General features: G+C 41.4%; 2 protein-coding genes and 1 pseudogene across 8 annotated transcripts; 1 reads left to right on the forward strand and 2 right to left on the reverse strand.

Annotated features, from left to right (window-relative positions):
• Positions 1 to 20708: 20708 nt before the first annotated feature.
• PPFIBP2 (PPFIA binding protein 2) lies at positions 20709 to 210634 on the forward strand. 7 transcript variants are annotated; one of them, XM_054972944.1, is made up of 28 exons: positions 20709 to 20955; positions 74149 to 74247; positions 104128 to 104342; positions 137454 to 137546; positions 142085 to 142198; positions 159144 to 159275; positions 165626 to 165718; positions 166734 to 166842; positions 168755 to 168787; positions 172770 to 172831; positions 178432 to 178507; positions 180130 to 180236; positions 180325 to 180389; positions 180595 to 180663; positions 182373 to 182433; positions 184274 to 184315; positions 185070 to 185214; positions 188764 to 188902; positions 189649 to 189777; positions 191383 to 191533; positions 193245 to 193356; positions 193788 to 193876; positions 194827 to 194949; positions 196198 to 196323; positions 203924 to 204112; positions 205301 to 205480; positions 208186 to 208251; positions 209194 to 210634. In XM_054972944.1, the coding sequence occupies exons 2-28, from the start codon at positions 74184 to 74186 to the stop codon at positions 209263 to 209265; spliced, it is 2856 nt and encodes a 951-aa protein (XP_054828919.1). In that variant the 5' UTR covers positions 20709 to 20955; positions 74149 to 74183; the 3' UTR covers positions 209266 to 210634. The 7 variants fall into 7 exon arrangements, with proteins under 7 accessions (XP_054828919.1, XP_054828921.1, XP_054828920.1 ...); XM_054972946.1 differs by lacking the exon at positions 184274 to 184315; XM_054972945.1 differs by lacking the exon at positions 168755 to 168787 and having other exon boundaries at positions 20710 to 20955.
• Positions 51028 to 51558, reverse strand: LOC129325289 (ferritin, higher subunit-like; annotated as a pseudogene).
• A 744-nt stretch (positions 210635 to 211378) lies between the features above and the next one.
• Positions 211379 to 226613, reverse strand: LOC129325285 (NADH-cytochrome b5 reductase 2). The gene is made up of 9 exons (XM_054972942.1): positions 226349 to 226613; positions 224612 to 224758; positions 223611 to 223683; positions 222408 to 222514; positions 221058 to 221187; positions 219754 to 219837; positions 217612 to 217697; positions 213718 to 213817; positions 211379 to 211600 (listed from the first exon to the last, which is right to left on the reverse strand). Exons 1-9 carry the CDS (start codon positions 226361 to 226363, stop codon positions 211428 to 211430), a joined length of 915 nt encoding a protein of 304 aa, XP_054828917.1. The 5' UTR covers positions 226364 to 226613; the 3' UTR covers positions 211379 to 211427.
• Between the last annotated feature and the right edge of the window lie 5530 nt (positions 226614 to 232143).

Genomic DNA, 232143 nt, shown 5'->3' on the forward strand with positions numbered 1-232143 from the left:
TATTAATGAACACCTTTCATTTCAGATCCACGTCTATTCTGAGCACTTAGGGCCAGGGCTTTTTTTCAGCTGGAACACGGGGGAACGGAGTTCCGGAACCTCTTGAAAATGGTCACATGGCTGGTGGCCTCACCCCCTGATCTCCAGACAGAGGGGAGTTGAGATTGCCCTCCGCGCCACCAGCCATGTGACCATTTTCTCTGAGGGCAACCCACTGAGTTCCACCACCTCTTTTCCCAGAAAAAAAGCCCTGCTTAGGGCCAAACGACATGTTGTGGTTTTTGACGTGTTGTGCAAGGGTTCCCTGACCTGACTTTTTATCAGTCAGACGCGTATCAGCAACAAGTTCGCAGCTGGGAACAAACCCTCTCCCCCGCTCAGGAACGCCACTTTTCCTTACGAGAAATGGCCCCGCAGGACAATATTAGCCTTGTTGGGTGCGGCACTTGTACTGATAAGGCTGTAAGTGCAGCCCCCAATGAGACAGGTTAATGTCACTGTGAGGCCATTTCAGGTCAGGTACATTTTTATCCTATGCTCCCTTGAAGGACCTCAGGGAAGTGATTGTGATCCCCCCCTTCCTATTCTATCCTAACAACAACCCTGTGAGGTAGGTTAGGCAGAGAACAAGTGACTGGCCCAAGGTTACCCAGTGAATATCATGGCAAAGTGGGAATTTAAGAACAGCTCTCCCAAATCCCAGATCAACATACTAATCACTATATATAATGTTCTTTTTTCCTGGCACATAGTTTTCTATGTGGAAGAAAGGTTTTTTTGTATGTGTGTGTGATTCCATCCCCCTGAGTCTGAAGTGGTATACTATAGGAACGATTTTATCTCCTCTTCTGTGTGAGCTAAGACTTTGCTAAAATCAGCAGGCGCGCATTCCACCCCTGGACCTCGGTGCACGCTGTGGACTGCATATGAGCAGCCTCGTTCATCTCAAAAAGGACAAAAGTCCAAGTGTAGAAATAGATGTTGCTTCCTCTGAAATGACTGGGCCAGCACTTGTGACATGGAAGCTGTGTGTAAGCTGTGTGTACGTATCAGAAATAGTTAGTTCTTCTCAACTACATTTACAGACAGGACATTTGTTAGCTATCAGTCTTTTTCCAAACAATTGAATGAAGGAATGATGCCATTCTTGTGTCAACTAAGTCAAAAAATCAGATCTTAGGGGCTTGGATACATACAAAAGACTTTAAAGGGTATGCAACGTTACACCCTGTAATGTAAGCATACGATATTAGCTCAGAGGTTCTTAAACACAAACATATTGGCAATATTTAAGAACATATCTTAGAAGAACAACTGCCAAAAAACCAAGATGTCATTCCTACTGATTTTATCCCTACAGTTAATTTCTCCTTTAAGGGAGATAATGCTAATTTTAAAACGTTTGATTAAATGTCATTCAGAAAAATTACCTAGATAATTTCATCAGATGGCCTTGCTACTGGAATTCATCTTGATACATGAAGTCTGGATGCACTGCACAGTAATCTTTTAAGGCTTCCTTACATCACCAAATATATGAGACCATAGATACATTTATCAATATACAGTACATTTAGTGTTTAATTCTGTCCTAGGGAGCATTTTGAACCAGGGACCCCTCTTTCATATCAGGTTGCATGTCACAAAATATCTTTAGTGATACGACAAAGAAGTTTCTGAAACAGAAGAAATCATAACATGCCTTGAGTGAGTGGTTCAGTACAGGAGCAGTTCAGGGATGTGCTCAATAGGGTAAAGATCGGTTTGGCAAGAAAGATATATATATATATTTGCACCTATTACTCTGCACAGAAGAAACAAACATTCATTATTTGCACCCAACATGAAACTCAACGAGGGTTCTGATTGCCCAAACGTGGCTGGCATTGGGCAGAGCACTGCAAACATTTGCACATGGAGAAAAGTAGAAAGATTGGGAAATGCAGCAGTAGATATATTCTTTACTAATGGAACCACACATGTCTCATGTTCTACCCACAACAAAAAATATCTTATTAGTTCACACAGTGCCAGGTAACCCTGCTCTGTCACCAGTTCTTCTAAGGAAGACAGCTACAGCAAATCTCCTCTAATTCACTTATTTACTCGGAAATGCCTCATTTTTCAGCAAGTGATACTTGCAAAACAAAGTGCATAAAAAGAATTAAAAACAACACAACAATAAAAGCTATGTACCTAAACAACTAAACAAAGAAATTAAACCATAGCCAAAAATCAACTACCAAATGACTTTGGTAAATAAATTAATCTTTACAGCTCCTGTAGAAGCATCAACATCCAGAAATCCCCTGAAAGAAATTGGTTCTATGAACTAGGGGCTACCACCAAGAAAATCTGTTTTGAAGTAGCTACCATTTTAGGATTAGGTGAGACCACAAATAGATCAACAGAGATGGATCTTAATGAGAGAAGACAGTTGATCTTCGTGAAATGCAGCACTTTCAGCAATATTTTTCCCACCTTTATCTTTCACTCCAGAGACCCTATGGGTGGCAATTTCTAATTGACTCCTGCACACCACATCTTCATTTTTCTCCATTTTGGTTTTGGTTTGGCATTACATCTCCTGATGGACACCCCTGTATTTCAGGTCAAATTCTGTTATGCTAGTCCTTCAGGGGAAGGACTCTTAAGAGATGGTTGATATTCATCAATAGATATAAGGAAGATAAAATACTGATAAATAAAAACAAAGAAAACCAGACAGGGATGTATAGGGTGATATTTCACCTTAATAAACTGAATGAAGAACTTCTGTGAATATGGTGGTTTTCACAAGGGGAGGGGCTTCTATGATTTCCCAGTTGCTTTTGCAGCTGAAGATAAATTGGAATGGCCATAGGGCTTCCACATGGCAGGTTTCCCTGCTCCAATCCCCAGGCAGTGACTACTGCCTCCCCTGGGTCACTGGGGCTTTTGGAATTTGCTTTTTAAAAAGGCACTAGAATATGTATTGTCGAAGGCTTTCACGGCTGGAGAATGATGGTTGTTGTGGGTTTTTTGGGCTGTATTGCCGTGGTCTTGGCATTGTAGTTCCTGACGTTTCGCCAGCAGCTGTGGCTGGCATCTTCAGAGGTGTAGCACCTACACTTCAGAGGTGTAGCATCTTTTGGTGCTACACCTCTGAAGATGTCAGCCACAGCTGCTGGCGAAACGTCAGGAACTACAATGCCAAGACCACGGCAATACAGCCCGGAAAACCCACAACAACCATGGCACTAGAATATCATTATATCAATATACTCTTGAAACACGTATACGTAGAGGTAGAAGGGGAAAGGCATATCTCCACAATGGAAGGGATTAGACCCTTTTTTTGCTTTAAAAATGAAAGCTGGGAATTCAGGGAATCTGTTATATACATGTTACGCAATATATGGAAATAATTATATTCTTGTGTTTATTTTTTTGAAAAAATACCTCCCTCCCTTGATCAGGGGAGAAAATGGCTGCTGCAGGGACAGTGTCAGAAAATGGCTGCAAAGTGGGTGGGAAAATCAAAATTGCTCCAAGGCTTTGGGAAAAATCATGGCAAAGCCTGTATGGCTGTTATGTGGGTGGAAAAAACTGAGAAAAATCTGAGGAATGCTGGAGGAAACCCAGGAGGTACTTGAATGTGCATCACAGTGCTGGATGGAAAGAGGGGGGGGAAACAGTTTCCCAATACCATTGAACCTGGAGTGACTAACGTGTTGAAAAGGCCTAAGAAGCTACATCAAATGGAATTGTAATATTATACAGAATTGTATTCTCATGCAACTAAAACTATGGACACAAGATGGAGCCAAACATTTGATTTTCTAGACTTCTAGAGTTTGGTCATTTATTTCAAATTCACACTACTCAAGGAGCATGGCCGATTCCAGATGGCTAATGTTCACGCGGAACGTCGCGCCTCGTTGCGGGGAAAATGCGAAATATCGCGTTTCCTCGCGTGAGTTTTGCGCATTGTCGCGCAAAACTCGCGTGAGGAAACGCGATATTTCGCATTTTCCCCGCAACGAGGCGCGACGTTCCGCGTGAACGTTAGCCATCTGGAATCGGCCCATGTGTGCTTTTTGGTTTTTTTAGTGAAAAGAAGTTACTGTGCAAAATTGACAAGTTTTCACTCAAAGTACTTATTTCACACAGAAATTTCCTTTTCTCAAAAATGTAATGCCTCCCTCCACTTCATTTTCACTGCAATAAGTAGTGCTACATGGACTAAGGTTACATCAGTGACTTGCAATACAATGGGCACCCATTGCATGGTATCTGTAACTTGAGTAATAATGAAAACAACAACAATGTGCTTATATACTGCCCTTCTGGACAGATAAGCGCCCAGCAGTGGCGCCAGAGTTTTTGGCATCCGCAGCCAGCAGGAGGGCTGGGCATCCGCGCGCGCACACACACACGCACCAGCCAGCGTAATGATGTCAAGTGTGATGTCATCATGGGTGCGCACGCACCACCGGCCCAATTGCTGCGGCCGGCGGCTGGGACAGCACGCAGGTGGCCTCCGAGCTCTCCTGCTCGGTTGCCCTGCGCCGCCGCAGTCGCCTGCTCAAGGCTGCTGTGCCCGGCTGGGGGCGTGTGCTGGCGGCGGTGGCAGCACGGGGGGGAGGGCTAGGAGGCTGCAGTTCCATGGCATACGCTCCCGCCCCCCCCCCCCCACGCCTCCTCCAGCGCCCCCTCCGGTACCCCGCGCCCTGAGGCCACCGCCTACCTGGCCTCAATGGGCGCGTCGTCCCTGTTAGTGCCACACTCAGAGCAGTAAACAAAGTCAGTGTTACTGTTATCATCTAATACAGCTGGTGAACAAGGTCTGAGAGTAGAGGCTTGCCCAAACCCACCGGCAGAACTCATGGCAGTAGTGGGAGTCGAACCAGCAGAGTGCTGATTTGTAGCCCAGACACTAAACAACTATGCTACAGCAGCATGGTAAGCAATTGATGCAATTTCTCTCCACCTTGGTTTCCACTATTTTGTGTCTCTTTTTGCAAGTTTTTTAATGCTCTTCTGACTCTTTAAACAAATATTAAAAGTTTCCAATATAATTAAACCTTTCTCATCTCACTGCCACAATGTCTTTGACATTCGACCCTCTTTTTATTTTTTTGTTTCTAATTCATATTAGTAGCTTGTGTATCCTTATCCTTATAACCTGCTCAGTTCATTTTTCTTCTGGGTGGTTTCCACATAGGGATGGGCTTGCACGATTTCCCTGTTGCTGGTGTGGCTGCAGATAAAGCACAGTGGCAACATGGCAGTTTTCCCTGCAGTTTCCCTGCCCCAGTCCCCCTAGCAATGGTCAGCCCCTCTCCCCAAGGGTGGAAAGGAGAAAGAGAGAGATGTTAAAATAGCATGCGTAACAGATTCTTTGAACTTACATCTTTCAATTTAAAGAAGTCTCTAGTCCCTTCCATCCCAGAGATATGGCTTTCCTCTTATATCTTCACCAGTAAAGAGGCTGGAGATTTATTTATTTTTTAATCTAAACTGGGAATTCAGAGAACACACATTGTTACGATGATATACTGATATACCAATATTATAGGGCCATTTTTTAAAAAAAATAAAAATTAAAAGCTCCCTGATGACGGGTACATAGGTGCTGTTTTGGCAGGAAAATCCAATTTTTTCCACCCACACAGCAGCCTTTCAGGCTTTACTGCAATCTTTCCCAAAACTTTAGATCAAAGCAGGTCTAAGAAGGTTTGGAAAATATCCAGGGAAACTCTGAGAGGTGCACAAATGAAGGAAATGAAGGCTATGAGAAAGCAGGAAAAAAAAGTTGCTTCCTAACAGCATTGAACTTGGATAGAAAACCCATATGGAAACAGCCTAGAGTAGAGGAACTCTGTGTGGTGCCTACGTACATGGTGTATCTTCTGGCACCTTCTTCTTTCTTCACCAAAGCAAAGAGTCAGTCTTGGCTTTCTTCTACCTTATAGGAACAGGGAGTGTTTCAGCAGAGCGCAGGAGGCAATCCTATGGATCTTCAAGGAGCACCTATTTAGAAACAGCTGTCTCTATCCTACTCTACATTTTGGGATTGGCAGCAACCCAGCTGGCAGCTACTTTTTGTTTGGCTGCACTCCCCCCCTCCGTGGCAGACATTTGTTCTAAACATTTCAAAGTGCCTACAGGCCCAATAAGGTTGGGAACTCCTGTTTTAGAGAAAGGTTAATTAACTTATGGAATTCACTGCTGCAGGGCTTTAAAAGAGGATTATACAAATTCCAAGGACAGTACTCCATCAGTAAGTATTGGCTATGATACCAGCGCTTGACCTCAACAATGGGAGGCTTTTGCCTCCATGCCCTGTTTGAGTCTTCCAAAGGCATCTGGTTAACCACTGTGGAGAATAGAATGCTGAACTAAGTATACTGCTGAACAGATCCAGCAGAGCTGCTCCTATGAAGTTCAGCCTAGGAGTACACGAGGAAGGGCATTTTCTTTTTCTTTTTCAGTATATATATATATTTTATTTTTAAAAACAAAGTGATTGCATGGGCTGATACAGAAAAGAAAAAAAGGATTATATAACATAATTATGTAAATCAGAAATAATTATATATAACAAAGTATATAAAACAAAATTTTCTCCCCAACATTTCCTTCATTAAACCCTTAAGAGGCATGGTCTATAAAATACAATGATTTGCAACTACATTATTGCTTTCATCATTATTCATGCTCAATATCACTTACTTTTGCCACATTCTACATGCCCAATATAACTTTTAACAAATAAGTAATATATCAAAGTACAAAAGGGAAGTCTATTGAAGGGCATTTTCAATAGTGACAAGAGAGAAAAAAGGGGTGAGGGAAGACCCCACCCCAAACTCAACCCAAACAAGCAGGGGGGGGGGGAAATAGAGGGGTCAAGTTACAACCTAAAATGTGAAATATATCCCAAGAGAGCATTTTATAAATGTGCACAAAATATAGGTTAAAAACAAGTTTAAAACGTAAGGCCTGAATGGCAGGCTACATGCATATGCTAAAAATTGCTAAAACATTCTCCATACACAGATGATAGTACAGTTCAATGACCAACACAAAGACAGACCTTGGTACAGTTCAATGAACAACACAAAGACCGACCATACGTGTTTCGGCCCTAAGGCCTTCCTCAGTGGTCAATTGTACAATATTTATAATCAAACACGCCCACACATTCAGAAACCAATAATGAAATGCTCCTGATACTTTATCTAAAAATAATTTTAGAACATAGTGGTTGCCAATACTAAATAAATAAAAAAAAATTCCTCCCCCTTCTTCTCTTGTTACAGTTTTAGATAAAGCATCAGGAGTATTTCATTATTCGTTTCTGAACGTGTGGGTGTGTTTGATTTTTAGCGTACACATGTAGCCTGCCATTCAGGCCTTTAAACTTGTTTTAACCTATATTTTGTGCACATTTATAATAAATACTCTCGTGGAATATATTTCACATTTTAGGTTGTAACTTGAGGTTAGAACCTACAACTTCAGGTTGTAACCCTCTGTTTTTTCCGCTATTTTCAACAGTGGCCTGCAAACTACAGAAGAACCTCATAACAAGACTTTCTGGTTCTCTCCTGTAACAGATCTTGGTTGCAAAATGAAGCAACTCAAGAAACTATTTCAATATGGTGTGACAATTTAGTTTATTTTATAGATACTGATTGTTAAATTTATTTGCTGATTTTAATAACTGATGATATTTTATAATACCTTGAGCTTTGGAAGGGAAGGTGCCTAATATAGCAAGCAAATAAATAGAACTGCTTAAATTTTGGCTACTTGATTATCTAACACTAGAGTCAGCTGTTGTATGTAGCTGCACATTTCAAAGTGAAAAACTAACTTTTTGTACAACTTAAATTCTGGGAGCTCATTTTTAAAAATTAAAGAGAAATGTGTATTGGTCTGGGAAAGGGGAAAATTTGTGGATTCCTGTCTATTTCTCCCCCTCCATTATAACTCTCTTTAAGACTGAAGTTCACATTCTAAATATTACCCATAGTTACTGTCAAAAAACCAGAGTTCAAATACAGAAGTGTCTTTGTGACATTAGTGTGTCCACTAAACAAGAAATTCCTTGTGAACAGGAAGGGATTTCCAGCATGATCAATTAGCCAACAGTACAGGACAGCTGAGAGACTGGAAGGTCAATGAACAGCTGAGTCTTCAATCATCAATGAGCAAACGTGCCATACTTGAATACATATTAAACAACAAGCTGATTTCACCACTATGGCAGGGCATCTAGATGTCAGCTGTGTACAGTGTACACAAGAATGCACTGCAATGGATCACTGGATCTCTGCCAATGCATTCACAAAACTACAGAAGGGACTGCTTGACCCCTCCCAAATGTAAGATTCAGTTACCCAAAGCTCATTCAGCCAACTAACAACTGAATGAGGACAGCATTCTTATCTACCAAAACATGGTTTGAATAGCATAAATACAAATGCTTGGGAAGGAGTCAGAGCTTAGTGGTAGAGTACATATTTAGCACATAGAAGATTCCAGGCATCAGTTTAAAAAGGGATATTGGGTAGCCTGAGAGGAAGGGCCTCTCTCTGGAGGCCAAACTAGATGAGGTCTGAAAATGAATCTCATGCTTTCTTTCTTTCTTTCTTTCTTTCTTTCTTTCTTTCTTTCTTTCTTTCTTTCTTTCTTTCTTTCTTTCTTTCTTTCTTTCTTTCTTTCTTTCTTTCTTTTGTAAACAGAGTGTAGGAAGCTCTAATTGAAATTGCAGCCATGAAACAGAGAGGACAAGGTTTCTCTCTCTCTCCCTCTCCCTCACTCTCTTACACACACACAGCATCTTTTCCCAACTTCAGCCTTCCAGAACTATTTGTCCTATTGGGGAACACATACCAGCACCACATAGTCAACCTCTTATGTTTTCTCCAAAGGGCCAAATAGGAACTCCCAGGGGCTTTTTGTGAATGAGAAAGTGATGCAAGGGGGAAAGGGTTTACTTCCTGCACTGTGGCTCTGACCCACCCCCACCTTCTGCAATTTACTATTAAAAGCACTGCAAGATCTATTTGTATATCTCCCCAAGTCTCATCTTCTCCAGTAATCTGGATAGCCACAGTAGTCTGAGTCAACAGTACTGGGCTAAATTGATCAATGGTGGACTTGGTGCAAGGCAGCTTCATATGTTCCTTTGAATATATCAGCATATGGTAAGCATTTGGCTTGCGGTACATGATGTTTGAGGGGTTCAGGAGTGACCAGGGGAGAAGACAAGCACTGTGGACATCACACCTTCTGTCTGCTAGCAGGGTGGTAGCTAAAAGTGAGTATTCAAATGTCATGGCTCCTTGGTAACTATGTGGTAAAGCTACTTGCAGTATCCACCAAACTGCAGTACTACCTGCTACTAATTGCTTAAAATATTAACTGCATCCATTAATAATTTATACCCATTAACCATTTGGAATAACACCCTTTACTTACAAATCAACTGGTGCTCACCACCAATTTACAATCTTCAAACTATTCCTTTCTTTCTTGAAGATTAGGAAGGCAAGCTGCCTGACTAAGAGAAGCAATGAGTGGAGAAGGACTGGAAAGAGGTTCCAGGATGAGTCAGTTCTTGGGTGGTGGGATCCAGATGGGGTGCAGCAACATGAGGAGGACAACCTGTGCCATAAGAAATCAGAAGCAGCTAGACAAGCTCCAGCATGCAAACAACACAGGGTCTGAATGGCCAGTATGGGACAGAACCTATGCACCATCCTGGACATTGTGAACATGAGAACCAGAGGTGTGGGATGACTGCAGGACCACGTGCTGGGAAGTTCAGGATCTGCAAGAGTTGTCTCAGAGCAATCTGGGACTCTGCAAGCTTTGTCTGTGATGCCTTAAGGGCACCAGATCCTGTCTTCAGGCATTGCCTAGAGGCACATACCAGAGCCCTGGATGAGTAAAACCACCTTCTAGGGTTGAAGGTGGAGGCCACAACTACATAACTGTCTTTATACTCCTTTAACCAGCACTTCCTCATTTACCAGATCTACTTGTCATCAAACTGTCCTTCTTGGCCAGTAGTGACCCATAAGAGACAGCTAAGATATGACTTGTGAAAGCACATTCCTTGCCATTAATGATCATGTCTGTAAGTTTAAAAAGAGAAAAAGTACACTGATTAGAGCTGTTGTGATGTTTTTGAGGAGAAAAGAGAGAGGGCATGCCAACAGAAGAGGGAAGAGGAATTGTACTGTTGGAACATAATATGCTGCTGCCCTGAGTACAATGCTCATTGTGTGATTCCACTCCCACCCAAAACAAAACACTGTACTTCCATAGGCCATTATTTCAACCAACTAGACTCTTCCTCTTTAGGGACAAAACAGCTGGTTCTAGCACTGCATGCCATGACATCTTTAACCAGCATGATTTTCTGGGCAGGAAATGAAGATGGAGAACAAGCTGTCTGACCACATACACTCACATCCTTTGGTGGATCCACAGGTAACTGACTTTAAAAAAAAGTATACCCTGTTTGAATGAAAGACAATGGACCCCTCATGCAGATAAAGGAAAGCTCTTGTTAGCTAGTGGTAGGGCTTGGTGCCAAGGGGACTGCACCTCCCCTTCAGGAACCTGCATGGTGATAAGCAGTAATGCAAAGCCCACATTTTTAGATGAGTTTTTGACAGTAAAAAGGATACAAATCTGGGCTGTCAAAGTCAGGATGTTTGATATGGCTTCTGCTTTGTATGGTTTAAATCTAACATGTATCCATATTTTGCGGGGTTTTTGAAGAAGCAAGCTGTTTTTAATTATGCTTCTGAGTAGCCTTGTAGCATTTCAGAAAGGCAATCTACAAATATTTTCAACTGAAAAGCATATCCTCCTAAAATGAGGGAGCAGATGAGCTTTATCTCGGATGGGAGCATTCAGCAAACAAGAATTTTAAAGCAGCTATGAATCAGACCTTTTTTATTTTTTGCTAACCAGTCACTTCAGAACAGATATTACCATATCAAAGGAGCTCTCAAAGGAAAGCAGATTTTGCCAGAGCAGGCCAATTATTGTTTGAATAAATGTGAGGGGGGAGAAGAAACAAGCTACAGAAGGCTATGAGGAGCTGTGACTTCCTGTGGTAGCAAAGGTAATGGTGGATCTCTCTTGGCCAGGAGCACAGAGCAGGATAACAGACTAAACAGGTACTAAAAGTAGGCCGTTTTCACACACAGCCCAGGACATCGCTCAAACTCACAGCTTGAAGCGTCTTCCTAGCATGATCTCCCAGCACAATCCCCTTTAATGGCCCGATGACATCAGAAAAAGTGCCATTAAATGGGATCATTCTGGGAAATTGTGCTAGGAAGACGCTTTTATGCCATGAGTTTTGTGCGAGAGCCAGTTTGGTGTAGTGGTTAAGAGCACAGGGCTCTAATCTGGAGAACCGGGTTTGATTCCTCACTCCTCCACTTGAAGCCAGCTGGGTGACCTTGGGTCAGTCACAGCTTCTAGCTCTCTCAGCCCCACCCACCTCACAGGATGTTTTGTTGTGGGGATAACAACAACAACAACAACCAATTTATATACCGCCCTTCAGGACAACTTAATGCCCACTCAGAGCGGTTTACAAAGTATGCTATTATTATCCCCACAACAAAACAATAATGACATACACTCTGAGTGGGTGTTAAGTTATCCTGAAGGGTGGTATATTAATCAAATTTTATTATGTTGTTGTTATCTTCCAGGTGTGTGGCTGTGTGAAAATGGCCATAATCTCAAATCACAGTTATCAGTTTTGGCTGTTTGAGGGAGGGAGCTTTCTCCCTCCATCTGGACAATACTAGGGTTGTTAAGAGAAACTCTCTTAATTCCTCTTCACCCAGTTTCTCCTTTAAATCCTTTTTTAAAGTATTTGGAATCAGTTTCTAATCAATTCCTTTTTGATCAAAGAGAAATTTGAACATTGCCTGTTGAACAACTTATAAATGCTTCAGAAACAGAAGAACAACTAAGAACTAAATCAACCCAAAAATGGACTTGAGAAAATCTACAGCAGTGTATATGAAGATATATCCCAGCAAAGTTTTGTGAAGCCTGGATGGCAGAAGAAACAGGAGAAGGAATTGTGTATGCTGTTATAGTTGGTAATTTGGGTTTGATTTTGACAATTTTGATGGTGCATTTTGTATACCTGGTATTTCCTTGAGGTGAAAATGACCAGAGGGATGCTACAATTCTTTAAGAAAGGGATTGATGAGTCACAGATTCAAGTTATACCATCTTATTCACACAAAAAATGATACTTTGGTACTATATGCCTCTGAAATGTGAAGATGGTTTTGTTGAAAATTCACCACCATCGTATTTAAGATCATCATGGACTTAAATGGGAAAAATCTTTTACACATTAGGACAAAATTAATATCTACCACTTTAAAATTGATATCCAGTTATTGAACTTTGCCCTCAGAGTATACATGACTTTATATTTTCTGGAGTTGTTTTACAGAGGGATTTCATCCAGAAAAGGTATATTGGGGGGGGGGGGGATTGACAACAAAACTGACAAGGGATATCTTAAGGATTTACACACTACTTAAAGTTAATACCTGAGTTATGGTCAGTGGCTCCAAATTTTCTGTCTTGTGTGTGTGTAGAATCTGGCTAATGGCTCTCTCTTCAGCTTTTTGGTAGCATAAAAAAGAGGGGGAAGCTATGGGCAATTGCTGTCCCCATTATTCCCTGTGAGCAAACACTGTTCCCATTATTCCCTGTGGACAAGCGTACTCCCCATTATTCCCTATGGGCAATCTATGTCCCCATTATTCCATGTGGACAGTGTCTCCATTGATGCAGAGGAGTTAGCCGTGTTAGTCTGTAGTAGCAAAATCAAAAAGAGTCCAGTAGCACCTTTAAGACTAACCAACTTTATTGTAGCATAAGCTTTCGAGAATCACAGTTCTCTTCATCAGATGCAAAATTGTCTCCATTATTCCCTGTGGGCAAGTGTACTCTACATTATTCCCTGTAGGCAAGGGTACTCCCCATTATTCCTCGTAGGCAATCGCTGTCCCCATTATTCCTTATGGGCGATTGCTGTCCTCATTATTCCCTGTTGATAAGCATGCTTTCCATCATTCCTTATGGGCAAATGTGGTCTCCATTATTTCCTATGGGCAAGTATGGTCTCCATTATTCCCAATGGGCATTTGCCATCCCCATTATTCCCTGTAGGCAAGTGTGCTTTCCATCATTCCCTATGGGCAAATGACCTATGGGCAAGCATGGTCTCCCTAATTTCCTATGGGCCCATCATTCCCTATGGGCAAGCATGGTCTCCATTATTGCCTATAGGCAATTGCTGTAGCTATTATTCCATAAGGCCCGCTTATTCTCCCTTATTCCCTATGGGCAAGCGTGGGCGCCGTTATTCCCTATGGGCAAACAGTCATTATCTATTGGCAATCATGTATTGTCTATGGGCAATTGGTGTCTTTTGTTTTAGTATGTCAATATATTAGAAATGAAAACACGGAAATATTCGTTTTTATTAACTCTTTCATGTGCAAATGCTTCCAGAACAGCACAAAACAGGTCATGATGGGCAATAAAGAAATGCTATTACCATAAAAAACAGTGGGATGTGTTAAAGACACTGGAGGACAATATTTTAGAAATGGAAACATGGCAATATCATGCTTTTATTAACCTTTTCCCTGCCAAAGTGCTTCCGGAACACCACGGAACAGGCCAGAACGGACAGTAAAGAAATGCTAGTACCATGAAAATGCAGAGATACTAAAGTCATCAAGTCAACTAAAGCTGGAAGGATACAACTTGAACTGGTGGCAATATATCCAGATTCAATCGAGGTTCGACTCTGACAAAAAAAAAATTTGGAATCCACAAAGATTTAAACCAATTTGACAAAATCCTCCTATCTAGCAATCAAAAGCGTTTAAGTAAAACTTATAAATATCTTCTGAACTATAAAATGGCTGACGAACAAGTTAAAGACTGTATGATTAAATGGGCACAGAATATAGGGTATCAGATCTCTCTAGATAGATGGCAAGGGGTATGGAGAGATATTAAAAATTTTAAATCAACTGCATACAGAGAAAACCACTATAAAATGTATTATCGATGGTATATCTCTCCAGCTAAGCTAGCAGAAATGTATGCTTGTACCGATAGATGTTGGAAATGTGGTGTAGAAAGAGGTACCTTTTTCATTCTTGGTGGACATGTAAAAAAGCTAAGGAATTCTGGAATATGGTCTCATTGTTCATAAAGAAAATGTTGGATTTACATATTACCCTAGATCCCACGATATTTTTATTGTCTATGTTTGATAGCAAGTTTCCAAAGGAACAAAAATACTTATTGCAACATATTATTACTGCTGCAAGACTGGTATATGCACAGGTCTGGAAACAAAAGTGTGTACCTGATGAGAAAAAATTAATAGAGAAGTTGTTACATTGTATAGAAATGGACAGACTTACCTCAATTCTGAATTTAGAAAATAACAAAACTTTTGTAGACAGATGGAAAGACATATATGTCAGGCTGAATTTGACAACCAAGTAAATTATATCATGAAACTTATATTAGTTATTATATCGGATGTATAATCAAGTTATATAAGAATATCACTTTGCAGTATTATTGCACCACTCTCCTGTGTAAATAATTGAAAATTCTTAATAAAAATATTTTTTTAAAAAAGAGAAGAAAATAGTGGGAAGTGTTAAAGACCCTACAGAACAAGATTTTAGAAATGAAAACATGGAAATACCATGCGTTTATTAACCCTTTCTTTCCCAAAATGCCCCCAGAACCTTGCAAAACAGGCCAGAATGAGCATTAAAGAAATGCTACAATAAAAAAAGCAACAGTGGGAAGCATTAAAGACACTAGAGAACAATATATTAGAAATAAGAATGGGTAATGTTTTAATTTTATTAACTTCTTTCCAAATTAAACTAATTTTCAATGAAAAATACTTCATAACAACAGTTTCTAAGGCACACCAACAAGCCAAATAGACATAGTACATTGTCGGAGATGGCAGTGATATACCAAGCTACAAACGTTTCACAGAACACACATTCCATTACCAATTCAATGCACTGATTTTGTGCAAAAACAGCTTGAAATGGATATTTCTTCATCTACATTGACAAAATTCATAGGAGCAACAGAACTAACAGTGCAACCAGCCACAAAAGTCCCACAGACTACCCTTTCCACTACCCTTTTCAGGCAATGTACTATTTTGCAGAAAATAAGGTGGAAAGGACACTTCCTCTTAGTCCACACCTGCCACAATGACAGGGCTACAGGAGTCTTCATATACTGTTAAATTTCATCCACAGCTTCTCTAGATCTTGATGGAAAGGAGAGAAAGTTGACTGTTGTCCTGTCCACATATTGGTGCCCCTCATCCAAAACCTCAAGATGATCTCTTCCAGTAGTTTTGTGTAGATTTTAAAAGCATTAGAGATAAGATGGAACCTTATAGTTCGATGTTGCCTCACTGATTCATCCTTGTTTGTGTATTTTCTGTTTTTAATTTTTATTTTTATGTATTTTACAGTTTCTTTTAATGTACTTTAAAGTTTTTTTTAATGTTTTCCACAGTTGGCTGCCTTATGGACCCTACATTTGGTAGAAAGACAATAAAATATTTTAAATAAATAAATAAAAGTACCCCATAGACCAGTGGCCTAGAGGGCAAGCAGACTTCTCCTAGCAGCTATCTTTCAGAAAGTACTCAGGTCAGTCTAGCATAGCACCAATCAGCTCCATCTCTGCCACGTGGTTGTGAAAGATTGTTATCCAAAAGACTACCTGTGTCTGCTGCACCCCTTCCCTTCGTAAAAGTAATCTGAGCATATCTAGGGTGTAGACTGGAAACCAAAGTGTTAACATAAAGTGGGGCTTTCATCCTGTGGAGGATGCTGTCCTTGCTATTGAGGGAAATGACAACAGGGAATGGGAAGTGGAGGGAAGGGAGAAGCCTGGGCATGCCACCCCACTCTGCTAACACAGTGGAGAATTAACCAAACAAAAGCATTTATGATGGGGAATTAACCAGACACAACACTTAAGGATCCCCTGATGATACAGTAGAGTAGCTGACAGCTGTGGTCCAATGGCTGAAACCTAGATAAGATGGAAATGATGCTGGTTGGGAAGGCAGAGATTTTGAAAACATTGTGCTTCCCATCTTCAGTGAGGATCAGTTGACCCTGACTGACTCTGAGTCTGTTCATCAAGTGCAGAGAGATGCAATGTTAGCCGGGAAGGATAGTTTTAAAAGAGAGCCCGCAGAGATCATTCCTCAGAAGGTTTGTTAATTTCATCTTCACCTCCGGGAAGGCCTCCTCTAAGGCTCTATCAGTTTCACCCCTCTGTTTCTGTCTTTTAAAACTACCCTTCCTGGCTAACATTACATCTCCTGACATGTGTTCTTCACATGTCAGATGTCTCATGTAGAGAAACTCTCAGTTAAGAAACAAGGGGTTATACTGAATCCAGCACTGTAGTTAGAAAAGCAAGTTATTGCAGCTGCAAAAAAAGGCTTTCTCCCAACTCAGGCTAGCCTGGACATAAACTAGCCTACTTTGACACAGCTGATCTGGCCACCTGGATTCATGCCATGGTAACATCAAGGCTAAACTACTGTAATGCATTCTATATTGGAGACTCCAGCTACTGCAGAACACCGCAGCTCATTTACTAGCAGGAACTAGGCACACCATATCACTCCCATTCTGCAGTATCTCCACTAGCTACCCATCAGTTACCAGGCTCAATTCAAGGTTTTGACTATCACATGGCCTTGGCCTCTCATAGTGCAAGAGGATCACCTCTACCACTATGTTCCACCACGACAACTTTGCTCATCTGAACAGGGCCTTCTTCAGATACCATGGGGGAGGGAGAAAGCAGCCATGTCTCTAGGGCTCTAAAGCCTGAATGCCTTTTTCCTTCGCATATGTGAGAAGACTTTTTCTTCAGCATACGGGGTGTGGTGGTGGTGGTAAAAAACTCCAAACCTTGCCTCTAGAGTGCTAAATTCCACCATGGATGCCCTGGGTCCATTTTTGGGGTTCACCAACCCACAGTTTGTAAAGCAGTGGATGATGACCCCATTTGTACATGTAATCTACCTACATCTTTGTGGCTGCGTTGCGGACAGAGCTGTCTTTGGGATATACATTTCGATATGGCCCAAGTACTTGGTTCCAGGTTCCAGTATTAGCAAATATGAATGCTGTGCTGTCACAGGATGGCATTGTCAACAATATCAAAAGGCACTGAGAAGTACAGAAAGACAAACAGGGATGCAATCTCCCAATCAGAGGACCAGTGCAGAACATTCACCAGGGCAACCAATGATGTTTGTCTGCCATGATGAGGGCAAAAATCAGTTTGAAATGGATCACATTTATAACTTAGAGAGGTGGACAAGATTGCCAAAATAGCCATGGAAAATGGCTCTTCACCTCCACTGGTCCTATTACCAGAATGGGTCTCCTTGTGAGTAGGGGGAATTAGCAAACAAGGAGAAAGCAGTGACGGGCAGATTCTCCATCGATGTATACTGGGTCCCTTCCCCAAGGAAACTGGCCAGTGATGTCTTCCAAAACAAAGATTGAAGAGGAAGTTTGCACACAGCAAGAGGAAGCGAATAAAAATCAGAAGCATACAAGAGTCTTAAGAAGAGTAGTAAGAAAACAGGGAAACGTTGTAGGATTCAGGTGATTACTACCTGTCAGAGGAATGGAAAGGTCTGCAGAGGAAGGTATGTTCAAACGACCAGCGCTCCTGCAGCGATGCTCAGAATGGCTCTGAGGGTGACAGCCTAGGGATCCCAGAAAAGCTGCACACATTTACTAAGACCTGGTTGGCTTATTTATATCTTTAAGATGGAGCATAAGGCGGGAAAGCACCTCTTGCCCCCAATAACAATAATTTAAAAGTCATCTCTGGGATCAAAAAGCAAGGCAACAGATGTTTCTCCCCAAGAGGTGCTAGAAAAACAAAGCATTTGTCTCTGGAGGTGGCAGGTAAATAGCTGACATAGCTTTAAGTTTCTGATGAAGATCAAGGGAATGGATTAATGTTGATTCCTATTGTAAAATAAACAAATTGAGGTAGAATAGCAGCCCAGGAAGATAGGATGGGTAGGATCATTCACTCTTTGATTAGGGAAAAATGATGGGAGATTGAAGGGGTGTTATATGGGAAGTTTTTTATTGTTATGATTCCTGCATAGTCCCAGGAATCCTACCACTGGCACCTTCTAGAGGGGATTACAGACTGTGAATTTGCACCAACTATTGCCCATAGACATACACGTAGTATAAAAGATGAGCAGGTACATTCTAATTTCCGAACGCTGTTAGTATCCAATGACAGTCCAGTCAGTCACCATCCCTGTGGCTACTGTAATGTCTGTTCCTTGGCTATGACAGGAGAGTTTTTTGTTAGGTCAGACACAGGTGATCGTTTCCAACTTAGAGCATTTTCAACATGCAATACATCAGGTGTGGTGTATATAATAGTGTTCTTGTCCCATGCTATACGTGGGAAGTACAACTAGATCAGTTAGAGTTAGACTTTAGGAGCATATTTCTAAAATTAGGGAAGACACTTGGAAGCACCTCTGGTTCAGTATTTTGTTGAAAAGATGAGGGAACATTAGTTTAGATTTATGGTCCTGTATGTTATCCACAAGGGTACCAAGAGTAATATTCAACAGGTTTTGCTCCCAAAAGAAGCATTTTGAATTTTTAAACTGAAGACATTAGCCCCCTCTGGTCTTAACAATGAGTGGGATCTTTCTTGCTATCTATAATTGTTTACATCTGTAGCCCTTTAAATTTGGGCGGTTAAAATAATGAGTGGTCATTAAGTTGTGAGCAGTAGGAGTAAACTTTACAGGGAATGGCTGTCATTGTAGGAAGTGTCTTTGTATGAGTTAATAAGATTAAGAGAGTGAGTATGTTTTAATATCATTGCACTGTGAGGTTTTGTTTTATTTAATGTAGCAAGCTGTAGTCTTGATTCTTTATTATCTTCACAGAAAGTGTCAACATTATTGTTTGCTCTTGACAAAGCTGTAAGCTAAACGATAGTCTTTGCTGGCATCGAGTTTGTCGTCAGGTGGGGCTGTGGTTGGCATCCAGTCTCTGGCATCTTTCCAATGTGCCTGTTTGTTAGAGAAAAGGAATAATTTATGTTATTATTAAGCTGATAGCTATTGTTTTTGTAAATACTTACCTTCAACATACACAGTCTTGTGAAGATTTATCCAACTGGATGCATCTGCAACAGAACAGAGCATCAGCACATCAAAATAACACCTTAAACAGAACTTTACTTTAAGAGGTTTCTCATGACCATTGTGGACTTTTAATGTGTGGCATTGTTAATTGGGTTTTGTATTTTGTCTCTGTGATGCTTGTGATGATACAACATTATTGAATATAGGAATGTATTTGAGCACTTTGAGCATGTTGCACTTTAGGATTGAATATTTATACTGAAAAACTATGTACAAATATTTTAGTCGTTATTATTGTTGTATACTGATTATCTGTTCCATTCATGAGAATCTATTTTGAATATTCTTTACTTTATTGCCATGTTTTCATTTCCCTCTGTTTGTGGTACCCTCATCATTCAGACAGTCTTTGTGCAATGTCTGAGTAAGTGGAAGAGTTGATGGCTAGTTTGGATGGATTGTAACCTCCATGTTTAGTTGAAGATTTTTCTGCAAAGGTACACCTGATATTTGTAGAAACATATATCCTGTCATGTGGATCCTGGCCATTCCATAACATGGAAAGCTTCAACTGCCCATTTCCTCTATTAAAGGCACAAGACATTTTTCTCCAGAACTGTTGGAAACCCTTCTCCAGACCACTTTGTTTCTAATGCTTCCCACAGGTATTTTTTTTGGTGTGGTACTAGCATTTCTTTAGTGTCCATTCTAGCCTTTTTGTGCTGTTATGGAAGCATTTTGGCAGGGAAAGGGTTAATAAAAGCACGATATCTCCATGTTTTCATTTCTAAAAAAAATGTTCCCAGGTGTCCTTAATGCTTCCCACTACTTTTTAGGGTATACTAGCATTTTAGTGCCCATTCTGGCCTGTTCCATGCTGTTCTGGGAGCATTTTGGCAGGGAAATGGTTAATAAGAGCATGCCAGTTCAGTGTTTTCATTTCTAAAATCTTGTTCTGTAGGGTCTTCAACACTTCCCACTATTTTCGTGGTACTAGCATTTCTTTAGTGTCTGTTCTGGCCTGTTCCATGGTGTTCCGGAAGCACTTTGGCAGGGAAAAGGTTAATACAAGCATAATATTGCCATGTTTTCATTTCTAAAATATTGTTCTCCAGTGTCTTTAACACATCCCACTTTTTTGTCATACCACTATTTCTTTACTGTCCGTTCCGCCTTTTGTCAGGTCCCGAAGATGAATTAGCGCACTACTGGACAAGACTGCCTGTAGTACTGAGCAGTAAAGAGATTTCCCTTACATGAGCGTGAGCTGGACAGGCGCTCTATAAACACAGCAACTCAAGAAATGACACTCGTTAGCAATGCGCCCGCCCCGTAGTCCAGCGGCTCCCTTGCCTGAAAGTCACCGGCCAGCCGAAGACGCTCCAGCACCCGCACCCCCTTCCCTCCTGCCTTGGCAATCACGTGGGAGGCATCGCTGCCTGCCGGTCCCGTCTCCAGAGCCAATGGCTGCCGCGCCGTCGGCGAGGGGCGCAGGAGCGACCGGCGGAGTATGAGAGGCGCCGACCGGCTCTGGCGGTGTGGAGTTCTTACGCCAGGTGCCGAGGAGGCTCCGCGCTTTCTTCCCCCCTCTCTCTCTTCTTGCGCGGGAAAAAGGGGGGAGTTCCCCTCGGAGCGCAGCGGCGCGGGACATCATCGCCGCTCAGGTCAGTGACGCCGTACCTGTGGCTTTCAGCGGCAGAGTAGCGAAGGTTGCCGTGAGGGAAACGGAGCGGGCGCTTTTGGGGCGATCCCGAGGACGACTCTGCCTGGCTCGGGCGGGAAGGGGCGCTGCGGGACAGCGCGGAGAGACCCTCGCTTTCGTCAGTCGGCTGCGCGGCAGAGGACGGCGCGCGTCTCTGCACCTGAGTCTCTTCCTGTACTTTGGCGATTCGCTGGCGGCGCGCTCTGATGCCTTCGCCCAGCGGTGTGAATCGAGAGGTTTATTCGCTCATATTGTCCTGTGAAGGGAGGAAACTACGCATTTGGTGTGTGTGTTGAGAGGGCAGGGGGCGTTCTTCAAAGCTGTGATCCGAAACACTTACTTAGGGCTATTCCAGACAGTGGGACTTGTTTTTCTTTTGCGTTTTGTTTAGCGATGTAATGTTTCTCAGAATTGGCGTTCATCGTGTTTGCAGCACATTCGTAAATATACTTCCTTAAAAGTAAGTAGTATATTCAGGGCTCCTTGCAGTCGGATCATGTGTGTATTTTGAAGTATGCAAAAGGCCCCATTAAAGTTAGCTGGGTTTTCTGAGTAAACATGTCCCTAGTCAATTTGTTTAGAATTGCACTTTTACTAGGATGTACCTGTTGAAGCTAGTGCTTAATTTTTTGAAAGAGGCATACTATAGGTCAAATCGGTGTGTAATTCCCAGACTTTTAAACATTTCCTTTTAACGCCCAGCATGTGGTTCTGATGAAAGAATTGTTGCTCATGGTCCGAAGCATAGCAGGCTCTTGCTTTCTCAACACATTCTAATTCCTTCTCCTGGCAGTGATCAGTTTCTACTATATTCTAATGAAGCTTGACTCAAATTAAACTATGTTTGAAATTAGTAGGGCTTAGTTTCAAATAAATATCGAGGTGGAAGTGTGTTTATAGTCTTTAAACAAGTAAATGTTGCAATCTGCATCTTAATCCTGATTGAAATCAACAAGTCTGCTAAGCAAATCTGATTTCCTCCATTATGTGTTCGGGAATTGCAGGTATTAGTCCCATATGGCATAATAAAACCATTTTTACAAACTGTTTGCTAACAGAATAATTAACTTGATCTGGGTAATTTGCATTTAGAAATACACCCGCTTGGGTGGTATACATAGCTTTGCCTGTGTTTAGATTTTCCAGGAGGCCTATCGTAAACTACACACTAGCTGTGTGAAAACATCAGTTTTGGATATTCAGTCTCATACTGACATTTTTATTTTAAGTTATTATATTAAAATGATTTTTATCCAACCTTTCTACCCTCACAGGTCATCATGAAATTGTGGATTTAACTAAATTTTGTATGTTCTTGCAGTAATATTCAGTCAGTGGCATTTTGAACCATCTGGCTTGTGAAGAAATTGAGGTATGGATTCTAATCATATGTGCATAGGATGCTCTCAACAAAGGAGGCTAAATAAGCTGGTAGTCAGATGTTTAAATGAAAGTAAATTGCATTGGTTTTAATAGAACTTGATTCCTGACAATGTACTTTGGGTGGATTTAGACAACAGCCCAGTTCCTCCATATTCAGTGGTATTTTCTTCTAGAAATGTGCAAAACTGGGATCCTGTATGCATGTACTTGGAGTAGGGTCCATAGAATGCAATGTGTCTTATTTCTGAGTAAATACATGTAGGATCAAGCTGCAAACTTACCCGTTTGGATTGTCTTGTTGTTGGCATTTCTGCAGTACATGATGCTTTTCTAAATGGCCTATGCATTTTTATACTCCTTTTTACTTAAACTGTTATATGAGAAGTCTAGTGGACAACTTTGCTTGTACCCATGTTTATGGAGGTAAACTGATCTGTAGCTATTTTCTGCCAAATATATTTAAGAAAATGTCGTGATGCGACGCCCCCCCCCCCCATGGGTCAGTAATGACTCAGTGCTTGCACAGGGGACTACCTTTACTTTTATATTTAAGATTGAGATGTGATCAGAGTGCACCAATTAAACTGCGATAAATAAGCTTGACTGCATCAAGATAACTAAAGTTAGAAAGCACACATTTTATGATGTAGAATCCATAAACTGACACATTCTAGTTTTACTGTTTTCTCAAACCATATTTGTATTCCAGTAAGCATTCTTACTAGCTGCAAATTGACGGAGATACAAATTTAAGTGTTATATAGTCTAATGTAAATATAAAAATATATGGTATGGTTAAACATTTTATGGTTCTTGTGTAGTAAGCTCTGACTCACAAACATTTATGCTGGAATTAAATGTGTTGGTCTTTAAAGTGCCACAGGACTTCAACTTAATAGAGTAACATGGCTACCCTTTAGAACTCTAGAATAAGAGAAATAGCTCTTACACTGCCAATTGATATCACGGATTGTAATGTAGCTGCAATACATGTGAAGAGACCAGGTATATACCTAACTGGAGCATAATGATCAGGAGAGGCAAAATACACTTTCGAATTTTATTTATGATAACTTCTGAATACCTACATTAAAATCTACCAGGAAATTCCCAATTAATTTTTACTGCCTTTTTGGCATATACAACTGGTAGGTCAATTGTGCAATCTTAAACAGAGTAACACCCTTTTAAAACCATTTGCAAGGGTATAAATCTGTTTAGGATCACATTGTGAAACCTTCACCTTGCATTGTATATAACGTGTTTTTTGTTTAATGTTTAGGGGTTCAGTTTTCTTGCTTCGGAATTTCAAAAGTGGGGGGAAAAGTTGGAAATAAGCTGCTTCGGAAATTGCTTATTGACTGGCTTCAGTATGCTCCGTACAGATTTGGAGCACACCGGAAAGCTTTTAAACTTCCAGCCCTGCCGCTTATTTTACCCAATGGGAGGGGGAGGAGAGGATTCCCTCCTCCCCCTCTCATCGGGTGAAAAATGTGGCAGGGTGGGAAGTTTAAACCTACAGTTTTCTAGCCACTTGCAAGCGGCTAGAAAAGTGTAGGTTTAAACCTATTCCTGCTCATGTGGCCCAGTGCGGGAGCAGCCAGGGAATCCCCTGACCCCTGCCACAGAGGGTGAAGGAAGCGACAGGCTGTCGGCTTAAGCCTGCAGCCCTGCCGCCGAGCGCTCAATTCATCTGCTGTGTAATGGGCCAGGGAATACCCCGGCCCTACCACAGCAGGCGAAGGAAATGGCTCACTTGACCTGCTGTGAGAGCAGCCAGGGAATCTCCTGGCCCCTGCCGCAGCGGATGAAGGGAATGGTGGTGTGGTAGGTTTAAACCTACACTTTTCTAGCCACTTGCAAGCAGCAAGAAAAGTGTAGGTTTAAACTTTCCACCTCGCCACTTATTTCACCCAATGGGAGGGGGAGGAGGGAATCCCCTCCTTCCCCTTACATAAGGTGAAAAAAGCAGCGGAGCGGGAACTTTTCTTGTTGTTTGCGTATGCAAATGCAAACAGATAGAAAAGTGCTGTGCCCGAAGCTTCCCAAAGCGATACAAATCGCTTCGGTAAGCTTTGCTTTGTGATTTCCAAATCGGCCCAGCAATGCTGGGCCACTTTGGAAGTCCCAAATCCTTCTGAATGGGGCCATTTCGGGTAAAATACCTGAATTGGAAACCCAAAGCGCATACGCCTGTTAATGCTGTGCCATATGATAGCTACCAATGTTTTTAATTGTTCTTAATTGGTTTATGTATTATTATGTAAATAAATGATAGAGATGCATTTTGAAATGAATGTGCTCTTCACCATGATTCTGTTTTGGAAATGAAAGTTTGCAGATAATGTAGATACGAGATTGAGATAATCTCATTCCAGACCCCAGTTTTATTATATTAGCATTAAAGGCTGCTAACATCACTGAAGTCAATGAAACATGCAGTAGTACAAGTGATCATTAAGTTGTTTCTGAGGTCGGCTTTCAGAAATTTTCAGATGTTGATAATATCCTGCACTTCTCGCATGATGTTAATGGGATTTGTGCATTAATGAACTGTGAAGTGTACTTCTTTTAGTGCTTGCTTCAAACAAGGTCATGGAGTGTTTGTTAATCTCTAGCTAGCTGGTTGATTCAATTTGCTCTTTACTAGAGGAATGCATGATGCATGTTTGTCCCTAGCCTTTTTCTTACTTAGGTTCAAGGAGCACAATGGCTGTTTGGCAATTACAACATCAGTGCTTTCGTTTTTCTTCTGACAAGACTTTGTGTTCTAGTGTGGCTTCTGGACTGTCGATGAAGCAAAATTAAAAGAAATCAGAGTACACTGATCTGTGGTCCTTAGAGAAATTGTGGGGTAAAAACACAGTAAATAAAGCAAGTGTGTATGTCTGTCCTTGTATAAGAGGCTAGTTCATGTCAGCTCATATATATGAGCTAATTTAGGAACCAAACTTTCAACACACATGTAAGTTAAGAAAATTTCTTTAAACTAAATCTTTCAACAATCAGAACAACAATATTTTTTTTTAAAAAAAGCCCAAACTTATAGGTGCAAAAGAACAGAAACTTGCAGCTAATAATGTCTTTAAGTTCAGTCAAGTAACTGGTTGGCTTTGAAACCAAGGTCTGACATTTTGGATTCCCCCAAGTGCTAGGGTCCTTTGCTAGAGTCCTCTTGATTATGAAGCAACTGGAACCCAGCTTCTGTCTTCAGCTTAAGAATTACAGCCCTGCAACCACCACCACCACCACCCCTCCTCCTCCTTCAGAACAACTTAATGCCACACTCAGTGGTTTACAAAGTGTGTTGTTATTATCCTCAAGACAATCACCCTGTGAAGTGTGTGGGGCCAAGAGAGCTTGGAGAGAGGTGTCACTGACCCAAGGTCACCCAGCTGGTTTCAAGCAGAGGAATGGGGAATCAAACCCAGTTCTCCAGATTAAAGTTCTGCTGCAGTTAACCACTACACCAAACTGGCTCTGTGATTTCAGTAATAATGTCAAACTAAATATAACACACACATACCACTTTTAGTGACTATTGTTCACATACAATGTGTTTCTGATTGTTGGAAATACAATGTCTTGTGTACAAAGAAGGCAGAAGACAGAATACCTGCAGAGGGCAGTAAATCTGACAGTTAGATAAATAGCAAAATAAGATCCTTCTTTCTGCCTCTCTTCTGTCCTTCTTGCATATCTCCAGATTGGTATTCTTAAGATACTTCTTGCTTCTTCCCAGAAGTCTCTCTCTCCTAGTTTAGTAAAGTAGTTATTATCTATTCTGTTTCTCTGCTTTCTATCAAAGTTGTAGTTCCTGAATAAACTCTCTTCATTCACTCCTTAGTCAGACCAAGATCATTCCTAAAATATACTAGAGCCTACACTGATTACCTTATTTAGGATGATAGGAGCACATAACATGTTATCAAGCTCCTCAGCAATCAGCCTCTTTCTCAGCTGCCTGGCTCCAGATACTGACTCTGCCCTATTGGGTTAAACCAGTTAGGTCATGGGAGTTACATATAATCCAACTTTTTGATTAAGAAAACATTAGGAGGAGTACTTTCTTCCTGTCTATTGCAGATACAAGCTTCTCCTAGCTGTTCTAACTTACCTTCTCATTCTCCTCCTGAATGCCTCCTTCTGGCACAGTTTTCATATTTTTGGAGATACAGCTGTGTTCTGTTCCAGACAGGTAAAGAAGCATTTTGTGCCCCCCGGTGCAACATTGTTTGGCAAGATCTGAAAGTGAGATTACATAGCTGCATACTTTAGTCCTCTCATTGGCAGTAACCAGTCTTGCCTATACATGGGATGCTTATTTTAATGTGGAAGTACAGATGATTCTTGAATATTAATAGGGAAATATTCACCCATAGTAATTATGTGTTCATATCAGCACAGCCCCCTAGGATGTGTGCTACTCATGTTAAAACTTAACATTAAAATTTAGGACTGAATTTCAGACAACTTCAAAAATAACTGGAGCTGAGGTTTTCATGATTATGAAGACCAGAGTGGTGTGAAATCTGAATTTCTGCACCTGAAAGTTTGTGTTTGTGAAGATGTTCGCTAATTTAAATCTTCAGAAATACTGAAAAACTAAAACTAGAAGCTGAGCAAACTTACCTCCAAATCCCTTGATTTTTAAATTTGCCTTTTGGGGGATACAAACTGCCATTTAATCCTCAATTAAAAAGCTAACTGATCTCTCTGCCTGACCCCAAAGACTCTCCCTGTTCCCAAAATAGGGTAGTGCTGTTTTCAGATATTCAAACTATTTTTGAACCTATTCAAGCATGTGTATTTGATTATGCACCTGACTGTAATGGTAGCATCTGTTCTGGAATCTGTAATTGGTGTACCCCTGTCTGACTCATGGCCCTAAGATTTTTTTAAAAATATAATTTAATCTAATGATGAGTTATACTAATGGTAAATTTATCAGTTGAAGCATTCTAATTATACCTTTCCAACAAATTATGACAAAGTAAATCTGGTTTACTGAAGAGATGGGAGATGAGCATCTTGGAAATAAAAGGTTGTGTTGCCTGTGCTCTATAAAATACAACAGCAATTTTGCATGCAAAGAAATAATGGATGATTTCTATCTTGCATCTGAGAGAATGAGCTATGGCTCATGAAAGTTTATGTTGTCTTTTTTCTGGCTTGAGTTGCCCTTATCATCCAGCGTAGATGTGCAATTCAAATTGTGCATTCCTGTATAGTAATCAGGCTTTGACTTCATTACATTCTGGATTTGTAGGTGTCATTGTCTTTTGATGTAATCTTGGTAATTCCAAGGTTGGCTTTAAAAACCCATTCTTAAATCAGATCAGAGGAATGCCAGTACTAAGTATACAATGTTAGGATGACTTCCTCTTACATAGAATTTTTTTTACAAGTTCTGTGAATATTTGAAATTTCCCAATGTTTTTCACTAAAAAGAAATATACAAATAACACCCCCTATCTTCACACTGATTAATATCTCTAATTTCTTAACATTTATGATTATAGTATTAAGATTTCTGTCACCTGGTATTATTTCCTAAAATCTTTAAGTTAGATTTTTTAAAAAAATCTATTTTATGAATCCTACCACAAATAGCAGAAAAAAGAATTGGGCAGAATTTGATAGTCTTATGTTCTCCCTTTAATTGAGTGTTACCAGCTGATATCTAAGGATCATACTAGACATCGTCATAGCCAACATTATTTATTTCATTTATACCCCGCCTTTCTCCCCAATTGGTACCCAAAGGGGCTCACATTGTTCTTGTCTCCTCCATTTTATCCTCACAACAAACCTGTGACTGGTCCAAGGCCACCCAGCAAACTTTAATGGCAGAGTAGGGATTTGAACCTGGGTCTCCCAGATCCTAGTCTAGCACTCTATCAACTACACCACACTGGCTCTCATGTACTCCTAACCCCATATTTGCTGAGATAACATGAATATGGGGGTTGGGGCTCTTACAGGAGAAGTAGTTGGGAATAAGGAAATAGATGCCATTTCTTCACTGTCCTCTTGGATTTGCCACTGATATGAATGGTTGAGTTTGGAGGAGTGGAATGGTGAGTGTGTGAATGAGTGAAAAGCAGTTCCATACTGGAGTTGATATTGGTATGTCGATAGAAAGAGCAGGTAGAGATGCTGCTTGGAAAATGTGTTTTATAGCCCTGGTTGTTAATCCAAAGAGTTAAGAGGGATGAGTTATTTCAATGCATTTATTAGATCCAGTGCATTAGATCCAGTGCATTATTAGGTTGAAAGTAGTGAGTTTCTTTCTCAGGCTCAACGTTCAACAAAAAGATATGGGAAGTTTTCACGTGTCTTACCAGCTCCGGTACGTTGTGCAAAGCTCTTGCAAGGACAGCATCTTCCTGGTGCGATTTCCTGGTTCTCGTGTGAAATCGCGCCTGGAAGATGCTGTCCTTGTGGGAGGTTTGCGCGATGCACTGGAGCCAGTAAGATGTGTGAAAATGGCCCATGGAGTGAGGAGCAAAGGATTGCCTTTTTGTCAGTTTCTATATTTTATTTTGGGTGGGGCTCAGAAACGTTAACATTTTTGTTCCTTTAACTTTCTGTTTTCAAGTTTAAAAATAAAAATAAAATGTAAAATTAGTGGAAGTGTAAAGAAACTCTTCTGCAATCTAAAAATTAAAATTATGAAATGTATTTGGCATGTTTCTGAAAAGGAGATGTTTTTTGAAGGCTCCCAATTAAAACAGGATGTACTGAATCTTAGTGTTAATTAGCCCCCTGTTGTTACAGTTTGGGATATGCATCTGTGCAGGTTAGCTTCTGTCATTACTGTGGTACAATAATTTTGGCAAATTCAAAGAAATGAAGATTTTGTATTCCTTTTTTAATGTAATTTAGGCAAAAATAGTTTGTTGCTAATTTTTACATGAATGTTATATATTTGCATTTTTTCCCCTTCACAGAGGATATGTGCAAGATCAGATTGGCTGGTCATTCTTTGCCTTGAGGCCTTTTTTGCCTTGTTATTTTGTTTGACATTAACTAAAATGATGGAATGCTTCCTAGCATTAGTTTAGGGTGGTGTCTGTGGGTGACTTTCCTGGGTTTACTGGTCAGTCTATACTTGTTTGTTGTTATGATATTGTGATAGGTATAAAAGATGTCTCGGGGTGTTATGCTATACTACATGATGTATGAAAACCAGTTAAGACTATCAGATTATGTCATTGCAATCTATATTATAATGTGCATTTGCATATTGTTAAAAACACTGTACACTGTTTATGCAGTGTTGATTTCAGCAATTTTCTTGTAAACCCTCTTCCCTGCTAAAGCTACCCAACTTCTTTTCTTGAACCAAGTGCAAAATAAACATAACATTTTAAGGATAATTTTGGGGAGAATGGCATACCTGGATGAATGCCAGATCTGCATGTTTTCAAGTAGAGTATACAAGTGGGGAACCCACAATGACTTATGGGCTTGCACTTTGCTTTTCCCCTGTATTCCTTTTCATCTACTATTTCCTCCTTCCCTTCTCTTGGAAGCCCTCACATCCCCTCCCTTTTCCCTGTTTCTTTTCTCCTTCCCACGCAGCAACCAACCTACCTTTTATCTGCTTCATATTTCGATTCGTGCCCATGTCTACCCTACAGATTCTCTGTTGAGCTGCATGCAAAATGTGTAGGGATCCTTTATTGAAATAAAATGTCTTGTCCCACTGCACCATTTTTTTTCTTCCTTGATTCTGCATTGGTGGTTATAACTGAACACATTGGTTTGTGCAGAGTGAAACCAGAGTAATACTGTTTTTAATTCTTGAAATTTTATTAAAGATTTTGGTACTTATTTTTTTTGTTTTTGGCCTTGGTCTTGGCACTTGTATGTATACCCCCCCCCCTTTCAACCTTTATTGCATAGTGTGCAATGATGTGTATGAGAATCTCTTGTTTGCTTCATGCACTGGAGGGCCGGGTTGTGGTGGCTAAGAACTTAGGGCATGAGTGGCTTGTGGTTGATAAACAGTTCTATATATAAACAAAAGCATTCCAGTGTTTCTCATGTCATGAAATCTGATACAACAGACTATTCAAAAACTGAAGTGTTGAGTGTGATGTAAATAGTTTTCTTCATGCAGTCTTACATAGGAAAATCAGGATCCAATTTTCTGTCTCTGAAAAAAATCATATATATCTTAAACTTGGGCTTCTACAGGAGACTTTTAAGGATTCTTTCCCCATCATTTTGCAGTAGCTTCGTGACAGTTAATCTGCTTTTATGAAAGAATTCAGAGCCAGCGTGGGTTCAAGTTTATTGCTGTCACGCATGCTGGACTGACTGCTGCTGGGCTTCCCTCTGGGGAATTTGGGCTTATTCCTGCAGGCTTGTTGCTGCAGAAGCTAGGTTGCCTCCAGTCCTCATCCAGTCTCTTGGCCACTGGACACTGGGGCATACAAAGGGTCAGGCTCTAACACCTCTGTGTTCTGTTTGCAGGTGCTGTGGTTGCTCCTGGGATTGTATGGTCTGGCAAGTGGGCTGAATTGGGTAACTAAAGGCAGCAGTTGCAGACTGACAATGGGAGGGGACCCCCATGTGTTTTTGGTTTGAGTGGTCTATGCATGGCTGCCCAGGGTTGTTTGCATACCAGTAGCCCCTCGGGGGGAGGGGGGTCAGGAAGGATTTTTCCCCTGCAATGCCTGATTGGCAGTGAGCCCAAGGTTTTGTTTTGTTTTCGGTTTTTTGCCTTCCTCTGGGCACAGGGCAAGGATTGCCTGGGCAAGGGTGAGGCCCCAACTTGGTTGCAGATGTCAGAACATTGCTGGGAATCAGGTGGTACACCCATCTCCTGTGGTGGTTTTGGGGCATAGGGCTGGATCCAGGGGATGCTTTTCCCTCCCTCTCTGGGTGCCATCTACTGCTTTTCACAACTTGGTTGGGTGGTTTGGAGGATTAGGGTTGGATCCACTGAAATGTATTGTGTTGGTTGGGTGGCTTACCCCCCCCCCCTTCATTTTATTAAAGGTCCCTTAAGAGATCTGAGGGGAGCTGAAAAGTATGCACAATCAGCTGGCTATTGCAGGCTTCACCCTGGGTGACAGGAATCGCCAGGGTCATGCTTGGACGGTGCTACACCTTCTGCCATTGCAGCAGGCAGATTGGGGAGTGCATACCTTCACGTGGTGGGGGGCTGTTTGATGCATTATCCTTATGCTGTGCCAATGCTCCAGTGGCTTTAGTCAATAAAGTTGTGGTCTATTTCCATCCAACAATGGTGTTTTGTTTATTCCTTGCCCAGGCACCAGTCTTGCACATAACCTATATGGATGCAAAGGGAAGTAGCAGACAGAGCGTGTGCTTTGTTCTTTCTTTACACATTGCTTTTATTTATTTTATTTTAGAAAATTTATGTCCTGCCTTTTTGTTTTAGTACACAGCTAGCATCTCTCAACAAGATAAAAACCCAAAATCAGTTAATAAAACAACAGAAACAGCAGTTAAAATTAGTAATAAGCAATTCATCAAAACAGCAGCAATATAGATCAACGGTAGGAATTATAGAAAAGTATGAAAAACCATGAAAGCAAGCACCAGTCAACAGAAAAAAATTATTTCCAGTAGATCTGGAAATAAAATCATCACAGGTTATGGTGATGACATGGAGTTAAGTCAGGGGCTCTCATTCATTATCTTTGGGCTTTACTGTGAAAATTCCCAGAAGAATAATGGCTGTAATCTGACCGGTGTTGTCCAGTGTTGAATTGGAATATTTTAATTTCCAGTAAAACCAAATTTCAAGTGTTTAGAGTCATGGAGAGGCAAGGATTGCTAAATAATTATGAACAAGTACAAGTAAGTAGAAGAAATTTGAGGGTTTTTAAAATAAACTAAGATTTGGGGCACTGATTTCTGAATAAGAATTTTATGTAAAAGATGCAATCTGTCTACCAGCAGTACTACTAGAACTTTCCAGGATGACAAATGTAAGCCATATATTGTGTGCAGCTAAAATGTAATGAGTAGCTTTGACCTTCAGGATGTTTCTATACAGTTTTAGCGCTGAAAAATAGGGATGCACCCACTTTTGGGATTTAACTGGTTCATTGTCGTTCTTCTGTGCAGTCCCACGTTGGGACTGTGCATGTGTAGGCCTGCCGACGGAGAAATGTTTTAGCTTCCTTAGAGCTCTGTTAGGGGCCACTTTTCCTAGGTCATGTAGAGAAACTATGTGACCACCGGAGGAACAACCCCCCCCCCTCAGTTCTCTATTAGCTGATGCGAAGAGAGGAACTGTGCTTCAGAGCTTGTTCATGTTAGTACTTTCTGATATTTTTTTCTGACTGATTTCTTCGGGAGTTTTTACTTTAGACTGTTCTTTGACTAACGTATTTGTTTGCTAGATCCAGAGGAATTAGCTGTGTTAGTCTGTAGTAGCAAAATAGAAACAAGTCCGGTAGCACCTTTAAGACTAACTTTATGACTTCCGGTTTGGGATCCATAGAGGTCTAACGCAGCTCTAATCGTGAAGCTGACCGGGCTGCCGTTTAAGTGGCCGGCGGGGCAAATCAAGCCCGCGGCCGACTGTTCTCAGGCAGAGAACAGGCATAGAACGCTCAAGTACCTCAGGGCGTGTCGATCTTGGGCGAGGGGGGGTCCTATGCAACGGATCCTCTCCCGACTCTTGAGGTCCCACCCTAAGACAGGTCGGCTATAATCTCTGCGGCAGTCCTGGTGCCAATGCGGTTGGCATAAGACCCCTATGCCCAAGCTTCAACAGGGGAAAGAAGAGCGGATGGGAATCTAAGATTGAAACAGCGATTACAACCCACGGAAAGTGAATGAGAAGGTAAAGATCACTATCTCTTGAAACGGGACAGATTACTTAAAGTAAAGAAGAATTAAAGTAGACTTTTAAACTGCAACAGACTCAGTATAAGGAGGGGAGGACCTGGCAAGAATTATATTAGAAAAAGGACTAAGTTAAACGAAGCTTTTAAAGAAATTGAACTATTGTTTTGAATACCTGTGGCTAGAAGGAGATATCAGGCTGTGAGAAAGTTTCACCATCGCGAGAACTGCTGTGGGAAGTCGGGAAACAGGAAGTACGTAACAACAATAGAGTTGCTGGAGAGAGGCGGCCCTTGCCAGAGGGCAGGAAGTAGGGAATCGCCATTTTTAAAAGGGGAAGAGCCGCGGCTTCAGCGAAAGAGGAAGTAAGCCATATTGGATTACAAAAATCATAGAGGAACCATAGAGAAAAGACGCCCGACATTTTGACTCTTTAAAAGGTTTTTTTTTTGGAAAGACCGGGACATTTAAACTAAAAGGACATTAAATTAAGCGCCACGGAGCTAAGGAAGAGAGTGGACTCGTGGGAGCGAGCCAAAGCAAGCCCCACGATGTCGAAAAAAGAGTGGCAGTCGGCGATAGAGAATTTGGATAAAAAACTTTTAGAAATGATTAAAGAGCTCAAGGACATGAAACTGGAGTTGGTGAAGGAAGTTAAAGAGGTTAAAGAGACAGTGAAAAATGAGCTGGCAGAAGTGAAGAAAGGTATGGAAACAATGCAAAATGACTTGCAGGGAACACAGCAAAGAGTCAAGGTAGTGGAAAGCGCGGTGGAGAACTTAGCAGATACGCAACGAACAGAGATGAGGGTGATGAGGGGGAGAATGGCGGTTGCGGAAAGTAAACACATGGAGAAGCAGCTGAGGTTTCGTGGCTTGCCGGAAGTGGAAGGAAAGACAGCTCAAGAACAGATCACTGAGGTGTTAGCTGAATACCTGGGGAAGGAGGAGGAGGAAGTTGTGGCTATCCTAGATGTGGTATATCGTGTAAATTCAAGAATCGCGACCCAGGGGAAACTACCAAGAGATGTGATTGTGCAATTCACGACCAGAAACATAAAAGAGAAGATTGTGACTAAACAGTTTCAAGATCCATTGGAGATTGATGGCAAGACGATTATTATCATGAAGGAACTACCCAGATCGGTGTTGTTAGATCGAAAAAAAATATAAAGCTCTAATTCAGATTCTGAAGGACATGAAAATAAGGTACAGATGGGAACTACCAGAAGGAGTGTCCTTTGAATTTGGAGGAGCGAAAAAGCGTATTAGATCTGAATCAGAGATGGAGCAGTTTATAAGGGACAATGAAAAGGACTTACCAGCAACAAGATTATGAATATGGAGTGCAAAGTTTTATCTTAGAATGTAAATGGACTTAATTCACCGAATAAGAGAAAAAGTATTTTCCACTGGTTATTAAAACAAAAATGTGATATTGTATGTTTGCAAGAGACTCATATTAGAAAACAGGATGCAAAGTATCTAAAATTGAATAAATTGGGCAGTGATTTTGTAGCGGCCTCTAATAAGAAAAAAAGGGGAGTGGTATTGTATATAAAAGAGGAGCTACAGCCAAAATTAGTGATGAAAGATGCGGAAGCCAGATTTTTAGCAGTGGAATGTATATGGAATCTAAAGAAAATATTGGTGATTGGAATCTATGCACCTAACGGAGCAAAAGAAAGCTTCTTTGAGGACTTGAGGAAGCAATTAGATGAACTTTCTTATGACCAGATAATTCTTGCAGGAGACTTCAGTGGAGTGACAAACTTGGAATTAGACAAAAAGTCAGCAACTGCACAAAAGAAAAGAAGATTATTACCAAAGACTTTTTTGTATTGACGCAACAGGAAACTTTAGAAGATGTATGGAGAAGACAAAATCCCAAAGGCAGACAATATACGTTTTTCTCCGTGAGACACTCTACGCTATCAAGAATTGATATGATCTGGGCCTCAAAAGACTTAGCGCTTTGGACTAAGGATGTGGAAATAATGCCTATGGTAGGCTCAGATCATAATCCAATTATGTGGAAGTTGGGGAAAAGGAGTAAAAGGAAAGGATGGAGAATAAATGAGGATTTGCTGCAAGAGGGAGAAAATATGGAGATGTTGAGAAGAGAAACAAAGTTTTTCATACAATATAACATGAATAGAGAAGTACCAACCAACAAGGTATGGGACACCTACAAGGCAGTAATCAGGGGCATATTAATGGACTTAAATGGAAGAGCCAGGGAAAAAAAAGAGGAGAAGAGACAGGAGATCACGGAGAAAATAAAAGCCAAAGAAATACAGTTAAAGAAAAGACCAGGGAAAAAGAAAATCTACCAGGACATTAAAATTCTTCAAGAACAGCTGACAGCAATGAACAACAAAGAATTAGAATGGAATCTTAAGAGAATGAACCAAAAGGCGTTCGAAGGCGCAAATAAACCTGGGAAATATTTGGCATGGCAATTGAAGAAGAGAAAGGAGAAGAAAGTAATAAATAAAATCTGTGAGGACAACAAAGTGTACCTGGAACAGACAGCTATTAGCAGAGCCTTTTATAAATTTTATGCCAAATTGTATAACAAAAAAGAGGTGAATAAAGACTCAATAGCGACATATTTGGAGAAAACGAAGCTCCCAGTAATTTCAGAAGCTTGGAGAGATAAATTGAATAATGAAGTAACGGAGGAAGAAATAAGAAAGGCAATACAGTCAACAAACTTGGGAAAGGCGGCAGGACCGGATGGACTTACAGCTAAATTTTATAAGGTAATGGCTAATGAACTGGCACCATTCCTAAAAGATGTGATTAATGGCGTTTTAAAGGATCAACGGATCCCAGACACTTGGAGTGAAGCTAATATATCACTGATACCCAAAGAGGGGCAAGATCTGACTAACGTGAAAAATTATAGACCTATATCGTTACTTAATAATGATTATAAAATTTTTGCGAAGATACTGGCGGAAAGAGTGAAGGGATGGCTTTCTGAAGTTATTGAGGAGGAGCAAGCTGGTTTTTTGCCAAATAGACAAATCAAAGACAATTTAAGGACAGTTATAAATGCTATTGAATACTATGACAAACGTTGTGATAAGGAGGTTGGTTTCTTCTTTGTGGACACTGAAAAAGCGTTTGACAATTTGAACTGGGACTTTATGTTTGCCACCATGGAAAAGCTACAAATGGGAGAAAGATTCATAAGAGCAGTAAAGGAAATTTACAGAGACCAGAGTGCAGCAATTGTGGTGAATGACGAGGTGACCAAGAAATTGACTATAGGTAAAGGAACAAGACAAGGTTGCCCGTTGTCTCCACTGTTGTTTATTTTGGTTTTGGAAATACTGATGATACAGATACGAGAAGACAATGCAATCCGTGGAATAAAAATAAAGGACTTTTCCTATAAGGTCAGAGCATTTGCGGATGATATAATGCTAATTGTGGAAGATCCAATGGAGAATATGCCAAAAGTAATAGAGAAGATTAAGGAGTTTGGAGATTTGGCAGGATTTTATGTAAACAAAAAGAAGTCAAAGATATTATGTAAAAATATGACTAAACAAAAACAACAACTATTAATGGAAATAACAGACTGCGAAGTAACAAGTAAGCTGAAATATCTGGGAATTGAATTGACTGCAAAGAATATAGATCTATTTAAAAACAACTATGAGAAACTGTGGACTCAGATAGAGCAAGACTTGATTAAATGGAACAGACTGAACTTGTCGTGGTTGGGAAGAATTGCAGTAATTAAGATGAATGTGTTGCCAAGAGTGATGTTTCTGTTACAGACAATACCAATTATCCGAGATTCTAAGCAGTTTGAAAAATGGCTGAGGAAAATATCAGATTTTGTTTGGGCAGGCAAAAAGCCTCGAGTGAAAATGAAAGTGTTACAAGATGCAAAAGAAAGAGGCGGAATGCAACTGCCCAACCTAAGACTTTATTATGACGCAATTTGTTTACTGTGGTTGAAAGATTGGATGATGCTGAAAAACCGGAAATTACTGGCCTTAGAAGGATATAAAAAAATATTCGGATGGCATGCATACTTATGGTATGATAAAGTAAAAGCGGACTCTATGTTCTTACATCATTATATTCGGAGAAGCCTATTCACAACTTGGAAGAAGTACAGAAGTTACCTACAAGATGGAATCCCCTCATGGGTGGTTCCATATGAAGTAATAGATCCGAGAACTGTCGATAATGAACAACAGTGTTTAACATATAAGGAGATAACCCGAATGGAATTTTCTAAACCCAAAATAAAGACGCAAGATGAGTTGTCTCCAAGTTACGATTGGTTTCAGTATAGACAGATTAGAGATCTTTATAATTCGGACTGTGTGAAGGGAGGGATAAGAATGGAGAATTCGGAATTAGAACAGGTACTTTTACAAGAGGATAAAAAGGAAATCTCTAAGGTATATAAAGTACTGCTGAAATGGTATACTGAAGATGAGACAGTTAAAGTGCAAATGGTGAAGTGGGCTATAAACTTTAATAAGGAAATAACAATGGAGGCGTGGGAATACTTGTGGAAAAATACGTTGAAGATCACGACATGCACTAATATCAAAGAGAATGTTTATAAAATGATTTATCGTTGGTATATGACACCAAAGAAAATTGCGCTAGGGAATTTGAACACGTCTAATAAATGCTGGAAATGTAAAAAGCATGAGGGATCTTTGTATCATATGTGGTGGACTTGTGAGGTAGCTAGGCAATACTGGGGGGAAATAATAAGAGTAATAAGTGAGATTTTACAATTTCAAATTAATAAGAACCCAGAACTCCTGCTACTGAACTTGGGAATGGAGGACATTTCAGCACAATACAGGACGTTGCTATTTTACATGACAGCAGCGGCTAGACTTTTGTATGCGCAAAAGTGGAAAGTGCAAGAAGTGCCAACTATCGAGGACTGGATTTATAAATTGCTGTACATGGCGGAAATGGACAAAATGACAAGGAAACTGAGAGACCTTGATCCAGGACAGTTTAACACGGATTGGGAGAAGCTGAAACAATATTTAGTGAAAAAATGGGAGGTGGGAGGAGAACTGTGGCAGTTTGAAAACTACTGAAATACAATAAAAGTAGAGGGAGGTGACTTTACCGGGGGGTGGAGAGGCAAATGAGAATTTCTAAGCAATTATTTTATTAGACTATTATATATAGCATTAAGTATTATAGGTGTTATTACAAGAATTATAATGATAGAATAACCAATTATAAGGATAGAAACTAATTAATTTTATTTCTGGCAATATTTGTATAATGGAGATAATTTTATAATTGCAATGAAGGAATTTAAGTAAGATGGGAAAATATATATTAAGGTATAGATGATGTATTAAATTGATTGAATTGGTTTGGAGGTATATATGGGTCAAATTGGTTGACTATTTTTGGTGGATAGTTGCATAATGGAAGAATAATATAATTATATAATTAAAACAGTATGAAGATAAGATATGTAGAAAAAGTAATATATAGAGTATAAGTTAAATTGGTTGACTTATATTGAATGTACTGTTTATAGAAGTATCTAAAATTATGCTAAATGAGGATAAATTGTTTGTCCCATATTGAAGATGAGATTATAAGATAGAGTATAGAGTACCAGAATTAGCCAAATGATTATTATCAAAAGAAAATATGCCAAGAATGTATTATTTAGCTATGTATTATCTAGTCGTTAAAGTAAGTAGGAAGACAGAAGGAGCACTGTGTTATATAGAAGCTTGGAAGAAAGTGAAAGTTTACGTTTGATAGATAGAATAAATTTAAAATGAGTAAGGGGAAAAGGGACAAGGGGTTGGAAAACTGTTGGAAGTCAACAAAAGGGGGGGAAAGGGAGGGGGTTAGAATTGGAAAAATTAAAGGAAATTGATTGTAATGTATAATTTAATGATATCTAATCCAATAAAAATTGTTTAAAAAAAAAAGACTAACTAACTTTATTGTAGCATAAGCTTTTGAGAGCCACAGCTCTCTTCATCAGATGCATCTGACGAAGAGAGCTGTGGCTCTCGAAAGCTTATGCTACAATAAAGTTGGTTAGTCTTAAAGATGCTACTGTACTTGTCTGCTGTCTTCAACTTGTGCCTTTCTATTTGAGCTATGCCAGTTGAGTGCGACCATTACGTGAGTGACCTTCAATATGTCTCAAAAGGCACTCTTTAAGAAATGTTCCCAGTGTGGGACAAAAATGACACACACTGATCAACATGATCTGTTTCTGTTGTGTTTGGGCGAGGGGCATAAGGTTGGCACGTATTCCATATGCCAACAATTCACCTCAAAGGCGAGGAATGAAAGAGCCCAAAGATTAAAGACCAGTTGTGGGAGTGATTATTCTCCTGTACCGACTCTTTGGCAGCAAAAATCCTGCCTCTAAAGAGCATCAGTCACCATCGGATCCGCAAACTGCTAAGCCTGTGGCTACTCAGGACTGGAGATCAAGGGCTGGATCCATGACATTGATGCGATCGGTTCCGAGGTCGGGTCCGATTGTTGCTAAGACTCAAGCTCTGCATACTTCTTCAGATCCAAGATCTGCCTTCAATCCTCCAGTGAAAAGGTCTAAGAAAACCAAACACTCCTGCCGCTCTGGTTCCAAGGCTGATTGGAACCGTGCCAAGCAAAACTAACCACGGAAAGAGATACCATTTTTGGTTCCAAAAACTCCGTCTCTACATCTCAACTCCCCGAACAATCATTCTCTGAGGGGGGATTGCAAGAGCCAGAGCAAAACCCCATCAGCACGGAGCCGGGGGTGTGGATTGTTGAACATGGGTTTGAACTGGTCCCTTGCAAACAACTGACACTGACGGAGGAGCTTGCGCTTCGGATCCAAAAGTCGACGTCTCAGGCCTGTTCCCCAACTCCAAGTGGACAGAGTGAGCATGGATCTGAGCCTCAATATCTACCAGATCTGATGGAATCTTCATGCCATCAACATGTGCCTTGTTACGTTCCACCTCCGTATCACTGCTACTGACCTGGGGCTCCTCACAAGTTTGAGGCCCAGGAACTAAGACGGTCGACATCATCAGGGAGAGCTTGGCTACCTCCACCATCACCAGTTCCACTCCAACACCAGTATGACTCCGAGGAGGAGGAGCCTCTAGTAACACCTCAGGAAGTTGGTTTTGAGACATTGGAACCATCCCATGATGAAAACGTCGGTTCAGCTTCTGGCTCGCCTTATGAAGACTTGCATCTTTACGTGGAGCAGTTCTCCAGAATGGCACAGGCATTGGAGTTAGATGTTTCTTCCTCTGCTCTCAAAGCAGCTGGAAAATTATTGAGTAGACCCTATGATGATGCTCCAGCAGTGATAGGGTTCCCTATCGTGGTGGGCCTGGATGAGGTGATTTTAAAGGCCTGTGGAAAGCCAGTGGAGATGCCACCAACTTCTAAGAGGGTGGAGGCGATGTATAAGGTCAAACAAGACACTTGGCCTTCTCTTTTCAAGCACCTGGTTCCATCATCACTGGTTAGGGAGGAGTTCCAGAAACAACACCCTGGCTCACACTCCGCCCCACCAGACAAGGACGGCAGGATGGTTATGGAAGGTGCCAATACTCCATCTCAGCACTCAACTTAAGGATTGGCTACCACTAGGTCATCATGGGTGGGTACCAATTGTATTTGTGGGGAAAGCTTTCAGATTATGTTACAGGGCTTCCTGAAGAGAAGAAAGCAATGTTCTCACTTCTGCAGAATGAGGCTATCCATGTGGCGAAACAACAAATGAACGCAGGTCGACACACCATGGAGACCTCTGCAAAAGGAATGGCAAGTTTCATTTTGATAAGATGCCATGCCTGGCTTCAGTCAACTGCCCTACTACCAGAAACAAGAACCAAAGTTGAGGAAATGCCCTTTAAGGGCTGTACTTTGTCCACTGCTGCAACTTATGACACCCTCTCTCAAAAGAGGGCCAGACGGCTAAATCTCTGGGCATAGTACCTGCAGACCAGCGGTCCTTCAAGCCCAGGTACTATCCTAGACATCAATATGGGTACCAGCACTATGAGAGGCCTCACAGGCACTACCAGCAACAACAAAGCTCCTATCAGCGGCCTCACCATCTCTACCAGTCTCAGTAGCCTAGGAGGAGTCCTTACAAACAGAAGGCCGCTCAGCCTACAGTCCAACACAAGGACAACCAAGGCCCTGCTATGCAATTCTGACATGTGGCCACACCTGACCTGAACCCTTGTTACACTGAGAGATTGTCTGTCACTCTCAATGGGAGTCAATAATATCTGACCCTTGGGTCTTAGCCATTGTCCACCATGGCTACGGCTTGGAGTTTTTGGCCAAACCTGATTGCATCCTATCTTTGTTGGCTGCTGTGAATTTGATACCTGAACTTGAAAGGGAAATTCAATCCCTCTTGAAAAAAGGGGCCATCCAAGAAGTACTGAACACTGATAAGTTTTGTGGCTTCTTTTCAAGGTTCTTCATGGTTCCTAAAAAAGATGGTGGGTCTGAGACCTATTTTATATCTCAAGGGCCTGAATTACTATCTCAAAGTATATAAATGTAAGATGGTGACACTCTCTGAGGTCCTTTAGTTCCTTTCCAGGAATGCTGGTTTGTGGTCTTAGACATAAAATATGCATATTTTCTTGTGGCTGTTAGAATGGACCACAGGAAATATTTCTGCTTTAATTATCATGACAGGTGTACCAATACACAGCCAGTTTGGTGTAGCGGTTAAGAGCACGGGACTGTAATCTGGAGAGCCAGGTTTGATCCCCCACTCTTCCACTTGAAGCCAGCTGGGTGACCTTGGGCTAGTCACAGCTCTCTCAGAGCTGTCTCAGCCCCACCCACCTCACAGGGTGTTTTGTTGTGGGGATAATAATGGCATACTTTGTAAACCACTTTGAGTGGACGTTAATTTGTCCTGAAGGGAGGTATATAAATTGAATGTTGTTGTTGTTATTACCATTTGTCAACTGCACCCAGGGTTTTTACCAAATGCATGGCATTTGGTTGCATATCTTAGAATGCAGGGTCGCTCAATCTATCCATATTTGGACGATTGGTTAATATCTGCCCCATTGAAGGAAAAGTTAATACAAGATGTCTCTCGGTTGGTTGATATATACTTACACCTACGTTTGGTAATAAATGTGGAAAAATCCAAACTTGGCCCTATAAAAGGCTAGCTTACATTGGGGCAGTCTTGGACTCCACAGTGAGCAGGGCAACTTTGCCATCTGACAGGGCATGATCCATTCAGTCTCCCTGTTCTCCAGGAATCGATTCCAGTCTGTATGGAGAATACAGAAGCTATTGGGCCACATGGCTGCCACTGCAGCAGAGGTACCTTTTGCATGCCTACACATGAGGACGTTACAAAACTAGTTTGTGAGATTTAACCGAACATTACATTCTCCCAACCAGAGCTTTTCCATACCCAGACAAGTAATCAGGTCTTTGCACAGATGGTCCACGGATTCTAACTTGTTAAAAGAGGTTCCTTTTGGGATGAGACACTGGGACATAACCGTGACAACAGATGCTTCTACCCAGGGTTGGGGTGCTCATTGTGGTTCTGTGATCCTACAGGATAGATGGTCAGAAACAGAACAAGAGTTACACATTAAAGTATTGAAACTTAGAACCATCCACTTTGCTCTTGTCTCTTTTGCAGCTTTTCTTCAGAACAAAGAGGTCCAGATCCAGATGGACAATACTACAGAAATGTTTTATATAAACAAGGAAGGAGGAACAGCTTCTCTAACCCTGTGTACAGAGGCTATGGCCATCTGGGATTGGGTGATTGCCAATGGGGTTTCCCTGCATGCCATTCAAATAGCCAGGTAAGACAACTCCAAGGTGGATGTGCTCAGCAGGATCGCTGCCAATTACGAATGGTCCCTGAACATGGTTTATCTCGAGCATGTGTTTTCTCAGTGAGGCTTCCCAGAGGTGGACTTGTTTGCCACAGCAGACAACACAAAGGCCTCCACAAACGATCCCCACTCTATGGCGGATGCATTTCAACCTTCTTGGACAGACCGGCTGTTCTGCGTGTTCCTGCCAATCCCTCTCATCTTGAAAGTGTTGTGCAAAATAGAGCAGGCCAAGACAGGTATGGTTACCAAAGTTACAGAGTGGTCTAAACAGACTTACATTACACTGCCATCACTTGGGGGGGATCTGTTCCATCACGACCCCAACAAGTTGCACCTGACTGCCTGGCACATTCACTCTCAGTAATAGGTTGCTCACAAGAAGTACAGAGAGTGCTTTTGAATGCCAGAAGACCATCTACAAGATGCTCTTATGCAACCAAATGGAAGCGTTTTTCTTACTAGGCCCATGAAAAGGGACTAGCATCCAATACTTGCCCCTTGTATGATATCTTAGACTATTTGTATCATCTAAAGTCAGAAGATTTATGCACTTAGCTGCTGTTTCAGCCTTTCATGAGCATGTGGAAGGAAAGATGGTGTTTTCTCACCAAGTCTCCCAAAAATTCCTCAAAGGAATGTTGAACTTATCCTCTCCAGTGGTACAGTCGGTCCCCCAGTGGTCTTTATCTCTGGTGTTATCACAATTGATGTTACCCCCTTTTGAACATTTGGCAACATGTTCTTTACAATTACTCTCATGGAAAGTGGGGCTTTTGGTTGCTGTAACCTCTCCTAGAAGGGTGAATGAGTTATCTGCTCTCCAAGCTGACCCTCCCTTCTTGAGAATTCACCCTAGTAAGGTGGTGTTGAAGTTCTTGCCCAAAGTTGTGTTAACTTTTCATCTACCTCAGGACATTAGTCTTCCAGTTTTCTACCCTAATCCACAATCAAAAGCAGAGAGCGCTCTCCACTCCTGGGATCTAAAGAGGGCACTGTCCTTTTACCTAGACAGAACAAAGGCATTCAGAGAGGACACGGATTTGTTCATATGCTTCGGGGATCACAATAAAGGAAAGAGAACTATAGCTAGATGAATTGTCTGCAATTCAGACAGCATACAGCCAGGCCAAGGTATGATGTCCCCTACAAGTTAAAGCCCATTCAACCAGGTCTCAGTCTTCTTTGTCTGCCTTTTTAAAGGGAGTCCCTGTAGCACACATTTGCAGGGCTGCAGCATGGTCTTCCTCTGACACTTATTAAACACTACGCAGTTGATGTAAACACATCACAAGATGTGGCAGTAGCTAGAGCTGTACCGCACTCCTTGTTTGCATAAGGTTGATTACAAGATTATTGAGTGTGGGACACTACCCAGGTTGCATTAATCCCCTTCTCTAAGGAGAGTGTTTGTATTTGTAATATCACTATGGACTAAATGCAGTTGTAAATGATTCCATAATTCAGTTGAAGTGCATTTTAATATAACATTCAGATTGGTGTATGCATATATGACATTACCTTTAATACTATATATAGTTGACAAAGGGTTATTCTTGCTATTTCACTTGCTTATTGCAATATTGTTGACACTAATGTATAATAAAATTGAGTTGGAGAGATTCACCCTGCCTCCTTATTGTGTGTAGCTTGGTAATCTCCTAGTGTGGGACTGCACAGAAGAACAGCAATGAAAACAGGGTTGTACATACCTGTAACTAGTGTTCATCGAGTTCTTCTGTGCAGGCACACATTCCTCCCTTCTGCCCTGCTGTGAACTTTCTGGTGGTAACTAGTGGAGGTTTGTGGCAGCTAAGGAGAACTGAGGAAGGGGGAGCGTTCTTTTGGTGGTTGTGACCATTTAGGTGGGAAAACGGTTTCTCTTCATGACCTAAGAGAAGCGGCACCTAATGGAGCTCTAAAGAAGCTAGAAAGTTTGTCTGTCGGCAGGCCTGTACATGTGCAGTTCCAATGTGTGCCTGCACAGAACTCAATGAACACTAATTACAGGTATGTACAACCCTGTTTTCCATTTAATGTTGGGAGCTTGTATGAGTTCCTTCAAACTCTGGTAATCTAATTCACCAAATGGTGAACTTTTTGTTGAGGATTTTGGTATTAAAAGTAGGATTTTTCCTTAATTATTCATATGTTGGTTATTCCTTTGTTATGTTAATGACTCATGCTTTGGAAAGCAAATAAAGTTCATACTCTTTTTTTCATAAGGAACCAAAAACATACTCTTATAATCTGAAAGACAAAACATTTTAAAAAAATTTAAAAGTAGGAACTGATCAACAACAGCTGAGATGACTCAGAGATTTGAACAATAAGAGTAATTGGATAAGAACAATAGCATACAAATGGGCAAATTACACATCATTTATCACAGAAAAGTTTTAAAAGACAACTACACTCAAAATTTTTGAAGGAAATTTGGAGGGGAGAACATGGATTCCAAGAAGATAAAACTCCAAAAGAAACAAAAATATGTTAGTGCATCCTGATTAGTGAAAAAGAGCCTGTGTGGTGTAGTGGCTAGAGTGACAGATTGTGATCTGGGCAACCCAGGTTCAATTCCATACTCTGCCATGGAGGCTTCCTGGGTGTCATTGGACAGTAACAGTCTAACCTACCTCACAGTGTTGTTGTGAGGATAAAATAGAGGAGAACAATGTAAGCCACTTTTGGGGAGAAAGGCAGGGTATAAACGAAGTAAAAAGAGGGACTCGGGTCGAATGGGGTTCACCTTCACCATAAATCAGCTCTTCAAATAATTTTTAAATTTTTATTGTGAAAAAGTTAAAAGATAGAGCGAAAGAAAGTAAAACATAACAAAAACACAACTACAGAGAGCCAACAGTGGCCTACATCAATTGACAAAGTGAAAACATAGTAAAACATAATAAGCATATTGTTAATCCATTACAGTATTTTGCCTACAACACTTCCTCCTTTAGTATCAATCCGCTTGTGGTCTGATTAATATCTTTTTCCTGTATTTCATCTTCTTGATATCCGAAATCTATATTCTTAAAATTCAAAACCACAAATAGTTAATTTGTTTTTCTTTATCTCTCGCAGATAGTCCATAAAGGGTTTCCAGTTTTCTATGAATATAGAAAGTATTTTGTCTCTAATTAATGTGGTATGTTTGGCTATCTCAGCTAAGTCCATCATCTTTCCAGTCGAATCTTCCAGTGAAGGTAGATCCTTGCACTTCCATTTTTGAGCATATAAAAGCAGTGCTGCTGTTTCCATACATAGAATTAAAGTGCCATACTCTTTTTCCAATTTTTTGTCCATAATTCCCCACAGATAGAACTCGGGTTTAAACTGTAGATTAACCTTTAAGATTCTCTGCATTAACGTGTAATTGTAACCAAAACATTTTTTCTTTGTTGCAAGTCCACCAAAGATAAAAAAATGTTCCTTCATGTTGTTCACATTTCCAACACTTAATTGAGACACCTTTAGCCATTTTTGCAATTTTATCTGGAGACATACACCACAATACATCATTTTATAAAAATTCTCCTTGAGAGTGGAACAGAAAGTAAATTTGAGGCCCTTAACCCACATATCTTCCCATTGATCCATTTATATGTTATACCCAAAATTCTTTGCCCATTTTGTCATACATTCTTTGACAGATTCTTCCTCCATATCAAATTTCAACAACAATTTATACATTTTTATAATTATATGATCATCATCCTACTATATAAAAGGCTATGTGTATTCCAGGCAACTCAATTCCTACCCTGGTACGCCACCAGAGAGCGCTGCCATGGAGGGAAGACCAGGCGAGGCAGCCTGTCCCTCCAGAGAGCGCACCATGGCAGGAAGCCCACGCTGGGATCAGGCACGGAGCAAGCGACAATGCCTGCCCCCTGCCTTCATGCAGCTGGGATCAGGAGCGGAGCAAGTTGCAATGCTCACCCCCACCTTCACCCCATTGGGATCAGGCATGGAGCAGGGGGTGATTCTTGCCCCCCTTCACCCAGCTGCAATCAGGAGCAAAGTAGGTGGCAATGCCCGCCCCCTGCTTTCACCCAGCCAGGATCAGGTGCGGAGCAGGAGGAAATGCCCATTCCCCTTCACCCAGCTGGGATCAGGCATGGAGCAGGTGGCAATACCCACCCCCACCTTCACCTGGTTGAGATCAAACATGGAGCATGAGGTAATTCCCACCCCCCTTCACCCGGCTGGGATCAGCCATGGAGCATGAGGCCATGCCCAGTTGCCCACTCTTTCCTTTCTAGAGTCCGTGTCCCCCCCCCCACGGGCTTTGTTACAAGTTTGTACATACTTCTTTTTTAAAATCTGCCCTCTCTTGTTGAAATCCCCATTCTTTTTTATCCAATTTAAACCTTTCTAACAATTGCGCATAAAAGAATAATTGACACTTATAACCTTTAGCTAATAATTCTTTCCTTGTCTTCAATTTACACTCCTCTTCCAAAAACACTACTAAGTCTCCATAAGTCAACCAGTCCTGTTTTATCATTTCCTTTTTATAAAAGGCTTCCTGTGGTGAAATCCACAAGGCGTCTTTGGGCACAATCTTGGTTTGTGCTTATATGTACTTCAAATAATTTAGGGAAAAGAAGCAATAATTCATCATATGCTTCCATTCATGATTAGGTATATGTTGATTTGCATCTACTCTGTTCAGAAAAGTTACTCTTCTACTAGTTGTTTCTGGGAGTTCATGTTTTGATTGTAGCATTTTATAGTAGTTCTGTATTGAATCTTAAATACATCTTAGAATAAACATTCAAGTACTCAGTTGGCAGTATCAGCTTTAGGAATCATTTCTATTTATATTCTTTGTGAAATAATATCTTTCTAGCTCTTAAACTTTAATCCTGAACTGGTGGCTGTCTACTGTTCAATATTTTCCACAGTAAGATTCTTGTAATATCTTACCCGATCTTAATGCTTTTATATTTCTTTCTTTGTGACACTATTACTCTTTTGACGGTCTACTTGGATTCTTCCAGAGGGAGGGGATTAAATATATCTTTGAAGTTCCCAGTGAGTGGCATCTGGTCCATGTCTTCCTCTTGTAATGTACAACAATAAAATTGGGTTGTTAGGGTTCTGCTTGGAAAGCTCTTTCAAACTAAAAGCCTTTTCAGGCAGTAGTGAGGTGGTTACTGAACTCTAAAGTCTAAAGGTATTGTTGCAAGCATACAGTGTAGCAATGCATATGTGAGGAGAGGACCCTGTCCTGCCTCCATGACAGGGCCACCTCCCTTAACTCACCTGAGCTGGGAACCCTGCAGCAGTTTTGCAATGACATCCCAGCTGCTGTCATTTTTCCAGAGGCAAGGACTTCGTAAGGGCTCAGAGGTGGTGCCCAGGTCACTTGACTGATTGAGAAGTAGGAACTGGTGAGCAGAGGGAGGCAAGGAGCTGGTGTCGGTGAAGGCCAGCTGAGCATCAGTGGAAGAGCACATCAAGAAGGGTGGGGACAAGGAGGAAAGGAAGGAGAGGAGCTGAGCACAGGAGGCCTGATGGATTCCAGCTCCTTGCAACCATGCTTGCTGAGGGGGCATTCTTCACTTTGCTGACAGTTCACTCTCCTCCCAGAAAAGCTGGAGAAGGAGGAGAGTGGGCTGTTGAGAAGGATCGTACAGTCCAGTTTCTAACTGAGAATAAAAGTTTAGTTGTTACTGCGGCATTCTCAAGAACTCGCATGACATAATTAATACATGGGAAGTGTGTGGACTTGATAACAGTATCAGACAGTTTACAGGCTTTCCCTTTATCAGTGACTTTCTTGATAACACACTTACTGAGTTCTTGATTGCTGCAGGTGGGAGTCACGTTTCTTTGTAGCCAGTGGAGAAGGGTGCCAAAAGGAGGTGAATGGCAAGCAACTGTATGGTTCAACAAAAGCAAGACTTGCTGCGAAGGAAGAACGTGTTTGCCACTGTGTTGCTGTTTAAAACCAAGTCATCGAGGGAACCAATGAATCTTGCCTCCTTTTCTAATGCACAGTCCTTTTCTTACAATCTATGTTGTAGCTTTGCAAATGGTACTCTGAAGAAATTGCTGCTAATCATTCTGACAGATCCCATTACTTGAAAGCTGTTGAGTAATTATTATAAGATAGATCACAGCATTTTATTTGTGGGTTGGGTTTTAAATTATTGTAAGCATTATATTTATGGGATGGGCCTTTATTACAACCATGCGGCTTTAGGGTGGTGGTGGTGGTGGTGAATGAAAGCCGTCGTTTTGCATTGCACTAAGGCAGTGATTATGAGCTATGAGAGTTTTCACAGGCGGCAACAACAACTAAACTTTCTCCCCTTGGGGACTTGTAAAGGTGAGTGGTGGTTTTGTGATAGTTGGAGGGGGGGATAGGCTCTACCTGCATCAGAAGAACCTCCCTAACAGAAGAAAACATTTCATTAATATGAAAAGGTAACTCTACCTCCTTTTCTTCCAAGAAAAATTGAGTTACAACTGAAATCTTTGCTTTGACTCTTACGATATCCTCCTCCTTTTTCTTAAATCAGATGTCTCCTCCCCCAGATATTTTTGAGTAAAATGTATTTAATTAAGTATCTGCTATAGTACTGAAAAAATTGTAATTCTGGAAATCCCCAGTTAAATCTTCTCACTAAGAGCTGGCCTCAATGCAAGAATGATCTTCCTGTCTCCTCATGAGAATTACTGAGATAATGTAGTCAAGTGCTCTCGATACTCTAGAGTTCTGTCTCTTGCTATGTATTAATTTTATTGGACTCTGTGTGAGGAGGAGGAATGCAAAGTAGTTTGCAGTCCTGTTAATTTTAGTAAAATTATGTTAATTTTAATAAAATTAAGACCATATCAGAGACTGAGCAAGATCTCCATTCATTTGTATGTGGATTTTACAGGAATTAAGCAGACTATTTCTTTTTGTTAGATTCTCTTTCCCTGTGTTGCCAAAAGGTAGTTCTGAGAAATGTAACACACATTTCTCACCAACAGGACACCTTACATTGAAGCCAGTTTGGTGTAGTGGTTAAGAGCGCGGGACTCTAATATGGAGAGCTGGGTTTGATTCCCCACTCCTCCACTTGAAGCCAGCTGGGTAACCTTGGGCTAGTCACAGTTCTCTGGAGCTCTCTCAGCCCCACCCACCTCACAGGGTGTTTTGTTGTGGGGATAATAATGGCATACTTTGTAAACCGCTCTGAGTGGGCATTAAATTGTCCTGAAGGGTGGTATATAAATCGAATGTCGTTAGTATTATTAAACCAGTGTGACAGGATGTCAGACAGCCTAAAAGTGTGTTAGCTGACAACATACAGGATATAGTGTGTTGCTCTGAACATTTATGCTTGGCCTAGACAAATAGAAAGGAGTGCCTGGGAAAAATTGACTTGCCTGAAGCTGCGGCAACAGGTATAACTAGAAAAAGATGCAGAGCCAGTAATATTACCTTATATCACCAAAGTAGAATGTGCAATGTTCTCGCTACTGTCTTTTTTTAGAATTCCATTTATCATTGGATTGTTCATTATACTATCGCCATTACTGTCATATGTTTGCTGTCAAATTGTGATGATTTACTATGTTGTTGGAAAACTAAATATAGAGAAAACAGCTTAATGTTGTATTTATAATGAGCAGGTTAGAATATACAGTGATGTGAGGTGGAAATTTTTCCCAAATGGTGTATTTTTCCATGGAAAATTTTCTGTCCTGTATATATGAATATATTGTTTGTCAGGGCTGTTGTGCTGCATATGTCATGTTTTTTTTAAAAAACTGGTGAACCTTTGTTTATTGGAAGCATGCCAATTGAGAGTTGGCAGGTACAACCTCCTTGACTGGGGCATGGCAACTGTGATAGTGGTGGGTAGGCTCTGTGGGTTTACAGAGATGATGCTTCCAGGGATAGGGAGGGGGGCCATGTCACACTCAGCTGCTGCTCTCTCCTAGGATGTGCTTGTCAAAGAGGTACTCTCCAAGGCCCCCCTGGGATGTTCTTAGCCACCAGAGGTTGGTGATATAGTCACCCAGGACCTTGATAGTTTTGACATGTTCATCGAGGTAGTGAGTCTCCAGGAAGTCTCAGAGATGTGGGTCTCCCTGGTCACTTGCCAGGCAGTGCAGCTCCAGAAGGGCCTGGTTCACACTCTTTTCCAGGTGAAGGGCTGCCTCCATTGCATCAAGAGTTGTTCCCCAGGCATCCCTTTCTGGCTTTTTGATGTCTTCTAGGAGGACACGGCCACCACGCTGGCTCTGGAACCAAAGTAGCTTGTCAGCATGTTCCTGCTCTTCATGCGACTGTGACCGGCAGCATTTGGCAACATGTTGCAAGGCAACGTCATCCGTGTCAAAATAGGAAGCCATGGAGAGATAGATGTAGCTGGCATAGAGTATGTTGACCATGTGGTTGATAGCTGCTTCACAGTCGTGGTGGTAGTTCTGGCGGATCTGGGAATCCATCGTTCTAGTTAGCTGGGAGGTTTGGGTTTTAAGAATTGTCTGGTCCAGCGGGTGCAAAAAGGGATCTGTTGGCTGGCAGTTGTGGTGTATCTCACTCGATCGACGCAAGCATGCCCGAGGCTACCAGTGATTTTCTGCAGAGACGGAGGAAAGCTGTTGGAACCGGGTTGTCCAAACACTGTTGAAGCAAGAACTGAGCTCCCATCAGTCATGTTATATAGGTAATGAAAAGCAGAAGGTGCAACTGTGAAACAGCTTGCTATATACATTGAGGAGTTTTCACATGAAGTAGGAGATTTTTTTAATATGCCACCATATCCCCTCTGTATTGTGCAATATCATGGATAAAATCCTCCCTCTACAATAAATTGCTGAAAGTGGAGACTATTGCCATAGTGAAGAATATAAAGAAACATGAATGTTGTGCCCATTTTACATATAATGATTTTTATTTGTAATTATTTTTTTAGCACTGTCATGGGCCACTAAAATTACATGTTTAGACATAACTGCAGCAGGCATGTTTTTGCTGAAGCATGAAGTATGATAGAGTCTTTATTGTGGGCTTCCCTCATGCATTGAGCCACACTTTTCTGTATGCTTCATAGTCACTGGCCGTTTTCACACATCTTACCGACTCTGGTATGTCGCACAAACCTCCTGCAAGGACAGTGTCTTCCTGGCAAGATTTCCCGGTTCTCTCACAAAATCGCGCCAGGAGGACACCGCGCAACGTACTGGAGCTGGTTAGACGTGTGAAAACTGTCCCAATAAATACAGCAGACTTTACCTAAGGCTATGCAGGCATAATACTGCTGATCTCCTAATCATTGAGTCATTCTGGTACACCCTTTATGCACACGTTTCTTCTATTTTTGATTTTTAAAGCTCAAACATGGTTAGAGTGATATATGCACTGGAGTTTTCACTGACTGTGGTTAGCTCAAACCAAAGTTTGTAGACATGGTTCCGGCCATCAGTGCCAACTGTGGTTTGGATAAAACTATGATTAGTGAAAATACCAGTGCAAATGTGATGCTAACCAAAACAACCAAAATGAGAGAAGGGATGTTGAGGCCAATTGAACCTCCCTGGGGCCATGGATCACCAGTAGGTATTTACCAGCTCATTGCAGCACCCTCCGGGGAGTATATGGGAAAAGACGGTCCCTCAGGTATGCTGTTCCCAGTCCATTCAGGGCTTTATAGGTTAATACCAAAACCTTGAACCTGATCTGCATTATGTGCTTAAATTTTGAAATGCAACATTCTTGCATTTGTTAATTAGCAGAGATCCATTCAAGTTCTTTCTCTAGGCAGTATGAAGTTTGTACATATTTTATATGGAAAATAATTGTTAACATGCTACAACAAGAAGACACTTTGCAAAATGAACTTTCTTACAGGGGAAGGTTGTTATCCACATTTGTTGAAAAGGTAGGTCCTTGAAGGCATTGTTATCTCTGCCCAAATAGTTTTCATTCAAATTAATTTTCTCTGAGGAACGTAACAGTAATTTATCAGGTCATGCTGCTAATATGGTTGTTTTCTGCATTGACTGAAAGAATGAGAACTGTTCACTCACAATTAGCTTAAAAATATTTGCTTAGATATAGACAAAATCCACCTAGTGGCATCTGTCTATCTGATACATTTTTATCATGCCCTTCAGGGAGCTTAGAACAGCATAGGTTAGGCTGAGAGAGTGACTGGTGGACTGGTGGACCCAGCAAACTTCAGAGAAGAATGGGGATTTGAACCCAAATTTCCCAGATACTAATCCAATGACTTCTGCTTTACCAGACTGGCATGAACAAATTACTATAGTTTTTAATATAATGTAGATAATCTAGAGAAAAAGACCTGCCTTTTCCAAGGCCATTTCTTCTGTGCTTCTGTTTACTAGTTACAGTATTTTAATGTGGGAGGTATTATCTTGAATAATCTTCAAATTGACCATCTTCAAGCACTGGGTTATAATAATCCTCAGGTAATAGGTCCCTATACCACCACAGTTTTAATCTGCTGCTATTGGAAGGACCTACTGTGTAAAGAGCAAGGGTCCCTTGTCTCCTGCATCTCTTTGAATGTTCACTTAGAAAAACTGCAAAATGGAGAGGCAAGGTGATTCAGAGTTAGACAAGATTCCTTTGTAACCAGGGTTACCAGTCACCCGGGAGGGGGATCCCCTGCTCCCAGACTCTACCTCCTACCACCTCTTACCTGGCTGGCAGGGGGAAAGGTGTGGGGAATGGGCCCAGAAGCACTGCAGTGTGCTCCCGTGGACTCCAAAGCACTTCCTTATCGCAACAGGAATGGCGTCATTCTCAGCACGACAAGGAAGTGCTACAGTGCACACACGCAGGATAAGTACTCCTGGCAACCTTATTTTTAGCACAGACAGATTGAGACTCTTCTTCCCATGAAAGGACTCCAATGCCTTATTTCTTTTCCTCTTCCCTCATGTGGTCTGGTCCACCCACCTAACCTTGCCAGTTGGCCCACCAAAGCTCCATGTGTGTTATGGCATAGAGCCTCCCACTTCTGTGCCATGGAGGGGCTTCAAGTCTGGCTAGTCCCTTCCTGTCACTTGACTGGGATGTCATATGACCTCCTGTCATATGTTGCTACTTCATGGTTGAAGGTAGGTCCTTGGATGTGGAAAGATTAAGATTTCTCTGGAGAAAATGCATATTGTGATCAAGAGATTAAACCAATAGAGGAGAACCACCACTACCTGCCATTATTAGGTCTTGTGTGTAGTCAATTTGTAAGCTACTTGTATAGTACGATGCAGTACAGTTTCCATTCAGTCAAAAAATTAACTAATGTCGTTTCTCTAATCAATGAAGTAAGTTTTGGCATTGACGCAAACTCCAAAACTTTTGTCCACCATTCTTCCACTGTAGGCAATATTGGAGTTTTCCACTTTTGCACATAAAGTACTCTTACTGCTGTGATAAAATATAAAAACAAAGTTCCCAAGCTTTTTTCCAATTGGCTGTCCATTATTCCCAACAAAAAAATCTCTGATTTCAACTGGATTCTAGTCTTCAAAATCTTCTGTATCAATGATTGTATCTGCAACCAGAAACTCTTTGCTTTCTTACATGTCTACCACATAAGATTAAATCTCTCCGAAATTTGCATATAGGGAAACCACTGGCAAGCATGCCCTTCTGCTAAATCATCTTTTGATTTAATTTTAACTTGACCTTGAGAAAAATCCAATAAGTCATAATAAGTTAACCATTTTGTTGGACTCACCATTCATTTCCCATTTAAAATGAGCTTCTTGTGATGACAGCCAGAGAAGTATTTTCAAACAGAACCTAGGTTTGTATTTGTTCCATACTCTCAAAATGGCACGCCTTACAAAATTATTATTAAACTCTGCATTGGCCTTAACTTTGTTATACCATAGATACCCATGCCACCCAAATTTTAAATCATGCCCTTTGAGGTCCAGTAATCTTCTATTTTTTAACAGTATCCATTCCTTCATCCAAACAAAACAGTTAGCCACAAAATACAATCTCAAATCTGGTAGATCCAAACCTCCTCTTTCCTTTGCATCCTGTAGGAACTTAAATTTAACACTTGGTTTTTTGCCTTGCCATATAAATTTCGATATGTCCTTCTGCTATTGCTTAAATGATGCCTCAGTTGTCAGTACTGGAATTGTCTGAAATAGGAATAACATTCTAGATAAGACATTCATTTTAATTGTAGTTATTCCTCCCAACAACCATAATTGAATCTTATCCCATCTTAATATATCCCTTTTAATTTCATTCCAGGTCTTAATATAATTATTTTGGAATAACATACAGTTCATATTTTACAAAGTAATACCCAAGTATTTTACCTTTTTCTCAATTTTAAACCCTGTTTTGCACTCGTTTCATTTGATCCTGTATTTTCATATTTTTAGTTAACACTTTGGTCTTCTGCTTATTGACCTTAAAATCAGCCACTACACCAAATTCTTTCAATTTTGTCATTAAAGTTTCAATTCCCTTTAAAGCGTCTTCCAAAACCAACACCAAATCATCCGCAAAAGCTCTTAACTTGTAATTCTCCTGTTTCACCTTTACACCTCGAATTCTCTAATCTTGTCTTATATCCCTGTTCAGAACTTCAAGCACCAGTATAAATAACAAAGGTGACAATGGGCAGCCTTGTCTTGTACCTCTTTGTATTCCACATGGTTTGGTTAACTCTCAAATCATGATTATCCATGCTGTCTGGGATGTAGAAATTGACTTAGTCCATTTTATAAAATTATCTCCAAAATCCATATCTTCCAAGATTTTAGACAGAAATTTCCAATTTAAATTATCAAACGCATTCTCGGCATCTAGGAATATCAAAGCAGCTTGTCTTTCATTATGCTTTTCCAAGTACTCCAGAATGTCCAATATTATTCTTACATTGTCCTTCAGGTGCTTCTTAGGTAAAAATCCACTTTGGTCTGTCAGACTGTGGCTTATTAAAAGTTGCAATCCAGACTATCTCTTGCAATTAGACATGAGTCCATTGATTTCAAAAGATTTTACTGAATATAAACAACCATTATAGTCCACTGACCAAGATGCAATATCTTGGCTGGTACACGGGTATTGTTACGAATGACAGGCAAAAGTTAAGGTACAGAATAGCAAAGCCCCGCGATTCCCATCCTCCTCCCATAGTTCTCAAAACAAGCGGCTTGAAGCTGAGAGAGTGAAACTTTCCCATGGCTGGAGAGGCTGTAGTCATAACATTCCTCTTCTTTGAGATAACTGTTACTGGGTTGCTGGTCACCTGCAAAAGAAGAGATTAAAACACTGACAGGATTAAAATGGAGTTTGTTTGGTTAGATTATACAAGGAACATAGTCAGACCTGACATGGTCTTCATGAATAATATCCTGTAGGATACTTTTAAGTCTTCCAGCCAAGATAATTGCAAATAGCTTATAGTCATTGTTTAATAATGATATTGTCCTGTAATTTCCTGTCAATGTCTGATCTTGTCCATCTTTTGGTATATTTTGGTAAATATTTAAATATTTAAATATTGTATTATTGTTTTAAGTGATTCTAAATGTATTTAATGTAAATTATTATTGTGTGTTTTAGATGTATGTCATCCGCCCTGAGCCTGCAGGCTGTGGGAAGGGCAGAATACAAATTGAATTAATTAATTTAATAAATGATAAATAAGTGTTATGTTGGCTTCCTTCCACATATCTGGCATTTTTCCTCCCTCTAAAATGGAGTTCATCGTCTTTTGTAAAGGCTGGAGAAGTTCATCCTCGAAACACTTGTAATAGCTGCTTGGGAGTCCATCTGGTCCAGGTGCTTTTCCCAACTTGTTCATTTTTATAGTGTCTCCCACTTCTCTTACTGTTATAGGTCCATTCATAATTTATCTTTGTTGTTTTGGTGATCGTAGGTAACTTCTGTTTATTAATATATTCATCTGTTTTTTCCATTGATATGTCAAAACTCTTATACAGATTTGCATAGTACTGATAAAATTTCTTTTGTATATCTGAAGTATCTGTTAATAGCTTATCTGCCTCTTGTATTTTCAATATTTTTTCAATATTTTCAGTATTTTCTCTATCCTTTCTCAATTTATAAGCCAACCGTTTCCATGGCCTATTGCATATTCAAATGTTCTTTGTTTAGCATAATTCAATTTAATTTACATTTCCTTTGTCATTAACGTCGAGTATTATTGTTGTAAGATCTTGATATGTTGCAATATTTTTGTATTTCCAGGAGCTCTCTTTAGTTCTTCCTCTTTGCTCTTTATCTCCTCCAAAATAAGTTGCTTTTTCTCTTGGTTCTTTGTCTTCAATTGAGCATTATGTTAGATTAGATAACCTCTAATAAATGCTTTACTTGCCTTCCAGACCATTCTCATGTCTGTCCCTTTGTTTAACTAAAAAATTATTTTAGTTTATTTTTACAGTCTTTAATCATCCCTGTGTTTTGTAACACAGTTTCATTTAATCTCCACCCAAAGGTACCCCTTTCCCCACTCAGGATTATGATCTGAGAAGGTCTTGGGTAGGACCTCTCTTTTAACCACTTTGGTGGCAATGACCCTTGATGTCAAAATCATATCTATTCTTGAGAAAGGTCTGTCTTTCTGGGAAAAAAGTATATTCTCTTGCATTACCATTTTTCTCTCTCCACAAATCAATCAAACCCAGATTGTCCATTAAATCAAAAAAAGCTTTAGGCAGTTTACCCTGGATTGTCCTAATATATTTCTCAGAGCATCTATCTATCATCGATCGGGTCAATCACTCCGTTCCAGTCCCCCATCAAACAACATTTTTCATACACTAAATCTGTTAAACATTCCCAAATTTGTTTTAATAAAATCCAGTTTTATTCTCATTTGGAGCGTAGAGACCCACCACCAGCACTTTTGTCCCCTGTAAGTCAATTTCTACTGCCACATATCTTTTATTTTCATCACTCAGTATCAGTTTAGGCTTTAAGTGTGGTTTAATGTACAAAGCAATTCCATTCTTCTTTTTGGTATCTTCTGCTATAATTTTTTCGCCCAGTACTTTATAAGTCAAAAATTTTATATCTTTTTTTTCTAATATGGGTTTCTTGCAAACAAATCATACCATGTTTCAAGTTCTTCAAGTAGTGAAATTTTCTTCCCTTTTTGGACTGAATTTGCCTCGTTAATATTCCATGTTAAACTTTTGTAATCCATAATGCCATGAGATTTTTAAAGTTGATAAAATGGGGGTGGGGGGAATTGTTGCCTTGTTGATGCTTCTGTTGAACTTTTTGTTGGGATGTCATCCAAATTTCTATATTTTTCCAGGAAGTCTCTGGCTTTATGTACCGAGTTTAGCCTAAAGCTTTGTCCTTGAGATGTAAAAATCACACCCTCTGGGGTATCCCATCGAAAAGCAATATTTTTCTGTTTTAACTTTTCCACCAGGAAGCTATAATCCTTGCGTTTGTGGAAAAATCAAATGGGGATTTCTTTCAAGACTGTAATCTGGGCACCACCAATTATTAATTTTGTGATATAATGCTGTTGTAAAATTTGCTCCTTCACTTTTCTTCTTACAAAGTAGACCAGTACATCCCTTGGGAGCTTCCTCGTTTTAGCAAATTTAGAGTTGATTCTATGTACTCGATCAATTTATGTTTGCATTGCTTCCTGGTCCCAATCCAAAAACTCCGGCAAGGCCACAGTCATTTTATCTACAATGTCCTTACCATCTTCTTCTGGGATGGATCTAAACCTCAAAGTAAATTCCTTTTCATGCAATTCTAACAGTACCAAGTTATCCAATTGTTTTTCAATCTGTATATCATGAGAGTCTACTTTGTTTTCTATTATTCCAACTTTCTCATTGATTTGATTCACTTCTGCAGAGACAAGTTTCATAGATTGGTCCAATTTTTGAACTTGTTCTGTCATTTGATCTCTCAAAGCAATCAATTTGTTTTTCAAGAGAGTCCATTTTGCTCCCCAAATTCTTTTCCACAGCGAGTTTTGTTTGGCAGTGATCATACTTTGCAATTATTTCTGTAATTGCCAGAAGGTGTTCCAGGGTGGCAGTGAACATTTAAAATTCTCCAGCCAGAAAGTTTTTTCCTTTCACTATAGCAACAATATCAAGTCCTGTTGCCATAGCTACCAGAGAAAACATTCACAGAGCCCAGGTTTCTTATCTTCAATAGCCAAAACAACAGGAGTTTCTCAGCTTCACTTTTCCTTTACTAAGCAGTGCTTTTAATCGCAAACATACTTTTCCCCTACAAATGTCCAAATCCACATTAATAAAGCTTAAAGAAAAATTCAATACTTAGACTTTTTACTTTCCAGGTCTAAAAAACTTCCAAGACGTTGGAAAAAGAAAGATTTATTCAAATGTCTTTTATAGTCTCCTGAAAAAAGGGTTTCTCCCCAAAGGATGTTGTCTCATTGTCTTGGGGAAAATCTCTCTTTGTTTTAAATTAATTAGTCCCTTCTAACTTCAAAAAATGAGGAGTGGAAAGCTTAGTGTCCATTAATCGGCTTCAGCACAGCTCTGAGTGATGATAGCTTTCCCCTATTCTGACTGCTAAGTGCCAAAACCTCCATCTCAGCATTAACCCACCCCCCGAAATTAATCTTTGGAATGCAGATAGGATAAACTCACGATCTGTCCTTTGATCCAGGCAGATAGCCGAGTGGAAACTCTCCCACTACGGCAAGATAGCTGTGCTGTCTCTCAGCTCACTTGCTGGGCATCTGCCTTCCTTGGCCTCCTCACCAGAACACTGTATGATGCCAAACTTTTCAATGCCCTTTCCTCAATGTTTAGATTGTGGCTTGCAAAAACAAGGCACTGTTTTGTAACATATACTGTAGCCCTTCAGTGTGTGTGTGTTATGTGCTGTCAAGTCTCCTCCTATCTATGGCGACCCTATAAATTAAAGACCTCCAGAACGTCCTTTCACTAACAGACTTGCTCAGATCCTGCAAACTGGAGGACATGGCTTCTTTTATTAAGTCAAGCTATCTCATTTTAGGTCTTTCTCTTTTCCTACTGCCTTACACCTTTCCTAGCATTATTGACTTTTCCAGAGAATCTTGTCTCCTCTTGATGTGATCAAAGTACGATAGCCTCAGTTTTGACATTTTAGCTTCTAGAGAGAATTCAGGCTTGATTTGTTCTAGTACCCACTTATTTGCCTTTTTGGCCATCCATGGTATCTGCAAAACTCTTCTCCAGCACCACATTTCAAATGAATACATTTTCTTCTTGTCAGCTTTCTTCACCATGCAACTTTCCCATCCATACATAGTAATTGGAAATACCATAGTTTGGATTATCTTGATCTTGGTTCCCAGAGATGTATCTTTATCTTTAAGGATCTTTTCTAGCTACCTCCCAGCTGCTGTTCCAAGTTTCAATCTTCTTCTGATTTCTTCATTGCAGTCTCCCTTTTAGTTGATGATTGAGCCAAGGAATAGAAAATCTTGAACAATTTCAATTTCCTCACTAAAATTGTGTAATTCCTTGATAGTCATTATTTTTGTCTTCTTGATGTTCAGCTGTAATCCTGCTTTGGTGCTTTTTCTTTTAACCTTCATCAGTAGTCATTTCAAATCTTCACAATTTTCTGCTAGTAGTGTGGTGTCATCTGCATAGCTCAAATTGTTAATGTTTCTTCCACCAGTTTTCACGCGACCATCTTCTAGATCGAATCCAACTTCCCTTATGATATACTCTGCATAGAGGTTGAACAAGTAGGGGGATAATATACATCCTTATCCGACACCCTTGCCAATTGGAAACCATTCTGTTTCCTCATATTCTGTCCTGACAATAGTCTCTTGTACAGGTTGTGCATCAAAACAATCAGATGTTGTAGAACCCCAATTCTTTTAACACTCTCCATAGCTTTTTCATGATCTGCACAGTCAAAAGATTTGTTGTATTCTATAAAACAGGCTGATTTTTTCCAGAAATTCCCTGGTATGGTCCATTTGCAATGTGATCTCTAGTGCCTCTTCCTTTTCTGAATCCAGCTTGAACATCTGGCATTTCTCATTGCATACATGGTAAGAGTCTTTACTGTAAAATTTTAAACATCACTTTGCTTGCATGGGAAATTAATGCAATAGTCCGATAGTTGCTGAATTCTTTGGCATGCTCTTTTTTTGGAATTGGAATTGGAATGTAGACTGAGCATTTCCAGTCTGTGGGTCATTGTTTTGTTTTCCATATTTGTTGACAGATTCTTGTTAAGATTTTGATGGCCTCCATTTCTGTAGCTTGAAATAGCTTTATTGGCATTCCATCTACTCCATGTGCTTTGTTTCTCCTAATTGCTTTGAGTGCAGCTTTTACTTTGCTTTCTAGGATTTCTGGTTGTTCATCAAAAGATTCTTCATCAAAGGTATCTGTCATCCTTCCATCTCTTTTGTATTGTTTCCATCTTTTCTTTATTTTGTCCTGATCAGTTACTGTATTTTTGTGTTGATCTTTCATCATCCCTTCAGTAGCAGCTAAAATAAATATCACTTGCATTTGAATCCAGTAATTGGAATCATCCTTTTAATTTATTCAAACAAGGAACTAATAGAAGAAAAACAATGGCAAGTACGTCAGTGACTTTCTGAGGCTGGAAAAGAACTGACAGTCTTTCAACTGGTAACCAAAAAATACCTGGGGATAGAAAGACAAAAATCACTAAATATAAAACTAATCTCTCTCTATATAAAGACAAGTGTCTTGACTGACTCTTCAATGCCCAGCCCAAACCCCTGGACCTAGAAATGTGAAATTTGGGGATAAAGTTCCTTTTATGATGTAGGGGCTCACTAAGAAGGGATTTTAAGAAATTCACCCCCTAGGGGGTAAAAAAGGGTAAAATGTGTTTTCCCATAGGGATACAGCTTCCCTGTGTGGCTGGGAGGCTGCTCATCCCCCCCCTCCCAATTGCTAACTCAGCCACTCTGCCCTGAGGTCATTTGCATATGCGGCCTTGATTGGTCATCTCCCCAACATTCTAAAGAGTATACCGTTGCTATTGGGAATCGCTGAATGTGTCCTGAGGAAAAAATACACCTCTCAGCATTCCCCTCTAGGGTTGCCAATCTCCCTATGGGGCCTGGCTTTCCTGTGTGCCTCGCAGGCTCCTGCCTGCTTGCACCCTCCCCCTCCCTGATGGGTCAGATGTGGAACTCTGTGTTCTGAGGTAAAAATTAGGTAAAGGAAACTACAGACAGTTGAAGAAAGACAGTACAAGATTCCTGAAAAGGGATTTTATATAAAAGTCAGTATGGCAACTTTTTAAATGTTCATGGTGAGATGGTGCACGACCTTTCTAGGGGACATTTCAGTGCAAACCTCTCACATGAACCTGCTGAAGTGCCCACCACACCATCCCTCCCTCAATCCAACTTCACCTCACACCTCTCGCAACCATCACCAGCAAGATCACCTCAAGGTGCAGAGTGGCAGAGTCTCTCTATGAGCAAAGCAACCCTGGAAAACGAGTAGAGAGGCACTCACTTCCATGGAAGGTCAATGCTAACTCAGGCATGGCATCTGCTCCTTCGCTGCCTCTTAACCTCATCCATGCAGAAACTCCCCTGTTCAGCATCTCAAAACAAAGCAACATGGCCCAAGTGCTGTGAAACTGTAAGCTCATTGTTTGAGATGAGAGCACTGTGGTACACAAGGGGTGTTTTGAGGCACTGAGCATAACTCTCAAATATGTCAGGGGCAACAAGAGAGTGATGGGGGAATCACTGTGCTGCTGGCTGGAGACTTCTGGCAGACTCTGCCAGTAGTCCCAAGGGGAACTTGAGCTGACAAGGTTACAGTGTGTGTCAAGGCGTCATATCTGTGGCCCTTCGTCAGGAAATTCTCACTAAGGAAGAAGATGAGGGTCCACTTGAGAGGTGAGTTGTCGACTGGAAATGAACTCCTACTAAAAATAGGGGATGGAAAGTATCCCGAGTCCAAGGGAAAGACCAGGGCACAGTAGCAGGGACGACCCTAGCAGACCTAACAGCCACAATATACCCCGATCTCGCCACTATCACGGAGAAGTCCATGGAATGGCTGTGCAAGCGTGCCATTCTGACGCCCAAGAATGACAGGCTGTCGTCACTAATGAAGCACTACTTAACTCCTTCGAAGGGATAGAAACGGAGTACAGATCTGTGGACTCAGTGGTGCAAATGGATGACGCAGTCCACTACCTTGTGGAGTTCCTCAACACGCTCAAGTCTCCTGGCTTCCCTGTCCACAAGCTTCTCCTCAAAGTGGGGGTGGGGGGTCCTGTGATGCTACTCCAGAACCTCAACCCATCCAAACTCTGCAATGGCACTGGACTGCGAGTGAAAGCCCTCCACAGGAATGTCATCAAGGCCACACTGTTCACCAGCAGTGCTCGGGGGGAGTCGGTGTTAATACCACACATATCATTCATATCATCAGATAACCTCTTCGAATTCAAGAGACTGCAGTTCCCCCTCAAGGCCTGCTTTGCTATGATGATCAGAAAGTCCCAGGGGCAGAACCTGAAGGTGGCAGGAATTGACTTGAGGGCGGATTGCTTCTCACATGGGCAGTTCTGCGTGGCCTGCTGCAGAGTGAGCTCACCCAGCATCCTGGTGATCCTAGCATCTGAGGGGAAAACCACCAACGTGGTCTACAAAGAGGTCCTTCAATAGAAAAAAACCCCACTTTATTTATTGTACTACAATATTTTTCCTTTTAAAAATCTCTTCAATAAATGTTATATTTCAAAATTCACTTCATCAGTTTTTGGCATCAACACACTTCACTTTATTCAAACACCTTTGTGAAGCTTGGGTACTATGCTATTATATGACAAAACCAACTGAAAAACAACCCCAAACCAAAAAATGTTATATACCCATAAGTATTATAACTGGATTTAAAGTAGTTAACTACCATAGCGAAGCACGGGCAACAAGTTAGTTTATAATATTTACTAATCTATAAAAGTGCAAAGTGCTAATAGGGTGCAGTAACCACATATAAATAGTGCATTCACATACTTAATAAATAATACATTCATATACTTAGTAATCAAGCCACTTTATAAAGGAGAATAAATAGTTGTTAGAAAATACAATCACAGTCCAACTGGTGAGAAGTTTATAAATCAATGAGTATCCATTTTTTCTTTAATAGGTAATAGTTCCTGTTGTAAGAGACTTTCACAATCCACTGTCAAACAGGAGAGCACCAAAGCTGAACGTTGTATCAACAAGCCAGCCAACGTTTTTGCCAGCATATTTCCCAATTCCCGTTTCGTATCCTCACTTCTTCATAGGCTGTAATCTTAAATTAACTGTAATAAAAACATTTAAACATACAGTGTTGTGTGCTTCCAAAAGTAAATTTACAATAGAGAATGAAAAATAATACATCTCATTTACAGGTCGCACGTAGTACAGTAGCTCATCACTGTTGGAATAGGCGACTCAGCCTGCCTTTGGACACTGGGGGGTGCTGCATGTCTCTTTGAATGTAATGTATAAGTCTAGCAATCTGCCACTCTCTTGTCTAAGGTGGGAACGCCTACTGACTCCTCCTCTCTTGCCTCTGTGCCTCTTGGGAGATTTCACACCTTTCCTCATGTTCTTGCAAAGAGAAAAGATGTAAAGCCACCATGCTCCTTACGAAGCCCTTCTTTTTGTCCACAAACCCACTCCCAGCCTCGATGCCTAGTTTCAGGCCATGGCATAGATTAGGGAATGTAACTCTTTAGAATAGGATCTTTCCCTTATTATTACCAGAAGATATTGCTATGGAAGAAATCTGCTACAATAAACTGTAAGTTCTGTCTTTCTATGAATTTTGTCTGAGGATTAATTAATGCACGTTTGTAAGGGTTTAAACGCTTCTGACTAAATTGCTCAGCTATGTTACTGCTAAGTTACTAAACTAAATATATAAAATACATAATCTTGAGAATGGCTATAAAATGTTATATAGATGGTATTTAACACCGAAAAAATTAGCCATAGCTAATAAACAGCTGTCTAACAAGTGTTGGAAATTTAAGGAGCATGAAGGTTCTCTATTTCATATGTGGTGGACTTGTGGCAAGGCTAGAGATTTTTGGGCTAGAATATGTGCTGAGATGTCTTTAATACTCCAGTATAATGTTGTTAAAAATCCAGAAATGTTGCTGTTATCTTTACATTTGGAAGACGTTAATAGAAATGATAGGATATTATTGTACTATATGATAACAGCGGCAAGAATATTATATGCACAATACTGGAAGAGAGAAGAAACACCTGAAATTGAAGAATGGATACGAAAACTGTTGTACGTGGCTGAAATGGACAAATTAACGAGAAAACTGAGAGATCAAGATCCAAAGGGATTTTTCGAAGATTGGAAGAAAATGAGAAAGTACTTAGAAAGAAAATGAGATGTTAAGGGACAATTGTGGTCTTTTGAAGTATATTAAATAAGATAAGATATCTTTACCAATAGTAACAGACTAATAATTATAGTGTAGAGATATGATCAGAAAACGGGGGGTTGGAATGCTGTTGGGAGTCAACATTGAAAAGGGGGAGGGGAGGGGGTGGGGAACATATACTTATGGGAACTGAAAAGAAATGTAGTTGCTTTTAATTTGATTGTATGTTAACCCATCCAATAAAATTTTATCCAAAAAAAAATATAAAATACATAATCTCTAACAATCACCAAGTTGGTTCAGGTTGATGGAACAATGCTGTGAAGAAACCATTACCAGTCCACTGTTTAATCTCTCAACTCATTTAAAGGAAATGCAATCTCAATATCTTGTATCGTAAATAACAAGAATAGTCTATTTCATTATTTAATCCATTCGGAGACAAACTGTTAAGTCTAAGTCCACTGTGCCTCTAACTGTAACAGTTTCTGTGTATTTTCACCCTGCATTGTTGTTTCTACTACCCCCGGGACTGATACCTTAAAGTTTCTAACTGAATGATGACTCTGCAAAAAATGTTCCACTAGGGGTGCTTCAATCACCTTGTTTCTGATACGAGAGATGTGTTCTTGCACTCTCACCTTCAGGGGATGTGCAGTTCTGCCAACATAAATTAAAGGGCAACTGCATTGGATGATATAGGCAACATTGGGTGTTCTGCAAGTAGAAAAGGTTCGAGAATAAAGCGGTTTCCTCGTTACTGGATTAGTTATATCTTACAATTTCACTATAAGGTGGCAGATGTTGCAATCACCACACGGAAAATGTCCCGTTGGTGATTCTCTCACAGTAACTACATATTCTGTTTGCAGAAAAATCCACATAATGCTTTTTTTTCTAAATGGCCTATGTGTTATTATATGGACAGTCTAGCAGGCAACTTTGCTTGTACTCGTATTTGTGGAGGCAAACTCGATGTATTGATTTGAATTCCATGGAATGTGTTCAGGATTCAGTTGTGATGAGAGCACTCAAATTAAACTGCAGCAACTAAACTTGACTGCAGCAGGATAACTGAAGTTGGAAAGTACACAGTTTATGATGTAGAGTCCATAAACTGACTAGCTTTATTTTCTAAAACCACATTTGTATTCCAGTGAGCTTGATTAAGGTTGCACCATTATATTAGCTGCAACTTGACTGAGAAATACAGATTTAAGTGTTATATAGTCTGTTGCTGTTTTATGGCTCCTGTGCAGTGAGTTCTGACTCACAGATTTATGCTGGAATTAAATGTGTTGGTCTTTGAAGTGCCACAGGACTTCTGTTTAGTTTTGCTGCAACAGAGTAACATGGCTACCCTCTGGAATTATTGCACAAGAGAAATAGGTCTTATGCTGCCAATTGATATTGCAGATTATAAGGAAGCTGCAATACATGGGATGAGAGCAGGTGTGTGTCTAACTGGAGCATAATGATCAGGAGAGGCAAAATACACTTTTGAATTTTATTTATGATGACTTCTGAATACCTACATTAAATTCTACCAGGAAAATACCAATTAATTTTTACTGTCTATCAGCTACCTTGTCCCACAAGAGGGCTTTGGGATGAAAGTTAGGAGTCAGACTCTCAAAACTGGGGAGTGATTCCTCACTGCTCAAGGTAACGGAGCCACCACCAGTCTCTCTAACTAACCTTCAGCTGTGAGACAGAGAGGCAAGCTCCCAGCCCTGCTGGATAGACTTTCTGCAGACTGAGTCCACAAAACAGTTACTTGGGTAGCTGTAGCCAAATAGGCCAAGGTACTGGATTCAGATTAAATTGTCAAAATCCCAGATAACACCACAAAAGTATAATTAGTAAAGTTTATTACAGAAGAATACAATTATTCAAGTGTGCAAACAGAAGGAAATAATAAAAGCTAGATAACTATCCTAATACTACTACTAAGGCTTTCAGTCTTCTAACCAAATCTTACCTGTCAAGCTAGAGCACAAAAGTCCTGGGAGAATTTCAAAGTCCAAAGAGCAAGAGGCCTGAGCTGACAACAGGTAACCAGGCACAAAGCATAAGGAAGGTTGCATGCATCCACCAGCAACCATCCCAGAGGATAACTCCAGAAGAGAGAGAAAAGTAGAACAAAGAACTTTGCTTTATGGCCACATTGCCTGCAGTATGTCCTGATCTGCTTGAGCAATCCGTGAGTTACTAATATTGTGATGACATGCCTCTGCAGCTGGCACTATTAGAACAACTCACAATTAGAACAACTCACCCCACTCCCAGGGTTCTATGCGCTAATGAGATGGAAAGCAAGTACAAAATTCCCCCTCAGCTTCTGTCCTTGAAGCTCCCTTATCTGCCCCTTTTCCTGGTTCCACCTGATTCTTAATCTTCTGGGAAATTTACAGAGTCATTGTCACGGCACTTTCTCAGAGGAGTCTTCTTGGCCCAAAAACATGAACCAAAGTCAGAAAAAGGCCAAGAAACAGACAAGGCAAAGACAGTTTCTTGATGCTATCTTGTTGGCATATAAAGCAGGTGGATCAACAACAGTGAAATCCTAAACTGATTCACACCCTTCTAAACACATTGACTTCAGTGGTTTTAGAAGGCTGTAAATCTGTTTAGGATTGCATTGTCAGGCCTTCACTTTAGATTGTATATAATAATAGAGGTGTATTTTGTAAAGAATGTGCTTTTCACCATGATTCTGTTTTGAAAATGGAAGTTTGGGGATCATGTAGATAAGAGATTGAGATCATCTAATTCCAGACCCTAGTTTTATTATACAAGTATTAAAGGTTGCTAACATCACTGAAGTCAATGGAACTGCACTAGTATAAGCGATCATTAAGTTGTTTCTGAGGTCAGCTTTCAGTAGTTTTCAGATGTTGATAACATCCTGCACTTCTGGAGTGATGGTAATGGGATTTGTGTATTAATGAACCGTGAAGTGTACTTCACTTAGTGCTTGCTTCAAACAAGGTCATGGAATGTTTGTGATTACCACTTTAATCTGTGCAGCTAGCTAGTTAATACAATTTGCTCTTTGCTAGAAGAATGCATGATGCATGTTTGTTCGTAGCTTTTTGGTTACTTGGGTTCAAGAAGCACTGTTTGGTAATTACATTAGTGATTTGGTTTTCTCTCAGATCAGAACTTCATGCTCCAACATAGCTCCTGGGCTGTAGAGGGAGTAGAATTAAAAGAAATATGTATTGTTTCAGCCCTCTATTGGATTTCTGCTTGTTTTCAAATTTCTGTATTGTTTATTGAATGTCCCTGCTGTTCATTGTATTGATTTACATGCATAATCTTCCTTGAGTCTCAGTGGGAAAGGCAAACTATAAATAACATAAATAAATACATTGAGGGGTAGTGTCTCCCCAAATGTTTCTGTCAGTAAAAGGCAGAGGGAGGGGGCAGGCCCCTTTCCAGGCCTGTTTTGGGCTTTGAAGGAAGGACTCATCAGGGCTAGGCCTAAAAGCAGCCACTGGGAGACTTGCTGCCATGCTGCTGGTACAACTCACCCAGCAAGTGGCTGCTTCAACAGCAGTCACCTCTCAGAAGTCAGGTGGTGTGGCAGTTAGTATTTCAGCCTAGGATATTAGGATTTGAGTCCAGTGGCACCTTAAAGACCAAATTTTTTTTTTCATAGTATAAACTTTCAAAAATTAAAGCTCTCTTCTTCAGAAGGGAAGAAGGGAGTTTTGACTCTAAAAATTTTGTCAGCTTCTAATAGGGTTGCCATGTCCCTCGTATGCCCCAGTGGGGCACTGGGATCCTGGCACCCACCCTACCTTTTTTTTCTTTTTTCAAGTTCTGTCTTGTGTGCAAAGTGTGTGTGTACGTGTGCCTCGATGTGCGTCATGACATCACTCATCACGCAGGTGCATGATGATGGCACTTCCGGGACTGCCGTTGCCGCGCTGCGGAAGAAAGGGTGCTTGTGTCCCCTTTCTCTCGGCCGCCACTGCTGCAGCTTGCTTGCGGTGGTGGCGGCAGCAGCGAGAGCAGCTTGCTGTCACCAGCGCCACCTGCTGCCAGCGCTGCTGCGCTGGTGAAAGTGGCCTGCAGCGGTGAGAGCAAGCAGCGGTGGCAGCGGGAGGCGCTGGCGCTGGTGACAGCGAGCTGCTCTTGCTGCCACCACAGCTGCCACCACCACTTGCTCTCGCTGCTGCAAGCCGCTTTAGTCAGCGCTGCAGCTCCTGCACCGTGAGAGCAAGCAGCGGATAAGCAGGCGATGCTGGCTGCAGCGGTGGCATCAAGAACGGCCTGCTTTCACCACCGCTGTTGCCTGCTCTCGCAGTGCGGGAGCACCCACCCACCCAGGGGTGCCCCACGCCCCAAGGGGAGGGGGTGCTCCAGGGAGCGCGCCCCCTGCCAGGTGGGTAAGTGGGAGCAGGGTGGGAAGAGTGGGATTGGGGGATCCCCTGCCTTGGGCGAGGGGATGGCAACTCCAGTCTCATGTGCCACTGGACTCAAATCCTGCTGTTTTACCACAGACCAGTATGGCCTACTGAGTTCAGTTTAAGTAGTTTCCATAAGAATTATGGGAGAGGGATTCCTTGTGGGTACGTTCCTTTGAAGACTGCATCTCTGCCTATCTCTCTCAACTAGAAATTGTGAGATGCAGGATATTCCAAAATGCACCAATCCTGCTTGCTTCTTATTAATATTTATCCCGTATTTATGATACTGTATATAGCATCATCTCAGGTTGCTCAGTTTTGATGTTAATTTGATAGACATTCCCTAAATTTAAGATACTGCCCTCTTTGGGGCACTTTAGAGTTAATAAATGTAAGACTCTGGTGTCATTGAGTAAGCGTAGATACTGAACTATTTTAAGAAAATGACACCCTTCTTCATAGAAGTGAATTGGGGGAAATGTGCAAAGCTCTGTACATAGTATGTAAAAATTGCGCATATGTCTATTTACATACAAGTATTTGTTTGGAAGTCCCTGCAGGATGCAGACATGTAAATATATATCATAACAGACACATAACTATTTTTGTACATGACAGTGTGGGCTGTGTTAAGGGTGTTCAATTGAAGTGAGTGCAGATCACTTCTTAGTGAAGGGGGAGTGAATAAGATTCTTGTTTAGCACATATTTCTATGTAAGCATCTTTTACAGAAATACAAGTTAGATCTATTTTTCTTTTCTTTCTGGAGATTTGAGATAATCCTATTTCCTGAAATGAACTCTAAATCCTCTTATGAGTGGCAGTGGTAAAACAAGAGATTCTGTTAAGAATGTCTAGTTTGGGCCAAAATCCCTTTTTAGGTCCTACCACTTGAGAAGTGGTGTGAATCTGGAGATGAGTAACCCTGACGTTTTGAAAAACATCAGAGAAACTTTGATTAAGTATGGGCAGGTGGTATGAACCAAAGTATACTGTATGAAGTCAGTAAAGTGACAGTGTTAGAGAGCATGTGACAAACATCTTCTATTTTCAGTTGGTTTAACATTTACTAACTGGGCAGATTTTGCTATCAAACTCATTCTGTTTTTAAGCAAGCTGATTTATTTCCTTTTTGAGGTGGGAAAGGAATTTGCTTTGAATTGGGTCAGCTAAAGTAATTGAAAGTACTTCAATGTCCAAGTGGTAAATGCAGAGCGTAGTGCCCACAAATACACAGCACCTTGTGTGTGGTGGCCTCTTAAGGGAGGGGCCAGTTCTTAGTTATAGAGCATGCAGAAGGTCCCTCTATGCTCAGCTCCTAGTATCTCTGGTTAAAACAATCAGGTGCAGATGTGAGACTCAGGGCCAAACTACAAGTGACAAATGACACAGGTTGGACACTTGTCAGCTTCCCTCAAGTTTTGATGGGAAATGTAGGCAGCTTGGTGGAATGTTGAACAAGTGACAGTTGAAAAGTCCATTGGACAGCAGTTGGAGGGCCAAGCTGCAAAATCTACATTTCCCATCAAAGCTTGAGGGAAGCTGACAAGTGTGTCATTCATCACTTGTAGCTTGGCCCTCAGGAGAACTGCTCTTATTCAAAGTAGACAGTTCTGACCAGGATAGTCCAGTGTTTTGACACTGTGTAAGGCAGCCGCATGTGTTCAAGGGCCACCTGTTCTTATATGAACCTGTTTCCAACTGAGATCATTGTCCAGATCCCCTGCAGTGTTTGTTCCAACTGTCTGAAGCAAGGTCGGTACAACTGTCAGGGCCTTCTCTGTTATAATGTGTCAAAGCCTTTTCCACAGCCATTTATTTATTATATATTTTATTAATTTACATCATTTATAGTCCGCCTTTATCACTGACACTCAAGGCAGATTATATAGTGTGAATCAGTACAATCAATATCACAACATTTCAGTATACATGTAATGAGTATATACATGCAATTTGTAAGGTTTAAAGAAAATGAAAAGAAAGGTTTAAAGATTTAACCGTGTTGAAACAGAGCATAGACAACTTCCATGACTTATTTATTAAACAACATAGGAACTACTCAGTAAGATCATACTATGCAATAGTATTTATTTATTTATTTCAAATTTGTATTCCGTCCTCCCCGCAAGCGGGCTCAGGGCGGATACCAACACATTAAAAATACAATTAAAAATTCATATTCATTAAAACAACATATTTAAAACAAGATGGTGGACAGCCTTCACAGGGAGGGTTTTATACACCCCCCTCCCCCCCCCCAGGCCGGCGGAGGCCCAGCCTCAGCCATATGCCTGGTGGAACAACTCTGTCTTGCAGGCCCGGCGAAAGTCTAAGGTCCTTTGTTGTTGAAGTCTAAGGTCCTTTGTTGTTTACAAAACTGTGGTTTTGTCTGTGGTTCCTCTTTATCTGTTTACTGCTGGATCTCTTGAGGCCACTTTCTTACAGTACAGGCCTCCCATCTGAACAAAAAGCCCTCTTGACCCATTTGGTTTTGCATTGTTTACAGAAGATCAGGAGAGTGAGAGCTTTCAATTTATTTGGGGCTGACCTTTCTAAATACATGTGTACATGCAGTAGCCAACCTTCAGGTAGGGCCTAGAGATCTCTCAGAATTTCAGCTTATCTCCATACTGCTAAGATCAGTTGCCTGGAGAAAATGGCTGCTTTAGAGGGTGCCCTGCCTTTCCCATGCTTTGTCCCCACAGCTCCAGGAATTTCCCGATTCGCAGTTTGCAGTCCTTGTTTGCAGACTTTTTGTTGATTTTTCTTTCCTATGGTTCACCTCATCAACCTGGCTTCTATTGACCTTTTAATGAAGCATTATTTGGTGTTTTAATTGCTTCATGGTTACTACTGTTAGGGTTGCTTTGTTTTGTTTGTAGCTGACATTGGTGGTGCTGGCGTACTGATGGCTGTGTTTTTGGCTCTAGTAGAACAAGACAACCCGCCCCCCCCCCCTCAGTGATATGTAGGATTAAAACCACTGGAAAAGCAGGATATAATGCTTTAAATAGGTAGATTATTAGTAAATCATGTATAGTGTACTGTTTTTACTAACAGGAATACTACAGCATACTTTGCCTAGGTTCTTTCTTTGTCATGGCAGTTTCATGGTCTCCTTTGATCAGCATGGAACATATTGATAAGATGTGCATAATAACAGCTTTTGATCTGTAAAGAAATATGCTGTGGAATACTTAGAAAAAACATGAAAGTATCCAATACTTTCACTGCTACAAACTAATACGGCAAACTGACTGCACACCAAAAGGAGATGTTTACATTTCCAAGCAAAGGAATGTTTTGATTGCCTCCACGCTAATTGCATTCTGTCCCCTTGTGATATATGTCCCCTTCTTTCCTCTCTCTCTCGCTTCCCCCCTCCTCTTCTGTATCTGCCCAGTTTTGATCAGGCATCTGACGAAGAGAACTTGATTCTCGAAAGCTTATGCTACAATAAAATTGGTTAGTCTTAAAGGTGCTACTGGACTCTTTTTGATTTTGCTACTACAGACTAACACGGCTAACTCCTCTAGATATTTTTTCAGTAAATATAATACAAGATTGTCTAGAACAATTTCCACATGATTCAGACATTTGATTTTACCCCTCTTCTGTATCAAATATGCATGGAGCTATCTGGAAGGTTTAACTCATAGCTTTATTAACTAATTCCAGGCATATTAGTCTGCTGTTGCAAAACCAAAAGTGCATCCTGTGATAACTTTGAAGAATAACAATTTTATTGTTTCATAATTTGTTTTGTGCCCTCTTGTTACTGCTCTTCTGTTTGCTCTCTAAAAGCTTGAATGCAGACAGATTATTAGGCCAAAAATCACACATGGATTTTAAAGCACTTTAATTATCACACAGAAAGCTCCCCCTTTTTTCAGTTGATATATGCAATTATGTTCAGTTTTTTTCCCCGAGCACTTAAAATGGCACCATCCCCTCCTTCTTTAGCGAGGTAGGATATTGGGCCATTCTGTCCTGCAGTTAACTTCTGATGCAGACCCACATGGCTTTCCTGGGATTTTGTCCTTCATATAATCACAGAAGAGTAAGAGCTACTAATTGCACCTTAGTGGCCTGTTAACCTTATTAAGAAAATATTTGTATTAAAGAAAAAAAGGTGCTCATAATGGTCAAGATTGATATGATTAATTTGGTAGCAGAGTGATGTTGATATGATTTTAATAAACAATAACTTCTCTTCTTCCTTTTTAGAGCAAGAAAACCAGGTCTGAGCAAATCAGAAAACGATGGCTTCTGATGCTAGCCATATGCTTGAAGCCGCTCTGGAACAAATGGATGATATCATTGCAGGTATGGGAATGTTTTTTGTTTAAAGACAATGTAGTGTAGTGATTAGAGTGCCAGACCAGGATTTGGGGGAGCCAGGATTGACTGTTGCCATGAAAACTTGCCAAGTGACCTTAGCCAGTCACATACTCCCAGCTTAAATTACCTAACAGGGTTGTTGTGAGGATAAAATGAAGAAGGCAAGAATGTTGTAAGCCAGAATTGCAGTGAAAATCCCTCTTATGTTTCCACATGACATAGACTGCAGGACACAGCTCTCTCCTGATTTGGTTTTTGTTTGAAGAAAAAGGTAATGGGGTGATAATAATTGGACCAAAAGGGGAAAGAACATGGAAATATGTCCATTAATATGGACCCTTTGGGCAAGTGTGAGCCGTAATTTTCATTCCCAGTTTTTGTTCCATTACCATTGCTCTTCTCTTTCTGTTCCATGGCATCCTTATTTCTGGCTGTGCTTTCCAAAGTCCTTCTCTATTATTCAGTTTAGGGGTGTGCACGTAAAAAAAATGGTATTTGGATTCAAGTATCGAGAATACTATATATATTAGGTATTCCCAATATTCATGTCCAAAAATACTTGTATAGTATTCAGATTTTATTCAGAATTCCATATATACCTTTCTCCATTATTCCTTGATCAAGCTTAAGAAGTCTTTAGGAAAGTGCAGTCATCATGACTCTGCAGTTTTCAGAGGTGAAAGATGGCATCAAAGAGTCAAGGTCAGAGGCTAGAAGGGAGTTTTTTCATCTATATTTCATCATCAGCGCAAGGGATTCTGGCTGTGAGTACATATCAGCTATAGAAGAATGAGCAACACCCCTGATTGGTCAATCAGACCATTGCAGCCAGTTTGGAATAAAGCATTCATTCCAGTCTGCCCTGTGTAGTTGTTGGTGGATACCTGTAGATACCTGTGCTACATGCTCTTTGGGTCTGGTTACCAGGATTATTGCGTTTGGAGTTTGGAGCTATATCTGGACTTTGTGCTTTTAGCCTGACAGGGTAATATCTATGTCAGAGGACCAAAGCCTGGTTAGTACTTTAGGATAGTTATTTAGCTTTTTTTCTCCTTTCTCGTTTGCATACTTCTGTGTTTGTGATCTTTGCACTCTTCTTAATAAGCTCTATTGAGTATACTCATTTGGTGTTATCTGGGATTTAAGTGCTTCAGTTTAAGTCCAGTACTTTGGCCTATTTGCCATAGCTACCCAAGTAATTGTTTTGTGGAACTCAGTCTGCAAAGTGGTCAGCCTTGCAGGGCTGACTTCTTGTTGTTGATGTTGAACACGTGGTGGGGCTTTGACATTTGTCTCAGCTGAGAGTTAGCCAGAGAGACGGGTGATAGAGACTGTTACCATGAGAAGTGAGGAATCACACCCCAGTTTTGAGTGTTTTGCTCTTGCCTTTCCACTCAGGCTGTGAGAAGGGAAGGAAAGGGAGCTCAGTTTGAAATGTGGAGAGAGATGTCGTTTGGCAAAATAACAATGTCATTATTTTATCAATCAACTTACCGCAGCTAAAGGCCTCTCTGGTTCAGAGCAAATTCACTTGTCAAAAAGTACGTATGTGTCGCTTGTGGACTTTTGACATTTTGTTGTGGAAGTTACTACCCAGAAACTTAATTCCCAGTTGTATACAATTCCTATTTAGACCAGAGCTGTAGGGGCTTCACTCCCCCCCCCCCCCCCACAGACACACTGTTTTCCTGACTTGAAATGAACTTGAAGAGCTGCTATTTACTGACTGCAGCAGCAAAAAGGAAAAAAATTAGGTTTACCCAGGCATAGTAACAAAGTGATCGACACTTTCAGCCTGATTATTTTATTAAACACGCCCCCCCCTCATTTCAAACTGAGCTGTATTTCTTTCCCCACTGTTTTTCCATTTCTCAGAGCACTCATCATTATACACTGCTGTAGTGTGCAAGGTGCAGGCCTTCCCAACTTACCAGGAAGCCAATTTGTGTAGGCTGTGGGGCTGGATTCAGGAGCAGGGGAGTCAACGTCATCCCCCCATGTGGTCCCATTGGATGATCTTGCCATCACAGCTCGGAAGCCCCATGGTGGGACTCTCACACACATTTTTATGTTTTTAAATATATATATATTTATGTCATTTATAGTCTGCCTTTTTCACTAAGACTCAAGGCGAATTGCATGGTATGAGTCAGTACAATTAATATCACAACATTTCAATATACTTATAATGGGTATATACATGCAATTTGCAAGGTTTAAAGGGAAAAGAAAGGTTTAAAGATTTAACAGTGTTGAAATAGAGCATAGACAAATTCCATGATTGATATATTAAACAACATAGGAACTACCCAGTAAGATCATACTTACAGCAATAGTAGTGAAGTCTGTGGTCCCTCTGTATCCCTTTACTGATGGATCTCCTGCAGCCACTTTCTTACAGTACAACCCTCCCATCTGAGCAATGAGCCCTTGTTGAACAATTCAGTTTTTTATCATTTACGGAAGGCCAGGAGAGTGGGAGCTTTCCTAACCTTAGGTAGGCCATTCCATAAAGTGGGGGTCACCACAGAGAATGCTCATGTATGGGCAGCTGTTGATTTTGCCCATGTGATGAGTGGTACTTGCAGAAGGCCCTGTTCAGATGAGCGAAGTTGCCGTGGTGGAATATAGGGAAAGAGGCTGTCCCGTAGATATGATGGACCAAGGCCATGGAGAGCTTTGTAGGTAATAGCCAATCCTTTAAACTGGGCTCAGTAACTGATAGGAAGCCAATGGAGTGACTGTAGAATGGGAGTAATATTCATGGTTCTCCTAGCTACCAATACTAGCTGAGCTGCAGTGTTCTGCGCTAGCTGGAGTCTCCGAGTTAACTTAGAGGGGAGACCAGTGTACAGTGCATTGCAGCAGTCAAATGTCAATGTTAACATGACATGAATCTAGGTGGCCAGATCAGCTATGTCAAGGTAGGGCGCCATCTTCCAGGCTAGGCTGAATATGTGGAAAGCATTTTTTTCAGCTGCTTTAATTTGCTTTTCTAGAAGTAGCATTGGATCAAGTATAACCCCTAGGCTCTTGACTGAGAGCGGGACCACAAGTGACGCCTGACACAGGTTGGACACTAGTCAGCTTCCCTCAAGTTTTGATGGGAAATGTAGGCATCTTGGTCTCGCAGCTTGACTCTCTGACTGCTGTCCAATGGACTTTTCAACTGTCACTTGTCCAACATTCCGCCAAGCTTCCTACATTTCCCATAAAAACTTGAGGGAAGCTGGCAAGTGTCCAACCTGTGTCAGGCGTCACTTGTGGTCCCGCTCTGAGTCTACAAGGGTCAGACAAACTCCATAGAAAGTGGAAAGCACAATGTCCTTAAAGATCTTTGCCTTCCCAACCAGCATAATTTCCATCTTATCTGGGTTCAGTTTCAATTTGTCTACTTTCAGCCATTTGACCACAGCTGTCAAACAGTGACCTAAGATCTCTACTGGAACCCATGGTGATTTTTGATAGCTGGGTGTCATCTACATATTGATGACATCTATGATGGAATGGGCTTTTAAAATGAAAGGTTTACTAAGTGCAGCACCAAGAGAGTAGAAAGGAAAATATTAAAATACTGCCTGAAGGGTGAATGATTGACAGGCTGCTCCTCCCCCACCCACCCCCACCCCCGTGAATGGCCAGTGAGAAAGTAACAATTGATGCTGACAGAATTGTTGCAGAAATTGAAGTTTAGGGTATGACAAGGAGGGTCAGTCTAGTAAACCTCTGTGTGAGGAAAAAGGAAAAGTTTTCCCTAACTGGGACAGCTTTAGGTTTAAAAAAGATTTTAGTTAAAGTAAGTGTGAAAGCTAACACTGATTTACACAGACAAGATAGAACTGGGGGTGGGTAATGAAAGGAGACTCCCTTTCAGCCAAGTAATCAGGACTATATCTTTTGGAGAAGAATAGCTTCTGCCCAGTGTCTAAAAAGGGTGGTTTGGCTCTGAAGAGGACCCTAGGTCTGGTGTAAAGGGAAAAGAGTGCTGTATTGAAGTCAGAACGCCTAAACTGCAAAGTGAAATCTGAAGGAACCTTGTTAAAGTAACCTAAGTCCGAAATTACCAACGTCTCACTTTAAAGATCTAAGTTTTAACAAGATTATTGTCCCTAAGTATTCTATACTACAATCAAAATTTACCTCAGCTTTACTTTCCCTGCCTACCTATATACCAATACTGCCTGTTTAATAAACCTGCTGTTTCCTTTTGAACTTTACTTAGCTTCTAGTGCCATTTCATTTAAAGAAGACGTGGGCTCTTGCTTCTCCCCTACCAAATGTTGGGCTCGGATATAAGCCAAAAATATGTGTATTTTAAAGTATGAGACACAAAGGAACTTAGATTATACCCAGAGACATGCTACCAGAGGCTGCCCAGCCATAGCAAGCAATCTCAACTGTTTTAGAGGAAAAAATCTGCCTCTCAGTGAGGGAATGAGTGGGGCTTGTGTCATAGTATCCAATTTCATAGCTAAAAATTAGTTCTCTTAAAGGTTTAAAGGTTTTATATAGAACAACATGGGGAATAAGATTGCACCTTGTGGAACTCTGCACAATAATTCCCATAGTTGGCCCCCACGACAGTTGGTCCCCAACAGCTACCTTTTGGGTCTATTTCAAGAGAAACTATTTAAAGCAGTCTAAGGCACATCCCTTGATAGCCACTTCTGCCTCCAGGCACCTCAGCAAGATGGTATGGTCTACTGTATCAGAGGCAGCAGATAGGTCTGGCAGGAGCAGTAAAGAATCATAGCCTTTGTCTGTGTTCAGGCAGATATCATCAACTAGTGCCACCAGAGAAGCCTGTGTCCCATAGTCCAGCCTGAATCCTGAATGAAATGGGTACAAAGCACCAGATTTATACAAGAAGACCTGGAGTAAGTGAGCTCCTGCTCTCTCAATCACTTTGCCCAGAAAGGGCAGATTGGAGGTGGGGGGATTAAGTTGCCATACTGTTTTTGTGTAGGGTTGGTTTTCTAAGAAGTGAATGGATAACTACCTGTTTGAGAAGTCAGGGAAGGTGCCCTGAGTTAGTGACTGATTTACAATAGACTTCAAAGGCTTATTTATGTGGTCTTTACATAATTTTAGTAGCCAAGATGGACAAGGTTGTGGTTTTCACATATGCAAGGATCCTGTTAATATCTGTTGTTGTACCTGGTTTAAAATGGTCCATATGTGAACCAAAGGTTGTAGTAGGTGTTACTTTGGCCTTACTTATATTACAGCTGGCATCCAGATCTGAGTGTATTCATGCTATTTCCTCAGCAAAGAACTTTGTTTTGTTTTTTTTGAAAGTTTTTTTTATTTTTTAATTACTAGTACTACAAAAAGGAAAAAGTGGGAACAGGGAGAAGGGGAAGAAACAACACATAACAACACAAACACTACATCTACAAGTAATGCATTCCCTTCATACTGCAATTATTTAACATTAGAACTTTGTAAAATGCTGTTAGATTGGTAGATCTTATAAAATACAAACTACAATCAGGATTAGGTCTTCTTCCCCCCTCTGTGTCTCAGTCGCAATTCTCTCTGAACAGCTACAGTCACTGTGCTTGTTCCCTCCTCCCCTCCCCCTTCAGGCTTGAAATCCTCTTCTTCTTGCTGGAACTCTTGATGTTTACACACAAAGTCCCTTAGCTGGTCTTCCGATGTTATCTTGTGAGCTTGATCTTTATAGCTAAACCAGATACCTTCCGGAAATAACCATTTGTATTTTATTTCACGTTTCCTCAGAAGAGCTGCAAACCTTTTATATTTAAATCTTCTTTTCCGAGCTAAAAATGGAACATCCTTCAATATCTTAACCTTATTGCCCAGAAAGTCCAAGTCCGCATTGTATGAATTATATAGGATGGTGTCCCGAATCTTCTTAGATGAAAAGTCAATAATAATCTCGCGAGGCAGCTGACGCTTCGTTGCATATTTTGAAGAAGCCCGACGGACTTCCAAAATGGCGTTTTTTAACTCTTCTTTAGTTGCCTTCGCGGGTATCGCCAAAAGTTCCGACGCCAGATCCTTTAAATTCTCATTTTCCTCCTCTTTCACATTCTGGAGACGCAATATTGTCTGAGCACGATCCACTTGCAACCCGATCAGTTGGTTCTCCAACAGCTTTAGTTCTTTGTTTGTTGCCCTCATGAGTGCTGCGTTTTCCCGAGCAGACTTTTCCGCCCCCACCGCTGCTTCCTTAATGGTTTTCACTTCACTCTCAATTAAGCCAACCCTTTGATCAGTTTCTTTTAACTTGTCAACAAAGGGCTTTATGGCTTCGACGACCGACCGCTTTACTAGCTCCTCAAGAGACTCTCCTTTCCCCTGCAAAGCAGCCGAGATGGATTTGCCCATAGCGGGGCTCTGCTTTTTCGTCGCCATCTTAGGGGGGGGGGAATCCGCCACCCAAGTTTCGAAACTCAGTGAGGGGGAAGAAATCCGAGCCTTCTTAGCTTCAAATCCCACCAATCCTTCGCATACGCTTGTAGTAACAGAAGGGATTCGCTACTTACAGGTTTTCACCTTAAATCTGCTTTTTGCCGTTCTCCATGGCCCGGCGGCACGCGATGTGCTGCGCAAGTCTGCCAGCCTCCATAGGAGCAAATGGGCAATTTACCCCCCGCATCGACTTTGGGGGGTTCTTCCTGTCGCGCTCCGGACCCTGACACCCTCACTGGGAGTCTTGAGGGCTAACCTTCGCAGGTCAGCCGCCCGGTCAGGCTGCTCGGGCACTTCCTCCCGGACCTGCGGAGAGGAGCGTCCGACATGGCCGAGAAAACGAAACCGAATCCTCAGCAAAGAACTTTGTGAAGGCATCACAGCTAATGGTCTGTTCTTGAGGCTGTGAAGATTCAGATTTAGGAGTTAGGAGATGACAATATACTTGAATAACTGGGATAGTTGTGAGCTGGCTGATGCAATAGTTGCAGAGAAATAGCTTTTATTTGCTGCCCTCACTGCCGCTTCATACGTCTTCCAGTGAGCTCTGTGGCATGCTATATCAGTTTCAGAGCGAGTTTTCAGCCAGTGTTTTTCTAGACATCTCCCAGCCCTCTTTAACTCACCCAGCTCCATAGTAAACTACAGTGCAGGTTTCCGTGACAAGGGAGGGATAGGTCAGAGAGGGGCAATGTTATCGATGGCTTTAGGGAGTAGGGGAGTCACCCCCCACAACCCCCACTGGACAGTGTTGCCCATCACAGCTTGGAGGCCCCATAGTGGGTGCTCCCACACACATAATTTGTCACAAATTCTGGAGAGGGGATGGCATGGGGTGCCATGGCTGCTTTTTGCACTGGGAGCCAGGTGCTCAGTCCTTGGTGGCCTGGTAGCATGGGAGACGTGGTCGTAGCAGTGGGGAAGGCAGAGGGCACAGCCCCATCAGGCCATTCCTTCATTGTGCCCTGACACGAGGTGTTAGACAGCTGCTCCTGCTTCCCCCCCCTCTTCGTTTATGGAGCATTATGTTGCAGAGTACTTTTTGGTCAACTCCTATCTGTAACAACTGGGGTGTTTGGGGTGGCATTGCACCGAACACAGTCTGGTGTAGTGGTTAAGAGTAGCAAGACTTTAATCTGAGCAACCAAGTTTTATTCCTTTCGCTTCCACTTGTAGCCAGCTGGCTGACCTTGGGCTAGTCACAGCTCTCTGGAGCGCTTTCAGCCCCACCCATCTCACAGGGTAATTGTTGTGAAGATAATAATAACACACTTTGTAAACTGGTCTGAGTCGGCGTTACGTTGGCCTGAAGGGTGGTATATAAATCAAATATTATTATTATTATATTATTATTATCCTGCTGTGGAGGGGAGACTGTGCTGGCTGGCCATCTTACCTGATCTTCGGGGGAGATTGCTGGAGGATGTGCCCAGCTCATGGCCATCATCTGGCTTTGCTTCCAGGTGGCATGGAAACCTCGGTGTGGCTACACTCAGGTGGGATCACACCCCATGCCATCCCGTGGTTGGTTCACAGCAGGCGGGCTGAGAAGGGTGTCATCAAATGGCAGGTGGGTTGTTCGATGCTTGGATCCATGTCCTATGCTTTACCAGTGCTCTAATGGCTGTGATCAATAAAATTGCGGCCTGTTTTCCTCCCAACCTGACTGTGGTGGTTTTGTGCTCTGTTGCTTCTACCCCCTCCCCTCCAATCCACTGCTCCTGGGATCACAAAGAGAACCAGGCAAAACAACATTCATTTCTCTTATTTTCTTACAGATTTATATTTATGATGGGTAGGGATCAAAAAAATTCTGTGTGGAATTCTTCAAATTTGATGTGATGAAGAACATTTCTACTTGTCAAGTTGCTATGTGCAACAAGATAGCACATGCAGAAAAATGATTTAGATTAATTTACAGCTTGTATTCATTTGCCCGTGGGGCCATCATGGATCAGGAAAATGGTTCAAGGGAGAAGGCAGAAGCCCATCCTGGCACTGTGCTGTGATCACAATTCGCTTTGGGCCCTACAGAGCTTGGAAAATTTCCCCTCATGTGCCATCAGGCTGCAGGGGATGCAGTTCAAGTCAAGAGAACCTCAACCCAACTTGTGGCCAAACATCTTGTATAGTTTGGCTTTGAGTAATTTGCTGTCTCTTTGCTTTGAAAGATTATTCATTATTCTGCTGTGAAATTGAATGGTGACATTGGACTGCTCTTCAGTTAAACTCTGAACATAACTGACAGTTGTGAACTTTGTGTTACTTTATGTTCCCAGGGATTCAGTAGCCTGTAACAAAAGGGTTTTTTAATTTTATTTTGCAGCGTGACGGCACCACAGAACTCAGTATCAGATACTACAGCCTCCAAGTATCATTTATTTTTAACCTAACTGAAAATAGTGTGAGATCAGCCTTAGCCATAGGGAATGTGTTTCTCTCCCCTCCCACTCATGCAAGCAGTCTTTTCTAAAGTCAGGTTCCTCTGGAGGAAAGAATGTGCACTGCAGTGCCCTGTTCTTGCATATTTGCTTTCTGTAACTGAATTAGGGCACAGAAGCAGGCAGTACAGATCCTTAAAAACATTCTTATTCCCCAAAGCATTTTATCAATCACTTCCAGCCAAATTACAAACTTGGTTGTTTCTTCAGGTCTCCTATCATACTTTCCCTTTCTCCTAAATTTACATAGAAAATAGTCATGCCACCTCTCCAGGAAACCTGCCTGAGCAAGCTTACAAAATAAAACATAACAGAAAGGCAAAATGTTAAAATTTGTGAATTGAAGCCCAGCCATAGCATGAAAACAAACCAATGAACTGTTTAGAATGAATTTAATAGTATTCAGGTTAAAACACTATAGAAGTGGTGTTAAGTTATTAACCCATTAACAAAAAGTTTGGGTAAATAGAACTATTTTTGCCTGACGCCTAAAAGAGAGCAGCATAGGCACCAGATGAGCTTCAAAGGGTAGGGCAAGCATTGCTTAGGTGAGGTGCCACTACTGAAAAAGCCCTGCCTCTGATTGTCACCTGCCTCACTTCTGATGGTGTGGGCACAGAGAGTAGGGCTTGTGAGGAAGATCTTAGCTGTCAGGCTGACAGCATGGGAAAAGACGATCCTTCAGCTCCCTAATTCTGATATTAATCGCCTTTAAATATTTTTTGTAGATAATAACCCACTTGCTCCATCAAACCCGGCTGAGGATAGCATAATTTTTTTTTGTTGCAACAGCCTTTTGTGGAAGGCTAAGGTAAGAGATAATGACTAGCCCAAGTTTACACACTGGGGAATGAATTGATCTTCAGGTTCCAGATTGAATTACTGTGTACTTTACTTGCTCTACCATAAAGGGTACAGAAGTGACTCGGACAGTTTAACTGATTAACACTGTATTACAAAGCTATCTCTGCAGTAGGCTTGTTCAGGGGCATAAATGGTAACGTGGGTAATTGAAGATATATACTTAAGAATGACTTCAAATTAACATTCGATATGCATCTTGAGTGAATAAAAATAAAAATGTTCTTGCATGCAATTGTTCATCATTCACATATGAAATTATGTTTGAAGTTTACGAGAGCAAGACTGTCAGACCAGATCACCAAAGGAAATTGCATGGGATATGATCAGATCTGGCAGATGAGACAGTATCTCTAGTTTCTTCTACTTTGGTACAGCCATACTGATAACTGCTATGAGAATTAGGGATACTGGATGGGTATGTGTTAGTTAATTGCCTCATTTAAGCTGCCTTGCCAGTGCAGAAGAGAAAATAATGGTCCCAGCCAATCTCTTAGCTAGCAAAGTACATGTGCATGTTAGAAGGGGCAGAGGTGGGGGGCGGGGTTTATTTAACATCTATAATCAAATTTTGGAAGAGACTACATTTTTTTTAAAAAAAACCTAGAAATTGTGTCTTTCTGTTTGGGGTGGCTCATTTCATTCTAATGCCACCTCTCAGTCTAGCATATATGGTTATCACAGTATTGTAGTCATTGTTTGAATTCGTGTTTCCCATGTTCTTGTTCCAGTGGTAACATTATTTGCTAGTTATACTTTCAATTTAAGCAAAGGTCTTGATGACTTCAAGAGGGATAAAAAGTGATACTTTGGGCTTTTCCGCAAACTCTTCTTATTCCTGATTTTCTTAGCTCTCAATCCGTGAGCATTGAAATTGGTTCTTCTGCATGTCTGTCCTCCCTTTGCATTTTTACAGTTGTGGAGTCAGTTTATTTTATTCCTCACATGTCTTGCATAATCAGGATTTTAAAGTGAGGGTGCTCTTGCCATTGGTGGCACCATTGATGTCGTAGTACTTTTTATTTTTTATTTATATTTTATTTTTATTTTATATTTATCTTCTTACAATATTTTTTCCACTCGTGCTTATATCATTATATCAATATAAGGACCATTTTTTTCAAAAAGATTGAAAATGAACACAGTGCCAGAGTTTGCATGGGGAAGCCTAAAAGGAGAGAAGTTCTGCCACCCATACCTAAGTGGTGCCTCTCTCAGGGCCCAAACTGGAGAACCCTGTCTGGGCTGACCCAGCACCAGCAGGCACCAGCAGGGCAAACTGACCTCTGTTGGGATGGAGTTTGGAACAGCAGCAGGCGATATACTTTTTAAACCATACAGCTTTTTCTGGCACCAGAGGTTTCCAGCCCTCCCCGCTTCCTGTGCCACCAGAGCTGTTGCATTTTTTAAAAAATCATCTATTTCATATCAATATATCAAGCTACCATTTTAATAATAGATGCAGCAGGTTTGCTGAATTCCCAGCTTTTTCTAGCTTTCATGATAAAAAAAAAGTCCTTAGCTTCTTCCTTTGTGGAGATATGAGGAAAAAAGACATATCTTCCCAAGGGGCTAGATTTTTTTTTAAAAAATGAAAGCTATGAATTCAGAGAACTTGCTGCATCTATTATAACAACGGTAGGTTATATATCAATATGAAATTGATGATTTTTTTTAAGATGGAAAAAAACAGGGAGGAGTGGTTTAATGATGACGAGTCATCGAAAAGTTGCTTAGATGTGGGTGGGAATGGGTGGGACAAATAAAACTGAAATAAACATTATACACAAAAGACAGTTCAAAATCTGCTCCAGAAAAAGATCAGGGTAAAAGTGGTCTTAAAAGAACCACAGAAAAAAACCAGGAGAAAACAAACAGCAACAAAAAGAAGTGAAAACTAAAAGTGAAACAATGTGTGCAGAAATCGGGATAAACCAATGGAAAAATTCTTTTATCTTAAGAATATAAGAATGGCCATGCTAGATCACACAACAGGTCTATCTAGTCAAACATCCTATTTCATAAAGTGTCCTGTTATCTTTATTATCATGTTGTAAACTTGAAACTGACTCTAAAATTTTACTCTCAGAAATGTAAGATAATTTCATCTTCATTATCATTATAGGGTGGTATATAAATCAAATGTTGTTATTATTATTATTTTAATTGAAATGAGTAATAAATTCTTGGTTGGGTACAGTAAACAAATATCAATAGTTGCTGCTGCTGTGAAGCTCCCTGGGTAATTTTTTTGTAGCATTTCCTGTGTTTTCAAAATCGATTGCAGTTGGCTTAATGGCCCTTGTGTCATTTAAAATGTTGTTTTAAGTGCTGTTGTATTTCTAATATTGTAAAAACTTTTTGTGCCTGAACTGTGTATATGGAATACATGGGTCTGGATCCAGGCAACATTTTCTGCTAATAGAAGGAGAGGTTTAATTTCTTCCAGTTCCATCTTCCTGCTGCAGACCCCCGATTTGCCATTCTTGAGAGTCCCCTGTCCCCCCAGAAGCAGCATTTCTAGAAGACCAGTGAGCTGCAATGGAGGCAGGAGAGGTAGGAAAGTTCTGTTCCTCTAATAGAAGTGTCTTCTGTTAGTGGAAACTTAGTTTGGATCTATGACAAGATCCTGCACCTTAACCAAGTAGTAGATTATAAAGATTAGTTATTATTAGGTATATTTGTTGTTCTTTTTGGTTGGTTTTAATGGTTTTAAAGTATGTTTTTGTTAAGTATGTTTTAATTGTAAGGGCACAAAGGCAGGACGTATGTTCTGTAAAATAAAATAAAGATCCTTAAAAATAATCTTCTGCCAATAGGAAAGCTTCCTTAAATCCCCAACTTATCATAATGGCACTAAAATACTTAGTATGTCTTTACAAAGCATACTAGTGAGATGATGGAGTCTAATCTGATGGAAAGGTTTTAATTCCTTTTATTTTAGAGGCAACCTTTTTGGTATCCCTTACTACTAACTGAATTTATTATTTTATTTATTGCCCTTTTTTCGTTGCTAATATGAGCAATGTTCTATTTAATGTTTAAAATGGTGGTGTAACTGCTTAGTTTATTTATTTAAAACTTACCAACCAAATATAGATCCTTGACTTTCAAAGAAAGACAGACCAGAGATTCTTTGTTATCAGGAATGATTACTTGGTGCTTAACTGCACAATCTGAAACAATTATACCCTTTTAAATCCATTTAAGTCAGCGGGCTTAGAAAGGTGAGGCTGTATCTCATTTTAAGATTGCACTGTGAGCAATCTAACCTTTTTCTTAGCCATTTCTCATTTGCGTTTTCACAATAAACTAAAACATGCTACTTAGATAGCACAGTTTGCATGATCTTTTAAAAAATTTTCCTGCACAAGAGCTCCACCTTTGAATCCTGATCCTGTCACAGAGCTGCAGCATCTTACATTTTCCAAAAGGAACTAGTGTATTCCCTGTAGGATTTCTAAGGCTCACAACTACTGCAGAAGCCAGGAATGTTTCCTCAGCTATGCAACATTCAATTAATTTTCTTCCTTACCCAGTCTGTGAAAATAAAGCTGTTGTCTAAACTGTACCTGGTAAATGGATATAACTGTTACTTTCCCTGACATAGATTATGAATAGAAGTGGGCACGAACAGGAAAAAAACCCGAACACGATGTTCATTGTTTGTTGCCATCCACGAACAGGGATTCACAAACACTGATGGACATGACATGTTCACGAACATGTTCGTAGTTAGAGGTTCGTGGGAGCCAGAACGGCCCCCTTGGGACTTAGCTGAACTTGAGCCAGGAAAGGTATGATGGGTCTACCCTAGGGGTGTGCAAGCCAAAAATTTTCGGCTAAAGCCGAAAGCAGAAAGCCGAAAGAGGATTCTCTTTCATATAAGCCAAAAGCCGAAACGGCTTACCCTTACCCTCAGGGGCCCTTCTCCCACCCTTCCTCCCACCCCCACCAAGGCTCAGCCTGCTCCCACTTGGGGGGGCCATTTCATGGCCTCCCCAAGTAGGTGCTCTGCTCTCATCTTTACCACTGACAGCTGGGGGAGGCTTGTCTTGCCAGGGGTGGCATTTTGCATGCAAAATGCCCCCCAGCCCTCTGGGACCCTTCTCCCACCCCCCACCAAGGCTCAGACTGCTCCCACTTGGGGGGGCATTTCATGGCCTCCCCAAGTAGGTCCTCTCAGCCCCTAAAGTCCACCCCTTACAGCCCCACACAAACCCAATTCCCCCCCCAGCTGCCACACACAGACCCAAATCCCCACATTAGCCCCTCACAGACCCAAATCCACCCCCAGCAGCCCCACACCCATAACCCCAGGAACAGGCTGGCAAAGGCCAGCCCTCTCCCTTTGTTCCCTATGCTGGGAACTTCTAAACTCTCTTTCCCTGGGCAATTCTGCACAGCCCAGGGGTGCCACAATGGTGGGCACACTTCTGAGTGCCAGCTGGTCCCTGTGAAAGAGCACCTGAACCACAGACACCCTCCCTCAAATTCCCCCACCACCTACAGAGATGGCTGGCCAGCCAGCCCCATTGTTCCCTATGATGGGAACCAACTGCACAACAAAGAATAAAACAAGAACAACACAAAATAAAGTTTTTAAAAAATTATTTTCTCCCTTCCAAAGTACAAGTAGGCAAAGCATAATGACACATTACACCAGCAGTCCCCCACACAGAAAAATAACACAACTCACTTAACATCAGAGAATCACAAAGCACGATTCCTGTCAAAAACACTTTATTTCTTGAACAGCTTTAGGTTACACAGCAGGGGGGAACACCAAAGGGCATGGCAGCACTATCTTACACAAAAATAACACAACTCACTTAACATCAGAGAATCACAAAAACACAATTCCTGGCAAAAACACTTTATTTCTTGAACAGCTTTAGGTTACACAGTAGGAGGGCACAACAGGGCATGATAGCAATGTACTACAAAAAATAATACAACCCACTTCACCGTTTTTGACAGCAATTGTGTTTGTGTGATTCTCTGATGTGAAGTGAGTTGTGTTATTTTTGTGTAGTACACTGCTTTCCTGCTCTGTTGTGCCTTCCTACTGTGTAACCTAAAGCAGTTACAGAAATAAAGTGCTTTTGACAGCAATTTTTTGGGGTGATTCTTTAATGTGAAGTGAGTTGTGTTATTTTTGTGTAAGATACTGCTTCCATGCCCTTTGGTGTCCCCCCCCCCTGCTGTGTAACCTAAAGCGGTTCAAGAAATAAAGTGTTTTTGACAGGAATTGTGCTTTTATGATTCTCTGATGTTAAGTGAGTTGTGTTATTTTTGTGTAAGATAGTGCTGCCATGCCCTTTGGTGTTTCCCCCTGCTGTGTAACCTAAAGCTGTTCAAGAAATAAAGTGTTTTTGACAGGAATCGTGCTTTGTGATTCTCTGATGTTAAGTGAGTTGTGTTATTTTTCTGTGTGGGGGACTGCTGGTGTAATGTGTCATTATGCTTTGCCTACTTGTACTTTGGAAGGGAGAAAATAATTTTTTAAAAACTTTATTTTGTGTTGTTCTTGTTTTATTCTTTGTTGTGCAGTTGGTTCCCATCATAGGGAACAATGGGGCTGGCTGGCCAGCCATCTCTGTAGGTGGTGGGGGAATTTGAGGGAGGGTGTCTGTGGTTCAGGTGCTCTTTCACAGGGACCAGCTGGCACTCAGAAGTGTGCCCACCATTGTGGCACCCCTGGGCTGTGCAGAATTGCCCAGGGAAAGAGAGTTTAGAAGTTCCCAGCATAGGGAACAAAGGGAGAGGGCTGGCCTTTGCCAGCCTGTTCCTGGGGTTATGGGTGTGGGGCTGCTGGGGGTGGATTTGGGTCTGTGAGGGGCTAATGTGGGGATTTGGGTCTGTGTGTGGCAGCTGGGGGGGAATTGGGTTTGTGTGGGGCTGTAGGGGGTGGACTTTGGGGGCTGAGAGGACCTACTTGGGGAGGCCATGAAATGCCCCCCCCCAAGTGGGAGCAGTCTGAGCCTTGGTGGGGGGTGGGAGGAAGGGTGGGAGAAGGGCCCCAGAGGCCTGGGGGGCATTTTGCATGCAAAATGCCACCCCTGGCAAGACAAGCCTCCCCCAGCTGTCAGTGGTAGAGATTAGAGCACCTACTTGGGGAGGCCATGAAATGGCCCCCCCAAGTGGGAGCAGGCTGAGCCTTGGTGGGGGGTGGGAGGAGGGTGGGAGAAGGGCCCCTGAGGGTGAGGGGGCATTTTGCATGCAAAATGCCACCCCTGGCAAAGGAAGCCTGCTTCTTCATTTTTCCCCATAGGAAATAATGAAGAAGATAAGCAGCAGCATGCTAACAATATGCTGCTCCTTCACTTTCTTATGGGAGGATAGGGGGACCTGCTTTGGGGGACCATAACATGGCCCCCCAAAGTCCAATCGGTCTGAAACTTGGGGGGTTTGTAGAGAGGGGTTAGAGGAAGGTCCCCACCAATTTTGGGCTGATTCAGTGGGAAAATGCCTCCCCAGACGTCCGGGAAGACGCCGGAGGCATTTTCCCATTGAAAAAGCCTAAAGCCGAAACGTTTTGGCTTTTTTTCTTTCGGCTAGCCGAAACGTTTCGGCTTAGCCCGAAACGTTTCGGCTAACCTGAAAGAAGCCGAAACACTTTTGTTTCGGCTTTCTTTCGGCTTTCAGAAAGCCGAAATGCACATCCCTAGTCTACCCCTTTCATGTCATTTTCTCTTCACAGTGGCAAAAATTGGACTGACTGCTGGAAGCTACTTTGAGGGGTTACAAACTGACCTTCTCAATGTCCAATACCCACCAAAGTTGCAGGGATATAGTCCTCACTGTCCTCTGAAGACCCTCCCCCCCAAAAGTTTCAGAGATATTGGACCTTGGGAAAGCCTTGATGTATGGGTACTTCCCTTTCCTGTCATTTTCTCTTCACAGTGGCAAAAACTGGACTGTCTACTGGAAGCTACTTTGAGGGGTTACACGCCAGAAGGAAAGCCAGAAGGAGTTCAGACAGTCCATGCCTATGTTGCTAGGGGAATTGATTGAAAGGTACCAGACTGTCTGGCTTTACGAAGGGCTGACGAACGCCACGAAGAGGGCTTGGAACGGACACATGTTCGCCGGGAACGGGGTCTCACAAACAGCTTGCTTGTGAACTGCTGATTGGGCTGTTCATGGTTTTTTTTTTTGTTCGTATTGCTGTTTGTGCCCACCTGTAATTATGAAAGAGAGAATGGACCTTGAATTGAATTCTTGTAATGGCCACTCTTACCATTGTATTCCCAGTTTGCAGTCTAGGACCATCCCACTTGTCTTCTTAGAAAAATCTTGCATGTCTAAATTTCTAAAAAGATGTTTACCAAAAGTATTAAGTAACCCTCACTGGCAAGGTGTGCGCGCAAGACAAAGTTGACTAAGGAAAAGACAGATGCAGACCTCTTTTGCTTGATGGGATATTAATAATGGAATATAGTGGACTGTTAATTCAGCTGCAGAACGATGCAGCTGTAGGACAAAAAGACAAGCCTAGATAGATGACTCAATCAGGCATGATCCATGCCATGGCTGCCATTCTGAGTAGTGTTGGTCCATCCAAAGTAATCAATTGTCTGGTCTCAGTCTAGCTGAACAGAAAAATCTTATGGGTATATCAGTTGTAACTAAAATAAGTTGTTCCCAGTGATACCCTAACGCTTTCTTGTTCCTGGATCTCCTTATTTTGAAAGCCTTCTGCTTTGAAATTCCCTCTGGAACACACTCCCCCCCCACCCCATAGCCACTCCCTCTTAGATATCTCTGCCTCCCTCCAACCCTGTGAAAATCAAATTTTGTACTCTCTTAAATGCAATATTAATAATCCTCATATAAGCGTAGAGGCTAGAGTGTGAGACAAAAAATAGGAGAGCTGGTTTGAATCTCCACATTACCATGAAGCTGACTGGGTGACCTTGGGCCAATCACTTACTCTCCAGCTAGCTCACAGGGTTGTTGTGAGGATAAAAATTGTGGAAGTGTAACCATGTGTGTCACCCTGAGCTCCATGTAGAAAGGACAGAATAAAAATGTACTGGGTAGGTAGACATGCAGACATGGAATCAGCTTGAATCAAAATCTTTCATGGTTCTTTCTCCATGTTATTTCTCAAATGTGTCACAAGACTCATCTGGTTGTTCTAGAGTGCATGGAGAGTTTCCATGCCAGTGCCAGTACATTGCGAGTAATGTCACTTGCTGCACATTTGGGCAGAACTGTGTAATGAGCCTTGCTACTTGTTATAGAAGTATGGAGAAGGCATTGTGGGAATGGTTGTGGAAGCTGGCCCGGTGGTGATGACAGTATGCAAAATGGTCTTTATGACAAGTTGTTTGTTCAGCAGTTTAAGAGCCTTGCATCATGGATACCATTTCTCAGAGGAAGTGCTTTTTATCATGCACTTACCTTATCAGTCTGCACAGCAGCTGATCTTTTTTCTGCTGTTTTGCCAATGAAATTCATTTCGGGAGCAGAAGATTGTAGCTGAGCTGTAAGGGGAGAGAGGAAGTAATATTTGGTATAGTTTGTGCTTCATTGCCATTAAATGTCTCTCTTCTCATTTATTTAACTTGCCTTGTACATTTTTTTCTGTATGAATAAATATGAGTGTGAAAGTGAGTTGAGCTAAAAGAGGGAGCTACATTAGAATCATATTTATGATCTTCTATTTAATGGGAAATTATATTAAAAGTGTTTGAATAAATCCTAACATTTCTGTATTGTGTTGTAAATTCTTCTGCTGCCAATGTCCTTTTTCTTTTTGCTTACCATTTTCCAGATGGTAAGCAAAAGAAGGCTTATGTGGCAACTGCAGCAAATTAGGTTAAAAATAACATGGTATAAAAGAATGGCATCGGATTGTGATTGGGAAGTGAGAGAGACTGTGTTCCCCTTCCTGATGTGATGAAGCATTAAATTTCTTCTCTCCACCACCACCCCTTCCAAACTATCTCAAAAGCCATGTGTTTTATTATTATTATTTTATTCAGCTATTTATATCCTGCCTTTCTTTGTGATTTAGGGTGGTTTTCAGATCAAAATTAAAAACACACTTTAAAAGATACAAAATAAAACTCTACCTTCCCTGTCTCTAAAAAGGTGTCTGCTGTTTGTATCTCATTTAAAGCCCTCTCAAATGGCCTGGCAACGCCTCCTCTAAAGATAGCACACCTCATTTCAAGGAGCGCACTCTGCAAGGTGATGCCAGGCAGGCTGCCTTAAAGACCAAACTAGACATTGTATTTGTTTTAAAATGAATCAGGTCCAATTTTCCCCAAGTTGACTCATTTTCCTTCAGTCAGACTGCAACTGCAGGGAACTAATTTGTGTTGCTGGGGCCTGATTTGGATCAGACTCTGGCATGGGGGAAAGGGACTTCAGCCTTCCCCATGCCATTTTCCTGACCCGTAATGGCCTAAGGGGCATTGTTTTGCATTTTGGAGCTGCAGTTGTGTGCTGAACACTAAGTTGGCATACATGGATATTTGGGGATGAGACAATCTTTTAGATTTGTGAGTCTTGGACCAGAAAGGGTTTTAAAGGTCATAAAGAGCACATTGAATTGTACTCTGAATCAAACTGGGTAAGATATGTTCTTGTTGGTTAACCCCTAACAGTAGTCAGGCTGCCATATTCTGAACCAGCTGAACTTTCCAGGTTGTCCAAAAGGGCAGCCCAACATAGAACGCTTTACAGTAGTCTAACCCCAAGGTTACAAAAGCATGGATCAGCATAACCAGATCAGCTGAGTCTTAAGAAAGGAGAAAGTTAGCAAATGAAATGCATCTGCTAAAAGACATTCTTGGCCACCACACCAGCCTGCTTTTTAAACAGCAAGGCTGGGTTCATCATGAGCATCCCCAAGCTCTTAATCTGCTCTGCAAATGCCGTCTCCATCCACTACAAGGGGATCCAATCTCTAAATCATCAGCCTTCCTGACCACCATCACCTCAATCTTCTCTGATCTTTGGTGTATCTTGCTGTTTAAGTACGTTGTTGATTCAGTGTCTACTACAACTTTGAATCCAAATAAATTATGAATTTAATTGCCTCCAAGTAAGGTCACTGTACACAAAGACAGAATTCTTTTCTTTTGAAATTTTACATAGTAGCACCCATTCTTGATATGACAACACAACCCCCAGCGGCTGGTTATTTTGTAGTGGATTTTCTGCAGAATGCCTAAGGAGGTCTGTGCTGTATAGGGATCCCCGACCCCCGGTGGGGGTGGGGGATCCCCCGTCCCCACTCCCCCCACCCCATCCCCACTTACCTAACCGGCAGGGGGGCACCTTCTCTGTGGGCTCCCCTGCGGCGCTGTGCAGCCACCAGGATTGGTCCTGTTTTGGCCCAGATTGGGGCCGCTATGGAGCACGGGAGTGCTCCTGCGCTCTGCACTGCCTGAAAACGGGTCCGATCCGCAGCAAAACGGGCTCGTTTTCGGGTGCTGAGGAGCATATGAGAGCTCCTTCACTCCGCAGAGCCCCCAAACGGGCCCGTTTTGGCATGAATCGGACCCATTTTGAGGCACTGTGGAGCACAGGAGTGCTCCTGTGGGGCGGTGCATACCCCCTCTCCCCCAAAGTAAGTGCCAGGCCCCTGTTCCCCCCCCTGGAGGTTGAGGAGGCCTGGCAACCCTAGTGCTGTACCCTTACTCGTGTATATTACTACTTTGGATCATAAGTATTAATTACAAATAAGGGGTGATTTGCTTTTCTAGTCAAAAATTTAGAGACTTCCTTTTCAACTGTATCAAAGTTGTACTGCCAGTGGAATGATGCTTGCTAATAGATCAATTTTATTTTATTAGATTTGTAGCTTACCTAATCAAAATATTTGTAATATGTCCCCTTATTGTTACTAGTACTTGAAATTACTAGAATGAAGAAGGTCTCTAAATCTTCAGTAAACTTAATAGGTTTCAATGTTCTGTCTTCTGCAATTCATGCTTTTTGGTTATCTTAAGCGCTTTCCCAGTGTAACGGTGACTGCATTACTACTTTACCCATTTCAGAGGGAAAGTAATTTCCTTTGAAAATACTGTAAATAATGAAGAAACTACAGATGTTCTGTTTTAATTAATTAAGGCTTTGAATACTAGTTCAGTGAACATTAAGACACCACTTTCTTCATATTTAACATCAAGTGATCTGTTTTGTGTGACAGATTGGTCCTATGGTTTGTATGATAATTTCATACTAAAATTTCCAACTTGCTGACAATATGGTCCTAGTTACAGCAGTGTAATCTTCAATCTTCTGTAGTGTTTTGGGACTTAATAGAATTATGCTTTAATAGAGCTCCTTCCAGGTGTTGAGCAATCTAGAGCCAGAGGCATAGCTTAGATATTTCATCACCCAGCAAGTTCAAGGAGAAAAATGTGTGTACCACCTCCCCACCCACCCCCACCCCAGTATTAGGAAAGAAGACAGATAAAAGTGGCATGACCAACCACTTCAGGCTTGGGTGGTGCAGCAGCAAGCCACTCCAGCCACCAGTTGGAGGAGGGAAGAAACCAAAAAGGATTTGGGGAGAAGAGACAGGAAAGGCCTTTGGGAAAGGGGGAGAAAGGAACAGGCAAGAATATTTGGGAAGGAGAAGCAGGGGAAAGAGGGATGGATTTCCCCTCCTTGCAATTTCCCTGCCCCGTCAACCCCTTCTATGAACAACTTGGCTCTTACCATTGCCAGGCTTAGCTCCCCCCTCCCCAACTTCACCACAACATAATCCACAGCATTTTGTTGCAGGCTTCAACTTGTTTCATAATTCCAACTGCTGACTTCAGTTTAGAGATGGGCACGAATCGAATTACGACCCCAAAAAACACACGAACCAGGCCGGTTTGTGGTTTGCGAACCAGTGGTTCATGGAAGCTCGTTTCCACGAACTTCCATAAACTGGTCTACTGGTTTGTTTGGGTTGTATTAAAGGGGCAGTTTAAATGGCCATTTCCCCAGGGCCATTTGAGGGGCGGGAAGGCTGTTTTTGGCCTCCTCCGCTGCTGCACCGGCCATTTGATGGGCTATTTGAGGGGCCTTGCGGGAGGAGGGGGAGGACTCTGTGGGCCCACAGGGGGGGCTGGGGTTTGGGCAGTTTAAAGGGCCCTGCTGCCTGCCAGCTGATCGTTTAAAGGGACCTGCAAGGCAGGCCCTTTAAACTGTCAAATGCCTCTTTCCCTGCCGCTGCTAAGCGGCCAGAAAGGGGCATTTAAACCCCATGAACCACAAACTGGTTCATAAACTTGCCCCAGTTCGTGGTTCCTGGTTCGTGAAAACTCATGAACCAAGAACCTCATGGTTTGGTTTTTTGGTGGTTCGTGCCCATCTCTACTTCAGTTTTCTAGACTGTATTTTTGGTTATCACACCCTATTCTGCCATTTGTTAGATTTGGTGACCAACTATTATCACTTAAGTTTACAGTTAGACGTGTTATAGTTAGCTACAATTTGTTATGACTGCAAAAGTTTACTTTAGATTAGTGAAGTGGCTTTAGGGTAAATTAATAATTTTACAGGTTAACAGAGATCTGTTTCAGGTCATGAGTTGTATGTGCATTTGCAACTGATGACTTGTTTCTGACAAAACTGAAATAAAATGGATACATTTGAAGAAGTACTTTGCAGAATATGCTAGTGCCTTTTATCAGCTTTGGTTAGTCAACTAACTGTTTTGTGTTGCTCCTTCTGGGATATAGTGACCTAGCAAGTATAATTTATGCCCTGTTGACTTCCCAATTAAGATATTGTGAAACTGTCTGTGTTGGCTTGCACTTGAGGTTCAGATGCTGCCAGTGATTTATATTCTGATGGGTTTAAATTAGCAGAATCTTACTGTACCTGTGCTGCATATCAACTTGTTTCTGATCTTGGATTAAGGTGCTAGTTTTGATTAATTAAACCCTGAATAGGTGGGATTCTGAGTATCTTTGTGAACATATTCCATATTATCTTCCATATTATCTTCCATGAATTTTATCATGTTATAGAGAGCAGCTAAGACTATTATTTCTTCTAGATACTAGGTTAGCATCCACAAATAGCAAGGCCTTTTCTTTCGTAGCGCTAGAAAATCTCCTCCCTTTGTTATTTGATCTCCTTGGCAGCATTTTGTACTGGTAAATACATTCTTTTCCACAGAGCTTTTGGGAGTTAAGTGCATTTAGAAGTGTACCTAGTTGTTTCCTTTCTCTTGGTTTTGTTTTATTCTGAGTTGTTTAATTGTGGTTTTAGAATACTGTTATCTTTTGTGATCCTTGAGAACACTATAGAAAGATAGTCCATAAATATCATAAGTGTAGAGGCTTTCAACATAGATCCTGCAGAGTAATTTATGGACTAGATCAAATAAATACTGTCCAAGAGTAAAAGAATAATGTAGTGACCTATTAACAGTAGGAGCAAGCAATCCTGCAGCAATCCTTTTATTTCAACCAAGTTTTTGAGAAACATCTTACAAGCTATGTTTTGGTAACTCTAAGCTTTGGAGGAAAACACAGTTTTTGTTGGAATGCCCTATGTAAAGTAATGCTTGTGCGATGAAAAAGTTGACGTTATGCTGTATTAAACTTTGTTGAAAGAAACATGGTAGCAAAACACACATGTACTCCTAGATTTCATGAAAAACTGTCCAAAGGCCAGTAAGTCAGTAAATAAAGCATTCAGTAGTGTGTCCCTGAAAAGGTAGTGACATCTAATGGTTGGTAGGGACAGCTGCAGGCAGCTAAGTGCATCTGTTTTTTTTCTAGATCAGAAGGCATCCATGCCATATCTAACCTGAAATTAATATCATTTGGAGGGTTGTTACAATAAGCTTAATGAAAAATTGGAGAGTAATGTTACCTTGCACCAACAAATCCTATATAAGTTGCTGAAGCAGCTCCCTCTGCACCCCCATATCATTTGTGGAAAAATTTGTGGTAAAGAATTTGTTTCATTTGGTCTCTTTTATGTTATGTATTGGGTTTAATTGTTTTTATCTTTCTGCTTTCTTAACAAGTATAGCAACTGCATTGTGTTGCTGCACTGTCTGTTCCATTAAGTGGACAATGGCCTTCCTCTGCTGGAATGGGATAGTTAAACCAAATCTATTACTGAGAATGATTGGAAATTATTGATTTTTAAGAACACTGACAAACATATGCATAAGAAAGATTAAACTGGATGTATTGGTATTTTTGAACAAAATGGATCTATTGATAGAATTTGATACTTTTATTAAATGTTTTCATGGATAAGAAATGTCATACGATACCTTGGTATGCCGAGGTAACCTACAGTACCACCCCTGGGCACAGGTGGTGTGCTGCCTCTCACCAATTCCCCCCTTCCTGCAGCAACCCAAAATGCTGCTTCTGGTGGATGGGAACCCCAAATATAGTTTTTTGGGAGAGGGAGGAATGAGGGTTGCCCACGGGAGGGGGGAGTCGAAAGGGACCTCTGATGGCATAAAACCGAGATGGCTAAATACTCCTTGAAGGGAACTCCTTGGATGTTGGAAAGAAGATTTCTTAAAGGGGTTTCTTAGGCACTTGAGAAAATCAAGCATGTGTAAAAATGTAATTTCAGAGATGTAATTATAGGTCAGTAGTTCAGATTGGGCTTTTTTCTGGGAAAAGAGGTGGTGGAACTCTCTATTATCACATGTGCGCGCACAAAGTGCACACGCTCCCAGAAATGCATGATGATGTCACTCCTGGAAGTGACACCACTTCCCGGAACCCGGCACAATGTATTATGACAAGATAAATGTTACTAAGCTTGGAAAATTATTCTGTTATGAGAGAGGGTTTTTTCCCTTTCTGTATCCTCTACAAAAAGTGAAATCTTCCATTCCCTTTCCCAAACATTTAGAATTATACTTAGTTTAAAATGTTTTTTTTGTTGTTGCCTGTCATCTCAACCTTACCAATGGCTAAGCTGTTGTGACATTGTGAAATGCTCAAAAATATTCCAATGTCCCAGACAAACAATATTCATAAAAACTTCCTTAACACCCATATGTCCACTGCAATTTCAGTGATGTTAATCAGCTGAGGGTGGGGAGAACCATTTGAGTTACAGCTATTAAGACATAAGAACACCTTTATGCTGATGAATATATTGATGAAAGCCTTCCGTGAAACTGGAATAACCATAACTGATATTTTATTTATTTATTATTTCGATTTATAAACCGCCCATCCTCAGGGGCTCTGGGCGGTGAACAGCAGTTAAAATCAATAAAAACAAGAAAGCAATAATTCTAAAATCAACATACAATAAGCAATAATAAAATATATTAACCAAGTACATTAAAGTGCAATGGTGGGGAGAACCCCCCCACCCCCAAAGGTGGGAGGCTGACATGGCACCACCCCTTTCAACCACCGAACGCCTTGCAGAACAGCTCTATCTTACAGGCCCAGTGGAACGATAATATGTCCCGCTGGGGACATATTGACAGAGCGTTCCACCAGGCTGGGGCCAGGACTGAAAAGGCCCTGGCCCTAGTCAAAGTGAGGTGGGCTTCCTTAGGGCCGTGGGCCACCAGTAAACATTTATACGCTGACTGAAGTAGTCTCCAGGGAACATACAGGGAGAGTTGGTCCCGAAGATATGCCGGTCCCAATCCGCTCAGGGCTTTAAAGGTAAGAACCAACACCTTGAACCTGATTTGGAATTCAACTGGAAGCCAGTGCAGCTGATGCAGGACAGGTGTGATATGTGACTGGTAGGATATACCGGTCAGGACCTGCGTCGCCACATTCTGGACCAGTTGTAGTTTTCGGATCAGGCCCAGGGGTAGCCCAGCGTAGAATGAGTTACAGTAATCTAGCCTGGAGGTGACGGTTGCATGGGTCACTGTAGCCAGGTCCTGGGACATCAGGTAAGGGGCAAGTTGCTTGATCTGATGGAGATGGAAAAATGCAGACTTGGCAACCGCCGTGACCTGGGCCTCCATTGACAGGGAGGCATCCAGGAGCACGGCCAGAATCTTCACCACTGGCAACTTTGCTGGATATGTCCCATCCAGCTCCCTGCCCTGGGATCCAGCTCCCTGCCCTGGATGTGTCCCATCCAGGGCAGGGAGCTGGATCCCAACATCTGGCAGCCCCTGTCCCAGCTGCAGGACTTCTGTCTTCACTGAGTTCAGTTTCAGCCTGCTCTGTTTCAACCATGCTGTCACAGCCTCCAGAGCTCTGGCCAGACTGTCCGGGGCCGTGTCTGGCTGGCCGTCCATCAACAGAAAAAGCTGGGTGATCTGTATATTAATGACAGCCCAGCCCAAACCTCCACACCAACTGGGCAAGGGGGCGCATGTAGATGTTAAATAACATCGGAGAGAGTATCGCACCTTGTGGAACCCCGCACACCAAAGGGTGACAGGGCAATAAATCTCCCCCAAGCGCCACCCTCTGCCCCTGACCCTGGAGAAAGCAGCCCAGCCACTGTAAGGCTGTCCTCCTAATCCCCGTGTCGGCGAGGTGGCTGGCCAACAAGTCACAGTCGACCATGTCAAACGCTGCTGTGAGATCAAGTAACACAAGCAGCGCCGACCCTCCTCGATCCAGATGCCTGCAAAGGTCATCTGTGAGGGCAACCAAGGCTGTTTCGGTCCCATGGCCAGGACAGAAGCTGGACTACAGCATCATTCAGGAATTCCTGCAGTTGTACTGCCACCGCCCGCTCAATCATCTTGCCCAGGAATGGGAGGTTCGATACTGGGCAGTAACTGGATAGGTCGGTGGTGTCCAAAGATAGTTTTTTCAGGAGGGGCCGCACCACCGCCTCCTTTAACGCTCCAGGAAAAACCCCAGAGCTCAGGGAGATGTTAACAATGGCCTCCAAATGGTCCCATATCCCCTCCAAGCTGGCCTTCACCAGCCAGGATTTGCTTGGGTCCAGAGGACAGATGGTTGGCCTCATCCCCTGCAGGATCCTGTCAACTTCATCCCAGGAGAGCAGCCTGAAATGATCTAATACAGTCCCAGAAGACGGCCAAGGGGTCTCCGGTTCCCTTACTGTATCAACAGTGGGCAGCAGGGCATGGCGAAGGGACAAGATTTTGCCCGCAAAATAGCTCGCAAAAGCCTTGCAGCCAATAGTCGAATTAAGAATTTGGCGGTCTCCCTGAGAGAGGGAGACCAAGGACCGAACTGTTTGAAATAATTGAGCCGAGCATGAGCTAGTGGACACAATGGAAGCAGCAAAGAAATCCCTCTTTGCTGCTTTCATTGCCACCTCATAGGCTTTCATAAATATCCTTTAAGATGTTCTTGCCTCTTCGTTGCGCCCCTGCCTCCACACTCGCTCTAGTCGTCTCAGGGACCACTTCATCTGGCAAAGCTCTTCGGTGAACCAAGAAGCTACCCGTTTGTGGGCTCAGAGAGGGTGGCAGGGGGCAATAGCGTCGATGGCTTCGGAAAGTCGGCCATGCCAATCATCCACCAGCTCATGTAATGTATTGCCAGGGGGCATCAGATCCCGCAGAGCTCCCTGGAAACCAATTGGATCCAGAAGTCTCTGCGGGCAAGCATAAATGCGCTCACCGCCCACCCGGGAAAGGATCGGCTTGCTCAAACGAGCCTTCAGAACAAAGTGATCCGACCATGGCACTGCATCATAGGCATCCAGGACCACCATCATCCTTGCTCCCAAAATCAAATCCAGCATGTGACCTGCTTGATGTGTGGGAGCCGAAACAAACTGGGAGAGTCCTAGGGCCACCATGGAGGACACCAGGTCCATGGCCTGGGTGGAGGTGGTGGCGTCAGCATGGACGTTGAAATCCCTGAGAACCAAAAGTCTCGGGAATTCCAAGACCCAGACGGCCACCACCTCCAACAGACCAGACAGGGAAGATGCAGGTGCAGTAGGCGGTCGGTACACCACGCATATTGCCAACCTCTCCTCGGCGTCCAACGCTAGGCCCATACAATCAATGCCAGTAATTTTTGGGGTGGGGAGTGGTCTGAAGGAGAAAGACTTCCGAATGAGCAAAGCCACTCTTCCTCCCTGACAACTTGTCCGGGACTAGTGGAGGACCGTATAACCGGGGGGGGTGCTAGTTCTTTCAGAGCGACCGACTTGTCCTCCCTCACCCAGGTCTCGGTCATGCAAGCCAGGTCCACATTCAATGCTGCAAGATAATCTTGCAGCATTTTGGTCTTATTATTTATGGACCTGGCATTGCACAGCACCAGTGTCGGAGAGTGGTTTAATATCTTAGCCCCACAACAAGTATAACTTGGGATGGGACGCAGATTGGAAGGGCACCAAGCCCTACCATGTCTCAATGCCCTTCCCTTCCATAATCTGCTCCCACCACTGTACCTCCCATGTCCCCGGATCACTGGGATCCCTGACTCTGAGCCGGCCTCCTCACCAATGATCATAGTGCTAACTCACCAAACTCCCAAAATCAAACAATCCACCAACTATCAGCGACTAAACTACCAATCATGCATAAAATCCCCAATACCCTACCTAATTAACAACATGAACAATACACATAGACTACAATAACTAACACGCTTGGTATAAAAACAACGAACAGCAGCAATGCAAGCAGTCCCCTGGCAGCAGCCTTGTAGGCTGGAGCAGACAAGGGGCGGCGCTGGGCAGATGGAAAAGCCCAGCCCTTGATGGAAGAAGTTCCCCTGGCAGCGGCAGCAGCAGTGTAGGCAGACCTCTGGCAGCAGCATTTGTAGGCTGGAACAGGCAAGGGGCAGGGCCAGGCAGATGGAAAAGCCCAGCCCTTGTTGGAAGAAGCTCCCTTGGCAGCAGCAGCAGCAGTGCAGGCAGACCTCTGGCATCAGCCTTTGTAGGCTGGAGCAGGCAAGGGGCAGGGCCGGGCAGATGGAAAGCCCAGCCCTTGATGGAAAAAGCTGTCTTGGCAGCAGCAGCAGCAGCAGCAGTCTGAGCAAGCCTCAGACTTATTAATACAAATAACCATAACTGATATATTTAGCTAACACAGAACAAATCTGCTTTCAAAAGCTGTGAGAACCATAACAATGTCAACTTCAGTCAACAAAAGAATGAAAGCAACACACATACACGTACACACAGCCTCATCCAGCCCCATGAAAAGAAAGCAGAATGAACTCGAAGCAGCACACACACACACTCCCCAATGAAAATAAAACAGAATGAACTCAAAGGAGCACACACATGCACAGAAACCCCTGAATGAAATGGAAAGCAGAATGAACTCAAAGCAGCTAAACCTCCTCTGCAAAGCCGACCCCAGCAGCTATGCTTACACATGCTCTCTCTCTCTCTCACACACACACACACAAATGAAAAAAGCAGAGTGAACTCAAAGCAGCTAAAGCCTCCTCTGCAAAGCTGACCCCAGCAGCTAAAGCCTTCTCTGCAAAGCTGACCCCAGCAGCTTTAGCTCTCTCTCTCTCTCTCTCTCTCTTCTCTCTCTCTCTCTCTCTCTCTCTCTCACACACACACACACACACATGAATGAAAAAAGCAGAATGAACTCAAAGCAGCTAAAGCCTCCTCTGCAAAGCCTACCCCAACAGCTATGCTTGCTCTCTCTCTCTCTCTCTCTCTCTCTCTCTCTCTCTCATGAATGAATGAATGAATGAATGAATGAATGAATGAATGAATGAAAACTCAAAGCAGCTTACCCTCCTCTGCAGAGCCCTGACAGGCCCCAGCTCGGTCGCTCACTCTCTCTATCTCACAGAGGAATGGGGAAAAAACAGAATGAACTCAAAGCTGCTAAACATCCTCTGCAGAGCCTGCACGGCCAAAGGAGGAAGGAATCACGTGGGCAGATTCTAGAACCGGAACAGCATTCTGGAGCGTTCCCCCTCAAAAAAGCCCTGGTTCAGATGATATAAAAATAAACATACATGGTGTTTAAAAAGAGTAACTTTACCTGCTTTTTTAGGTTATGTCAAGCATTTGGCAGTATTACAGGCTTTTTTTACAATTGGTGTTTGGAGTTATGATCAATTGAATTGATCAGTTGCTGTAGGATACATTTGAGATATGGATGGGTGATACAAAATAGAGATTACATTCAAAAAGGAGGGTTAAATGATCAAGAAATACATTAACTGGTTTCTGTTAAACTGGTTCTCCAGGTTTTCTTTCAACTTACTTTATTATTTTATTTTAGGTACCAAGGTAGCTGCAGAGTACACAAATGGTGTCTATGATATTGTGTCACCTGCTCAGTCTGTGTACTTTGGCTCACTCCAAATTCTGCACCTGTTAGAAGACTTGAAGATGGCGCTAGAGATGCTCAAGGATCCTCAAGAGAGAGAAGCTTTGAGGAACCAGATTCCAGGGACTACTTTAACATGTATACGTGCCTGGCTAGAGGAAAATCTGGTAAGTAGTTTTCTCTCTGAATTGTGTTGGAGGAAAGTTGATACCTGTATCCCATATTTGTGTGTATGCATGCATATTATTTTTTTAGACTGAAATATTAAGAGGCTGTCTGACAGCATGTTGAAATTACCTTGCCTAGGCAATATTGGCTTTTAAGCAGGGCTGGATCGAGGGGGGCAGGGGGGGTAGCCTGCCCGCGGCACCGCCAAAGAGGGGGTGCGGGTGCGGCTGCCAGCTGCCTGGGAGCGTGCCGCGGCTTGCTGGGAGACCCTCACCAGCCCCACCAATAGGGCGGCTGGCTTGCTGTGCTCGCAGAACCTCCCAGCCCTGCGCTCAGCCACCAGCGTGGCAAGCCAGCTGCCCCAACGCAGGCTCTCGCCGCCACCACCAGCTCCGTGGCTCACCGTGTGCTGGGGCAGCCGGCTTGCCGCGTGGGCAGCACAGGGCAGCAGGGCATGCGAACCGCGCAGAGGGCCTCCTAGCCCTGCGCTCAGCCAGCCTCATGGGGCAGCTGGCTTGCTGCATGGGTGGCTGAGCACAGGGCTGGGAGGTCCTGCGCACGCAGCAAGCCAGCTGGCTGCCCCAGTGCATGCATGTGCCGCTGCCAGCTCTACGGCTCACCGGGCGCTGGGGCAGCCGGCTTGCTGTGGAGGCAGGCATGCCTCCCACCCTGCGTGATGACATCATGAAAGTGACATCATCATGCAGCGCTGGGAGCGCACGTGTGCTGTGCGCGCATGCGCGCGGAGCACCCGGGCAAGGTTTGCACTGGGCGCCTGCATGCCTAGATCCGGCACTGCTTTTAAGATGGTCCCATAGCTCAGCAAGTCTCCCTGGTTTAATACTAAGTACAAAGAGGTCAGATAGGAAAACAAAAAGGGGATTTCTGCACAGCAGTCAAGTTCGATGCGATGCTGCCAATCCATGTTGAATAAGATCTTTCATTATCATATAGAAAAGCATGTTTCTTATTTATTCAATGCATTTTAAACTCCCCCCTCTTCTAAGGAGCTCAAGATGATAAGTATAATTCATCCCTTTTATTCTCACAGCAACCTGTGGGGAAGGTTAGGCTGTTGGAGTGTGGCTGGCCCAGGGTCACTCATTAAGTATCATGATGGAACGGAGACTTGAATCTGGGTAGCCTGGATTCTGTTCTGACTCTATGCCACACTGGCCATCTGAGATTCCAGGAGAAAAAAAGAATTTGTGAGCAATCTAGAAGTTTCTTCAGCAACCTACTTAACTTGCTAAACTGTTTTTTTCCCTTCCTATGCAAGCCCATTTCTAGTATTGGAGCCACCTGAAAGAAAATTATATTAGAGGACAGATGTGTGACAGAAAGAAGATGAGCTGCAGGCTTTGTGAGGGTTCTGCGCTCTAAACCCTATTCCTACTTTCTCTGTGCTTTTAGCATTTTCCTGCTTTTAAATGTATGTAAAGTACGCCTAATTTGACTCTGTCGCACATAACCGAGCACTAGACGGACCAATGTCCTGATGAGTTGGATCATATTTTAGTGGTATGCCTTCACAAATGTCAGCCCTCCAGAATTTGAGAATAAATCTGCACTCAAGTTAGGTGCAGTGGACAATGGAGCTAATGGAAATTTAAGCAGTCTGCACAAGAAGATAATTTTAAGAACTAGCTTCAGTCACTGTTGGAAAGAGAATTCTTAGAATCTGTTGTCTTGTAAGTTGTGAACTAACACTTCGGAATACTTACAGTCAGTTTGTTGTTAGCAAAGAGACCTGTCTTCGGATCACATGTCCTTGATGTATTGAGTTGTATCTGGGAAATTTACACAGCGGAATTGGGAAAGGTACAGAATTCAAAATATTTTACTTCAGTTTCTTTGAAGTCAGCCCAAACGTACATGTATTGTAAGTGCAAGAATGTTGGCATATAATTTTAAATTATTATTCTTACATGGCCATCTGTCAGTTCAGAAACTGGATAAAAATTACATTTAAAACTATCCTATCTTTTCATGTACACCAACAGAGGTGCTGAAAAGCTTTAAGTGGCCTGTATCACTTTGGTCATACTGGACCATCTCTTCAAGGAGGTTCTGAAACATGTTTAGGGTTTCCATTTCTGCAGTGTTAGAGGTTGTTTCTTTTCACATTTGTGAACCTTTCTGAGCCCTGCTGGAAGGGCTAGATATAAATATTTTAAATAAATACAACAGACAGCTTCTTAACAAAAGAGTATTTTAACATGAAAGATGCACTCTTAGAGCTTTTAGAATTTGCTGTAAAGCAAGGAATTCATATATCATGTTTTAAAAATAACCCCAACTCATGACTCCAAGGGCTTTGAAATTTTTTTCCCTGATGTGTCCTCTGTGCTAATATTAATTACAGGTTTAGATACAGGAAATTGATATTATTTAATTTAACATTAGACTTCGTTGTTCTGAAATAATCTTGTAAGTAAATGAATGTTTTCCTCTAGTTGTACAGGAAATTGATCAGTATCGGAAACCACAAGTTTTTTCTCCTAATTGCTGTGTGTCACTTTTTCAAATTCTGTCATTAACAGTATTGATTTTGGCAAAGTGTCCCCCTTTACAAATACGTGGCTGAGTTTAACTGATTTTTTAATACCGTACAGAGAGCCAGCATGGCATAGTGGGTAGTGCCAGACTAGGACCTAGGAAACCTCTGCTATGGAATCTTATTGGGTGACCTTGGGCCAGTCTCACACTCTCAGTCTAACCCACCTCAAAGGGTTGTTGTGAGCATTAATTGGAGGAGAGGAGAACTATGTAAGTCACTTTGGATCCCAACTGGGGAGAAAGACAGAATATAAATGAAGCAAAATAAAATAAATGAAATGTTGTTTTTAATGAATATGAATTTTTAACTGTATTTTAATTGAGCCCGCTTGCGGGGAGGGCAGAATACAAATTTGAAATAAATAAAATAAAACTTTAATGTAATATATACTGAGGTGTGTGCACAAATAGAGTATCCAGTGTAGTTACAAAATAAATGGTTGTATTGGGCTAAAATACGTTTGGTAAAGGAGTATAATCTTTTGTCATTGAATCACTTGGAGTGCTTCTTTCAGCTGGTTAGATAAGTCTTAAATGTTACACTGAACAAAAGAATGTTATACCCCCACAGAAAATTGTCCAGATATGTTGATCTCTAGAATATTGAATCTCCTTTAATACCAACGTACTGGCAACCCTCATCTTTCAAGAAATACTGCTGAACCAATACTGGCTACAAAATCAGACATTTATTAACCTTGCACTAGCTATGAGAAATTGGTTATAATATGACCCTTTTAACACAGATGCTGTTAGTGTTGAGGTTGTGTTACTTGTATTTCAGTAAGATCCTTGAAAGACAGGTTTTGTTCTATTACCCACGTTGTCTTGCAGTGTTTTCAGCATTGGTGTATTATGGGTTATATCTTTAGCTCATGTGTGGCACCAAGGCCAAACTGAAAGTGTGCAGAGGTTATACAACGTTCTCAAAGTACCTATGCAAAAATGTTACTTACCTTGTTTGGAATGACAGCTTGCTGTTCAATTGAGCATCTCATGTGATGGCTTCAATAATTTTCTTCTGATTCAAAACTAGAAAACACTTTTGAGTATTTTGCATCTGTGCAGTGGTAGCATTCAACATGGTAGCTGTCTGGGTAGCTTTTGGTGACACATGCTCACAGTTTATTTAGATTATATATGTTTCTGATGCAACACACGAGTCATGTTTTGCACTTGTGCAACTGGTTGCACTAATGTGTTGGTGATTTTCACCAGATTTGGCATGCTCAGAATTTACAGGCTCAAACTACAGTTCTTAGGTGGCAGTGGAAGAACATGCAATACATATGCAGTGAAATCCTAAGCAGAGTTACTCCAGTCTAAATCTATTGATTTCAATGGACTTAGATTGGAGTAACTTCTTAGGAATGCACTGAATGTTTGGAAGACCTGTACTCTTTTCACTTCCCCTGGAGAATATGGCTGCTTTGGAGGGTGGATTTTATGGCATTATACCTTGCTGAGTCCCTCCCCTCCCTAAACCCCACCCTCTCTAGGCTCCACCCCCCAAATCTCTAGGAATTTCCCAACCTAGAGCTATGGCCTCTCTAGCACCCTTAGGAAATCATGCCCCTGTTATTTCCAGTGGTGGTAGACCAGACCTCCTGTCTGCTGATTGGTGTTAGTTTCAGCTGTTAGGTGATGCTGCTAGTCCCTTTAAATTTTAAAGGGATGGAGTTACCAACTAACAGCCGTTTCGTGGGCTAGCTTCCTTTTTCTCCTGTGCCTCCCCAAAATTGAAACATTCACAAAATCCTAGGAGATAATTTCCATTACGACCAGAATTTCAGGAATGTTTGGGTAATTTTGGATATCCCTGAGCCAACCTGAAACAGTTAATTTTGGGTTTAATTTGGGCTCTAGTATTTCTGAATGTACTCCCCTAATATTACAGATAAGCCTCACAGCTATCCTCTGTCCACCTACATAGTAGGATTGAGACAACCAAAGTGTTAGCTATCAGACCCCCTCCCCATGCTGCAAGGGCAGTTCATGGATATGAAATATCATAAACCCCTCACAATAAGTCCTAGGCTCTGCCTGGCCTCAGGCAGAGAAGATGCCAGCCGGCCTGGAGTCTGAAAGTTACCAAGCCATGAGTAATAGGGGGGGCGGTGACTGACTGACAGCCCTCCATGGCCCAGAGAGCAGCAGAGATAACCAGGCTTCCTTGGGAAACTCCCTGCTTAATCCCATCAACACCTTCCTCCGTCTCCCCTCTCTCACTTACTTGATCAAGGCTATTCAGCACATCTGATAGCCCTCCTGCCTGGCACTCACAAGGTCATCAGGCAATATTTTACCTATAGTCCATCCTAGGTAGTCCATCAGACCTTTTCCCAGTTATTGTTCTACCTCTGGACAAGCCATTAAGCCATTATTTTGAGACAAAGATGTCAGTTTTGCCCTAGGATATGTGTTGCCCTATAATTGGGCTGACCAGCCATGTGCTTAGTGTATGTGTGTGTTCTGGACCCATACATGCATCCTCAAATACATTTGAGTCCTCTCTCCTCCCCGTGAATTGCTGGTCATCTTGCTGCTGCTCCCACAGACCCCTCCTCCTTCACTACTGGTAATTATCACCCTATCCCAAATTACTCTCCCATTTTCCTCTCTGTTTTCTTAGCTAGTCTTGTATGTATTTTGTGTGTGTGTGTTGTGCTTGTTCAATTGCATTTCCATGAAGAGCTTTATAATGTTACAGATACCTTTCAATTGTAGGTCATTATTTCACGTGTGGTTACAAGTTTACATCAATTCAAAACCATTACAGTATGTTTAGTTAGTAAGTAATCTGTGGAACTGGAGTGTGGTGTTTCTAGTTCCATTCCTTATGCTAGGCTACAGTTCTTCAAGGTCCCAACATATGGTTGTGAAATTACTAGAGATTTTGGGATGGAGCCTGAGGAGGGCAGGGATTGGGGAGGAATCTCATGGCGGGGGGAATAATGTCATATAGTCCACTGTCCAAAACAGCCATTTTCTCCAGTGGACCTGATCTCTGTAGTCTGAAGATCAGTTGTAATTTTGGAAGATCTCCAGGCCCAAACTAGAGGATATCAACCCTACCACAACAACCCCAGGACTTATGTATCTATATAGGAACATTAGATATGTAATACTTTGACAAATACCACAATTATTATCAGAATGGTGAAAAGTTCGATGGCACAACTTTTTGCCTTGCATATTAGGGCCTGGCTCTGCCCCTAGTACCCTAAATAGAGCCCTGGAGGCCGTGTCTGGGTGGGTGCAGCAGAGCAGACTGAAGTTAAACTCTACAAAGATGGAGGTCCTTTACTTGGGCCATGGTGCAGTGGATAGGGGGATCCAGCTCCCAGTGTTCAATGGGGCGCCACTTGTGCCTGTACCGGCGGTCAACAGTCTTGGTGTGACACTGGACTCTTCCTTATCAATGAAGGCCCAGGTCACAGCAGTTGCCCAGTCTGCCTTTTTTCACCTTCGGCTGACCAGGCAACTTGCCCCCTATCTTTCAACTCATGACCTAACTACGGTGATCCATGCAACAGTCACTTCCAGATTATACTACTGTAACTCGCTCTACATAGGGCTTCCCTTGAGTCTGACCTGGAAGTTGCAGCGGGTCCAGAATGCTGCTGCATGTGTCCTGGCGGGTACACTGTATGGGACACATGTGACTCCAATTTTGCAGCAGCTGCACTGGCTTCCCATGGGTTCTGGATCAGGTTCAAGGTTTTGGTCTTACCTTATGAAGCCCTAAACGGACTGAGACTTTTGGTCTTACCTTATAAAGCCTGCCAAGACCTTGCATTCTTCTGGCATGCCTGTAAGACAGATGTTCCACCAGGTATTTGGTTGAGGCCAGTACTCAGATCCACCGATTGGCCTCCCTGCCTTTCTCTTATTAGTGGGGGGCTATATTGAGTCATCTGTCCCATGTAAGAACGGTGGCTAATCTTGCACCAACTCACGGCCCCACCTCTCTCTTCCCTTGTGGTTGGCAGGGAAGGGTGAAGTGAACCTGGGACATAGTGCAGAGTTTGTTTTTATGCTGTTAAATCTGGCTTTTATCATTATTTAATGTACCATTTTATCGATATGTTTTTATTTGTATGTTGTAATCCGCCCTGAGCCTGTCCATGGGGAGGGCGGACTATAAATTTAATAAATGATAATAATAATAATACTGCTGTTGATTGCATACTCAGTGATATGTCCTCACCAATAATAGTAGAACTGACTGATAGTGGGACTATTATGTAGTCTAATTATGAACAACATGTGCTTATTTGATGCAGTTTCTTTACAAGCAAATACGGGTGAGGGGGGTGGGTAGCTGTGAATTGTCTGCGTTGTGCAGAGAATTGGACTAGAAGACCCTTGGGGTTCTAGCTCTATGTTTCTATGATATGTTGCATTCAAAATTGAAAACTGTTAATAATTGGCAAAGTTGTGTTATTGGCATACTAACATGCAGCCTAGTCATTCTCAGGATAGCAACATGTACTTCCATCACCACTTAGAAAGCTTATATACTTTATTTTAATGCTAGAATGCAGATTGGTATCTCCAAGGAAACTGAATGTTCATGTTGTTTGTTTGGCTTTTTTTTCTTTGTAAATCTGAGATTTTATTTAGTTATTTAAAACATGTTTATGTCACCTCTCCAGAAACAAAACAAAAACAATAAAAACAAAAAATTATAAGATATTAAAATCCAACATTAAAAAGCCCCAGTCCAGCATAAAAATCATAAAAAGCAGACCATAGACAGCTTAAAACAACAGTTTCCAGGTTAAAAGGGTGTTTTAAAAAATCAGCTTCTTATTTAAAAAGCCTGGGTGAACAGAAACATTTTGACTGGTGCTTAGAAGAAAGCAACGTAGGTGCCAGGTGAGCCTCAAGGGGACGGATATTCCACAGGTGAGGTGCCACTACTGAAAAGCCCTGTCTCTGGTTGCTACCTGCCTCTCTTCCGAAGGTGGGCGCACAGAGAGCAGGGCTTGTAAGGTAGACCTTAAATGACGGTAGGGTTGCCAGCATCCAAGTGGAGCTTGTAGATCTCCCAAAGCTACCATTGATTTCTAGACAACAGAGATCAGTTCCCTTGGGGGAAATGACAGCTTCAGAGGGTTGACTGTGTGACATCACATCCCTGCTAAGCCCCCTCTCCAAACTCTGCCATCCTCAGGCTCCACCTCCAAATCTCCAGGAATTTCCCAGACCAGAGTTGGCAACCCTATCTGATAGGCTGGAGATAATTATTGGTTGCTTACTAGTGTTGGAATTGTTTGCTAAATATTTCAGCAGTGTGGTATTGTAAAATAGGTAGCAATTTCAGTATTAAAAATTAACCACTGAAACCATCTCTGCCTTGGTCAGCTGAACTATATATATTTAGTTACCATTTATTTTCCTAACTTGAAATTCTTCATGGATGCCTGTTGTGCTTTAATTAGAAATTTATGGATTCTACCGCAACTTCAAAAGATATTTTTCATATTGGCAAATGTCAGTAGCAATCAGCACATTTTTTAAAAAGGTTCTTTGTAATACTATAGTTTTCTGATGAAATGTAAAAAATGAGGGATTGTATTTTTAAGGACTATCTGCCTTTATTTTTTATCTATTTACATTATTTATAGTCTGCCTTTCTCACAGACTTAAGGAAGATTACATAGTCTAAGTCAATGTGATATACAGATGGGGCATCCAATAAACAATGCCATAGGCTTTGGGTAGCATAAAATTTAAAAACAAGCAGAAATCTGATACAGAGCTTCAAAATGCTGATACAAAGCATGGCACAATAAACAATGCATAAATTACCTAGTAGGGGCATACTTACGGCAACAGTAGGGGCATACTTACCGCATTTACATTGTTTAGAGTCAACAGTCGCTCTCCCTTTACCTGGGTGTCTTTCTGAACCATTTCTTTACAGTACGTCCTTTCTACCTGTGTAAAAAAGCCTTCCTGAATAATTTAGTTTTGCACAATGTGCAGAAAGCCAGGAGAGTTGGGATCCTCCTAACCTCATCAGGCAGGCCATTCCACAAGGTGGGGGCCACAACAGAGCACGTGTGTGTACGGGAAGTTGCAGAGTGGCTTTATTTCCATTATAATTTAAAACATAAGAGGGGAGAAACCAGTGGTGGAAACCTATACTAATTTATATTGCATCATGCGCAAAAATGGAGGGGGAAAGCTAGATTTTGGTCACGTATTGCTCTTTTGAACCAATGGAGTTCACACGTGAATAACAGAAGCGGTGTTGCTGTAGTCTATAAGGACTCTATATCCCAGCACAGTGCCCCATCTAGGACAATACCAGTTTGGGGAGTGAGAGAAAGGATTGGGATACTGTTGATGTACTGCTCACCCCGCTGCCCAACAGTCTTCTTGCCTGAGCTGAGAGCACTGGTCTTGGGGTTAATATTGAGGACTCCTAGTTGGTTGACCTGGGGGACTTCAAGATGCATGCTGAGGCTGTTTTGTCAGAAGCGGCTCAGGATTTTATGGCCTCCATGACAACCATGGGCCTGTCTCAGGTAATAACTGGTCCTACACATTGTGCATGTCACACTCCTAATCTGGTTTTTTTTTAATGGGAATGTGATCTGAGGGTGGAGGAATTAACACTGCTGGGAGAATAACAATTCTCCCAGCAGTGTGGGACAACTGTGCCTTCACGTGGTCCCTGGCAGCCTTGTAAAACAAGGGCACCATGGTCCTGCTCAATGTCATGCAAGCAGGGATTATGTACGAAGGAGCGAGATAATGGAGCAGCCCCTAGAAGCTGCGGTTGTCTACTAAGGAGAATGGCTGCCTGTCTATGGTGATCACGTCCACAGTGAAGTGCATGATGCTCCTGATTGCCTCCTGGATCCCCTCTCTTGGTACACTAGTGCCCAGTGTACCATGCATATCCATGAGAGATGCTTGGCCTCCCTACCCTACAGGAAACCGTGGGGGAAGAGCACCAGAAGAGCCTGCCTCCTGTTCACTAGCTGGTAGCTGTGTGGTGCCACTAGAACTTTCCCCCCGAAGGAGGACCACCTGGTGTCACTTCTTCATGTCGTCCCTCATCCCAGACATGGAGAGATGGTTCACATTCCTCCCTCGACTGAGCTGTGACTTACAATACTTGCACTGAACAACCCGGGGGTCCTCCACCCTCTGGAAGTGCTCCACATATCGGAGGAAATGGGGGCCGCAATCCGCACTGAGGCTGTGCTTACGGGCCCCCCAGGAGACACCTGATAGGTGCTTGGGGCAGACACACTGTGCCTTGGCTTGGCAGTTGAAGATGGCTGAGGATGAAGGGATAGAGATGTGGGCTCCTCCACCACTCCCTCTTCCTCTTCCTCCAGCATCCTCTCCTCCTGCATAGCCATAAGAGGCCTGCTGCTGGCCTCAGAGAACACTGGGGAAGTCTCACCAATGGTGAACCCCTCGGCCAGGTCCTCCAACATCTTCTGGGTCCCTGGGGTGAGCGTGAAGGATGGAAGAGTCATGTTCCCCACATCCACCCTAAAAGACTCTTCATGCTGCTCCTCCTCCTGCTGCTGGGTCTCAACAGCTGCCTCAGCAGCAGGCCCCCGCACAGTGTAAGCTTCTGCCTCAGACACCTGGGTTGGAGGTGGCTCTCTGGCAGCTGCCTCAGCAAAGACGGCCTTGCGAACCATTTTGCTGTCACCAGAAGCCACGCTGGTGAGTGACAGCAGTGCTTGGGAGTGTCTCCCCCACTCAGTTGGGAGGAGAGCCACAGCTCTCCCCCTCCCCTCCCCCCCTCTACTCTTATCCCTCACATTTCCCCTGGGACCCCTCTCAGATTTCCTAGTGCTCATTTTTTTGCCTCCTGGAACCAACACTTAACTAGCACCTGGTAACCTTTTTAAACAGGCCCACCCCCCAAAGCACCTAGCCAAAAGGTAGAGTTTGTTTACTTTTAAAACCTACCTACCTACTCTAGAACCTTGCTTTTTGTGGCTCTGATCCTGGAGATTGTCACAGAAATCTCTTTTTAAAAGACTCTATTTAGTTTTGGGGTGGTACTACACTAGCAAACAGCTGAATTCCTCTTCAGGAGTCAAGCTGGCCCTGAACCCCAATATGCAGGTAAGCTTATAACGAAAAATGTGCCCAGCCTGGCTCCAAGAGTGGCAGAGGTGGGTAGGAAAGCCCTAGTTAAGTGAGTAGTAATGGGCAGCGTATTTATGAATATAATTTGAAAAGAATCTGACTAAATCCTTTCCTATACAAGCCTATTAAACAGAGAAAAGTAGCCTTTGGTCCCTAACAGCTAACAATTTAGTTTAGAGGGCAAATGAACAATAACACAGGCCTACAAATAGCCTACCTTAAAAGAAACACTTTTTAGAACTAAGAACACTTTCGGAAACCAAAAGTACACTACCCAAACACCGCTATATCTACAAACACCACCACCCCAACCAACAAAACAACAACAGTTAAAAACAACCCCAAATTGTAAAACACCAGATGTAAACACCAACTCCAAACACTCAATCTAAACACCAAGTGTAAAATTAGCCAACGACAGCCCCCCCCCCTCAAAGAACTAGAAGAAAACAACAACAGAAAAAGGAACAGGAACAATCTGCAAAGCAAGCAAATCAATTGACAAAGCCCCCACCCCATTCAATCAAAGCCCCCAATCAAGCCCAGCAAGCCCCCACACAAAGCAGAAACCTTTAACAAGCAAACAAAATTAACACAAAATTAACAAATTCAAGCCAAGCAACCCACCATCCCCAATCAAACACCTCTGCCACACAAGCCAAACACACTCAAGCCAAGGCAGGCCACCACACATACTCTCTTAAAACCGCAAGAACAAACAAGCAGATTTTTTTTTTAAAAAAATAATTAAAATAAAAACTTAAAAACAATTTCCCTTCCCTTCACCAACCCAGACAACTAACTCCCTCCCCACACTGTGAGCCAGTGACTCTCCTACCCTTCTCCAGGTGCAGGTCCAGTCAGGTCCAGATGCACAGCAGGTCCAGCAGTGAGTCTCCAGGGAATCCAATCCATGTAGTCCAGATGAATCCAGGTGCAGGCAGGCCAGCCAAATCACAGCCCAGACCACAGAGATAGAGGCAAGGCAGCAGGAAGCAGGCACCAGTCTCAATGTCTCTCTAGGCCAGGGCAAAATGGAAGCGAGCCAAAGGCAAGCCTCCAATTTAAATCCCTGCAGCATTTAAAAAAGGCACTCTCCTTCCAGAGAATCCCCATTGGCTGGAAGGAGAGATGCTGCAGGGATTGGACACTCCCTGACTTACCCCTCCCTTCCCTGATCCCCCTCCCTCCTTCCCCTTCTGCCTAGTGACTCACTACAACCCCCTCCTTCCCTCTCCCACCTGGTAAAAAAGGCGGGAAGCTCAAAGCAGCACTTTTCTTGCTGTTTACAAACAGCAAGAAACGTGCTGCGGCTGCTGCTGCTCTACATGGAGCTTTCTGAAGTGCTTCAAAAAGCTTTGCTTCGGTATTTCCAAATCGGCTCAGCAATGCTAGAGTCAATTTACAAATACCAAATCATTCTGAATTGGGCCCAATTCAGGTTAAAAACCCGAAGCGCACATCCCTAGATGTTACCCTCAGTGGCTTCCTTCCCTCTCAGCCTGCCTTAAACTTTTGGGAGCCAGCTCTGCTGTAAGAGTACCGGGGAGTTACCCTGCTTGCATGCCTGCTGCATAGGATAGCTGGGGGTGGGGAGGTGGAAAGGTCCTATCAGATATGGGGGCTTTCACTACTGTGTTCCTGATTGGGTGGGGTTTGGTTGCTGCAGAGTCTTCTGGGTAAGAGTTATGGCAGAGCAACAAACGTGAGTATCTGGCACATTTGATTGAACAACAACTCCCATTCCCCATCAGCACCAGATAGCAAAACATTAATTGAAATTAAAATGAAATTTAAAGTATTTCTTAGTTTGAATTTCAGACATTATTTTCAAAGTCCAGAAATACATGTCTGTAATGATACATATGGATAGAGCTCTGCTGAATTTTTTCTCATGAAAATTTTAATAATATTAATAACATTTGATTTATATACCGCCCTTCAGGACAACTTAACACCCACTCAGAGCAGTTTATAAAGTATGTCATTATTATCCCTACAACAATAACCCTGCAAAGTAGGTGGGTCTGAGAGAGCTCTGGAGAGATGTCACCCAGCTGGCTTCAAGTGGAGGAGTGGGGAATCAAACCTAGTTCTTCAGATTAGAGTCCTGCCACTCTTAACCACTATACCAAACTGGCTGGATGGGAAGGGGCAGTAGGGAGTTGAAAATCTTGGCAAAAATATCTTGCTTATCATCTTTGCATGGTGTTGAGCCTGTTTACAGCTTGTTCTTTCTCTGATCTGCTGCTGCAATATCAGTTTTTTAAACATGGCCCTCTTTTTCAGATAGGCCTAGCCAAGTAGGGATTATGTAGGCAGTCTGGTGAGATCACATCCCTCAACCAATCATATTTGGCTATATGATGATGATACAGATCTAAATGAGAGTAAGGGTAATCCTTCCTGTCCTTACTCTAAATAGCTAAACATTTTTGCTTCATTTTGTGGCCCCACTTTCTCTTCAAAAAATCCATAAAATGAAGGTGTCTGTGTGTGAAAAAATGAACCCCTCTCATTATGACTCAGCCTTACCTACAGCATACCTATACATTTATGCAGCCTTTTATCTCCTATTTGCCACCACTTGTTGATAGCAGGCAAAAGGTATTATTCATGCTTGCATAGCCTATTCCTAAATTTAATTTTATGTATCTTGTCTTTCATCCAAGGAGTTTGGAGTAGCATATATAATCCTTGTGAGAGATGAGGCCTCACATATGTGTAGCTTACTCATGAGAATTTGTTCTCAACTACAAAATGCTGATGGAGAGCCGTCTCAGATCATTTCTTCCGGGTAGATAATATCTGGTGTCCCAAGGGTAGAAAGAGGGGGTATTTAGATCAGAACAGCACATTGCCTATTCCCAAATGTGCATGCAAATTTGCAATAGAAGTTCTGTCGTCTTGGACTATGTTGTCTAATATAGATCAGGAGGAGTTCAGACTGCAGCCTGTACAGAAACATGCAATATGTCTGGGACTATGGAGCCTATGAATACTTAAACTGTGTACCAGATTTCCTGTTCTACCTTGCAAAATTAGAATTCTTCTCATATTCTAATAGAAGTTGTAGATCTTCAGGGAAAGATTAAATCTTAAATTGTACCACAAGGAATCACAGAATAAGTTTGTAGAAAGATTCATTGAAACGGAAGAAGAATGAGCTCAATACAAGTGTGAGGATTTTGTTCCAGTCACTGTGTAAACTCAAGGGTTAACTCTTGAGATCATGTTCCAGGAAGTTATATTCAGTCTGTACTGTGGGAGTGTTTTATTTTCTGTAGTGGAGCAATGGCACGCTGTACGTTTTTTATAAGTGATATTAAATCAGCATACCCAGTGGGAAAAGACTGGCCTATCTTCAGAGAAAATTTGTATTTGTAAGTACATAAATATAATTAATAAATGTGACGACTGCATTTAAGAACTTGGGAGTACAAGCTCTCTGGTATTCTAAGTATGAGGAATGAATGGGCCAGGACGGAAAACAGCTTTATTAAAATACAAAACTCACATAAATATTATTTAGATAACATCGATATCCAGTTTAAGTAAAAGAGAGAATGTTTTATGTTGAAACAAGTAGTATTTTACTACATGGGGCCAAAGCTCAACCATGACATAAAAGTAAGACGCAGGTAAGCTGGCAGCATATGACTCTGTGGAATGCACTTCGTCAACATTCCAAACTGATAAGCTGCTGACAGGAGCACATAATAAAAGCCTCTGAATTTCCAATTTCCGTTTTGGCTTAGAAGAAAGAGAACAAAAAATCAAGGTGTAATTCCACAAAAATCTATAAGGAGTCATTGAACTAGAAACAGGTATGTTAGATATTTTTAATGCTGTTTTTAACCGAGAAGCAAATGTTCACATGACTGAATTCTTAGGAAGCCAGAAAGGATACTGTAACTAGTGTATCCTTAGGACTTCTTGGTAAAGCTGGGAATAATTAGTGGGGGACATGATAGAGATTTATAAAATTGTGCATGGAGTAGACAGAATAAACAGAGAGAGTCTTTTCTCCTTCTCCCAGAGTACTAGAACTCAGGGCATTCAATGAAGCTGATGGGCAGTAGATTCAGGACAAAAGGGAATACTTCTTTACACAATAAGTGATTAAAATGTGTAATTTGCTGCCAGATGATGCAGTAATGGCCACACACATAGACAGCTTTAAGAGGCAATTAGACATGGAGGATAGGCCTATCAGTGGGTACTATCCATGGTTATTTATGGGAGCCTCCACATTCAAAGGCAGTAAACCACTTTTTCTTTCTTTTATTTAATTTTTTTATTTGAAAATAAAAAGTCTGATATATAATAGAAATAAACATATGACAACAATACTGAGAAATTTACACAGAAGCATCCATAAAAGGTTTCCAGATATCTAAAAATAAGTCCATCTGCAGTTGTCATCTGTATACCATAGTTCAAATACAGATAAAATTGTAAGGTCCTCCATGCATTGAAATAGGGGAGGTGGGCATTTGTCTCTCCAGTGTTGCAGTATAAAACTTTTAGCTACAGTAAGTTCACGGAGAGTAGACATGGGCATGAATCAAAATACAAATCAAATTTCGTGATGGATCAAGCTGATTCGTGTTTCATGGGGTCACGTTTTTCATGAAATCTACGACTTTTGGGGGCGATTCATTCGATTTGTGAATGCTTCATGATGCCAGACAGGCTGGTGCTGATCCATTGATTCCCTAGGCAACATAGGCCTGGAACGTCTACAGACCTTTTGTTGCCATGGAAACCCCAATCTTAGCCCACATAACCTGACTGTCACGGTCAGGGCTGGGGTTCCTGCTTGGGAGGGCGCTGGGCTGAGCGGGGGGGCAGAAAGCAAGAGTCCAAAATGCACCGGGGTCGAGATCCAAGGAGTCCGTACGTCAGGGGAGCAAGCAAAGGAGAGTCAGAAAGCTGAGCCGAGGTCTGAAAGCCGAGTCGTCAGTTGCACGCAGAGACAGGCAAGAGGTGGTCGAGGGTGAAGCCGAGGTCAGGACACAGGAGGTCTATCCGAGCGAGGGCAGGTTACAAGGCAGGGGTGAAGCTTCCAGGAGCCGAGCTGCTGGGCACAAGGAGTGGTGAATGACGTTGCTCCCATGTTGGGTTCTGCCCAGCGTCTCCCTTATAAGCTCAGTGCGGCATAAGGGAACGAGGCTCAGGTGCTTCTCTTTCACTTGATTGCCCCGCCTCGTCCTCAGCATCCAGCTCCACTCGTCGCTGTGCTTGCAGGCGCGCACTCTACCATCGCTCCCAAACCACCTCTTTTGCCTGAGCCTTCCACCTTGCCACCGGCTCGCAAGGCTTGGCTCTCTGAGGCGTTGGTTGCTCCTCCTCCCTGCGCGCCCCCTCCTCTTGCGCTGAGGGACCGGATTGCCCTGAGAGGCTGGGTTGCCCTGGGGGATCGGGTTGCACTGAGGGGCCGGGTTGCTGGTCGCTGGACGGCTCTTCAGCGGCTGCGGGTGGGTTTCCCACGGGTTCTCCCAGCTCCTCGGGGGAGGAGGAAGGATCATCAGTGGGTAATGCGCCCAGCCAATGTGGGTCTTCGACACTGGCTAGGCAGCTCTCCCTGCCAACCTGACAGCTGAGCAATGCTGGTATGCACACGTTTACTTGGGAACTGTAGTTGGAGACTCCTTCCCCTCTCTGTTTCCCTTCTCTGTTTTTAAGAATGGGATGGTGGAGTAGCCGTGGTGGCGGCAGCCTCAGCAGCTCCTTCTGCCGCAGCTCGCTGCTTGCCAGCTTCAGGAACCCTTCCCTGACTCTCTACCTCCCATCCTCCTGTTGTTCTGACATGCCTTCCTAGAAGTTCCCACCCTCCCACCCCCAAGCTCCCCGGGATGGATCCTGAGAGGATCCGCTCTGCTCAGCTTTTCCTTCGAGAACTTGGAGGCAGGGGGAGGGCATGTCAGAACAGTGGGAAGACAGGAAGGAAAAGTCAGCAAAGAGAACCCGGAGAGAGGAAAACCCAAGCAGATCCGCTCCACTTGACTTTTCTTCCAGCAGCGGTGGAAAGCAGGAGGACGGGGGGGGGGTCAGCAACGAGAACCTGTAGAGAGCTACTTGGAGGGTGGTTGGAGGAGAGCTTGCTGAAGTCTCCCTGTGAGTTTGGCATCTCTGGGTATGAAAGGGGCTGTTGTAGGGCCCCGGGTTCTGATGAATCATGAACCTAATGAATTGTTTCATGAAACAGGACAATTTCATGAAAGTTCGTGGTTAGTTTTGTAGAACGCGACGAACCATGAAACTCAGGGTTCGTTTTTACCCCCATTTCATGCCCATCTCTAACAGAGAGTTCATTTTTGTTGTCCATCAGTTAGATTCCAGGATATACTGTAGGTAGGTAATTTAAGAATATGTAAACATCTTCAAAAATCAATGGATATTCTAGTACAAAATCAATATGAGTAATAACTTCCTCTCAAGAAGATCAAATAACTGGACTTAGCTAGATCATATGCTTAAGTGATGTGTCCTGTAAACTACAGCACCAACAAGTAGACAGTTTTACTATAAAGGCGTTCTGGTGTCCTATATACCCTAAACATAATTTTTGTTGAATAAATCGCAGCTTAAGATCCATAGAAATTACTTTGGCACAGTGGGGCAATCTAGCTCCTTATTCCATTAATTCCTATGATTCTGTAGATCATATTTATTTATTAATATCAAATATATATAAACAAACATTGTAGGTTTCCATTTTTACATATATTCAGTGAGAGTTTCCAGAAGTGGGAGAGACTCTAGCTGCGGAGCCATACTTGAATACCAGCAAATGCTGTAGTTGTAAATATTGCCATTCAGCAAAAGTTGTTGTTAATTATTAATTCATAGCCCACCTTTCTCATTGAGACCAAGGTAGATTATATAGTGCAAGTGAAATACAGGTGTCTTTAAACTTTCATTTCAGGAGGTAGTATAGTCTGTGGGTGGTGATAGTCTTATATTTTGACAATCTGCCAGAATAATAATCTCCTGTAGGCTAGAAATTAAAGGTGCAGGCATATTGAAGTGATGGTTTGCTTACTGAAGTAGAAAGCAATATGTGTGGTCTCAGAGAGATTGTTTTGAGCAACCTCATGTTTGTTTTGCCTGCCCATGGCATATGCGAAAGGGTTAGAATTATTATAAACCACCTGCAAGTTATACCCACACCATTTTTTTAACCTTCTGTCTTAGCATTGTGTGAATTATAGCTTCCAAGCAGTAGTTCTTTGTCTTCCCGTATCATGGCTCCAAATAATTTACTGTTTTCTAGAGGAATTTTCAGACATCATTTTAATTTGAAGAAGTTGAGTTTATTGGACTTAAGCAGGTTCAGGGCGGGTCACAACATAAGTCTATAGCACAATAAACAATTAAAAGTTTTAAAACATACCATAAAATGTAAGCAGTTACAATAACACAGTTTAAAATCAGGTCATCCCAAAAGATGAAGCATTCACAATTCCTCAGATAGTATATTCAAACATCCAATTTCTGCAGGGTGCAGCACGACAGGTCTCCCAGATCAACAGGCACTGCAGAGCAGGCCAAAAGAGACCCCAGCAGGAAGGCTGGCCAGATAGTTTACCTACGCCTTAACCACGATCATAGGCCTGGCAGAACACCTCTGTTTTACAGGCCTGGCAGAACTGTAACAGGTCCTGCAGGGCCCAAGTCTCAGTGGAGAAAGAATTGGGAAACAATCTGCAGTTTTGGGAGCTAGGCCTTGTTGCTAGATCAAGCAAACTACTCTTCAAACATATGACTCCAAATGAGGAGTTGAAAGCCAAAATTAGTGATAACTCCTAGAACAGCAAAGGAGCAAAACCAAAATCAGGAACAGGAACCCAACATAACATCACTTTATGTATTCATGTGACCACAATATGCACTCGGTGCTGCTATGGTATGCAGCTTCAGCTGCAGCAGCAAAGAACGTAAAAACGTTGAGTTGAGTATTTATGATCCATTTAATGCATTGCCCCTTCTTGAAAAGCCATATGGAATACGGGGGTGGGGGGAGCTGCTCTTAAAACATGTCTTTGTGAGAACAGGGTAGCTCGCAGTTCTCAAAGGGCAGGGCTTATTTTTAGTCTTTAGTCCCAGCCTGAAATAAATTGGGAAGCTGAAGAGCGCTCCGATAAACACAGAGTAAAACAGAGACAGGAAATAGAGGGTCTTGGGGTAATGAGTTCCAGCCAGTCTTGAAACAGAAAGCTAGACGAAGCATTGCTTGAAATAGTTTCTCTATGACAGCCTAGCAATTTTTAGCTTGTTATTTTACTGTTAAAAGAGAACACTCTCACTTCAGACTTCAGCTGTGCTAAAGAAGCTTCCTTTTTCCCTTTTCATTTCTTCGGGACCATCTGGCATATTGCATCTTTTGAAGCCTTTAGAATGATATTACTGCCTGTTGCTGAGCTGACTGATCTCTACGTTTAAAAACAAAACAAAACAGATGCTCTAATTGGGGAGGAGGGAATGCAATCAGAAGTTTATATGGCTTTGTATATACACCCAGCAGAAGAGTTTAGAATAAGCCTGAGGGACCATTTTAAATCAAATATATGCAAAGATTCAGTTTACTATAAGTAGAGGGGCGGAGAGGAGGAGGCAACAAGAGAGAGCAAGAAAGAAGAAAAGTTGTGGTGTCCGGAACAAAGCTGTGATAGCTCTGAACCCAGGAGATATAATTGCTGAGATGGGCCCAAAGCATGGATAGTGAGATTGATATTTACAAACACTTCACATGGCTGAAGAGGGTAAGTGACTCTCTTAGTTCTATTACTTTGCTCGTTTGAGAAAAAAGAAAATTGTCCAGCTCTGTGATGGAAATTGTGATTTATCCCCTGGTCTGAAACTTATGCTCTGGGAGGGAGTGAATTGTGGGGGGTTGGGGGATATTATTTTGTCTTTTCCAAAAATAGTGGGTTTTCAGCAAAATATATCACTAAATGGAACTTTCCAAGTGGCATTTCAAATTTAATTCTACTTAATTGCTAATAGTAATTTGAAAAAAAAATCTGTTCCATTTTCTTAAGTGTGGCTGGCTATTAGCATTCCATCTACACATATTGAACAGTTGTGTATTTTTAGAAATTAGATGAGATTGCTTACAGCTCAATCAGCCAGCAAACCAGGTTTTTGGATTTTTAACTAGTTTAATTTAAACTGATTTAATCCAATTGGGATTAGTTATGCCCCATTCAACTAGCACATGGATCATACTGTCATAATTTTTTTATTAATCAGCTACTGAGAAATACTCTACTCAGTCTACTGTATTCTTGGTTAATGTTTTAACTTTTACACCTAACAACTATTTTATCTACAGGGGAGGTGGGGAAGGACTGGGAGAAATCTGAAAATAATGCATAAGACAGACTTCCTTCTTTCAAAGCATTTCCATGCTTTCGTTATGGGTCTGCATAGCAACCCTTCAGGACAGGCTGCAATAAAAATAGGCACTTATAAAATATATTCAGAGCCATCGTATTAAATACGACCAATACTAAGTAGAACTGTGAAGTATATCTTCCAAACACCTTTGAATAAAAAAGAAAGTATAACATATACACTTTGGGTAAAGTTCTGCAGTACTATCTCCAGTTCTTTTGCCAACTGAATTTTGTGAAAATTGGTATCATATATGTGTTTAGTATTAATTCAAGTAGGTGAGATTGGGAAGGGGGTTTGAAAGGACAAAAACTTTGCAAGGCTTTGTGCTTATAGAAGATAAAATGACAGTTTATTATTTGAGTAGCAACTGGGGTTTAATTTCTAAATTAAGTCATTAAATCCACAACTTGGATGCATCATTTCATATGGTAAAAGAGACCATGACACTGTGTACATTCCTGTAGGAGAATTAGACATAATTGGGATTATTTCCACATGAGACACACTGTGCCAAATAGGAGAACTCTGTTAATGCAGCCTGTACAGACTCTGCTCTTATTCAGAGGAAATGGAAGTGTGATGGAATTTCAGTAGCTCTGATTAGTTTCTCTTTCATTAAGGGTTCTGGCTCTTTTTGCTGACCATGACTCTTAAGGAAGTGTGTGTGTGTGTGTGTGTGTGTGTGTGTGTGTGTGTGTGTGTGTGTGTGTGTGTGTGTGTGAGAGAGAGAGAGAGAGAGAGAGAGAGAGAGAGAGAGAGAGAGAGCAGTTAGAGAACTCCAGATACTTTGGATTCATCCCAGCAAAACTCTTATGCTCATAAGCCCATTAGACAAGTAAGCGTTGATAGAAACCTGTGCAGTGAATTCTTTCTTCAGCACACAGTCCAGTAGCACCTTTAAGACTAACCAATTTTATTGTAGCATAAGCTTTCGAGAATCAAGTTCTCTTCATCAGATGCATGGTACAGAAACTGGTCAAATACCATGCATCTGACGAAGAGAACTTGATTCTCGAAAGCTTATGCTACAATAAAATTGGTTAGTCTTAAAGGTGCTACTGGACTCTTTTTGATAAAATTGACAGACACCCACACCCACATCTGCTTACTGATTAATGCAAATTGAATCATAGAAGAAGTTAATTAACTTGTATTACATATTACCTGCTTTACTTGGACGAGCCAAAAGTCTCATGCGTGGCTTTGTAGCTCTCTTTCAGACAAACAAAACACAAGCTTTCCCAAAGAGTTCAAAGGACAATGTTAAAAGAGGCCCACGTGTGTACTAAGGCAGCATGATGGAAGGGCAAGTAACTTGAGCCAAAGCAAACAAGTCTCCCTTCTTTCATGAAAGAGGCATGGCTTTTCAAAGGAAAATTCTTAATATCAAGCTGTGGAGGGCTTGATTATATGTATTTCTTTATATGGAATGTGAATTGGGCCTGAAGAGTACTTTCTTACTTGTGCTTACAGTGTATGTTTTATTTTTATTGTTGAGTCTCCTATGATTGATTTTCTAGTGAGCGATATAAGATTACTACATATTAGATTTCAATTATATTTATTACTTTAAATATGTATATAATCTACTTTAGATTTAAGGTTTTATCTGCCATGAGCCCGCTTGCGGGGAGGGCAGAATACAAATATGATATAAATAAAATAAAAAATAAATAAATTATGCCCCCCACCCATATGAAGACGCTTCTATGGTGATTGGGGTACCTTTACATTTGAACTAGGGTTACCAACCTCCAGATGGTGACTGGAGATCTCCCAGAATTACAACTGATCTCCAGGTGTCAGAGATCTGTTCCCCTGGAGACAATAGTTGCTTTAGAGGGTGGACTCTATGGCATTATACCCCACTGAGGCCCTTCCCAAACCCCACTCTCTCTGGGCTCTACCCTCAAAATCTCCAGGACTTCCTCAACCTGGACCTACAACCCTAATTTGAACCCAGTCCATTATGATGTTGCTGAATGCCAAGCCAAGCTACAGGTGACACCTGACACGAGTTGGACATGTGTCAGTTTCCCTCAAATTTTGATGGGAAGTATAGGCGTCACTTGTAGCTGCCTGACCGACAGTGTGAGCTCGCCTAGCATCTGCCTCACCCCCCCCCCAGCTGTGTGGTGTCGGGCCATGGCCTGGCCAGCAGCATGAACTCACCCAGTGTCTGCCTCACCCTGCTGGGTCAAGAGGAGCTGGGAGTGCTGCTAGGGCCACTGCTGCCCAGGCTGCCTTGGCTGCTGCCTCTGAGGTGCGGTGGTGGGACGGAACCACTAACCCGAGGTGGCTCTAGGCAGATGCAGGCTCCCTAGCTCAGGCGCCTGGCTGCTGGAGTGCAGGCAGAGCCCCTCACCACCCCCTACAACCACGGCCCCATCCTGCTGCCGCACCTCGGAGGCCGCCGAGGAAGCACAGGAAGCCATAGTCCCGGCAGCGCTCCCAGCTCCTCTTGGCCCAGCAGAGCGAGGCAGACGCTGGGTGAGCTTGCACTGCCAGCCGGGCAGCTACAAGTGATGCCTACACTTCCCATCAAAACTTGATGGAAACTGATACATGTCCAACTCGTGTGAGGCGTCACTTGTAGCTTGGCTCTCAGTCCTTCCCCTGTCCACTTAGATTACTCTCTCCCTTCCTTTCCTTTTATTCCCTTAGAAGCTTATCAATTACCTTGAGCAGCAAATTTTTTTTCATCATTTGTTGGATGCAAGGAATAGAAAGATTGAGACAAACTTTGCTACCACCAAAGTAGTATTAGGATCATTATCTCTCAGCAAATAAAACAGTGTTTCTGAGGTGTAAGGGGGTGAGTGATCAGTAATAAGTGGCTTAATATAGTAGTCTCTGATATTCTCATTCAAACAACATTTAAACAGGACATGAAAGGGTGTATCAATCCTATTGAGACCTCAAGGACAGATTCTGTCAGTATAAGGCTTATTCAAAAATCTTCCTTCTAAAACCATAGAAGGCATAATATTCAATCTTGTAAATAAAAAAGCTCTGCAATAACATGGAATAGTTAAATAATACATATAGGGAGTAAAGATTTCGGAGGACTAAGGCCAAAGAACAAGGGGGAACAGACATATCAAGCTCTAAATATCAAACTTCCATGGTCAGTTTCTAAAATGCACTTTTTAATTAAAGATCCAGAGGAGTTAGCTGTGTTAGTCTGTAGTGGCAAAATCAAAAAGAGTCCAGTAGCACCTTTAAGACTAACCAATTTTATTATAGCATAAGCTTTCGAGAATCACAGTTCTCTTCATCAGATGCATGGAGGACCAAAAGGAACTGGTCCGATATAGAGGAGGAGAGGGGAGGGCGGGTTAGATGCAAACAGCTCCTTCTGATATGTAGATGCAAACAGCTCCTTCTGATATGGAGATCAGTTTGCTTCTGTAAAGGTTCAGAGAAGTTAGAAGTGTTAGTCTGTAGTAGCAAAATCAAAAAGAGTCTAGTAGCACCTCCAAGACCAACCAATTCCACTGCAGCACGAGCCTTTGAGAATCACAGCTCCCCCCGCCAGATGCATCTGACAAAGAGAACTGCGATCCTCGAAAGCCACTGGCCTCCCCCTGACCCCTCTTCTGTAAAGGAAATCAGTTACCTGTGATCATGAGATAACCATTCATACTGAGAGATCTCTGTCTTTTGGTGCTACACCTCTGAAGATGCCAGCCACAGTTGCTGGCGAAACGTCAGGAACTACAATGCCAAGACCACGGCAATACAGCCCGGAAAACCCACAACCATCGTTCTCCGGCCATGAAAGCCTTCGACAATACATTAACCATTCATAGTCCCTATTCAGTCCCAGCTTGACAGAGTCAAATTTACATATGAATTCCAATTCAGCAGCTTCCCGTTGGATTTTGTTTTTGAAAGGTTTCTGTTGAACTACAGTGACCTTTAAGTCTTTGATGGAATGTCCTGGTAGATTGAAGTGTTCTCCCACTGGTTTCTGGACGTTGCCATTTCTAATGTCAGATTTGTGTCCTTTTATTCTCTCGCGTAGAGGTTGGCTGGTTTGTCCGATGTACAGAGCAGAAGGACATTGTTGGCACATGAGGGCATATATCAGATTGGAGGATGAGCAGCTGTAAGAGCCAGAGACAGTGTAGTTGATGCCATTGGGTCCTGTAATTGTATTCCCTGGGTAGTTATAAGGGCAGAGCTGGCATCTGGGTCTGTTGCAGGGCCTGGTACCTGTGCTGGTGACTCTACTAGCCAATTCATGATTGTAAGTGAGAAGTTGTTTAAGGTTGGGGGGCTGTCTGTAGGCAAGGAAAGGTCTTCCACCCAGGGCTTCTGAGACTTCTCTCATCCACATTAAGCAAGACAGAGACACTAGTCTCAGTTTATTTGAGTAGATGGCATCAATCATCAAAATTTGATGCTAAATCATTTAATATAGATTAAACAGAAAGGGAGCTAGTAGGCAGCCCTGTCTTACCACTTTTTCTATTATTCTCCCCAGATGGACATCTTAAAACTGCAAGGTACCTACTTCTGCAGATGTAAAACAAGCCCAGTAATTGAAGCTTTAATGTCATAGATTCACACATGCAGTGTTGAAATACCTTAAATACAAACTCATTTCAGTGAAATGATGAAAATGATAAGACCCCAAGTGGTGATGGTTCAGTAAAGGTCAAACAAGTTGTCCATAAAAATCACGTGGTATTAGATTAACATAGATCTCAGTTATTTCCATTGTTATTCTATATGCACCAAAAATCCGGTCAGATGCTGTTGTGTTTCTCCAAGCACATGTTCAGATTTCCTAGGTCTGATGTTTTCAAAAAGGTCAGTGAAGCTGAGCTACTAAACAAATAATTGAATGACAACATTCTTCTGGTTCTGCTTCGTTGCCGTCTGCCACTTCACTTTTCTTAAAAAAAAAAAAAAAGCTAGAATACATTGGACATACATCGCTACACTTTTCTGCACAAGCAGTTTCTTTTATTACCACATAGATTTTATTCAGTATTCCAGATGGGATATAATGACTTCACTTGAACAAACAAAGCAAACAATCCTGATAGCTACAGTGTATAGACTAGGGAAAAATGCAACTGATTAATGTTCCACATTGAACACTATTGTCTTGTTTTGTGTTTATTTAAATCACTTTTGATAATTTCTTAATAGAAGTGAGTGAGACTGCTGTTTACTCAAAGCTATGCAGGGCTACTAGTTGAGGCTTGCTGTAGGTATTCCTCCTTTCCTTACTCTCCATGTTCAGTCTCTTACTAAATTATATTCTATTTTGTGCAAATCTGGTCCTTGTTCTCCGTCCCCTTAACTTATTCATACTGTAATCATCTCCCACCGTAACTATTTGTCTCGGACTTTCCTGTATATCACAACTCAATCTTCTCTTAGGTGACAAGAATTATTCTGCCAAAATCATTCATCAGTATGATCATCCATATCACAAGATAGCATTCCTCATATCTCTGTCCTACCTTTCCATAGAATGGTTCAGTCAGCAAGTGTAGTGGAAACAAAATCATGTCCATTTTCTTCTCACCCAAATATCTCTATGATTTATCCTAATTTATCCTTTCCCCTGATCTTTCCTCTTCCAACTATTTCACCCTCTACCACCTGAAGATCTCCTGAGGTCATAAATTCTGTCCATTCTCCTTATTGATTCTTCTGCCCCTGTTCACACCCTGGGTGTTCACACCCTGAACACCTATATGGTACCACTTCTCTCCAAACCTCAGCTCAAAACCTAGTTTTTCAGACCCAGTTTGGTTTAGTGGTTAAGAACACGGGACTCTAATCTGGAGAACCGGGTTTGATTCCCCACTCCTCCACTTGAAGCCAGCTGGGTGGCCTTGGGTCAGTCATAGCTTCTAGGAGCTCTCTTAGCTCCACCCACCTCACAGGGTATTTGTTGTTGTGGGGATAATAATAATAGACTTTGTAAACCACTCTGAGTGGGTGTTAAGTCATCCTGACGGGCAGTATATAAATCGAATGTTGTTGTTGTTGTTGTTGTTGTTGTTATTCATGAAGCTTTGGCTTAATCCTATACTCCTCATCCCATGTTGGAAATTAACCCTAAATACATTTTAACAGTAGTTTCTCAACTTGCTCACTTTAACATTCCCTTACTTAATTGTATCTTGTCCTCACCTAACCCACACATTCTGTTTGAACTTAGGATGTAGCGCCATTGGATAAGAGTCAGAAATGGAAAATCACAGGGTGAATCACTGAGGCCAGGTTAGATGTAGCACGTGTGTGTCTCTCTGCTTTTTGCTCACCTGGCTTTTTTGTTACCTTGGAGTATATATTATAAGAGGCTTATTATTTAAGGTAATATTGCTACTATTATAGAAAATAGTATACAACAAATTGCTTATTTCTAGATAACGTTATAGTTCCAAATAGTGTTGTCTTTAACTACCTGCAGCCTGGACAGGTTTTTGTAGATAGATGCTCCTTGGTGCTCAGAGTTTGGCATGGACTATACTCATCTCTACATAAAATTGGCTAATTTATTTATGTCCTGCACCCCTTTCTCCCAGGAGCCATCTCCACTCCCAGTTCTGAGTTTCTGATTCCAGGACAGATGTTCCAGTTTCCATATCCCAACCCCTGCAGCTCTCAGGCCATTTGTGAAAGCTTTCATGTTGGACTGAAAAAGTGTAGATACTTCTTAGTGGCTTGAGGAAAACTTCTACACTAAAAATAGAACATTCTTTCAATTCAGCCAGTAAACAGCTGCCAACACTTTAAAAATATGAAAGTGAAAAACCAGATGTTACAGAAGCTTTCTATTCTTTATAACACTTAAATGACTATGGGAAAGTCCAAATGTGTAGCCAAGACTGTGTTTATCTCTGAAAACATCCACACGCACATGCCTTTGAACTATATGGTGATGTTTTATCTTCTGGTTACATTTGCCACAAAGATAGCCAATAGCTAAAAAGAGATGGGGTGGAACAGAACAGCTGTTTGTTTAGTAGGTGAGCTTGTCTGGATTGCATTTGTCTGTTCTTATTACAGCATATTGTAGCTGATGTTTTTGGAAGAGCTGATATTTTCTTCTTGCATTATTTTGTCTGATGTGGAAGTTGGCTAATGTTTCTCAATCAAGAAGCATAAAAAAATTGTATCTTCTTATCTATATCTGATTTTAGCAGACATAGAAGGGTTCCTCGGTTCTATCTGAGAATTCCTTAGAACTGGCTTCTCACTATAAATGCCATTGGTTCCATTATTCTCCATATGGCTCTCTATACCATTACTATGATTATGGGTTTGAAGGTTCACTGGGCATGTACCAGCCCCCTCATTACTTCTTCCATGATAAGGACGCTTATGTTTCAGTTTGCTCGGAACCAAGGTGTAAAACTAAACCCTCATCAATTCCAGCTATAATTTTAGAAGACCTGTCCCAGAACCAACATTGAACCACATTACTCAGTCTGATGACTCCAATGTTGGATCTAATTTTGTATCAGATCCATCTCCACCAGAATTCCTTACTGAGGAGTCTGCTGTGTCCCCCAGTGAGGACTGCTGTTTGTATGCCAAGCAGTCAGTCCAGATGGCAAGATCTCTAGGTGACCTGCTTTGCTCCAACCTTTTCAGATCAAGGTCCTGCATTCAGAATTGGCCAGACCGTTATGTTTGCCACTATGGAACAGCTACAAATGGGGGAAAGATTCATAAGAGCAGTGAAAGAAATCTACAGAGACCAGAGTGCAGCAATTGTGGTGAATGACGAGGTGACTAAGAAACTGATTATAGGTAAAGGTACAAGACAAGGTTGCCCGTTGTCTCCACTGTTATTTATTTTGGTCTTGGAAATATTGATGATACAGATTCAAGAAGATAATGCAATCCGTGGAATAAAAATAAAAGACTTTTCCTATAAGGTCAGAGCATTTGCGGATGACATAATGTTAATTGTGGAAGATCCAATTGAGAACATGCCAAAGGTAATGGAGAAAATTAAGGAATTTGGAGATCTGGCAGGATTCTATGTAAACAAAAAGAAGTCAAAGATATTATGTAAAAATATGACCAAACAAAAACAACAGTTATTAACGGAAATAACAGACTGTGAAGTAACAAGTAAGGTGAAATATTTGGGAATTGAACTGACTGCGAAGAATATAGATCTATTCAAGAATAATTATGAGAAACTGTGGACTCAGATAGAGCAAGATTTGATTAAATGGAATAGATTGAATTTGTCATGGTTGGGAAGAATTGCAGTAGTCAAGATGAATGTGCTGCCAAGAGTGATGTTTTTGTTACAAACAATACCAATTATTCGGGACTCTAAGCAGTTTGAAAAATGGCAGAGGAAAATATCGGACTTTGTTTGGGCAGGCAAGAAGCCTCGAGTGAAAATGAAAGTATTACAGGACGCAAAAGAGAGAGGTGGAATGCAACTGCCCAGTTTAAGACTTTACTACGATGCAATTTGTTTGGTGTGGTTGAAAGACTGGATGACGCTGAAAAACCGCAAATTACTGGCCCTAGAGGGATATAAAAAAATATTTGGATGGCATGCATATCTGTGGTATGATAAAGTAAAAGCAGACTCTATGTTTTTACACCATTACATTCGGAGAAGCCTCTTCACAACTTGGAAGAAATATAGAGATTACCTACAGGAAGGAATTCCCTCCTGGGTGGTTCCTTACGAAGTAATAGATCCGAGAACTGTCGATAATGAACAACAGTGCTTAACGTACAAGGAGATAACACGAATAGAATTTTCTAAACTAAGAATAAAGACGCAAGATGAGTTGTCTCCAAGCTATGATTGGTTTCAATATAGACAGATTAGAGACCTTTATAACTCGGACTGTGCGAAAGGAGGGGTAAGAATGGAGAATTCGGAATTAGAGGAGGTAATTCTACAAGAGGATAAAAAGGAAATCTCTAAGACTTATAAAGTGTTGTTAAAATGGTACACAGAAGATGAGACAGTTAAAGTGCAAATGGTGAAGTGGGCTATAAACTTTAATAAAGAAATAACAATGGACGCGTGGGAATACTTGTGGAAAAATACGTTGAAGATTACGACATGCACTAATATTAAAGAGAACATTTACAAAATGATTTATCGTTGGTATTTGACACCAAAGAAAATTGCGCTAGGGAATTTGAACATGTCTAATAAATGTTGGAAATGTAAAAAGCATGAAGGATCTTTGTACCACATGTGGTGGACTTGTGAGGTAGCTAGGCAGTACTGGGGGGAAATAATAAGAGTGATAAGTGATATTTTACAATTTCAAGTTAATAAGAACCCAGAACTCCTGCTACTGAACTTGGGAATGGAGGATATTCCAGCACAATACAGGACATTGTTATTTTATATGACAGCAGCGGCTAGACTTTTGTATGCGCAAAAGTGGAAAGTACAAGAAGTGCCAACTATCGAGGACTGGATTTACAAATTGCTGTATATGGCGGAAATGGACAAAATGACAAGGAAACTGAGAGACCTTGAGCCAGGACAGTTTAACATGGATTGGGAAAAGTTGAAGCAATATTTGGTGAAAAAATGGGAAGTGGGAGGAGAACTGTGGCAGTTTGAAAATTACTGAAATACAACAAAAGAAGAGGGAAGTGACTTTACCGGGGGGAGGAAAGTTAAATGAGAAATTCTAAGCAATTATTTTATTTGATTACTATATATAGTATTAAGTAATAGAGGTGTTATTATAAGAATTATAAGGATCGAAACTAACTAAATTTATTTCTGGCAGATAATTGTATAATGGAGAAATTATATAATTAAAACAGAAGGAATATAAGAAAGGCGGAAAGAAATATATAGTAACATACAGAATATGAGTTAAATTGATTGACTTATGCCAAATGTATATTGAGTTTACAGAAGTACTTAGAAATATGTAGAGTATGGGTCAAATTGATTGATTATTTCCGGCAGACAATTGTATAATGGAGAAATTATATAATCAAAATAGAATGAATATAAGATATAAGGAAGTAAAGAGTAACATATAGAGTACAAGTTAAATTGATTGACTTATATTGAATGTATACAATGTTTATAGAAGTACTTAAAGTTATGTAGAATAAGGGATAAATTGTTTGTCCCATATTGACGAGACTAGAATGAATAAGATAGATTATAGAGTACAAAATTAGACAAATGATTGTTATTATTAAAGAATATAAGCCAGGAATGTAATACTTAGTTGATAAGTTAAGTGGGAAAGGGAATAGAGATAGCACTGTGTTATAATAGATAAGCTTAGAAGAGAGTGAAAGTATATGCTTAATAGAATAAAATAAGTTTGAAATGAGTAGGGGGGAAAATGGATAAGGGGTTGGAAAACTGTTGGAAGTCAACAAAAGGGGGGGGAAGGGAGGGGGTTAGAACTGGAATATTTAAAGGAAATTGATTGTAATGAATATTATAGTGATTTCTAATCCAATAAAATTAAAAAAAAAAAGAATTGGCCAGACCGGTGGCATTTCTGATAATGCAAGGCATGCTTGACATAACCAAGATGTACTCCAGGCCAGTCTCTACTCCAGCGACGTCAAAGAAGCTGGACTGTTTATATATTTATTTTCTTTGGATTTCTATTCCACCCTCTCCACAAAGGGCTCAGGGCGGATTACAACATTTAAAAAACATATTAAAATTAATGTATACAATTAATACCATAAATAGATTGTTAAAAAAATTCAGACGTAAAAATATAAACTCAGATGGAGGAAATCAATAGCAGCAGACACAGCTCGACAAGATAAGGTGGTGGATAACCCTAGTAGGGAGGGATTCAGATTTTATTCTTCTCCATTTTTTCGGCCAGTGGAGGCCAAGCCCAACCTCAGCCATATGCCTGGTGGAACATCTCTGTCCGGCGAAATGATAACACATCCTGCCGGGCCCTGGTCTTGGTGGACAGAGAGTTCCACCAGGCTGGAGCCAGGATCAAGAATTGGCTCTGGTTGAGGTCAGGCAGGCCTCCTTGTGCATATAATACTGAAAGGCACAGAAACGGTATATAAAATCTCTTTCTTCAAATCCATATTCCTCAAAGTTACAGTAGTCCAGCCTAGAGATGACCGTTGCCTGGATCACTGTAGTTAAGTTGTTGACTGAGAGGTACGGGACAAGCTTCCTGGTCCATCATATCATCCTTTTAAAATCTCTTCGACAAATGTTACAATTTGAAATTCACTTCATCAGTTTTCGGCATCAACACGCTTCACTTTATTCAAACACCTTTGTGAAGCTCGGGTACTATGCTATTATACCACAAAATCAACTCCAAAAAAACCCCCACAAACTGAAAAATGTTACATACCCATAAGTATTATAACTGGAATTAAAGTAGTTAAATACCGTAGCAAAGCACGGGCATCAAGCTAGTTAATTATAAAGCTGTACTGTGGTTATTGCTTCTTTTGAGCTTAGTGTTCCATTTCTTTTTTGTGGTGGTTTAACTGTGTATCTGTCTGTCTGTCTGTCTTACTTTTACTGCCCATGACCTGAGGTCAGCTGCTGGAGACCTATTCTATATGCAGAGGAGCCCAGTGGGAACACAGAACAGCCTCTCCAAGTTGTGGCCTTCACACTTGGGAGCTCCCTCTTCTGTGAGGCTCATCTGGCTTGCTTTGGAGATACGTAAAGGCTAGTTGTTAATAGTTGTAGTGAATTGATTCCCTGGCATGGTATTGATCTTTTGGCAATACTGGTTTGTTACTGTTTTACAACTTATTTTGCTGCTGCTGGGCTTTTGTTTTGTTTTGCTTTATTCCTTTTTGTATTATAAATATTTTACTATGTTTTTTAGTTCTTTTAAGCCACCTTGAGTACTGTTTTAGTAGAAAAATGAATAATTCTTGTTTAAAATAAGTACATAGTATGCCAGCTAATTACTCTCAGTAGATAGGATATATTGCTGATAGCTATACAGCATTTTACATGTCACGCACATAGCTTTTAATCCCTCTGTACAATGAAAAATAAGGCAACCCTAGTTTTTCCCTTCTCTTTTATCTCATGTTTTCTGTCCATTCCTTGCTAGCTGTGTTGCACATCTGGTGTCTTCATCATAATAGGTGAGAGAGGGCAGCAACCAAATGGGGTATGGCTGCCATCACCCTGCTGGGGTTGGGGATCCCCTGCTCCCACTGCTGCTTCCCTGGCAAGTGGAGAGGGGGGTAGGGTACCTTGTCGGAAGCTCACAACCACTAAGTTTGGGAGCAGTTTTTAATAACAATAACAACATCAACATCAACATTCAATTTATATACCGCCTTTCTGGACAACTTAATGCCATACTCAAAGCGGTTTACCATGTGTGTTATTATTATCCTCATGACAATCAGTCTGTGAGGTGGGTGGGGCTGAGAGAGCTGTGACTGACCCAAGGTCACCCAGCTGGCTTCAAATGGAGGAGTGAGGAATCAAACCAGTGTCTCCAGATTAGAGTTCTGCCTCTCTTTACCACTACATCAAATTTAGTGAATTGTTCCCCAGCACAATCTGTAATTTTCACATCGTGCTGGAAAATGACATCACTTTCTGGTGCAATAGGTGAGAGTGGAAGTAAGTATTCACTTCCCCCACCTCCCACCCTGGCCTCTGAGGGATCTGTCTCCCCTAGATGGGAGAAAGAATGGATCAGAGAAGAAGGGCTGCTGAGTTGTTTACATTGGTGAATTTAAAGCTGGAGTTTCTTTATCTGGATTGCAAGATAGACCTTCTAGACCATAAAATTGTCTGCCACATAATACTTTGAATATTTTCTATGTTGGGCAGAAGTTATTGACATCTTATCACTCCACCAGGTTATGGCTGAATCTGGATTTTCTTTTTTAGAGAATTCTGTTACGAAGTAGATACTGTGCTATGATCAGCAGAGATCTGACCTGCAGTTATGTTATATTCCTGCAGCTATGATCATACTGTATTTTAAAGTTCTAATAATATCATATTTCAACTACATTTCTTAGCTAATGCTTCTCTTTAGTCTCAGGTGAATCACCCTACTTCTGTCACTAATGAAACCTATCAAGAACGTTTGTCAAGATTAGAAGGTGACAAAGAATCTCTCATATTACAGGTATGTATTATACAGCATCATCAACACATTCTGGAATTTATCAGTATGCTTGATACTTATTATGGTCTTGGATTAACAATGGAAGAGAAAGCAAATCCGTAATACTTGTAGGGTTTTTAAAAACTTGTCTAACTACTGAATGTGACAGAAATGTGGAGTGATTAAATCAATGTACTTTATTCTTGTACAAATGTAGAGTTGGATTTGATAGATTGCGGCTGTGGCTCAGTGAAAGTGCCTCTGCTTTGAATGCAGTAGGTCTCAGGTTCCATCTCCAGCATCTCCAGTTGGAAAGGAGTAGTCAGATGTGAAAGACCTCTGCCTGAGGGCCCAATCTGAGTAGACATTACTGACTTTGATGGACCAATGGTCTGATTTAGTCAAAGGTATCTTCATGTGTCTTCAGACAAAATTTTCCATAAGAGCAGAATTTTCCTGCTCCCAGCCCGCAGCCCCCTGAGCCCCATGAAATGCATCCTCTGGGGGATACGAAACCCTGACAAATGGAGGTCCGCAGAAAGAAGAAATCAGTGGAAATTGCCAATTTAGTCTGCATCCAGCCTGTTGTTTGGAACTTTGTTCTGAAATAAAGCAACACCCTGGGCTATGCCGCACAGGCATTAACTAAAATCTGTTAATTATCTATTCAATGATATCTAAAGTTTGACTCAATCTAAAAGCTCAACAGGTTTTTTTCGTTGTTGTTCTAAGTCAAAGAGTTTGGGGCTTATCTAGCCTAATGGAGGTCAGGAAGAATAATGTGGTGAATGTTTTTTGAGTTTCTTGTTAGAAAGATGCTGGAGCAGTTGGGGGGAAATGTGCATTGTGGAGCATCTACTGGTAGCTCTACTTTGACACTTTTTTACAGGTTATTTATATGAGACCAACAGCAGTGTGTCTCGTGGCTGCTCCCATGGAAGTCCCATGAAAGAAACTGAATGTTTCTGTGATATAATTTTCCTACACCTTATGGGCAAGGTGACAGAAAGTGGTAATTATCCCAGAATACAGATTATATGCATTGACCCCGGTGGCCCAGACTAGCCCAGTGTTGTCAGATCTTGGAAGCTAAGCAGGATTGGCCCTGGTCAGTAGTTGTATAGGAGACCAATGACCACCAAGGAAGGCCCAGGGTGCTGCAAAGAGTCAGACAATGGCAAATCACCTCTGACTGTCTCTTGTTTGAAAATCCTATGGGGTCGCCATAAGTTGGCTGCAACTTGATGGCACTAAAAAGAAGGCACATGCACACATTCACAAAACAGATTACATACTGCTGAACTAAAGTAACTTATTTATTAAGGCAGTTTACCAATATTGAAGCAAACATACATGGTAAGCCTTCCAGGAGCTTTCTCAACTAACTGAATAAAGCTATCATTTCTGTGAGAGGTCAGGACCAAAATATTTCACTTCCACCTACTGGCAGCATGTTGCAGGTAGAATTTGTCTGCATGTAAAAGGTGCAAATCACCTGGGAGATGCATAGTCTAGATGGAACATCTGGGCTTCCTACAGAAAAGTCCATGTGTCAGTGAACCTCAAGAGGCTATAAAGTTTACAGGTTGCTCTCTCTCTTCAGTTCCCTCGTGCACCCAATTAAATGCAATACAGATTTTTCAAGTTTGATTTACCACACAGAGTTCTCAAAGCTGTTTATATTTTGACAGATAGAAAAGTTCATATCACCAGAATGATGCCCTATGTACTGCAAAATGTGTTGCTAATTAATGGTTCTACCTCAAAATCTCATCAAATTTTTTTATTTCTACTCATTTGATGTATTTCTTACTGTGCTTCACGTGATTTGACATAACGTTATGGATAAATGAATAGGATTGTGCAAGCACCAATTTATTTTTAATAATACAATCATTTAATTATTTTTATACATATCCATAATAGGGTTACCAAGTTCCCTTACCCTCCCAGAGGGAGAGCAGGTACTTGGTACTTGCCTTCTCTGTGTTCCTCGTCACTTCTGGGCAATGTCATTGCGCAACAGCACACACGCTTCGCAGCGGGCTGATTTGGGCCTCAAACAGGCCCAATTAGGCCCAATGCGAAATGCAGGAGCGTTCTCAGGGCGGCGTGATGATGTCACTCCTGGGAAGTGATGTTGCGTCTCCCCGGGAGCACATCTGGAAGTCCTATTTCCTTGCCTCTCACCAGGTGAGTGATGGTGGGGGGTGGAAGGTAAGAGCAGGGGATCCCCCACTACCACTATCTGTGGTATGCTACTACTATCTAATTCTAAAATGTATTGCTTATGAAAAAGAGTGGGGAAACACACAGACATGGTGTTAGAATTGCTAAACCATCCTTGGAAAGCAGAATCTACATTTTGAACTAACTACATGGAAGAGCTAGATGGGTTTTTGGGGGGCTGAAAAAGACAGATACTGAGAAAAAGATGTTTCAGGCCCTAATCCTAACACTTCTCATCCTGCCAACTAGATTAGACTAGATGGAGCTGTTATGGTAGTCTCTCCACTTGAAAATCTTAAAAACAATTGATCAGCAATTGATCAAATGTTTCTCTACCACAGTGGTTGAGAGCAGAAGGAAAACATGGTAGTAATTATATTAACATGATTAAAAATTCATTTACATGATTCACTAGGAAAGAGGAAGCCAAATTGGGTAATATTACCTAGAGGTAGACGGCAAGAAGTCCCATAATCACAGTCTTATCTCTGATCATCTTTCCCCAAATGAAAAATCCCTTGCTTTGATGGCTTGTCTACTGATAAGAGGCCTTAAGTGTGGCTCAAAACATCCCACTCCACTACCACACACACACTTTTTAAAAAAATGTTCAGGCTGAAGAGGAGCTCTGGAAAATTCAAAGATGTGCATACTGTGAATGTTTTAATTTACCTTAACGTAATTATTATGTGGCTTTTGTGTTTGGATTCTTATTTGGACCAGCACAATTTCAGTCTATTTTACAAATATTAATATTCTGGTCAGCAGTTGTTTTTAAATTCAGCAGAAATGGTCTATAGAAAGTTCTGTGGCAATCTGTAATTATATTTCTCTTTGGTTTTGCTTCTGGTAGAATTTTTAAAGATGTTGAGATATGCTTTGTAAAGCCATACATTATTTTGCTGTTTACAAACGCTTGTGTGTGGCATGGATATCCTGATGTGGGTGAGGAAGCCCTCTTTATTCCAGCTTACAACATCTTTGTAAATCACTAGTGGTGATTTTTACTCTCCATAGGTAAGCAGTCATGTAAACGCCTGCGTCTAAAAACATATGACTGGACTTGCTTTGGAGCAGCTTTCTCCCTAAATCTAGATTATATGTACAATTATATGTACAATTATGTACTTTTGCCAAAGTACGAAAGGTGTGTCTTTCATGACTCATGCCTCTGCAATACTTCTTTCCTGATTTTTATTAATAAGAAATTCTCAGAAAAGGAAAGGAGGAGACAGGCATGCTGGGCTGATCTTTGAAGCTCTAAACATATATTTTTAATAAACGTAACTTAATCAGACAAATCTCTGGAGTTAGTAGTTCACTACCTTACAGAACTGTTTGACGGTACAATTTTACAGAAGGTTTGCAAAGGTCAGTGTTTCGCTTTATATCTTAGCTGGTTTCAAATAAGTTTCACTTGCTATTTATTCTTTTATATGACATAGTTCATGCTGTTTTCTCTGGCAGTGAATGACACCATTCTTACAGCTCCCTAAGAGCTCTTAGTAATTCTTTTTTTCACAGCAATTCATCACCTGAACTTTTCATTCATGTTTTAGCTTGTAATGCTTGGAGCCTATGAAAAGCAGAGCGTTGCCAATGTTAAAACATGTTCTTTGCATATTAGGTTTTTTAATAGTTACAAAAGCTTTATTAATAGGTAAATTGTTCTCCTGTTCTTGTAAGAAGTGAGGTGATTGGTTGGCTTCCTGAACAGCTCTTTCATTGGTTTTCTCTCTGTTTAAAGAAAGAAATATTGACAAAAGCTGAAAGGGTTGTACATGCTCGGAGCCTATTTAAGATATTAACAATTATCTACAAGAGCTTCTTTTTTCCTTTTAGAGGCTAGTTACTGTAAATAGTACCTCGCTGTCAGTGCTCCTTTTCATACAGTTTTTCTAGCCTCTGTTTCCATTTTTTTTAATTGGCCCAAGAAATGCAGACAATCTCTTCAAAGTATAATATAGTGGATATTTTAAGGTAAGAATCAAAGTGACGTTTTGAAAACAATCAAGCATTTAACGGCTTCTGATGACCTAGTGAATGTAAATAATACATGAGGTATGTTCATTGAGAGAACCACTGTGGTGTAGGAGTGTGTGTTGTTCTTGACCTGGGGAGACCAGGGTTCAAATCATTATATACCTTGGTCCATCTGTTATCCCTCAGCTAACTTACCTTGTTATAAAGATGATAAAGGGTTGCCCCGTATCCACCACTCTGAGGTCTTTGGATGAAAGATGGGTGCAAAAATGATTTAGGATGGATTTCTTACTTGTTTGTTCTTTTAAAATGTTCTCTTTTTGATTATTAATTTTCCCCAATTACAGGTGAGTGTTCTCACAGACCAGGTGGAAGCCCAGGGAGAAAAAATCCGAGACCTTGAAGTTTGTCTCGAAGGACACCAGTTGAAGCTTAATGCTACAGAGGAAATGCTTCAACAGGTATGCATGTTGGATTATTATAGAACTTCTAAGGACAAGCAAAATCTATGTACCTTGAGTAAATGGCTGGGAATTATAGCCTCCATGCAAATTGATTACAAAACAAAATAGTATTTACCTTTCAGTTCTATAGCCCTATAATCAATAGACATGTAAAAGAATGCCACCGTGTATATTATAGTCTGACAAAGAAAAGTCAACAAGCAGGCTGGATGTTGCTCTCAACCTGTTAGACTGGTTTAATTCAATAAACTTGATGGCTTAGAAACAGTTTCTGTTTAGTTTTGTTTGAAGCTGAATAAACTTTCCGGTTAAAAATACTCAAATTTAGGAGGTTACTTATTTTAAGAGCTTTTTGAGCTATTCGTTATTTAAGCTGAGAATGTATGTCAGCCAGTTCCTTTCTCATAGCCATTGGCTTAGAAAAGTCCAGTTTCATAGGAGAATCAGAGTTCCTCTTTTGCTGCAGAAGACAGGGAGGGATCAGCTTTGGAATATAAGTGATTCAGAGGGCAGTGATGGTTGATATGGGATACAAAGTGGGAAGAATTAGCTAGTTGCTTATAGTTTTACATGTCTTTTGAACTTAATGCAATTAAGTGCCTGATCTTTTTTTTTGGTGTACCGAGAACAAGCCTGTGGTTCCTCTCTTCTTTCTCTAGCACTGGTAGCTAAATCTGCAATAGTGGGAGCCCCCAGGCCTGTTGTTCCTTGCATTTTCCCCTTCAGATCAGACAAAAATATGTAGTCAGAATTAGGGCTGTGCGCTTTGGTATTCGCTTTGGGTAAAAATACTCGAAGTGCAGCTGATCTGGAATGATTCTGGATATCCGAATCAGGGCCAGCATGCTGTTTGGAATTAACGCCGGAGTTCTCCCCCATACCTTGGGAGACTAACGGCATTTATGAACTGATAGAGAGCTATGAATGTATTGGCTCTGGTTTTTGGCATTCTCAATGTATGAATGCAATATGTTTTGTATATAAGTAGCTTCACATGTACTGTTTGTTGGGGACTTATGTATAGAAGTATTTGATATATTGAATTACTCCTATTAAGGATTTGTATATAAAAGAAAAAAACTTTGAATTTGATACAAACGTAAGGTGTATATATTTTTACACCCTTGTTGTACTTCCTTGAGCTTGGGCTCTCTGTGTTTGATGTACCGAGAACAAGCCTGTGGTTCCTCTCTTCTTTCTCTAGCACTGGTAGCTAAATCTGCAATAGTGGGAGCTCCCAGGCCTGTTGTTCCTTGCATTTTCCCCTTCAAATCAGACAAAAATATGTAGTCAGAATTAGGGCTATGCACTTCGCTTTGGGTAAAAATACTCGAAGTGCAGTGCAGAATCCGGAATGATTCTGGATATCGATTCAGAAATCCCGAATCAAAGTTTTCCGAAGCTTTCGGAAAGCTTCGGGGCTGAGTTTAAAGGGCAGTGGCGGGGGCCTTTAAACATCATCCCACCCACACCCATCTACCTTGTTGGCGGCAGCCACTGCCACCTGAGCCTGCAGGGCATTGGGGAGTGCCGGAGCGCCACAGCGGCCATTTGAGGGGCAGGAAGGGCCGGAGGAGGCAGCTCCAGCCTTCCCCAACACCCCGGAGGCTCAGGCGGTGGCAGCGGCGGCACGAGGCAGCAGCCTCATGCCGCTGCCATCGCCTCCAGGCCATCACAGCCTCGTGCCACCACTGCCACTACGGCAGCCGCCCGCAACACAGCTGACCCTCCCGCCAGGTAAGGCAAGTGGATGGGGGGTGGAGGGGTTCTCCAGGGGGGTGGGGGGTTGAAGGGTTGCCCTAGGGGTGGGAGGTAGGGGGAGGGAGTTTCCCCCTTCACTTCAGTATGCTCCGAATAGTTACAGAGCATACCGAAGCCAGTAAAGTACCTTAATTCCGAAGCGGCTTGCTGTCTTCGGAATTAAGGTATTTCTGAAATTTTTTCCCGCTTCAGATAAACCCGAAGCGGGAAACCCGAATCAACCCCCTCCTGCACACCCCTAGTCAGAATGCTGTGAAAACCTTTTCCCACTAACATGTTAAGGTAGCCTTTACTGATGAATGATCACACATTAGTTTATTTTTATTTATGTCATTTCTAATCTGCATTTCTCACTGATTCTCAAGATGGATTACACAGTATAAGTCAATACAATCAACAGTTGGAACATTCAATATATGCAATAGAGTAGGCAAATGGAAAATTTGCAGAAATTTGAAAACAAGCAGAAAGCCAATAGAGAGCTGATACAAATGTTGAAACAAAGCCTAAGTAATTAAACATGACATATTAGACTGCAGAAACCACCCAGCAGGAACATACTTATAGCAACAGACATTATACAGTAGTATAGTCTATATTTCCTGTCTCTTTACCAATGCATCTTTTAAAGCATTTCCTTACAGTACAGCCCTCCTAACAGTAAAAAACCATTTTTTAAAAAGCCCTCCTGAATATTTCTGTTTTGCACATGTTTGCAGAAAGCTTGGAGAGTGGGAACCTTCGTACCCTCATCAGGCAAGCCATTTCATAAGGTGGGGGTCACAACAGAGACAGTGCGTGTACGCGTAGTTCTTGATTTTGCCCATTAAAAGGTGGCACCTACAGAAGGCCCTGTTCAGATGAGCGAACTGTAGTGGTGGAGTATAGGGGGAGAGGCATTTCTAGAGATATGAGGGTTAGGGTTAGGGTTAGGGCTTTGTAAGTGATAGCCAAAACCCTAAATTGACCCTAATAACTGATGGAGTAGTAGTTAAAATGTTGAACTAGGACAGGGGGCCAGCCAGTCCATCTCTCTTAGCTGAATGTACTTTACAGGGCAGCTGTTAAGATAAAAATGGGGGAGTGGGGAACCATGTATATCACTGTTGAACACAGGGTGCTCTAGAAATGTATAAAATGGAGGAAGGATTAATGATGTTATCAATAACTTTGGAGTCCCATTAGGAGAAAAGTAGATCAAAATTATCTAAATAAATAAACAGATAAAAATGGTAAAGAATAAGTGGTGGTGTTTGTACACAGTTTTATACGTGTGACACTTTGCCTTTCACCATTTCTGTTAGGTACAGTGACTATAGATTTTAATTGGTATTTTAGTTGATATATTCGAATAATAAAACCCTATAACTTAGGACTGATTTAAATAAGCCCTTTGTGGTTGTTACAGTGGCATTCTGTTCAAGTGAAGGAGTCCACTATCCATTTGGAATGGAAGCGTGATTTGTGCAGTGCTTCCTAAACACACAACTGAGGGTTGTCCTACTCCATGTAAATGGAACATCAGTGTAAAGTTTGAACAGGGCTTTTAAGAAAGCAGAAGCAACCATTTTTATATACTAGCTGGATTGGTAGTATGGATTTGTGCATGCTAAAAGGAGAGCAGTGATTTAGCTGAGACGTGTTGTGCATTGGGTTGGTTTTGGTGATGATCATTCTTGTCAAAACAATTTTTAGAGTTGCTCAATCTTGATGTAGATAACTGTCTGGGGTCTGCATCCCAGCCCCCAGACTTGCCAGGAGGGAACAGTGGGAGGCAACCGAGAGGCAGTGGCCCTGTCACCCCAGCCAGCAACCAGCTCCAGAGCCTGCCTACTCCAGGGGGAAGGGGTGAAAGGCCAAAGCCTCAGAGGGCTGGAGGGAGCAGGGAGAGACCAGCTAATCCCACCCTCCAGGGGGGGAGGGGGCTAAGCAGGCCAGAGGAGGAGGGCCAGGGCAAGGGGAAGAGGGACCCAGCAGCAGCCCAAACAGAACTCTTACCTGGCAGGGAGAAGCAGCCACAGCAGCTCAGAGCCACACCCCAGCCTCCACCTCAGCTTGAAGACAGCAGCCTGGCTCAGAAGATGCTCACAACCAAGCCCCTCCAAGTGGAGCTGCTGAAGGCATTCTGTGGGCAGAGCTGGGCAGCCAGCCAAGGGGCCACAGTTGGGCCTACTTTCAGTAATCAGCTCGGCCAGAGAGGCCTGGCAGCCAGCCAACATACCGCAGCTGCTGCTGATCCAGGCAGCCCAGCCAGCTCCCCCAGCTGCAGCAGCTTGAGACAGCCCAGGCCAATGCTGGGAGGCCCAGAAGGGGTGTGGCCTGGCAGGGAGGACCTGCAAGGAGGGCGGGGTGCTGAGAGAAGGCCCTATAAAAGCTGGCTGGGAAGTGCTCTGGGGTGGTGGGTGTGAGTAAGGAGTGATGGTGTGGAGTGAGAGCAGAGCAGTGTGAGATTGGCGGCTTGGAGGAGAGTTCTGGGAGGAGGAGATGATGGAGGACGCAGGGGGTAAGCAGGCCAGGTTGAGCAGGCCAGCGAGTGGATTGAGAGGGAGTCAGGGTGATGTATACTGCCCCTCCTTCCACAGAGCAGGGTCCTGCAGCATCCCTGGTGCCCCTCTGACATCAGGGCCGGCCCAGCCGGCGCCCTGCCCAGCGGTGGCAGTGACAAGCTCTGACAACAACAACATTCAATTTATATACTGCCCTTCAGGACAACTTAATGCCCACTCAGAGCGGTTTACAAAATATGCCATTATTATCCCCACAATAAAACACCCTCTGAGGTGGGTGGGGCTGAGAGTGTTCCAGACAACTGTGACTAGCCCAAGGTCACCCAGCTTCAAGTGGAGGAGTGGGGAATCAAACAGAGCTCTCCAGATTAGAGTCCCGCGCTCTTAACCACTACATCAAACTGGCGTAGCCATGTTAGTCTGTAGTAGAGATGGACACAAATCAAAATACGAACCAAAAAAACCCATGAACCAGCCTGGTTTGTGGTTTGCGAACCAGTGGTTCACGGAAGCTCATTTCCTGAACTTCCACTAACTGGTCTACTGGTTCATTTGGTTCGTTTTAAACAGCAATGCCCCTTTCCCTTCAGCTTCAAAATTGGTTAGTCTTAAAGGAGCTACTGGACTCTTTTCCATCTTGACGGGGCTTACATGCATGCTGTCAGCCTAGGCATAAAAAGGCATTTCTCACAAAGCCCTTGGAATGTTGGTATCTTCATGTTTACATCTTTGTGAGTTTTCATTTTGACAAGTATGCATTCATAAATATACATTTTACTGTTAGGAAAAACCTTGTCAGGTTTTCTGTTCTTTTACATGTAAGTCTATTACCTTATTCAGCCAGACTTGTCTTGAAAACACCCATCTTCCTGTTTTGTTAGGTTTTATTTTTAAAAGAAAGGAATATTATACTTCCCTTCAGTCATACACCTTCCACTAATATCTATTCCATTCTTGAAACAGACTATTGTCATGCTTTTCATGGATCCAAATGAATATTTGCATCCTATAACTTACTGTCAACAGATTCTTCACTACACTACTTTTACTTCTTAATTTGCTATTTGATCATTTCATATTTGTGAATATTTATTGTACATTTCCATTATAGCTGTTGCTAATTTGTCTGCTTATTTCTTTCTTGTTACATAAGATTTGAACTATGCAATTAGAAATTTAATAGGTCTCCACAATGGCTATGCTCATGCTTTATTTTCATATAAACTAGAAAGCTTTTGTTTTTAGTTCTGTTCTGGTAATGGGGGATTCATCCTTACCTCTTGAACCCCTTTGGAAATTAAGAATAATTTCCTTTTGTTTGACAATACTAGAAGCACTAAGCATTTGCAATTACTGCTGTTTCTAATTATCACGCTGCTCATCTTTCATTGTGATGATTTATATTTCTGAAAGTTTGTGGAGAAAGAAACGTATCATCCACTGTGGTTATTTTTCCCTCTCTTTTTTACATCTGTTTATACCATTGCTCCATTGATCTGCAGCTATTTCAGTCCTGTTTTTAACTTTAAAGGCCTTCTTTACTACATGATCCCAGCTAATTAGGAATCACATAGTGGATATTCAGAGGTCCACTTAGCCAATCAGGAAAAACAAAGTCTTCCATTGGCCATCAGAAGGTGAAGAAAGGAACCAAATTAAGGAATTGGATAAGCTTTATGGAAAGGGAGAATTGATAATAGGCTATGGAGGGAAAGGAGAACTAAAACAGGTCATAAGGTAAGTGGCCTGTGCTGGTTCAGTAAAGAAAATAAGGCAGATTTTTTTTTCAAATATGGTGGACATGTATATGTGCTTTTAGTTATTGGAAGCATGTGGTGAAAAATTATATCAATTGGATTAGAAAAACAAATCCACCATAAACCAGAGACACTGTTGCTGAATTTATCTTCCTGATATACCTAAAGATCAGCAAATGATTGCCTTACATATGATTGCAGCTGCCAGGCTGTTTTTTGCCAGGCAATAGAAACAAAAAAATACTCCTAAACTACAAGATTGGTTGTTCAAAATAAAGGAGATCTATACATTAGTGAAATTAACTATCAGAAAAATAGAGATACTTATAGAGTAGATGTTTTATGGTCAAAAGCGATACAAAAAATGGAACTGGCAATTGTATCATTGGAAATAGTATTGATAATATCAGTTGATTGTGAAGGGTTTTATATGTCCATGGAGGCAGGATAGATGGGGATTAGACTGACAATGTATCTTATAAATATTTTGTCTTTTTTGTATATATCTGTAACCTGTTTATTTTAATAAATACATATTTTTTAAAAAATGTGCATTTTAGCAGTACAACTCCAGGAGAATATAAGTGTAGAACAAGTAGCTGCTTTTTTCCCAAAATACTTGCAGCGATCTGTGGACTGAATTAAACTAGATGAAGAAAACTGCATTTGTTAATTTATGTAGCTGCCCCATTCAGCTGTAAAGCAAGAGGTGATATTGGTCTAATTTTAATGTCAAAAGGGGTGTATAAATGAAGATGAATGATTAATGGTCCGATTCATTGTAAGGCAGCTTTGTTTATGACATGGGATAATAATCCCTCTTCCTTTTGATATCATAATTAAATCGTCCTTCTCCCTGACCAAGGCAGAAATATATGTGAACAAACATGGTTGCCATTGTCATGTCTAGTTTGGTCTTAAATTGAGAGTTAGTATGTCTTGATTTTTCAGCCTGACCTTGGATGGTCCTCAAATGTGTGTTATCTTAGAGAGCCAGCATAGTATAGTGGTTAGAATGTTGGACTAGGATCTGTGAGACCTAGGTTTGAATCCCCACTTTGCCATGGAAGATTTGCTTTTTCCAGCCATGCATGCTCAACCTAACCTACTTCACAGGATTGCTATGAGGGTTAAATTGAAGAAAGAATGGTGATGTACGCTGATTTGGGTCCACATTGGAAAGAAAAACTGGGTATAAATGAAGTAAATAAAATAATTTTTTGGATTTCATATATTAATTGCATGTGTGCATATTTTCTTTTTAGAATGGGTTTTTACATACACAACACTTCTTTAGTAAGTACATTTGTTTGTTTTTCATAAATATTTTTTGCATCAAAAAATCTCTCTGTCTTTAGCAGGATTATTACTCAAACTGCTGTATTGGACATTTCCTAGCAGAAGTTTTAAGATATGATTAACAGAGGAATGTGATGGAGGTCTGTGAAATCATGAAACAGCTACTAGAGAAGTACTTCTGTTCCTATTATAATAAATAGATTCGTATTAGAGTTTGGAGTCACCCAGTGAATTTGATTGTAGTGACTGTCTGGAGCAGGCCTCGCCTGCGCCGGACTGGGCCCGGCTGACCCCTCCCCCACCGGGCCCGGCGCTCCGAACCAGCCCGCAACCCCCTCGGCGCCCCGACGCTTACCGGGGGGGTGAACGGCACCCAGGTGGAGGCAGCGCAGCTGGGGACCTCGGCCCGCCGTGCCGCAACGGCAGGGCTCATCGGGAGGAGGCCGGGGGTGCAGGAGAGCTTGCCGGCTCTGTCTCCGCCACGGCCGGAGGCGGCGAGGCCGGAGCAGCCGCCCGGCGCTCAGCAGCCGCCGGGGCCGCGGCCGGAGGGTGGCGCGAAGGGCGAGGCGCCAGCGGCGCGGCTGAGCAGGGCGGTGGCTCGCGGGCAGGCGAGGCCAGCGGCAGGGCAGGGACAGGCCCCGGGGCAGGATCAGGGGGGCGGGCCCAGGAGCAAGCCATCCCGACTGCTGGGTGGCTGGACGGCTCCTGGGAGGGCTCGCCCGTGTGAGCGGCCACTGCAGGCTGGCCAACGCCAGCCAGGGATTGGCTGGGAGAGGGGGAGGGGAGGACAGGTACCAGGGGGCACAGGAGAGGAGGGAGGCGGGAGTGATGAGTGCAGGAACCAACAGGGACAGGGAGACCCTGGGGCAGGACTGATGGTGGTGGAATGGTGCATGGGGATTGGGGAATGAGCACAGGGGTGGGGAAACAGCCAACTATAAAAGGGGAGCTCCCAAGGATGCCGAGGAGGAGAAGCAGCTGGCGGAGAGCACGGCACAGAGAGAGGGACAGAAGCTCACAGACCAGCAGGCAGCAGACAGGCTTTGGTGCTGTAACCCCTGTCACTGCCTAGTCTGAGGGGGAGGGAACTCTCAGCCTCCCCCTAGTGGCGACCGGGAGGACGACGGAGCACGGGGAAGGGGAGACCGGCGGGGCGGGGCCTCACAGTGACAAATAAAGGAAAGTATTTCTTTACACAGTGTGGTGATGACTTACAGGATTCATAAGATGTGGGGATGGCTACTAGCTCAGAGGCTACTAGCTTTAAAACAAACAGGCAAATTCATGGAGAATAGGCTGATTATTGCTATGATATTTAAATGGAACATCTGTGAACAGAAGCAGTATACCTGTGAAGTACCAGGTGTTGGTGACAAATAGTCACCCTCTTCATGCTCTCCTTGCGATGTTCCAGGACTACCTGGGAAAGCTACAGTTAGAAGTCAAATGGACCATAGCAGTATATGAGTTATAGGTCTTAATACAAAATCTTAACTCAACATTTGGGGATGCATTTAACATTTAACTCTGTAGCAGTGCATGATACACACGGTGCCAAACATTAGAACTCATTCCGCACACATTGCTTCAGATGCAACAGGAAACATACATTTCTCCGGAAACACACTGTGGAGTCAGAGTGCTTTGTGGTCTGTGATGAAATGTAGCCCTTGGTTATTTCTCCTTATTTGTTTTTCATGCTGGTCTGTAATCAAAACTCAGCATATTCTTACCTGTACACTGTAAATCTGGAATGTCACCAATAATTTTGAAGTTATATTTTGTATTTAAGGAACTACTTTCCAGCCAAAGAGATTCTGAAGCTGGCATTGCATTACAACCTTGTTTGAAACTTGCAATGAGTCGTATTGGGATCTTGCTAGATATGATGTTTTAGGAGATGAGGTCTTTTTTTCTTGCATTATTTGTTGTTTGTGTAATGTTCCCTTTTGCTTATGAATCAGGTACCCAGGTCCCTGCTGTTAGGTTCATCAGCAGAGACAGGTATGTTCAAAACATGCATTTGTTAGCAAGAAGATACAGGGATGGGAGCAACAAGTTTCAGGACAAAAGAACTCATGTAGTCTACAATTCTAATTAAAACAAAGCTGGCTGAACAGGGATTCCATCTCCTAAAGACTAAACCAACTCATACAAGTATCAGAGGGGAAAAACTGACTGTTCTGTTGTAACGTATCCAATAAACTCTCCATAGTTTGTTTACTTCATTTATATCCTACCTTTTTCCCCAAATGGTGGGGGCCCAAAGTAACTTACATTATTCTCCTCTCCTCCATGTGCTGGCCTGCTGATCAGTAGCTTATGTAGCTTAAAATTCCTCTAGGTGAATGTTAAAATAACGAAGTCGGTGGCATTTAAAGAGAATCTATATAAGATGTTCTATAGATGGTACTTAACACCAGATAGACTTGCCAAAATGTATAAAAATGTGTCTAACAATTGTTGGAAGTGTGGGAAACATACAGGAACATTTTATCATATGTGGTGGACTTGTAAAGAGGTACATAAATTTTGGATAATGGTGCATAGATTCTTACAAACAATCTTACAGATTACAATTCCCTTTAAACCTGAAGTATTTTTGTTAAATTGTGTATCAGAAGACATGGATAAAGATCAGAAATATTTTATCATACATGTAATGACAGCAGCAAGAATTCTATTAGCATTCTGTTGGAAATGACCAATGATATCTCAGCAGGAGGAATTAATAGCGAAGATAATGGAAAATGCGGCGCTAGATAAATTAACCTTACTAATGAAAAGACAAATGGAAGAAGATTTTGCTGCACCATGGACCCCTTTTTACAACTGGATGAAAAACCAATATAAAGATCTGAATGTAGTAAGCATATGAAGGCAATATTTTAACTTGTTACTAGTAACCACAGTTGAATGATTGGTAGTGTGAAATATGTAGATAAGTAAAATGCTGTTTCAAGCAGAATGTATGATTTCTTTTTTTCTTTTTAATCCATCCCTCCTTCCCCTACCCCTATTGCTATGAGAAAACTGATAAAATATATTTTTTAAAAAAATTCCTCTAGGGGGGGTCTTCCCCTTCCCAGAGCACATGTGCAGCTTGTTTCCGGCCAAAACAGCCTGTGCTCTGGCAGGAGCTATGCTTTCAACCCTCAGTTCCTCTTTCGCTGCTGGTTGGTGAAGTTCTTCATAGCATGTAATGATAATCATAGAATCATAGAGTTGGAAGGGGCCATACAGACCATCTAGTCCAACCTCCTGCCCAGTGCAGGATCAGCCTAAAGCATCCCTGACAAATATTCATCCAGCCTCTTCTTGAAAACTGTCAGTGAAGGGGAGCTCACCACCTCCCTAGGCAGCTGATTCCACTTTTGAACTACTCTGACCGTGAAAAAGTTCTTCCTAATATCCAGCCGGTACCTTTGTGCATGTAATTTAAGCCCATTGTTTCAGGTCCGACCCTCTGCTGCCAACTAATCTACTAGAGGACCAGAAGATTCTCATTAAAGTGATCCAAGAGGAGGCGATCAGACTCTCTAAGAAGCAGATTAATGCTGGAATGGCTGGCTCTTCCACCACGGCCGTAGATTTAGCTGTAGTTCTTAGGAGGTATGTGTGGCTGCAGTCCACTGCTCTACCTATTGAGACAGGAAACAGAGTAGAAGATCTACTATCTGAGGGCAAGACGTTGTTCACCGCAATAACAGACAAGTACCTATCCCAAAAGCTGAAAGATCAACAGACCGTGAGATCCTACAGAGTGTTGCCACGTTCCCAACAATCAAGGAATTGACTCTTCTACAGATAGCAGCAACAGCATCCTCAACAGAGTCACTACTCCAGATACCAGCCATACCAGCACCAGTATCCGCTCAACTTCAACCAGTCAGGGGCAGTATCAGACGCATAAGCCCCTTCTTAAACTGAGACAAGGTGTCTAATCAGCTGGGTATAAGGATCTGGGCCAAAGTCAGAAACAATTCTGACTAGCACAAAGGGAATCTTCTTTTCAGTGATAGACCCAATTTTACACAGCCTGGGCATCCATCATTACAGCCTGGTCATCCATCATGAAATCATTTACAGAATTGAATTTAACATTTCCCTGTGTCTGAGTCTTCCATGTAAATCAACTCAAGATACTTTACCTGAGTTGGCCAATGAGTTGTTGGTGCGGCTAGAGAAGGGAGCTATACAACAGGTATCAGAACTCAAACATAGGCTGGGATTCTATTCAAGGTTCCTCTTAGTCCGCAAGAAGGATAAGACTTTTAGATCCATACTAGTCCTCAGAGATTTAAAAAAAATGGTCAGGGTATCCAAATTCAGAATGGTAACCCTTAATGGTGTTACAGCTACTGCCCTCTGACTTGTGATTTGCAGTCCTGGATAGAGATGGGCACGAACAGGAAAAAAACGAATAGGATGTTCGTTGTTCTTTGCCATCCACGAACAGGGATTCACGAACATTGACTGACATGACATGTTCACGAACATGTTCGTAGTTGGTGATTCATGGGAGCCAGAATGGCCCCCTTGGGACTTAGCTGAACTTGAGCCAGGAAAGCCATGATCCATGGGTCTACCCCTTTCATGTCACTTTCTCTTCACGGTGGCAAAAACTAGACTGTCTGCTGGAAGCTAATTGAGGAGTTACAAACTGATCTTCCCAGTGTCCAATACCCACCAAATTTGCAGGGGACATAGTCCTCACTGTCCTCTGAAGACCCCTCAAGTTTCAGAGAGATTGGACCCTGGGAAAGCCATGATCCTTGGGTCCCTCCCTTTCCTGTCATTTTCTTTTCACAGTGGCAAAAACTGGACTGTCTGCTGGAAGCTACTTTGAGGGGTTACAAGCCAGAAGGAAAGCTAGAAGGAGTTCAGACAGTCCATGCCTATGTTGCCAGGGGGATTGATTGAAAGGCGCCTGGCTGTCTGGCTTTACGAACGGCTGACAAATGCCACGAAGAGGGCTTGGAACGAACACATGTTCGCCGAGAAATGGGGCCTTATGAACACCTTGCTCGCAAACAGCAGATTGGGCTGTTCGTGGCTTTTTTGTTGTTGTTGTTGTTCGTATTGCTGTTCGTGCTCATCTCTAGTCCTGGACCTTAAGGATGCCTGTTTTCATATCTCTATCCGCCCATCCTACAGGAGATTCCTCAGATTTCAGTTTGGGGAAATCACATATCAATATCAGGTCCTACCATTCAGACTAGCCACAGCCCCAAGACTATTCACCAAGGGCGTGGCAGTCTTGAGAACTAAAGGATATTCCATTTATCTATATCTGGATGATTGGTTGATTTCTGCCTTGCAAGGACACATAGATCTGATCTTAGAGACATGCCAGTGTTTGGGGCTAATGATTAATTTCAAGAAGTCTAATCTCACTCTGTCTACCAAGGTGCAACCCATTTGTGCACTACTAGACTCTTCCTTAAATAAGGCCTTTCTCCCATTGGAAAAGGGCACAATTATGGGAGTCCTCCCCCAATCCCTTAGGCTGGTTGAGATTATTCCGTGGTAACGCACTTTGCAGATATTCAGATACTCATCTCTGTTGCTTTATCTCAAGTAATGAAAACTTGGAGCTTGAGCCCTGGTGAGCTATGCATAAAAATAATCCCTAAGTTATATGCCAAGGACTAAATATTCAAACAGCCAGTCGTTTTTCAAGTTCAGTGTGTTCCGTTTTTCCTTGGCTTCACTGAAGTGGAAGCTTGCAAGGCGCTATTACTATGCAATCCTGAAATGGTGCAAGTCAGCCACATTCTCAGCTGTGTTTTGTCTTAAGTGAATATCCTGTTTCCACCACAGCTGACATAAAACTCTTGTAAAATGCTGCCCTTGTACTATGTGTGATCCTTGCTGAATTTTGCTAATCAGGTAGGTTGCTGTCCTTATTGTTTCCAAGTTGCTTTAACTAAGGAATGGAAAGTGCTACCTTTGTCAGTGGTCTATTTCCCACCAAGTATGTGTGAAATGCTACCTGTGTAAAGAGGGAAATCTTTTAGGACTCTTCTGCTTCTTGATTTTTTGCTTGTGCAAGAGGGGATTTATGGCTAGCTGTAAAATGTACACTCTAGTTGCCTGTTCATATATGTGTGTACTTAAACTATGGTAATTATAAACTATGCATTTCACATTTTAGGGGTACAATTATTAATTCACTTTCTCAAAAATTGTAAATGATTCTGGAGTTGAATTTCAAGTCTTTGCTGCTACTCAGTTACGTTTTCATTTATGGTTAGATTCCATTGGGAGTATTAAATACTCCTTCCTTTAACAGTGAATGTGATAATAACTTTTTCCTCTGTGGTTTAGAAATGAATCCACATGTAGTAATACAGTTCAAACTTAATGCGTGGCAGAATTTTTACTTGTCATGGATGCCATGTGATGCTTTATATGTGATCTGTAACTTTAAATCTTTAGATTTTTAAATATGTTTTTTAAGATAGAAATCTGTTACTTATTTTGATCTCTAGAAAATAACACAAGTACTGTAGTAGGAATTTTTAAAAATGACACATTTATCCTTGTTTTGTATTTTGAATGGCTTCTTTGCTGCACTTGGTTTTAAAACTCTTTACCCAAAATTCGGCACTGGACATGATACATATTATCTCTTCACTTCAAAAGTAGTAATGCAGATTTGAACTTTTACTTCTTACACATTCATATTTATTCAAGCTTCCTTTGAGTTGCATCATATTGCTGGAATACTCTGTAATTTCCCCATAACAAAATGGGTCATATTCCACTAATGAACTGTCGAATGTAATCATCTGCTTGAAGATGGAAATAATTACTTCCACATGTTAGCAAATGCACTATGTTATTTTCTTTAAGCTGTACTTTTATATAATTTTAGTTCAATGTGCTTTCTGGACCACAACCTCATCTGGTTAAAATTAGAACAAAATCACAAAAACATAATTTGGCGCTTTCCTTCTGTTTTCAAGGCTCAGTCTACTCCATGTTAAGATTCCTTGCAAATGGCTAGTGAATTTGATGTGAACATAAAATCACTTTGGATGTTGATATGTACCGTTCCAGTGTTGAGAGGTCCAAGAAAATTAATAGGGTTGTACTTTCTTGGTCCATCTTCTGGTACATGTCATCAGCCAGGGGGACCAAGACTGTTTCAGTCCCATAACTAGGCCTGAAACCAGATTGAAATGGATCCAAACAATCCACTTCATTCTGCAGTTCCTGGAGCTGGCCAGCCCCCACTCGTTCAATCACCTCGCTCAAAAATGGGATGTTTGAGACTGACAGTATTTAAATCTCCTTGGTCCAGATTAGAGTGGATGCACCACCACTCACTTCAAGGCAAGAGCAAGCACTGCCTCTCATAGGGAAGCATTTACTGTCTCCCAGACCCAGTCCACCACCCCCCTCCCCCAGTAGCTTTAAGTAGCCAGGAGGGGCAAGGATTGTACAAGCGGGTGGTAGGTCTCAAGCTTCTAAGAATACTGTCCACATCCTCAGACTGTATAAGCTGAAAGGTATCCCACACAACTGGATAAATTCGCCCACTGGGACCATCCAATCCTGTCATAACTAATGTAGAGTCCAAATTAGAACAAGTACAATAGATTTTACCTGCAAAATGCTTAGCAAAATGATTGCAGCAGGCTGCAGAGCAGTCCACCTCCTCCTCTAGGCCAGAGCCGAGTAGTACCTTGACCACCCAGAAGAGTTCTGTAAGTCTGCGCTGTGCAGATAAAACTGTGATAGAGAAATATTGTTTCTTTGCTGCCATCACCACCACATAATAAACTTTACAAGGAGCTCTAGGCCATATCTTGTCAGATTCATCCCAAATCTTTCTCCACTGTTCCTCTACCAATCTCCCTTGTCTTTTCATCATCCACAGCCTCCCAAGGGGCTGTCTGGGGTCTGAGACCAAAGACAGGGCCACCTAGGTGCGATCATGTCAATTGCCCAGGTCATTGCCTCATTCCAGAGGTCAACCAAAGCACGGACAGGAGCGCTGACCATATCAGCAAGAAAATCCCCCCATGCTATCTGAAAACCAATTGTATCCATCAGTTTTCTATGGTGGATCAGCTTAATCAATCCATCACCCTTCAATCCCTCCACCTCCAGATCCTTCAACTCCTACCCAGAGCAAACACCAGTTCAACAGTGTGCCTTGCACAGTGTGTGGGGCTTGTTCCTGCCTGAGATAGGTCCATGGTTGTCAGGAGACCATGAAATCCAGACCTGCTCCAAACAAAGTAGCCTCAGCATGGATACTGAAGTCCTCCAAGACAAGCAGCTAGGAGTCTTCAATACCAAATCCAAGACCATCTCCACCAGCCCAAGCAGGGAGACTGTTGCGCAGCGGGGTGGGTGGTACATCAACAGAATCTCAGTCCTGTCTGACACTCCCAACAGTATACATACATACTTTCAAAATTTGGAGAGGCCTGGATAGAGCATCAAGCTAGGGGATAGAATCCTGATAACTTCCAACAATGCCACCTCCCTGTCCGCCAGGCCTATGCTGATACATCATTGGGGGGGGGGCATAGTTAGGTTAACCTCTTCTCTCCTCCCCCCCCCCCAGTCAGGGATTAGTGATACATGCCAGGTCAGCTTTCTCATCCACAATTAGATCCTAGAGGGGTACTGTTTTGCCTGTAACTGACTTGACATTTAAAAACAAGATATTATTATAACCCAATAGGGTGTTGATATGGTCAGCATCATCACCCTGGCTGGAACAAGAACCAGAAGGGGCAATAGTACATCAATGTCCAATCTCCCTTCCCTTTGCCCAGCTTGTTCTTCTTCCACCACCTTATCTTCCCCCACACCCTATTGATCATATAGAGTTTATCACATGTCAATATGTACACGAGTTGAATTTAACATGAGAATTACTCAACACACATATAAAGAAAAATCAAGTGCACGCTGTACGCTTTGTATTGCGTGTGTGTTCATTGTAATGTGTGAACAGGGCTTTACAGTGTTGTATGGAACCAACTGCATCCGTAAGGCTGCCAGATGTCAATATTAGCCACACTCTTTCACCCTTCTTTCCTCATGCTGTAAGATCAACTTTCTTTTTCCCTGAAGGGAGAAAAGTAACTTGAGAGTGGAAAAATGGTTGTAAAGGGGAAGGGATTAAGTGGTTGTGCTTTCTGTCTTTTGTTTTAAAGATGGGGAAACATGCTTGAAACTTTGTAATATGCAGTTTCCAGCTGTGTAACTTATAAGCAGTAAGGTTTAGGAAACAGAAATGCAAAACCCCTTACAAATATTTTGAAAGGTTAGTAAAGTGTGCCTAAATGATTTTCCCCAGTGCTAAAAATTGGCATTCAGTGAATTACAGTAAATTATTCTAGAGGAAGCTTGGAAAAGCATTCCCTTTTGATGTTTTTAAACTATCCATATTATTTATTTATTTGTCATTTATAGTCCGCCCTTCTCACTGAGACTCAAGGCAGAATAGTAATAAAAATTGATTTCATTGTTCCCACAAAATGTGGCTGTGTGGCCTCTAAATAAAATTTTGTAGATTTTGTTGCAAATAAGTTTGGGCCCAGGTCCTTTTCTGTAGATTGCTGAGTGAGTGCAAGTGTTTTCTTTTTGCAGGAGCTGCTGAGTCGAACGTTGCTGGAAACTCAGAAACTGGACTTAATGACAGAAGTTTCAGATCTGAAGATTAAGCTGGTTGGGATGGAAAAGGAACAGAGCGAATATGAAGAGAAGCAGAGCAAAGCTGAGGTAAGCCTTACTTTGTTCTTTTTTGAGTTCAGCTCATTCCTCTGTCACTGCATGTCTTCAAAACCCATCCTCTATTTTTCCTTTGCAAAGTAAATACTGGATTTCTAGCACAGATGTAGTAAAAGGGCACTTACTCTTCCCTCCAACCTCTTCCTCACCGCCAGCGGTAGGTTTCCCACAATTAAGGATCTATGTGTTAAGCACAGCAAGCCCCTTTCTGTAACCTTTGTTACAAGGGAAATAACTGTTGGTGACGGAGGGAAAGATGGGCAAGAGAGTTAAGATCTAAAGTTCATGAATGTTTCCCTTTGTTTAGGGCTTGAATGAGGATCTGTACACTGACTTTGCTTTCAAAAGAGGCAAAAATCCTATATTTTTAAATCAGCATTTTAATTACAATCTGGAAGAAACCTAAGTACATTCTTTTCCTGTGAAAGTAATGGTATTTTAAGTTAAGTAAGATGTTTCCCACACATCTGTACTTGCATAAGATTATTCATTATGTTCTAATAATTTGGAGATCGAAATGGTCCTACTGATGTGTTTTACTTTATCATATCTGCATGGTGACAAATGTGTGGGTCAGTTTTCTGTGCTCCATTGTAGGAGTGACACAGATGTTTAGCACCATAACAGGCAAGTTTGGTCAGCTCCACACTAATGTTTAACCAATCTGTGTCCTACTGATCTCTGGTATGGAGCCAGCAATCCTGGTGATTCTAAACCTCACCATTCCTAGGAGATTGTTTTTAAAGTATGAGATATGTGTCAATTCAGTGCTCAGAGAACACCAAAAAAGAGGAAGTGGGGTGCCTTCATTTCAGATTACTGCCAGATTAAATTTAGTCTATGGTCTGTTCACTGTCTATTCACTGTTTTTGGATTATATAATTGCCCCATAAACTATTTGCTAAAATGTTTGAACTCTGTGAAATCATAACAGTCAGTCATCAGTCATTACCAAGCAGACTAGCTTATTTCCATCTTCTTGCCTTATCCATGCCAGAAGTATATGTGGAGCTCAAAGAGAGAAACAAGCCAACAGGCACTACTAGGGCAGGCAGCTGAGACAGGGTTAGGATGTGTGGCTTCAGTAGTGGAAGAAAAGAAAACTTTCTCTCACTCCAGCTCCATAAATAACTCAGGCCTGCCTGGGAGCCAAGCTACAAGTGACGCCTTACACAGGTTGGACACTTGTCAGCTTCCCTCAAGTTTTGATGGGAAATGTAGGCATCCTGGTTTTACAGCTTGGCTCTCCATTACAGCTGCAAGACCAGGATGCCTACATTTCCCATCTAAACTTGAGGGAAGCTGACAAGTGTCCAACCTGTGTCAGGCGTCACTTGTAGCTTGGCTCTGAGTCTAAATGGGAGTAGGATGCACGCTGTTCCCATCTAGTCTTACCCAGACCCAGCTTCAGTTTTCTCCAGCAGCTGAGCTCATCATGTTCTGCTTCAGCTTACTTTGGCCAGATAGGCATGAACGTGAAACATTTTCAAGTGACTTTTACAGTACCGTTCTGACCCTGATCTATCCCAAGGTGGTTTACTGGAAAAAAATGGGATGGTTTTTGGTCCACCTGAAAGTAAGTTGAGATAGCATCCCAATGCACTCTGAGCATTTCTTTGGCTGCTGAATTCATTTCCTGTGTAGTGTTACAAGTAGAGATGGGCACGAACCAGAAAAAAAAATTAACCACATGGTTCGTGGTTCGTCACATTTCACGAACCTCGAACTTTCACGAACCTGCCCGGTTCACAAATCGGTTCATTTTGGTTCATGAAAATGTCACTTCCAGGCCAGCAAATCACCACTTCCAGGTCAGCAGAAGGTCTGCAGGAAGTCCATCCCCTGTTGCGTAGGAAACTGATTGACCGGCGCCAGGCTGTCTGCAGTGATGAACTAAAAAATGAACCAAACAAACCAGCCTAAGGTTCATGGCGGTTCGTCAGAAAAAAGATCTGATGAACTGCTGGTTCCCAAACCACGAACTGGCCTGGTTCGTCATGAATTTGGGTTCATATTTTGGTTCATGCCCATCTCTAGTTACAAGGCAGTAAATAGTAGCAGTTCTTATAGGTGTTTTACATATTTGAGCAAGCTCTTTCATTGTGGAGATCTAAGGGGAAAGGCCTATGTCTTCAGCTAAAAGGGCTACATATTTTTTAACAAATGCTGAGAATTTAGAGATGCTGATACTCATTGTTACAGGATTATATGATGTAACAATATTCCATGGCTGATTTTAAAATCAAAAGAGCCCCCTGGGGCTGTGAAAGGGGGAAATGACGTCTGTTTGGATGGGACCAGGAAAATCCTAACTTTCCTACCCACAGAGCAGTTACCCAAGCATTGCTGCAATATTCTCAAAACTTCAAAGTAAAGTGAGTTTGGGCAAGATTGAAGACACAGCCAGAGAAAACCCAGGAGGTACAAGAGTGTACCACAATACTGTGCAGAACTGACAAAGGGAGAGTTGCTTCCCAACAGCATCGCTGCTCTCTGGGTCAAATAATCCTCATGGAATTAATTTTCTTGCGAAGTGTATGCGAAGTGATACTATATATTGCTTGATATTACAGATTTGGGAGGAGGGATTAGAATTGCAGTGATACAAATGGAAATGGTCTCATATCTTGTGGTTGCTGTCTCTTTTCCATACCCACATAGATATACAGTTACTTTCTTTACTTACTTCCATGTCTTTCTATAGCTTTCATTTTCTTTCTTCCTTTATTTTTATAGTCAGTAGTAAACCTGATCAATGAACTGCAAGAACAAATGTGTAGACTGCAGTTGGAGATTAATAGTAAAATCCAAGAAAGAAAGTCTCAAGATAGGAAGCCAAACATGGCAACAATTGGTCCTCAAGACAGCACTGAATCAATGACAGAGATCCCTACGCAGAAGAATTGCTCTTGGTGTGATGTATGAGAAGTTTAGCTTGAGTCTGTGTGTTGCCCCGTTTCAAAGAGCAAACTTAACACTACTAATTGTAGAGACTTGTTAAGATCGATAAGCATTAATGTGTGTGCTTATATTAGACAATATTTAACCAAATGCCATATTTTGCTTGCCTTGACTCAGCATGGTTTAATCTGGACAAAGTAATAGAACCTGTCATGCCTCTACTTTTAAATCAGTTCTGTGTCCTACTTCTTACTTTAGAAGGATTTTATCATAAGTGCATAAAACTTTCTCCCCAGGAAGGGATAGACTTCAGATAGCCAAACTGGTTTTCCTTTCATTGGCTATTCTTAACTCAAAGATATGTCTAGATTGTCAAGTCCACTCTGGCTTAAATCTATTCTGGGGTTCATTCGGTGAGTGCAAATCGTCTTAAACTGGCTGTAGATTATATTCTGTTGTTCTGTGGTTGTGTAGTCATTATGTATCTTATGGCCTGCCCAGAGGACTTGTTTTGATACACTAAAACATTGATATCCATGCTGATCAAAACCCAGGAACCTTCAGAAAGCCATAATGGTGCTTTTCCTGCAATCCTTAAAGTTCAGAGTCATAGAAGTACATGTCCATAGCACTTAAAAACACATTTTCAACACATGCCCACATTCTGCATGGACATTGAAGTGCAATAGGACTTTAAAAGGAAATGGTAGGAATTTCTTTACTATTTGGATTCTTAAAGATCAATAGAAGATCCTCAAAATCTGACAGATCATTTAATTGAATTTCAAGGAGTAAAAAAAAAATGTAACCCGGCTGAGACAGTGGGAGTCCAAACATCCTTGGTTCCAGGTCATTTCACTGATTTTCAGCTTCTGTGGAGAAGCTCAAACTCTTTTCCTGATGGAATGCAAGGGAAAGGAAGCAAGCAGTAGACTTACTAATCAGTAAGACGTAATTAAGCTTCTGCTTTACAGTACACCAGAAAATGATGGCTACAAATGGACGAGAGGATTGAGAAGCACTTGTCATTTAATACCTTTAAAACTTAAGGTTTATTTTTAATATTTTTAGATGTACTTAGGATTCTGTATCCTTAGGCCATTCGTAAAATTCTGTCTACAAGCCTGAATATAAGAAAATCTTAAACCCCCAGGTGCATTTGTTTTGCTCTTTACACACATCCTAAGATGAGTGAATGGAAAAGCCACAATAAAGACTGCATGAAGCATCTTTAAATCCCCTAAGTTTTGGTTGCTTACTATTTAAACAAGCTTTTCAGTAAAGGCTTTCTGGAATTTATAGAACAAACCTTTACTGTGTTTGATCAAAAACCACTTCACATGTCAGACTGAAAGCTACTCTGGTTAAGCTAATGAAGTTGAACAGAAGAGGAATGACATTGGTATGTTTCACATAAACTCTTTTTACAACTTGTTTCTAGCTCATACCCTGGAGTGTGTTCAAGTTGCTATGTTGTATTCAGCACTTTTAGCACCACATTTTAGAGATACACATTTTAATCAGCTGATAATTGATGATTTTTTAAAAACAGTATTTTTTAATTTTTTCCCCTCCTTCATGATTTTTTCTTCTGTTAAAAGCATCACTGATGTTGGTTGCATAACAGTGACAGAGGAACTAGGATGAAATAGATTGACCCCCAAAGTTATCATATTCAAGCACATACAAGGAGTGGTTGTGCTTTGTGAGACTTTTTAAAAATCTAACTAAGCAGTCTGTAAAATATTGAAAACAAGTTTCTGAGGGCTAAACTACATCTTGTGTGGAAGATTAGTGACTGGATATTCTTAAAGTATTTTAATGCTAATATCCTAATATAACTGTTCTCCCCCTCCCTTAGCTACTGTTAGTCCCGCTAAAAGAGGAAAAACTGGTGTTTATTTTCTTTCTCCACCAGAAATATGTCTGTGAAGGGAGTTCAGCCTCTCTTTTCTCTATGCTGCAGCCCTGATCCAAATATGTTTTCTCTCTTAGGGCTTTTTTTAAAAATGCATCAGAAAGCCATGGTAGACCTTGCACTACATAGAACTTTATTAGGAGAGGAAAATATTTTTTTTAAGGGATGACATTACTCATCCACTTAACTTTTTAAATGTATACTTCTTCCTTCCCCTTGCCTTTTCCTAGTTACACGTGTCTTCTGATGCAGCAAAGAAAATCTGCATGCAGAAATAAATCTTTGCATGTAGATGGCCATTCTAGATACAGTCTGCATGCACAAAAGAGTTCTTCCCAGATTTGGGGTGTGGGGAGGGTAAAGATGTTCTGTACAGTATAAACACTTTCAAAAAATGGTCAGAACTGCCCATTTTTGTGTGCCCCATATATGAGGACTGATTTTAGGCACTGCTTTTCCTTGTCTCCCCCTATGAGTAATTGGCGCTGACAGCAGTCGGCTGTTTTTTCAGTGTGGTCATTTCTTGCAAGCAGCCGCTGGAGCCCTATCTGACTCATGAGGAAACTTGACTACAAAGTTCTACAAGGCTGCCCTGTGCAAGACTGAAAGAGGAACAACCATCCTCTTTCCCATTTCCACTGTTTCAAAGTGCTACTTCATTACAATGCTCATAGTCAGCACCCGTACATCTCTCTTTTTGGCTCCACGGTGGTTGTATTAACTGAGGAGAGCTGCACTTTAGATCAAGGAATCAGCGTTACTTTCCCAATCAAATTTGCAACCTACACAGATGCTTTGAAGGTTTTTTTTTTAAGGAAAGAAAAAGCAAAGGGTTCTGTTCTGTCATGTCTAGTTTAGCCCTCACAGATAGAAAACATATAATACTGTGTGCTCATTGTTTATATACTGTTTGTATATAAGTGATGAAAATGGCCCCTGAAAAGGAAGGGGTGCTTCATGAGTATGAATGGCCTGAGACATGGCAATATGAGACAGAGGTCTAAAAAAAATGTGTGTGTGATTCTTACAGTCCCATCATGTGCTCCATAGCCAAGTAAGGTTTTATGCACTTTACTGTAGGAAGAACAGAAAGGAGCACAACAGCCTTATATTCCCTGAATACTACAAAGTGACTGGGAATAGTTCTGACTTCTGAGGACAGTGTCCTATTCATATAACATGCTAGTCTGGTTTGGAGAACTGAGAATGTACCAAGAACTCGCAGTTTCTTTTCTGCCCTGTTATGCATATTGTGCAAACTTGGCAACTGTGGTGAGACATAAGAGGATTAGAAACCATGGTTTGAAGGAAATCCTTGTTAACACTAAAGCCAGAAAAAGGAGGAGGAAATTGGTATGGAAGAAGGTGAAAGTACAATGGCACATTCCTGATTTTTCAGGAATTTTTTCAGCCTGTGATTTATTTTTACGGAGTGAATGTTTTGCTCCTATGTCCATTGTGTGAGTGAATTAATTTTGTTGTATTTTTTGATATATTTTTTCTTCCTTTATTTCCTTTCCAGAGTTTATTACAGGAATTGAAACACCTAAAAATTAAAGTTGAAGAGCTGGAAAATGAAAGGAATCAGTATGAATGGAAACTGAAAGCAACTAAAGTAAGTAGCACAGGTCCACTTTGCACAGAGAAAAGCATTCATTTGCTACCAAGTATGTGTTCAAAAGGAAGCTGCAGCAGCCTCTTAACAAATCTATATATGAAGTGACCTTGTGGCAGTTTTCCTGTCTTTACAAGTGATTTGCTATGTACTTGTCATTGTTTATTTTGTCACTTTTAGTGTTGGCTGTGTCATCTAAGGTATTTGCAGAGGACCAGTAAATAAAAAAGCTGTTCACATTGACTTTCTTTTGTTTGCTAAAACATATTGTTGATGACAATAAGATCCATAAGCAAGCAATTATACATAGCAGTGACAATGTAGTAGTGTGATGTAATGGTTAGAATGCTGGACTGGGTACTGGGAGGCATGGGTTCCAGTTCCCACTCTGCCTTGATTTCTCTGGTGCAATTCACATACATTCACATACATTCAGCCTCAACTACCTCACAGGGTTGTACTGAGAGTAAAATGAGGATGAGAGAAGGACATGTGCCACCCTCAGCTCTTTGGCAGGAAGGCAGGATAAAAATATATCTATATTAGATAGTCCACCATATTTTCTTGCAGTAAGGGAGACCTGCAGTGTGATAGAACCTACAACAAATGAAGTTTGAAAATCACCTTCTCCATTACAGGTACACAAAAAAGGAACCTGACAAGAATGCCCCACAGTTCTTTCACCAAGTAAAGAGAGTTAAAGACAGACTCCTCGAACACCTCTGTATTCATTCACTCTTTAACTAACTTTATGTGGCACTTGTTCAAAAAAATCATTCTGCTTATTTTTCTTAAAGGAAAAGAGATCATTGTATTATGGTTTAGTGCAGTACAGAAAATGCAGTGCTTTGTGGGGTGTCTCATTTTTCCTGTTTTTGCCTTTATTTTAAAAAAATGTTTATAATATATTTTGGAGAAAATAGTCCATAGTAGTTAATTTCACTTTTTTCCAGGTTAAGTGTTGCTAAGTGATGGAGACAGAAAGAAATCTAATACTATTAATCTGTTCTTCTAGGCTGAAATAGCACAGCTGCAGGAACAGCTAGCTCTGAAAGACTCAGAAATTGAACGATTACAAAGTCAGATCTCAAGGACATCAGTAAATAATGAAATTGCAGAAAGAGGTAAAAAGAAATGCAAAGTTGCAATCAAAGCATATGTGTATTTCTACCCAGTGTTGCTGCTTCTGCCAAAAAATTCCATAGGATGTAAATATCTGCCATACAGATTCTTCAGTGGTGTTTACGACTATGTTTTTTTCAGTTATACAAATAGAGGTTGTTAAATGCTTTCATACAAAATTCTTTTAAAGCATCTCTAAATTTACTCATGGCGCAGGGCCGAGCTAAATGTGACAGTGAACTTGTGGTCACCATGAGTTTGTTGTCTCCATATAAAGTGATTTTAAAATGCTGTGGGGGCCTGCTGCTGATTGGGCCTGCAGCACGGAGCTATTCCCCTCACCCTGCACTTTTTCAAGGGCCAAAATAGCCATGGGAGGTGCCCCTTGCAGCATTTTAAAATCATGGCCACAAGTTTGCCATCACATTTGGTTTGAACCAGATAAACCCTTTATCTCAAACAGAGCATTATCTGTGTTTTCTGTAGGACTTTCTAAACATACAGTGTGATTTGCCATAATTTTGTAGCACAGCAGACCTGGGAGGTAACGTTTTCATTATTCCCATTTTGCAGAAGCAGAGCCAAGGTTACCTGAGGATTTAGCCCATAGGACTATGGAAGTTGTCTGGAGTCTCCATTATTTATTTAAACATTTTCATCCACTTTTCTCCTAAGCTAGGGTCACAAAGTGGCTTACAACATAAAATACACATAAAAATACAAAAGTAAACAAAAATATACAACCTGACTGGCCCCCAATCAAACTTTACAGAAGATGCTCTAGGATAATGATATGGTCTGGACTTGGTTCCACAGTCACAGCTCACACTGGGGCACAGGCTGAAGCACCAAGAGCCCTTTGATACTTATTAAAGGTCCACAGCTCTGACCAAGCACCCTGCATTCTTTTTTGTCTTTCTTACGGATGCCACAGATTTCTCAGTAAACCTGTTCAGCAGTCATACTATATTCAACACTCAAGATCAGACAGTGAGCTGATCAAGGATATGTTCAGTTTGCCTCACACAACTTGAACAGCTACCAAACAATTTTGCAGCTTCCTGTTGGTCAGAAGCTGACTCATAGCTTATCAAGGTATCAGCTGGGAGTTGTTTCTGATCTCCCAGCACTTCCCTGTTGTGCTGAGCAGGAAAACATCAGGGGCAGTTAGAAGCTGACTCACAGAGTTTGCTAAGGCTGAAGATCTAGCATCAACTAGATCTTCATGAACAAAACACTTAGTGTATCTAGTACATGAGCGTATGGTGTGAACCTTCAGTTTAAATTCCTGTTTTGTAAAAATCATTTTCAGTATGAATGGTTGGATCTTTGTTCTCTTAAACATGCTTGGTAGCAACTGAGCTGTTTCTTTGTTTGCATGGCTATTTAGGTGGAATGTTATCAAAGATGTCTTGACACACATTAGGAATTACATTATCATGTGGCTTTGATATTTGTTTCAGTAATTTAGCCTTTGTGCATGTTTAGTGTAAGAAGGTTTGCATGTATTATTAGGTTACTTCTCTAACTGTAGTTGGAAATGTTAACAAATTTGTTTGTTGATTTCCAAAACAAACAAACAAAAATAATAATAACCATAGTACCTCCAAAAGGCCAAAATGTCAGTATAGAGGGGGGAAATGGACTTATAGTACAATCCTAAGAAGAGTTACTTCAGTCTAAGCCCATTGACTTCAGTGGGCTTAGACTGGAGTAACTCTCCTTAGGATTGCACGGTTCATATTTTAACAACAAAACTTTGCCATCTTTCTTGTCACTTTTTGAAGGCTGATAGGGATTAGTCTCAAAGTGTATCAAAATTCTTGAGTGCATCATCTGATAAAATTTCATGTAGTATCTAATCTGTGCCTTTTCTGCATATTTTATTTTACTTTCTTCATTTCCCCATCCTAGAGGAAGTGTATAGGCGAAGGCTAAAAGAAAAACGTAAGCCTTACAATTTAACTTTTCTACTTTTCACACAAATTATACCTAAAGTCCTCTTTTTTAGCAATAATCATTCAGTGTGTCTTTATATTTGGCTGCTATATCTTAACACACAGGATGAATATTTTACTGCTTATAGCAAACAGACAGCTATTAGCATTTGTAAATATGGTCAGAATTATCATCTTGGAAAGATTTTTTGTTAAAATCTCAAAAATCTAGTTAACTAACAGGACATTTTAAAACAATCTGTCAAGGTTGGTAGATTCCTGAACAGACTGTTTTATAAATGATGCCAAAGATGTTTTGCTTACAATTTTCCTTGTCCGGTTTTTGGAGTTTTAAAGGGGGAAGGGGATGGATAAGATGGCTTAAATATTACCATTTAGAATCATGGTAAGAGAAAAGTCCACAGATTTAACAGATGTAGGGTGGGGGGGGGTAAAAACTTAAGCCTTGACATGGTTCTTTTAAAAGTCTGTTGTGAGTGGAAGCACCAAATGGCTTGTTCTTTTCTTCATTTTAAATCTGTCTGATTGCTTGCTCACTGCTCATTGTTTTGTATGGTTTGATTTTTGTATTTGGCTAAGTGTGTACCTGCCAGTTTCACATCAGTGCCATCTCTTGTAAAATAACTGAGTTTGGAGTACATTAAAATCAGTAATGCACTAACTCTAGCATTCTCATCAATATTTTTCCCATGCTTAGATACTAATCAGAACTGGCTATCCGGACTTTTTAACACTTGGTTTTTAAAAAAAATTAATACTGATGTTCCTTCCTCCCAATGATTTGTTTTGTTAGAAGCTATACTGCTCATTTTTATAGTAATATAACTCCTTATTTCTGTCATTCTTTCCTTGTGTGTCACATTGCCATCTTTGTGAAACTACAGCAAATTGAATCACTTAATTTAAAACTGATTTGGTACAGTTACACCAAAAATACATAGTAACGTCTGCTAGTTGGAGAACTGCTGTGATGAAGTGTGTAAAGGGTTGGATGTATCTTTCAAAAGTTTGATCACTCATTAGATCTTGAGTTATTTTGATGCCTGCAGTGGAGAATAATCCACTGAATTAGAGATGGGCACAAACTGAAATACAAAACAAAATTCATGACGAACCAGGCCGGTTCATGGTTCGTGAACCAGCAGTTCATCAGATCCTATTTCTGATGAACTGCCACGAACTTTAGGCTGGTTCGTTTGGTTCATTTTTCAGTTCATCACTGCAGACGGCCTGACGCCAATCAATCAGTTTCCTAGGCAACAGGGGATGGACTTCCTGCAGACCTTCTGCTGACCCGGAAGTGGTGATTTGCTGGCCTGGAAGTGACATTTTCGTGAACCAAAATGAACTGATTCGTGCACCAGGCAGGTGCATGATGGTTCATGATTCATGAAATGTGATGAACCACGAACCGCATGGTTTGTTTTTTCCTGGTCCGTGCCCATCTCTACACTGAATACATACAGAACATTAACCAGTTGTCCCCACTCTTGGATGCCAGGTTTGAAGGGACGCTCCTGTCTGTAAGCTGTATAATAATTTTAACGGGCTATGGCACATTAAGAAAGTCTTCCCATGACTCTGATATGAACTAGAATTCATATCATTCTGCTGTCCTCCTGCATTTTATCCTCACAGCAATAGGCTAAGAGTATGAATGGCCTAAGGTCACCTAGGAAGCTTCAGTGCTGAGGGATTGTGCAATAGGAATGCCTCTATGTTTTATTAATGGAAATTGTTTTAAATTACTCTGTTATCTTGTTTTAGATTTTGATGTGATCCGCTCTGAGCCTGTTTTACAGGGATAGCGGAATACAAGTGTAATAAATAAATAAATTAAATAGTTTGGTTTTAAACCCCACTGTTTTGAACCTAGTCTGACAAACTAGCCACCATACAACACTTTCTGATATTATTAATATAATATTAATAGAAACAGTGAAAAGGCATACATATGCCAGTTAATATTTTCAATGATGTATTCTTCTTCTATTTAAAACTTTTCTTCGCTTTAAAGCAACTGCATGGATTTCATTTTAAATAGTGAGCTATTATTACTGTTAGACTTTTAAATCCAGTGAATGATGCTGGTCCTACAGTTTTAGAAAGTATTGAGAATTTCAGTTCTTAGATTTTTATCCAGCCACCTGTCAGGTTCTGGCAGTTAAATCCCCATAGTACTCCACTGCACACACTCCAGGGTATGAGCTAAAGTAACTTTATTAGAGAATCAGCATACTCAGACAAGGTCATTGGCAGAAGTGATGTAATGAAGTTTCGAGGGGCCCATTATAGGGAAAGTTCCCGCCTTTGGGATAGGGACGGTTGAGATTCTGGCGCAAAGGGGTCAGGATGGGGAGGAAGGGCTTTCGAGACAGGAGGGGAGAGGGATGGGAGAAGCAAAAATGAAGTCATTTTCAGTTTGCAGGCTCAGCCAGCCTTCAAGGACACTCTCTCAGGCGGCTGTGAAAACGAAAGTAGATGCCACCTGCGAGACAAGCAACTCCCAGCCCAACAAGCTATCAGTAGGCAACTTCATGTACCCTCAGAGGATCATTACCCAGCACAGAACACAGAAAATACTCATGGCAAATATGTAGGCAAACATATATGACACAACCTCTTTCAAGGATCTTATGGTATATGTAGTTCCTCTTCTCATTCCCCTTTCTTTTTTACTATTTTATTTATTCATTTAGTTCATTTATCTCCTGCCTTTCTCACCAGTGGGGACCCAGAGCAGCTTACAATATTCTGTTCACTTCCATTTTATCCTCACAGCAACCCTGTGAGGTAGGCTAGGCTGAGTATGAGACTGGCCCAAGGTCACTAAGCGAGCTTCCATGGCAGAGCAGGGATTCAAACCTGAGTCTCCCAAATTGTAGTCTACACTACACTAACTAACCCTGTGAGTTAGGTTATTTTAAGCCACTTTTCCACCTAGTTTAGGGTCCCTAAGGTAGCAAACAGTAAAAACATTAAAACAAGATTAATACCTCATATGAATATATAAAAACAAAGAAAATATAACATAAAAAACATATGAACAAGAGGAAGGGTGAGTGAGAATCAGTGAAAAGCAAAAAGGTCCTTACCTGCTGAAAGAAAACAATGATTGAAGGGGACAGACAAATCTCCCTAGGGAGGGAATGCTGTAATTTTAGCGCCATGACTGAGAAGGCCCTTTCCTGGGCTGCTATCTGTTTAGCCTCAGATGGCAGGTGCACCCAAAGTTCAGCTTCCGAAGATAGTTGTCTGCTAGGTTCATATGGGAGTAGGCAGTCCACATAGTGAGTGCCCCATTGGCACTCAGTGAGTATCACGGCAGTGTGCAGATTTGAATCAAGGTCTCCCTAGTACTGGACCAGTACTCTCTTATGTAAAACTTATGTACTTCTGAAGCCTGGAGTTTTTTTTAGTTTTACAAAGACTCAAATTAATGACAGTCTTATTCAGAGGCTGATCAAAAATGTGGTAGGATGTTGTAGTTAGATTTGAAGTATAATTCAGATTACTTCTCTTAACAAGGGGCAGGCTCAAACTTTTGAAAAATTTAATTTTCATTTCAGGACAATAAAATGCTGTGTGGATTATTTAATACAATTCATCATGCCTGTTTCTGTTATTCATGCCATACTTAGGCCAGCACATGCATTATGGTCCCTGTGGGGAGGAGGTTATTTTGAGGCATTCAAAGAGACATCTGCAGTAGTGTGAAGAAAGTCATCTAATTTAAATGATGATTGGTGCACTGAGGCTGCCCTGGGAAACATCCACCACGTGGAGTGATTTAAGATAGTACAAGGAAGAAGGAAGCCCCTCTTTAGCACCGACACGGTTAGTTTTTTTATTGTGAGAAGACTGGCAAAAGCAGTACCCCAAGTGCCTCCTGGTAGAAGCACATATGTATGCCTCATTAGAAGATGTCAGCATGGGCGCTCATAACTTGTAACTTCATAAATTTCATTTAGATCAAGAGGTACAACGTTTGAAAATGGGGATGGAATCACTGTTAGCTGCAAATGAAGAAAAGGTAAGAAAACCAATACAGAGTCAGTTTTTTTAATGATTCCCATGCAGAATTTCTGGATGTAGTTTGCCCATCCTTATTTTCAGTTCTATATAAAACTTTAAATACAAAATAAAATTTAACTATGGTAGCGGGAGATGGAGAGGACATGCCCTGTTATTCTCACTCTGTTTTTGCCACTTCCGATATAAATATAGTAGAGTCAGGGTACAAACTGGCTTGTTTTTTAATGTTTTGGCTCTGCTTTGTTACTGTTATCGGGCTTGTTCCTACCAGATGAAAAATAAAAGTTCAAAGAGGGGTGCTGTTTCATTTAAAAACTGGAAATTATTTTGGATTCAAAGGCAAGTCTGCGTCTTCCTCCATACCTTCAGAAAAGCAATGATATCGTGGTTTTGGTAATATGGACAGGTCAGGTTGAAGACAGCATGGTAAGCCATTGTGGATGCACATTCACTTCTTTTTAGACTGACTTTCAATCTGAACCGAGCCTAAGAGCAGCCAGGTGCTCTATGTCTGGAAGGAATTAGCAGTGCTGATTGGCAAACCTTCCTGAGAATCAGAAAGCCACAATCCACCTACCCTGTGCTCACACTAATCCTCAGTGAAAAACACATAACACATGCATTTTTTAAAAAAGGATAAGAAAAGTTTAGATAAATAAACATACCAGGCATCTGAATAAACGCTGTCAATATTTTTTTTGGCATTAGGGGGAGGGTGCACATTGGGACTTGGAGCCTAGTGGGGAGGAAACTGACCATATGCTCAAGACATTGTTGGTGGGGGAGGGGGGGAAGGGTCATCTGCATACCCGAGTGATCTCCCCAAATATTTAGAAATCCTTATATTTCATTACTCAACCAATAATCAACTATTTACTTAACAATTAGAGGAATTTCAGGTGAGGAAAAAAATCCATTCTATTTTTATTTTTCACTCACAGTTCCTTTGGTTTTTAATCAGCCTTTATATGAGGAGAGAAATTGGGGGGTGGGGAATAGGTTTCTGACCTTGATTTCCACCCGTGATTTAATTTAGATTGCCTCCTTCACAGATTTTAAGTGTTTGGAAGATATTAATTAGGACTGAAAGAAATTAACTTTCAAATCTGCTAAGCTTTCTTGTGAGGTGGAAATTGAGGGCTCTGTGGTGGGCACTATGAGATGCACATCCCTCAAGATCAATTTCCACTATTCCATTTAGATTCTGTAAGGCGTTCACTGGGCTGCTGTCTTCACAGTATAAACAATTGTGAAGGATTAATTAAGGTTGAAGGAACTCATAACTTTCCAAACAATCATTTAATCTGCAAAGGACCAGCCCCCCTTCCTCCACACAGCTTTTAAGAATTTGGTGAGTGAAAATCATGGTGGGGGCATGTGCTGCAGACTTAAAAGAAATAGACGGTTTCATTTGATGCCCCTGCTCACACAGGACATGTGCTTCTGTGGTGCCTTCTCACTGTCAGGACTCCAAGGGACCACAGAAGTGCAATTCTGTTTCTACCTTTAGGAGGATGAGTTGGAACTCCCATATTATTGTGCATACCTGGGATTTCCTTTACCTATTTAGAACCCTTTATTTTGCTTGTGGGTGGCCTGCTCTTTATTTTACTTGTGGGTGATCTTAATGTTCAGTCCAGGCCACCTACTGTGCTGTTGGAAGGAAGATGGTTGCAGATATAAATCTGAGAGTAAGGTTGCTGAAGGCCATCTGATGGAGAGATGAGATCTGAACCAGGGGAACATTCAGGTTCACTCATCACTCTCTTGCATTCCTCAATCTATTATCTTTTATTATTTATTATTAGATTTGTAGTCCACTCTCCCTGCCAGCAGGCTCAGAGCAGATCACATCCATTTAAAAGACACAATTTTTTAAAGACATAAAAAGAACAGATGCAGTTTTACAACCCACCCTCAGCAACACACATTACACAGTCCCTCATACAATCATTTTGGGCCCATGGTGGCCAGTGACAATCAACAGATGAGAAAAGCAAGAATCAGGAGTGGATGCCCCCACCTGGTAGGAAACCGAACAGGAGACCTATTTGCCTGAACCACCAAAAGCCTGGTGGAACATCTCCGTCTTACAGTCATGGTGGAATGATAACAAATCCCACTGGGCCTGAATTATCGCAGAGTTTCACCAGGTTGGGGCCAGGCCCGAAAAGGCGCTAGGCCCTCGTCGAGGCAAGATGGACCTCTTTGGGCCCAGGGACCACTAGTAGATATTTATCTGCTGAGTAGAGCACTCTCCTGGGACTATAGGGTGTGAGGCGATCCTGCAGGTATAAGCATAATCTTTTATATTATAATTTTTTATTGTATTGCAATGTTATGGTTTGTGAGCTGTCTCATGAGCCCATAAGTATTGACAGTGTGAGATATGAGTGTTTAAGTCAGGACTCCCCAACCTTTTTGAATCTGCAGGCACTTTGGAATTCTGACACAGGATGGTGGGCACAGCAAAAAATGGCTGTTGTGTAGGGTTGCTTAGTCCCTCCTGGCAACCAGCAGGAGGCGGAAGGATGGTGGGAACTTACCAAGGCACAGATCTTTGTTCCCAGCTTACAAAGTTGTGTGCTGCCCCATTTCACCAGCCTGCCTCCTCCTACTAATCAACAGGAGATCAGCAGGCAGAGGCAGGGATTGCCAGGAGATTGTCTGCCATAAGCAGGCACTTGAGAAAGCCTACAGCCACAGGAGATTGAATCAATCACAAAATGGCAGCTGCAGGAGGCAGAATCATCACAAAATGGCAGGGAAATAGGTTATGAATAATTCAAGTCTTCAGCTTTCTAAACAGAAGCTGTGTTTAACAGAATCCCTATTAAAATGCATGTATTGTTTTAAAATATTTTCTTGCATACATGCACCTTACCTTCAGTCATACAGTGAGGATCCTTGTGCTATGGTGGCAGCTGCTGTCAAAGCAACATTTTTCAAAGACTTACCCAAACAATAAGATCTCCAGTGGCCAGTCAGAAGCCCTGCTGGGCAAAAGCCCCATCTAGCTCTGCCCAGTTTCTAAAAATACTTAGCAGGCTCCAGGAAAAGTGTCAGCAGGTGCCATTACACTCGCATACATGACATTGCGGACCCTAGTTTAAATGCATAAAATCTTTATTTTTGGTTGTCATGAGTTTTATAATCTAGGTATTTTTTGGAAAGGCTAAAGAGAAAGAGTAGCTATATATCCATGAAGCTGCCTGATTCTGAGTCAGACCACTGGAATATCAAGTTCAGTATTAGCTACTGCAACTCGCAGTGGTTTTAGCTAGACATCTTGCACATCAGAGCCTTTCAACTGGATATGCAGGGATTGAATCTGGCACCTATTGTCTACAAACCAGGTGTTCTACCACACAGCGATACTGCCTCCTATACATAAAACTATATACAGAATTAAAATGAAAATTGCTACATATTGATGCAGTTGTTTTGCCTTGTATCCATTCACTGTGTTCTGAAAACAGAAAGGCACTTCCCACTTTGGAAGGGGAGGATTTTTGCCAATTTTCATCTCCCACTGTAGACTCCTCATTTTGCCTCCTGTGCTGTTCCTGAGAGTTCACTGATATCCAGGAACAAAATTTCAAGGGGCCCAATAGGTTGCAGTAGGAGGGGGAAGTAGGAAAGTCCTGCTTCATGACATCCATCCCACAAGCAGACCTCACTGGATATAAGCTGTCTTCTCTTCTTTAGCATTTGTGGGATACATTTGGAAATATCCAGTTATTTGTCAGTCACATGTCACAGACTAGAAGATTTTTTAAAAGGAATTAAATGTGACATGGTAGCATGTGAGATATATTGCTCTTTGCCTAACCTTGGAGAAATGGTGGCTATATCTTGTCTATCTACTGCAGAGTGTAACTAGTTTCCTTCAGCTATAATTCCTAGCGTCCTAAACTTTCCCATGACTCACATTTTCTTGTCATACCTCTTTTTATGAAGGAAGTGTCATGGTGAGAATTTAATCATAAGATAGCCTTGACCCCTCTCAACTTTCTGTTGCTGGAAGTGACACATAGCAGGTGATGTCCAGGGTTTTTTTAATGGCTGACCACTATTAACAGGGTGCAAATACACATTCTGGATGTCACTGAAGAATATTTTCTACCAAGGAATGAAAGAGAGATGTGTGTGAGAGGAGAGTTGTGTAAGAACAAAAACCATAACATGGGTGGGCCTTCATATATGTGATGACTTTGAGGGATTAAAGGCATCATATAAATCTTTTAGAATGCATTTACAAGCCACGTATCTTATGTTCTTGTAGGGATAACTTGATATTTTACAAACAGAGAAGAAGAGAGTGTGTCCTTTTGCCTTCTGGTTACTGTAGCTAGGGAATATTACAGGAGACTTGCATTCCTGTCATATTTCCAAGACTTCCATTAGCATCTCAGATACAAGCTAATTATCCCAGTGCTTGTAACAAATGTTTTGGTTATCAAGGGTCTTCAGAATTTACATGTCTAGTACAAACTGTATGTAAAACTAAACACCCTTTCTGAATTGGCAGAGATAATCTCAGATGTAGTGTTGGACAGACCTAGACTGATTGTTCTGCTGGACTTCAACATCCATGCTGAATGCTCCACATCAGGGCCTGCTCAGGAATTCTCTGCTTCCCTGGTGGCCCTGGACCTCTCTCAAATAGTGACAAGCCCCACACATGGACTTAATATTTTGTACTTTGAAGGAGGGCTTTGCTTCGGGGCTGGAGATATGGCCTGAACCACAGTGACCATTACCTACTGAAGGCAACAATGAATATGGCTTTGACACCTCCCCTAAACCAGGGGGACCTATTAATTAGTTTACACGCAAAGGTTCATGGACCATTCTAAATTCCAAAATGCCCTGGGAGATGTTAGGATTCTACACACACGTTCTATCAAAGGTGCTGTAGGAGCATGGAGTATGAAGCTCCTTGAAGCCATCGACGACATTAACTCTTGCCAACCTCTCCCTCCCTTATCATGGAAACGTGCCCCGTGGTTTACCACAGAGCTAGGTAACCTAAACCAGGCTGGAAGACATCTAGAAAGATGCTGGAAGAAAACTCATGCTGAAACTGATAGAGCGTGCTATAGAGCCCATTGGAAGACCTATGAAGTGGCGGTGAGGGCAGCAAAGAAAAGCCGATGAGTTTTTCCCACCCATTTTTGAAGTTGTAACTGGACATACATTGAAATGTTGATGACTGCCATGGTGTCAGTGAAGTTGCAAAATGGGCATCCTTTACATATTTAAGACATGCTCAGTTTTTCCACATATTTATTCTATGATGCTTTGGGGGGAAACAGCAAAATAAATGTTTGAGTATAACTATTTTCAAAAATCCAGTGCAAATCCCTATGCAACTGCATTGCTTAGTAATGTATACCGGGAACGGGCAACTTAAAGCCCAGAGATAGTATGCAGCAAGCTAAGGTTTAGCTTTCCCTCTGACTGAAGAGCGGGCATACAAAAGTAAGGCTGGGAGTGCAGAAAGACTTTGTAAGGTTGCCTTCCTGATCGATCCAGTGTCTTGTAACTGGGCTTTTTGATCCTCTTAGGAGACATCTGATTTCTCTTTTATTTTAGGACCGACGAATAGAAGAGTTAACCGTTTTGTTAAGCCAGTACCGACGAGTGAAAGAGATAATGATAGCAGTCCAAGGTATAATTAGTAGATAGTATAACAGATGTAAGACCTTTCAAAAATTGTGTGAACTATTTGATGAATAGCTTTGTTTAACAAATAAAAGTGTGTCATAAAGGAAATCCCGCTAAAGACTAAGTATCAATTGCAAGCATGTTAAATTTAAAAGACCAGTTCTGTGAATCAGATTTTGCTGAAGCAGTACTATTTTTTACAGAACGGCTTCATATTTCCAGTGGGCTTGAAGGGCTCTTTACCCATTCCAATCCGCTATTATAACAGCTTTATCAGTTTTTGTATACCATCTGCCATTGCAGCGCTAGTGCTGCTTTGGTGCTGATGGCTAGGCTGAATATGCAACATTATTATCAAAGGCCCCAAAGCCACAAGAGTAAAATTAGGACATGGAAACAGCATCCAGACAAGACATTATGATACAGATATATTTATGTTATGCACATACGATGGATCATAAGCATACATTCAATGAGACTGTTGTGTCTGAGGGCCAGCAAGCCTCTCCTTCATGTTAGGTTTGATGCCTGTTTGCTGTGTGCTACTTTTTAGAGAAATCTAGCATCCTCTGGTCAGGGTAAAATCTAGCATTTTATCCTCTGGTCAGGGTAAAACAAATACAACAACTGCCCTCAACTGGCTTTCTGTGGGAAGAAGAGGCTGCTCATCGGGGATCTTCATGAACAAAATGATAGGCAGAGTTTCCTAGTAAGCGGAATATAGTGTATATATGTGTCTGCTGAGGAACAAAATATCCACATGGAGCCTGGCTTTCTCTTTAACAAAAACATATGAGGTCTTTATATAAGGAACTCCACTTGAGGAGTTCAACTGGCAAGTTCTGACATTAAATTTACCACCTACTAAAGCTTAGCAAGACCTTTTATCCTTATTAGATAATACAAGTTTCTGTCATGTTAAAGAATGAATTATTTTCTAGTAAGACAACTTGTTTTTTAAAGAAATTCTGCCTGCTATTTCCTTGCAACCACATAAAATATTATATGTCCTGTCCGCATTTTGAGTAACTTAGCCAAAAAGATAACTGAACATAAATTTAAAAGCGGTTGCTGCAAAAAACAAGTTTATCTGATTGTATCCCATTTTTCCTTACAGAAATTCCAAAATAGTTAAAAAGATATCCTAACACTTTTTTATACAATCTATGAAAATAACATAACCTATCTGGGGCATTAAAATATATTCACAAACGATCTGAGACAAAAGCTCGTATGAAACAAGTCTTCATTAAATACCCAAATGTCGAGCCCAGCAAGCCTTTTCTTAACAGGTATTCCATAAGATAGGAACTGCCACAGATAAAATCCCATTCTTAAATCCTGTAGATTATACCATTCTAAGAACGGGAAGACACTTAAGAAGAGTCCTGTTGGTTGGGTCCAGTGGCTGATTATATGAAGAAGGGACCTCCAAACTCCTACTCTGAGCACTGATCAAAACCACCATACATTTCTTAGGCAGTAGGAAGGTGCCTGTTCACTTTGTAAGACTTTTCAGTCTCAGGGTTCGCTCTGATGTTGTACCTACATAGGACAACAATGTAATTCTTTTTTTAAAAAAAAAGAAGAAAATTCTTACACCTTTCTAATGTTCTTTTCTTCCAGGTACATCAGAAAGAGTTTTGACTGGTTGCAATGAAGATGATCTTGAGGCTACTTTAAGAAAATGGAACCCCATGAATAAGACCCCAATAGAACTATATAAACCTGAGGTGGGTTGGTTGTTCCTTTTGTACATTTGTTCCAGAGATTGTTTATTGTTATCGGTAATTAAACCTGCACTTGCATGCTTTTACATAGGTACCTCAAGGGGAATTGACCCAACCAATGTTGCCTCCTCCATCTCAAAAAATACTGGAAATCAGGCAAGAAGATGTTGTGTGCTTCTCTTTATAAATCACTATAGATCTAAATATTGACTTTCTGTTGTAATGCTTCCTTTGCAAAACATGCTCTAGTACTAATATTAATATGGTCAGATGGGATGAAATATGTAGGACATGTAGATTTGATATATTTCTATAAGATTGCCCTTTAAAATCCTTTTGTGCTTATCAATGTGATTAACAGAGAAAGCTCTCCAGTTCCTTCAAATAGCCTATTTTCTACAAATGGGGAAAGCCTGGAACTCCGAAACAGGTAAGAGGATGCCATGAACACCCTTGAGTAATATCATTCCAGTTAGCCAAGGCTTACTATATGAATCACTCCCAACGATGTCCCTGCCTAACATGCTGATTGCTGGGTATGCTAGCACCAGGGCTCATTTGGAGGGGGAACGCGCCGGAACGGTGTTGTGGTAGCTCTGAAAAGAGATCACGTGGGTTTTGGCCTGCCCACGTGATTCCTTTTCTTCAGCGCTGCCTCCCTGCTGCCCGTCTCTTTAGCAGCATGAAGCAGAGGCAGCAGCCGGGCTGCTGGGGCTATCTTTGTAAAGGAGGGTAAGCTGCTTTGATTTCACTTGCTTTACTTTCATTCGTGACTCCTGAGTGAGTGAGTGAGTGAGTGAGTGAGTGAGTGAGTGAGTGAGTGAGTGAGTGAGTGAGTGAGTGAGTGAGTGAGAGCCTGCCTGCCTGCCTGCCTGCCTGCCTGCCTGCCTTGCTGCAAGCTGGGCTGCTGGTGTAAAGGAGGGCAAGCTGCTTTGATTTCACTTGCTTTACTTTCATTCGTGACTCCTGAGTGAGTGAGTGAGAGAGAGAGTGACTGCCTGCCTGCCTGCAAGCCGGGCTGCTGGTGTAAAGGAGGGCAAGTTGCTTTGATTTCACTTGCTTTGGTTTCATTTGTGACTCTTGAGTGAGTGTCTGCCTGCAAGCCGGGCTGCTAGTGTGAAGGAGGGTAAGCTGCTTTGATTTCATTTGCTTTATTTTCATTTTTGACTCCTGAGTGTGTGAGAGAGAGTGTGGACTGGAGGCGGAGAGAGAGAGAGAGTGGGGTGGGGGTAGAGGGAAAGAAAGAGTGTGGGGGGAGATTGGAGGGAGGGGGGTGGTATAGAGAGAGAGAGAGAAATCAATCCACAGATCATGAATACAAATATCCACAGACCTCGAATTCATTTCATCTGAGGCTCAGCTCTACTGCTTCAGTTATCTGCCTAGCATGCCATTTTCCTTCTTGAGTTGCCCAGGAGATGCAGTTGAGGTCTGAACTGTGTTAGAAAGCTCTGTGCTGGCCTAGCAAGTGCACAAGGTGGCCACTTAGAGAGGGTTGTAGAGTTAAGTGCCTTACAGTGCAATTTTAAGCAGAGTTACTGCAGTCTAAGCCCATTGAAGGGACCTCTCCCTCAGTTTGATCTTGGCCACTGCAAGGACAGGGTTGTTCCTTAGTGTGTACTACACTGTGTAGTGACTTTTTTCCTCTGAGGTTATTTTTTTGTCATCTTTTGATTGTTATCTGTTGATTGTCATCTTCCAGAAGGGCCCTAGGAATACATATCTGTATTCCTTTGGAGGGAGAAAAAGGGCACTCTGGAGGGTGATAAAGCCTCCCCGAGTGATGTCAGGGGGTGTGGCATATGCAAATCAGTTATGCCAATGACACACTTCCGGTGATGGCAAGGGGTGTGGCATATGCTAATGAATTATGCTAATAAGTTATACTAATGAGCTCCTGCAGTTCTTTTTCTACGAAATGACCCCTGGCTAGCACTGCATGCTAATGGACCAGTGCACATGGGAAGTGCTTTTTAACATAATGGTATTAAATGCATGGAATGTGTCATTTAGGGGCCTTGGTGTTACGGGCTATAAGTGAGAAAAGATTTTTGAAATAATGGTTAGCATTTTTACCTAGATATTCCTGAAAAATGTAAGTTTATTGTTTTACATTACTTATCACCTTATCTTTTCAAGGGTCTTTCAGAAAAAAATATCAAGTAGTCTAGAAGACTTGCAAAGTGACTCTCTGGAAAAGGTTTGCTTAAAACATTTCAGCTTTTGCATAATAAATGTGTGTTATATATTTCTGTATGTTCTATGCCCAGCAAGTAAAAAGTTGGTATTTTACCATATTTTGAGATCCAGGAAAGGTCTGCACAAACTGAGACTATGGACTACCCCATAATTTTATCAAAAGAAAATCAACTAAATAACATATAGTCAGACCTTATATAGAGAATCTTTTAATAAAAATTTGGCGAATGTTTGTGCTTAGATGTTTCATTTCTAGCTAACTCAATTGGAAAGGTGATAGATCAATATAATGATAACCAGAGGCTGTGTGCTTAATCCCAGAATTTCTTACACTGTTTCTCCAGCATGTTTCCTCTGACTTTTTGATTTTATTCTTGCAATACAGTTTGTGGTACTGTTGATGTTACGTATGGCAAATTAATGAAAGACTAATTTAATTTTGTTTGGATTTATTTTCTCCTTTTTCTGTATACCATTATGGCATATTCAGCCTATGGATGTTTCTGTATGATTAGGAAGCTATTTTGTCACAGCTAGGCATTGAGAACAATATAAAGGTGATCATTGCTGAACAATATAAAGTCTAGTTTAACCACACTTTTAGCACTGCTTAAATTTAAGAGTATTAATTAGAGGAACGAGTGTGTAGGAATCTTTGTTCAAGTCTGTAATAGTTTGTAAGTTTAGGCAAAATAGTTTGTAAGTTTAGGCTTATTTGTCAAAATCTATGATGCATAGGTGCTTATTAATATTGTGACTGAATGTGCCCAGTCAGAATCCTGTATGTATTATGGGATTCCTCTAGAAAACTATTAGGAGTTCCTCAGTGAGATTAATAATGGTAGACCAGTTCCTTGAAAAACAACTAGTGGATCATTACCAATCTTGCTTTGCAATGCATAGACATTTTAGGTAATTTAAGCTCAAGAGACCTTGCCTATGTTGTTGCACATGAACTAACTGCACCCTATGATGTGACCAGAATCTTTTACATCATTCTTAGAGTGCAGACAACTCGAATTAGGAGAGGATAGGTAAAGGTCCTTCAGTGAGTCATGGACAAACCATGTCCCAGCCCACTGAAGGATCTAAATTCAGCACTTATCTCATTGTGAAAAGAGTTTCCTTGAAGGTAAAATCTGTAAATGCTGTTTTCCTGTTGTAATGGCCCAGTGATATAACAGAATTTTCAATAGGTAAACTACCATTTATTAAATAATATAGCCTCTCTGATTCCATTTGGAAAAGAGGGTATATTTTAAGGTGGGGGGGGGGCAGCAATAATGCAGCATTTCTACTTGTTGGACCAAACATCAAAATGGCACATATGTGGAGTCTAATTTAAATGGCCAAACGGTGCATGTTCTTCAGACCTCATATTTGGTGTGGGGGGATTGAACATATCAGATCTTAAGCACATGGTACTTTCTGCACATTACAGATGTGAAATCTAGTGTATAGAAGTATAGTGAGTCTGGAGAATCCTGCTGCCCCAACATGCCTTGAATACAATCATTTTGTCCAACATGAATAACTTAGTGTTGATTGGTTTGATTCTTGCGGTTTTATAATTATTTCAGTGAGTGGTTAAACATCTGATTTATATCCCTAAATTACAGTACACTTGTTTGGATCCACTAGAAGGCACAAATTACAGTAGAGGCTGGATTTGGCCTGTGTTAGTGTTAATTATGCTGTTTTGAGGAGAAAATAAAGCTCCTAGTGTCCTCGCAGAGGATCACTAGAAATCTAACTAAAATGTCACTCTTTGTTTGCACTAACACTTGTTTGTTATTTTCTTTCTCTCCCATTTTGAAATTACCCTTCCTGCAACTTCATAGCATGTAGATGAGAAGCCTGTAGAACATGATATAGAACAAGAGGTATATTCTGTTTAACTCCATTTTTTTAACACTGACATACTGAAATTATTATTTAGTTGTGTACTTATTTTTACTCCATGTTTCCCTTGAGTGCCTCTCTTTCTGAACATTAAAAAAACAGTGTGTTAGGCAAATTAGTTAACTTTTCTGTAAGATACTTATCTTAAAAAAAATTTTTAAATCCCTGTATTAGTAGAGAAGTTGATATTTCGTATGCTTGTGTTTAGCTAAATATCATATGGTCTACCCACCAGTTAAAATGGCAGAACCATTCATTTCCTCCTTCCTGCAAAATACACAGACCACAGTATGACACAAGAAGAGAGCAGGTAGACTGGTATATGCTGCTCTGGCTGACTGAAGCAAGTGTGAACCTAGCCACGCATATAATTCCAAATTCAGTAGTTTCTTACTTGTTATTAATTACTCAGAAAGTAGGGTTAAGCAGATAAGCAGATAAAAATATACATGTGATTCAGAAGAAATGACAAAGTCTGGTGTATGGTTACTTAAATTTGCTCATTGAGCTTAGTACTTCCTCCTCCTCCCAGTTCCCCAAATAACCAGAAAAGCCAGAGTGAATTTGGAAAGTTGCTTGGGAATCTTAATATGTAAACCGAAGGGGAAAGAATGTGGGGAGCTTATCACCAAAGTTCAGTGCCACCACAGAGCACCAAGTTTGGACAGAGAAAAGAGCTCAGTTTGAAGTGAACGCAGCAGGCTTTAAATGTAAGTTTTGCATGTTTTTTTAAAGGAAAACAAATCACATGTGAAAAGCAGCAAGTACCAGACCTTGCCAGGAAAGCTTCTTCGTACTGCACACAATGTTAACAACATGCCTGCTTCCCCAGATGCATGTCATGTGAATGGCAATGAGGACAACAGCATACAGAGCCTAAGTATGTACTTCAGGGAGAAGAATGAAGTTTTTGTGTGTAAATAACATGCCATGCCATGATATAAAACTTAGCCTGAAGTTTCTTTAGCATATATACTATGATGCGACTTGAAGAACTGCCTCCTCCCATATTGTCCAGCCCACCAGTTAAGATCTGCCTCACTAGCCCTATCTCTGTGCCCCTGCCTTCAGAGGTGAAGCAGGTGGCAACAAGAGACAGGGCTTTTCCAGTAGTGGCACCTTTCTTGTGCCCTTCCCCTTGAGGCTCACCTGGTGCCTACATTGCTTTTCTTAGGCTCCAAGCTAGACATGGGCATGAACAGGGGGAAAAAAGAACATGGTGTTCGTTGTTCGTTGCCATCCACGAACAATGAACATTGATGAACATGATCCTGTTCATGAACATGTTCGTTGTTCGTGGGAGCCAGCAGGCTCTCCTCCAACCATCAAGATCCCTACTGCACCACTCCCAGAAACCCTACCTGAGCAGGCAGCAGGAAAGGTACCCATAATAAATAATAGCTTGGTCTCAAAGCCTGGCAGCAGCCCTGGAACCTGAAGGGGTAGATCCCTCCCACCACACACAAAGAAAATTTAAGCTCCAGTGCACTCCCCTTGTCTCTTTAACAGCAGCTGTCTCTTCCTGAAAGCCAGAGCTAGGAGCCCCCCTCCCCCCTGGTCTTTTCCTCTTGTAACAAATTTGGAGCTCCAGTCCACACTTGGAAGGAAGACCTGCCTATCAAGCTAAATTGGGCTTCGATTGGGGTTTCCAGGGCAACAGCAGGAGTTCAGACAGAGTTCAGACAATCCCTGCCTGAGTTGCCATGGGAATTGATTGCAGGTGCCAGACTGTCTGGCTTCACGAACAGCAATGAATGAGGCTTGCAACGACCACCTGTTTGTTTAGAATGGGGCCTCACAAACAGCTTGTTCGCGAACAGCAGATTTGGCTGTTCATGGGTTTTTTTAGTTCGTATTGCTGTTCGTGCCCATCTCTACTCCAAGCCAAAACATTTCTGTTCACCTAGGCTTTTCAGTCTTGAAACTTACTTTAAGCAGTCAGTGGCCTGTTTTTATGGTCTGTGTTTTCTAACCTGAGTTTTTAGTGCTGGATTTTAATCAATATATTTTTATGTTTTGTTTCTATTATTTCTTTAATAATTTTTGTAAGCTGCCTCAGGAAGATTCCTGAAGAGGCAGTATAAACATTTTCTAAATAAATAAGTATAAGGGTAGGGCCTGGATTCCCCCAAAGAGATTTTGACAGTGACAGTCGGGGCGTGGGGTTTGTTTTCCAAGTACACATACCCTTGATTTAGATCAGGGCTGTGTCTGTGACATGGCGTGGGAGGAAGTTTTCAGCCTTCCTCCGTGTATAATTTTCCAGTCCAAGACAGGCCTGGAGTATTCTATTTGTCCCATGGGGAGGATAACCAACAGTACACATAACCAACCTTCCAACATGGCAGATAGCACTCATGCTCATTTGGGGGTGGATAAAGGGCATGGGAGAGAATCTGAAGTCCCTTCTCCCCCTGGGCCCCAGTCTTGATCTGAATTGGGGCCCCATATGCTTGAAAACAAGCTTTCCTCCTCCTGACTGTTAGAGTCAAAGTCGGGTCAGGGGAACAGATTGGTACATGTAATTTGACCCTTATGGTGTGCCTGCAAGCAACCAAAGCCAGGCATTTGTGGGCACATGCCACAACTTTAGATGTACAAAATTCTGTATGTGAACAACTGCCTCGCTTCAATTGGTAGCAGCTCACTGTCAGTACAAGCTACCACCATGCACAGGGGCTGTGCCAGGAAGCCTACATATTAGACACATCTCTCAGAATTAAGCATTGTTAATTTTCAGTGGAACTTTAGGTAATTCTCCTTCTATATCTGTTTGTATAGCTATTTGTATTGCTGTGTTTTTGATGGGGCTTTAACATATTCGCTGCAGTCCAGTGCTTATTGTGCTTCTGCCTCAAGCCTCAAAATTGGGGTTGTACAGGCTAGCTTTACATTGAATGACGCAACTTTGCTTGAAGTCAGGAACTGAATTTAGGAATTTATTTATAACTATTAGTCATTTTTAGCCTATTTATGACTATGAAATGGCTAACAGTAAATGTAAATAGAATAACAATAATTGATAGCCATTTAGCTGAGAAAGAGGGGAGTCTTTGTTCTTGTTTTCTGTCTAGTTTAGATGTATATTTGAGGATATGTTCCATAGAAAATCCTTTTGAAAATGTACCATTTCAACTAGATTGATCTCTACTCAGTGCACCCCTTGAGCGCTCACTTTCACCTGCTTTGTTACTTTGCTTCCTGCCAATTTTTAATTTCCTGCCTTGGCTGTTCATTTTCTTTGCTTTTCTATAATTTTTTTTGCTTGAATTTCCTATCACCTTTGCTTCTTCATATGGCTTTCTGGTTCTTGGAATGATTGAAGATCGCATCAGGAGTGTCAGTGCGCCAGTATTAGGTATTGTATTCACCATCAGTGCAAAGCATCTATGCTAACTATAAATTTGTGGGTTTTTTTCAATTCTCAGTTGAACATGATAATTGCAAGTATTAAATTGCCTAAATTTAATTTGTAGCCCTTGAAGGCAAAGGAAACTTTGCTCTTAGTACAATGGAATTTAAACAGACCAGATTTTGTTTTCTGAATTAATCTGTAGGAATATTGATCTGTACAATGCAATCCTAAACCACTTTCCTGGGATAAACTTTAATGAAAAGGCCTAAGTAGGATTTTGAGTAGACCTGTCTAGAATAGGTCTACAAGTGTATGTATGATGGGACAAAATTAAAACCCTAATCTAATGTTGTGGAATTACTTATTATATTGGATTCAAGGGCGATCCTCATGATCGCTGGAGCTTCTCATGCTCCGCAGAACGAGCCGGGCCACCCCACAAGACCCTTTCTGGCTCACAGACACAGCAAAGGACGTCCACTGACGTTACACAACTGCGGTTCCGAACTCCCGACCTCAAGCGATCCGCCGGCCTCAGCCTCCTGTGTTCAGGCTGGGATTACAGGGACGTTTATTTTTTAATTTTTTAAGAAAAAATGTGTCCCAAGAAAATTTTGTGCTGAAATGTCCTGGACGTTTGCCAGAATGAATCTCAAAAACTCTGTTGAAAATCACATTTTAAAAAAATGTCTCTTGTATCCACTTTGCAAGTCAGATTGTTGTTACTAATATACAAATTGATTGGTAAACCTGACCATTGTGCAGTGTGGTTACAGAGCTTGGAATATCCTGTTTTCCTCCACCTGGGCCTCCCAGTGTGGTAAGTTTTAAGAACATTATGATGAGCTTTTTTTATAGATGGTAATGGAATGGTATAGGAATTTGTGAGATACCCAGCATATAAATTTGAGAGGATGTGTGAGCCTTGAATTCAACAACATTTTGCTGTATAAACTGATTACATCTCAAATAATTTAGGATACATTAGGGCCTACTTTCCACCAAGTGGTGCCCTTTGGATAGGTTTGGTATTTTAGCTTCATACATAAACTCAATCGCATTTTTAAATCACAGGGGATTCTGAGAATATGGATGGTACAATGACTTCAGATGATCTTTCACCCTTGTCATCTGGAACAGAATCAGGTGCACAGTCTCCATTATCTCCAGAAAGTAAAAGAAGCCCAAAAGGAATAAAGAAAATATGGGGAAAGTAAGTGTTTCTATTTTCTGTCTGTCTTCTAATAAGCAAACCTTTTAAAGAGGGCAAATAGACAAAACACTGGAGATTCTTGACCAGACATCTTTTATTTTCTTTAAAAGTAGCTGCTGCCAGGGATGAGGGATTTGGATCAGAGATCTCTCTCACAGTGACATCCTAAGCAGAGCTGAACCCTTCTAAGCCATTGATTCTCAATGTACTTAAAAGGGTGTGACTCAATTTAGGACTGCACTGTATGTTCCACTATTGAAATTATCTTTCCTTCAGTCTGGCCAAAAATTTTGGATTTTGTCTCTTAGCCAGGAAAGAACAAACTGACAGCCTTCTTCCCTCCATTCAGGAAGTCTCTAAGAGCTCTGCTGGAATTCCTGGGATTCCTGACCAGCTCCCAGCCAGTTTTCTCCTTTAAAGTACTATTAGATCTTGTGAAAAAATTATTAGCCTTGTGGCAAGCTCTAGTGCTACAGGAGAATAACCTTATTCTGTCAGCTAACCCACCATTAACATGCCAGGCAGGCTGAAAGTTAACTATATACGCTGGTTTTACTTTGTCCAGCTATGTTAGACTAACCTCTAAGCATTAGCAGAGTGCAAATTAAACATTTCTCTTGCAAAGGCACCTGTAAGACGTGGGATGCATTCACAGTATGCATATGGATATTGAGATCTTGTATTAGAATTGATATTGCTTGCATTTTAATGCCTGGTGACATTTTATTTTTAATCTCTCCCAAAAGAATACGCAGGACTCAGTCTGGCAATTTTCCAGGAGATGATCTGGGCTTGGTTGAGTTTCGGAGAGGTGGCCTCCGTGCAACAGCTGGACCTAGATTGTCTCGATCAAAGGAAACCAAGGGACAAAAGAAGTAAATGCTGGTTGATTATTATTAAATATTTCAGAATGAAGCATTTGCCATCATCAATTTGATTGGTGTTCAGCAATCTACACTGTTTACCTTGCAACTCTCTAGAGATGTTTCCTAACAAACGCTTTCTCTTCCTTCCATTAGAAAAATAATGGTAAAGGTCTTATCAACAATTGGGAGTGGGGGTAGAACAGTTGATTTCAGAATTTTGAAATCACTTTTAATTTCTTAAAAGCAAGTAGCCCGTGGTCAGATGAAGACTGTCTGTTGTAGGGAAACTTGGTGGCAGCATCATCTGGGGCATGGGCAGGTTTTCACTCCTCTTCCCTCCACACAATGTCCCTGATAGTTTGTTTACTTAGTGCAAACTATTAAGAGCAGAAGTTGTACCTGCATGTGTAGCTCTTGTCTCCAACAGTATGTCTTGTTCATGTTAAACTGGGAGAGAAGGTCAGAACTGAGGAATTTTCTGAGTAAACTTAGAATGCACACAGTCCTTTCTGCTCCCCCATGTTTAATATTCCATTTCGTTAATGATATGGCTACAGTGATCCATGTTCGGACAGTATCCCTGTTAGATTACTGCAATATTCTTTGTGTTGGGCTGCCTTTGAAAATGGTCCAAAACTTTTAGCTGATTCAAACTGTAGAAACCAGGCTATTGTTCGGGGCAGGATATAGGGATCATGTCAACCTAGTGAGGAAAGATCTGCATTGGCTGTCCATTTGTTTTCAGGCACATATTAGTTCTTACTTTTAAAGCCCTAAATGGCTTGGGGATCACATTGTCCAGCCAGTCAGTTAATATCTACCTCAGAAGCCCTGAGCTTAATGCCTTCAGAGGTAAGACAGGTGACAACAAGAGACAGGGGTTTGACAGTAGTGGCACCTCACAGGCACCTTCCCCTTGAGGTTCGCCTGGTACCGGTATTGCTTTTGGGGGAGTGGCAGGCCAGAACATTTCTGTTCACTCAAGCTTTTAATTAAGGCATAGATCCTTTAACACTATTTTATGGTGTACTTTTAATCTGAAAATCGCTATTATAAACTGTTCGGTGATCTCTGCTTTTATGCTGTGGCTGAATTTCTTTTTTATTTTAATTAATCACTTTTACTGTTTTATGTTTTTATTATATCTTAGTCTATAAGCTGCATCAGGCAGGATCCCTGGTGAGGTGCCATAATTTTCTTTCTAAATAAATAAATGATCACATTTATAATAACATATAAATGAAAGCAGTTTCTAGAGGGTCAATGAACACTACAAACCTTGTGTGAATAAGAGGCAAGAGAATCAGTGTGTCTTTGTGCCCTGACCGGTGACAATGGGATTGGCTGAGCTGTACCAGGAGGGTTCCCCAGTCCCCACCCACAAGCTCAGCTTCTGGCATATAAGGCTTATTGGGTCTTGCCTGTTACATTGCAATAACCAGGCTCAGCATCCTTCCCCCTCATGCTAGGACAACTGCAGAGACCTGGGAAGCCTCAAGTTCTCTTTCCCCCCTTCCCCAATGCAAGATTATTGAGAGAGTCTGACAGTAGGTGCCATAGAATCTAACAATGATAATATAATGTGAGTCTCGTGCTTTTCTTTGTGCTTCCTAGTGATCATAATGCCCCCTTTGCCCAATGGAGCAATGAACGAGTTTGTAACTGGCTTGAGGACTTTGGTCTTGGTCAGTATGTAATTTTTGCACGGCAATGGATAACTTCCGGCCACACACTTTTAACAGCAACACCACAGGATATGGAAAAGGTAAGAGACTGAGAACGTGGGTGTTACCATTTAAACAGTAATTCAAAGCAGTCTGGGTTTTATCCAATAGCAATTGTCAGTTAAGGTACAGTATTTTTAAAAAGATAGAAAATAAATTCCTTGCTTATCACTGACTACCTTGATGATAACAGGATGTATTACCTGCTTGGAAGCATCAGGCAACAGTTTTGGCAGGACTGTAAGGGGAAGAGATTTCCCGAAATGAAGAGCAATTACATAAAGAGAAAAATCATATCAGATGACTGGGGAGAGAGGGCTGTTTGTATCCTCCTTCCCACCCCACTCCAGTGCTTTCATAGTTCACTGCTGCTGGTAAGAATTAGAAGCTGCAGACTGTCCATCTGTCTGCCCGGATGACAAGAAGCCTCCACATCAGGACAAAACATCTGGTGCTACCTGGTCTTGGTTGCTAGAAAGCACTCTTTAGAGGCAGGAAATTTCTCTCACTGCTATCAGAGAAACTGTTAAAGAGCAGTAGCTATAGTAGAGAGAACTGGGGAGAAGATATTGTATATCATTCTGTGTCCATTGTCCCCTCCCCCCACCTTCATAAGTCATCACTTCCTTTTTAAAAAATATTAGTTATTGTTTCTATGTGTTTGGTTATCATGAGCTGTCTTGGAGGCCAGTTATGAAGCAGTTCAGAAAATTAATAGTAAGTAAACACATCTACACATGACTTCTGTTATTAACACATGGGAAAAAGGACTCTTTAGATTTGAGAATGTTGAGACCATTGTTGGGATATTGGTGGAAGGTCAGCAAAGATGCTGTGTCTCCCAGGATGCCTACCCCATGCATGGGATGGTTGCAGAATATTTTGACACTTCAGTGCCAGAATGCTTCTCAGCTTGGAATCAGTGGATACACGGGTGCACATATGTCAGATCCTAATGCCCCTCTTGGCTTATTGGATCACAGGCAGGGCTTTTTTTCAGTGGGAATGCAGTGGAACGCAGTTCTGGCACCTCTGGAAAGTAATTACGTGTCTGCCCCCTGATCCCATTTCCTCCCTGCGCACAGCCAAAGGCACCCAGCTCTTTTGCGACATGCTGAGCCTCAGCAGTGATGAGACAGGAGTGGGCCCCACACCCCAGCTTGCTGGGGAGGGGCTGCCTCTGCTGCCACTTCCTTGAGTGTGTCTCCCTGGCCAGAGGCAGAAGGGAGCCTCCCCACCCACGAGGGTGCACCAGGCAGTGGAGCAGCTGGCATGGCCAGTTGGCACAGGAGATTTCCTATTCCTGGTGCCAAGACCAGGCTCCTGGGGGGCGGCCGCACCCTGTGTGATGCTGTCACTTCCTGGAAGTAATGTCAGTTCCTGGAAGTGACATCATCGTGTGGTCCCAGGAACATGTGCAAAGTACGCACGCGTGTGGTGCCAGGGGTGCCACCCATTACCAGGAGTTGCTCTGGGTGCTGGCAACACACACTATGCCATTGAGTTCTACCACCTCTTTTCCCAGAAGAATACTCTGATCACAGGTCTAATGATTCACCTTGCTGAACTATCATCAAACCATAATTTATTCTTCCCTGAGGTTTAGAGTTTCGTCCTACCTTTAGAAACTCCCCATATCAAATACAGCAACTAATTCAAGTTACAGTTTCTCTGGGAAATTAATCTCTAAAAAATATGGGTTCTCTGTTTGTATAATTTCCTTTTTCATGACCATTTACTGTTCTTTCATAGGAACTTGGCATAAAGCATCCTCTACATAGGAAGAAATTGGTTTTGGCTGTTAAAGCTATAAATACAAAACAAGATGATAAGTCTGCACAGCTAGATCATCTTTGGGTGACACGTAAGTGATAAAAATTGAATGAAGATCACAAATGTGGATGGTCTTTGCTGCTCACTTTATATTTTGTGGAAGCTTATTTAGTTTTAGCTGGGAGGGGCAGGTGAGCCAAGTAAGGGGTCACTGAAATAGAATGAGGGCATGAGGACATTCCAGGTGAGTTTGGATTCACTTTTGCCAATGGGCAGCTGTCCTAGTGCACATGCAAGTTCAGTAGCACTGTGTAGCTTTTGTAGCACCTGTGAAAAGTGGCAGAAGCTGCTTCTTGGCTCTGTCTTTAAATGACCACTAACAGCAAAAGCCTTGTCATGAAAATAATGATCAAGGCTAGTTTAGCATATGGGGAGGCAAAAGGACACCGAGGATGCATAAAATATGGTATTTTATGAGTTTGTATTTAATTTTTCTTTTAATCATTTGTGCTTATTTTGCAGGGTGGCTTGATGACATAGGTCTACCTCAGTACAAAGACCAGTTTCATGAATCAAGAGTAGATGGCAGAATGCTCCAATATCTAACAGTGGTAAGATTGTTTGACCTACGATTATATGTTTTAGATTCTGAACATGCAAATTGCCTTTCTTTGACACTTGTGGTAAGTAAAGTGTATAAACTGTCTTCACACCAGAATTCTTTGGCCTTATAATCTGTATATATACTTTGTCTTTTTTATTTATGTTCCTAATTTGTTCTTTTATAACTTTCCAAAATCAAATTTAAAACATTGTGAAAGTAACTGTTCTTTTGGTGGCTCTGTAAAAATTAGTGGGTTTGTTGTACTTTTCAAGGAGCTTTCAGAGGGGGGGAAAGCAATCCTTTCATACAATTTCAAGACATGTAGTCCCATTGTACAGATAACTGAAGAGAACAGGGCATGGGAAAAGATGTAAGCCAGGAAGCTGGCTCAGCAGCAGAGAGGGTTGGGTTGGGTGGTAGTGAAAAGCACAGCAGAGAATGAGAAGCTCTGTGCTATAGCATCTTAAAAATAGATTGATGTCCTGCTGGTCAGTCACGATGGCATTTCACTCTGTTTCAAATGCCTAAGACCTTCCCAGATCCCTGAGGATTGATTTCCAGAAGACAAAGCTTGTATGATGCAGCCCATGGGCCTACCCTGCTATAACAGTGACACAGCCATGAGCTATTTGTATGTTCCCCTCTCTTCCTGCATGTGTTGTTTGCACTCTGGATCAGGACTATGATGTTCAGGCCTGCCCCAACTGAGCTGCTGCCCTGATGAGAAACATTCTAGAGGAGGAGTGATTTGCCTCTTGCAGATTGGCTGTTACCATGGACCCTACCCTGTGGAATCTGTCATGAAAATCAACTCTTAAAGAGAAGCAAGTGGAAGAATAAGTGGTTGTGAAGAGGAGATTTTTGGATCCCAGTGCAAGCTGTGCCCCACTTCAATTGTAGAGTGAACTCTTGTTTCCATTGTATGCTGTGTAATCATTTTCTTGGTGTATTTTGCAGAATGACCTTCTGTTCCTCAAGGTCACAAGCCAGCTGCATCATCTCAGTATAAAGTGTGCCATTCATGTGCTGCATGTAAATAATTTCAACCCCCACTGTCTACGGAGGAGGCCAGCAGATGAGGTGAAAAAACAAACCATCCTTTTTGTGAACACTAACTTCCTAGAAGTCGTGCTTGCTAGAGTTTAGAGTGAGACTAGGATCTAGGCAACCCAGGTTTCAATCTCTACTGCGCCATGGAAACTCACTGGATGACCTTGGACCAGTCACACACTCTCACCAAATGGTGGAGAGGAGAACAACGTAAGCCACTTTGGGTCTCCATTGGGGAGAAAGGCAGGGTATAGATGAAGTAAATAAATGAAATAAAAGGAAAGTGCAAATTATCTTGTGCCTTCTTCACTTTTCACTCTTTGCTCATGTGCTGACCGATATGCACAGGGAGCAGCTTGTGAAATCATGAGTAAGTAGTCTTTGCAAATGTTTATCCATGAGTAGATCTGCCAGCAGACTGAAGCCCTACCCTGCCAGATGATTTACTCTTATTTTATTTATTTAATTAATCATATTTATATTCCGCCCTCCCCGCAAGCAGGCTCAGGGCGGATAACAGCATTAAAAACATTTGAAACATTTCATTAAACATTATCCTAAAACATTAAAAGCATTGTATAAAGATATTAAAAATAGCAGCACTCTTTTTTTTTTTAGTGGCGATTACAGAAAGTGCAGCAGTGCAATTGAAACGCGGCAGCAGCTTCAGAACAGTGGTGGGCAGCTCTCATAGGGAGGGGAGTAGATGTTATATCCTCCAGCCAGTGGAAGCCCAGCCTCAGCCATAAGCCTGGCGGAACAGCTCTGTCTTACAGGCCCAGAGGAAAGATAGTAAATCCTGCCGGGCCCTGGTCTCAGTAGACAGAGTGTTCCACCAGGTAGGAGCCAAGACTGAAGAGTAAATTTGACAGTGTATACATAAAGAATTTATTCCAGCATAATCCGTGTTCCATGTTTTATCAATCTACCTGTGAGGAGTAGAATTGCAGTTTCTAGAACCAAAATAAAACTGAAGTCCAGTGGCACCTTAAGAATTTATTCCAGCATAAGCTTTCGAGAATGAGAGTTTTATCTTGTTGAGAAAAGTAGGTTCCCTTTCATAGCAAAATAAATGTGGAGTTGGGAATTATTTTGTATTGTTTGATTGAAAAAGGTGATTTGACAGAGAGTACCTCTCATCATGCTTTTGTAAACGGTTGATTTACACTGGAATGAATTTAATACAGTAGCAAGAGGACATCTAGAAATAGCAACTGAGCCTGTCAGGTATCGATATCATTTATATATGTTTATTTTTATCTGTCTTTGTCCTAACAGAATAACATTTCACCATCTGAAGTAGTTCAGTGGTCCAATCACAGAGTGATGGAGTGGCTCAGATCAGTAGATCTGGCAGAATACGCACCTAACCTTCGGGGAAGTGGAGTTCATGGTGGCCTCATTGTAAGAAAATAGATCTTAAATTTTGTTTCCTTCTTTTTAAAATATAAAAATTCAAATGTGCTTTTCAAAACATGTTATAGAACTCCACACTATGCTTCTGTGAACTGATGAAAAGGGAAGTGTATTTCTTATGCTAGGAAATGTGTTCATTGTTCAGCTTTGAACTCTCTTATGAAGAGTAAATTTGACAGTGTATACATTAAATTTTATAAATGGCCATGTCTGAAGTATTTGGCATTTTAAGACATAAGTTTATGAAACTGAAATTAGAGAGCGGAAATTACTCTCAAATCAGTTATTCTCAGGGAATGCCTGCAATACCAGGAAGCTGCCATAGAGAACAAATTGTCTTTCATCCTAGAATGTCCTTTCCAAAACTGCTAATGTCAAATTGTTTAGATGGAAGATGAACAATTGTTAACAATTTAATAAAAGAAGGATATTTTTGACAAGAGTTCATATAAAGAATATTTTGCGATTCTGAACTTCTGCTTTGTTAAGTAAGAAGAAAGTATTCCTTGCCAAGTTAATTTCTAAGAGACAGTTCTCAGCATAATCACTCATGTGAATCTGTGATCAAAATGTCCTGGTCGCTACTGATTTTCACAACCAAGGCTGATGGCCTAATAGTTTGTCAACATGTACATTCCAGAGATACTTCTGAAATGATGCTTATTGGGATTGCTGTCTAGATGTTGGACTGCCTCAAATTATCTGGTCTTGTTTCCAAAGTGAAATGAATGCGCTAGAAATTCTACCTTGTTCTGTTTTTTGCTGTTTTAATTTGGTAGAGTTCTGTATATACACACATTGCAGTATCTTTTACTTCATTCATTTATCTCTCTTCCATTCCTCTACATCACTGATGCATAGATGTGCATTGCAAAAACAGAATCCAGTGTGATGGTGCATAGTTATATTAAGATTCTTTTTATATGGTGTTTTACAAATGTACATGTGTGCATGTAAGTAAAACACCATAGGAAAAACACCTTAATGTTACACATCGGGATTGTTTTGCCATGTTCCATGTTTTATCTTTTTTTTTTAAAGTTTTTTTATTTTTTAATTACTAGTACTACAAAAAGGAAAAAGTGGGAACAGGGAGAAGGAGAAGAAACAACACATAACAACACAAACACTACATCTACAAGTAATGCATTCCCTTCATACTGCAATTATTTAACATTAGAACTTTGTAAAATGCTGTTAGATTGGTAGATCTTATAAAATACAAACTTCAATCAGGATTAGGTCTTCTTCCCCCCTCTGGGTCTCGGTCGCAATTCTCTCTGAACAGCTACAGTCACTGTGCTTGTTCCCTCCTCCCCTCCCCCTTCAGGCTTGAAATCCTCTTCTTCTTGCTGGAACTCTTGATGTTTACACACAAAGTCCCTTAGCTGGTCTTCCGATGTTATCTTGTGAGCTTGCTCTTTATAGCTAAACCAGATACCTTCCGGAAATAACCATTTGTATTTTATTTCACGTTTCCTCAGAAGAGCTGCAAACCTTTCATATTTAAATCTTCTTTTCCGAGCTAAAAATGGAACGTCCTTCAATATCTTAACCTTATTGCCCAGAAAGTCCAAGTCCGCATTGTATGAATTATATAGGATGGTGTCCCGAATCTTCTTAGATGAAAAGTCAATAATAATCTCGCGAGGCAGCTGACGCTTCGTTGCATATTTTGAAGAAGCCCGACGGACTTCCAAAATGGCGCTTTTTAACTCTTCTTTAGTTGCCTTCGCGGGTATCGCCAAAAGTTCCGACACCAGATCCTTTAAATTCTCATTTTCCTCCTCCTTCACATTCTGGAGACGCAATATTGTCTGAGCACGACAATGTACATGTGTGCATGTAAGTAAAACACCATAGGAAAAACACCTTAATGTTACACATTGGGATTGTTTTGCCGTGTTCCATGTTTTATCAATGTACAGTAACAATGTATAAAGGGGGAGATGCAGCAAAAAGAGAACCTGAAGTTGTAGTAAACTTCACATGATCCAATTCAGAAATTATTTTTTAAATATTCTACCAATTAACCTGGAATTCACAAGGAATAGGACATGGTGCAGAGCAAAATTTTGAACAATAAAGGAACAAGGGAAATCTTTTTACCCTTAATATATGTGTAGAGATGAGTGCCTGCTAAGATGCCCACTTTCAATTGCACAGGACATTGCATTTATTCCTTTAGTGTGAGCAGCTCAGTAGAAACATACTGCTCCTCCCTCTCTTGTCAGTACCTTCTTAAAACTCAAAACTCAGTGCTTTTGGTAATGAAGATTGAGATGCTCATCTTTTTAATTTATTTAATTTTAATTTATTGATAACCATACATTTAAATGGGTGTATGACTATATAGAATTGCTTATACCAAATCAAGCCATTGGCTGCTTCCATGCAGGGTTTTTCCCTCACATGTTGTCTAGCATAGCCCCACTTTTTTTCCAGCTTCTATACAAAATTATACTAATTCCAAGCACTACCTATGAGGCTCCTGAAGCTTTTTCCTTTTAATTAAATCGAAGCAGGAAATGCAGTGTGGCTATGGTTAGAGTGTCCATGTGGATACTGTACCTGCAGACAATCAGTGAAGGAGGTGTAGCTAAGCTCAATCTTCACAGTTGCAGTTTTAAGTTTCCCATCTCTCCATCTTTTAGGTCTTTAGGGCTTGCTTTCTGTTACAAACAGGGGTAGCACAGCTCAGCTGGGAAGGGAATGTGGGGTGCCAGGTCATGGGCAGGGGACCTGACATGATCAGGGGAAGGGTCAGTGCAGGAACTGCTGGCTGTTGCTTCTACACCTGGGAGGATTCCTGTAGAAGCATCCTTGGTCAGCATTGTCTACAGGAGAGCCAGTGTGGTGCACTGGTTAAAGTAGGAGGCTGCAAAATGTGCCTCACTACAGAACCACATAAGATTATTTTAAAAGAAAACGAAATCTTTAAATTAAGGTAACTAGAGAAGTATTTGAATTAAAATGAAATTCCACCCTCAAGTCATAGCTGACTTATGCCGACCCCTGGCAAGAGACTAACAGAGGTGGTTTGCCATTGCCTGTCTCTGCAATCCTACAATTGGACGGGAGATTGGAGGTCTCCCATCCAATTACTAACCAAGGCTAACCCTGCTAGCTTCTGAGATCTGATGAGATCAGGCTCTCGATACTGGAATAACCAGCTTGTGAAAGGAATGGAAGGAAAATATTTTATCAGAATAACAGGCTTCTTGGAGATGCTTTATAGAAGGGAACCGCTTGCGGGGAGGGCGGAATACAAATTTGAAATAAATAAATAAAATAAATAAATTATAGAGGTGAACAGATCCCAGTAATGCAAGTGTGAGCCATGCGCAGATTTATGCCACTGCTCTAAAACTATAACACAGGGTGCTCTCCTGTCTATTTATTACTTATTCTGAGATCACATGTGAGCCACATACTAATAAAAGACTTGCAACAACAAGAAACCTTATAGATTAATAACTACCATTTCAATTATCTTAAACTGTATATTTTCAATTATGCAAATGAACAATGTTATACAGGCTCTGCGATTATTTGTACTGAATTTTGACATAGTTTGGCTCTTTAACGTTACTGAGCCCCAGATAAGAAGGCATGACTGGGACTTGGGAGACCCTGGTTCAAATCTCCACTCATTATTTTATTTATTTATTTATTGTCCACATTTCTCGCAGAGACTCAAGGCAGATTACACAGTGTAAGTCAGTACCATCACCATCAAAGACATTCCAATAAAACGTGTAATGGGTATATACATGCAAATTCGCAAAGATTTTAAAAACCAGAAACCATGAAACTGACTGAGTGACTTAGGCTAGTCATTCAATCTCAGCCTAACTTACAGGGTTATTATAAGGATAAAATGGGGTGAGAACCAGGTATACTGACTTGAACTCCTTGGAAGGAGGGCAGGGTAAAATGCACTAAATAAAGGCCATGTCTGCCAAGCCAGCTCTCCAGGGTCTCAAGGGGAGAGGTCTTTCCCAAAACTACTAATGAAGATTCCATAGATTGAACCTGGGACCTTCAACAGACAAAGCATAAGCTTGGCCACTGAGCTGCAGTCCCTGTCAACCTGTAATGAAGCTGTGGCGTGTGCATCCATTCATTTATATAATAACAACAACAACAACATTTGATTTATATGCCGTCCTTCAGGATGACTTAACACCCACTCAGAGCGGTTTACAAAGTATGCCATTATTATCCCCACAACAAAACACCCTGTGAGGTGGGTGGGGCTGAGAGAGCTCCAGATAACTGTGACTGACCCAAGGTGACCCAGCTGGCTTCAAGTGGAGGAGCAGGGAATCAAACCCGATTCTCCAGACTAGAGTCCTGCGCTCTTAACCAGTGTTCCCGCTAATGTGACCACATGAGTGATTGCTCACAGATTCTGACTCCTCCGCTCACAGATTCTCCATTGTAGCTCACAGGTATTAACTCTCAGGTGGCCCCGCCCTCCCACTCAGCTGGCACCAGCTGACGGGTCCAGTAGGGATGGAGACTTGTCCCACTTCTCTCCTTCCTTCTCAGCTGTGGCTGGCTTAGCCCTCAGGGCGGAGCCAGAGAGTGACTCCAGCTGTCACCAGCTCTCTAGCTGGGGAGCAGAGCAGAGCAGAGCAATGGGGCCCAGCCTGACCTCGCTGAGATCCCCTCAGCCCCAGAGAGCAGAGGAGAGGTGATGGCACCTCAGCTGCTGCCATGGTGGTGTTGTTTAACTTGGCCTTGGTGCAATAGGAGGCCGGAAAGAAGAAGGATGAGGAGAGGCAGAAGGGCTCATCATCACCAAGTGCTCATCATGCCTGCTGACGGCCAGATGAGGAGGAGAAGACCATTGCGGTGCTGAAGGAGGCTGGTTGGACTTTACTGTTGATGAGGCCTCCTTTTTTAAGGCTCTTCCAAAGCGGCTTTTACAACCTGAAATGCAAACTCAGCCAAGAACTGGATCTGGCTGCCCTGTCTCAGCAAGCGGAGCATCTCCATCTAAAATGCAATCAATGGATGTAGACCAGAGTAACTCTGCATAGGATCTTGCCATTGGGGGTTTATTTTAGCGTGGCCACTTTGGGGCTGGCTCCAGATTGGCTCTCTCATTTTCTTTTTTTAAGCCGCCTTCTTCTCTGCAGGCTCACAGCCCTTCTTTGCCCCCCACCCCAAATCTGGATCTGAAGCTAAAGTGAGCCTTCAAGGGCAGCTGTGCCTGACTTGCCTTCTCCTGCAGCAGAAGCTGAGGGAAGGCCTCCTTGTTCACAGAGGAGTCTTTAAGTGCAGAATTAAACAGGAAGCCTCAAAGATTTTGCAAGGTTTGAGTCCAGTGGCACCTTAGAGACCAACAAGATTTTCAGGATATGAGCTTTCCAGAGTCAAAGCACTCTTCTTCAGATACAAAGAAAAAGGGAAGTTTCATTTTCAAAAGCTTATACCCCGAAAATCTTGTTGGTCTCTAAGGTGCTACTGGACTCCGATCCTGCTGTTCTTCTGCAGACCAAAACGGCTGCCAAACTGAAACTTTTTTGGTGCCACAAACTCTCCTCTTTCACTTTGTCCAAAACCAGTGGTTACTGGCCAATTCCAGGGGTTTAAGTTTTGATTCTGTTCATGTTAACCGGCTTGCAACCTGCTGATGGGCCCAGTTTTAGAGTATCCTAATGATGATAGATCGAAGCATTCTGGAAATGTTTCCTCCTGTCATCCTGACTTCTTAAAAGTTATGTTTTTTGTTTGTGAGCCACCTGAAGCAGCTCTCTGTACAGGTGGTACATAAATCTTCTAAAGAAAAAATCAAAAGTTTGCAATTCTATATTTACACATCCTATCCCTCTGAGTGGCAACACTGTGCAGATCTTGTTTATTTGCCCCAGAAAACTGGCAAATGGACTTCAGGCTATTGAAGTTGCATGCACAATGTTACTAAGGTGCTAGGTTTGCCATTCCTCAGCTTCTGTCTAAAATGAAAGGGGTAGATGAATCACATTTTCTTTGTGATATGGAGAAGAATAGAGAGATACTGCATTTATGTATTTTGTAATTGTCTAAAGCACAATTGTTCCAAATGTTGTAAGATTTCCAGGTGCTTGTAGAGGGTAATGGCTAACTGCCTGAGCTGAGAAATCTTAAGTCAGAATCGCACCTGAACCACAAGAAAGCCACTCAGCATGAATGTAAAACAAAAGTCCAGTGGCACCTTAAAGATTAATTTTTATTTCAGTATGAGCTTTTTTGAGTCACTGCTTCTTCAGATGTGGAAATCAAACAGAATCCTTCTTATGGGGCAGATTGGGTGGGGTGGGGATTAAGATCAAGGATGAATTCTGTCACGAGTCTTTCAAGTGCAGATTCATTATGTGGAAAAAGAAAACATGAGAATGATTCTCAGGTTGACTTCCATACATATCTGAAGAAGTCAGCACTGACTCACAAAAGCTCATCTTGAAATAAATATGCTAGTCTTTAAGGTGCCACTGGGTGTCTGCTTTATCTTGCAGCAATGGACTAACATAGCTACCCTTTTGCAATCAGCAATAACCTACCATTTTTATACAGAAGTATACGCTGATTTTTGTGGCCCTTTCACCTAATGGGACTAGATTGTCTTGGACAACTGGTTTTTATTGTTAATTTGTTTTGATTGTAATCAAAATGTATTACGTGGTTTTTGTTTTTCGTTTTACAGAGGTAAAATCAATGGGTTTAGACTGGAGTAACTTTGTACAGGATTATACTGTAAATCTCTCCACCTGCCTATTGCAATCTTGTTGGAATAGAGAAGGCTAACGTGCCCAGGATGGGATGCAGACCCTAGCACATGTTCTCTGATATATTTATATTTGTATATCAAATAGTTGGGAAGGAGAAGTATTAATAACTTTACCTATAAATTTAGTTTGATATTTAGAATCCATGTTTGAATGACTGCTTTAATTGTTGCTTCTAAGCAAGAAACAATACAAACTAAAGTAGTTTATTTGTATGTTTGTAGACTGAAACAATTTTTTTTTAAAAGGAGGCGCACTCAAAACTTTAATGAAAGTTGTTGTTTCAGCTCACAAAGTAGATTTTTAGCTCATAACACTGTACAGCTTAGAGGGAACATTGCGTACACCAAACTGGCTCTCATATACTTTGGTTATTTCTTTTTTCCCTTTATTGTTTTCTTTCACTGTCAAAATTTAGTGGCAAAACTTTTTTTCTTGGTTTCTTTTTTTAAAGTGCTGGTAACACTGGTGGTGCTATATAAACATTAATAAGCTATAGAATAGTAATATTTATTGTCCAGGCTTAGTTATAACTATAACCACTGAAAACACATTAATCCACAATTTCCAAAACTCATCTCACGAGAACCCCTACTGAAAATTGAGGGTCCATGTTTATAGAGCTGACTGCTGGAAATTATTATAATGGCTAAAACTTGTGTTGTTGTTTCATGTCTATAATACTGTGAAGCATTATGAATCCTGTGTAAAAATATTAAAACACATAATTAACTTAATACTGCTTTTTGCATTCTTAATTACTTAAAGAACATGTATAAAGAAGAGCACATCTGGTTGTGTTTCCCACCCAGATCCTTGAACCTCGTTTCAATGGTGACACTCTGGCAATGCTTCTCAACATTCCACCTCAAAAGACGCTGCTAAGACGCCATCTAACCACGAACTTCAACGTGCTAATTGGACCAGAGGCACAGCAAGAAAAACAGGAAATAATGGAATCTACCGCTTACTCGCCTCTGACCACCACTGCTAAAGTTCGGGTAGGCTATGTGGAAGTTTTGGAATTGTTAGGCACTGTTAATTTCCTGCTGTATGGTTTAAAAGAACAGCCTTAGAAGGAGTTTGTTTTTCTTTCTATATAAAAATGTATGGATGATATTCAATGCACATTAAAAGCCTATGGGTTGGAACCAGACTAAATTTTCTACTAATGGAGGGGAAGGTGTCATTTCTGACAATTCCTCTGTCTTGATTTGCACCCTCCAACCCATACTCCATCCATCAAGTGCAGCATTCCTGAGAGGATAATGGGTACAGCAGGAAGGGGAGAAGTAGACTAAAGCTGACCCAAGTGCCTTCTGTTAGTAAAAACTTAGTTTGGATCCAACCCTAAATCTGTTTTATCAGTTTAGCTGCTAAGATCCCCCCCCCAAAAAAGTTATGGGAAATGTAGTTTGGTGAGGGTGCTAAGAATTATTTTGTCTCCAGGAAAGAGGTAATGGCTGTTAGATCAGTGTAAGGTTCAGGGCTTTTTTTCTAAGAAAAGAGGTGGTGGAACTCAGTGGGTTGCCCTAGGAGAAAATGGTCACATGGCTGGTGGCCCCGCCCCTGATCTCCAGACAGAGGGGAGTTTAGATTGCCCTCTGTGTCTTCTACAGAAGAGTTAGAGGAAGATTCTTTAGGCTAGAGGAACTTTCTCCATCCTGAGATAGCATATCATCCATTGATTTTAATGGATTTTGGCTGGAGTCACTTTGTTTAGGATTGCACAGAAAATGGCTCTCATCCCAATATCTTTATTGCATGTTGCACTTTGCTTTTTACTAGCATAAGAGCCAAACTAGACATGATGGTATCCATGGGGATACCACTGCAATTTTAAAATGTAAAATGAGCAACTTAAAAATGCTATGATGGCCTGATCCTGATACCCCCCCAAGCCATTTTGGCACTTGAAAAGGTGCAAAGAGGGGAGAGAACAGCTCATCCCACCATGCTGCAAGCCCATTAGACCCTTGTGGCATTTTTAAAGCACCTATTTAGATCTTTAAATTGGCGGTGGCATCCTGGTCTAGTTTGGCCTGCAGTTGCCTTATTCTACAGGACTTGGATTAGCTCTTATGACAGTTTTAGTACTTTAAAGTGCAGCCTAGCTTTTGGATTTCCTGCATACATTACATTATTTTCTGACAAAGTGTATACCATTTTTTCTCCTTCATTCTTCTTAGCCAAAGAAACTTGGATTTTCACATTTTGGAAACTTAAGAAAAAAGAAATTCGATGAATCTACCGATTACATTTGTCCTATGGATGCAAGTCCGAATACAACCAATGGTACTCAGAAGAACTATGGTTCATACAAAGTACATAATGTGCTCCCTGACAAAGAATTAGATAAACTGGATCAGGTGCGCTCAGGGGACTGATGTCACTCTCCTCTCATCTTCTTCATGCATTCCAACACTTATCCCAAAATCTTTTGTTACAATTTAACCGGAAATGCATCTGCATGGATTGAATGAATGTTTTGGGCTGAGGCTTGAAGGATCTTAGAATGTCATCTGAGGGGTTTTTTTTTCCTGTTTCCAGCTATATATCATCCTGCTCATCCTCTCAAGCCCTTTTTCAGGAATACAAAAAAACTTTACACAAAGTTTGATTAAAATTGAAATAAAGGCAGCTGAAAGACTTGACTTTGCATCGGTTTGCAGAGCTGCCATGGCTAAGATTCTTTGGATCTGGGCCGTTTTTTTATATTCCATAAGTATTGCTCAAAGACATTTTTCAGTTTTTTATATGTAGTTTTATTGTAAGGAATTATAAAGATGCATCTAATATTTTATTCTGAAAGCAAAACATCTGGATTGTATATTTTTAATAACATGCTTTTTCAAGCGTGTAGCATTTTTCACCAAGTTGAATGTACATGACATGTTATGAAAGGAGCTATGTCCAACCATATCTAAAATGAACAAAACAACCTTACTGCTGGAACAATAAAAGTAGTTCTTGGGGAGGAAGTCCCAAGTTCTTATATAGTGACTACTGTCTTTTTTGGTAATAGAATTACATGTAAAACATTCCCACTTTGAAGAGGTTCTGTAAAATGCCTTCTGTATGATACGGCACAGCACAGAGAAGCGTGTGTAAAGTATTTTTTTTTAAAAAACCCTGAAAAATGGAGCAGCTGACACAGGAATCCAACACAACTTCTGCTGATTCTGGTTTCCAAGTCAGAAACTAGATGAGAAAGTGGGGGAGAGGGGTGAATTGAAAAGACTAATTATTAAAAGTTTAATTCTTTTCATATGCACGATTCCTTGCCTCTAACACATTTCATCTTCCTTCATCCAAAATGCAAGTTATTTCTTATCCTATTTTCTAATATTTAATTTATCATTCTGCATTGAGACTGCAATCCTAGGCTTCCATAAAGTGGCCCAGGGAGGTGTGTGCGCATCCCAAATGGTTTTTTGAAAGATTATATTGATTATTAGTGCATTTTATCCTGCCTGTCAGCAAAAAAACTCTTGCAATGATGTATAATTCAACAATATCCATGTTGTGTTGCTTCACCCCACTCATCTTCAGCCGTGATCCTGTTTTACTGCAAGGCAAGCTACTTTTTCTTTGAAAAGGTGTTTCAGAACAAAAAGAGACATTCTAAATCAGAGTTAGGGTCTGGTTGCTGTTGGAAGCAGAATGCTGCAAATGTTTCTAGCAAGCTTTAAATCACGTTATAAACAAAACAGCAGTAAAGTGTCCAGTCACACCAGTCTGCCGGTTCGGCTGGTTGAGTGACAATGGGGGGAAATTTTTAAGAAATTGACATGGTGCTCAGGAGATCATATCTCATGCTATAAAGTGAATCTATTTCATTTAACTTAAAGCAAGCTGGCCTCTTAACAGGACTGAACATTATTCAGTATTTGCTTGACAAGTGTACTTGGCCCTGAATAACAACCATGTAAAAACCAAAAAAACTCATGTACTTAAAAAGGTTACCAATGGTTCCTTATGGGCACTGGGAGCTTTTTTGCACAGATAGATGCCTACAAGGAATCTTCTCTGGAAGAAGGAGTTTTGTACATAACTTTCCACTGAAGTCAATGAGCAAGCCCTTGAAGAGGGGGAAACCCTTCTGTGGCTTTGAATAAATGAAGAACCAAGAACACAACGGAATGTTGCTATTTTAAACTTTGTTCTAATATATGAATTTGGTGAAATGGAGGGGAAAGCTGGTTTACACAACATGTTTGGGGGCTCAGGTAGTTCTTTTTTCATTCAGGTCAACTTGAATTTGCAGATGGTGATCATCTGAGTAGCCCACTGCCAGCCTCACATTAACAGCACATCAATGACAACTTGTGTAAGAGGAGGAAAATCACAAGAGTCCATCACAGGCTTGCTGGCAATCTGAATTTCTAAAAACTGATTTACAAGAGAGAGGGGAAAAGAGTCAGCCTGGTTTTGAAAGCAAACTGCACACAAAAATTTCTAAACAATCTGGTTCCAAATTACGTAGATGTGTTTTAGGAATGAAGGTTTTCTGTATAGTGAAACACTGAAATTATTGCTAGTAATAGTCTCTCAAATTCAAGGCATATTTAGCTGTGAATGCAGCATGCTTGATATGTGAATTTGCATGTGTGAATAATTAAATGCTTTTGACTGTTGGAAAGGGGGAAAGTGTTCTCTTCAAGAAAATAGAGTTGTGCATCAATTGTATAGTGGCAAACCCTGTTGCATAACTTTTCCAGTACTCAGAATAGCATTGGGTTGGATCCTAAAAAGAACAAGCAGAACTTAACTCACTAAATGGCTCTTCCCTGCTGCCCCTCCTTTCTGCTGAAGCTTGCTATAGTCCTCCAGATGTGCCTCTTGGTCCTTAAAACTGCCCTTGGCAACTGTGAGATGCAGTGTAAGGCGCTGTAATGGGATTGGTGGGGGAGAGTCAACAAAAAATCTAGGAACACCCTTCTGCTTCTGGAAGACTAGAATCCAGCCCAATATACTTGGCTAAGTATAGATTTATCTCTTGTACATGCATGCAGTAAGTGAATAAGATGTCATAGCTGTCTTGATTTCATCCAGTTGCTGAATAATTTTACAGATGGAACATTCTGAAGGGACAGTAATGAAAATAGGGGAACTTTCTCAAGGAATAAACAACCTCACGGTATGTATTATTTGTGTAAACCAAACTAGGCTCTGTTACTAATAATCTTAGATTATGTATATTCAAGAGAGGAGTTATTTTATATTTAAGTTCAATAAACTCTTAAAAATATGTACTATAGACTGAAGGTTTAAAAAAAAACCCACCAGATTTGCTTAATGCAATGTTTAAAGCCAGCATGGTGTAGTGGTTAAGAGAGTCAAACTAGGATCTGGGAGGCCCAGGTTTGAATCCCAGCTCTGCCATGGAAGCAGTGACTTGGGCCAGTCACACCTACCTCCTAGGGTTGTTGTGAGGATAAAATAGAGGAGATGAGAACAATGTGAGCCTCTTTCACTGGGGAGAAAGGGGGTATAAATAAAGTAAAATAAAATAAAGGAAGTTGATCTTCATGATCTTTTAAATCTTACCCTTAAGCAAATTTTCAGTCTCTTTTCATACACATCACTTAACTGCTTAAATGCCATTGGTCCAGCTGAAGCAAGTAAATTCTCAGGCATGCAGCTGCAGGTACCTGATCCCAATGTAAAGGCTCTCCAAGGCAGCTAGTTTTTGTGTACACCAAGAGCTGGATAAAGTGACCTGTCTCAATACTTTACACCATGTTATAATATTTAGACGAAGATTGAACAGTGGGAAAGAAATAAAGCAGGCCTGATGACCAACTGTGCTTCCACCTTCCTGCCAGCTGTCCAGCTAAACCTAATCTCACATTTCTCAAGTGATGGATACTCTATGCAATTTTTGGATTTAATTTGTTCTAACACAAATGTGAACAAACTATTCCTTCTGTTTCTAGTTACCTTGGTGAGATAGTTATATATGAAAGTATCTGAATAGGCTGTTCATAATTTATAGGCCTATACATTTTTATAGTACATTTAATTGCTTATACCATTTAGCCTAACGTAACTTAATTTTTATGTATATTTTTGCTTCCAGACTATGTTAAGCCAAGATCAGATGCTGAATGATGATAGATTTTTAACGCCAACTTCTGATGAGTGGAGATGAAGATTCCATGTGACCAATACCCTTTAATACCTTGATCAATTTTTAGAGAAATAACTGGTGAAGGCTGGGTGCTATATTTACAAACTTGCCACTGAAACAAAGACTTAAATACTTTTTTTCAAGTGACATGTAAGGATTAAAACAAACACCTCACAGTCTAGGTACTTCAACACCTACTTTCAAAGAATCTATGCAATACTTATAGAAATGAGGTGGGTGGAATTAGGAGATGTGTATAAATCACAACAAGCCATTTTAGTGGTCAGTGATCCATTTTCTATATTTTGTACTTCTGAAGACTTGGCTACAGTAGACTGCTTACTTTTCTAAGATGCTTCTTCATGAGTGAAGGTTTTTTTCCAATGTAGCATAAGGATTATGGTGTTAAAGAAGCTATCTCCTAGAATTAATTATTTACCACCAATGGTAAAGCTGCAGTTAGTAACTAGAAACTCCCAACTGGAGAAGTAGTCATTCCCAGCCTGTAAAGTGTGTCTACTGTCCTTGCATTTTGTGCAACGGTTATGATCTACAATAAGAATGCCTCTATTTATGGAAGAAGATTAAATACAGTGGAAGACTCGGTGAGCTGGAAGACACACGTTTCATAAGGACTTCAAGTGCTGCAGCCTTACTCAAGAGAAAGGTCAATAGTTAAGCCATGCACCTGACACCATTCTTTAGAATCACATTAACAGTTAGAACAATAGAATCACAATAGAATAACAATAGAATCACATTCTTTAGAATCACATTAACAGTTCCTTTATACTGAAGCGATAACGGGATGCCAGCATCATGGTTTAGTTTCGTGTTACAACTCAGGTTTCCTAAGGCAGAAATATCCCACTCTAAAAGACATTCCAGACATGTTCTATTATTTTAATAAAAATGCCATTCTGGTGTTCCTGTATTGAATTCAAATTGTGAGAATGGCAAAGTCCAGTCTGCCAACCCATCTGTCAGAATAAACGTATCTTGGGAAGCTTGTACTAGAGATATACTCTAGCAGCTTTTGGACCCTTCTAACACATCTATGTTGTAATACCATTCAGGATCTAGCACACTATCTTTAAAAGCATGTTAAATGTTACTATGTATAATTTTTATGGAGACCATAAGCATGCAATGTTCCATCATAGATGTCCTGTGAGAGAGACAGTCCTGTGAGAATGTTGCCATTTAGCAAGAAAGCAAAATAACCTAACAGAGCACTTCAAGCACAACAATCAGTGGTAGTCCTCAAAGCTTCTGTGAGGAATTGTGTTTTTTCTGCATTGGTACAAATATTTTGAATCTGAATAGGTTATAACAGCTAAGATTTGCATGGAAAAACATGGCTCAAATACATGTATATTAATCTCCTGGCTGGTGTTCAATATTGGTTATTTAAGAGTCTTCCACACATATTTAAAGTATAGAATGCTGTCAGATTGTTAATAGCAGCTGATCTCAATGATCTTGTTATGGGCAAAGTTGACGGGCTGAACAAGGCAAGTCTCTTGCAATGGCAGAGTTACTGGGGGAAAGGTTCTACATGGGTATTTTTATCCTGAGCTGAGTGCAAGAGCGTGCAGTGGTCATCGTGATCTGGACAACCCAACCAAAAATTACTTGCCCAAATACTCTCCCTTCCTGTTCTGAAAATGTAACGTGAACCCGGAAGAAGCCTCCCCATAGTACTGCTGTGCAAGGACCTAGGCAGGATCTGAAGAGAGAGGGGCACAAACCAAAAGTCTCCTTTGCCTCTTCCACCCTCTTCCTACTAGGGCTATTCATTGGCCATGCTTTTGCAGTATCTTTATGATGCTGTTTGCAGACCGACTTTTGGTGCACTGAAGCAGCCATCACCAAACAACTCTAACCTAGCCTTTGTCATCACACATCCATACAGAGAAAGGTGTATATGTTGATAAAGTTGAACCTACCACAATTATGGGATGCCATACTGGCTGTCACTTCCCAAGTTATCGGCATCTTGATAATCAAAATGTTGATTCCTTGAACTGCTTCTGGACTGAATGGAACACGCAACAGTAGAAATGCTTGGCACTACAAAGCCTCATTTTCTTCATCAATATTCATTGTAACCACAAAAGCTATTCACAAAGTGTTCTGTGTATTTACAGCATTTAATCAGAGGGATTAATACCACTTCACATTCAATAAGCAAAAGTGCTCTCTTTAGCATGCCCTAGTTTTTCAAGATTAGGTTGACAAGCAAACTGAATCATAGGCGGAGGCCCGCACATCAGAATCAGAGTGTCATTGCTTGGGGCAGGGAGATGTTCCTTTATCATGTCTGCAGTAACAAAACCAGAGCTGTACTTCCAACCTGAAATTAAAACGAAAGAAAGCTTCAGCTCTATGCATTTAAATAACAGCTAGGCCCCGCAAAGATCAGATATATTCTGTTTAGAGAGCCCCATAGAATTCTTGCACCTGGAACAGTCTGTTCAGTTCAATGGAAGAGGGACACACACTCCAACATGGAGCTGCCACCATTGAAACGAACGAGTATGTCCATGTTCCATAGAACCTCAAATCCCTAGCTCAGGTCTAAGCCTTGCTACCAACATCAGATTAACTTCTCACACTCAAGGGCAGAATTAGAACGCTGTTGAAAATCCTCTCTACAGAATCTTTAAGAAAACCATGCTCACCTAGGATTATAAAGTTGCAGCTGTTTTACATTAACAATTTAGGCTCCCTTTCTAGACTAATTCCAGTGGCAATTCTCTCTCAAAGCAACCTTTCCCCATTAGCTCAGGAGACAGTACTAAGCATCATAATGCAACATGGTGGCATGCCTTTGCTATCTGTGTTGCTAAAACGTCTTAGCAACTGCTGCTTTTACTTGTGAAATAACATTTCCTTTGCAAGGGCTCTTAGTTTTCATTATTGATAACAAATACTCAGGCCAATCCTGGTTCCCATATTTTAAAACTGCTAGGGGTGTGAGAAGCACCTATGGCTCTTCTGAGCACTGTTCCTTTACATGGAACCCATCCCACATTTCTGGAAAGTGGACAAACCCATTGCCGAGTGAGGCTTGGGGTTGGCAGGTGGTTTCCACGGCCACCACAAGAAACAGCTGTCACTAAAGGAACTGGAATACAGCAAGATGCCAGTGGGGGTGCAGTTCTCCCAGGGACCAAAGTGGGAGTGGGGAAGGAAGCACTCGCACACATACAATGCATGCCCTCATGTCACACTAGAAAATGACAAGTCTGGGTCATTTTTTGCAACCTACCCCCCCCCCCGGACTGGCCCATAGCTTCTGCATCTCACTGGAAAACAATGTTTTCCTCACCCCTACTGGCCAGGTAAGCAGAGGCTGTGGCAGGGGATTCCCCACTCCCAGCTTTTTTTTGAGGGTGTGTGTGTGCAAGCCTTCCTGATGGCAGTAAAGGGCTCATTTTCTCCAACACCCCCGCACACACCCATACACACGCTTCATTGCTTCTCTGCACTAGTATCCAAGTACTCGGGGGAGCTGCCAGGAGGAGAGTAAGTTGGCAACAGAGAAGAGAGAGTAAAACCACAATGAGCACCACCATGGCAGCCACCTAAAAAAATTGTAAACAAGCCATACTGGTGGTTTTACTCCCCTTCTTCATGGCCAGGTTGCTTTCTAGGCTTCTTGGCAACCTCACTCTCTTACCTGAGCTTCTGTGCCTCACACTGAGGAGAGAATCAGATGGCAGAGAGGGATTCTTCTGACGAAGAGAGGCTCTTCACAGCACTGCTGGCTGGCTCAGAGCAGCCTCTCCAGTGGGGAGCCTGAGCTCCCTTGACCTGGCTGCCTTCTGGCTCTCGCCCTGGCACAGGGCAGAGGAGCCTTGATGAGTCCCATCCCAGGGAAAGAGCAAGACAACAGCAAAAGGAGAGAAGAGGGCACAGGCCAGCAGTGATGGAAGGGCGACAGTGGTACATCCTTAGAGGTACTCTGGTAATTTAAAGCATTACAATGATAGTTATATATTTCGTGTTAATGGTTATATTATCGTGTATTTGGTGGGCTAGTGCCCAGGGCACACATTGTTCATGTGGCTTTTTGATGGTAATAATTGCCAGTGTGGCTTTTGTGAGACATTGGGTGAGTACCACTGTTAGCAGGAAGTGCTTAAAGCCCTAGGCAGACAGTCTAGCCTGTCTTTCAATACAGAAGGATCCCTAAAGGGGATTATACAAAATAATAACATCTGATTTATGTGGGGATGCTTCTATGTCCTCTGGCAGGGCAGGGCAGAGACTGAGCCCTTCTATTTGTCACCTGCCTCTTTGTCCTGGCTCATTCCCCTGACAATTGACAACTGGGTGGTCAGTCTGTTATCTTTACTCCCTTCCTCTCAGCGCCGCCCCCCCCCCGGCCGCCCCGAAGGAGTGTGCAGTAAGAGAGCCGTGCTCGTGTTATTTACATACAGCCTCTTTTGCTTTTGAACACTTTACCTTGAGGAGGTCTGTCCAAAGTATACCAGAATGTAAACTGGTCTGGATGGTTTGCAGCTACATCTTCAAGCTCTGGTCTCAACAGAATATCTTGCTCTGTCTACCAACAGAAGGCCAATGGTTAACGATCACAATAATCTTAATATACAGCATGAACAAAAAAAAACAACCCTGACTTGGTTAGGTGACTTTCCCCCCTTTTCCATTCCCAAACACCCACATTGTGGCTTTCTGGCTGCACTGGTTCTTTCCTTTCAACATCATGAGATCATTCAACATTGACATCTCAGCCAACAAAATACTACTACTGGGCTTGTCACATGTGAACTGTCTTCCCCAAGCCAAGGACACCAATTAAAACTGCAACTCAGCTTCAGCAGCACACAACACAATAAACAGAACAATCCGAGCTCATTTATTTCAATGAGCTCACGCGTCAGAAAGCGCGAAAGTTACCCTCAGCTGTAGTCTGAACGGCAGAAGCCTTGTGCATATCCTGAGAGGGTTCTTGTCCCATTACTCATAAGCGGTTCTGCTGCAACAACAAAAGCTGTTTTTCCCTCTGAAACAGGATGGTTCCCTTACACCATCACCTTTTTATTAAAAAAAGGATGCTACTCCCTCTGTAGGCACAGCTGTTTCCATACATGTACCAAACAGTGGAAAAGAGCAAGAGTTCCGTAGCACCTATAAGACTAACAAAGTTAGTGGTAGGGCATGAGCTTTCAGGAGCCACAGCTCATTTTTGTTGTTAGTCTTATAGGTGCTACTGGATTCTTGCTCTTTTCCACTGCTACAGATAGACTAACTCAGCTACCCATCTTGATTTACAAATCAGTAAGTTATTATGGTGTGCATGTTCTCTAGGGGATAAACCAACTGCTTTATCACATACACATCTGCATCTGAGCACATGAAGCTGCCTTATTCCAAGTCAGACCATTGAAACATCAAGATCAGCATTGTCTGCACTGACCTGCAGCAGCAAATCTCCAGGGAGATCTTTCACATCACCTCCTGCCTGGTCCCTTTTAACTGGAGATGCCAGGGACTAAACCCGGACCTTCTGCATGCAAACCAGAGGCTCTTCAACTCAGCAATGGCGACATTTGATATACAGCTAAATTCTCCTTACCATGTGGCAGAGTGATATAGATCCCAGATCTCCAAAAGCTATTGACTCAGGAGCCTCAGGAAGTCCTCATTGCACTTCTGCTGCTTGGCTCAAACGGAGCTCTCAGGACAAGCCTAATTTTCTCACTCCCTGCCTCCAATCCTGTTTTTTTTGGAAGTTTCTCCCCTGCAAGGGCAGGCACCATTGCTAAAGCAAGCCATCTAGTGCCCACTGACTATATTGCAGCTATTCCTTTTTTTCTAATAAAGGTATAAATGGAAATGCTCACATAATTTTTTAAAAAATTGTAAATAAGAACTGCTCATCACCAAGCAGCCTTAATGTTCCTCCTCTGTTAAACCACAGCATTAATTGGCTGTCTGTAGCCAGACCTTTGTGCAGGATTTGGATCTGATGCAAATTTGTACTTGAATAAACAAGATACGGTACTGAATGGCTCGTCGTGTGCACAGCTGGTCATTGCCAGAGTCATTTTGCAACAGGCACTTACAAGTGGACCACCCTGGAACTCTGGCAAACAAAAATAAAAGTAGATCCTCCATGCCTGAGTCTGTCCAGCTCTGATACAGATAACTCTCCCAAGTTACAAAAGAACTGTACCACATATCAGGTACTGTTGCGCAGTAGCACAGCTGTTGACCTTCCCACCTTATTGCTGCTTCTGCCACATCTTTAAGAAATCAAAAGAGGCCCAACTGTACAATAATTAAGAACCAAGAGGTATTGTTGAGATAGCAGAATCCAGAATTCTAGTGAAACATGGTATTTAAGAGGCCCTGTTTGAAATGTTACATTACAATCCATTTTGTAGTTCCGCTGCATTTTGAAATCCGATGCAGAGGTCAAGTGGGCATCTGAACTTGGAATAGAACCATGTAATGAATGCATGTATTAAATTTCATTTGAGTATCTCAGATTTCATTTGAGTATCTCAGATTTCATTTGAGTATCTCAAATCTGGAGAGCCGGGATTGATTCCCCACTCCTCCACTTGAAGCCAGCTGGGTGACCTTGGGCTAGTCACAGTTCCCTGAAGCTCTCTCAGCCCCACCCACCTCACAGGGTGTTTTGTTGTGGGGATAATAATGGCATACGTTGTAAACCACTCTGAGTGGGCATTAAGTTGTCCTGAAGGGCGGTATATAAATCGAATGTTATTATTATTCATTGCTTGACAGTTATCATTACGAACAATAATGAACAGGTTGGTTAAACCAATTAAGTGAAAGTCAATTGCTGTTTATGGTGAGCCTTACAACCAAATGTACAGGCTGCAAGAAACCTGAGAATGATCCCCAATACCTAACCCACCAGATAAAAACTATGTTGCAAAACTATAACTTTTAATAAAGCCTGAGGAACCTTCAGATCTGCCAGTGTCACAACAAAAATAGTCTCTCAGACAAGTGTGTGTATTTTGTTGCTACACCAGCAACAAAGTAGTTGCAAATGTCTTATCTGATGGCCAAGAGAGAGAAAATTCCTATCGGATGCATCTAAGACTAGATTTGTACTTCTTCAATCCAGCCTCTTGGTACCTGAGATTCTCACACTGCCCCTGCCCACACACGGGCCATTTTCACACGTCTTACTGGCCACACAAAATTGCAATTCGCACCACAAACCAGAGTCATGACGGGAAATTGTGCCAAGAAGTCGCCATCGTTCCAGGAGTTTTATGCCGCCAATAAGACGTGAAAACGGCCATGGTCACATATAATTTGCCTTTTTCACTGCTGTCTCACCCTGACATTTTTACTGAGCTATCTACAAGTCTGAAGTCATCTTCTTGGTCAAACAATATCACTGTATATTTAGAGTTAGGATTTTTGCCCCAATGTGCATCACTTTATACTTCTTCACACTGAACTTCATTTGCCACATTGTATTTGCTCACCCATACAGTTTGGAGAAATTCTTTCAGAATGCTTCACTACCCACCATCCTAAACAAATGGGTGTCGTCTATGAACCTGCTCAAACACAAGCACATACCCCAAGTTCCATATAATTTATGAACAAATTAAACAGTATCATCCCAGCTTCCATACTAGTCTCCAAGTGGGAATTCATCTTTCCCTCCTCCCATAGCAAACACTGCTGAATTCTAGTGCTTATTTTCCTCTATTATATGAACTGTCCATTTATTCTCACTCTCTGCTGTAATTCATGGAAAGACCCATCTTCTTATCCCAAGACTGTTAAGTTTATTCAGGAGCCTCTGGAAACAACTCTGTTAAAAGCTTCCTTGAAGTCCAAATACATGATATCTACTGAATCAAACTTGGATACCTTCTTTGACTCTTGGCAATATGCCACAGCGTATTGAGAAAGTGTGTTTAGCCCATCCTAGCCTCTGTACTAATCTCCAAGCAGGAATGTATTTTTCCCTCCTCCTCACTCAATTTGTTTTTAAAAAATCTTCAAGAAAACTCAGTACAGCGTTTCACAATACTGCACTGAGTTTTTCTTAAAAGAGGGTTGCTTTAATATATTGAGGAATGAGGAGGGGAAGATGGTATATGCAAGAGATCAGTTTATCACCTGGACCACTGTTAGTTTAACCATATCACTGGCTTGGCTATCCAAAGGTGAAACAGATATCACAAGTCCATGATTTATCATCATCAAGAAAAAAATATTCAAGGTGCTTTTCTCTTAGCCTTCACACTGTTAGTCCGCTTACTGTTCCATTCCATCTGTATCTGAAATCCTTGCTGTGTGGCCAATGAAATGTGGGGAGGAGGAGAGTCTACCCACCTGGTTGGCAAAAAGGAGGTAACACTTCGTGTTGTCCTTGGGGTCCTTCGTGATGTGCCGGATCAGCTGAAGCATTGGAGTGATCCCTATCAAAACAAAAGCCAAAAGCTGCAGTTCAATATGCCTTCCCATTTCCAAAAACCAAGATGCCTAAGTATATTGATGGTTATTCTGCATTTCTGTTTCATAGTCAAATGGGGGAAGGAGGTGATAAAAGGCTCAAAGCAGCATTCCTTGAGGATTTAACCTGTATTTTCCATCCTAAATGTTAACTGAACTTACTTCTTCTACAGGCAGCATTTCTAGCATTCCTGAGATTCAAGGAGGACACATGACCCATCCAAATTATACCAATTTTAGAATCAGCTGTAGGGCCCTCAAGCTCCTGTGCTCAAGTCCACATTTGTCCACTTCTACGTTACTCAGTTCTGCAGAAGATGGGCTGCTCATGAAACAGGACTGTCTTCCAAGTTGCAAACTGACAATGGATGATGCAGCCATGGCTTGTCCTGCCCACTTCTTCACTCAGTTTTTGCTGTGCAGCAAAACAAGACTTTGCTCAAGCAGGTCAGAGTGGAAGGTGGATGGTGGGATTAAGGAAGAATGGTCAAGGGAGAAGCCACAGCTGCACTGCTATGGGACTGCTAAAGAAACACCAGAGCTGTGTGGGTTGTGTAACCTGCCAAATATAGTTAGTGAATTGCACCAGGAGTGCAGTATGTGTTGGGAAAAGCAGACTCACACAACCTGCTTGATATACAGTCAACTGGTGCTAAACATTAACCTTTTAAAATTTAATCTGGTATGCAATAAAAGAATAAATGTATATTTGTACTGTGCTGAAGTAATCATGTTCGAAAGACTGACAGAAGCCTATATAAACATATGAAAATCCAGACCACAGATGAAGAACATTTAAGCCTAGAACTATCCACTCTGACAGGCAGCCACTCTCAGAAGACTCAGCTTTCAGTTTTTCCTAGGGATGATTACAAGGTTTGGTTAGATCAAATTTTGCAACTTAAATCGGGATATTCTCTGTGTCACCTTTCCTTTTGAACTGCACTATGGACCAAATCATTTACTATGGAATCTTCAATTAGCAATCAGAACAGGTTTAAGAAAGGGAAAGGGGTCACACAGGTCATGATCACTTTGAGAAAAACTATTTCTAAGTACCATGGTTGAACAATTTGGCAACCTCATATTTTAGGATTCGTGGCAAATGTACTCTCAAGGCTTGCCAAGGGAGGGATAGCTATAGAACTAATAGGAAATCACAAGAAACTAATTGTGAAAGAAAAAGGGTGTTATGATGCTGCATGTTTCTCCCTTGTCCTGAACAAAACTCTCAGTGCAACATTCCCTATCCACATAGGAATACTGCCCATTCAGCAACTAGTTTTTTCCTATCTTTTTGCTCATATAGGTGACTATAAAACTACTAGACCATTATAGGAACACCTAGATGTGATCAAGAGGACAGCATTGAAGCCTTTATTTATTTGGGAAGATTTTATTGTTTATCAGTATCCTTGAGCCCCCCCCTTTTTTTTCAGAAAGTGGATGTTAAAAATGACCTAAATTGTGTAGTGTACAGAAGCCACAGGAGTGAACTTGCCACAATCCCTAAACTGAAGGGTTGCAGTAAATGCACTCCAATGGCACTCAGAAAAAAGATTCTAAGTGACAAAGAAACACAGTTCCATGATCTCATGATTTGGGGACTTTGCATTGCTATGACTTATCTGAACAGGAGACTCTCTTGCAGAACCGGGGAAATGCATGAACACAGAGTTTAAGATTTTTTTCTCCTAGTGTCTGTAGAAAGTGGGGGGGAGGGGAGAAGAGATCGTGCCCTCTCTATTTCTGTGATTCTGCTCCATCAAAGAACAAAAATTTTTAGGGAAGCTCTTTGGATCTAATCCCCAGGCCCAGAAGGAGATAATGCCCTAAATGGGACAGAGGTACAAGAATGCTGTATGATATAAAACATACACAATATGCAATCCACCTGTCAGCTATTGTCCCCCCTAGTGTTCAGACCATAGGATGGTTTTACAGGTTGTTTTATGCTGGTCATATATTCAGCCATACCTGTTCTTGAAACAATGCACACTATCATCAAGGAATATGGCATACCTGTTCCCCCAGCTATCATTCCAAGACGTTTTGCAAACTTCATCTTTCCTTCAGACTTCTTATCCTGCTTGATAGTGAATTTACCTATGTGAAACAATGAAATTACAGATGGCGGTGCAAATAAAGGTGATGAGACTTTGATCATTGCAACTACACTTAACTACTGTACCCTGCAATGATGTTCATTAAAACTGGAAGTCTACGCAAATTTATCTGGAAGCAATCCCTACTGAACTCTGTAAGACTTACTTCTGAGGCCAGTAGAGCAAACAGTTCCTCACAGCTGTTAACAGCAATGGTGAGACAGTGTGATAATTGTTTGTTTATATACCTGTCTATGATCCCTTTCCATTATAAGTGGTATTTAACAGCTTAGCACAAGAGCTTAACATATCAAACAAAAACACACAAAGAACAGTGTCCATCAATCACAAAACTAAAATGGTTCATAGCAATTTGAGCAGCCATCAACCGAGCAAAAAGCACAGATAAAAATATAAAATAAAAAATCAAGTAACTCCGTACCAAACACTAACAATCCACCCACAGCATCCATAACACAGAAAAAATCCAAACAGAGCTAACAAAATCAAAAAAGGAAACTTCAGCTGGTACCCAAAAGACAGAGTCAGCAGCACCAGATGGGTCTGTTCTGGGAAGAAACTCCATAACAGGGCCCTAGTAAAGGTCCTCTTCTCCCTGGTTGCCAGCTTCTGAGGCAGGGTTATCTAGACAAGGGTCTCAGATGACTGACAGGTTCATATAGCAGGTGGCAGCCTTTTGGGCATCCTTCCCAAGACTGTTCAAAACTTTGAAGAAACAAACCAATTATGCGTAATATTTTCATTGAATGGATCATGGAATCATCCTGATCCAGTGGAGGTCACAGATGAAGCCACAGCACCAAGACAGGACTGGGAATACCTTCTTCCAGAGACACTGCAATAAGAAATCCAACAGAGGATACACACAATGACACTCTTCTCTCCCTATCTACCTCTTCAGCCCAACCCTACTGATCAAGAACACCATCACAACACAGCTTCCCACAACATCAGTTCCCACTAGATTTCCTCACACGCCTTTTGGGGGATCTCTTACATTGATTCTGAGTCTTTATCAACAGCCTAATAACAAAGATATTTAGTACGTGCTATGAAATCACATCACACACAATTCTTCCATATATTTGAGCCAAGAGAACCATCAGTCACTGAAAGCTAGACAAAAGGGCCTGAAACATCAATTATTCCACCTTTACTACATCAACAATGTAACATCTGGATCTTTTGACATTTTAATACCTAATCCATTATAGACCAAGAGCCCATTAGGTCCTCTGAAGTCTATGGTATCACCAGGTGTCATGCTGTCTAAATGCTGAGACATCTTCCCACCTTCTGGAAACTTGGGGTGAACATTTTTGTAGTAAACCTGAAAAAAAGAAAGAAAGAAAATACCCAGCGAGCAATACATTTTTAGCCCTTTTACTTTTAGATGATAGTTGCATGCAATAGAGAGGAAAAACAATGGCACGATTGTCTATTGTTATATAAGCATGCAATAGGATCCAGAAAATCCTTTCCCCCCACTCTTTATGACTGGTAACAGAACACCAGTGCAGAATTGTGAGCAAGCAATCTTATATTAGCCTGGCATATATCCTGCCACTCCAATAAGCAAAGTTTGAAGCCTTCCTGCAGCCTAAGGAGCATTCTTCCAACAGAAATGACAAGCCCTCTCCTCCAGAGACCCCAATATCTGTGTATCCTCAAAGACCTTCTAACTCAGCTGCCAGAGGCCTAGATAAAATAATCCTATTCAATATAGGAGCAGAGGTATGAGAAATAGCAGGGATGTCTCATGGAAATGCTCTCACATGGAAGTAGCCCACCTGCTGGAATGCTCCACAGAGCATGTTGCTTAAAGCCCTCTCTGTCCTTAGCCTCCAGAAGCTCTTTCACAAGCAGGAGTCATTGACTCAAGTTTGCTGGACTATAACGTAAGGCTATCCCATCCTCCCCACCATACAGCACAGGTAATTCACATTCAAGCCCAGGGAAATGTCATCAAGCTGCTGCTCAGTCTTTGTCAGGCCAGCCCAACTCAGTTCACCACCCCAGTACCTCAATCACTTCACCCAGATGAGCACCTCTTCCTCCCAAACCTATAAAAAGGTACCCTAAGGATCTCCGTTTTGGAGCCAGTTTTATACTTGGACCTCCTCCCTCAAGTTGGCAGTCAGCTTGCTGAATCACTGGATCCATTCTTCACTCCCTCAGACCTCCACAGAGTTTAAAAACTCATAGGGGGAGGGGATGAGAGAAGTTAATCCTGCATTTTTAAAATGTTGCAAGCTGCTTTGACAACCTTCTGATAAAAAAGGATATAAATAAGTATATAAATCACCAGGCGCACGGCTGCTGCTGCACAACAAACTAAAAGATTTTTCTTGGCCCACTTCTCCAGTCAATTCAGATCCAAAGATTATCCACTTTCTGAATGCAAAAATTAATTCTTCATAACTCAACAGTGTATTGAAATTAATCCTCTTCTTGGCATCCAAGCACATGCTGGATGCCGATTTATACAAGAAATGCAAACAACTAGAATAGATTAAGCTATATTTCTTTATTAAATCAGCAAAAACATACCTTTATAATTAAATCAACATAGCCTTTCACTTCATCACTAGAAACTGGAGTATAGGCCCGGATCACAAGGTTGCCAGCAACTTTGGTAGAGAGATATATGTGTTGACCTAGAAAATGATAGTTATCTTTCCATTGCAGAACTCACAATATATATCAAAGTTAGCAAGCAAAAGTTAGGCAACTTTTAGCAGGAGAAAACATTCATTTTGTATAGGCTTTGCTAAGATTCCTCCTAAAGTCATCTTTCACTTACATTTTTTTTAATTGATTTGAAAATTGAGAAACGAAAAGGCAACATGCAGAATTTCCTATTATGCCTTTAAATATCATTACTTTCAAGCTGGCAACATATTTGGAATGATTTGACATGTAAGAAAACTGCTTTTTTGCTTTTATTCACCCCTGTTGACCCAAAGATGATTATAAGGGAGTTCACACAACTTCACATATATAAAGATTAATTCTCCAGTAGCCAAATTGTTACTCTCTAGACAATAATTTCTATTCAAATTATTTCTGAGCATCATCTTCAGCATGATAAGCATGTGTCTCAGGGGGTCCTTGCCATATTTTGACAGTGTAAGATAGGGGCTGCTGTGCTTCTGGTCATATAACTGCATGATGTAACATGAAGGGAGAATTAGAAGGTTATTCACCTTGTAAACACTACTATTTGGGGCAAGTCAATCTCTACTGAATGTTTTAATTTAAGTAGTTAGTGCAGGATAATTTCCACAGCTCCACAAATGCTGTCGTCAGGCTAAACACTCCTCCCCAGAGTTTTCAGCATCTTGCAGAGAACACTGGCATGAGGCACGTTTCCTTTTAAGCTAGCTTTGTAAAAGCAACATGAGAGAGACACAAAAACTCTACAAAAAACTGTAATGGCAACTGGATTTGACCCAGCTACTACCTCTAATCCTCTGGCACATACAGAGGCCAACAGGGGGCGGGGGGACACACCTGTATCAACCACACCTGAAAGCTGGCTAGTAAACAAAGTCAAGTTATGGAATCCCAGTTAGCTGGATGAATCCAATGTGCTATGATGGAGTGAGCCTTAAGCCATTTCTTGATGGATCAGAGAGGGAGAGCATTGCATGGGGAGGGAGAGCATTGCCTAGAAAAGCACTCTTTAAAAGATAGAGGATATATTTTATGCTGTGTTCTATTTACATTCCACAAGACTGTATCCATACTTACCTACAGGCAAGCCCAATATGTGTTCTGATGATGGAAGCCCAAAACGAAACCGCTTGGTATCATGGGTGATCTCCTGTTTTTAAACAAAAATAGTAGTATGCAAACAATGACACGATATTCTAAGAAAAGTAAGAGTTACTCAATACGTGTTAAAATGCTGGACCAAACCATGCTGACTGGACTTAGCTCCACAGAACACACTTTCAAAGCACACAAAAAAGACTTATGGTTGCTTTGCACATAACATGGAAGAAATGGGTATGTCCATGGCTCTCAGCCTTTGGGGGCAGGCATTTTGGGGGGAGTGTACTACCTATTTCCTTGGCTAGTTCTAGAAGACAGTAGAATAAAGTATACTAATTAATTATTAATAGCCTGCTGGGTGCTTGCCTGCAGAGAAACAAATACGTTACAAATTTTGCCCAAACCTAACTCACTTTCCCCTCTGTCACACAGCAGCTGCAGGACAGGGAATTTTTAAAGCCCACAGGAGTCTGATTTGGCTTAGGATGATGACATGAGGGGAGGAGTTCCTGCCGTCTCCATTGTGCTGTGCCAAAACAGCACTGGAAGGTGTGATTTTCCCCACTTAAATTACTTCCCCCAGGACTGTTTTTGCTTAAGAAAATAGGGGCAGGCAAGAGCCCCTCGCCTTCCATGTCATTGTTTTGAGCTGAACTGAACCTCTGTACATTTTAAAAATTCCTTTTCCCACAACTGCTGTGTGACAGAAGGGGGTCTGGGCAACCAGGATCTAATTCAACAAAATTTATAACGTGTGGTTTAGATCTGAAGTGATGGCTGTTGTGGGCTGGGAACTCAGAAGATAAAGCAAATTAAACGGGACCAGCATTCAAGAACAGTGGGATACATGCTAAATCATCTATAGACATCTGATCCACTTCTGTTATAACGTGGGAAAGCAGAGACCAAGGTTCCATGTGTTTGTGCATAATGGTACGGCTACAGCTTAGGATAAGATATCGAGACAAGCAGCTCACCTCTTTCTCTATCAAACACAATGGATACTTGATGTTTGGGTCCTGTAAGGTAACCGGATTACTCTTCTTTTGAGAGCCCATTGCTTTAAAAAACAGCAATAGGACTGATGCTGCCCCAATCACCAGCGCAATCCATACTGTGATATCCTAGAAGAATATACACACAGAAAACATTTAAGATTTTAAAGCATACACACAAACAAAAGCAGACCATCTTGGGTTGTATCAAAGGGGCCATAGCGTCGAAACTGCAGGAGGTCATAGCCCCTCTCTATACTGCCTTGGTCAGGCTGCACCTGGAGTATTGTGTACAGTTCTGGAGGCCTCACTTCAAAAAGGATGTGGACAAAATCGAGAGGGTGCAGAGGAGAGCGACGAGGATGATCAGGGGTCTGGAGACTGAGCCCTACGAGGAAAGGCTGAGGGCCTTGGGAATGTTTAGTTTGGAGAAGAGGAGGTTGAGGGGGGACATGATTGCTCTCTTTAAATATTTGAAAGGCTGTCATTTGGAGGAGGGCAGGGAGCTGTTCCAGTTGGCAGCAGAGGGTAGGACGCGAAGCAATGGGCTAAAACTACATACACAAAGGTACCGACTGGATATTAGGAAAAACTTTTTCACCGCCAGAGTAGTTCAAAAGTGGAATCAGCTGCCTAGGGAGGTGGTGAGCTTCCCCTCACTGGCAGTTTTCAAGAAGAGGCTGGATGAATACTTGTCAGAGATGCTTTAGGCTGATCCTGCACTGGGCAGGGGGTTGGACTAGATGGTCTGTATGGCCCCTTCCAACTCTATGATTCTATGATCTGCATCTGCTACAGCTGCATTTGCTACATATGCTACAAAGTTGTGCTAGTTTAGGATCATATTTCTATAGCACTTTTCAGAACAGAACTGTCATTACAATTTTCTTTTATCCACCTAAAAACAGAAACTTGTTCAAAGCTATATAGAGTTTCAAGCCCATGCAAGGATTCAAGCCTTCATGAACTTCTCATACACAATTGTGGGAAGGAGTGAATTTACTAGATAACGTTGCATTGGATGCAGGCTAAAGTACAGAAACACACAAAAGGAAAACAGCTACCCAAATTATTCTAGCCCCCAAACTGCCTCTCTCATTCTACACACATTCACAGGACACACGGCCCTTTATATTCCATACAGTTCTGGAATAACTACCACTATGCTTTGATTCACACAACTACTAACATGGATTAGAATTTGGCTGCTGCTTTTTCAACTAGACCTCAAGGTTATGCTTTTACATGCCCTGATGTAAAGATATTAATTAATGGTAATTTTAAGTTACATGTTTAAAAGTTTAAGATTTCTGCACATTTAACTAAACTTAGAGGGAACAGCTCAGGTCATACCAGCTTTTCCCGATAAACTGGCAACACAAATCAGAACCCAAACTTCACCTACAAAACATGCCCTGAAAAAATGGCATTAAAGTATCCTTTGTCACCTCCAGAAACTTGTTTGTGTGGAAAGCTGATACGGGATATTAAAGGCAGATCTAATCTGCAGCAAGAAATTTACTACAGTATATCCACCTTCACTGCAGCTTTACCCATTGTGAACTCTGTGAATCCCAAAGCCTCCCACTTGTTCACCCTAAACCACTGGCCACCACGGAACCTGCAGACGTACAAGACCCCGGGCACCAAGGGATTTCCTTCACTACAACGGTAATCTTTCGAACCCCGATCGCTAAACCTCCCAATAGATTTACTTACCAAGCGGGACTCCATCGCCTACGCCGACAACTCTCCCACAGCAGAAACAGGAGCCGGCCAAGCTCAGGCCCGCCTCACCTTCCCCTCAGCCTTTCAAGCCTTCTTCCTCTCCGTCAGCAGCACTCGGACTCCTCCCTTACCTCTCGCCGCCAGCAGAAAGGCCAGAGTACAGCGCTCAGCTCGGCTCGGCTCGCTCGAACAAGAGGTCAGTTGCTGTTGCTTGCCCCTCCTCCGGGCAGTCCAAGGAGCAACCTAGGCCGAGTGGGGCCGGGCTTCTCACGCTCTCTTTTCAGCGCTTCCCGCCTGTTTCCCACCGACCTGCTGCAGCCCCAAGTCATTCAGGGAAGGCCGTGGCTATCGCGCTCCGCTTGTGGCAGGGGCTGGACTAGGGGATCTCGGCATAGGTCGGTTTGCGGCATCCCATTCGTAGCCAGCCTGCTGCTATTACGTGGGGCTGGCGACCACGCTTAAAGTTCAAATGAATGAGAAGAAAATCAGTAGAACCTGCTAGAGCCTTCCTGCCTAGCCTGTACGCCTTGATGTCTAGGAATTGTTTGTCTCAGTACTCTGTCAACTGAAGAAGGTCGTTTTATATACTTATAATTTGGGCTTTTTCCTGGTAGTAAGCGCCCCTACGCAGTACTCGCATCTCTTTTGGCCAGCAAGAGTGGGCTCGCAAGGTGGCAAACATCAGGAATACACGCACCATGTTAAAAAAGAAGAAAAAATGCCGCTTATCGTGAACAGTTTTCCTTAAATAAATAATTTCCTTGAGTTACTTCTTAACCGTCTGAGTTATGTTAAGAGTCTTTTTGCACAGACATCTGACATGTGAAGAACACTTGTTGGGAGATCCAATGTTAGCTGGGAAGGGCAGCTTAAAAAGACAGAGCCGGCTGCAAGGTAAAGGCTTTGCTATGGACTGGAGCTGCGTGAAGGTACTGTGAAATGCCAGAAGGGAAACTTCAGCTCATTATAACCTCTCCAGGACCAAGCCCTGCTCTGGAAGGCAGCTCCAGCCTAATTCCATTCCTCGCTGCCCTCTAGTTGTGATCCCACACAGTTTTAGACTGGAGAGGTGAAACTGACAGAGAACCTTTGGGGAGGTAAATATGAAATTAACCAATCTTCTGAGGAACACAGTCTGCCAGCTCTGTCTTTTTAAACTATGTTTCTCAGCTAACATTGTATCTCCCCACTTGACGAACATGCTCCAAGACGTCTCGTGTACAGCATAATATGAATATGCATCAGTAGCATGTCTTGCAGCCATGATGATAAGACTACAAGTGGGGAACCCTCAAAAACTTGGGGAGGGCATCTCATTTTCCTCTCACCAACAAGTTCTCTTTCCCTTCCGTGCCTTGTCAAGGCCTCTCCCCCTTTTTCTATTTCTTTATCTCCTTCCCACCCACCTTTGTCTGCCCCCATCTTCATACACTCCCTTCATACACATGGCCCAGTTAAAGCTCCCCCATTGGAATGCAGTTATTACTTCCCACACCTTCTCAGTTGAATCATCTCTTTTTATTTACCTCATTAAAGATCTTATTGCTATTAACTACATTTATTTATTTATTTTATATCATTTATATTCCACCTTTCTCACTGAGACTCAAGGCGGATTACATAGTGTGAGATTAGTATGATCAGTGGCAAGGACAAGGGAAGGCATCAAGCCTAAGGAGTCTTCCTCAGACAAAAAAGCAACCCCTGCAGCCAGAGGAAGGATCCCCCTCCCAAACCTTTCAAGGAAGCCATTTCCAGGGGTGAAGTCAAGAAACATGTCGCTACTGTTGCTGGAACCCACTAGGCTTGATAATAGATGTGCCAGCCCTGAAGCACCTTCAACACTTGCCTCAAAACATATCACCTGAGGCACGCTACTAATCTGTGTTAATATCACAAAGGCATGTGCATAGGGTTGCCAGCTCCAGGTTGGGAAATTCCTGGAGCTTTGGGGGTGGAGCCAGGGGAAGGCAAGGTTTGAGGAGGGAAGCAGAGTAAAATACCATAGAATTCACCTTCCAAAGCAGCTATTTTTGTAAGAAGAGAAGAGGAACGCTGTCCCTTACTCAAGTTTCAGAGGGAACAAACTAAAGAGTCAGAAAGGTAAAGAGATCAGGGATCTGTTTACCCTTTGCTCTTTATTACCCTGGCACTATCCTTTGATGTATAGAATGCTATTCTCAGGGACTTCCTCTTTATGACACCCCATTTTCTTCTCTTTGTCACACTTTCTGTTCTCCTCTCCATCTTTGCACCTTGGGGGCAGGACAGCCCATCTTGCTATCCACTGGCATCCTTAGACTAGATAGATAGAGAGATCTCTCTCAACTTCTCCATCCTGTATGGAGTTCCTACAATAAAGAACTCTCATTTCTTTTCTAAAGCTTAAACAAGGCTCTTAAGTGAGTTTGTTTCTCACTCCTACACACACTCTGCAATGCAGGTTCCCATGCCCCATGTTTCTCTGCTCACTATGGATCTCTGCTAACAGTTTTCTCCAGGGTAACTGATCTATGTAGTCTGGAGATCAACTTTAATTCCTAGAGAACTCCAGGCCCCACCTGGAGGTTGTCAACCATACATGTGCAGCTTAGTGAGTTTTGTTTAAAGTTAGCTGCTCTGGTTCAAGGCAGCAAGTGCCAAGGGGAGTGGAGGAAGTGGGGAGCAAATAGGAAGGGTGATGGATGGTGGTTGTTGATGGGGGGTGGGGTAGCAGTCTCAGTTGCATCCCTTGCTGAGTCACTACTGCAGCTGAAAAAGTAAATGCAAAATGAAACAGATTGTAGAGAGGTAAGACTCCAGAAGAGACAGACTCGAGCTCCACTCTTGCACACACTTCATTTTCTGCTCAGAACCTACCCTTGCTATGTCCAGTTTTTTTTAATGAAAAGGAAGGACCAGGTACAAAATCTTTTGATCAATGTATCAATGATCTTTAAAAGAATGCAAATTATTACTTAAATGGTGCAGTCATAAACAGAGCTACTCCAACCTAACTGATTTCAGTGGGCTTAGATTAGAGTAACTCCATTTAGGATTGCATTGTAAATTTTAAAAAAGAAGCTAGATTGTTTTTTGCCAAGATGTGCAAACAAGAATCTTTCCCAAAGAAATAAAATCTACTTAATCAGCTCTAAGAAGTATACACCCTAACTAGACCTACTCCCTAAAAGAGAGAGAGAGAGAGAGGAGATGAATTATGATATTTGCTTTTTTGTAGGGCTAAATTAGCTAAAGTAGAAGAGACTTATTTAGCATAGTCAGTTATAAAGGCTAACTTGGTTCTCTTGTGGGAACCATTTATTAAGTAGTATGTGTTAAAGTGTTTTGATTTGTAATTCAAATAGTTAATAAAGATGTATGTTTATATGAGTGTTAAATAATGTAATATATGTAGACATCAAGGAGCTGTTTTTGTTTTTCTTGATTTTTGTAATTGTTTAAAAAAAAAACCCAGGAAATTGCCTATCTCCCCCCCCCCCCGCCCCCATTGGATCTAACAGCAACTAATCATGATCATGAATATGTAAAATAGGAATTGCAGTTGTTTCATATTAATTAGTCCACATTAAAAGGTGTGATGTTGTGAATGCTCTGAAGACAGAGGATCTGCTTTTACAATAGTAGCACTACCAGTTTTGTAACATTTATAGTAGGTGTTTCATCATCTATGGAATGAGCTATAATGGTCAAGCAAGCTTTATCTGAATGTTTAACCTGATGAAGTAGAATTACAATGGTGGTGCAATACACAATTGCTGCTACACAGTTTCATATGTGTATTTTGCATTTGTGTGGTTTGGATCCTCAGAAGAAAATGTTGATTGACATGGCTCTTTCCCTTGTTCTCCTCTTTCCACAACAGTCCTTTCCAACCAAATAGCCACACAGGAGAGAGAGAGTTTTTTCTCTTTTCCCCTCCTCAGTGCAGCCCACTCATCCCCCATGCATGGCTGTTACTCCAAGTGGGTCCCACTCAATTTCCCCATGGTTGTGAAAGACTGGGCAGGGACAGGAACAATGGAAAGATCTGCAATCCTTGCAACCATGGATTGCAGGATCTAACCAAATAGCTTTTAAGCTATGATTTTTTAAAAAAACAATGTATTTGCATATAAAATCTTGGCATTACAAGGCCAGACATTAAATGCTTCCATCAACAAAAGCCAAACATTAGATTGATGTACATCTTACCTATATAATATTTATCTTAGAAGTCAAGTTATTTGTAAATTAGAAGCTTTTTATCACCATAAGTGTTTCTACTGTGCTTTTTTTCTTAAAACAATACTTTTGCATGATTCACAATTGATGTGAATAAACCTGGAGGATCCTTGGGCACACTCACTTCCTCTGTGTTCAGTTCATATGCAGCGTATTCTTTCACAAGAAGCCATAGTTTAAACCACAAACAATTTTCTTCTCTTCTCTACAAACCAGGATTAAACCAGAGTTTGGAATCTTGTTATGCAGGAAAGAGAAGAAACCATAGTTCATGATTTGGGTAATACAACAAATTATGGTTTCTTCTGAAAGTGAAAGCTTTTCATTACAGAACCATCTGCAAAGGGAGAATATGAGACCAAGGATCCCTCATGCTTGTTTCCATAATAAAGAATCATGATTTGTTGTGACAGGTGCACCATGGAACTGTCTTCCTTACCTAATTCTCTGGATTTCTGAATGGATGCTTCTCTATCATAAAGCTAGATCAAGATGGGTAGGCATGTTAGTCTGTCTGTAGCAGTAGAAAACAGCAAGAGTCCAGTAACACCTATAAGACTAACAAAATTTGTGGTAGGGTATGAGCATGCTCATGAAAGCTCATACCCTACCACAAATTTTGTTAGTTTTATAGGTGCTACTGAACTCTTGATCTTTTCAATCTCATACAGTTTTATATATTACACTTGGAAATGTATATCAAGCATGTCATTTCTGAAGATTCATAAAAATCTATTTATTTACAGCTGTTATAAATATCATGAATCTAGCTTCCTAAATTACCAATGTTATATAATTTTTTTCATAAGAATCAACACTCAGTATCACAACAGGCATTAGCAATAATATATACATTTATATGTAAAAAAAATCTTCTGCCCTTCTTCTCCACATAAGACACTCTTCCTTTCAGTTTTTCTGGGGGACTTTAGAATGTACTAACAGTCATGAATCCATTTTCAGTACAAAGTTACCTTTATTATAAAGTTGAGTACATTCTATGCAAGCACTAGTCTATTAACCATACTTGATGGTGCTGAGTAATCACTAATACATACGGAAAGTGAAACAGGAGCTTACCACTTAAATCTTAATTAATTAAATATTAAGGAATGTTCCAAAGTAAGAACAGAATATGCAACTCCCCATGGAAGCTTCCCCCTTTCAGATGAGACCTGGCAGAAAAAAAACACATTTCCTCTCTCACCTCTCTAATTTAATGCCTGAAATGAATAGTGCTATCTGGTGTGAGGTCAAAGAATCAAGCATATTAATTCATTTAAAAAGAACTTAAGTAATTGCAGATTATAATACATTCCTTTCAGTGTAAATGCATTAGCAGTGTCGGGGGAGGGTACATACTGTAGTCACAGTGACAGGCTCTGTCTGATTGATTGGGGACTATGCCATTCAATCAGGGACCGTAACATAGGGTGGTATGCACACATTCAGGAAAACACATGTAGACCAGGGTCATGGATAGCAGATTGGGATCTCAGTTCCACCATTCACACTTTTAACTGAATAGAGGGCTACTTGGTTTTCTAAATGCTAATAAGTTG

Source organism: Eublepharis macularius, chromosome 2, assembly GCF_028583425.1.
Source record: "Eublepharis macularius isolate TG4126 chromosome 2, MPM_Emac_v1.0, whole genome shotgun sequence".
In the NCBI taxonomy this organism is placed as follows: domain Eukaryota; kingdom Metazoa; phylum Chordata; class Lepidosauria; order Squamata; family Eublepharidae; genus Eublepharis; species Eublepharis macularius.

What these genes read in the sequence shown, in the direction of transcription:
- LOC129325285 (XM_054972942.1), bottom strand. An exon ending in TGTGTTTGATAGAGAAAGAG is followed by an intron (nt 223,684 to 224,611) that starts GTGAGCTGCTTG and finishes GTTTAAAAACAG; the next exon opens with GAGATCACCCATGATACCAA. An exon ending in ATGTTGATTTAATTATAAAG is followed by an intron (nt 221,188 to 222,407) that starts GTATGTTTTTGC and finishes TCTTTTTTTCAG; the next exon opens with GTTTACTACAAAAATGTTCA.
- PPFIBP2 (XM_054972944.1), top strand. Translation starts at nt 74,184, where the DNA reads ATGGCTTCTGATGCTAGCCATATGCTTGAAGCCGCTCTGGAACAAATG. An exon ending in TAGCTGCAAATGAAGAAAAG is followed by an intron (nt 172,832 to 178,431) that starts GTAAGAAAACCA and finishes CTTTTATTTTAG; the next exon opens with GACCGACGAATAGAAGAGTT. An exon ending in GGAGGAGGCCAGCAGATGAG is followed by an intron (nt 194,950 to 196,197) that starts GTGAAAAAACAA and finishes TTGTCCTAACAG; the next exon opens with AATAACATTTCACCATCTGA.